Source organism: Delphinapterus leucas, chromosome 3 (genome assembly GCF_059928025.1).
Source record: "Delphinapterus leucas isolate spDelLeu-1000000601 "Yukka" chromosome 3, BTC_Dleu_Yukka2, whole genome shotgun sequence".
Lineage (NCBI taxonomy): Eukaryota > Metazoa > Chordata > Mammalia > Artiodactyla > Monodontidae > Delphinapterus > Delphinapterus leucas.
Genome location: NC_143131.1, coordinates 107063457 through 107324070, shown reverse-complemented (window position 1 = coordinate 107324070; position 260614 = coordinate 107063457). Strand labels below are relative to the sequence as shown.

Sequence of the window (260614 nt, the reverse complement as noted above, 5' to 3'; positions counted from 1 at the left end):
GAATGAAATTGTCTGAAGGTAGTTTTTCATGGGAAGGGGCAGGGGGGAGGGGGGCAAGAAAACAACAGCATACACTTTTGGACCTGCTATCCTTCTGAGTGACTCAGTACTGGGAGTCATGGAGATAAGCAAACTCTTGGTCTCAGCTAGAGAAAACGTCCCTTCTATTTTGACCAGCCCTCTACTAATCAGGTCACTGTATACTGTATTCACGTCTTCACAAAGACTTGCTTTCATTCTCATTGGAGGCTGATCTCTATTCAGGACCTTTGTTGTTGATGACCACCAAATAAAAGAAAGGGGATCTGATGTTAGCTGGGCCAGGATGGACAGAACTGTGAAGTGGAAGCTTCTTGGTCTCAAAATGGGGCACTCTCCTGGGCCAAGCATTTCCCCTTGCTTCTGCATCTCCTCATTTCTTCTAGTTTCAGATCTTTGAAAAATGTTAATCCTGCTCTGTTTGTTAGGTCGTGACCCATCTATATAATCTTGTTGAATTGAATCTGGGGGATTTAAATAACTGTTTTATATGGCATAAGCAGTATATTTGAATACGTTGGCCTCTTGGTGCAGGGAAAATTTTAACATGCAAGTTGCTACCTTTTTTGCGTATAGAATTTATCTGTCTTTAGAATTTTAGAGCTAACTGAGACATAACAGGTCATGCATTCTAGTCATCCCATTTTACAAATGAGGAAATGAAGATTCAGAGATAGCCATCAGCATGGTGACCAACAAACTGACCAACAACCTGGCTGCAGGTTTCCTGGATTACCTTGCTTTCAGTGCTAAAACTGGGAAAGTCCAAGTTGATCATCCAAACAACCAATCAACTAACTAAAAGTTTCATAGTAGTTACTGATACATTATCAACTAAAACCCATGCTTGCTGACTTCCAGCATAATGCAATAAAAGTATCTCCTCGTTCATGAACAACATATTAAGTTTCTACAGTGCTGTAATGATCATTTTGACCTTATGTTCTCGAACGTTTGCGGAAGTTTTCTCCCACTTCTGCTTTAGGCCATCTTATCCCTGAGAACGCAGCATTAGTACACAGATTTTAACCTAATTCAAATTTAATAAGGATAATGGGCTATTTCTGTCTTTACCAGATTGAGAAAAAAAAGCAATGAAGTGTATTGAGGATAGCCAAAGAAAGCATTTGTTTCGGAAATTCATTTAGGGCCAGAGTACAGGATCTAAAATATATGAAGCTTAGATAAAAGGCATAAGGCAATGGATAGGAGTTCTATATTAATAAAAATTGGGACAATTAACCCAAGCACTATTGGTAACAATTCTTCCACCTCAACTCCTTGTGGATGTAGCTATGCATAAAGCAGTGAAGTCAATTGATACATGTAGCTTTCAAACTGTCTCGCTAATTTATAGGTACGACTCCTGCAACTCTTTGTGGCTCCTTGTGATAAGGGTGAAATGCTTAAAAACCCATGCTGATAAAACATGCTGAACCTGTGTGAAGACAGACCTTCTTTTGTATCCACTTCTTAAATATTGGTGATCCATTGGATTCATCTTAATCACTATTTTCTTTTCATGCTACGTGCTATTGGGAGGCAAACTCATCCTCACCCATGACTTCAGTTACTATTTATAACAGGGTGAGTGAATGTACTGCATGCCTGCACGTATGCCATGTCACACATCGCTGACTTGTTCTTGTACTTATTACTGCTCAACGTTGACTTGGCCTCACAGTCTTCACAAACACATGTCTTCAATCTAACTATGGACTGATCAGATTTGGCACCAAATCTATTCTTGGATGCACAATTAATTAATCAGTCTTGGATCCAAATTAAACCCAAATTTATATATCAAAGCCAGACCTCCTCCAACCTGTATATCTGAAGGTCTGACAGCCCATCTCTACCTGAGTAACTTAAGAGTACTTCAATTTCAACATGTCCAAACATGAAGTACTCATTTTTACCCCAAAACCTGTTTCTTCTGTGTCTTCTTTGCACCGACCATTCATTTAGTACCAAAGCCTGTACTTTATTCACTCTTGAGTCATTCTTCACTGAAAGATAAGAAAAAGGTAAATATTTGGGGAGCATGCACTTACATCTTTACTCAAAAAAATTACCATTGAAAAAACTCTAAAAGAATTCTGAATATCACAGTGAATATGTATCTCTTAATAAAAGTGGAGAAAACAGTGTACTTAACAGTAAGAGAATATACATTCTTTTCAAGCTCCATGGAATACTTATAAAAATTGGCCATGTAGTAGTTGACACACAAACACATATACACAAATGCTCAATAAATTTCAAAATGGAGAATTTATTTCAGCCACATTTTTCTAACTTGAGTACATAATAAATTATCAACAAAAGACGAGCAAAAATAACCCATTCACTTGAAAATTGTTAAGCTTCTTTCTATAATAAAACCTGAATAAAGGGCTTACCCTGGTGGTGCAGTGGTTGAGAATCCGCCTGCCGATGCAGGGGACACGGGTTCGTGCCCTGGTCTGGGAAGATCGCACATGCCGCGGAGCGGCTGGGCCCGTGAGCCATGGCCGCTGAGCCTGCGCGTCCAGAGCCTGTGCTCCGCAAGGGGAGAGGCCACAACAGTGAGAGGCCCGCGTACCGCCAAAAAAAAAAAAAAAAAACCTGAGTAAAATCAAAAGAAAAAGCCAAAAGTATAAGCAAGTTAGAGCTGAATCACAAGGAGAAAATCACAAGGAGACAATCACAAGGAGAAAATGACCTATAGAATGTGGCCAAAGCAATATGCAGGAGAAAATTCAGATCCTTAAAAACACTTATAAGAGAATATTAAAATTGAAAAATGATCCAAACCTAGGATTCTAGGTTCAGAATGTTAATCTGATCCTGTTTCCTTACTGATAAACTCTTTGTCTCTGGGATGTGTTTTAGGATAGTTTCTTTAGTGTTTGGGTTCTGAAATTTCACCAGGGTGAGCCTAGTGTTTTGTTTTGTTTTAATTTGAAGTTTTGCATTTGAAGATCTGATAAGAACATTCTACTATTATTATCTATATTTAATGTCTACTAATTATATATATTATAATATCTACTAATATTATCTATTATTATTTCTTCCTCTTTTTCTTCTGCAATTTTGAATTCCTACTAAATGGGTAATTATTCTCTCAGATCTCTTCCTCATGTTCCTTATGTTTTCTCCCACGTTTTTCACCTCTTTCTTTATGCATTACATGGTAGGAGAATCACTTGTCTCCATCTTCCAGCTGATTATATGACTGTTTCGCTAGGTGCATTTTGCTATTTGGACCATCATATTTTGATCATATTTTTAACTTCTGAGATCTCCCTTGTTACTTTTTCACTGTAATCTATTCTTTTGTTTGAACACAATATCCCTTCCAACCAATTTGAGGAAATTAATTATGTTTATTTTACAGTTTTATTTAATTTCCTATGTTTATATTATTTTGTATTTTGTTTGCTGTGATTCCATCATTTCCCCAGAGGTTCATTCTTCTACTTGTTGAGTTTAGAACTTGTTATTATTATTTTTTTAAGTTGTATTTGACGTCTTTTCTCTAGTTTTCCTCAAACATTTAGACATTCTGATTGTTCCCAGCTGTAGATATGTGTCTTATCCTAAATGAAAATCACTGAAAAATCACAGTGTTCATAGAACACTGAAACAGGTTCTGATTACAGGAGCCCCGTTCCAGTAGCTTGTGTGGGGAGGTGGGGAAGTGTGTGTGGGACCAGAGCACCAGGAGTCCAGTCCCTCCAGCTGTCCATAGGACTGCTTCTCCAGCCTCAACCTTTCTGGAATTTCCTATGCCTCAAACCCCACTTTAGAGAGCCACATTGTGACTTGAATCTGCCGACCAATCAAGAGTCTGTAGCTGTAAGTAACCACTCCCTTCATGATGAGAGGGATGTGGGTGGATACTGATGTAAATGTTTTGTCATCCTTAATTAATCACCTCACCAACTGTCTTTGTCCTGCTCTTTCCCCTGGTTCCCACTGTTCCTGCTCGTTGGACTATTTTGGGGCACAGTTGGGAAAACACACTCTGTCTGACCTTCTATTTCTTCTGTATGAGATTGTGACTTTCTTAGTTCTTTCAGGTTTTAATTGGAATCTGGTCTGAACTGCTATATCTCCTCCAGAAATCCAGTTGGTGTATCTCTTTCAAATTTACTACTCTGCTAAGATTTATTTTTTAATATGTATATTAATGACTTTTCTGTCACTTTAATGGGATTTTTTTTTTTAGAGTAAATCTTGTGTGCAGTTAGCCAACTTGAACTGGAAGCCAACTTGTTGTTTAGGCCTTCTATATATAACCAGGACTTTTCCATTTTATTGTTCCCTCTATTGAAGAATTTAGAACAAATGCCTCAAGGCCAGGTCAGAAGTATTCTGTTATGCCCCAAAGACTCTGCCCTGCTCACGGTCAATTAGAATTCCTTGCTGAGACATATTTCAGATGTCGTCTTCCTCAGAGTGAGAATTTAAGACCACCTTTTCTCACCTTGCAGGGAATATAATCACAAAGGCTCAAACTTTGTACATGTGTCTCAAAATCTACTTCACATTTATCTCAGGAAGTTTCAAGAACTTTATACAGTAAGGACTCCTGGCTGTTTATCTTTTCACCCCGGAGTTTTCAAGGAGGTTATACAGATTAGGCCACTTTGAATTCAGTTATGTTTGTAGAACACTTTTAACTTTACCTAGCCTTTCATGTTGATATTTCATTTGAACCTCCTGACAAATTTTCTCAGTGGATATGTAGTATTACCCTCATTTACCACATGAGGAGGTGATTCAGACAGGAGCCCAGTCCTCAAACCCTGAAATTCCTTCTCTTGAGTACACCTCATGTGGATTTCTTTAATGACTGAGGTAAGATCAGTATCCTTAGACAAAACTGATTTTTAAGTCGAGGTATGTATCCTTGAGGCTAGACAGGAATTAAACTAGACTGTAGGGGTTGGACCCAATATTTACTAAGAAAAACGTGCCTGATTATGACAGATTAGGTTTTTATATTATTTTTAAAAGTCATAGAGCCAATTACTCCTTTAAAAATCTCCCCTGAGAAAAACAATTTCAAGTATAATTATGGAAACTACTGCTTTAAGTTGCTTGATCACCTGAATTAACTCCATATTTCTGCTCAGTTTCCCTTTATCGGCCGTATCAGTTATCTACTATTTTTTTTTTGCGGTACGCGGGCCTCTCACTGTTGTGGCCTCTCCCGTTGCGGAGCACAGGCTCCAGACGCGCAGGCTCAGCGGCCATGGCTTACGGGCCCAGCCGCTCCGCGGCATGTGGGATCTTCCCGGACCGGGGCACAAACCCGTGTCCCCTGCATCGGCAGGCGGACTCTCAACCACTGTGCCACCAGGGAAGCCCTACTATTGTTTTAAAAAGACCCTCCCCCCAAGCTCATTGACTTAAAACAACCACCATTTATTACTGTTCCCAAGTCTACCAGTCGGCTGGGTAGTTCTGCTGATCCGTCCAGGCTCAGCTGATCTCAGCTGGGCTCGGTCAAGTGTCTTTGTTCATCCTGAGTGTTGATTGGGAGCTGGCTACTCACATGTCTCGTGGTTGGCTGGCTGGCTGTTGGCTGGAGCAATGCCTTTCATCATCCAATAGGCGGACCCAGGCTTGTTTATGTGGTGGCATCAGAGTTCCAAGAAAGCAAGTGAAAGCTCACCAGGTCTCCTGAGCCCTATAATTAGAATTGGCATAATGTCACTTTGACTATACTTTGTTAGTCATAATAAGTCATAAAGAAAAATGAACCCTGGTACACTGTTGGTAGGAATGTAAATTGGTACAGCCACTATGGAAAACAGTTTGGAGTTTCCTCAAAAAACTAAAAATAGAACTACCTGGCAATTCCACTCCTGGATATACAACCAAAGAAAATATAAACAAGAATTCAAAAAGATACATGCACCCCAATGTTCACAGCAGCATTATTTACAATAGCCAAGATATAGAAGCAACCTAAGTGTTCATCAACAGATGAATGGATAAAGAAGATGTGGTACATATGTACAATGGAATACTACTCAGCCATAAAAAAGAATGAAATTTTGCCATTTGCAACAACATGGATAGACCTAGAGGGTCTTAATAAAATAAATCAGAGAAAGACAAATACTGTATGTTATTACTTATGCATGAAATCTAAAAAATAAAACATGGATAAATATAACAAAACTGAAACAGACTCATAGAAATAGAGAACAAACTAGTGGTTACCAGTGGGGAGGAGGGGGGAGGAGGGGGAAGATAGAGGTAGGGGATTAAGAGGTACAAACTATTATGTATAAAATACATAAACTACAAGGGTAGATTGTACCGCACAGGGGATATAGCCCATATTTTATAATAACTTTAAATGGAATATAATCTGTAAAAATTTTGAATCACTATATTGTACATCTGAAACTGATATTGTAAATCAACTATATAAAAAGATATTTATTTTAAAATAAATCATAAAGCCAATCCAGATACAAAAGGTATGGGGCTACAAAGTCACATTGGAAGGGCCATGGATACAGAGAGGAGAAAATTTGGCCTAATTTTTGCAAACAATTGACCACACGTGTTTGTACCCATGCCTCAGCTACTGTAACTGGTAGCTGCTACAGGCTTTCCTTTCTGGAGAACTGCCCTCAGCTAAAGGGGGCCTCCTTGTCCTATTGATTATGCCCTATCTTTCATGTGAGAGGAAAGGAGGTGCAGCCCACACCAAATTACTGATGAATGTGTAAATTCCAGACCAGCCTCCTTGCCTTGAAGGGCGACAACCCTGCTGTGTGGTTTAAGTTCCAGAGCCTCCCTGCAGTTCAACGCAAGCCTAGACTTTATCTGAGACCACATCCTTGCTCTGCTTTTTCTCCTCCCCTCTCTTACTTTCCTCACCACCTTTACAGGTTTTTCCTGAAGAGAACTTCCTCAATAATTCACAGGCATCCTTTTCCCTCCCTTAGGCCCTACATGTAGGAATCCCTACCAAGATGGATGTTTTATGGTGACATGATATTAAAAGACAGCAGACTCTTGTTATTAGTACATGTTTATAAACACAGTTTCATATTTTTAGCTTAGTTGCAGTCTCTGTGAAATTTCAAAATGCTATTTTATACTTTGGTAAAAATAACAATGGCTTATGTTTTCTGAGTGCTTACCATGTACTAAGCTCTGTGCTCAGTAACTTATGTGACTTATGTGATCTCATCTAATCCTCGCTATAACCATTTGAAATAGCTATTATTATTAAGTTTTTATACTTTTAGTGTTTTCTAACTCATTTCACATCTGGAATTCTGTTCTACTATTCTTTACTGTAGCAACAAAAGACGTCTGTATCTGCATAAAAATAGCCTTTGACACAAGGTATGAGGAAACACATGATGAGTGTCACAGACAAGGTAACTTGACCTTCCTTCAACCAGGAAAATGAGGCCTGTCTGGGTTCATCATTGAACAGTGTTGATAGGGAAACTTAATGGACATGGGAACATTCCTGTTCAAAACACGGAATCTTTTCAGTGAAGTCAGTTGGTCACCGTGAGCAATTTTGGTATTGGGTGTTGCAAAGTGTTTTGTTAAATAACACATCTGTGGGTCCAGACATGTCTGTCTTAGTTATTAAAAAGTTGTGTCCTCTCAGGTTTTCATTAAGGAATGTTAATTCATTCATACAACAAGCATTTATTAAGTTTTCATCACCACATGTAAGGTACTTCTCCCTCTCTCTCTCTCCATACATATATAGTAAGTATTGTGGACGTCATAGGAAGATGAGATATGAGTCAATAGCAACTGTTCAAGTCAGCGAATCCCTAATTTCAGCAGCTGCAGGAGGAAATAGGAAATCTTATAAAGGGAGGGTCAAGGAACAGGCTTCAATTCTTTGTTAGTTGCGTGGCAGTGCTTTGTCTTTTTCAGTCTAGGGGGAAATGGCCTCTGACTCCAAAGGAAAATCCAGAAAGGAAGACCAGATAAGACTGTTTGGCATGGTGGTAAGCCAGAAACCAAGGCTTGGAGAGGTAAAGAGAGCGATCCCCAAGGTTACACAGCTAGGAACTGGTGCAATCCAAATTTGAAGGTGAGTGTTGTGCTGCTTGCTGAACTAGCAGGAAATGAATGAGTGAGCAACATGGTGATGGGTAGAGGCTGCTCACTGGAGAGGAGTTCATGCAGTACAGATTTCTCCTACAGTAAAAGCAAGGAAAACTCCAACAAGTAGCATTCCATGAAGCTGCCATGATTCCACTCACCTGAGCTAAACCCCTGCAAATTTATTTTTAGGGATTTTAGCTGAATTTATAAAATTAAATACATATAAAATTAAATACATTTAAATTTATAAAATTAAATATAAAAATATATAAATTTTTAATTTATAAAATTAAATACATTTAGTGAGCCAGAAGCAGGACAGACATTTGAAGAAAAGGGGAACTTGAGAGACAGATGGAGTAATGAATGTGTTTTGAGTTTAGCCGGTTTGGGTTTGAAACCTCTGCTAAAACTGACCAGAAACTGCCAAGAGGCTTAAACTTGGGAGGTTTTATAAAAAAAGTTTCTCCAAAAAGTGAATAATTAAGACATAAATCTTTCCCTGAAAGAAAGGGAGCCCATTTTACCAGGAGATCGGGTCCCTTATTCTGTAAGAGACTGAAAGCTGCCAATGGGCACTCTTTGAATTCCCCTGGCTTGGGGGACGTTTATTGGCATTGAGCCCACAAGTGACCCACCTATTTGCATACCCCACAGGAAGGATCCACAGGAATAATTCAAGTTCCCCAAAACCATTTGTTTCATCTAGAGAAACAAAATCACCCCAGAGCTCCATGAATGCTCAGCCTCGTCTCAACTTTTAGTGGATTTTTTTTTGTTTTTAACATCTTTATTGGAGTATAATTGCTTTGCAACGGTGTGTTAGTTTCTGCTTTAAAACCGAGTGAATCAGCTATACATATACATATATCCCCACATCTCCTCCCTCTTGCCTCTCCCTCCCATCCTCCCTCTCCCACCCCTCTAGGTGGTCAGAGAGCACTGAGCTGATCTCCCTGTGCTATGTGGCTGCTTCCCACTAGCTATCTATTTTACATTTGGTAGTGTATATATGTCCATGCCACTCTCTCACTTCGTCCCAGCTTACCCTTCCCCCTCCCCGTGTCCTCAAGTCCATTCTCTACTTCTGCGTCTTTACTCCTGTCCTGCCCCTAGGTTCTTCAGAACCATTTTTTTTTTTTTTAGATTCCATATATATGTGTTAGCATGCAGTATTTGTTTTTCTCTTTCTGACTTACTTCATTCTGTATGACAGACTCTAGGTCTATCACCCTCACTACAAATAACTCAATTTTGGTTCTTTTAATGGCTGAGTAATATTCCATTGTATATATGTGCCACATCTTCTTTATCCATTCATCTGTCGATGGACACTTAGGTTGCTTCCATGTCCTGGCTATTGTAAATAATGCCGCAGTGAACATTGTGGTACATGACCCTTTTTGAATTATGGTTTTCTCAGTGTATATGCCCAGTAGTGGGATTGCTGGGTCGTATGGTAGTTCTGTTTTTAATTTTTTAAGGAATCTCCATAGTGATCTCCATAGTGGCTGTATCAATTTACATTCCCATCAACAGGGCAGAAGGATTCCCTTTATCCACACCCTCTCCAGCTTTTATTGTTTGTAGATTTTTTGATGATGGCCATTCTGACCGGTGTGAGATGATATCTCATTGCAGTTTTGATTTGCATTCCTCTAATGATTAGTGATGTTGAGCATTCATTCATGTGTTTGTTGGCAGTCTGTATATCTTCTTTGGAGAAATGTCTATTTAGGTCTTCTGCCCATTTTTGGACTGGTTTGTTTGTTTTATTGATATTGAGCTGCTTGTAAATTTTGGAGATTAATCCTTTGTCAGTTGCTTCATTTGCAAATATTTTCTCTCATTCTGAGGGTTGTCTTTTCGTCTTGTTTATGGTTTCCTTTGCTGTGCAAAAGCTTTGATGTTTCATTAGGTCCCATTTGTTTATTTTTGTTTTTATTTCCATTTCTCTAGGAGGTGGGTCAAAAAGGATCTTGCTGTGATTTATGTCATGGAGTGTTCTGCCTATGTTTTCCTCTAAGAGTTTTATAGTGTCTGGCCTTACATTTAGGTCTTTAATCCATTTTGAGTTTATGTTTGTGTATGGTGTTATGGAGTGTTCTAATTTCATTCTTTTACATGAGGCTGTCCAGTTTTCCCAACAACACTTACTGAAGAGGCTGTCTTTTCTCCATTGTATATTCTTGCCTCTTTATCAAAAATAAGGTGACCGTATGTGCATGGGCTTATCTCTGGGCTTTCTATCCTGTTCCATTGACCTATATTTATATTTTTGTGCCAGTACCATACTGTCTTGATTACTGTAGTTTTGTAGTATATTCTGAAGTCTGGGAGCCTGATTCCTCCAGCTCTGTTTTTCTTTCTCAAGATTGCATGGCTATTGGGTGTCTTTTGTGTTTCCATACAATTGTGAAATTTTTTGTTCTAGTTCTGTGAAAAATACCATTGGTAGTTTGATAGGGATTGCATTGAATCTGTAGATTGCTTTGGGTAGTACAGTCATTTTCACAGTGTTGGTTCTTGCAATCCAAGAACATGGTATATCTCTCCATCTGTTTGTATCATCTTTAATTTCTTTCACCAGTGTCTTACAATTTTGCATGCAGGTCTTTTGTCTCCTTAGGTAGGTTTATTCCTAGGTATTTTATTCCTTTTGTTGCGATCGTAAATGGGAGTGTTTCCTAAATTTCTCTTTCAGATTTTTCATCATTAGTGTATAGGAGTACAAGAGATTTCTGTGCATGAATTTTTTGTCCTGCTACTTTACCAAATTCATTGATTAGCTCCAGTAGTTTTCTGGTAGCATCTTTAGGATTCTCTATGTATAGTATCATGTCATCTGCAAACAATGACAGCTTTACTTCTTCTTTTCTGATTTGGATTCGTTTTATTTCTTTTTCTTCTCTGATTGCTGTGGCTAAAGCTTCCAAAACTTTGTTGCATTATAGTGGTGAGAGTGGGCAACCTTGTGTTGTTCCTGATCTTAGTGGACATGGTTTGAGTTCACCACTGAGAATGATGTTGGCTGTGGCTTTGTCATATATGACCTTTATTATGTTGAGGTAAGTTCCTTCTATGCCTACTTTCTGGAGGGTTTTTATCATAAATGGGTGTGGAATTTTGTCAAAAGCTTTTTCTGCTTCTATTAAGATGATCATAAGGTTTTTCTCTTTCAATTTGTTAATATGGTATATCACATTGATTGATTTTTGTATATCGAAGAATCCTTGCATTCCTGGGATAAACCCCACTTGATCATGGTGTATGATCCTTTTAATGTGCTTTTGGATTCTGTTTGCTAGTATTTAGTTGAGGATTTTTGCATCTATGTTCATCAGTGATATTGGCCTGTAGTTTTCTTTTTTTGTGACATCTTTGTCTGGTTTTGGTATCAGGGTGATGGTGGCCTTGTAGAATGAGTTTTGGAGTGTTCCTCCCTCTGCTATATTTTGGAAGACTTTGAGAAGGATAGGTGTTAGCTCTTCTCTAAATATTTGGTAGAATTTGCCTGTGAACCATCTGGTCCAGGGCTTTTGTCAGTTGGAAGATTTTCAATCACAGTCTCAATTTCAGTGCTTGTGATTGGTCTGTTTATATTTTCTATTTCTTCCTGGTTCAGTCTCGGAACATTGTGCTTCTCTAAGAATTTGTCCATTTCTTCCAGGTTTTTCTTTTTTTTGGCATATGGTTGCTTGTAGTAATCTCTCATGGTCTTTTGTATTTCTGCAGTGTCAGTTGTTACTTCTCCTTTTTCATTTCTAATTCTATTGATTTGAGTCTTCTCCCTTTTCATCTTGATGAGTCTTGCTAATAGTTTATCAATTTTTTTTTATCTTCTCAAAGAACCAGCTTTTAGTTTTATTGATCTTTGCTATTGCTTCCTTCATTTCTTTTTCATCTATTTCTCATCTGATCTTTGATTTCTTTCCTTCTGCTAACTTTGTGGTATTTTTTTCTTCTTTCTCTAATTGCTTTAGGTGTAAGGTTATGTTGTTAATTTGAGATGTTTCTTGTTTCTTAAGGTAGGAATGTATTGCTATAAACTTTCCTCTTACAACTGCTTTTGCTGCATCCCATAGGTTTTGGGCCATGGTGTTTTCATTGTCATTTGTTTCTAGGTATTTTTTGATTTCCTCTTTGATTTCTTCAGTGATCTCTTGGTTATTAAGTGGTGTATTATTTAGCCTCCATGTGTTTGTAGCTTTTAGATTTTATCCTGTAACTGATATGTAGTCTCATAGCGTTGTGGTCGGAAAAGATACTTGATATGATTTCAATTTTCTTAAATTTACCAAGGCTTGATTTGTGATCCAAGATATGATCTATCCTGGAGAGTGTTCCATGAGCACTCGAGAAGAAAGTGCATTCTGTTGTTTTTGGATGGAATGTCCTATAAATATCAATTAAGTCCATCTTGTTTAATGTATCATTTAAAGTTTGTGTTTTCTTATTTATTTTCGTTTTGGATGATCTGTCCATTGGTGAAAGTGGGGTGTTAAACTCCCCTGGTATGATCGTGTTACTGTCAATTTCCCCTTTTATGGCTGTCAGCATTTGCCTTATGTATTGAGGTGCTCCTGTGTTCGCTGCATAAATATTTACAATTGTCATACTTCCTCTTGGATTGATCCCTTGATCATTATGTAGTGTCCTTCTTTGTCTCTTGTAATAGTCTTTATTTTAAAGACTACTTTGTCTGATATGAGAATTGCTACTCCAGCTTTCTTGTGATTTCCATTTGCATAGAATATCTTTTTCCATCCCCTCACTTTCAGTCTGTATCATCTGAAGTGGGTCTCTTGTAGACAGTATGTAAACGGGTCTTGTTTTTGTATCCATTCAGCCAATCTGTGTCTTTTGGTTGGAGCATTTAATCCATTTACATTTAGGGTAATTATCAATATGTATGTTCCTATTACCATTTTCTTAATTGTTTTGGGTTTGTTATTGTAGGTCTTCTCCTTCTCTTGTGTTTCCTGCCTAAAGAAGTTCCTTTATCATTTGTTGTAAAGCTTGTTTGGTGGTGCTGAATTCTCTTAGCTTTTGCTTGTCTGTAAAGTTTTTAATTTCTCCATCGAATCTGAATGAGATCCTTGCTGGGTAGAGTAATCTTGGTTGTAGGTTTTTCCCTTTCATCACTTTAACTGTGTCCTGCCATTTTGCTTTGGCTTGCAGAGTTTCTGCTGAAAGATCAGCTGTTAACCTTATGGGGATTCCCTTGTAAGTTATTTGTTGCTTTTCCCTTGCTGCTTTTAATATTTTTTCTTTGTATTTAATTTTTGATAGTTTGATTAATATGTGTCTTGGCGTGTTTCTCCTTGGATTTATCGTGTATGGGACTCTCTTCACTTTCTGGACTTGATTGACTATTTCCTTTCCCATGTTAGGGAAGTTTTCAACTATAATGTCTTCAAATATTTTCTCAGTCCTTTTCTTTTTGTCTTCTTCCTGGAACCCCTGTAATTTGAATGTTGTTTCGTTTAATGTTGTCCCAGAGGTCTCTGAGACTGTCCTCAATTCTTTTATTCTTTTATCTTTATTCTGCTCTGCAGTAGTTATGTCCACTATTTTATCTTCCAGATCACTTATCCGTTCTTCTGCCTCAGTTATTCTGCTATTGATTCCTTCTAGAGAACTTTTGATTTCATTTATTGTGTTGTTCATCATTGTTTGTTTGCTCTTTAGTTCTTCTAGGTCCTTGTTAAACGTTTCTTGTATTTTCTCTATTCTTTTTCCAAGATTTTGATTCATCTTTACTATCATTACTCTGAATTCTTCTTCAGGGAGACTACCTTTTTCCTCTTCATTTGTTTGGTCTGGTGGGTTTTTACCTTGCTCCTTCATCTGATGTGTGTTTCTCTGTCTTCTCATTTTGCCTAACTTACTGTGTTTGGTGTCCCCTTTTCTCAGGCTGCAGGTTCGTAGTTCCTATCATTTTTGGTGTGTGCCCCCAGTGCCTAAGTTCGTTCAGTGGGTTGTGTAGGCTTCCTGGTGGAGGGGACTAATGTCTGTGTTCTGGTGGATGAGGCTGGATCTTGTCTTTCTGGTGGGCAGGTCTGCGTCAGATGGTGTGTTTTTGGATGTCTGTGACCTTATTATGATTTTAAGCAGCCTGTGTGCTAATGGGTGGGGTTGTGTTCCTGTCTTGCTAGTTGTTTGGCATAGGATGTCCAGGACTGTAGCTCGGTGGTCATTGAGTGGAGCTGGGTCTTGCCATTGAGATGGAAATCTCTGGGAGAGCTTTCGCCATTTTATATCATGTGAAGCTGAGAGGTCTCTGGTAGACCAGTATCCTGAATTTGGCTCTTCCACCTTAGAGGCATAGGCATGACAGCCGGTCAGAGCCCCAAGACCCTGTCAGCCACACAGCTCAGAACAAAAGCGAAAAGAAAGAAAGAAAGGAAGAACAAAAGAAAATAAAATAAAGTTATTAAATTTAAAAATAATTATTAAAAATAAAAAAATTTAAAAGTCATTAAAAAAAGAGAAAAAAAAGAGAGAAGAGCACAACCAAAGCAAAAAACAAATCCACCAATGATAACAAGTGCTAAAAACTATGCTAAAAAAAGAAAAAAATACAGACAGAACCCAGGACAAATGGCAAAAGCAAAGCTATACAGACAAAATCACACAAAGAAGCATTCACATACACACTCACAAAAAGAGAAATAGGAAAAAAATATATATATCATTGCTCCCAAAGTCCACCGCCTCAATTTTGGGATGATTCATTGTCTATTCAGGTATTCTGGAGATGCAGGGTACATCAAGTTGGTTGTGGAGATTTAATCCGCTGCTCCTGAGACTGCTGGGAGAGATTTACCTTTCTCATCTTTGTTCGCACAGCTCCTGGGGTTCAGCTTTGGATTTGACCCTGCCTTTGTGTGTAGGTCACCTGAGGGCGTCTGTTCTTCGCTCAGACAGGACGGGGTTAAAGGAGCAGCTGATTCGGGGGCTCTGGCTCATCCAGGCCCGGGGAAGGGAGGGGTACGGAATGCGAGGCAAGCCTGCCATGGCAGAGGCCGGCATGACGTTGCACCAGACTGAGGCGCACTATGCGTTCTCCCCGGGAAGTTGTCCATGGGTCACAGGACCCTGGCAGTCGCGGGCTGCACAGGCTCCTGGAAGGGCAAGTGTGGATAGTGACCTCTGCTTGCACCCAGGCTTCTTGGTGGCTGCAGCAGCAGCCTTAACATCTCCTGCCCCTCTGCTGTCCGTGCTGATAGCCGTGGCTCGTGCCCATCTCTGGAGGTCATTTAGGCAGTGCTCTGAATCCCCTTTCCTAGCGCACCCTGAAACAATGGTCTCTTGCCTCTTTGGCAGTTCCAGACTTTTTCCCCGACTCCCTCCCAGGTAACTGTGGCGCACTAGCCCCCCTTCAGGCTGTGTTCACGCAGCCAACCCCAGTCCTCTCCCTGGGATCTGACCTCCGAAGCCTAAGCCTCAGCTCTCAGTCCCCACCTGTCCCGGCGGGGGAGCAGACAAGCCTCTCGGGCTGGTGAGTGCCGGTCGGCACTGATCCTCTGTGCGGGAATCTCTCCGCTTTGCCCTCCGCACCCGTCGCTGTGCACTACTCCGCGGTGCCAAAGCTCCCCCCTCCGCCACCCGCAGTCTCCGCCCGCGAAGGGGCTTCCTAGTGTGTGGAAACCTTTCCTCCTTCACAGCTCCCTCCCACTGGTGCAGGTCCCATCCCTATTCTTTTGTCTCTGTTTATTCTTTTTTCTTTTGCCCTACCCAGGTACGTGAGGAGTTTCTTGCCTTTTGGGAGGTCTGAGGTCTTCTGCCAGCGTTCAGTAGGTGTTCTGTAGGAGTTGTTCCACATGTAGATGTATTTCTGTTGTATTTGTGGGGAGAAAGGTGATCACCACATCTTACTCTTCCACCATCTTGAAGGTCTCCTTTTAGTGGATTTTTATGTGTCTCTGTGTCTTGAAGACAAAGCCAACAACTGATTTTTCACATTGGCCCAAGGCGATCTTCCCTGCTCTAAGCAGGCAGCCAGGGAGTGCAGGTCACTTCTATCACCTAACATTAAAGAGAAAAGAAGTGAGAGCATAAGGCAGAAGGATTGGATGAGATCAAAAACTCGATAGGGGCCTGGCGAGCAATCCTTGGCAGGGGCCCCAGAGCAGCTTCAGGACACGGACAGAGCCCAGGAGGATCATTTCCTTCTTCAGGTTAAAAAAGAAAAGCCAGCTATCCTCTAAGAGGTGGTCTATTCATACTGTGCATCATTAGGTCATTTATTTGAAAATTGTAGGTAGTAATAAAAACAATAGTCATTTTCTTAACACCTAGATGAATGGGCTTCTCCCTGCATCACCCTCTGCACCCCTGGGTCATATTAATGTTAGCTTGTGTGTGGGTAGTTTTCCAGGAAGTTTCAGTCTTGGTGAAAGCTTGAACAACCCATAGCCTTTCTAAAATTTCTTATATGTTTCCCATCTACTTTTGTTCTCTTGGTCCATGCTTATCTTTAACGGAAAATAAAGGGTAATCACCATATAGGCCAGGAAGCAGCATTCTTCCCCATAACCATAATTATTCTGGAATTAGAAAAACCTTTCTGTCATAGAATCCAAAAGTGGCTTCGTGTTTTCCCTGCCCTTTAGAACTCAGCAGTTCTTCGCGTCAACGATACTGTGCAAGTTTCCAAAGCACTCCACGCCATCAGTCTAGCTGGCTTTCCTTGAGGAAGCTGATACATCTAGCCTTCTCTTTTCTTTCTGCCAGCCCAGGAAACCTTGGACTTGGGCAGGATTTGCCTACGATGTCCAGGTTTGTTACTATGAACCGTTTTCTGTTTAAAATTTTCTAGATGCTTATACAACATGTAATAAGACCATGGTTCTTTGAACTCTGAGCAGGTGTCTGATTTTATAGCTCAATATTTTAAGATAGAATTTGTTTTAATCTTCCAGTTAAACCTCTTTATGCAAACAGAGCTGCCAAGAGAACAAATGCAATTCACTTGCAAGTTTTTTGTCTAGTTAACAGTAAGTACACAAATCAGTTTCCTGTTCACACAAAGGATTTTCTTGTGTTTAAAATCTTTGACCAAGGGGCCGTTGGCTTGGGTATTTATAAGGAATTCACAGCGTTTATTATCTATAGTGCTCTGTGCACCAGGATGTGAAGAGACTTAGCAAGCAGCTGGTAAGTACCAAACAAGTATACTGCCAGCACAGAGCTTTTAAAAAGGACCTTTGTATTGTGCAGCAAGAAGACATCACAAGGGTCTGCGTGGAAACAGGGCTTCAGTGCAGTGAAAGGTATCAGGAAGTTGGAGGCAGCACAGAGGAAAGGAAAAGGGAAGCTTCATTGTCAAGATAAAATTAAGACAAGGGTTTGCAAAAGGTCCATTTCCTTCAGGTTTTCTGTTCAAGGTTTTCCTGAACTTTTCTTTTTTTTCTGTCATGTATTTCTTCCTTTTTCTTTAAGAAACATGAAAACATTCACATTAATAAGTATTTCCAAAGAGGCTCCTGAGTCTTAAGGTCATGGCAGGTTTGAATTATCTTTGGAAACAAATTGTCTGCAGTGTTCACAGCGGCAGCCCGGTAGCTGAGGCCCTGCATGCTGTGGGAGGGATGGTATGCTGGGAGCATTACTGATGTACCCTTTGCACAACACAGTGATACTTTACTGTAGTGATGTAACCCCTCACCCCAACGTATTTTTTGGGGGGGTGGACTCCCCAGTATATTAATTGATGTGCTTTGTCCTTTTTGTCAGGCTGTTTAAATCTCTTCTCTTCACTTGGTTACCCAAAGATTTTTCCCTTCAGCCCAAATAAGTTAGACATAAGTTGCACATTGCTTTAGGGAAGGGAAGACGTTATGAAACCTGAATAACAAAGGTGGCATATTCTTGGTTCTTAGGTTCAAAATCGCTGGTTTAGATAGAAGACAGAAAAATTTACAAGCATCCTTGAAGAACCAGTTTCTCTTGTGGTCAAGTCTGTGAGAATGTGGACATGAGGAAACCCCCTGTTAAGTGTGCAGTTTGGAAAATAGAAACGTACGACCAGGATTTGGACCATGGGTCAGCAATTCTAAGGGAAATGACCCCTCTCTCCCATGCCATTCTGATGTGGCAGGTGGCAGGTATTGATGAAATCTGGTGGCACAATGTACTTAGGGAGGAGGAGCCACAGACACTTTCTCAGTTTTATGCGCACTTGAACTTACGAGCAAAGGCATTTCAAAACTCTCCCAAGAGCAGGTCACTGATGTAAGCTGAGGAGAGCCACTGGGTAGGTCCTGTGGCAGGACTGAGGGGTTACATCACGACCAGGGGACTGAGGCCACATGTTAGCAGATGGACAACAGATGCTATGTGGGAGCCAGGTCAAGGTAGCAGCCCCTCCAAACACCATGGGAATAAGATAGGATGAGTCACACCTGGAGCAGGAAGCCAGCCTGGGCCTGACACATAAATAGACATCTACTGCCCGCTGCTGCAGGGGTGCCATCTGCTTACATCCTCTCAGAGCTTATTAGCATCAACCCCAGGATAAGGATAAAGAAGAAACAATCCTAAACAGACTGAGTTTTTTTTCCTATTAAATTTTTTATTCGAGATCATTATAGATTCACACGCTGTTGTAAGAAATAATACAGAGATTCTGTACATTCTTTACCCAATCTCCCCAATGGTGATGCCTTGCAAAATTGAAGTATAATATCACAACCAGGATATTGACATTGATTCAGTCAAGGTACAGAACATTTCCATCACCATAAGGATCTTCGTGTTGCCCTATTATAACCACATGCACTTTCCTCCCTGACCCTTAACATCTGGCAACCACTAATCTGTTCTCCATCTCTATAATTTTGCTGTTCTGAGAAAGTCTTTATTTCTCCTTTAATCTTTGAAGAATTATGTCACTGATATAAAATTCTAGGTTGATGGCTTTTTTCTTTCAACACTTTAAATATTTTTCTTTGTACTTGCATGGTTTCTGACAAGAAGTCCACTATAATTCTTATCCTTATTTCTTTATAGGTAAGGTGATTTTTCCCCTCTGGCTTTATTAAAGATTTTCTCTGTATCTGCTTTTTGAAGTTCAAATATGATATGCATAAGTGTGTGTGTTTTGCATTTAACCTGCTTGGTATATTCTGAGCTTCCTGGATCTGTGATTTGTTGTCTATCATTAACTTTGAAAGTTCTCAGTCATTATTACCTCAAATATTTCCAAATTGTTTAGCTATTCTTGTTCCTTTGCTTTTACATACAAATTTTAGAATAATCTTTTCTATATATACAAAAATATTTCTCAGATTTTATAGGAATTATGTTAAAACTTTATATTATTTTGTGGAGAGTTGATGTCTTTACTATGTTGAGTCTTCCAATCTGTGAACACAATATACCTCTCCGTTTATTTAGATCTTTGATTTCTTTTATTATCATTTTACAATATTCAGTATACAAGCCCTATACATGTTTTATTAGATTTACACTAGCATTTTTTTAATTAAAGAAATAAGGTGATTGTAAATGGTAATGCATATTTTATTGCAGTGTTTTAATTACATATTCATTGCTACTACATAGAAATACAATTAATTTTTGTATTTTAATCTTGTATCCTGAGACCTTGCTGAACTCACTTATTATTCCTATAAGTATTTTTCTAGATCCTTGGGATTTTCTACAAATTTGTAATTTGGGACAGTTTTATTTTTTCCTTTCCAATCTGTATGCCTTTTATTTCCTTTTCTTGCCTTATTGCGCTGGCTATGACTTCCAGCACCGTGCTGAGTAAGAGTGGTGAGACTGGACATCCCTGCTTTGTTCTCAATATTATGGGGAAAATATTCAGTCTTTTCTCATTAACTGTAATGTTACCTGTAAGTTTTTTGTAGGTGCTCTTCATCAAGACAATAAGTTCATGAGGGAATAAGTTGAACAAAATTTTCTCTATCACTATTTCTCTGAGAATTTTAAAATTATGAAAGGGTATTGAATTTTGTCAAATGCTTTTTGTATATCTGTTGATGTGTTATGTGATTTTTCTTCTTTAGCTTGTTAATATGGTAGATTACATTGATTTAGTTTTGAGTATTGCACTAGTCTTGTATCTCTGGAATAAACCTCTCTAGGTCATGATGTATAATTATTTCTCATTATTGCTGAATACTGTATTGCTAAAATCTTGTTAAAATTTTTTGAGTCTATATTTATGAGGGATATTGGTCTTATTTTTCTTTACCTGGTTTTGACATCAAGGTAATACTAACTTTATAAAATAAGTTGGAAAGTATTCTCGTGATAATTAATTTTGTGTGTCAACTTGGCTAGGCCATGGTACCCAGATGTTTGGTTAAACATTATTCTAGATATTTCTGTGAAAATATTTTTTAAATGAAATTGACATTTAAATCAGCTGACTTTGAAAGCAGATTACCCTCTATGGTATGGGTGGGTCCATCTAAGCAGTTGAAGACCTTAATAGAAAAAGACTGACTTCCCTTGAAGGAAGGGGAATTCTGTCAACACACTGCCTTTGAACTTAAACTACAACATTGATTCTTCTGTGGGTCTCCAGCCTACTGTGCAGAGTTTGGACTTACCAGTCCCTATACTCACATGTGCCAATTCCTTAAAATAAATCTCTCTCCCTTGCTTGCTCTCTCTGTCTCCATGAATGCATGCACACACACACACACACACATCTATCTATCTATCTATCTATACACACACACACACACACACACACACACACACACACTACTGGTTCTGTTTCTCTGGAGAACCCTGTCTAATACATTTCTCTTCTATATTCTGGAAGAGATTATGTAAAATTAGTATTAATACTTTTAAATATTTAGAATTCACTGGTAAAATTGTTGGGACTGGGGATTTATTTTTTATTTTAAAATTATTAATTCATTTTCCTTAATATTTGTAGCACTATTCAAATTACCTATTTTATATAGACTGAGTTGTAGTGGTCTGAGCTTTTTTAAGGAATTGGTTCATTTCTTCTAAATCGTCAAATTTCAGTGTGCAGATTCTCTTATTATACTTCCCAGGAACTGTTTTGTTCCTGATATAACATGCTGTGTCTCCTTTCTTTTTTCTTTGTCAGACTTGTGGAAGTTGTCAATTATATTGATCTATTCAAAAAACCATCTCTTTTATTGATTTTTTTTAGAATTTTTATTCTTCTCTTGTTAAATGGAGTGTTCTGTGAGTGTTGATTAGATACTGTTGGTTAATGGTGTTGTTGAGTTCTTCTATATCATTGCTGATTTTCCTTCTTGTTGTTCTATCAATTGTGGAGAGAGGGGTTTTAAACTATTTAACTACAGTTGTGAATTTGTCTGTTTCCCTTTCAGTTCTATCATGTTTTATTTCACATATTTTGCAGCTCTGTTGTATATGCCAATATATATAGCATTGCTATATCTTCTTGGTGGACTCTTTTATTACAATATAATGTCCCTCTCTATCTCTGGTAATTTTCCTTGCTCCGAAGTCTACTTTATCTGATATTAATATAGCCACTACTTCTTTCCTTTGAGCAGTGTTTGTATAATATATCTTTTTACATTTTTAAGTTTTCAACCTGCCTATATTATTATATTTGAAATGGTTTTCTCAGAGGCAGCATATAGTTCAGTCATTATTCTAAATCTGCTCTTCCATTTCCTGTGTTTTAATGGTATATTTATATCATTTATATTTATATGGAACTGTTACTATGTTAGGGTTTAACACTGCTATTTTATTTTTAAATTTTCTGTTTGTTTACTTATTTCTCTATTTTCTGTTTTTCTGCTTTCTTTTGGGTTATTTGGGCATTTTTAAAAAATCTATTTTGATTCATCTGTCTCTCTTTGTATAGCATTTTTAGTGGTTACTCTAGATATTACATTATATATACATTACTTATTAAAGTCTCTTATTGGCTATGGGAAAGAATTGCACATTTTCAAATGCATTTGAAATGATAGTTATCTCAATCATGTGTGTATTGCTTTCAAGGTGAAAGGTATGTCAGTGCCATTTCATTATCCAACTGACTATAATTCTGTAAAATTCTTTAAAAAAAATGTAACAGAATGAAGAGTCTCATAATGAGCTCTCAAACTGGGAGCAAAATTAAATTGTTTATTTTATAAAGCTGCCATAATATTCCCTTTGTTCCAACACTACTTAGATCATCAGGAAGAATTAGGAATCATCCATGAGCATCTAATATATATAAGACATGTGCTTTACCAAGTTACCTAACTTTAGGGCAAATTCTAATCAACTTCATTTTGGGGAAAATTCCACCAAACTCATCTTAAAACAAACCTTTTAGTATAACTAGTACTAGCTGGCAATAAACAAAACATTTAACTCTTTCATTTTCTTGATCTGGGAAAGTGATGAGCAGTTCAGATTGGAAGTTCCCTGTTCCGTGTTTAATGATTATAATTAATTGTACCTACAGTTAGGGGTGAGAACAGCAGATTGAGGTGCTGAGTCACCAGCAAGGTGGGATTTCCATAAGTTTCTTGGGGAGCAGAACCCAATGGAAGTTTGGCCCCAGCAAGAATTTTTGGGTGGAGGTGTGGAGTCTTTGTGATTTGCATTTTTAATGGAGACTTTAAACAGTAGGGCTCATGTGAATCTCAATCTGCAAACTCAAGTCTGCACAAATTCCTTTCTCTATTTTCTATAAATTATTTGAATAGTGACTCTGAGTCCCTATCCCACGAAGGAGGCAGGAAGTTTGACTCATTTGGAGTCTTCCCTTCCCCTGGCTTCATGCCAGGATTCTTGGCTCTGAGACACTTCTCTGTCATTTGCTGATGCTCAGTCCCCTGTCTTCCCAGTCAGCTTGGTCCCCTCAAGTCTGCTGCTTGTTCACATTGAAGACACACATGGGTATGAAACTCGTGGCAGGGCTTGAAATCCTGGTCCTCAGAATCCAACCTGCCTGGTGTTCCATGTGGCTGATCCCTTTGAGATCCTGCTGCATCCCTAAAGCAAGGGCAGGGAGAAGGGACAGGTTCTTGCTGCTGATGGGGCACACATGCCTCTCTTGATCTCCCTTCAGGGGTGGAGAGAATCCCTCCCTGTCTCCTCACACTCCCCTCAGAGACTCTTTCTCAACCCTTCTTTCTGCAATGGACTTAAGCTTTGGAAACAAAAGCATAGAAAGAAAGTCTCTCATGGTTACCTTCCCCGTGTGCTTTTATACAAAACTCTTGGGTTCTAGACAAGAGAGCAGAGAGCAAGCTACATTTTTAATGTGGGAATAGAATGAGATAAATACAGGGAGAAAAATGCGTTAATAATCTGAAAAAGCATTCTGTTACAGAGTAATAAAAGACATATGAGCTTATTTTTTAACCATAACCTGGTGAGATTTGGTGATCCCTGGGTAACATATTTTCCTTGTGATGCCAATTTGAGAATGAATCTGTGTAAACGTGTCTGTATCATAAGGAGTCAAACTGGAGTAAGAACATCACACTCAAGCCTAGTTCTGAAACTTACTAGCTGTATGACTTCAGGCAATTCATCTAATTTGCTCTAGACAAGGGGTCAGCAATTTTTTTCATGAAGGCCTAGATATTTCGGCTTGCTGGCTATAGGTCTCTGTTACAACTATTCAACCTTGCCACCATAGCAGGAAGACAGCCCAGAGACAATACCTACACAATGAGCATGGCTGTATTCGGATAAAACTTACCTTAATAGACAGTGAAATGTGAATTTCATATAATTTTTGTGTTATGAATATGATTTTTTTTGTTCAACCTTTTAAAAACGTAAAAACCACCCTAAGCTCACCAGCCACACAAAAACAGGTGGCAATCCTGATTTGGCCTGTAGCTGTAGTTTGCTGACCCCTGTTCTGGACTCTACAAGTCTAGCTCCAACGTTTGGAGCTCAGTTTTCCCATCTGTAAATAGGAAACACAGGGTTGTCAGTCAAGCAGAGGCATAATTTTTATTTATTTATTTTTGCAGTACGTGGGCCTCTCACTGTTGTGGCCTCTCCCCTTGCGGAGCACAGGCTCCGGACGCGCAGGCTCAGCGGCCATGGCTCATGGGCCCAGACGCTCCGCGGCATGTGGGATCTTCTCGGACCGGGGCATGAACCCGTGTCCCCTGCATCGGCAGGCGGACTCTCAACCGCTGTGCCACCAGGGAAGCCCCAGAGGCATAATTTTTAATTCTACTTTATAAATTTAAGGCATTACTACTAAATATGCTAAATGTGCTAAGGAGACCTAATGCCTAAGTTTTCATCTAAATAGGAGAAAAAAGTTAACTAGAAATAGAACAAACAATCTTTACAGATGTCCCTTAATTGTCTTTGCTTCTCCATCTGCATGAAATAGAACTGATGCCACTGGATGCAAAGGGGAGTTTTGTAGATGAAATAAGTAGAACGTCTGTGTGTTGGATTTCTTCCTTTAGAAAATACCAGTTCTGTTAGTCATCATTTACCTACTTACTTGAGCTTTGTGGTGTGGGTCAAATGACATTTTTCTGTCAGAATTCCCTTCTACACAGCACACACATTACAAAAGAAATAGAGAACAAATGTATGGATAGCAAGGGGGGAATAGGGGGGTGGGATGAATTGGGAGATTGGGGTTGACATATATACACTGCTATGTATAAGATAGATAACTAATGAGAACCTACTGCATAGCACAGGGAACTCTACTCAATGCTCTGTGGTGACCTAAATAGGAAGGAAATCCACAAAAGAGGGATATAGTATAATGTATAGCTGATTCAGTGCTGTACAGCAGAAACTAACACAGCATTGTAAAGCAACTATACTCCAAAAAAATTGATTAAAAAACCCCAGAGATTTAGAAACTGTCCTGAACTGATGAGGAAGCTGCAGTGGACTCTTGGTTACTTTCTTTAGGTCTTTGTGCTGCCTGTGTCATGCATACGGGAATATGCATTACCACTGAATGTAAAATGAAATAAAATAATCTATTTGAAAATGTTTTCATTAACAATTGAATGTAGGATGTAATGTACTCATTTTGTCTAAAATTTTTTATCGAAAAATTTCTTATGTTGAATATATATATATATATATATATATATATATATGACTGTAAATCAAAAACTCAAGACATTTAAATTTATGGTAACAACATACCAAACTGGACCTGGCGTACGCATTGTATTCCAGGCAGGGATTCCAAACCATTTATCTACAGGGCAAGGCAGTTAAGATAAATGTCTTAAGCAGCCTGGTATAAGACAATAGGAAATGGTGGGACCCAGGGCACACTGTAGAGTGTGGCCCCACTCTTCTTAAAAGCAATTACTTTAAAATAAAACACAATGAGCAAACCAAAGCCAAAACACAGTTTTGACCAAACCAATTAATATGATCAGTTGAATCTGGACAGCTTTTTGACTCCTCTTGTGGAATAAACTTGAGAAAGAAGGTACCCATGGAAAATTGTTTTTCCTTTAAATGGCAATGCGGGCTGACCTGAGAAAGATGTGTAGACAATGAATGTCTTTGTTATATAACTGCATAGGGGTGGTGAGTGTTGTGAAAGTTATACTGGCCTGGGGCCCGCGGGCCCTTGTTCTGGCATTTCCTAGTTATAAGCTTGGGATTAATTACCTAGCTAAAACCTATCTCATGAAAATTAAATAAAATAATCTATTTGAAAATGTTTAGATAACTATAAATTGCTATGTAAATATTAGTTATACTCCTATATACATAACTGTTGGCTAGCAAATGCAGGTCCCTAGCAAGATAATAGGGCATCCACTATAGCTGTTTACTGTTTCTTTCACTGTTACCATACCAACATCATTCAAATAGGAGCTACGCAATAAGGCACACCTTGGTTTCCCTGGTAGCACAGTGGCTGGGAATCTGCCTGCCAATGCAGGGGACGCGAGTTTGGGTCTTGGTCCGGGAGGATCCCACATGCCGCGGAGCAACTAAGCCTATGCGCCACAACTACTGAGCCTGCACTCTAGAGTCCATAAGCCACAACTACTGAGCCCGTGTGCCACAACTACTAAAGCTCGCACGCCTAGAGCCCATGCTCCGCAACAAGAGAAGCCAACGCCATGAGAAGCCTATGCACCGCAACGAAGAGTAGCCCCTGCTCGTCACAACCAGAGAAAGCCTGCACACAGCAACAAAGACTCAATGCAGCCAAAAATAAAATAAAATAAATTTATATTAAAAAATAAGGCACATCTTTTTAGTACAGAGTATCAGCTTTTTTCTTTTAACTAGAACTCACTGTTATTATTGTTTGGACCCCATATGACAAAGAGCTGGTGCTAGGCTAGCTCCTTCTCTCCCCTTCAGCTGTCATCTTTTGCCTGTGATGACATCATTCTTTGAAAAATGTGACATCAGACAATAAACTTTTGTTTAAGCTTATTTGTGACTTTTAAGAAAATGGATTCAAGAGTTATTAGACAATACATCATGTGAGTTTTTTCACCCAAGAACAAGAGATTGGGTATTATTGGATTTGAGCACTAAGGGTCATTGTTAAATAAAAAGCAAACTTAAACCTTTGGGTTGGAAATGGTCAGACAATTCATTAAATGTCCTGTTGCCACAGGTTCATGTTTTTGGGAATGTACTGAGTATCTAACTCAGATGCTCAATTGCTCTGGGAACCTGATAAGAACTGTTTTTAGTGGGTTTTTTTGTTTGTTTGTGTTACCGTAAAAGACCTAATTTCATTAGGTATGGGAAATCTCACGGCCAGCCCTATCTTTTGCTGTGAACTTTGTCCCAGTGTACTAGTACTTTATTTTAAAAAGGTTATTTCCTACTTGAACTAGCAAAAAATGTTCTCTGGTGTATGGGAAATCTTAACAAAAGATTTTGTTGTAATAGCAGGGGAGAAATTATAGTAATAATTTAGCCTTTAGAAATTACTTTTTTCTTTTTTTTGTCTAATTTTTTCAAATTATGAGAGTCGAATTTTTGAATCTCAAGCTGATTTTCCAAGTCCTTTAAATATGTTTCTTTTATTATGTCTTTTGGAATAGTTTTGTCTCTGCGGTCCCCATACTTGATAATTGCCAAATAAATATTATTTTGACTTAGGCTGGCAACGTTCATCAGCACTTCTCTATTTATTGCATTAAAGCAAATAAATACTTCAGTGTAATACTTCTTTACTTCAGTGTAACGTAGAAGCAAATGATTGGGTTTGGGGATAAGCAGAGAGTGTAAGAGATAACTAAAACTTGACTGAATTCATTCTTTCCCAGAAATGCATTTAGGCAAAAATATTATAGTTTCTTTGCTTTTGCTGAACTTCATTGAAACCTAAGGCACCTGCTTCACATTTCTGGGTCAGTTTCTCCAGTGACTTACTTTTCTGCTAGTCTTTAACAGGTCTATTACTATGATTTCAGCTTGTCATGCACATAATAATGAAATTAAATTGTTAAAAAATCCAACATTTATTTAAATTGATTAGCCATACCACACGTTCAACTTAACTTCCTCCCTGAGAAAAGTTAATGACTGGTGAAAAAGGAGAATTAAAACTCTGCATATATTTCTGTAAATGTTTTTAGACTATTAGAGAATGGCTTTTGTTACTTGTTAAATAGTTTAAATTTTTAATTTCCAATTATTTTGAACCAGGTATATTACCTGATGATTGCCTAAATTTTCTTTAAGAATAAGGGCATCAGCATGCTGTCTTGTGATATTTACAACAGATATTTTAAAGATCAGTAAACTGTTTCAGCAACCCAACTGGCTCTTAGAAAATGAGACTTTGGCTTTACAGTGTGGGCTATAATCTGATTTGTAGTTTGTCTGAACCAGGTATTTGGCACAATCTGAAGTTTACTACCCAGTTCTCTGGAGGAATGGCAGAAAATGGAAATGAAATTTGGGGGGTACACAATGGCATAAATGTTCAGCAGGGAATGTGAAATTTTGTACTTATAAATGTCTCAGAGGCCAGAGGCCAGTAACAACTCTTCTCACCTCCCACCTCCTCATAAAACCTGGATATCTAAAGAATTCTTCTTGCTTAGGTGTCAGCAACAGAGATTAGTCTGTTCACCTTTGGACCAAATCTCCTCCCCGATTCTGATTTGAGGATAACCTAGACCTGAGTCAAGATCAGTTTCTTGTAAAGATGGGTTTGCAGGGTAATATGGCTCTCGATGCTTTCTTCTTCAGTGGCTGGTCCTTAGATATGTAGAGGTGACAGGCTCTATTAATTATTAACAGTAGCTCCAGCTCTGTCTGTTATTTTATCTCCACTGTAAGGCTACTTTCATGCTGAGGGTTGGCCAAGGCATTAGCCAGGGGAAATTGATCTAGAAGTGAACACCCTCCTATTTGGGGTGTGATGAGGTTTTTTTTTTCCCCTCCCCCTCCCTGCTTTTCATCTTTCTCAGCCTCAGTATCCCATGGGATTAAGATAATCTTTGGTAAAATAAAGAAATGGAGACTTGATGATCAAAATAACGCAAGAAAATTGCAGGGAATAGTTTGTCTTGGAGATAGTCCACTCTTACCAAACTGAAGGATTTAAAGCTTTCTCACAGTAATGTGCAGTAAAAACATGGCAACTTTCATTCTTACCATGGTGTCAGATGCAATGGGCAGAACTTCAAGACTGGAACAGGGTACCCTCATCAGTACCAGAGAAACAGGAAAGACAAAGGGGATCATAAGGTTTGAAGAGGTGAGAAGGAGGGACCAGAGAGAAGGGATTTCTGAAGTGAGGGACTGATGTAGACTCCATGGAAAAGCTTCTTTTGGAACCATGGAAAAGTGCTTCAAGTCACTTTCTGGGGTAGGTGTGTATTCATGATCATAGAGTTGTAAGTTGGTTTCATTTCTGATAACGGACTGCACCTGTACATACTTGCAGACATTTCAGGTGAAATTCTGAGGTTATGTACAGATATGGGAAGATTCTAGCTTTATAGGAACATAGAACCTACTGGTAAAACCATGGTTTTATTTTGTAGTGAACCTCTAGAGTCAATATTGCAAAGCTATTATGAGTCCAAAACTCAATACTTCCTTAAAAAAAAAAAAAGTCAGGTTTAAAAACTTTGTTTTAAGGAGACTCTTTAACTGTGTCTGTGAATTCCTGAATGATAAAAGTTGTGATTTTCATGTTTTCTATGATATTGCTAACATCTACTATTGTGCCTGGTAGATAGAAGAGTTCTGATGAGCAGTTGTTGAACTGATTGAATTAAATCGAAAAGTAGCAATACAGTCAGACTCATGGGATAGCTATAGCTGTTTGCCTGAGTCCTGCAGTACAGAGAGAGTAAGAATTAAGCACCAAGGTCTTAAAGTTAGTACCTAGCTGGTCTTTTTGGATGAGAAATAGCTCATTTGAAGGGGATGAGTGGGAGAAGGATATGATATGAGGTCTTCTACTCCATTAATTACAGGGCAGCTTTCCTTTGCCCATCCTCTATTTTTCCTGATGTTATTTTGTGCCATCCACAGCTCCTCGGTACAATTGTAATGGTGTATTTTGCTTTGGTCTTAATGTTGCTCGTAAGGGAAAAATCAGTGTTATGTGTTTTCCCAAGGAGATGTTGTCCCAGGACACTTCTCCCAAAGGACTGCGGCTCTGATTCATCCATTCTTTATTTCTTTTGATTGGTTTGGTTTTACTTCATTTCTACCCTTGCTAAATGCTAATAAAATACATGCCATTGAGAAATATATTCTAGAGGATATGAAAAGACAGACCTCATGGCTATTTAATCTGTTGGCAATGATTCTGCTCTCAGTACCCCAACATTCCCCAGTTTGAAGCTCACCCTCCATGACTGCTTTCTGTTCACAGTTGAGCTGCATAATAAAATGGGATTCATGCCACCCTTCCCTTGCAGTGTGACAAACCTCTGGTAAGAGGATAATGCTAAGTTCTTTGACCATCTCTCTAGCTTTGTGTTTTTTCCTCTCCCTCTGTTATCAGGAATGTCTGAAAACAAAGTATTCTACAGCTGTGTGGATTATGTGACAAATGTCTAAAGGAGAAACATTCAGTGTTTGCGTCTGAGGACTTCCCTTTGTTTTGTTTCCTTCCGATATGAACCTTATAGAATAGGTCAAACCCATGAACTTGAACTTGAGTTTGCCAGTGAGTCTGCTTGGGCTCTGGACTTTACCTTGATGACACTTAATAAACTTTTATTGTTTTTTTTTTACTGAGAATCTTTGAATATCCTCGTCATAGACCACAGGAGTGATGCTATTATTAAAGAAAATTAAAGAAAATTGGCCTCTTGTAAACATTCTGGAGAGTCTTTGACCTCTGGGAAAGGATGGGCCTCCCGCTCGGCTTCCAGCTGCTGAATCTTCCTTTCCTTTTCTTCTAAAATTTCTTCCAGCTGAGTGATCTTCTCAGTCTGATGGGAAACCTGGGTCGACAACTCCACAATCAGGTTGATTTTTCGGTCACCTTCTTCCACAGGCAGGAGACCACCACAGCCCTCTTCCAGTGAGCTGTCTTCTAAAGCAAACAAAAAAAGGAAAATCTGAACAGTTTTAATTGGATTTCCCAGAACTCAAAGAAAGGGAAGATGAAAAAGTTTCATTTCTCACGTTCTTAAAAGAGAACACAGATGTTGCGTCATCTGGCCAGATATACTGAGAACGGAATCTGGACCAGTGTGGGGAAGGACTCTGGGTGCTCGTGAAAAGAAATCTTAGAAGCCTCTGGAGAGGGAGGAGAATCAGTCTTTGCCAACTCTTGTTTATACGCATTTAACTTTCAATTAACCATGGGAATGAGCTGTCCTTGAAAATCCAATCTACAAACAGTAGCCATCCCAGATTTCGTGTTATCTTTTCTTCATAATTCTTCACAAGAGCTACAATCAAGTAGAAATACACTTCAATGTGAATTTTAATTTGACTGGGAAAAAAAAAAGTTGCCATTGTCCCTTTTGGGAAAAGTGATAATGAGAAAAGACTAGTTTCTGAACCCAGGTCAGCTTTAGAGTTGGCAGGGGTGTAATTTGAGGTGATCAGGAAAACTCTGTAGCAGGGTATAGAGATTAATTTCTTTTAGGTCTGAATACTTTTCAGCATGTCAATAAAATCACAAATGCCTCCTGAATATAAAAACTTATCTTTATCAATTTCTATAAGGTAACCCCTCAGATAAGGATAAAGGTCTGAGTAAGGAAGGAGAGAGAGGCTGTGTCAAAGAGATAAAATATTAGTGACTGGAAGCAGGAAATCCTTGAAAACAAATATCACTAGATGGTCAAAAAAATTTAACTACTGAAAGGCAACCTCATTCTACTAGATTTTAGCAGTACCACCCTCCACATCACTCATCCTGAAATTTCTACCATTAAAATAATTTCTCTACGTTGTATAAAAGGCAGACTTCAGCTATAAAAAGTAAGGAACATCAAGGGCTTGGGTACCATGGTAGGATTAATTGAGCTAATAGCATATGAATGAACTTGACACATGGTGTCTACAGCTAATTGCTGTAATTGAAGGTCCAGCCTCTACTCAAACCGCAGTGAAAGCAAACCCACAGCTGCACCTGAAAGAAACATAACGTTAAGTCCAGGGTACAAAGAGCTGCTACTATTGTGTACCTATACACCTGTTAAAGCTGGGGCAGCTTTGTTGTGATAGCCCGTGCAGGCAGGGAATCACCCATTTCTCAGCAAATAAAACTAATTTGTGGCCATCATTTTCTCGAGAAGTCACGGGGTGAAAGCTTGAGCACTGCATTGCACACCGGACACAATGCTTTGGCTTCACAAATGTGATGAGAGGGGAGATCAGGCTGTTCTCTGCTTTTAGAAATTACTGTCAGCAATGTACTACGTTTCAAGAATCTATGGAGAAATCTTTGTTCTGAACATATGAGATTCTAATGATAATACATAAGGAGATGGTAGTTTGGGTATCTTTCTTAAAAAGCAATGAAAAAAATCTCAAATTGCAAAGAAGCATTTAATTTGTGCCCTCTTCAAGAGGCCTGTGCTTTCAAGCCCAGAATAGAGAGTCCATAGGATGGGGGGGGGGGGGCTTCCTCATTTGCTGATATGCTGGGCCTCACCTTTCCTTTTCTCTGACTACAGCTGTGCTGCCCAATACGGTAGCCACTCACAACATGCTGCCATTAACCAACTGAATGTGGCTGGTTTGAATTGAGATGTGCTGCAGGTATAAAATACACATTTGATTTGGAAGACAGTTTGAAAATAACGTGAAATATCTCATTAGGCTTAAAAATTGATTGTATTAAAATGATATATTTTAGATATACATTGCACTAAAATATATTTTTTAAATCAATTTTACTTGTTTGTTTTTACTTCTTAAAAATGTGGCTACTAGAAAATTTCAAGTATCATTTGTGGCTCTCATTATAGTTCTATTGGATAGTGCTGAGCTGGAGTTTCCTTTTGGATGAGCACTCTTTTTTTTTTTAACATCTTTATTGGAGTATAGTTGCTTTACAATGGTGTGTTAGTTTCTGCTGTATAACAAAGTGAATCAGCCATATGCATACATATATCCCCATATCTCCTCCCTCTTGCGTCTCCCTCCCACCCTCCCTATCCCACCCCTCTAGGTGGTCACAGAGCACGAAGCTGATCTCCCTGTGCTATGCAGCTGCTTCCCACTAGCTATCTGTTTTACATTTGGGAGTGTATATATGCCACTGTCTCACTTCGTCCCAGCTTACCCTTCCCCCTCCTTGTGTCCTCAAGTCCATTCTCTACGTCTGTGTCTTTATTCCTGTCCTGCCCCTAGGTTCATCAGAACAAATTTTTTTTTAGATTCCATATATATGTTTTAGCATACGGTATTTGTTTTTCTCTTTCTGACTTACTTCACTCTGTATGACAGTCTCTAGGTCCATCCACCTCACTACAAACAACTCAATTTCATTTCTTTTTATGGCTGAGTAATATTCCACTGTATATATGTGCCAGTCTTCTTTATCCATTCATCTATCGATGGACACTTAGGTTTGGATGAGCAGTCTTTGAAACAAAGGTGGATGTGTTCCCTGCCGATGGCTCTTGTTAACATGTACAGTTGTTATTTGGGAGGGAGGATTGCTGGTCCTCAACTATTAGCACAGAGATCATGTCTTCTGTTACTCTAGAAGGTAGAGGCATGGAAATCTGGGCTTGGGAGGATGGGTTCTTAGGGGTTGAAGTGAGTTTCAACAGGAGAGGAAAGAATAGAAGGGAAATGGCAGCAAGCAGCAGTGGGAAGATGTTAAGGAAAGGAATGGCAGGCAGGATGGCAGGCAGGATAGAGAGGGCTGGGCACCGTGAGGCTCAGGGACAAAGGGGGCATCAGAAGCATCTCTCCTTGTCTACGTCTGTCAGATTCTCCTTTCTCATTGACCTCTCCTTCAATATTTTCTTTCCCCAGTTTTCCCTCTCTTTTTAGGAGAAGTTATTTTCTACCAATTGCACAGGGAAGAAAGGAGTTTAGCATCATTCCCAAAGGCAAACTGGTCAAAAATATTTTTTTTATTTGTTTTTTAAAAAAATAACGCAATATAGGTAAGATACTTTTTTCACTGAATTCTAATGATAAAGGGGTAAAAATGCAGCAGGGTGGCCTTACATAGGCAATCACAGTCACCAGGTCTATACCCTCTGTCTCTGCCCTCTCGGAAGAGTGTAGTAGAGGGAGAAAGTAGAATGACAATGAGAGAAAGAGAGTCAGGGTATCTTGGTTAGCTCAGGCTACCACAACAAAATACTGTAGACTGGGTATCTTAAAGAACAGAAATTTATTGTCATAGATCTAGAGCTTGGAAGCCCTAGATCAGGGTGTCAGTGTGGTTGGGTTCTGGTGAGGACTCTCAGCCTGATTTGCAGACAGCTGCCTTCTTGCTGTGTCTGCACGTGGTAGAGAAAGAGATCACAGGTTCTTCTTATGAGGGCACTAACCTCATTCAGAGGGCCCTGCCCTCATGACCTCATCTAACCTAATTACCTCCCAAAGGCACCATCTCTAAATACTAGTACATTGGGGGGTTAGGGCTTCAACATATGGATTTTTGTGGGGGACACAATTCTGCCCATAGCACAGGGAGAAGATAATTGGAAAAAGTGTAGAGAAGAAACATGAGGCTGAAAAAAGGAGAGATGGCATGAGACCTTTAATTCTACTGTAATGTTTTCATGTATTACATGAAAATGCCGATAAGGAGACAAGCTAAAGAATGGGTGTGCCAAAAAGGAGATTTCTCATACAAGTATATTTTACCATTAAATGATCTCTTTACACATATAAGAAAAATATTTTTGTTCCGTTTCTAAACACGTATGAATAATTAAAGTGTTTTAAACTTTTCAATAAAGTGAGGGACTCCAGGATTCACATCCTATTTGTATTGGAAACAGCCCAAGGCCACTCCAGTAAGTTTTTCAGACTCTACCACTAAACTTCACATAATCTTGTCTGCACTGCTCTTCCCTACTCCAAACTCCCTCATCTGTAATAGGAAGGGATGTGTGTCCCTAAGGTCCTGACAGCTCTACATGCCCCCAGATCTCAAACACCTGTTGTCTTCCATGGCCTTTTGCTAGAAGCTCAGATAGTCTTGCCAAGGCCATGACTGCCTGAGATGTGGAGGATTCTGTCTGCTGACCAGATAATCTCAGGTTTAACCTTATACCCAGAGGCAGTAGGAGACCCAGAGACAAGAGAGAATCTTCTCTCTGTCAGACAGAGGGGACAAACCTGACTAGCGACAGTCAGGGTATGACGTCATCACAATTGCTACTATTGTAGAGGTTTTTACAAGCATACATTATTTTTCAGGATTTCCCCTCTTTCTGCCTTACAAAGGTGGGAAGCAGGAATGAGACTGCGGGTTTAGGGTCACGGCAAAGAGGAGGCAGGAGAAGGGGTGGTGATAATTGTGCAGGTTTAGAAAGAGGACAGACAATAGGAGCCTTCTTCCAGCTGGGCCAGGCTACGTTCAGGTTTCTAAGTCACCCTTGAAGGACAAAATGCCTTTGGCCATTTCCAGCTTCCCATTCTTTATACCCTCAAAACCTTCATGCTCTTAGCACAAGGTCACATGAGAGTCATGTCAAAAATGACTAAATTGACAACAGCAGAGGTAATTGTACTTTGAGAAGCTTAGGGACTTAGAGTTGGAATGTGCACTTTGGGGGTGCTCTGATCTCACCTGTACAGGAATTATTTCTGCAGCATCTCTAAATGATGATTTTCTAAGTGGCTTGCAGACATTGGTGTCCCTCAAGCTCTTCCTGGGTCGGCTGCCAATTGTAATCAAAGAATGAAATTTGCATTTTGCCACAAGTGCAGCTACCTTTTGTTATAGAGCTGTCTGACAGGCGGAAGGCTGTCATGGACAGACTGGAGGAGAGCAGGGTACAACTTACAGCTAATCAGAGGAAAGAGGTGTAGTGTGAAAAGTGGCCAACAAATGGCTGGAAAGCTTTTTAAAATTTTTATAAATATTTCTTTCTAAAAAGGGGTGTTCCCCTTTTGATCCCTTTACTGATATCACCACCCAAAAATGTTCATTGAACAGAGAAATGCTAAGAACCACTGATCGAGCATCTGATTCCAATAGCTCTAACAGTGGGAAACACACTTCTTCCCAGTTAGATCTCAAGCATCCTTCATGGTCATCTTTTTCATTCATTCATTCATTCATTCAATAATTAGTTCGGTAACTGGGACCCTGCACATAGAGAATAAATCAGATGCCTGCTGGTTCCAGTCACATTTCCACAGTTGGCTAAGAGAGGCAACACTGAGTTAGGCCCTAGAGGACACACAGGATTTAGCTTAAACAAGCACCTCCACTGGGTACTCACCTGTGGGCATTTACTTTTCTCTCTGCCTTTCAAGCTGACTGCTGAGGCTGCCAGGTATTTACTCAATAAGAAAGACTCCCACTGGTGAGGTGATTAAATACCTCGCTCCCCTCAGAGGCACCCAGGATTACTGTTTGGCCTAAAAGACTATGTCAGCTTCCTCCTCTGCTCAAATGCCCATCACTCTGACTCACCTTCATGCTGGTTTTGAAAGCTGTGTATATTTCACAGTAACCACGAGGGAGTACAATTTCATCTGTTGCCATACTTGGACTTGAAAATTGGCACATCCTTGTAAATATATCCCTCTCATTACTTGGATAAAATCCAAAATGACAAAAACCTTCCTAATTTTCTCTCCTTCTCTAGACTGTTGCAATGAACATTTGAGAATGGTAATTCTCTGCAATAAAACGATTCACTTATATTTTGCATTCTTGTAGCACAAGTGTTTTACCTCTTGAAAATCAGATTTGTCTTACATCCTGCAGACTTGTGTATCCTCCTCCATCAATGTTTTTATCTGAACACTTAGAATACATTTGAAGTTGGCAAATTTGTTGACTTGGGAAAAAACCAAGTAGCATTATAAGAACAGATTTACCTGGCAAATAAGTTTATTCAGTTAAAATAATTAAAAAACAGTCTGATATTTGCTAGGAAGTTTTGATATGTATCACAAAACTCCCCATATCATAATGATGACCTGTCTTATAACAGGATTGTGTTTTAGAGGAAAAATTTGAGGTGCAATTGTAGACTGGAGCAAATAGACATTTTCACCCAGCAACAGCCCAACAGTCCCATACCTAAGAGCTTAAAAATATCTGTCTGTTTTAATAAGTGCTTTGGAAGGACAACATACTTAGTTGAAACCTTGATGGAAAGGCTGTAGCCCTGATGACATGGGGAAGTGCTCCGGAGAGCAAAGGGATCAGAGAGCCTATAGAACACTTGATGAAAAAAAAAAACACTTAGGAAAAGCAAGGAGTGAGAGAGACTGTGTAGGAAGCACTTGTTGCTTCAAGCTCCTTGGCCTCAAGCAGGTGCTGTTCCTGCGCCAGTCCCCAGAGCCAGCATGTGGGGTCTGCTGATATGGATGCTTTGAGGACTTGTTTAGTGTTTGGGTACCAGGTAGAATGAAAAGCACTACTCACTAACCACTACTGTCACTCCTGTGCTGGCAGGATGCTCTCACCGTGAGACATGTGTGGGAGCCAAGCAGGCCGAGGGAACTGCAGATTCCCAGTCTCCTTCCTTTGTCACTCTGAAGCATAAACACACTGTGATATCCATGCTTAGCATTTATGGAGATGGTTAATGCTCTCTCACCCAGAACATGTAGTTGAAGTACTGCAATAGCTTCATATCTGGCCACACTGCTTCTGCTACTGCCCTTTCAGTCTGCCTTCAACTCTGCCCAGAGAGGTTCCATTAAAACATAGGTTGGGTATAAACACTCTCTTGTCCAAAATTCTTCAAAAGTTTTTCATTTCATGTAGGCTAAAAACCCAAGTGCTTACACCGACCCGTGTGATCTGGCCCCCCTGTGCCTCGCTGACACACCTGCTATGCACCCTCCTCCCCTCATTCACCCTGCTACATTCCCACCAACATCTTCGCTATTCCTACCAGACCCAGCATATTCCCACCCCAGGGGCTTTGCATTTGCTCTTTCCTCTGCCTGATAATTGTACCCCTGATCTACACATGGCCAATTCCCTCAATTCCTTCAGGTCTTTTCTCTCCAAAGTCACCTTCATATAATGAAGCCTTCCCTGGCCATCGTGTCTGAAATTTCAACCCAACCCCCATTGCTGAACACTTCAAATCCCTGTTCCCCACTTTGGTTTTACTGACAGGCTACATCTGACTACTCTATATTTTATTTTTATCTTGTCGCTAGTCTCTCTTCTCCACTAGAATAAAAGCTCGGTGAGGGCAGAGTAGCTTCACTACTGCATCTTCTTTTCCTAAAACAGCCTTGGCCCATAGTAGATACTCATTTGTTAAGTGAATAAATGAATGAAAGTTAAGTGCATAAATGATACAAAATCACCATGGCAATGATAGGTCCAGAGGTTTCAATTGGTATATCACTAGGCTGGTCCCTTGGTTTTTTCACCAGGCACATTTTTTCTTCAAACAAAATTTTTCACTACTGCAATTTTTAAAGAAAATAAGCTGTTATGATTGTACAACATTGCAATTAACTTTTCCGAGTTTAATTTTTTTTAATAGAAAAGTGGAAAAGTTAGAGTAGATCTCTTCCAGATCTATGGCTTAGATTCTATAAGCTATAAAAATGGTTTTCCGAGTTGTCCATTCATCTTTGCAGAATCTGGATTTGACCAGCACTGCAAGTGACATACTATTACAAAAAGAAACCTGGCAAGGCAAGATTATTTACAACTAGGGTCAAAAGAATATCCTGCAAGCGTGGCTTGAACATGACCCTTACCCTGAAAAAGCAAACAGGAAACAAATGGCCAAGGAAATTGGCATTCCAGAATTTAAAATTCAGATTTGGTTTAAAAACCACAGAGCAAGACAGAGACGATAGGGGTTCAGCTCCTCCTTAGGAGAAGACCAAATCCATGGACAGAACCAGCCTCAGCCTTATACTCAAGAATACTTACCAAAAGGAGCCACACGAGACCAGACATCCGTCCCAAGATCTCAATCAAACATTCTAGTTCAAGCCTTCAAGAGAAACCAATTCCTTGATACTGCAAACAGGAAAACACTAGCCAAACAGGCATTCCAGAATCGAGAATTCAAATGTGGTTTCAGGACCCAAGATCTCTGTACCCTGGGCAGAGCAGAAGTGAGACTGTGAATTCCTTGGTGGATGGCCCAAATGAGAGACCTGGTCTGACAGCTCTGCAGCACGAGATTGACCTATGCACTCTCCCAGGCAGATCTCATCATTTTCCTTCCTCCAGTCCTTTCAGCAGGAACCAACCATTTCTACCTTTCTCCCATCCCACGTATCCTCTGTCCCTTGTGTGATCCAAGGACAAAGTGTCATGATGCAGCCCATGCAGGCTGTGCAGGGAGGAGAGAACTCTCCTCTACTCTAACACTTGGGAATTATGTGCCAGTACTGCTGACTATAGGAGGAGACCCAGATACTCTGTATCCTTTCTGGCCCCAATACCAAGAAGAACGCCAGGATCACCAAGAACAGACTGACTACTGCAGTTGGAAGACTATTCTCAGCCTCAAGCTGAGCACAGAAAACAACCACCACAGGATCTGGGCCAGGTGGACACATCTTACTTTCTGCAGTGGTGGGATGAGTGCTGCCAGGCTCTGATTGCAGAGTGGGATCCTCAAAAATGGACCCACTGAGGCAGACTGGTGGCCACAGCACACAGAGTCATGCCCTCAGCCAACAGAACCAGCAATATATAGAAACCTCAAGAAGCCTTTAGGTCAACTCCTGCCATCCACAGATTGTCAGTAAAAGGTACAAACTTTTTTGAATCCTGATCCCCAGGAAGAGGACCCTCCAGGATTTTCAGGCTCTTCTGAACACTCTGCAAAGCTCACCAGGGCTTGGGCTTCAGAAGGAAGAAAATAGCATTCTGAACCTGATCCAGGCCTCCTTTTTTGATGCAGATCAAAGCAATTTAAAGAACAATGAATAAGGAAATCATCCTGTCAGGGGCAAAACTAAAGCAGGTGAAAGGAAAAACCACTTGGAAACCAACATGGAGGTTGATTTTCTTGTGGGCAGTGGTTATCTTCCGTACTCCACTAAGTGAAGGACTGTTTCCAAGTTCCACACTGCCTCTTGGAAGCACCATGGGCACTAGGTGGTGGACATGTCTGCTGAATTCTTGCAGAAAAAAAGTATTTTACTGACAAATATGACCTTCTTTCTGTAGTCACCACGTCCTCCACAGTCTGGAAAATCCACGAACTGTAACCTAACTCAGGCAAGAACAGATCTCTGAGGGACATATTAGAACTTCTTTCCCTCCTGGCATCATAAGAGGGCAAACTTGAAATTGGTTCACTGTGTAGAAAATGAAGGGATGCTGTACTTCCTGATGATGTGAGCTCATAAAAGTGAGATTTTCCCCAAAGCTCTGAGGGTTTAAATTGCGAACTAGATACTACCTCAGCATCGATCATTACGGGAATGATTAAATGGATTAGGACAAATGCATAATACTGAGTAACCTTCACTTGGAAGTGTATTTTTACTTTGACTATTTAAAACATACAAAAAATTACAAGGAAATTATAATAGCAATACCATATCATCACTGAACATAGTCTAATGATGCTAATATTTCCACATTTTTAGTTTTTTGTATATATTTGCATATATGTATATATATATATATGTCCATAAGATTTCTCCTCTTACTATAAATACATTATATATTAATCTAAAACCTGGGATAACCATTCTCATTCTTCTCCCTTTTGAAAAGGTAAATTCTGAAAACAGATTTTGGTATATGTGGGTTTACCTTGGCAATAAAAATGTCTTTAAAAAAAAAAAATGGTTTTCCAAGTTGGCACCTGGCAAGCCCTGTCAATATGGAGAATCCAGGGCCTCACTGCTGAAACTCTGCTCAGGTGAATCTAGGAGGATGTCTGGGAATCTATATTTTTATGAAGTTCCCTGGCTAATTCTGATGATCAGCTGGTTTTCGCACTTGAATTTCTGCTGACCTACAGTAGACGTAGCGAACAAAGCTTTTGGTGAAATCCTAAGAGGCAGGCCAGGAGTCCCCTAGGCAAGCCCCTTCTTGACAAGGCTGCTGTGCACACAGCTAGAGGAGAGACGTCACATCTGATGTGCTCTTTGTGTCGCTCCCTGTTTACCCGAAAGGGCTCTGCCTGCAAATGTAACTAGCTGACCCAATGCATCCGTGGTCCTCGCAGCCCTGTTCCTCCTCTAATTGTCTTAAATCTCATCTTGCCAGTTCTAACGTGGCTAAATTATCTCCAGAATACCCAGAGAAAATGGTGAGTGTCTGGGAGTTTTTGTTTTTGCTTCTGTTTCCCAGGGCATGGATGGATCCATTTCCTCAAAAGCTGATGTGGAGAGGAGTCTCTCTTTTCCTTCCCATGAGGAGTGAGTCAGGGGAAGGGAAGGGAAGGGAAGGGAGAGATCAAACGTTGGAGTGGAAGCATGGTGACCCCCAGCTTCCATAAGTGTTTAACAGCCATCATGGCCATATAGGGAGCAAGTGAATCCCCTCTGCAGATCTGAATCCAGGGTTTTCTTCTTGGAGCTTGCTGGAGTTGTGATATGTCCGAGAAAACTGATAAGAACATTGTCGCAGAAAGACGTGTGAATACCTTGGCACTAGCTTGGGAGGTGAGGGAGAGTATTTGTATGGGAAAGCAAGTGAGGATGTCTCAAAGATGGGGCCGCAAAATGAATATAGGCTGGGACAGGATGGAGGGGGGAATACCCAGTGGCCAGAAATTGCTGGGTGGGCAGAATGTAATGCTGTGTTCCACCTCCTACCTACACCAGTAGGGCAAAGGTTTTGCTAGGGCGAGGGTAGGACAGCATAAGTTAACTTACTCCATCACTCCCTTTCAGGGCATGGTTCCTTCCCACCCACTTCAGGGTCTCAGATCACAGCAGACTGTTCTACAGAGGGGTTCTTTGATAAGACACATGAGCATTGTCAGCATAACAGTGCACCTGAGTTATGCCAAGAGGAAATCAATCTAAGCAGAAGAAAGGTGTTTTGGAATCTCTCTCACCTCTTCCTATGAGCAGACCTGAAGTCCCCTCCCATAGGTCTGGCTCCTCAGAAGATAATAATGGATGAACACAATGACGGACAGCCTGGCCAGAGGCTGAAAGGTAAATATGACTCCTGGTAGGGAAACAGAAAATTCAAGGGAACGGGAGACCCAGGAGTTTGGGAGAAAGGAAGAAAAGGAAGAGACAATAGATGAAGGACAATTTCTATCCTTATCTGAAGTGGAATCCATATGGATTCTTCTGAAGTGAATCCATATGGACTGAAAGTCACTTGGAGGAATAAAATAAAGATGATTTGCATCATTTGAACCACGTGTTGCACTAGAGTGACCAGCAGTTAGACTTTCCTGCTTTTCTTCCTGGGTGCACCGGGGTTATATGAGCCTAAGTCCTTATCAAATGAGGAATACCAATTTACTTTGTTTGTGTTAATTTTCAAAAGATAATATAGTTTCTGGTGTTGTATGGCATTGAGAAATAAAATGATGCTGTAATAATAATAGTATTGGCAGGGTTATGTTTGCTAATGAAAACTAGCTGTGGAGAAAGATGGGCTAAAGGAGTCATTTTTGTTGACCAGGACTTTGCTTGTGTAAACTATGTAGGGGAACGGGGTTTGTGGAGAGGAGGCAGAAGTCATTTTAGTGTCACTGACTTGACACTGCCATTACATGTCTGTGACAACAGGACCCTTGGGTGCAGTCATTTTCCTATGCAAAATTTTGAGCGACTTGTACAGCTCTGCTTCACAGCACACAGCTCTCTTTCTTCCCTCTCACCTTGCCCCTCATTTTCTCCCTTTTGATTGATTAGCCCTGGGATGACTGTGATGGCACCATTGAATTTTTCCAGTCCCCTAGATACGGTGCTAGGTCTGGCCTCAGTACTTCTTGACTGGAGTTAAGGAATCTATGCATAAGGTGTAATAAATTGCAAAAAAAATACTACAGTGGCAAAGACTCTCTCCTTGACCCAACTTTAGTCAGGCTCCTCGGGGCCGTTTTCTTGACTAGACGTCATCCTTGAGCCTTGTCCTCAAGAGTCCAGTTGTAGCAAGCCTCCTGCTAAGTTACTTTAGCAAGAATCTCCCATCCTTGGCATCTGATCACCCTCAATTTCTGATCCAATTCCTTATCCTCCTCCACCCCAGGTGATATCTGGTGAGTAATGAGAAAAATCTATCCATTATCGGAGGCCCAGAAGCTGCTTAGCCAGGGGACTTGGATTTCAACTAAGGGAAACTCAGGGTTCCCAAATGGATAGAGGTCTGGATTCCAGGCCCTCCCGTATCCTATGGAATCTTATGCCATTGTTAGTCCCTCTTCCTTGTCAATGTTAACTTTTTACTGGCTCCAAGCGATTAGCATTTAAATGTAACTCAGTTGCTACCATCTTAGAAAGGAAATAATATCTTTTTACTACTTGAAGCCTCTTCAGCTGTTGCTCTACCACTGTATTACCCCCTTCACAGATACATCTCTTGGAAAGGTTGTCTACACTGTGACTCCCTTTCCGCATACCTGCCTCACGTTAACACATTAAAAGCACTCTAGCTTTTGCTTTTAATGACATTACTAAGCTAGGATTTGCTGAAGTTACTAATGTCACTGAATCCAGTGGACTTGCTTCAGTGTTCATCTTGAATGACCTCTGAGCACTTGCCACTGTTGACAGCCCCCCTTAAAGCACTCTTCACTTGACTTCTATAATATGATGCTCTGTTTTCCTCCAAACTTTCTGAATACTCCTTTGGTCTCATTTTGTGGACTTCTCCTCAGAGCAATTACTGCAGGAAGATCCTTACATTCCTGGTCTTAAACTTTCTTCTTTCTCTCTATAGATAATTTCATTTACTCCTGTGGCCATGGTTGTAATCTGTTTGTGTGAACGATGCCCAAATTTACAACGCTAGGTCACCCATGAGCTCTGGACCTTGGACTCCTCTCTTGAGATATCTCATAAACATCTCAGATAAAATATGTCCCCTGCTGAACTCAGTCTCTAACGTACAAAACTGATCTCCTTCCAGTATTTCCTAGCTGAGTAAAATGGCATCACCATGCATCTACTTGCTAAGGACAGAAACCTGAGAGTTACTTTAGATTCCTCCTTTACTCCCATCCTCTTCCATCCATCTTGTCACAAAGTCCTGTAGATTCAAACCTCTAAAGAATGCTTAACTCTGACTAATTGTCTCCATACCCATGAGGTCAGGCAAGACGCTCCTGCAATGTCTTTCACCTCTGTGGCCTTGTAATTCTTATTCAAAAATTAGTTTTTAAATCTCTGTGAGGTACTATTTTATCAAGGGCTTTTCCAAACTCCACTATTTGCCCCTCAGGTTTAGTCCTTTATGGCCAAAAGGAACTAACACGCTGCTGGGGACAGCTTATCAGGTGATACATATGGGCTTTAGAGTGGTACACCTGAGCACTTGGACATTTATTGCTGGAATCTACAGGGTCCAATTAAGAAGAGACCAAGTGAAAAGTGCGTTTTAGGGAACGAACCATAAAAGTGGTTTAAGTGCATGAGAGGCAATAGTAGAATTGAAATGGGTAAGAAAATATGAAAGGAGGGAGGCCCTTGTACACTTGAGAGGAATAACAGAAACAAATACTGCTTATCAGTCTTACCTCCTATACAAGTAATTGTACCTACCTTTATTTTTATTAACTTTTTCTTTCACTTTTATTTTGTGCAATTGGTGTTAGTTTAAATTTCACAGAAATTAGACAATAGTAAGTTATTAACAGTTAACGGTACCTGACTCAGGGATGGGTGGGGACCAGACGTGCCTCTGTTAAGTTAAACTGGCAGCATAAAAATGCCCTGTTCCTGAGGACAGCCTGTGGAGCATGATTCTTTCAATTCCTCCTCCCAGTGGAATGCCATTCCAATTTTATCAGCTTGATTTTATTTTTTTGAAATTTCAAGATGTAATTTCATCTTGAAATTACAAAAGATAATTCAAAAGCATTGGAGAAATTCCCCAAGAGGGAACTCAAACAAGCTGTTCTTTATTTAGGAAATCTTCTGATATTTCGTGCAAATTCATAGATGTTTTCTCATTAGTCACCTATGCTGTCATGTAAATTATATGCCTTGAGAACATGATCAAAGCTAATGGTAAAGGAGTTATTTTCAGGTTGGGCTTAAGTCCAAGGCACTTTAGAGAAGCACAAAAAATTGTCTAGGAGACTAGTGAAACACTTAGCAAAATGCTTCCATCCTGATACTAGGAAATTTTGTATATATTTTGGATGTATTGTACATAAACTTTGGAAAAATAATATTTATAATTTTTAGAGATGTCAAAGAACTTCCATAACTCTGATTTCACTTTTTTATTTTTTCCATAGCCCCTTCCTCCATACTTGTAAGAGAAGGAAAAGGGGCGGGGGGAAGGGAAGTGGGGAAAGAATGAACATTTATAGAGCACTTACTTTATGTCATTTTACTAAGCACTTGTTTAGCAATCATAACAAAGCAGAGTAAATCTTTATGTTTTGTTTCTGTTATTATGACTGATGCCACTAGAATCCTCATATAGGACCAGATCTGAAATATGCAGGCCACTTTTCAATTTCATCACTCCACTCCCCCTCTGCTGTCAGGTATTCATGTAAATCCATGCAAGCCTTGGCCCATTAGCATATCCTCCTGATCTGGGGTCACAACATATCCATAAGGGTCATTTTCTGAGCACTTCTCAATTGATTATGGAATATTCCTGGCTTTACAAGAATAAAATAACAAGCCAGGTGTCTCATTCTTTTTTGTTTTCATCTATTATTAATTCCTGATCAGAAAAATGCTAAGATAACAGGAATCCTAGGAATTGGCAGCAGGATTACCATTAAGACTTGTGGGCATTTGTTCTGGCCACTTTCCAAGAGGACCCTCCCAGTGTCTCTAAGGTTCTAACCACCTGGATAAACAAATGCTTAGTGACACGTTCGTTTTCAGCAGGCCAAGTTCTCATTTTGTCTCTGGTTTAAGATATAGAAATTATTTAAATTTAATCTGTATTATGTATTATTTGGTAACTTCTATTCTTTAAACCACTTAAAGTGAACCTTCAAATGAGAAAGTGTGCCTAAAATTGTAAAAGCTTCTGTTTTTCTAAAGACTCAGATTGGATTTAGTCAATCGCGTAAGGTGATTTTGACTTGAGATTAGCTTCAAAGAATCAATATCGTCTGTGAATATATCAGTCAGGGTGATTTCAGCTTGGAATAACAGGACATGTGACTCGCAGCAACTTAGACAATGGGGAGTTTATTATTGCAGTGAAGTCTGGGGAATTCCAAAGTTAGCTCATTCTGTGGCTCACAGAAGCCAGGTTGGCTTCTCCTAGATTCTCTTGTTTCTCCCTCCTATTTGCAAGGTAGCTGTTCTTTACAGGGCATTGTCTAAAAGTTGGAAGACAAAGGAAAGTCTTTTTAAGAGTTAGGAAGTCTTCCATGATGCCCACAGCAGATTTACCTTACATGTCTTTGTCTATGATCATATCACATTCCTAAAGCAGCCCTTGATGCAGAAATAGAATCCCCATTATTGGGGGTAGAATCCCCATTATTGGGGACTAATAAACCGTAACATTTTAGGGTGGGTGGGGAGGACCTTTGAAACACATTATCTACCTAATTACTAATAAAACTGGGATTCCATTAAGAAGGAAGAAGAATAGCGTTTTTGTTTTTGTTTTTTTGGTGTGTGTAGGTGACTAATAGTGTCTGCCATAGTGAATAAAATTGTTATACAAAATGCCAATAGTAATGTGGCATTCAGTACTATTTTTGTTGCAAAAAACCTGAAAGCCCAACTCTAACTGGCTTACGTAATAGACGGAATGTATTGAGATAGGACTAGTTTCAGGCAAGACTTAAACTAGTAGTCCCAGGAATGTAACTGGAGATCTTTTGGCCTCTCTGCTTTTTCTTTATAATGTCAGCTTCTTCCTAAGCCTGGTAGTATTCTGGTAGCCAGATGATTGCCACTGTCTTCCAGGGATAAACCTCCTTCTGTCTAATGTCAAAGAGAGCGTCTACCTGTATCAACACAGAAAAGTAGGAGGATTTTCTTTCCCATAAGCCTCAGCAAATATCCCTCACTGGCTCATATTTAATTACAAAAATCTCATCTCTGAACCAGTGGGTGGGCTATACAATTGACTTTTAAGCTTATAACATTGTAATGCATTTAAAGCAACACAATTTATGACAGTGATTTTCTGACAGAAGTGAAAGGAAGTGAGGCAGACCAGCAAATGAATGAATGAATAATGAAGAAATAAAGACCTTTCCCAATTATTATGAGTTTCATATTGCAGCTATTTCCCTAGCAAGAGTTCCAATAAATTAAATAATCATTGTCTGGAAGACAGCTTAAAATAAAGCAAATCATAAAAATCAGATTTATAGGAAACATCTAGTAATAGCCACACCGGTATTAAAATTCTAGCAGAATAAGAAACTGGTTGTTTTGGATGGAATTTATTGGTTTTGAAAAAGATGAAGAAGTCATGCATGGTGACATTTTGATATTGTGGAAATTGAGTTAATTATTTTTTGGCTAAAGAACTCATGCAGAATTAGTTTAGGTTCGCATTTGGCTTGGACAGAAATAGTCACAGAAGTAGAGAACAAACTTATGCTTACCAAGGTTGGGGGGGGGGAAGTGGGAGGAACTGGGAGACTGGGGTTGACATGTATACCCTACTATGTATAAACTAGAGAACTAATGAGAGCCTGCTGTACAGCACAGGGAACTCTACTCAGTGCTCTGTGGTGACCTAAATGGGAAGGCAATATAAAAAAGAGGGGATATGTGTATACGTATAACTGATTCACTTTGCTGTACAGCAGAAACTAACACGACATTGTAAAGCAACTGTACTCCAATAGTATAAATAAATAAACAAACAAGTAATAAATAAAAATACCCCTCCCCCCAAAAAACCCCATATTTGGCTTTGATATTTGTTTATCATTTGAAGAGACTTTTAAAATCTAAATAAATAAGAAGAAATCTTTGTAGTGGCATGTACTTTTTAGCACACAGTGATGTTTAATGCCAGGAATGTCAACATTTCTGAAATGTCTACATATATACATCACAGACCAGAAAAAATATATATTCGTACATTCTAAAATATACCCTTGGATAAATTAATAGTGTGTAAGAGCCAAAAAGTGAATTTTATGATTCAGCATGGAAAGAGAGGGCAGCTCCCAAAAGATGCACAGGGAGGGAGGGAGGGAGGGCTTAGGGCCTACACTACTTGGGTGGCCACTGCAATAATTTCCTAAAATCTTGGACAAATCAGCCTCTCTGTGTGTCAGCCTCTTCATTTATAAAACAAAAATGTCAGTCTATATAATCAATGAAAAACTTTCCTGACTCTAGGATTCTATGATTGTATTAGGGACTTTGGACTTCTGGGCATATATTCTAAACGATTTTGGGACTTAATGTGTTGTTAGTTTACAAGTTGGTGTTTAAGTTTCTTAAACCTGGTATAACAGCCCATTCTACATCTATATTCCTCGGTAGTGGGTACATGGTAAGTGTCAGATCTTGTTGCATGAAATTGGAGGCGACGATGGTGATTATGACTCAATCTTCTTTGGCAGATGAATGGTAGGAGTGAATGGCTTATTTAGTATCTCCCTCCTTAATTAGTAGCCCCCCAAACTACTTGTCAATCTTTTCTTATAGAAAAACAGCCAAAGGGTGAGCAGAAATAACTTGGGTAATACTTTTTTAGTTTTTTTCAGCTTCCCGGAGTTTATGAACCCTATTGATGATAAACCACAAAGTTACATATCTACATATGAATGAGTCTCCCATATGGGGGAAATAAGAAAGTTGCCAAGGAAGAATTTCAATTAAAATTGAAAAATAAGCTCTTAAAAATGATTCTGTGTTAATGGCTGGTTTAATAAATGTTTGTAAAGCCAATAGGACAGCTTAAATCTTCGAATTATCATCTCGCAGCAGGGATGGGATAGGAGTGCAGGTGTGTGTATCTCTGCATGTGTACGCATATGTCTGTGTGGTCCAAGAATATCTAGAGAAGAAGTAGATAATGTGAAACAGGAAGAAATAGGGTAAATGACTACTATTCAATGGGGAGTCCTTTGTCTGGACTTACCCCACCTGAAAGCTGCACTGTCTGTCAAGATAGCCCATCTGGCCCCTGCAGTACAGAATAGATAGAAGTACAGAGGGACAAAGGGAGAGAAGGAAGGAGAGAGGGAGATCTAGCACGGCACCATAGCAGAGGGAAAAGCTATAAGAATGAGCAGTTATGGGTAATTTTGCAGAGGATGCTTCGGAAAAAAGTGACTCTCTAAAGTCCCAGCACTGTCCTATACAGTAGCAGAGTAGAATCTGCTATAGAACCTCAATGAAATAAACTTTGTGCTTTGAGAGAGAACTTTGAACAACTGCAGATAGACAGACTGAGAATTCTCTGCGTGAGTACAGAAGCCCTGAAAAAAGTGATTCTACCATTTAAGTCTGAAGCTAGAACAGTGCAAGACACAGGAGAATCCTATGGAGCCATGGCAATGGTGCAAAATATGGCCAGGGTCAGGAAGGAATTGCTTTTTCATCCACAAATTCCTTAATGAATAGGATTGAAAATTAATAGGAGAAACTGAACAGTTTGCTCAAGGTAAATTTAGAAAACTATAAGCTATATAGTATAGCTTATAGGATGGTTTTTGGCACTCCCAATCCTTTCATCTTTACAAAGTTCTGAGTCAAGGAACTCTTCAGATGTTGTCAGAGACAGGCATGGAAACCAGGTGGAAACACCTGACTGTAGCAATCCAGTATTTGGAGTGGTGAAACTGGATAGGCAGCACCATTTCCCAAGTGCTGCTTGTGTGAGACCTGATGCTATCTGGATGTGTCACACATTCCATGTGCATATGTACACTGTAAATACATATACGTATCAGCCTGGCCAGGAGTCAGTGGAGCCCAGCTAAAATAATATCTACATTCGACCAAATGCAAAGTGGTTTACCTCCCATCCATTAATGCTATACTTTTATATAAAAACCAATCAACATAAAGTTTTGATCACAGTAAAAATTCTGATGAATTAACATCAATGAAGAGAAAAATGTAAGTAAATGGAATAACACAAGTTGTCATTTTTGAGTGGGAGTCATTTGGTTTGGGGGGGTTTGGAGATTTGAACTCATTGATTCATCTAACAAAGTGCCTATTATACACAAACCTCTAAGATAGGCCTTAGGGATAAAACAGTGACGAGAAATCAGCCTCTACCATCAAGGAAAAATGTAAATGCTCAATTCCTCTTCCATTACTCACAGTAAACTTGTTTGTGTCAGTAATCTGTTAATTGACTCACTTTCAAGATAAAGAATTACAAATGCCCTAATACTTTGACAGGGCGAGAGAGAGTCATGGACATATACACACTAACAAACATAGTAAGGTAGATAGCTAGGGGGAAGCAGCCGCAAGGCACAGGGATATTAGCTCGGTGCTTTGTGACAGCCTGGAGGGGTGGGATAGGGAGAGTGGGAGGGAGGGAGACGCAAGAGGGAAGACATATGGGAACATATGTATATGTATAACTGATTCACTTTGTTATAAAGCAGAAACTGACACACCATTGTAAAGCAATTATACCCCAATAAAGATGTTTTAAAAAAAAAAAAATTTCAGGATGAAAGCAAGCATCTTGAGAAACATTATAGTAACTTTAAATGTAAAATACACCCCTTAGTGTCCTACAAGTGAGAGGAATGTGAATAGAATGATATATAAGAGCTGTCTTCTTTGTGTAGAATATAAAACTGTAGTATAAATATTCAGAGAAGGGAGCAATCTGTGTTCGAATTAGGGCCCCTCTGATCATTTGCTCTGTGTGCTGTGCAGGGTTACTTAAACTTTCTGTGCTTCAGTTTCTTCATTTGTAACTAGGCCTCTCAGTACATCAACACAGTATCTCATAGAATTATAAGAGACTTATGTGGGTTAATTCATGTTGAAATCTTAGAATAATGCCTGGCACATGTGCAAGAAATGTTAACTATCATTATTAATGTCTACCTACTGTTTCTAATCACATTCCCCAAATCAAAGTTCACCATCTTCCTGTAAATCACTTGATGTTTCTATTTAGCAGAATGGTCAAGTAGAAGTTTTCATTTGTAGAGTTTCACAATCCCATAGCTCTATTTCCAAAATCCTAAAAGCTCTGGAAAATGAAAGTTTTTCCTAGCTCACCTGGTGGCAAAATCTCATCTGACCTGATCTGAATTCACCTGGCATCAAAATCTGATGTGAACTGATAGGAAGCTATTTATAGTATTTATACATCCCATTCAGTGTAACTATTAATATATTTGAGTATGAATATTATCCCCACACCTGTTGGAATTACCTTTCACATTTGAAAAATTCTGCATTCTGAAACATATTTGGCCCCCAAGTTTCAGATAAGAAATTATAGAGCTGTACTAGTGAGGGCAGAGAGGGTAGAAGAAATTTCCATCTCTGGCTCTTTAAGGCAAGATTTATTAAGTGAGGATGTGAGTTTCTCCAATTATAAACATCTTGGACCAATCAGCTCTCCAGATCTGAAAAAATGTGAAACTCGTTTCCTCCATGATATTCATTATCACCAGATCAATCTTCCCTCCTACTTATTATATCTGCTATAATTTCCAAGGAGCAGTTATTTTGGTTTGGGAACATTTATCAAGATACGTAATTCTATCCCTCCTCCAATTATTTTAATTTCTTACCCCTCTTTCCCATTCTCTATCCACATTCATACATATGCACCATCAGATAGAGGTCAAAACAAACTCAAATTTTTGGGTGTGGGCATATGTCCCCTCAGCCCCTTTCCTGGTTGCCTTTTCCATTTTCCTCCACCTGGGATTAAGTCAAGCAGTCATGAAGGATGTGTCTTGCCAAGCCTCTTAACTCCATTTTGCCCTCCAGCACATGTACTATTATGAGTGAGCCACTGGTTGGAAGAACTGTCTAGTCTTTAGGCAATTTTGTCTGGTTTTGTCCCAGAAAGTTGAGAGTAGATCCCAATCTAAAAGGCCTATCCTTGTTAACAGCTCTTAAGATCTCCAGAGTTGTCCAGGAGAAAATTCTTCTAAGGCTCCTTCCTCTCTTTCTCCAGGGAGTCTGAAGTCATGTGTTTTAAAATTCTCCAAAATAGACTTAATCTCCACATCAGATTTAACCACAATAACTACAGCTGGGTTTAAAAATCTGCCCCCCCCCCTCACATTACTAAGAGAAAGCAGCAGTCTAGCTAGAAGTGAACCTGAAAATCTCTTTTCCAGTGCACTCACGATGTTTTCTTTCCCTTTTGTGGTCAAGGAGGCCTCAAGATGTAGAACTACTTCGTTACTAAGGAGGCCAACAGTAAAGAGGCAAATGCAGGTTTATAACAGATATTAATCCAAACAAGTGGGACATTCATGCCCCAATGAGGCAGAGACCCAATTTTGAAGGAAATATGGTAAAGAGGCATCTGCATTTGAATTCTCCCTGGGCCATTTACTCATTGTGTGTCCTACTTTAACTTCTTTGGGCTTCATCTTCTTGATCAGTAGCATAGGCACCATAATATCTGCTTTTGCAGAACTACCCCAGGTCACAGAAGAAAATTATTGAATGGGATTCAAGTTTATATCTGTTTGACTCTAAAAACACTGATCTTGTCCTTGCATCATGCGGTCCTTAGAAAGTTCATGTGTAAAACAGAACACTCCCTCTGCTGCTAAACAACCATGGCTAGCTGTCAATACAGCGTGAGAGAGCGTTTGGACTGTTTAACTTTTGATGATGGAACCTGGTATTGATCAGGGCTACAAGCAGAGCCTAGTGTTAAATCAGTGTTAAATCTAAAAGACTACCTTGACCTAAGTAACAGGGTGTCAACACATGGGGCAATCTGCAGCTGGCTGTGGTTCTTCTGTGGTAGAAGGTAAACCTGGTTACAGGGTAGCACATAGCAAACCTTAGGAAGTCCCACTGAAAGCATCTGGAGCTCATTGAGAGCTGAACAGAAGAGGAAAAACTATAGCAGAAATTTCAGTTGCTTACAAAAATCTAAACAGAGAGTGGAGAGTCCCTCCTCCGGAGCAATCCTGGGTGTCTCAGATATGATGGCTCCAAGGAATACTTCCTTATCACCAAAAGGAATCCATTTAAGACAAGAGACTGACTGCCCGCATCCCTTTCAAGAAGATTTTCATTACCTAGGAGCTAGTTTTCTCCCCTGGTTTCTGTAAAGGCAGAAGCCCTTGGCTTCCTGGGATACTTAAGTTTCAAAAGCCCTTTGGTATAACCTTTAACCACCACACTTAAAAAGTTAACAACAGGGTCCTACTGTACAGCACAGGGAACTATATTCAATATCCTGTGATAAACCATAATGGAGAAGAATTTTAAGGAGAATGTATATATCTGTATAACTGAATCACTTTGCTATACAGCAGAAATTAACACAACATTGTAAATCAACTATACTTCAATTAAGAAAAAGAAAACAGTAAAATATCACCTCTCTTTTTCCTAAACCCAGGAACGTGTTCACACTGGAGATAAGAGGAAAACAGCTTTATAAGCCATTGTTGTATGCTGTTAATGAGGGTGCGCAATTTATGCTTTACAAGGGGGCTCCTGGAAGAACAGCCTGAAGACACCGTCTCAGGTCAGTGACATTTCCTGCTGGATATTGTTTGCTGACAAAAACTTTTTTTTGGTGAGAGGTTGAGGTGGTGGGTGTGTAACTAAGTGGGTATAGGTCTTAAACTAATGGGTGAAGGGCTTGAAATAAGGTAAAAATAGGGAACTGTGGTATTCATTCCCTCCCTCTTTCTCAGTTTTACTGTATGTTGTCACATCCCTTCTGTGGACCGTGAAGAAGAAAATGCTCCCTCTATATCTCTATTTCTATCAATAAATACATATAAATTATGGAGCACACCAACTGACGGTGCCGAGAGGAATACATTATGTTCTGTTTTAGTTCCCCGTGATCAAGTTATTGGAGAGGGTATAGTTTTAGGGTCCATTTCGACTATAAGTAAGCGGTAACACGTCCAGAATCACGAGGACCTCCCAAATTTATACGGTAGCAGCAGGTTTTCGACAGCCATCAACGCACTGTGGATTACTGTTGGTATTTGCCCGTCTAAATCTCTGACCCCTCTTCTGGCCTGTGAACTCCTTGGGGACTGAGACAGGGTGTCACCTGGTTTCTGATCTCCAGGGTTTGCACCATTACGTGGCCCACAGTGGTGCTCCACAATGTTGGGACTCTTAGCAGTGCTGTCGGTCTCAGGGTATGCCTTGTGAAATTTAAGAAAGTGATCTCTGCTCTTGGATCTGATGATTGGACTGACTGTGGAGGGACATTGTTGGGAGCTATTTTGTGTTCTTAGTGGATGATGCGCCATATACAGCTTAAAGGTCACGTTTTACATAAAAATAAATATTCCAGTTGACTAATATAAGTCACTGAGAGCAAGTTTGTTTGTGTCTAATAAAATTACATAATGCAGGAAGCTACAGGAAACTCACATTCTGCCTGTCTCCATTTTCCAGCTAAATTAGACTCCGAGAAAAGAAATAGGCTTCTCTCTCACAGCCTGCCACTTTTAAACAACCTCAAAGGTCTATTCCCTGTGGGTCAAACTTTGGCAGAATACTGCTATTAGCCTGTGCATGGGGTCATGTGAAATACTGTGATCTGGACAGTCAGTGGTCCACCGTTTACTATTGGATACCACCTTTCTTATGACTCCTGCATGGGAAAAGAAACCCCCAGGTTTAATGCAAATGGGAAAACAATGGGAATGGTTGGAGGTCCTGCATACAACTATTTAAACGGCATATTTATTCAGTTCTGAACAATGACTAGCACAACCCTGGGGGTTTATTATTGTCTGGATTTCCCTATCACACACCCAACCATTCAGAAGCACAGCTGGAAGTTTCCTTTTATATTACCTTATTCTACATTGATCACTCTCTAATAAAGATGGATACACTAACCATCAAACCTGAGAAGTGTAGAGCATTGGTTTCATTTGAACATGAGTCCTTTGTGATTATTTAGGAAGCCTGTATAATGCCACCCATTCTTGCCTGTTGAACTTTTGCATTTTCTATTTAGTGAGCATGCCAAGGGTTTCTGGGGATCCACTACACAGTGACCCAGTTTAAAGGCAGTTAGAGGATTTTGTAATACATCACCTGGAAAGTCATAAAGGCACATATCATTTTGCAGATGTACAAACAAGACAGGAAGGGTCTATCTAGCCCGTAACCTCAGGCAGAAGATGCAGATCTGAGATCACTTTGAAGCTTTGGAGACTCAGGAAGATCAACTTTTCTTTGTAACACATTCTGATTATTTTCATCTTCTTATAGGCACTCCCTCTGGTCTAAGTTTTACATGTCTTTTTCACGCAGGCGCTTGACTTGGCAGACACAGGGGAAATGAGGAAACTGTGCCAAATTAAAATGAACACATTTTGAAAATACTGCAATTGGATCCTAATATTGATGCTTTTTCATAGGAGAGGCAATAAAAAACATCTTAGAGCTGAATTGCGATTCTGGTCTTCTCTGAGAAGTAAAGAAGTATATATAAACCATTCTATCAGGTTTTGAACTTTTCTATTTCTCTATCTTGACCAGAAAACTTTAAAAATTAAAGATGTCATTTACCAGTTCAGTAAATTTCAGTGCATCACTGTCTTAGGTACTTTACAACTAAAACTTAAAACAAAAACCTTCTCTTTATTAGAAAGAGACCAGGTGTCAGAAAATACGAGTGCTGTTTCTAGTTCTTTCATTAACTAGCCAGCAACAATGGACAAATTGTTTAACGTTACAGTTTTATAGCTGTTGAGATTGGGACCATCATATACTAAGGGCACAAAAGACTGCAAATTAGATAGCAAATTTAAAAGTTGCAAATGTTAAAAATAGAAAAAAATGTTTCCTAAATGCAATCCATTTCAAAGAACATATTTATCCAAATCTAGTGTGGCATACCTCAAAATTTAACTGACTTCTTCTTTTTATTGGTCTCCTTTTTTCTCTTGGTAGCAGGGGGGAAAGGTGAACTTGAACTTGCCCACATAGGGTGACTACACCCTTGCAGTTTAAAACAGTAACTTCTCAATCCCAACCGGATTTAGGTTAGTCAGCTCTGGGGTCTTTTCACCCACCTTCTCCTATAATTTTCCATGATAAGTTCATTAAGAAGTTCATACACCATACTGCTAGGGTTTGGCAGAAAGATGCCTGGTACTTGTGTGGTCCCCTGTGGTCAGTACTGTCCCAAGGTTTGCCTGTGTTCTTTGCTGATTGGTGTCTGTTGAGCTCTGGCTGTTTTCACCTGCTTTTTAGATGTTGCTCTGGAACTGCTCACGGAAGGCCCTGGTTTCTGACATAGCCCATCTTCTCTAGGTTTTCATGCCATCTCCTTGTCCCAACCCTAGACCTCTTCAGGTCTCAGCTTTTGCCCCTACCCTCTACCCTAGGACACACACTGACTTGCATATCTCCTTGATGGTGTGTATGTGTGACACCTGGGAACCAGAAATGCTCCTACTTCTGGCCAGCCAGCATGGGCTATTTCGAAGGGCAAACTCCTCAGGCTCTATGTGGTAAAGTGGTGAATTAGCCCACAATTTAACTGGGTGTTTATACCACTGCCCATTGCTTCCTCCCAGAGGTTTGACCTTGTCTCTGTCTTGACAGACCTTTTCTCTCTTTTTCTTCTTTGTCTCCTCCTCCCAGCAATATTAAGGAATTAGGTTTTGTTTTTGTTTTGCATCAAATTGCATGATCTCCCTTCCTTCTCTATAACGCAATCTAGGGCCACTTCTCCAAGGTTGGGTTTTTGATATATACTATAGGTTGAATAATAATAAATTTCCACTTTTGTAGGTAAAAAATGGTTAAATATTAGAAATTTCATGTGATTCAACCTATAAAAAATATGATTTTGAGAGTCTGAAAAAATTATTATTCTTCCTTATCAAAGCCTGATTTTCAGAACTATTATCTCCCTATAGAACTTAGAAATCTCAGTTTGAATGCCAAAGTTAAACAATTATTCTTTGTACTATATAATTGCTACTGTGCCCTACCCTGAGGAGTAACCCTCAGTCTCAAAGCCTATACTTAATGGCAAAAGGAAATTCAAGGGAGAAATAAAAATAAAACTAAATTGCTGAGATTAGAAATTATATCAGAGGGTGTTTCAAAACATTATTTTTCTACCACTACAAAAATTCAGATCAGAAACTGATGTGATAGTTCTAAGTTTTCACTGAGAAAGTGATATGATAGCACTAATGCACCTATATTTTATCAGGAAGAAATGATGCTGAAATTTATTTCTGAGCTAATTTAGTTGAAGTTTGTATTGTGTTTTGGGAAAGTGAAAGATGAGACAAGAATGACTGGTAATGTAGTTTTAAGAATAATATTCCATTATACTTCTGTAAATATTAAGATTAAGAAAACTTTTCATTATAAACTTTATTTCATTTAGTTCATGGTAAAAATATCTCAAGTTTTTAATGGAGAAACTGGTTTGGCCCAAGTTAGAGCGCTGTTAAGTTACATGACCAGGGGAAATGACTAGGTTTAGACTAGTCATTTAGACTAGTCATGTAACTTAACAGTTACATGACTGTTAGTATGTTTTGAGTATTTCCCTCCTCAAAATAATCATCCATCCTGGGAAAGAACCATAAAGTCATGTGTCCCAGAGCTGAATAAGCTGTGAGATATGGACAGTCAGCATGTGTATAAGATGACGCATCCTGTGGTGTGACTCTTCTAAAGGAGAGCAAACTTATGGCATTAAACCACTCTGAGTTGTGATTCTCTTCTGAGAAAGCGCCAACCTGGAGTAGACAATAATCTGCACTCCTTCACAACTATACTTCCTATTTATTACAACCCGATTACCCTGTCTGCAGAGTTTTACACCGTTCCTATTGTGTCTAGAAAGGCAGGATGCTGAGGGTTACTGAATCAAATATCAGGCTTGTCACTTTATATTAATTCAACTGATTATGAAAGGGCTAAGAATTCTTAAAAATTTTCTTGGTTGTGCCATTTAGAGAAGTGTCACCACCATACCAAAGATTCTTGGTGATTTCATTTTTCATGTTGTGTCTACTAGTTTCAGCTGCTGGCGGTATACTTAATGGAACTTAAAACCTCTTGAAATAAAACTGAGGTAAAATTTTTAATTACTTGAAATAGCTGATTAAGATAAAGTCAGTTTAAGGTAGAAAAGTGAAATAGTTGTCAGACTTTAACATCTATCTGTATCAGTCACTTAAGAAAGTAAATAGTTAAAAGGTTTTGTCATATACCTAAAAATACTGTGATACACTGAATTATAATGGCTAAAAAATTATAATATGCAAAATTTTTTTTCAATGTAAATTTCTTGGGATAAATTAATAATCTAAATCTGAGGTCTCAAGTTAGGTAAAATACTTCAATTTGTTCTAAAGGAGAAAATTTGAAAAAAATTTGCCCTTAAATGAATTATTTTTATTTATTTTTTTGTGTTGCTTTAAAAGGATTAAAATGACTGCAAACTTGTGGGCTAGTTGGACTTTGTTCTTGGTATGATTCCTCTCGTAAGTCGTAGTTCAGACATTTCCAAATTCAAAAGGGATGGCACATTAAAATAAAAAGGCAGTGGTAGGCTTCTCAGTAGTAAAACGATGTGATTTTTTCCAAAACTACTACATCCCTTAGGATGGCTATTATGAAATCAAAGAAGAAACACCCCTAAAATCTGAGAAACTATTACACCAAATGTTGGCAAGGGTATGGAGGGAGAAATTGGAACCTTTGCACATTGCCTAGTGAGAATGGAAGATGGTGCAGTTTCTGTGCAAAACACTATGGCAATTCCTCAAAAAGTGAAACATTAAATTACCAAATAGCCCAAATGAGGAAACAACCCTAATGTCTATGGACAGATGAATGGCTAAACAAAATGTGGTGTATACATACAATGGAATATTACTCAGTTGTAAAAAGGAAGGAAATTGATAACATGCTGTGATATGGATGAATCTTGAAGATACAGTATTATGCTTAGTGAAATAAGCCAGGCACAAAAGAACAAATATTGTGTGATTGCATTGTAGGAGGTACATAAATTAGTCAAATTTGTAGAGACAGAAAATAGAATAGTTGTTACTGAGGGCTAGGGGAGAGGAGTTATTGTTTAGTGGGTACAGAGTTTCAGTTTGGGATGAGGGGAAAGTTCTGGAGAGAGACAGTGGTGATGATGGTTGTATAACAATGTCAAAGTATGTAATGCCACCAAACTGTACCTATGAAAATGGTTAAAATGGTGAATTTTGTGTTTTGTATATTTTACCACAATAAATAGATGGTATTTTTGATCATGTAAATCTAGCTCACCCCTAGCAAAATAGCTGCCTTCTACCTACACTTATATTTGCTCTCACATATTATCTCTCTCCCATTGGCTAGTGAAATAAATTATTTAATTTTTGTGGTCCTCAGTTTTCTCTTCCATCAAATGGAGAAGAGAAATTGAGCAATCTGTAGCTCTACTCGAGCTGTTATTATCACCTTGGATGATTAGATGGAAAATATTAAGTCATTACTCTATTTAAAATAGACCATGCTTTTGGTTTACTTTTTTGCATTCCAATTCTCTAAGGAAAGCTTTACAGACTGTGAGTTTACTTATCCTTGTCTCTTGTACCTTTTGATGGCCATAAGAAGACTGTTTTACTAAGGTTCATTCATATCTTGGCAAATGTCTTAAATGTAAAATATTGATAGAAAAGTACAATTTTCATCATAGAACTACATTTCTATCATATAAGCTTGACATGAAAGCATAATATCTGCATTATCATTACCTGTTCATGGCAGAAAACTGAAAAATTATTTATTAATAAAATGCAAAACTTGTTTTTATTTTCTAAATTAAAATTCATCATTGTATGATATAAACAGCAGAAATGAAAGGAATAGTCATTTATATAATATTGAATCTTTCCTCAAGTGCTATAAATTACATATCTCTCAATTGCAGGTACAGGGAAATTGAGGCATAGAAGATATAATTTAATAGGTTAATAAGAGAGGGTTAGAAAGTAGTTTCTTTGTTAAACTTGATAGCTTGGATTCTTTGCCTCTTGGGATAGTCTTATTCTAAGCAAGTGCACTAGTCAGGATAGACTTTGTTAGGCTACAGAAACAACTAAACCTGGAAATTTCAGTAGTCTAAAACATAAAAATTTATCTTTCACTCATACAAAATCTGTTGTTAAGTCCAGTGGTTCTGCAGGCAGCTCCTCCCCAGCGGAGTCTCAGGGATCCAGGATGTTTGCGTCTTGTGACACCACCATCGCAGCGCGAGCCTTGCAGTTCTCCCAGGCAGAGAACGAAAGAGCTGGGGGGAAGGTGTGCAGGGGCATTTTGTTGTATCTGTCTGGGACTTTATATATGTTACTTAAGCTCATAATCCATTGACAAGAGAAAGTGATATTGACCCTACCTAACTGCACAGAGGCCAGGAGTGATACATCTGTATTCAGGGAGCATTCAATGTCTCTGCCAAAATGAGGTTCTTTGGTCTGAGCTGTTCCAAATGGTCTGGACTGATCATGTCCTGAGAATTGAGACCACACGATGTAAGATAGGGCCAAAATAGCTGCTACATCAGTTTTCTATTGCTGCTCTAATGAGTTACCACAAATGCAGCTTAAACAACATGCATTTACTCTCTTACAATTCTGTAGGTCAGAAGTCCACCATAAATCTCACCAGGCGAAAATCAAGATGATGGCAGGGCTACATTCCTTCTGGATGCTTTAGATCCATTTCTTGCCTTTTCCATTTTCCACAGTCTGCCCACATTCCTTGGCTCCTGGTTTCCTTCCTCTGTCTCTACCTTCAAAGCAATAATGTTGCATTTCTCCCTTCACTCATGATCACAGCTTCTGACCACAGCCAGGCAAGGTTCTCCACTTTTAAGGACCCCTGCGATCACATTAGGTCCACTTGGATAATCCGGGATGCTCTCCCCATCTCGGGGTCCTTAACATTAAATTCATCTGCAAAGTCTCTTTTTCTACGTAAGGTAACATATTCACAGGTTCCAGGGTTTAGGATGAGGGCATTTAGGTGGGGGTCATTATTCTACCTATCATAGCTACTGTTTATCATGATGAAATTCATTCATGTACATTTGATATTAATAACTAGCTGTCTCCTTAGAACAAAACAGGTTTCTTTTTTGTTGGCATTGTTTATTTATGCTTTTTGCTCCTTTTTTTGTGAGGGTTCTGCTACTCTATTTCTTAATTGAAATATAGTTGATGTACAATATTGTGTTAGTTTCAGATGTACTATGTAGTGATTTGACACTTGCATGTATTATGAAATGATCTCCAGGATAAGTCTAGTAACTATGTGTCCCTATACAAAGTTATTACAATATTATTGACCATATTCCTATGCTGTATATTATATCCTCATACAAAACAGTTTTCAGTAGAAGTTTCTATTTCTTTGGATTTTATTTCTTTTAAAAACTATTGGTTTATAATTTGGTCACATAAGACCAAATTTGAGATCAAGTTTTTAGCATTTCTGTTTGTAGCGGACAGCTATTTTTTTGTCTCTTTCTGTCAGGTAGTCCTATTCTTAGCAATACTATTCCAATTTGGTCTGGGTAATCTCCCGGTTTTGCTCTCAGGCTATATGACTTGGGTGCAGCTGACCTTACTCAAGGCTCTACTGGTGCCTGTATAAACCAAGCATGCCCATCCACAACTTGACATCACCCAATCACAATGATTCATTCAAAAAATTCCAAGACAGTGAACTGCAGAGCTTAGGTGAGATTGCTCTAAGAGTTCTTATCCCACTGGGGTTGCAAAGAGTGTACAGTGTAAGTGTGGAACCGCTGGTGTCCTTCTCAATCTAGCAAGGGAAAGAACGTGCCTAAGAATGAACTCACTGTGGAGGAAAGCAGGGCTGGAAGACAAGAGACAGTCCTGGCTCCCACTGACATTATTCAAGCATCTAGAACTAGTCATGCCTCAGATGTTTAGTACAGAAGCCTACACATCCTCTTTTTTGTTTAAGCAAGTTTAATTTGTGTTCCTGACATTTGCAATCACATAAGTCTCGACTGATAGGGGCGATAAAGTTAAATAGTGGTAATAAGTTCACATGCTCTAGAACAACCTCAGGTAAGTAAGATTTTTGACCCACACACTGAAATCAGTCACTGAAGCACTAGGCTACTTCATTGGCTTGACCTGCCCAGAATAACTGGTGTTATCATTTATAAAAATACCACTGCTGATTGCCCCGTAGATTATTCCCTCTGTGATGCCACATAAACTCAGAGAATTGTCTATAGCTATGGCAGGCAGCAATCTGTGCAGGGTATTGAATGCTCTGCTGAAGACCAATCCAACAATGGACATATCACTTGACTTTCACTGCCAAGTATGATATATGTTTCATGAATGCATACAGATAGGAGGTATGTGAAAACTGGGGGTGATGATGTAGTAAGGAACATTTGTGAAAGTTAATTGAAGAGCATTTAATAAACTGTTTGAATGAGGACAGGAAGTTTTTTTTAACAAGCATGCTGTGACTGTCAGGACCGAGATCCAAGAATGGAAAAAACTGTTCTATAGCTTCTGCTGTTATGTTCTCTTTAGATTATTTAGTTATTATTGTTAAAGATTGTTATATTCTTCAACAATTATTCTCTTATATATACAATTTATTCATCATTTTGGGATCCCCTAGTAATAAAATTTGAAAGATCTTATTAAAATAGCAGAGCACAAAATATAATATTTTGATCATAAAAATATGTATGTGTATAAATATATTTATGTAGAAAGAGAGCTGATATGAAAAAACATTTTGTTGGGGCAATAGGATGGTTAATTTTTCACCTTGCTTAAAATTTTAGCTATTATTAATAAAATATTTGTTAGGTACTATATTTTTGGTAGAAATAACCAGCTATGTGTAAGAATGTTTGTCAATCTATGATCTGATTATGTGGATGTATTTCATTGTGGGTCATTGACTTAAAGTAGACTATTGTTAATTTTCAAGCATTTTTCCCCTGACTTCTGTTTCCCAAGGGTCAGAATTAACAGTCTTGGGAAACTGTCCTAGTTTCGCCTCTTAAATTCCCTGATGACTTCTAGCAGCCTCAGAAGAGGTGACATAAAGATATATTGTATTGATTCCTTTGTTCAGCCATCAAACAAGGACAGAGCTTTGGGAATCAGTTCTTGGACTGCTTGCTGACAGCTCTTTGGTGCACTTAGAGAGACAGGCCATAAGCTTCCCCCAAGTTCCGAGAGACTGAAAGTAGCCACCTGCCATATTAGAGTTGCTGCATTTCTAACTTGAAGTTTTTTCTGAACTGAAGACAATTAAGCAGAAGAGTTTTCCAGAATCATTTGTTAGCAAGTCTAATTTTTCAGAGGCTGCTGGTCCTCCCTCATCACAAAACCCAGAAGGCTCTCAATCAGGGGTTGAAAATACAAGTTCCTACATGGGCCAGTCAGGTAAATGTGAGTGAGTGAAGGGGGCTAGCAAGGATTGTAGTGAACTCTGGCACTCAATCCCCGTGGAAAGGAGGTGGCCACACAGCTGGAGCCATTTCTCACTGTGCATGAAACCAGCCCTGTGCACAAAAAAACCAAAAATCTGAAAATTGCTTGGAAGCTTGTTAAACCTGTGAGTTCCGGGACCACCCCAGATATCCCAATTCATCTGATCTGGGGTAGGCTCAGGATTCTGAATTTGTGTCTCTCATCCAAAGTAATTTTGATACAGAAGATCCCAGCATCATTCTTTAAAAAAACACTCTTAAAAGATAGTGAATGAATGATCAGACTGAACTTTTCAGGCTTTAACTGGTAGCTGGTGAAAGGGATCAGAAAATGTCACCCCAAAATATGGTGCTTTGGCTTATTGATTATTTTGAGCTGAAGGGAACTGAGAAACAGATGCAGGAAGGGCTCTCTACCCTTCCCCTTTCTGCCTAAAAGCAAAAAGCATAAATTTCCCATGAGAAAGGTGCCCTCCCTGTACCATTCTTATCACTGGAGACAGGGAGTTGATGCTGAGATGAATCTGTACCAACAAACCTTACTAAATGACCCTTATCTTCCATTAATTTCCCCCATATATTTACCTTCCAACAATTTATCAACTCTAAAAAGCCCAACCCCTTTGTTCAAATGGTATATAAGCTCTCAGGCCTAGCCAGTTCTTTGAGGTTTTCACCTCTTTCCTGTAAATCTCCTGTGTCATGTAAAAATATTAACATCAAATACATGTGTATGCTTTTTTTTCCTGTTAATTTGTCCTTTGAAGGTTTAATTTGCAGGCTCTAGGAGCTGAACATAAGAGTATAGAGCAAAAGCTTTTGCTTCCCTATACTAGTATTCACCTATCTGAGGAGTAAATTATCTGCCAGCTTCCTGACCACCTTATCTAAACCATTTAAGACCATTATCTATATGTGGCGCAACACTGAGGCTCCAAATCCCTGGGCAAGATGTGTGTGAAGACAGAGGTCGGGGAAAACGGAAGGTTTTTTGCTTTTGCTGGACTAAGGCTAGGGATGGTGCCTGGTTAATGCTGCTTACTTGAGACTTTGGCCTTAGAGCAGGAATGTGCTCCAAGGACCTTTATAAAAAGAATACCTTGAGGGAATTTCACAGATTTTATCCTGCCCACCCTGCTACTCTTATTTGTACCTCATTTCACTTGACATGTTTTCATGTTGAGAAAACAAGGATACTCATGTCTCCTTTGACTCTCTGTTGTTGACCAACTGGTCCTGAATGTAGACTACTTAGTCGGTTTGACGAAGCTTATATAAATATGATAATAAGGAAATGATAAAAATTAGAGCAAAATCAAGGGCCAAAATAGGAAGGAAGCACATGATCTGGGCTATGGTAGGTAGGTCAGTAAGGGACTAAGTTAAAATAGGATTGGGATGTTGCAATAGCTGCAGGGTGGTGGGGTTTGAGGTGAACCAGTAGCAATGCGTGGAATGGGGACAGATAAAGGAAAAGAAGGCCTGACTGATTTAAAGCATAGAGGAAGATTCTTGGAGGTAATGTTCATCCCCTAAGCTTTCTCTGCAGCAGAAAAACAACCTTCTTCTCTTCTCTCAGTCCTTCAGTAATTATTTAACTATTTTTGGTTTAATTTTAATTGTGTTTGCTTTTTATATCGAAATAATAACTCTTCAATTTTCTTTATTAATTTTCAGGCTATTTATATTTGTTCACTTTTCTAATCAGTCAAATTCATAGGGAATATCATTTACGAGATGCCCATTACCTCACATACATATTTTTGTCATTAGCAAAAATCCTTACTAATCAGTAGTAAAAATACAAATGGGAGATAGTCTTGATAATAACCTCCTAAGCATTCCTTCTTTGGCCTAGGTTTATCCAAAATAACTGCAGAACACTGATGACTATTCATGCCATCATGATTTTTGGACTGACTGATTTTTGCCGTGTGAAACAGAATTCTTTTTCATGTCATTACCTAGCAATATTATGATTTAACAAAACAGTTTAATTTCTTGAGGAATATTTCAATGAAATAACATGGAATGAGTTTCTTTTTTTTTTTGGCAGTATGCAGGCCTCTCACTGTTGTGGCCTCTTCCGTAGCGGAGCACAGGCTCCGGACGTGCAGGCTCAGCGGCCATGGCTCACGGGCCCAGCCACTCTGTGGCATGTGGGATCTTCCCGGACCGGGGCACGAGCCGTGTCCCCTGCATCGGCAGGCGGACTCTCAACCACTGCGCCACCAGGGAAGCCCATGGAATGAGTTTCTTTACCTAAGCTTCATGGAAGAAAGGAACACAGTTTTTTTTGTTTACTGCAAGTAGATGCTCAATTTTATTGTGGGGAATACAACTGATTATAATTTAAGCCATGTCTCATTGTTTAGACTATTTTACATTTCTGCTTAAAAAATAATTTCTAAATACTTAAACTTTTTAAAAACCAAATTGTGTTTTCTCTGGGGAAAACAAGATTTATTCTGAAGCCAGAATTTAAAGTCTTTTTCCTCAAATCAGTCCTTTTCCAGAAGAGACTATTATTTAGTAAGACTTGAGCTACAAAGTAATATCAACTTTATATAGCACTGCTTTAATTAAAAAATGATCTTAAAGAAAACCTAATTGAATATAAGAGTTTGGGCTGCCCCTCTTACTTGTTAGTTAATCCTGAAGGAAGCCAGGCAATTCTGTCCATGAGGTCATGGCTCAGGAACCTTGTCAATTTATCTGAGTCATAGGTGCATTTGTGAGAATGTTTTATAATATTTAATGTGGTTTTTTTCTTTTGTTTTCCTGAGTCCAAAAATCCTTTGATCTAGTCTACTGTAAGCATTTGTCTGACTCAGAAGAAACTGGAATTTGTTACAAAAAATTCACAACAGGCTATAATCAGTGTTTGACCTTCAAAATTGGGTCATGCAAGCAAGCCACTTGTGGCTGACAGCATTTTCCCGAGATGGCCACAGCAATATGTCCTGTCCCACATGCTCTCTGAAATGTGAACCGGCCACACCCCTTCAAGAGGTGGAATCGAATTCCTCTCTCCTTGAATCTGAACTGGCCTCAGTGACTCTTACAACTAATAGAATACACACAATTCCGTTGTGCTTATACATCTGAGTTTAGGATGTCGCATTTCTAAAAGAGACACCTTCAAGAAAAAGAAGGAAAGGAGCACTCATGATGCAGGAGTTTTCAGATGATTTTTTTCAACAAAATCTTACAGCACTATTCCAGTTTTACAGCAACGAAGAAACCAAGGCACAGCCGGATATTAGATTAGCAGAGCTGGGGGATTTGGATCCCTGTTCTTCTGTTTCTCTGCACTCTCCACTCTTTCTCCTGAGACCTAGATATTCAAGGCAAATGTTAAAATGTCTCTGACAAATAATGGATATACCTGCATGTTATACTAAACATCTGTGGATGCAGGATGCTTTTTGGACCTGCTGGGGGGGTTTTCGCTGGCGATCCGAAGCCATTACTTAAATGTCAGTGGAAACATGAACTTGAGGGTAACCATCAAGGAGATCTGCCATCCCACACGGAGTTCAGAGCCCCTGCCCCTTTTATGCCGTTCTATGGGACATCCATACATCCAGGGTGTTTGTGTAAATATTCACAGATAAACATGCAGGTTGTTTTGAGAATTTTCTATATTTAAAAAGATACTACAAATAGGGAGTCTGGCCCTGCAAGATCAAGATCAGGCCTGAGTCTTTAACCTGAGTTCCTGCAAGCTCACAAATGAGCAGAGAGCAGATGCCCTGCTGGGTGATCGGGTTTGAAGGGACAGCAGTTTAAGGCTCCTTTTTCTCATTGATCCTTTTTCTCATTCTGTGTGAGCGTGTGTGTGTGTGAGCGTGCATGTGTGTTTTGTGTGAACAACTTTTACGTTTATGTCTGCCAGCTGAGAGGCTGTGTTTATGTCCTTTAAGTTCAGGAACAGGCCCTCGTCTTGTTGACACTGCAGCTTTATGACTAAGCCAGCATCCCTGTCATCCCAGAAACTCTCTCCGAACATTTCCTCTCCTGCAAACATGTGTGTTCTGACGGGACCCGGTCAGCAGCCTCAGCGCAGGGCCTGGTTTTCTGCTCCTGAAGGTGCCTTAACCTTTCCACCACTCTCTTTGCACACCTTCCTCCCCTCAGGCAAAGGTCTGTTTAGAGTGGTTCTCTCTTCACCTATGTATTAAACATTTCTTCTGTTTTATTGGAAAGAAGTCCCTCTATGTCCCCAAAATGCAGAACAGAGAAATAAAGACATAATTCCTAACTTTTACTCTGGAGCTTAGAATTATCAGCATTCTATAACTTAGGGAAGCAAATTTCAAAACATATCTGTGACTCACTCCTCATTCATAAACTTTGTATTTTCTTCCTAAAAAGCTAGTTGACTCTAAGGAAACTACTCTCTTTTATCACTGCCCTGGAATCCAGAGCAGGCACCACAAAGAAAGCAAAACTGAGGCCAGGGACCCCTGCTCACAGTGCCAATCTCTCCTCATTAGATGTGACCCATGTGCCCTAGAGCCACAGGATTATTAGAAAACCATAATTCTGTCCTAAGTACTGAACTGCTACAGATTTACCCTGGAACCATTTCAGTCAGAGTGAACTCCATCTTTCTACCTTCCCTCCCTGACCCTGTCAGCAGGATGGAGAGTGCTGTGCGGAGTTGGGAATAGGCTCCCCTAGAAGACCGGTCCTTCCGTATCCTGGGTATTTCATAGGGTCAAACAAGCTTCTTGCTTGCTGGGCTGTGTTCAAGCCCATCTCCCGTCTCTCTATCCTACTTGCCCCTTGTTCCTCTACCGCCTCATTCCTGCAAAACAGGCTACTTATTGCTGCCTAAAGTAGGGCATGATTTCAGGGTTTTTTTTTCCCCTTAAATTACTGCATGTATAAACAAACTATTACATAGGGAACTCGGAATCAAGTAACTTAAGTCAGCTCTCCTCTACTAACTGATACTTGGACCATATTAGGAACTCTTTCAGGCCATTAAAATATTCTCTAACATGTTTTTAAGCTATCCAGTTCCGAAATTCCTGTGTTAATGATAAAGTTGGAAGTTAACTCTTGTAACTTATTACTGTTATACTACCCAGTACGTTAAGCTTCTCCTTTGATATCAGGGAGGGTATTTTTTTATTTTATTTTATTTTATTGGAGCATAGTTGATTTACAATGTTGTGTTAGTTTCAGGTGTACAGCAAAGTGACTCAGTTATACATATACAGATATTCATTGTTTTTTAGATTCTTTTCTCATATAGGTTATCACAGAATATTGAGTAGAGTTCCCTATGCTATATGGTAGGTAGGTCCTTGTTGGTTATCTATCTTCTGTATAGTAGTGTGTGTATGTTCATCCCAAGCTCCTGATTTATCCCTCCTCCCACGTTTCCCCTTTGGTAACCATAAATTTGTTTTCAAAGTCTGTGAGTCTGTTTCCCTTTTGTGAATAGGGAGGGTCTTAATTACTAGATAGAATCCTATCAGTTAATTACTTCTGCAGCACATTAACTTGTGCTCTATTGAAATAAAATTTACTTTTGAAGTAAAATACATTAAATATTTTCACATTCTCAAATGATGTTTTAAAAAAGTACTTTCATAAAGTAGAACACCGATTCTAAGGTAAAATTTTGAAAGGTAAAAAGGGAATGAGAAAATTCTCCAAAGGCTAAGTCCTAGGAGAAAAACTGAAAAAAGAAAACACTATATATGCCTTTATTCTAAAACTGTATTATTCTATATATACGGAAGTTTTGTTTCCATAGATAATATTAAAAATCCTCAAGACCTTACCTCTTGCTATAAGAGTGGCCTAATGATATATGCCTGCTTTTACATCAAGAATTACTCTATTGTAAGCACTCATAACCTGAGAGCCTTAACTTTCACATTCAGAACTATTCTACTGGGAATTCAGCTCAATGCTTTGATGAAGTTTTTCTTCTTCCTCTTCTTTATCTTCTGTAATGTGGTGTTATTTCTGCAGTTTCCATATGGATTGATTGTGGACAGACATATTCCTTTTCTGCAATCTCTTCCCTCTAAGAAATGAATTTTTCGTTTGTGTTTTGTTTTTTTACTTTTTTTGGACTTAATGTTGAATTTTTCTCTTTAAAATTTGTTTAAATAAGGTAAGCTTAAATGGCTTCTGATATAGTATAGCACATGAGATCCAGTTCAATTAGGTGGAAACAAATAATGGTCATATGTGAGGGAGCTACTGTGTAAAAGTGTGTGTTTGATTATATTAAACATCTGCCTAAAAGGTGTAGAAGATAAAGTATAAAACCTTGAAAGCACACAAGTTTTAGGGAAGAAACACAAAAGAAGTTGACCTGAAGTTTCAAACTAAAGTTATAAAATCTTCTGGTAGACTTTGTTCGTAAAGGAAAGCTTTTTTCAATTTGAATTGAATCTTTTTTTTTCAATTCAGAGAAACCATTCTTTGGAAAGAGGAGCAGTAGAGTGGGTAGGCGATATTGTATATGAGTAACCTAGTCGCTGTGGTAAAAGCATTCAGAGTGAGCAATTACATTTAGGTAGTTACATTTGGAGCCTTCATACTGCACCAGTCATGATGTCTCTTTGTTTTTGTATTTTCCCCCATAAACCACAAAGCAGAGAGCATAGAAAAAGAACGAAAAGAATCAGGGACCACAGGAAACTTCTGTTCTGTGAATAAAGGGGGACAGAATACCATGTTTAAGATCAGAACAGAGGAAGTGAAAGTCTAATGAGTAAATGTAATAAATCACTTGTGATATCATCAGAAATGCAAATTCCTGCATCTCAACACAGACATACTAAATCAGAATGTCTTTAGAAAGGGCCTAGGAATTTAAATTCCACTAATTCTCCAGGTGACTTTTTAGTATATTAACATTTGAAATCCAAATAAAGCCAATTTAGAGATTTTTATTTAAAAAAAAATCATACAGAGCCAATTGCCTGACAATAATTAGGCCTTATTCTAAGAATACATTTGTAACCTAATATCAAGCTAAGTAGCCACTGATAATCAGTAATATTTTGTCTGAGGTGGCACAGCTTTTTACCTAAATGTTTCCTTTCTTATAAATCTTGCTCTAGATTATATTTTTGTGTTTATTCATCTTTTAAGAAGTAGTTAACAAACTAATACTCATTAAAGACTTCTCAAATGGGAGAGCCGTAGTTGACTGGGACATCTGGGTTCCGGAGCTAGCTTCAGTCTTTTGATCTCTCTGGGCTTTGGTTTTTCTCTTCTGTCAAATATCGTTTAGACTAAATCAGGAGCTGTGAAGTTAAGGACCATGGGTAGAGTTGGCCTGGCTAACCTATTGGGAGAGACGGGAGATGGGGCTACTGGAAAGGGGGCTGGCACTGTTCAGCTCTAACCAAAAGTTGCCAGGAAAGAATTCAGACTCAGGATTCCCTGAGTGTCCAACTTTTCAAGAGAAGCTGGAAATCCTGCTTGTAATAGGAAATCTGATTGTTAAATGGTTGCAGCTAATGCAAAATATCTAACATATAGCACGGGCCAATACTTTAAAGAACAATTAAAACACTTTGGTTGGCTAGATTTAGCCTGTAGGCTAATTTGTGGCCTTGTTAAGATCCTTTCTAGTTCCCAAATCCTGTATATCCTCTACGTTTCACAGCTCTCCAGTTCTATATTGCCATATTGTTAACTCTAGGCACCTGGAGACAACATAAGTAGTAACTAAGAGAAACTAGTTACAGGATATTTCCTTATAGACTTAATTCTGCTTCAGTGTAGGACATTCATATTAGTTTCAAAGGGACAATACGAGGAAGATATATAGCAGAGCAGACGCCTGGTTGTAGAAACTTAAATTGTCCATCCTCATTTAACATGTCATGGCTGATGACTGTGTCCATATAAGTGAGTTAAGATTAGACAGGACTAAAGGATCTGAGCAATCAGATTGCCTGTAGTTTTTAAGTCTGTCCTGTAAGCTGTAGGGCCTATGTTTCCATGTCATGTACATATACAGTAAAGATAGCTAATTAGGACAAATAAATGTTTCTGCTGTCTCACTCTTTTACAAATCATAAAGCCTTTAGGAATCTTTCTTTACCTCTCTGTATAATTCATTCGATCTTTGAAGGTTTGGATTTTTTCCAACTTAAATGTTAGATAAATCTAATGCAATTTTGTTGAATTAAAAAAAATAGACCATTAAATCAAAACTACAATGAGGTATCACCTTATACTGGTCAGAATGGCCATCATGAAAAAGTCTACAAATAATAAATGCTGGAGAGGGTGTGGAGAAAAGGGAAGCCTCCTACATTGTTGGTGGGAATGTAAACTGGTGCAGCCACTATGGAGAACAGTATGGAGATTCCTTAAAAAAATAAAAATAAAGTTACCATGTGATCCTGAAATCTCACTCCTGAGCATATAACTGGAAAAGATGAAAACTCTAGTTCAAAAAGATATATTCACCCCAATGTTCACAGCAGCACTATTCACAGTAGCCAAGACAGGGAAGCAACCTAAGTGCACATTATCATATGAGTATATAAAGAAGATGCGGTATATATATATACAATGGAATATAACTTAGCCATAAAAAAAGAAATAATGCCATTTGCAGCTACATGGACGACCTAGATATTATCACACTAAGTGAAGTAAGTCAGGCAAAGAAAGACAAATATCATGTGATATCACTTATATGTGGAAACTAAAAACACAATACAAATCAACTTACTTACAAAACAGAAACAGACTCACAGACATAGAAAACAAACTTATGATTACCAAAGGGAAAAGAGAAGGGGGAGGGATAAATTAGGAGTATGGAATTAACAGATGCATACCACAATATATAAAATAGATAAACAACAAGGCTTTACTCTATAGCACAGGGAACTATATTCAATATCTTGTAGGGTCTGAAGCTGTACACCTGACACTAACACAATATTGTAAATGAACTATAGTTAAATTTTAAAAGATAGACCATTGTATAATTGCCAAAACCTACTTTCGCATACATACCTGCAACATTGACACCCCATTCTCACACATATTTAAGTATAAAAGCTTAAGTTCAGAAAGATTCCTTCAGTTGTATTTAGAGGTGTTATCCCAAAGTTATTAGATTTCTACCCCTTGTGTTGAACTATCCTTTGCTATATTGAAGTCCTGGAAAATTTTAGAAGTTCCATTCAGCATTTTATACAGTACTGACGGACTCACTTGATATTTCCAGATTACTAAAGGCCTGAGTATTTATAGAAGGGTTACCACCCTCTCTGTTCACTCTGTTTTTGAGAAGAGATTTACTGACTGGGGAATCTCTAAAGGTATATTGAAGACACACTTGGATTGAGATGGGCATCCTTGTTCTGCCATGAACCCAGGATTTTGGGTAATAAGACCTGGCATTTGTTGATTCTCTCTGTGCCAGATACTTTATGTACATTATTCATAATCTTACAACCACCCTGCAAAGTAGCTATTCCCATATTACAGCTGAGGAAATTGAGGCTCAGAGATAGTAAGGGACTTGTCTGAATAACCAAACTGGGATCCGAACCTAATTCTGCATGGTTCCAAGGTCCATATTTTGTCCATTACTTCCTGGTGCCTCTCAGTATTGCAGAGTGGAGAGAGGGTTTTCTGGGCCCCAGTTTTCTCATCTGTAAAACATGGGAGTTGGACGGTATGATCACTGAAGTCTGTTTTACTTTTAACATCCTATACTGATATTTTGGGGCTTTCTGTTACAGAGACTATGACTCATTCCTAGGCAAAACCCACTTTGAATGTTTTCAGATACCTCAGATCCTCGCTGAGATTTTCAAACAGGATGTTGACAGATATACTTAATATTAATCTTGTCTCTTGTGGTATTGGGATTCCTGCCAATTCTTTGTCGCTCAAAACAATGGAGAGCATTATTTTCCGTTCTATTTTCACATAAACCTACTCTAGACTCTTTCTCTTCCTTACCCTGAGCTATGGGCTTATATTTAACCAGACTCTTGACTTTTTAAATCTTTATTTTCACATTTGTACAACTATAATAAAGATTTCTAAGTCTTTTTTAAAAATCCACAGTAATCTAGGTTCTCTTTAGAACATCATGTAAAACAATACCACGTAAAACTGGACAATAATAATAAGATGATGTCAGAGGATCACGTTGCTAGTTGCCAAGTGAACTATTACAGTTAGTGAAGATAAAATTTCAATTCTCTCCATATTACCTATGTATTTGAAATCTATATACACACTTGCAAGTACTTCTGTTTATTAAGGAAGTACATTTTAAATTCACGTAGATTAAGGTATTTGGAAATCTAAGCTGCACCTCAACTAATGTCAGCATCTTAGATACTAAACCAATTTTTATACAAGTTGGAAATGACTACATCTGTACCTTTCTCTACTGCTAGTTCTACCCAGGAATTAATCTTTCTAACGAGTAGATTTGCATAGTAACAAAACAGAACAATGACAACAACAAAAAACAGCCCCTTAATTATCTCAGGATTGTCTAGCTTTTCTTTTTCTCTCTTTATTTATTTATTTGCGGTACGTGGGCCTCTCACTGTTTTGGCCTCTCTCGTTGCGGAGCACAGGCTCCGGACGCGCAGGCTCTGTGGCCATGGCTCACGGGCCTAGCCGCTCCGTGACATGTGGGATCTTCCCGGACCGGGGCACGAACCCGTGTCCCCTGCATTGGCAGGCGGACTCTCAACCACTGCGCCACCAGGGAAGCCCTAGCTTTTCTTTTGAGATAGTGAGGTTCTATGATATTTATTCTTTAACTTAGGGGTTTCCTCCATTGCTCCAAAAATGTAATGGCATCAGATAATTGTACAACTTAATTCTGAAAAAAAGAATGCAAATTAAAAATCTTCAGATAATAACTATTGTAACCAACATTCTTTATAGCCTCTTGGCTATAAATCATCATCATTCCTGATGATGATTCTCTGCTGAAAACCAACATTTATTGACAGTTTTCTTTATGCAAGGCAACAATACTGGATATTGTTGGAAGACACAAATATGCTAAAGATGTAATGCATGCCCTTAAAGAGCTTATGGTATAATAGGGAAGAGATGGACAAAAATTGTTAGATAAGCTAAAAGCTGATAAACACCATTAAAAGAGCACAGATAAGTGCTTAAGGGGTTCTGAAGAGCTGGGCATTTCACCTTGGACTTGAAGATCAGGAAACATTTAGGGGAGGATGTTCCAGAAACAGAAACAAAACAAAGATCTTCATGACTTTTATCATTTGGAACATTGTTTTTGAATTTTGTTTTGCGGCCACCCCGTCTCATGCATATCTCTCGACATGGTTAACACTCGTACTTATCATTTAAGACCCAATGGGGGTCTCATCCGTCAAGAATCCTCTTCCATCCAGGAGGTTATGAATTCTAATTCAGTTTGATTGGGATAAATGAATATCCTTCTCAAGTTTTCTCCATTTTATTAAATTAATCTCCTGCCACTTCTTTTCACGAATCCCAGGACTCATCTTTGTTACCTTCATCTCCTTCCTTCACCCCCACATCCAGTTTATCACCATGTCTCACTAATTCTTTTTCCAAAATAAAGATTAAATCTATTTTAGATTAAGAAAAGGCATATGCATATACATATGGCATACAATACAATGGAATAGTGTTCAGCTATTACAAGAAATGAAATTTTAATATATGCTGCAGCATGGGTGGACTTTCAAAACATTGTGTTTAGTGAAATAAGCCAGAAACAGAGGGATAAATATGATTCCACTTATATGAAGTACATATAATGGACAAATTCATAAAGACAGAAAGTAGAATAGAGATTACCAGGGGCTGGAAGGAAGGGGAGTTATTGTTCAATGGGTACAGAATTTTTGTTGGAGATGAAAAAATTTTGGTTATCAATAGTGGTGATGGTTATACAACATTGTGAATATGTTAAATACCACTGAACTGTATACCTACAAATGGTTAAAATGATAAATATTCTGTTATGTGTATTATACTACAGTAACACTTTTAAATTAAATCCATTTTCTCCAATTCTACTTCTGTGGTCCATACCACCACTTCCTCTCACCTGGACTATTGAAATACTACATTTGATCTAGTCCCTGCCCCTCTTTACACACTCATCCCCTGCACTTTCTCCTTCATTTACTTACTCCACTTCAGCGATATTAGATTTGTTACTATTGTGAACATACATGAAACAGTTTCCCTGAAATAGCTTTATACTTGCTCTTTCCTCTTGGAGTGTGCTTGTCCTCTTCCTCTCTATATGCTTGACTACTACTCATAATTCATGTTTCAGTTGAAATGTCATCTCCTTCTTTTATTTTTTTTGCGGTACACGGACCTCTCACCGCTGTGGCCTCTCCCGTTGCGGAGCACAGGCTCCGGAAGTGCAGGCTCAGCGGCCATGGCTCACGGGCCCAGCCGCTCCGCGGCATGTGGGATCTTCCCAGAGCGGGGCACGAACCCGTGTCCCCTGCATCAGCAGGCGGACTCTCAACCACTGTGCCACCAGGGAAGCCCTGTCGTCTCCTTCTTAAAGAGGCTTTTGCTGATCTACCTCATCAAAGTGTTCTCTACCCTACTCCAACTTCTATTTTATATCATAAAATTCCGTGTAGTTTCTTCACTGCACTTATCCCAATTTGTAACTTTTCTTTTTACCAATTTATTTATCTTGAGTAACGGGGTAAATGGTGGTGCCACAGCCTAAGACGGGAGAAGATAGTGTAAGACCATCTTTGAAGCATGGTTAGGTTGGAAGAGAAAATGTAAAGTTGACCTGCAAACAGATGAATCTGGAGTTAAAGGGAGAGAGTTGGACTGGAGATACAAATTTAGGAATTATTAGACGATAGGTGATATTTAAGGCCATGAGAATGAATGAGACAATCCAGGGAAAAACTGAAAATTGAGAGAAAGAGGGGACTCTGGACTAGGTCTAGAAAATCTTCAGAGGTTCTATAAAGTAGAATTCAACACATTAGAGAAGTAACCAATAAGGAAGAAGAAAAACTAGGACTCTGTGGTTTGACATAGCCAAGAGTGGAAATGTGTCAGGAACAAAGCAGTGATCACCTGTGTGGTGTGATGCTATGAATTGAAGTAAGATGAACACAGGAAAGTTTACATTGGGTCTGACATCATGAAGATAGTTGGGGACCTTGGTTAGAGTACTTTCAGTGGAATACCATCATCTAAATGGGGTGGGAAAAACAAGATTGAGGTGGATTAGACAGCAAATGGGAGGGAGGTGAGGAAGTCAAGACAGTCTGGAGCTGTTTACTTTAGAATAAGAGTGGGAAAATGGTACTGAGTGATGAGGAATCAAAGAAGTTTTTGCAGGGATGTGAGATACCAGCATGTTCCCATGCAGATAGGAATGAGCTAGGAAAGAGTATATGATGCAAGTGTAAGGTCGGATAAATAAGTGACGTACCTAAGAAGGTGAGAACCGCGGGGTCTGGAGCACTAGTAGGAGGATAGAACCTTGAATGAGAGGAGGGACACTTTCTCCACTGGTAACAGAAGGCAATCAGAAGAACACAGGTGACCACATGAAGCAAGAATTAAATTCCATCAGTAGTGGAAAGGTGAGAGTCGCCATTTGATGACCCGCGTATTCTCAGTGAGTTACAGGTGAGGTCATCAGCTGGGTGTAAGTGTGGAGGAGGAGAGGGAAATTTGAGAAGAGACAGGAGGGTACAGGATAGTTGTCTAGGAGAGGGAGAAAGCAACTTACTGGAAAAAAAATCACAGCTGTTCTGCTGGGAAAAGTTTCATGCTCATCTGAGGTCTGTAGTCATACAAACCAATCAGGCAGGTTTTGTTATTTTGTCAGCAGATATGAAGAACAGAGATAGAGGGTTTCTATCAGATATTTTGTCAGGCAAGTGATGGAGAGAGGGAATATGAGTAGGTAAAAGGAGGTTTTAAGAAATAAATCTACAAAGATATGTTGAGTCCAGTTCATGGAGAACTCTGAATGTCAGGCTAAAATATATGACCTTTATTTCACAGACAATGAGAAGCCATTAAAGTATTTCTCACTGTGAAAGTGACATTACCAAAACTATATTCTTGCATAATTAACCTGCCTTTAATGTAAGGCACTGAGATGGTTACAGAATAAAACCAACAAGAATATTTGTGAAGGACCAGGGGTTAGATAATCAAGACCTAAATGAAAGTAAGCAACAGTTGACTTGAACCAGACCACTGAAGGTTGAATTCTTAAGAGATCTTGGTATCTTTTGGAACTAAACCAACTTGATGGGATTATCAGGTTACAGGGGAGAGAATCCTACAAACTGGACAGGGATTAGGCAGGATATTACTTAAAGCAGCTGGCAACAGCTATACATCAAGAGACATACTGATTAATCACAGAATGAATGAGAACTTAAGAGTCACCTTGAGTACTGGAACCAAATAAATAATCATTAAACTGTTGGTCATTGATAGGGCCAGTGGAGGTCAGGAAGAGTTCAGGAAGTGGTATGCATGATGCGTGGAGTCAGAAGGCATAGACTACAGCCAACACAAGGATGCCGGGTGCTGGCCCAAAGTGCTAAGTAGGGCAGGGAGGCCAGCCAGTTTAGAGAGTAGAATAGAAAGGACTTTGGATCTAATGTTCAGTTTAGGTTTTCAGGATTGGCCAGTTTAATGATAATGCTTGGACCCGAACCCTGAGTCCTAGATTTTATGCCATCTAAATGTATGTATTTATCATAGTATGAGTTGAAATGGTGAAGTGAAAAGTCATAAAATAATATAGTTGGAGATAAATCAGTATCAGCTTGTTACAATACAGTGTAGAAGAATCAGTAATGCTTTAAGTCAATCCTAGGATTTGATAATCTCCTTCTACCAGGGAGCCAGCATCTGTGCTAGTGGTCCTACAGATATTACTGGCAATCTGTTCCCTGGTAAATCTGCCACTCAGGTTGGCTTTAAATTTTCAATTTTATAAGCAAACTTTCTCCAATGCGTAGGAGTTCATAACCATATTAGGCAACAGAACACTAGGACAGAATTCCATTAAATTTTATTTACTGTCCATCCGTCCAACATTTCATGACCATTAAGTATCAGGCACTGTGCTAGGCTGTGGATACAAAGAAAAAGTAAGATGCCATCTCTGTTTCTCTTCAAGGAAACTCTAGGTCCGTTAGTAAAGAAAGATAAAGAGATATTTATATAATAGATGTTATGACTGTGGTATGCACAAGATTCATGGAAAGGCTAGTGAGTGGGTGGGGAGATGGTAGTGGTCATGGAAGTGGTTGCAAAAGACTTTCTGAAGAAGGATCAGAAGACATGAAGGGGACAGGGTTGGCAGAGAGGTAAAGGGTTAAAGCATCTTACAAAGAGGAAATAGCTGGTGCAAAGCCTTCACGAACCAAGCAGAGTGGCACTTTGGGGGAAATTTCTAGTAGTTGCACATGGCTGTAACATTTCAATTATCCCTGAGTGGATGGTGGAGGCCAGAGTCGGACCCCCAGCCCCACTGCCCAGCTAAGCCAAGAGTTTCATGGAAGCAGCATTGAAAATCTAATTTAAAAGGGCCATGGCGAGAAGAAGTTGCTGCTGCAGGTGGCCTGGCTTTAGGAAGAACAGTTCTGGAGGCTGGGGAGTCCAAGATGAAAAGTGCCAGCTAATTCAGTTCCTGTATAAACTCCATGAAGCCAGACATTTTGGACTGCTTTTTACTACTGAAATCCACAGATCTAGATTAGTTCCTGGTTCATAATTTTCAGAAGGACTGGAGAAGAGCAGAGATGAGAATGACTTTCAGAATTACAACAGCTTGGAAATCTTGAACAGAAGCCAGTCTGACAGGTAGAAAGTTTTGCTTTTACCATTTGGTTTAGGATTCTATCTGTTTGCTTTTTATATTTCCTTTTTTTTCTTCCTTTTCTTCTGAGCCATGTGACTGACAGGGTCTTGGTGCTCAGGCCGGGTGTCAGGCCTGAGCCTCCGAGGTGGGAGAGCTGAGTTCAGGACACTGGACCGCCAGAGACCTACCAGCTCCATGTAATATCAACCGGCAAGAGCTCTCCCAGAGATCACCGTGTCAACACTAAGAGCCAGCTCCACCCAAAGGCAAGCAAGCTCCAGTGCTGGACGCCCCATGCCAAACAACTAGCAAGACAGGAACACAACCCCACCCATTAGCAGAGAGGCTGCCTAAAGTTATACTAATTTCACAGACACCAAAAACACACCACCATACGTGGCCCTGCCCACCAGAAGGATAAGATCCAGGCCCACCCACCAGAACACAGGCACTAGTCCCCTCCACCAGGAAGCCTACACAAGCCACTGAACCAACCTCACCCACTAGGGGCAGGCACCAAAAACAATGGGAACTACGAACCTGCAGCCTGTGAGAAGGAGACCCCAAACACAGTAAGTTAAGCAAAATGAGAAGACAGGGAAATGCGCAGCAGATGAAGGAGCAAGGTAAAAACCCACCAGACCAAACAAATGAAGAGGAAATAGGCAGTCTACCTGAAAAAGAATTCAGAGTAATGATAGTAAAGATGAATCAAAATCTTGGAAATAGAATGTAGAAAATACAAGAAATGTTTAACAAGGACCTAGAAGAACTAAAGAGCAAACAAACAATGATGAACAACACAATAAATGAAATTAAAAATTCTCTAGAAGGAATCAATAGCAGAATAACTGAGGCAGAAGAGCAGATAAGGGACCTGGAAGATAAAATAGTGGAAATAACTACCTCAGAGAAGAATAAAGAAAAAAGAATGAAAAGAATTGAGGTAGGTGGTGGCAGCAGCTGGAGCAGGTCGGTGTTCACGGCCAGGCCCTTGAAGCTGGTGTGGTCTTCCTTTCAGCGTCAAAGGTTCCACACTGGTGGGAGTTGCTTCAAGGGCTGGACTGGCGCTGAGCACCTGTGGCTGATGCAGCATTTGAGGGACCCGTTTGTGAAGGCTGTGAAGGTGGACAGTTACAGGTGTCGAAGTGCCTTCAAGCTCCTGGAGGTTAACGAGAGGCGCTGGATTCTGCGGCCTGGCCTCCGGGTGTTAGACTGTGGTGCCGCTCCTGGCGCGTGGAGCCAGGTGGCTGTGCACAGTGTCAACGCTGCAGGCACAGATCCCAGTGCTCCTGTTGGCTTTGTGCTTGGGGTAGATCTCCTTCACATATTCCCCCTGGAAGGAGCAACTTTTCTGTGCCCTGCTGATGTGACTGACCCAAGAACCTTCCAGAGGATCTGAGAAGTGCTTCCTGCTGGGAGAGCAGATGTGATTCTGAGTGACATGGCACCCAACGCCACAGGGATCTGGGGCCTCGACCATGACAGGCTCATCAGCTTGTGCTTGTCCGTTCTGGACATGGCTCCAGAAGTCCTGCACCCTGGGGGAACATTCCTGTGTAAAACCTGGGCTGGAAGTCAAAGCCATCGGTTACAGAAGAGACTGACAGAGGAATTCCAGAAAACAAGGACTGTAAAACCTGAAGCCAGCAGGAAAGAATCATCAGAGGTGTACCTGTTGGCCACACAGTACCGAAGAGGGAAGGGGGAAGGTCTGTGAAGGAATGAGAGTTTCTTCTGCTGTTTCTGGTTCTTTTTCACGCAAATGTAGCTTGAGCCCTTTCCTGAAGTGTGGCTGGGGAAATCCGAGCTTGATCTGGGATGCAGCAGGCAGGACAAATGGGGGACCTTTTTTTAAAGCCCAAAAGATATGACAAAACAATATTCAGTGCCCAAGATATATGATAAAAAAGTCTCTATACCATGATTTGTGAGGGGGAAGAGATAGGCAAAGATTAAAGGATGAAAAGGCAGACTGAGGGAAGGATAAAAACACTGGGAGTCAGGCTTCCCTGGTGGCGCAGTTGTTGAGAGTCTGCCTGCCGATGCAGGGGACACGGGTTCGCGCCCCGGTCCAGGAAGATCCCACATGCCGCGGAGCGGCTAGGCCCGTGAGCCATGGCCGCTGAGCCTGTGTGTCCGGAGCCTGTGCTCCACAACGGGACAGGCCACAACAGTGAGAGGCCCGCGTACTGCAAAAGAAACAAAACAAACAAACAAACAAACAAACAAAATACTGGGAGGCAGAGAAACATACACACGGACACCTTTATGTAACTTTCTCTTCATACCCACATTAGTATGTTACAGAGAAACAGGCTTCCACCCTTGCTCTGAAACAACCCACAGGTTTCCAGGTGTTATTTTGGGTTTACCGTGTAATGTAGAAAAAATCTGAAGTTTCAGTCTGGGGATTTGTGTCCATCTCTCTGGCAAATGATCTGGAAATACATCCATTCTACAAGCAGTGAGAGTTCTCAGAACAATTAGGGAAGACATTTGGTATGAATTATGCATGGGGTGGGTGCTTTGTTTTTTCAATGGAATTGTTGCTGTAATACTCCAGCCTCCAAAGACTTAAAGGTAAGTGCCAAAGCAAGCAGAGAAGTGGTGTGTTCGTTTATTTCCTTTTACTCGTACAGGAACTCGATGCAACTTTACAAAACAATATAGGCCATTATTATTTTATGGAATTTCCATGTTTTTAAGTTCATCTTTTGAAAAATTAATTTCTTGAAAACCATTTCCTGGAGGTGTGCTCATCTCTTAAGAAGAGTTTATCGATTGTAATGATGATTAAATGTGTAGACTGAAAAAAAACGCAAAAAAAAAAAAAAGAATTGAGGCAGTCTCAGAGACCTCTGGGACAACATTAAATGCACCAACATTTGAATTATAGGGTCCCAGAAGAAGAGAAAAAGAAACAGTCTGAGAAAATATTTGAAGAGATTATAGTTGAAAATTTCCCTAACATGGGAAAGGAAACAGTCAATCAAGTCCAGGAAATGCAGAGAGTCCCATGCAGGATAAATCCAAGGAAAAACAGACCAAGACATATATTAATCAAACTATCAAAAATTAAATACAAAAAAAATATATTAAAAGCAGCAAGGGAAAAGCAACAAATAACAAACAAGGGAATCCCCATAAGGTTAACAGCTGATCTTTGAGCAGAAACTCTGCAAGCCAGAAGGGAGTGGCATAACATATTTAAAGAGATGAAAGGGAAAAAATGACAACCAAGATTACTCTACCCAACAAGGATCTCATTCAGATGCAATGGAGAAATTAAAACCTTTCCAGAGAAGCAAAAGTTAAAGAATTCAACACCACCAAACCATTTTTACAACAAATGTTAAAGGAAGTTCTCTAGGCAGGAGACACAAGAAGGAAAAGACCTACAAAAACAAACACAAAACAATTAAGAAAATGGTAATAGGAACATACATATCGATAATTACGTTAAATGTAAATGTATTAAATACTCTAACCAAAAGACACAGACTGGCTGAATGAGTACAAAAACAAGACCCATATATATGCTGCCTACAAGAGACCCACTTCACACCTAGGGAGAGATATAGACTGAAAGTGAAGGGATGGAAAAAGATATTCCATGCAAATGGAAATCAAAAGAAAGCTGGAGTAGCAATTCTCATATCAGACAAAATAGACTTTAAAATAAAAATTATTATGAGAGACAAAGAAGGACACTATATAACGATCAAGGGATCAATCCAAGAAGAAGATGTAACAATTGTAAATATTTGTGCACCCAACATAGGAGCACCTCACTACATAATGCAAATGTTAACAGCCATAAAAGGGGAAATCGACAGTAGTACAATAATAGTAGGAGACTTTAAAACCCCACTTTCACCAATGGACAGATCATCTGCAATGAAAATAAATAGGGGAACACAAACTTTAAATGACACATTAAAAAAGATGACTTAATTGATATTTATAGGACATTCCATAAAAAACAACAGAATACACTTTCTTCTCAAGTGATCATGGAACATTCTCCAGGATAGATCATATCTTGGGTTACAAATCAAGCCTTGGTAAATTTAAGAAAATTGAAAACGTATCAAGTATCTTTTCCAACCACAATGATATGAGACTAGATATCAATTACAGGAAAAAAAACTGTAAAAAATACAAACACATGGAGGCTAAACAATATGCTACTAAGTAACCAAGAGATCACTGAAGAAATCAAAGAGGAAATCAAAAAATACCTAGAAACAAATGACAATGAAAACGCGATGACCCAAAACCTATGGAGGCAGCAAAACATCTCTAAGAGGGAAGTTTATAATAATATGTAATAAGATCCTCAGGATTTTAGAAACCGCAAGAAACAAGAAAAATCTCAAATAAACAACCTAACCTTACACCTAAAGCAATTAGAGAAAGAAGAATCACCAAAAAAAAAAAAAAAAAGTTAACAGAAGGAAAGAAATCATAAAGACCAGATCAGAAATAAATGAAAAAGAAATTAAGGAAACAATAGCAAAGATCAATAAAATTAAAAGCTGGTTCTTTGAGAAGATAAGTGAAATCATAAATCATTAGCCAGACTCATCAAAAAAAAAAAGGAGAAGACTCAGATCAGCAGACTTAGAAATGAAAAAGGAGAAGTAACAACTGAAACTGCAGAAATACAAATGATCATGAGAGATTACTACAAGCAACTATATGCCAATAAAATGGACAACCTGGAAGAAATGGAAGAATTCTTAGAAAAGTTCCAAGACTGAAGCAGGAAGAAATAGAAACTATGAACAGACCAATCACAAGCACTGAAATTGAAACTGTGATTAAAAATCTTCCAACAAACAAAAGCCCAGGGCCAGATGGCTTCATAGGTGAATTCTATCAAACATTTAAGGAAGAGCTAACACCTATCCTTCTCAAACTCTTCCAAAATATAGCAGAGGGAGGAACACTCCCAAACTCATTCTACGAGGCCACCATCACCCCGATACCAAAACCAGATGAAGATGTCACAAAAAGAGAAAACTACAGGCCAGTGTCAATGATGAACATAGATGAGAAAATCCTCAACAAAATACTAGCAAACAGAATCCAACAGCACATTAAAAGGATCATACACCATGATCAAGTGGGGTTTATCCCAGGAATGCAAGGATTCTTCAATATACGCAAATCAATCAATTTAATAAACCATATTAACAAACTGAAGGAGAAAAACCATATGATCATTTCAATTGAAGCAGAAAAAGCTTTCGACAAAATTCAACACCGATTTATGATAAAAACCCTCCAGAAAGTAGGCATACAGGGAATTTACCTCAACATAATAAAGGCCATATATGTCAGACCCACAGCCAACATCATTCTCAGTGGTGAAAAACTGAAACCATTTCCACTAAGATCAGGAACAACACAGGGTTGCCCACTCTCACCACTATTATTCACCATAGCTTTGGAAGTTTTAGGCATGGCAGTCAGAGAAGAAAAAGAAATAAAAGGAGTCCAAATCGGAAAAGAAGATGTAAAACTTTCACCATCTGCAGATGACATAATACTATACATTGAGAATCCTAAAGGTGCCACCAGAAAATTAATAAAGCTAATCAATGAATTTGGTAAAGTAGCAGGATACAAAATTAATGCACAGAAATCTCTTGCATTCCTATATACTAATGATGAAAAATCTGAAAGAGAAATTAAGGAAACTCTCCCATTTACCATTGCAACAAAAAGAATAAAATACCTAGGAATAAACCTACCTAAGGAGAAAAAAGAAAACTATAAGACACTGATGAAAGAAATTAAAGACAAGACAAACAGATGGAGAGATATACCATGTTCTTGGATTGGAAGAATCAACATTGTGAAAATAACTATACTATCCAAAGCAGTCTACAGATTCAGTGCAATCCCTATCAAACTACCAATGGCATTCTTCACAGAACTAAAACAAAAAATTTCACAATTTGTATGGAAATACAAAAGACCCTGAATAACCAAAGCAATCTTGAGAAAGAAAAACTGAGCTGGAGGAATCGGGATCCCTGACTTCAGACTATACTACAAAACTACAGTAATCAAGACAGTATGGTACTGGCACAAAAACAGAAAGATAGATCAATGGAACAGGATAGAAAGCCCAGAGATAAACCCATGCACATATGGTCACCTTAGCTTTGATAAAGGAAGTAAAAATATACAATGGAGAGAAGACAGCCTCTTCATTAAGTGGTGCTGGGAAAACTGGACAGTTACATGTAAAAAAATGAAATTAGAACACTCCATAGCACCATACACAAAAATAAGTTCAAAATGGATTAAAGCCCTAAATGTTAGGCTGGATATTATAAAACTCTTAGAGGAAACCATAGGCAGAACACTCTTTGACATAAATCACAGCAAGATCCTTTTTGACCCAACTCCTAGAGAAATGGAAATTAAAAAACAATTAACAAATGGGACCTAATGAAACTTAAAAGCTTTTGCACAGCAAAGGAAACAATAAATAAGACGAAAAGGCACCCCTCAGAATGGGAGAAAATATTTGCAAATGAAGCAACTGACAAAGGATTAATCTCCAAAATTTACAAGCAGCTCATGCAGCTCAGTATCAAAAAAAGAAACAACCCAGTCCAAAAACGGGCAGAAGACCTAAATAGACATTTCTCAAAGAAGATACACAGATTGCCAGCAAACACATGAAAGGATGCTCAACATCACTAATCATTAGAGAAATTCAAATCAAAACTACAATGAGGTATTACCTCATACTGGTCAGAATGACCATCATCAAAAAATCTACAAACAATAATTGCTGCAGAAGTTGTGGAGAAAAGGGAACCCTCTTGCACTGTTGGTAGGAATATAAATTGTTACAGCCACTATGCAGAACAGTATGGAGGTTCCTTAAAAAACTAAAATTAGAACTACCATATGACCCAGCAATCCCACTACTGTGCATATGTCCTGAGAAAACTATAATTCAAAGAGAGACATGTATCACAGTGTTCACTGCAGCACTATTTACAATAACCTGGACATGGAAGCAACCTAAATGTCCATCAACGGATGAATGTGTAAAGCAGATGTTACACATATGTACAATGGAATATTACTCAGCCATAAAAAGAAACAAAATTGACTTATTTGTAGTGAGGTAGATGGACCTAGAGTCTGTCATCGAGTGGAATAAGTCAGAAAGAGAAAAACAAATACCGTATGCTAACACATATATATGGAATCTAAAAAAAGAAAATAGTTCTGATGAACCTAGGGGCAGGAGAGGAGTAAAGACACAGATGTAGAGAATGGCCTTGAGGAGACGGGGAGGGGGAGGGGGAAGGGTAACCTGGGACGAAGTGAGAGAGTGGCATGGACTTATATACACTACCAAATGTAAAATAGATTGTGGGAAGCAGCTGCATAGCACAGGGAGATCAGCTTGGTGCTTTGTGACCACCTAGAGGGGTGGGATAGGGAGGGTGGGAGGGAGATGCAAGAGAGAGGGGATATGGGGATATATGTATGCCTATAGCTGATTCACTTTGTTATACAGCAGAAACTAACAAAATTGTAAAGCAATTATACTCCAATAAAGATGCTAAAATAAATTTTCAGTTAGGTTTGGACTTCATCTGTTTCATGTGGATTTTATTTCTCTAGTGTAATCTTCATGTATTATGTTTTTTACCCTCCCTTGATTTGAAATTCAATCGATTTTTATTCTTGCTTAACTTTCATAAGCAACGTGTTTAACAGTAGATGCATGTAATAAATCAAGGAATAATATACATAAACTTTCACTAATGTAGAAAGACGTGTGAAATCAGTCATTTAAAAAGGATAAGAATATTAATTTATTGCCTTAAATTAAGCAAAAGGAAATGATGTAATTGAGGCAATAAAAGACTAGTTAGTCTTTTATTTTTCTTTGGGAATGTTTTTCAAGAAGGACCAAAGCCTTTTTATATAATATAAATTAGAGTGTTCATTAGCATGTGCTGATGGGGAAGGAAAAAAGAAAACCTTCAACCAGTTTCTGTTTTCTTAAGAATTTATTCTGAAGTGAATTTTTAGCATCTTGATACTGCTTTATTGGCAAAGAAATTAAGGTACTTTATTTTGTTTGCCAGTATTCCCACATATACATCTTTGTTTAGAACCCACAGTTTCTGCTAAATAAATTAATTCCCTTTGGCTTTAGATCAAAGCAACCTCAAAAGGACATCTTTTCTCAAATTCAATTACTGACTCTTGGGACTTACATGGAAAAGTTATGGTTATAAAAAAGGAAAGATCAGCCACTTGCATCTGAAGATGTTTATAGCATTAAGATAGATGGATTATACAAGGTCTGCTTCTAATATTTTCTCTTCTGATGATACAATTTAAAAAGATAAGCACTGATTCTTACTTTCAGAGTAGTCAGCTCTGTATTTTCCTCATTGTCCCCCGACGTCCTCTTGGATTTGGGGTGTTAATTATATTCCACTAACCTTCACTTCTAAGATCCCAAGGCTCTTATCTGCTCAGATCCACAAATAACATCAATTAGGTAAATGTGGCATTTCCACTCTCTCATGCAATCCTGTTTAACTATCAGTATCATGATAATACATCTAGGATTCTGTAGCATGGTCCTGGTTTCAAATATTTTTGAGTATGGATGTAAATTTATATGTTAGAACTCAGGCAGCGTTTTGATTTTTAGTTCTAATAATATAATCACTATAAATATATGAGACATTAAAACTTTGAAATGAAAAGTGCACTTTAAAAGAGTTCTCGGGCTTCCCTGGTGGCGCAGTGGTTGAGGGTCCGCCTGCGGATGCAGGGGACACGGGTTCATGCCCCGGTCCGGGAGGATCACACGTGCCGCGGAGCGGCTGGGCCCGTGAGCCATGGCCGCTGGGCCTGCGCGTCTGGAGCCTGTGCTCTGCAACGGGAGAGGCCACAACAGTGAGAGGCCCGCGTACCGCAAAAAAAAAAAAAAGAAAAAAAGAGTTCTCATTTTAAAACTGCAGGTAATCTTTTAAAAACAGTTATATATGAATTAATTAACATTATATATTACTATAAATGAAAGTGAATAGTGTCTGGTGGTGGCATACATTACAAAAAGTAAAAGCATATTGAAACTACCTTTTGTCAGAAATTTACTTAGCAACATGGCATAAGATGAGAGCTCTTGGCACTCATCTTGAATTAGAAAAACCTATTCACCCTAAAGAGCTATCAAAATTGTTACTCTGGCCAACTGGGATAAGGGCCTGGAAGGGATGATTTGTTAAACAGTTGAGGTCAGAATCCTGTCATAGACAGTTCAGTGTGCTAAAAATTTTGCCTTTCAATTATTTTTTAAATTTAGGAGCTTTTAAGATTTAAGGTAATATTATGATTCTATAGAACTAAGTAAGTTTTATCCTACTGACCTGAGTCTTTTAATGCTTGTTCTGCCTTTGAGGACTCATAAGAATTCTTGTTTTCATCTATGCATGAAGCATATGGGTATCTCTCCACCATCTCTTTTGCATCCTTTTATTTCCTTGACCTCAGAGATTCACCTTTTGGAGTTATAAATGATCACTTTATGAGAATACAATTTCTGTTTGTGGCCAAGGGCTCCTCTCTTCTTTGTTTGACAAGTTCTATACAAAATTCCCTGGAATAGGAGCAGGGTTCCTTCTTTATTCACTAGAAATGACCCAGGACAAAAGGGGCCTTTGGACAATGTCTAGACTGTCTATCTTTGCAGAACAGATGTTCTAACAGTGTGCCCAGGTTGAAATGACAGCTTGTCATGGCAGGACTTCAGGTCTTACTGGAAAATCACAGCAACATTCTCAATGATAATTTCTGGGATGAAGGAAAGCATCTGCAGAAGAGCAATAATGTTTTCAGATCTTGCAGGCACTGATTATTATGCCAGCATGATTAACACACCTCCTGGATCCAATGCATATTAAGCAAATCAGGAATAATGCTGTGCCTCTTACATTAGCTCTTTATTTCTTCTTAGTTCTATGTTCTTTGTCCAGTATTAAATTGTGGCTTTATTTAATTGAAAAAAATTAAAGGCATAGTAGGGTAATCTAGTCCAAGGCAGTATATCTTTAAAAACAAATATTCTTCCAGACTGCTACACTGCACATATGTATCTAATATATACATAAGAGTATAAATTGAACCCAATCCCACTGGCCAGAAAGAAATCCTGTGTCTTCAAAGAGAAGTTTTCCACTCTCCAGGACAATCTGGTCCTAGGCATCCTTTCTAAATTTGATTTGATGAGCTCAAGCCCCCCACAAGTATCCACTCATTCCTCCAAATTTATGCATATGACCAGTGTATCTAGCCTCTAACTTCAACCTCCTATCAGGAAACACTGAGTCATTAAATAAAATAACATTGTGGTTTCTGGGGAATACAGGAGAGAACATCGTTCCCTTTTTGTACTTTGGCACCAAGAGGTTGGTATCAGGAATGGCTGCACCAGTATCTACAGCTGACTGACAGTTGTTTGCAACCTCAAACTCTCCAGTTTATCTTCTGTTGACAAATCTCCATCTGCTGTGTGTGACAAAGGAATGCTATTTCTTTACACATTTCTTAGAAGGAAACATCTTCCTTCTCGCCTCTGGTCTGGGTTTTTTTAGCAGTATTTCCAAATAGCACATGCTCTTCTGGTGATCATAGCACTTGCCACGGTTAAGTAAGAAACCTTTGAAATTGATCAAGCTCCAATTCCCATGTGCCTTGTCTGACATTTAGCTGGTGCTTGCCCTTTCATCCAAACTCTCTGGATACAGAAGCCAGGAGACTTTAAAAAAATAAAAAATAAAAAATAAAAAAAACTATTCCTAAGGGATGGACAGAAGGAAGGGAGCACCATTTCCTGATAACAGTATAATTCCAAAATTAGTCTTACAAACAAAGGAGGGAGGGGACCCTGACATCATTGAATTCCCACAGCTGATATAGCTAGCAAATACTGGACCTCAACCAAAAATTTCAGAATGGATCTTCTTACCCTTTGCTAATTATAAAATAAATAGATTTCCAGACTTTTTGCAAAGAAAGGGCTTAAATATGCACTTTGAAAATGATAGGGAGAGAAAGAAGAGAAATTTTTTACTTTCCTCACAAGATAAAACTGATCTTCATCGCATGGCCGTATTCTCCAAGTCTATGAGCTTTAACTAAAATAGATTAAAGGGGACAGTGAAAAGTATTTGGGGTTTTTTTTGGCTTCTGTCCAGAAAATTCTCCCATCCTCTTTTATCTGATAGTGTCCCCTAGCCCTTGACCTCTGGCACATGACCCAGGTGTGATAAAATCCCATTGCCCTGGCCATAGCAGTTGATCCAAGGGTGATGCAAGTAGAGTCAGTCAAACGGCTTCCTTGAGATTTCTGTATAGATTCTGTGAGAAAGAAGTGCTGTTCCCTTTAGTTGGGTACAAATTAAGCTTCTTTGGTTGCAAGTATTATAAGCCAATGCAGACTACTTTAAGCAAAAAGAGAGTTTATTGTAAGGTTATGAGAAAGCTCTCAGTGATGAAGGAAAGCTTAATAGCCTGACCTCGTGGAGTCAGCCTCTAGAATATGGGTATCAAAATAGACAATTTCTTCAGGCGGCAGGGCCCAACCTTCGGAATGAATTAGCTCTAGCTTTTTTCTACCCTCCCTCATTCAACTCAGCTCAAGATTCAAGTTCCAGAAAAAAAGCAAGTGTGATTGGCTCAGCTAGTCACAAGCCTTTTCCTAGGTTAAGTAGGAAAGGGATGCTGATTGACAGTCCCCCTGGACTGCAGAGAGCAGGAGAGGCATAGTTCCCCAAAGGAAAGCCATGTTTCTCTTACTAAAAGAAAGGGGAAGTAGTTCTGAGCAGGCAGAAACTGATGTTCACCAAAGATTGATAAGCCAGGGCAGCCAGGGGACCTTTCCTGATCTGTGCCTGCAATAGCTCAAATGGGGCCAATAGGCAAAGAAGAGCCAAATGAACCGTCCAGAAACCCTGCTCGGCCTCACTGCCGGCCTTAGCAGCTCATACATTTCTGTTTAAACCAGTTGCATTTTGGTTTCTGTCACTTGCAACCAACAAAGTCCTGAGTGATGACTAGTTTTTATGTGAGTTATTTTTAGGCCTAGAGGCCTCTGGAATGTCCTTTTGAAATTAAGAACCACCCTCAATTTGTACATATTGAATAAGTAACATTTCTTGGGATCTCCTTGCAATAAGTCCCTAAGTTTTTCAGGGACTCCTGGAGGAGTTGTTTATCCTTGAGGGAACTTCTGAAATCAGTGAGAAGACTTTGCCTTTGGGGTTCTATTCCAGGAAACAGCTCTATTTCAGGAAGACTTCAGTGGACAAAGGAAGAGGCAACCTGACGGGTAATCTCTGAATAAGACTAGGGATTATAAAGATAAATATAAACTATTTCTATGAGGTAAATACTAAAACTCCTTAGGAACTTGTTATACTTAAAAAGCACACCTTGAAGTTATTATTCCTACATTCTCTCATTTTTCCTAATTTTAATTTCTGGTGTTTATTGGCCTAAATATAAAATATCCCACCGTGGAACAGTTTCTGTATCTAAGGATTCAGTAGGAGTGCCTAAAAGAAAGCTCTTTTCTGCAAACGTAAGGATAATTATGTGGGTGGGAAAATCTCCACCTTTTGTTTCCCTGAGTTCTTGTCACTTTCCATCAAGGCAGTAACACAGTTGGCAGCAATAGGAAAGTGCAGGCTGCCTGTTTGTGCTTTGATCAAATGTCACACTGAGCTTCACGCAATCTGATGCCATGGGTGGTGAGCAGTGCTTTTGACAAAGTCCCAGCAGTTGAAACAGTGAGATCCCAGGGCCCTCCTTGTTACTTTCTTAGAAAACTCTAGGTAGACAGGTAAAAAAAAAAATCTGTGTTCAATGGCAAAAGAAGGTTGTACGCAGAACTATTGGTCAAGAAATTGGTTCCTACTTTGAGGAATAGCAGCCTTTCCAAGAGCTGTGCTGAGTGACAGTAGGAGAGGATGGCATTGTTTAAAAGACTAGACACACATGGACAACTATTCAAGACTAGCCTTACTCCAATAAATATTAACATGACCGCTCTCTAAAAGCTTGGAATTCTACCAAGGCAAGATTTTATTTAGGCCCAAAGCATTCTCATTAAAATACACTTGACAGGGTGTTACATCTTTGTGAGGATTATTTTAATCACTGTTTTTTTTTTCTAACTGAGATAAAATTCACATAACATAAAATTCACCATGTTAACCATTTTAAAGTGTGCAATTCAGTGGTCTTACTGTATTGACAATGTCTGTGCAAGTGTTGCTACTATCTTATTCCAGAACATTTTTATCCCCCTCAAATCCCTGTTTTCTTAACATCTAGTTGCAGTAGGAGTTTTGATCCCAAGGAGGTTTGCAGGAGGAGAATAAAAAGAGGGAGAGAAGGTTTGGGCTGAGTGCCTGGGGATGGACATCATGATAAAAAGATACTCTTTAGAATGCTAGTTAGAGTTGGCTCTGGGGTTTTGGCAAAGAGATATATCTCCTGACTTTCATAATTGTATAGGACAGCAAGTATGATTCTTAAAATTAATGGGATAGTGTTTAAAAATAATTTTGTGTCACGAAAAGTCAATCCTATTACAAGCCTCCCTCGAAAGTGTGTTTGGCTCTATTCAGACCATGAGCCCTGGGTAATGCCCAGGGATGTACCTGTACTACCTGGGAGAGTCTTCTTAATAAGAGTAAAACCAAGAGATGACTTAAAGTTGATACGGCTTTCAGTGGGACAATGGGAACTTGCCTGTGGGAATTAGATATATGTTATTTGATATACCAGCTGTGCATATTAAGAGAAAAGAACTAAAAGGAAAATAAAATCCAGAAGAGTGCATTCCCTTTAGTATGCTAGCTTGAAGTCTATAAACCAGGTCCCGGACGTTCTGGTCAAAGATACAAGCTTTCATCTTAGCAGGTGACTTGATGCTTATGTGCCAACAACAGGACTTAGTCACCAAGGTCCTTTACAAAGTAACTTTGTGCTCCAAAACCAAAGGGAGCAGAGATGGTTTTGAAATCTAACCTTAGGTGTCTGCCTACTAATGTTTACCAAAAGGTGGACTCAAGCTTTGAACGGGTATAATAGGCGTTTCACTGAATTCTGTGAGTGAATTAAACTGTGAGCACTTCAGATGCAGGTTGTGGAGATGAGGCAAGGAATCTGCCCTGGGCTGTGATTATCTGTACAAAGTAAAATCAACAAACAAGGATAGGCTGTAAGTAAGTTTCCTGCAGTGCCAGTTTTATAATAAAGGTGTTTTGCTTTTTGGTTGAACTTGCCATTGACTAAAATCATTTATTTCCTTGGAGGTAATTTAAGTACATAGCCAACGAAATAGTTTTTCTGTGTTTACGTGTTAAAAAAAATTTGGTAGCTCACTGTTTCATCAATTTGAACATGCTTAAAAGTATTCCTAGTATTCCAGGACATTCCTCTGATCAGAGGTTGAATGGCAACCTTATAAATAGTCTTACTTAGAAAATGAACCAAACAGGGAAAAATTGTGCACATTTGCATAAAAAGAAATTCTAATTTATTTGCATCCATCTCTTTAATCTGCTTGTTATAACTATAGGCACTGGTTTGTAACTATAGCAGAGAAGTAGCTTCATGTTAATCCAGATAGCATGTCAATTAGAATCAACACTTTTTCCCCTCTTGCATTTTCAATTGTTACAATAAGATCGGCTTTCAGAGTAGACAACCACGATGTCCCTTGATGGAGGCTGGAAGGGGTCTCCTTTCCCAAAGTGGTTCACTCTCCATCTACTGTGGGGTCAGAAGTTATATTGCTGGACATTTATTTCTTGGATCATGAAGGTCTTTTGTTCATCAAGAAGAATCTACTTTAAAAGTGCAAATACACATGGATGGGTGACTCATTAAGCATTTTATTATATTTTAACTTGATTGCCAGCTGAAAGTGGATCAGACATATGGATTTTGTGCCTCACTCTTTCTTTCCTGCAATGGGCTAGCCCTTCCTCTGAGGAAGTATTCTTCTCCCAGTCCAGCTCTGTGCTTCTGGAAGCGGCTAGTCACAGCATCCTCCTTTCGCCCTGTTATTTCCCTGTGCCCCTCCGCCCGGCGGCTGGTGCATGACCAGGCTTGTCCAACCATACTTCCCCACCCCTGGCTACAAAGATTGATTCATGGCCCTGGATGAGTACCCAACCCAAACCAGGACAGTGTATTTTCTTGTACTTTTTCTAACTGGAGCTGGTGGAAAAATGCTTTTTTTTCCCTCTCTGGAGGAGAGAGAAGGAGGGCAGCCCTTAATTAATTGTGGCCATGTGTCCAGACTCTCCTGACATCCCACTTGAGGGAATGAAAGTCTCAATGCAGAGAGAAGCAGAGTGGAGAGACACAGGTGCCCTGATGGGATCTGAGACCCTGAATCTATGGGACTCTAAGGCTGATGGCATGCACTTTGTTAGTTTGTTTACAGTTGTGCCAATAAAGCACCCTTTCTCCTTAAGCTATTATAACTGGGGGCATCTGCCATTTACAAACAGATGTCTAAAAACCAAAAACAAGCATTTTATAAAAGGACACAGGACTAACTAGGGAAGGAGTGGTGTTCTGGTCAAGGACTATGTGTGGGAGCTGGGTCAACCCTAATTGTCCAGCTGTTAAATGGGATTCATTGTGTGTTAAAGTTACCTACATCTTTTCAGACTTTACTTTCAAATCAATTGAGAGGTAGGGCAAGGTGACCAACGTGTCTGAGAATGAGAGCTCATATTACTCTGGGGCCACAACGGCCTTGACAATCTCCTGGGTTACTGAATGCAGGGTGAGGCTGCATGAGACCCATGGGAGAGTAAGATTGTGCAAATATTTGGTTTAAGACCTTCCTGCTGTATGTCAGTCCACTGACTCAGGTTCTCCACCAAATAAAAGAAGCAACACATGGGTTGAAAAGGGAGTCCCTGCTTTCATCCATAATTGACCTTGGAGTACTTGACTTTAAATTTATATCTGTTCATAATACATTAGGGTTTTTGTTTTGTTTTGTTTTTTCCTGTACAGGTAGGTAGTTTTTTTCCCTTTTAAACAGAAATATAGAGAAAAAAATGGACAAAGAAGCAAAGGTGGGATTTAATGTTTTCTAACCTCTCTCCACAACCATTAGAGTCCTCGTGCCTCAGTACTATTTTAATTTTGACCCATCAAACTCTCAAAGGGACAAAATCATCATTAGATAGCAAATGATATTATTTTTGTCAAAAATGAGAGTAATGAGGGCTTCCCTGGTGGTGCAGTGGTTGAGAGTCCGCCTGCCAATGCAGGGGACTCGAGTTCGTGCCCCGGTCCGGGAAGATCCCACATGCCGCAGAGCGGCTGGGCCCGTGAGCCATGGCCGCTGAGCCTGAGTGTCCGGAGCCTGTGCGTTGTGGAGAGGCCACAACAGTGAGAGGCCCACGTACCGCAAAAAAAAAAAAAAAAAAAAGAGAGAGTAATGAGAAGTAGATACCTTGCAATAAAATCTTTTTTTCCACTAGATTCAAAATACAGTTGAGAAGTTGAAAGCTTCTCTCAGGTGAGCTGGAGAACTTTCTCCAATGTGCTGTACAATCATCGTCAGCTTCTTCTTATGCAACCAATTTGAAATATGGCCATGATGCCTTAGAATAAAGACCTTTAAATGCGTAATATTCTCTACTGGATTTTATTCTTTTAGATTTCAAGGTGGTGAAAGCAAATTAAACTGTCTTTATGTTGTTCTGTGGGAAGAGAAAAGGCTGCGTTTCAAAGTGATGGTGTTACATGCCATTTCAATCTCGGGGAAGTGCTATTCAAAATTGAAAATTAAAACCAAACTCATATTAAACAGTTTCCCATGTGGTCAGGATGCTGGGAGTGTCTCACTTTCTGCAGCCACCATGTCACCTACTTTCTCCTCCTCCACTCTTTCCACATTCCTCCTCTTTTTTCATAATTACTTATGAGTAATAAAGGAAGCAGGAGTAAGAACAATTGCATGTTCCTGGCTTTACAAGAGTGCTGCACATCAAAGGAAGACATTCGTCCCAAGGAATCATAGTTTTGCAAGAGATCCACCCGGCAGAATGAGGTTTGCTATCGCTGCCGCAGAGCAGAGAAATAGCCTCACTGCACCAGAGCTGCGCAGGCGCCCTGGGGTGATTGCCCAGGTTGCCACACACGTCTGTCCTGGGGCAAGGTAATAATCCACATCTCTAAGCCTGTGCTTATTCTTGTGGAATCCGTAAACGTACTTGCTTCAGAGGTTATTCTGAGAATTAAACGCACATGAAATACTGAGCAAGATGCCTGCCACGTAGTATTAAATGTGAACTCACATTATTGCTAATGATGGCAGTCCGAGGGGCTTTCTCCCCCAGGTTTGTAATCATCTCTGAGAGAAAACTTTTTTAAAAATCCAAACCAGAGTGGCTATTCAATTTTTCTGAACCACCCAGATTTCATTCCCAACCAGGCTTCCCTGTTTGTTTCTAGCTCGTTAGCCTATTGTTAAAACACAAATTGCTTTCCTTCCCCGTGCCCGTCTCAGTCAGTCTATCGGCCCGTCTACACTTTTAGACAAGCCCCTCTCCTTGCCCCACTTCAGAGCCCCATCCCTTGGGGCCTGAGGTCTCCTCCTTGGGCACTGCTCTTCCCTCACGGCCACCCAGCAAGACACTTATCAGATCTGTTTCAGTCCCCTCTTCAGTCTCAGAGACTCTTCTTTAAGGAACCGCTTATTCATCCCCTGCCTCTCACACTGTGAAATCACACCCAGCCTGGAGTTAGGAGTTTGCGTGCTGTCTCTAATCATGCAGAATGGAGGTCGGGCCACACCAGCACACTGCCTGGCACTGTGGCCTTGCTTTCTGCTTTGTTGCCAGAAAAGCTATATGCATCACCTAGGACCAAGGGCCAGTGTGTGACTGTCACATGGTAATACTGACCTCTAGGGGCTGGCTTTCCTTCACATAGAGTCTTTATCTTCTCATTGAGTTCCAGGACTGTGATGGCAGCCTCTTGCTTAGCTGTTGCCAAATCAGTTTGTAGCTTTTCCAGTTTCCTTTTGTGCTTTAGTTTCTTAAAAAAATAAGAGTTTCCGTCACTAGAGACACATGCATCAAAGGAATAAAAAGAACTAATGATGTCTGAACAAACAGGGCCTTTGAAAGCCGGCTTAGATGAAATGCTCCCTGTTCATCTAGACTGAGTCCTGTCTGAGGTACATGTGCTCCTGTCAGAGACCTGGAATCACCAACAGTAAAAGCCTACTCTCTGCATCATAGTATCGTTCACCCTATTGAATGGTTTTTATCTGGATCTGAGCCTTGTGTTTTGACTGCTTATATATAGAGGCAATTAGAAAAGAACTCTAGTTGGCAGTCTGCATTTTACCATTGAAGTGCCAAAACCTGAAACCATCTGATTTTTTTTCCAGTCTGTACGTAGACTCACATGAAATAATCACCGCCTTGATCCTGTCACGTTTGCCCTAACAGCATAATGGTTTGCATTCAAATAAACTCTAAAACATGTGATGCTACCACGAAATGCTGATGTTTATAAATATTTACTATGGTATCTATTTAGAGAAAGTGGTCAGCGGTAAGAGGGTTTTCAAGCAATTGAGATAGCAAGGACAGGAATTCCTTGCTATAAAATAATCTGATTTATGACATCGAGACCTTTGAAGGAACTACATTAAGAAGTTGTTACATAACCAAAGGATTCCCATTGAAACTATATGACTAGAAAGCTCCATTTATGGTTCTCACGATGGATTTGATTTATCAAACTTGGATTTCTCTGCAACTACAGAGAAGCTGTCTGTTGTGAAAAGGGCTGCGTTTGCATTTTTGTGTTGCTGCCTTTCCACTGAAGAGCTCACCTTGCCAAGTCTTTGTGGGCTGGTAATTAGGAAGCCCAGAAAATAAACGACTAACATTTCTTATCAGACATAAATCTTGAGATAAGGAATAGTTTTTGCTCACCAGGGAAGATGGTGTTCCCCGATCTTTAAAAACAGTAGACTCAGGTAGCAGGGAATCACTCCCTGTTTTGAGAGTAAAGTCAATAAAATCAGTTTATCAAAGATGGGATTAGATAGTCACAGACCTCTCATTTTAAAGACAGCAAGACAGGACTTCATGAAAGCTTAATTAATGGCATATGCCCGGATAAAAGAAAATGCATTATTCAAAGGAGAATGGTGGTCATGGAACTTCATTAAAGAGCGTCAGAGGGGTGGAAATGGGCAGAATTTACTCAGCCCATCCAGGTGAGAGGCGCCCTGAGCCACAGACGTTCCGCTAGAGGGGCAGTTATCATTCATGTGCTCATTTTATCATTGTACTAATTATGAAGCACCCCTTTGGTGTTAGACACCGTGCTGGCCAGCTGTTAAAACAGTGCTGATAAGATCTCTGCTCCATGTCACTAAGACCTTCTTACTCACTGTCTTTCTCTGTGTCTCTGGTCACCTAAACCCTTCACAATTTGGCCTGTCATGCAGCTTAGTTCAGGGAGAGACTGAGCTGATGAAGAGGTGCAGGTGCCTAAGTATTTGGTAGCTGTGTTTCTCACAGTAAATTAAATTGTCTTGCTAATCTGTACTTCTCTGTCTTGTAAATTGGTTTGCATTAGCTTGTTCATGCACACCTCATCTATCCCAGGTCTATGGCGATCACACCTGTGAGGGGCCTTTCCTGATGCTGCTTCAAGACGGCTCCATGCTCAGATTTTTCACTTTGCTTTTACCACTTAGGACATTGGGGATGGAAAGTGGGAGGAAGGATGTAGAAACGAAAATTGAGAAAGTGGAGGGAACGAGGGAAAGGATGGCAAGAGGGATTCAGAACAGAGTGCTAATGAAAAGTCTCAAAAAAGAACTGATAATGATACACAGGCTGAAGTGTCAGGCATCTGGTGTACTGAGGAGCACGATTTACCCTGAAACGAGTAGGAAGGTAAGACGGGTTGATGGATGGATAGAGAAACTCGTAGATACGTGATAAAGTGAAGATAGCAAAGTGTCAGTTGTAGTGTCTAGCTATGAGGGATATAGGCGTTTACTATAAAATTATGTCAACTTTTCTATATGTGGAAATTTTACATGATAAAATTTTGGGAGGAGAAAGAACTAAGGATTTAGTTTCCTTACATTGCCCCTCCCTTAATTCTTAATAGGTGGTATTCAAATTCTGAAAACGTGTCACATCTATTCGTATGCAGGTAAATATTCTTCCAGAAACTTTTCTCAGAGTAGACATTGATACTAAATAAAGCAAAAATAAATGCAAGTTGGTGAGAATTGCTGGCTGATCCCTAGGAGCTGGCATGGTGTCATTAAGTAAAACTCTTAACGAGCTATATTTCCATCCTGACGGGATGACTTAAGGGATAGCACACAGGAACTCAGTGGAAATATATAGCGCTCCTTGGTACCACTTAAAATTTTCAGCTTTTCAGTTAAAAAGACAACTCTTTTTTATTTTTTACATCTTTATTGGAGTATAGTTGCTTTACAATGGTGTGTTAGTTTCTGCTTTATAACAAAGTGAATCAGTTATACATATACATATGTTCCCATATCTCTTCCCTCTTACGAAAAAGACAACTCTTTTAGAAAATTCCTGTTTCCAGACCACCTTTTTGTCTTTCTCTTATTGTTTTATGTCTCTTATTATTGTTATAATATTTGTCTATTTGCCTTATGATCTGAGAAAGAAGCTGAGGATATTTAGTTTGGAGAAGACAGTATATAGAGGAGTTATGACAGTTGACTTCAGTTATCTAAGGGGTACTCAAGAGGAGAGGAAGTTGAGTCAAACAGTATTGTTCCAGAGATAGCATAAGAAACAATGTGGAGGAAACACAAGGAGGCAGATTGTGGCACAGCATGAGAAAGCACCCTCCAGCAGTTAGAGCTTGAATCCATAACAAGATAGGATGAGGCAAAGACCTCCTGCTCTGGGCAGACTCGGGCACAGCCTGCCTGGGTGGACATCTTCAGGCAGGCCCAGAGTAACCTCTGGGACCTGGGTCAAGAAGTAACTGGAGGTCTGGCTTACCCCCAATTCCTTCCACCCCTAGCCCTCCAGGGACACAGCACTTGCATGAATGGACACCTCAACCCTCATAGTCTCTAACGTGGATACAGCTGTCAGAGATACTTTAGAGATAATTCTGGTATTTGTGAGATGTTGGGCAAGAAGGCCTGTGGGTCCCTCAGAATTCAAGAATAATGTGACTCAAAATGTATAAACTTTCTTATTCAGCTGTAAGAAAGGGGAGGGGAAATTTAAATTTAAAGTTGAATAAAGGACCTAGATTGGTTGCTTAAGATTTCTGTTTGGACTTTTTGGTTATTCAGATAAAGTTTAAAACAGTTTAACAGCATTGTCTTTTTTTCTTTTTAAAATTTTCTCCAGACAGAACTACTGTATGCTATTAATTCATAGCTTTAACCAAGTCCTTTGGGCATTTCTAAAAATTCCGTTTGCCAACATGTGTTTTATTAGTCATAGACATCAAATGATTTCAGTAATAATAATATTTTCCTTTGCTTTTTTGGCATTCTCTAGCCAGGCAACCCAAGTGTTGTACTTGAATCTAATGGAGTCTGTTATGGTCTCCCTAGTAAGCAGGAGCTCCCCTCAGTGATTACTGAAAGGATAGGAAGGCTTTATAGCTTAGAGGTAAATTCCTATTACCTTGCTCTTTTCCTACTTCTCCTACAGGGTGGACAGAGGGAGGAAATCATGTATTTGTGCAGTGTTTGGAAAAGGAAATATTTATCCGTATCACTTTGCTGAATAGCTTGCATTGTACCAAGTCAGTGGGAATTAGGGATAATCAGGCAACTATTTATAGAAGAGTTCAACACAGAGTTGCCAGCACTGTTTAAAATTTCTTGGTCTTTCTACACACTTTGAATCATGGCCTCGGATTCTAAAGCTGGGCTTTGTCAAATATTGGCCGTGAGAAATTAGGCCAGACGCATGACATCTTCAGGCTCTAGATCCCATTTCAAAGAGTTGGTGGGGATTAAATGACATAACACATAAATGACAGTACCCAATGCTATGTTTGCAATGTAGTGGGTATGTCTTTCTGGTTTTTGTCATTATTCCTTGAAACACGTAAGGGAAACTCTAAACTGGCCACTAAAACACTAAAGTATCTTCTCTACAGATGACTCTGTCACACTTTACAAAAAATAAAATTTATACTTCATTGAAAGCAAAATTTTGTCTTTTCTTTCTTCTTTTCCTCCTCCTTTTTCTTCTTCTAAATTACGTTTTCTGCCTGATTGCATTGATCTCCTCCTTACTTTGTATGGGTAGACAAAACTTAATGTCCTGAAGCAGACATGCAAATAGCCTTGATCCAATCTCCTGCCAGAGCTGGCCCGACGCCTAGGCAAAGTAGGTGGCTGCCTTCCTGGAACGATATGAGGAGTGCTCTAAGGCCCTGCCTCTTGCTTCCTGTGGAATCTCTGTCTTGGGCCTGCCAGAGCACAGCTTCTTCCCATTTTGTCTGAAATCTACCCCATCCAGCCCACCGTCATTCACTTAGAGAGCATACATAACAGGTAGGTTTTGTCTCCAGAGGACTGCTGATAAAATGCTCACTACCAAGGACATATAAGAGAATGGTTTGAATACAGAAGGTATAGCTAGTTTTCTCCTTTCACTTCTCTTCTAACAACCCATCATTAATAATGAAACTATTAAAAGTGAGAGCAGCATTTGGATAAAACTTGGCTTAAACAATCAGTTTCACGTCTGTTGTTTTGTTTTATGTTTATACTGCCTCAGGTGAATATTTTAAAAGCCCAGGGATGATGAATATGTTCCATGGATGTTCCTTAGTGCTCTATGGCAAGCCTTTGATGTGGGGATCCCTTCACACCAGGTTGCACCTGTGGCTTCGTCATCCTTAACCTGCAGTCCCAATAGCGGCTGCTCATTGATGAAACCTAATTGTCATCTACGTTGGCGTCTCTATTTTGCAGAGGAGAGAGCTGAGGTCCCAGAGAGCTTGAGTAGATCTTATCATGGCGTCTAGTAAGGAAGTAGCTAAATTGACTTGAATCAAGGTCTTTCGATTCCAGATGCTGATTTTTATTTTCAATGGTAACATGAGGCTTCATTAATCAATAGCACCATTACTTTGTTAGGTTCGTAAAGGTAACCTTGGATAGTTACAGAGTGAGTACAAGTAGAAAGTCAATATAACAGAGTTGGTGATAAAAGAGTAGTATTGAAGTGTGATGGCAAGGCCTTTATAGCATGGGTGGTTGTGATGGGCAGGCAGCCTTCCCTTAAAGCCCTCTTTTAACAGGAATTACTGGACTCAGGTCATTCTATATGATACATATGAGGGTTCCACTTGATAGAAAGAATAATTTTTAGGTAATTGAGATCCTGCTAACTTCAAAAAAATAAGCTGCACCAATATCTACCGGCCAACTTGCTTTCATATAGCATCAGAATATCTGTACTCAAGACAAATCCATTTCTGAGATTAACGGGTACTGCTTGTACGTTCTTTCTTTATGTGAGTGTAACCCTGCCTCAACATTCTTACCCAGTAAACATTAATCAGGCTGACAACCGAGATTTTTTTTTTAACTTCTTTATTGGAGTATAATTGCTTTACAATGGTTGCAGCCGAGATTTTTGAGAAAGAACGTACAGTGCAATAAATTGGTTTTTATATTATTAGCTGAGCACAGCACAGAACAAAATAGAGTGTTCGATAGGTCTTGTGAAAAGAAAACGCAGCCAGTGTTTGCTAAAGCCAAATCTACTTTTTGGGCTTACCATCTCAAATCACACCCTGAGAATGGCGGGAGAAGTGTACCTAAGTCACACACCAAACAGAGCCTGCTAGGAAGCCTGTTTTTCAGTCCAACCCTCTCTGGCGACAGAGAAAGCCCAAAGGGCCAAAGATGTATGTGAAGAAATTTCAGCTTCTCAGCCCCACCTCTACAGGTGTTGGTAACATAGGCAAACATCCATAATGGAAGAGCACAGAAATCAGAGGACAGAATATACAGGTGGTGAAAAAGAATTCCTATATCTGCCTTATGACAGCGCTACCCATCTCCTCCAACATGATTATTAAAATAATGAAGAGCTTTTTCTCTGCAATGACTTTATTACTGGGCAGATATTTGTCTTGTTTTTCTGTGCTCAGCATTCCTTTGGAACTTGACTAAGGCTGCCTTCTGGGAAAAAATTTGTAGCTATTGGCCATCTGTGGCTTATCTTGAATCATAAAGCACAAGCATGTGTTCGAGGACTGAAAAATTAAGATCCTGAAGCACCAAGTTGCTTAACTCACCTTGAAGGGTTTTTCTGTGTGATAAAGAACCTAATTAAGTTAACCTTCCCAGGAAATATCCCTCTCCTTCAGAAACACCACTCTTCCCTAAGAGCAGTGAAATTATAGGGGATATAGGCTTAGTGAGGACAGGAGCTGGTCTCAAAACAGCTTAACAAATCATAAGGAAACCTAAGTAGAAGAGATGAAAATTATCATAGGAGAAATGATTCTCATATAGCATGAAATAGCTTTGTACAGTGTTTAAGAGAAACTAGAGAAAGCAGCAAAGTAGGAAGTTCTCTGTGATGTGTATTACTTTCCCATGAAATACAATGTTTTTTAAAAACTGCTGTTTTCTTAATGCAAAATTGAAACAATTTTAGAGCAGAAATTTTTAAGTTTAAGGTGAAATGGATCTGATCTCATATAAAAATGTTTACGACGTTAAAAGTAAGAGACTGAGTGTATGGGTGAATGTTTTGTAAATTGCTTAGTGGCACTGTATTAGTTAATATTGATAGCGATATTATTATTTTAGGATATTTATTCTTTATAAGTAGAACTTCTGAGATGTTGGTTCTTGCAATGAATTATTGAGCAAAGGGCTTTACAGTGATATCTATTAGTCAAATATTCTCTAGGTGCAATTAAATGAGCAGTTTGTCCATTCTTTAATTTTTCAATTCCTTTAATCTGGTCTATGTCTGGAAATGAAAATAATTTCATAAGAGGCAAGAATCTCAAGTTTCTCCCTAAAAAAATTTAAAGTTTCCAGTCAGGTTCATTGCAAGCCATGTTTGACAGTTAATTTGACTAAAGACATTTAAATGCATATGGAGAAATCACCAGGAACTAAAGCATCCAGCTTGACTCCTAGCTCAAGATGTGATTTGTCTTTTTAACTCTTTTACTTGAAAGGGAGGATTCACTTGAATATTAAACTAATCTGACAATACAAATTCAAGTGAGGAGAATAAATTGCTGAAGCAGATGTTGGGAAGTGACAACAGAATCAACGATACATAGTTCACATACGCTGAGACCAACTACTTTTATCTAAAACCTCAGACAGTGTTTAACAGTTCAGTTATTATTGCTTCCTAAACATTCTCTTTTCTTGATTTTCCTCCTCTCAGTTTCTTCTCAGCTATCCACTGTAATAAATAGGAAGTCATATTGTAAAAAAAGACTCAGAGGGGATATCAAGTGCCACTAAAACTGTGTCCTGGCCTTCAGTTAGAAAAATCGAATTCTTCAAAGATGCTACAGGAACAAAGCAAACAGTTGATATTCAAATAAGTTACAAATATACAGTCTTGATGACTGTAGATATAACCCAATGATCAAAACTGAACTGCTTTAGGGTTCATTTGTCCAAGTGCTGCAAGGCAAGGTCACTTTGGGGGTCTCACTGCAAAGACATTTTGTAGTGCCCTCCTCAATTCTGTTCACATTCCTGATACCTTATGAATGTGTACTGATGATGCATGTGTGACAGATGACATTTTATCTAGTATTGGTGACACTGTTGTCTGTGTCCATTTGATGACAAGAAAACCATGTTTCCAATACTGCAACAAAATTTGTCTTTGTTTTTCGAAAACCTTTCCATCTGGTGATCATTCGCTTAGTCTCTCCCATAGGGCTTTCTTGCAGTTTCTGTTCTTGACCACTGGGGCAACCTGTACCATAAATCTTTAAAGATGACCCAAGAAATAGCAGTGGTTTGCCACACCTGAAAACTTCCATACTAAAAGGTGTCAGTCCTGCTCTGTGAAGGTGGCTGAACATTGGGGGAAACATTAAGCAACATTTACAACCTAAATTCAGTTTCACTCCTCATAATCCAGCTATGATTTTAGTTGAAATTTTTGGGTCTTTTGTGTGTGTGTGTGTGTGTGTGTGTGTGTGTGTGTCTGTGTGTGTGTGTGTGTGTGTGTGTGATTTAACCCAGAAGGCTTTTTTTTTTTTAACATCTTTATTGGAGTATAATTGCTTTACAATGGTGTGTTAGTTTCTGCTGTAAAACAAAGTGAATCAGCTATACTTATACATATATCCCCATAGCTCCTCCCTCTTGTGTCTCCCTTCCACCCTCCTTATCCCAGGAGGGATAGTTGGCCACAAAGCACTGAGCTGATCTCCCTGTGCTATGCAGCTGATTCCCACTAGCTATCTATTTTACATTTGGTAGTGTATATATGTCCATGCCACTCTCTCACTCCATCCCAGCTTACATTTTCCCCTCCCTGTGTCCTCAAGTCCATTCTCTACGTCTGCGTCTTTATTCCTGTCCTGCCCCTAGGTTCCTCAGAACGATTTTTTTCTTCTTTTTTAGATTCCATATATATGTGTTAGCATACGGTATTTGTTTTTCTCTTTCTGACTTACTTCACTCTGTAAGACAGTCTCTAGGTCCATCCACCTCACTACAAATAACTCAATTTTGTTTCTTCTTATGGTTGAGCAATATTCCATTGTATATATGTACCACATCTTCTTTATCCATTCATCTGTCGATGGACACTTAGGTTGCTGCCATGTCCTAGCTATTGTAAATAGAGCTGCAGTGAACATTGTGGTACATGACTCTTTTTGAATTATGGTATCTCAGGGTATATGCCCAGTAGTGGGATCACAGGGTCGTATGGTAGTTCTATTTCTAGTTTTTTCAGGAACATCCATACTGTTCTCCATAGTGGCTGTATCAACTTACATACCCACCAGCAGTGCAAGAGGGTTCCGTTTTCTCCACACCCTCTCCAGCATTTACTGTTTGTAGATTTTTTGATGATGGCCATTCTGACTGGTGTGAGGTGAAACCTCACTGCAGTTTTGATTTGTATTTCTCTACTGATTGGTGATGTTGAGCATCCTTTCATGTGTTTGTTGGCAATCAGTATATCTTCTTTGGAGAAATGTCTATTTAGGTCTTATGCCCATTTTTGGATTGGGTTTTTTTTTTAAATATTGAACTGCATGAGCTGCTTGTATATTTTGGAGATTAATCCTTGGTCAGTTGCTTCATTTGGAAATATTTTCTCCCATTCTGAGGGTTGTCTTTTGGTCTTGTTTATGGTTTCCTTCGCTGTGCAAAAGCTTTTAAGTTTCATTAGGTGACATTTGTTAATATTTGTTTTTATTTCCATTTCTCTAGGAGGTGGATCAAAAAGGATCTTGCTGTGATTTATGTCAAAGAGTGTTCTGCCTGTTTTCCTCTAAGAGTTTGATAGTGTCTGGCCTTACATTTAGGTCTTTAATCCATTTTGAGTTTATTTTTGTGTATGGTGTTAGGGAGTGTTCTAATTTCATTCTTTTACATGTAGCTGTCCAGTTTTCCCAGCACCACTTATTGAAGAAGCTGTCTTTTCTCCATTGAATATTCTTGCCTCCTTTTTCAAAGCTAAGGTGACCATAGTTACATGGGTTTATCTCTGGGCTTTCTATCCTGTTCCATTGATCTATCTTTCTGTTTTTGTGCCAGTACCATACTGTCTTGATTAGTGTAACTTTGTAGTATAGTCTAAAGTCAGGGAGCCTGAATCCACCAGCTCCGTTTTTCTTTCTCAAGACTGCATGGCTATACGGGGTCTTTGTGTTTCCACACAAATTCTGAAATTTTTTGTTTTAGTTCTGTGAAGAATGCCATTGGTAGTTTGATAGGGATTGCATTGAATCTGTAGATTGCTTTGGTACTCTAGTCATTTTCACAATGTTGATTCTTCCAATCCAAGAACATGGTATATCTCTCCATCTGTTTGTCTTGTCTTTAATTTCTTTCATCAGTGTTTTATAGTTTTCTGCATACAGGTCTTCTGTCTCCTTAGGTAGGTTTATTCCTAGATATTTTATTCTTTTTGTTGCAAGGGTAAATGGAAGTGTTTCCTTAATTTCTCTTTCAGATTTTTCATCATTAGTGTATAGGAATGCAAGAGATTTCTGTGCATTAATTTTGTATCCTGCTACTTTACCAAATGCATTGATTAGCTCTAGTAGTTTTCTGGTGGCATCTTTAGGATTCTGTATGTATAGTATCATGTCATCTGTGAGCAGTCACACTTTTCCTTCTTTTCTGATTTGGATACTTTTATTCCTTTTTCTTCTCTGATTGCTGTGGCTAAAACTTCCAAAACTATGTTAAATAATAGTGGTGACAGTGAGCAACCTTGTCCTGTTCCTCATCTTAGTGGAAGTGGTTTCAGTTTTTCACCATTGAGACCTATGATGGATGTGGGTTTGTCATGTATGGCCTTTATTATGTTGAGGTAAGTTCCCTCTATGCCCACTTTCTGGAGGGTTTTTATCATAAATGGGTGTTGAATGTTGTCAAAAGCTTTTTCTGCATCTATTGAGATGATCATATGGTTTTTTTCCTTCAGTTTGTTAATATGGTTTATCACATTGATTGATTTGTGTACATGGAAGAATCCTTGTGTTCCTGGGATAAACCCCACTTGATCATGGTGTATGATCCTTTTAATGTGCTGTTGGATTCTGTTTGCTAGTATTTTGTTGAGGATTTTTGCATCTATGTTCATCAGTGCTAATGGCCTGTAGTTTTCTTTCTTTGTGACATCTTTTTCTGTTTTTGGTATCAGGGTGATGGTGGCCTCATAGAATGAGTTTTGGAGTGTTCCTCCTCCTCTATATTTTGGAAGAGTTTGAGAAGGATAGGTGTTAGCTCTTCTCTAAATGTTTGATAGAATTCACCTGTGAAGGCATCTGGTCCTGGCTTTTGTTTGTTGGAAGATTTTTTTTTTTTTTAATTGTGGTACGTGGGCCTCTCACTGCTGTGGCCTCTCCCGTTGCGGAGCACAGGCTCCAGACGTGCAGGCTCAGCGGCCATGGGTCATGGGCCCAGCCACTCCGTGGCATGTGCAACCTTCCCAGACCGGGGCACGAACTCGTGTCCCCTGCATCGGCAGGCGGACTCTCAACCACTGTGCCACCAAGGAAGCCCTTGTTGGAAGATTTTTAATCACAGTTTCAATTTCAGTGTTTGTGATTGGTCTGTTTATATTTTCTGTTTCTTCCTAGTTCAGTCTCGGAAGGTTGTGCTTTTCTAAGGATTTGTCCGTTTCTTCCAGGTTGTTCATTTTATTGGCATTTAGTTGCTTGTAGTAATCTCTCATGATCCTTTGTATTTTTGCAGTGTCAGTTGTTACTTTCCTTTTTCATTTCTAAATCTATTGATTTGAGTCTTCTCCCTTTTTTTCTTGATCAGTCTGGCTAATGGTTTAACAATTTTGTTTATCTTCTCAAAGAACCAGCTTGTAGTTTTATCGATCTTTGCTATTGTTTCCTTCCTTTCTTTTTCATTTATTTCTGATCTGATCTTTATGATTTCTTTCCTTCTGCTGTCTTTGGGTTTTATTAGTTCTTTTTTCTCTAATTGCTTTAGGTGTAAATTTAGGTTATTTATTTGAGATGTTTCTTGTTTCTCGGGGTAGGGTTGTATTGCTATAAACTTCCCTCTTAGAGCTTCTTTTGTTGCATCCCATAGGTTTTGGGTCATCATGTTTTCATTGTCATTTATTTCTAGGTATTTTTTGACTTCCTCTTTGATTTCTTCAGTGATCGCTTGGTTATTTAGTAGTGTATTGTTTAGCCTCCATGTATTTGTATTTTTTTACAGGTTTTTTCCTGTAATTACTTGATACGATTTCAATTTTCTTAAATTTACCAAGGCTTGATTTGTGAACCAAGATAGGATCTATCCTGGAGACTGTTCCATGAGCACTTGCGAAGAAAGTGTATTCTGTTGTTTTTGGATGGAATATCCTATAAACATCAATTAAATCCATCTTGTTTAATGTGTCATTAAAAGCTTGCGTTTCCTTATTTTCATGTTGGATGATCTGTCCATTGGTGAAAGCGGGGTGTTAAAGTCCCCTATTATGATTGTGTTACTGTTGATTCCCCCTTTTATGGCTGTTAGCATTTGCCTAATGTAGTGAGGTGCTTCTATGTTGGGCGCATAAATATTTAAAATTGTTATATCTTCTTCTTGGAGTGATCCCTTGATCATTATGCAGTGTCTTTCTTTGTCACTTATAATAGTCTTTATTTTAAAGTCTATTTTGTCTGATATGAGAATTGATACTCCCATTTTCTTTTTATTTCCTTTTGCAGGGAATAGCTTTTTCCATCCCAGCAGCCTGTATGTGTCCCTAGGTCTGAAGTGGGTCTCTTGTATACAGCATATATACAGTCTTATTTTTGTATCCATTCAGCCAGTCTGTGTCTTTTGGTTGGAGCATTTAATCCACTTACGTTTTAGGTAATTATTGATATGTATGTTCCTATTACCATTTTCTTAATTGTTTTGGGTTTGTTTTTGTATATCTTTTCCTTCTCTTGTGTTTCCTGGCTAGAGAATTTCCTTTAGCATTTGCTATAAAGCTGGTTTGGTGGTGCTGACTTTTCTTAGCTTTTGCTTGTCTGTAAAGGTTTCAGTTTCTCCATTGCATCTGAATGAGATCCTTGCTGGGTAGAGTAATCTTGGTTGTAGGCTTTTCCTTTTCATCACTTTAAATAGTCCTGCCAGTCCCTTCTGACTTGCAGAGTTTCTGCTTTGAAATCAGCTGTTAACCTTATGGGGATTCCCTTGTTTGTTATTTGTTGCTTTTCCCTTGCTGCTTTTAATATTTTTTCTTTGTATTTAATTTTTGATAGTTTGATTAATGTGTGTCTTGGCGTGTTTCTCCTTGGATTTATCCTGTATGGGACTCTCTTCACTTTCTGGACTTGATTGACTATTTCCTTTCCCATATTATGGAAGTTTTCAACTATAACCTCTTCATATATTTTCTCAGTCCCTTTCTTTTTCTCTTCTTCTTCTGGGACCCCTATAATTTGAGTGTTGGTGCATTTAATGTTGTCCCAGAAATCTCTGAGACGGTCCTCAATTCTTTTCATTCTCTTTTCTTTATTCTGCTCTGTGGTAGTTGTTTCCACTATTTTATCTTCCAGATCACTTATCCATTCTTCTGCCTCAGTTTTTCTGCTATTGATTCCTTCTAGAGAATTTTAAGTTTCATTTATGTGCTGTTCGTCATTGTTTGTTTGCTCTTTAGTTCTCTAGGTCCTTGTTAAATGTTTCTTGTAATTTCTCCATTCTATTTCCAAGATTTTGGGTCATCTTTACTGTCATTACTCTGAATTCTTTTTCAGGTAGACTGCCTATTTCCTCTTCACTTGTTTGGTCTGTTGGGTTTTTACCTTGCTCCTTCATCTGCTAAATATTTCTCTGTCTTCTCATTTTGCTTAACTTACTGTGTTTGGGGTCTCCTTTTCACAGGCTGCAGGTTCATAGTTCCCGTTGTTTTTGGTGTCTGCCCCCAGTGGCTAAGGTTTGTTCAGTGGGTTGTGTAGGCTTCTTGGTGCGGGGGACTTGTGCCTATGTTTTGGTGGATGAGGCTGGATCTTGTCTTTCTGGTGGGCAGGACCTTGTCCAGTGGTGTGTTTTGGGGTGTCTGTGAACTTATGATTTTAGCTTCTCTGCTAATGGGTGGGGCTGTGTTCCTGTCTTGCTAGTTGTTTGGCTTAGGGTGTCCAGCAGTGGGGCTTGCTGGTCATTGAGTTGAGCTGCGTCTTAGCATTGAGATGGAGATCTCTGGGAGAGCTTTCGTTGTTTGATATTACGTGGGGTTGGGAGGTCTCTGGTGGACAAATCCTGAACTCAGCTCTACCAACTAAGAGGCTCCAGCCGGAGCCTGGCCAGAGCACTAAGACCCTGTCAGCCACATGGCTCAGAAGAAAAGGGAGAACAAAAAAGAAAGAAGGTAAAGAATAAAATAAAATAAAGTTATTAAAATTAAAAAATATATTATTAAAACTAAAAAAGTAATTGAAAGAAAGAAAGAAGAGTGCAACCAAACCAATAAACAAATCCACCCATGATAACAAGTGCTAAAAATTATGAAAAACAAAAACAAAACCCCACAGACAGAACCCTAGGACAAATGGTAAAAGCACAGCTATACAGACAAAAACACACAAAGAAGCATACACATACACACTCACAAAAAGAGAAAAAGGGAAAAAAATATATATATAAAACAAAGGAAGATAGTAACCAAATCACTAATCAAATCTACCAATGATAATAACCTCTAAATACTAAACTACGGTAAACATAAAACCAGAAAGAAATTAGATGCAGAAAGCAAACCCCAATACAGTTGCTCCCAAAGTCCAACACCTCAATTTTGGGATGATTCGTTGTCTATTCCGGTATTCCACAGATGCAGGGTACATCAAGTTGATTGTGGAGATTTAATCCACAGCTCCTAAGGCTGCTGGGAGAGATTTTGCTTTCTCCTCTTTGTTTGCACAGCTCCTGGGGTCCAGCTTTGGATTTGGCCCCGCCTCTGCATGTAGGTCGCCTGAGGGCATCTGTTCCTGCCTGGACAGGATGGGGTTAAAGTAGCAGCTGATTTGGGGGCTCTGGCTCACTCAGGCCGGGGGTCGGGGCGGGGGAGGGTGGGGTATGGAATGCGAGGTGAGCCTGAGGCAGCAGAGGCCAGTGTGACGTTGCAGCAGCCTGAGGCATGCTGTGTGTTCTTCCGGGGAAGTTGTCCCTGGATCACGGGACCCTGGCAGTCATGGGCTGCACAGGCTCCTGGGAGGAGAGGTGTGGATAGTGACCTGTGCTTGCACACAGGCTTCTTGGTGGCTGCAGCAGCAGCCTTAGCATTTCATGCCTGTCTCTTGTGTCTGCGCTAATAGCCACAGCTCGCGACCGTCTCTGGAGCTCATTTAGGCGATGCTCTGAATCCCCTCTCCTCGCGCACCCCAAAACAATGGTCTCTTGCCTCTTAGGCAGTTCCAGGTTTTTCCCGGACCCCCTCCCAGCTAGCTGTGGCGCACTAGCCCCCTTCAGGCAGTGTTCACGCCGCCAACCCCACTCCTCTCCCTGGGATCCAACCTCCGATGCCCAAGTCTCAGCTCCCACCCACCACCCGCCCCGGCGGGTGAGCAGGCAAGCCTCTCAGGCTGGTGAGTGCTGGTCAGCACCGATCCTCTGTGCGGGAATCTCTCCGCTTTGCCCTCCGCACCCCTGTTGCTGTGCTCTCCTCCATGGCTCCAAAGCTTCCCTGTCCCACCCAGCCCCCATGTGTGCCAGTGAAGGGGCTTCCTAGTGTGTGGAAACTTTTCCTCCTTCACAGCTCACTCCCAGAGGTGCAGGTCCCGTCCGTACTCTTTTGTCTCTGCTTTTTCTTTTTTCTTTTGCCCTACCCAGGAATGTGGGGAGTTTCTTGCCTTTTGGGAAGTCTGAGGTCTTCTGCCAGCGTTCAGTAGGTGTTCTGTAGGAGTTGTTCCACATGTAGATGTGTTTTTGATGTATTTGTGGGGAGGAAGGTGATCTCCATGTCTTACGCCACCACCATCTTGAAGGTACCCGCCCAGTTTATTTGGTCTTGTCCTCCACTATTTAGAGAAGCTGTCTTGTTTATGTCATGAAGCCACATTTCACAGGTGGTGAGATAAGGATATTTGGATTATGTGTAGTTACTTTCAATAGTCCTTAGAACAGAAGTTTAATTTCGGAATCTGATGCTGTATATGAATTGACTTTTGTGCATTCAAGATGATGTTGCAAAGGCATAACCCCACTGAAAGAGGCATTGTGAATAGTATGCAAAGAGTCAAGGGTTGTGGGGGAGGGAAGGTGTGACAGTCATTGGAACTTTTGCTATGTAGATATTTGCAAGTTTCAGAGTGCATATTCCAACAAGTCTAGACAAATGTCTTTGTTTTAAGACAAGTCACCAGATATGGATTGTTCCTTGGTTTTTTGGACTCAAGAGTCTGTCTCTCTTATTTCCGTCTCTTGCAAGGTGTTTTCTCTAATTCCGTTAAGAAAGCTAGCAGTGAAAAGATAGCATATGAATCTAAACTTCCAAACAGGAGTCTTTAAGTAGATCTCAAAGTCCTATCTGGTAGACCTCTAAGCCTGTTCCCATCAACACACCTTTGTTTCTGAGATGGGTGAGGATAATGCATAGGGAGGGGAACGTGTGTACTGGGCTTAAAGCTACTTGCCTCATCTCTCCCTATTGACTTCTGGTGTCACACTCTCCAGAGTCTGAGACTGATTGTAAGATTTAGGGATAATCAGATGTGTTGTTCATCAGGAACAAGTTGAAGATTTCTCAAGTTAGACAAATGGTGAGTTTTCTGTTCTGGTCCTGACCCAGAAAACCCACAGGAGAAATATTTGATCAATGCTTCTTTAGATTTGAACTTCCAGGTCATCCTTAATAATAGGGGGAACAACACTGACTTGACAGGAGACCACCCAGATCTGGAAATGTCATCTCCCCAGAAATACATCCTTGGGACACCCTGGACTGAATCTAATCCCCTCTAGATAAGAATGAGGCTGACTCAGTGCCAGCCAAGCCTTTATGAAACTAAAGTTTAGGAGATGCACAACAAGTAAATACTTTTTAACTATCTAAAAGAATGGATAGATGAATAACATGCTCCCTAATTTTGCTCAGATATCATGTGTTGAAGTTAAAGCTGACAGCTACTTTCTCTAATTTCAATTCTATAGTGCCTTATCTAAACTGACAATATCAGTTACTGAGTCACAAATGCACTTGGCTTTTCAACTGAAGACAATTTTTTCCCTTTTTAATTGTCATAAAAAGCACGTGGCATAAAATTTATTATCACAACCACTTCTAAGCATACAGTTCAGTAGTGCTAAATCTATGCACATTGTTGTGCAACTAATCTCCAGAACTGTTTTATTTTGCAGAACTGAGACTCTTATACCCATTATATAACAACTCACCATTTCCCCCTCCTACTTTCTGTTTCTGTGAATTTGCCTACTCTCATACCTCACATAAGTGGAATTATACAGTATTTGTCTTTTTCTTATTGGCTTGTTTCACTTAGCATAGTGTCCTCAAGTTTCATCCATGTTGTAGCATGTGGCAGAATTTCCTTCCTGTTAAAGGCTGAATAATATTCCATTGAATGTATGTATCAGATTTTGTTTGTCCATTCAACCACTGAAGGACACATGTTGCTTGTACCTCTTGTCTTTGTGTTGAAGACATTTCTTGCAGTAGCGATCATAGTAGTACGGTATAATCACTTGTCTTTCCTAGACGAGCTGAAACTTTTAATTACAAATTGCATTTTCATTTACTAAAAATGTTTACTTTTTGTTTTTGTTGTCAACCAGGAACATTGGTCCCAAATTGGGAAGTCATTTAGAAGCCATCTCAGATATTATTAAATGATTTTGGTAAGATTTCTATCAAAGATTTCTAAATCAGGCATTTATTTTATGTCTGACATAGGGCCTTCCTCCTTTTTAATAAAGGAAAGTCCAATGATACTGTCAATATGACTTACAACTCTTTTGTTAGGAAGTGTAAAATCCCACTGACAAACAGGCCTGGGACCATCAGGCAGCTATAACTCAAGAATACAGTAGCCTAAGAAATAGGTAAATTTTGATAGCTATTTAGTGGTTGTCAGAAAAGCAGCACAGAGGGGCAGATGACTATCAGACAAGCTAACTCAAAACTTTCAGAAAGGGGCTGTGAAGGCTTCCCCTTCTGCTCTATACGTCGACATCTGCGTATCAGAGCCATCTGAGGAATTTTGAAAAGAAATACATCGGCTCAAGCTTCTCTCTACTTCTACTCAATCAGAATTGGAAAGAGTTTGGGTATGGGGTTGATAATCTGGTTTTTAAGCTTTCTGGTTGGTTCTGACATGCATATCTGTATAGGTTGACTGAAGGAGTACCTATAGACAAGAGCCAAGTGCTGGCCACAAAGGCAGTATGAGTTTCCTGTGGACATTTGTGTGCTCATATATCCGAGGGCAGGCAGGAATGTGAGTTTGGGAATTGGGAGAGCAGCAATCACAGTAAGCTGCAGATGGGGAGGTTTCCATGGGGGCTTGGTCCACAAAACGTCTATTTTTTCTTTAGTTTACCAGTTTCAGCTGTAGAAAGAAAGGGACTAGTTGGAGCAGAAGAATCTCTGGTTCTGGAAATCACACTATCCTATGGCAGTGCACTTAAGGAATTTGTGAAGTACATCAGCTTCCGTTCTTAGGGTAAATATGAAGAGATAGTAATCAAAGTACCAAAGGGCACCGAGCCATTCAGAGCTCCAGCACTCCCTCCCTCCCAGACTTGGTGCAAAACACCTCAGTCCCTCTGATTTCTGAACTCCCTTGAAACTCTTTGCAGGTCATAGCAGCTGAGGAAAATTCCCACACCTGCTTTCACACTCATTGCATTGTTCAAAGTTATTTCATCAACTTTCATAAGCTTCAAAGAAATCTAGCAGGAAAATTTTAAGTTCTGTTCCCGAGCCTGTCAACAACACAGAAATCTGAGGCGAGTGCCTTGATATTCACTCTCTAATGACAAATGGAATTTTTTAAACCACCTCAGGGTTTACATATGGATGAATTAACTCATTCTGTTTAAATGATTTGAGCCTCGAATATTCAGGGTGAGGTGGGGAACAGACACAATGAAAAGGACACTTCAGGAAAATCTCCATTTTTTTAGCTTTAAAATTATATCTTCTTTTTCTTTTTTAAAAGTAATTCAAGATTTTTTAAAAAAGGAACCTGTGCTTCTTAAATGTTCTAAATCCCTTGATAATCCCTGTGTGCACTTAACACACACACACACACACACACTAGAGAAGAAAAAGAAATGTCATTTTTGTGGCACAAAACACCTCAAAGATCTTTGCTGGCTAGCTTAATTTTGGTGCATTATAGGGGGAAAAATACTTTATGGGACCTCAAAGTACTCCAAAGTAATGCCAAGCTATTCCAATACATGAAAAGGGGGAATCTTAAGTTGACTGAGAAGCTTAATGTGGAGTATAGTTCCTAGACAGTCTTTGATCATTTATTTCTGTTTATTTTTTTTTCTATCTGAAACTGGAGTCACACTGTGCATAATTTTAAAGAGAGAAAAGATGGTATCTAATTACTTCTCTCTTATTTTCCAATGGGATTGTTATTACTATCTTCTATGATAGAGTAAATTAGGGAAAATCTGTAAATTAGATAAGAAATTATACTAGAGGTGACATTTCTATCAACCTGCGGAGCCAAGTGAGCATATCATCAAGGGTTGAATGTTTCTACTGGACTAGTCCCAATTTTCCAAGTGCATAAACTACTAGAAAACTTTTTAGTCTATGACTTTTGAGGATATGTTTTTCTGACCAGGTTAAAATTTTCCGAAGTAGATAAAATTTTAAGAAAGAATCAAGCTTATTAGAAAGAGCTGGCTTTGTGAGATCCTCAATAATAATTTAGTTCAACAAACATATCTACTATGTGCCAGCCTCTAAACTAGATGCTAGAAATACAAAGCTGAAGCATAATCCCTTCTCTTTGGAAGCTGTTGTCTTGTGAAATAAACAAATATATAACAAAGTTTCAAAATAATGTTTTATGGCAGAGTATGTATAGGGTCCTTTGGGAGCACAGAGGAGGGACACCTAACCCTGCCTGGAGGGTCAGATAAGGTTCCCTAGAGGAGATACTGCCTTAGCTGAACCTTGAAACATAAATAGGAGTGAGATAAGTGAAGAAAGAGGTATGTAGACAAAGTCATTCGAGTATGCTCAAGACTGAGATTCATAAACATTGTCTATGTAGGAATCCTCATGAGGTCAAGCTCACGATATCAAGATAAAAAGCAAGAGTAATAAAGGCTAGATTATGCATGATCTGTTATACAGTTCTGGGAAGTTTGGGCTTTATTTTCCAGAGAATGGAAGTATTTTAGACTTGGGCAAATGCATGCTATAGATAGATCACCCTCATGGCCTGAGGTGAGTAGAATTTTAAGGGAGAAAGTCTAGATATAGGGATTTCAGTTATAAAAGCATTTCAATGGTCCAAATGAACTGAGGAGTAATAGGAAGACAAAAATATTTAGGAAGTAATATTTGATTGAGTGATTGGCTCTGTGTTTGTGGGTGGTTTGGGGAGGGGGTAGTGGTGAAAGAGAAAGTATTGAATTCCGTCATGCAGTGACTTCCAAACTTGATGTATGATTTCCAAACCTTAGTGTCTATAAGAAGTGCCTAGTGAGTTTGTTAAAATGGCAATCCAGACTGTGGATCAATATGACAGATAGGATTGATTTGGGGACTCATCCTTTCCACTCAAGTCATATGGTAACACAGAAAAATACATTACAGGTCTAAAAACATATGTATATATATGGCTCCAAATCTGGAAAGTAAAATATCTGGGTCTTAAAAGTGCAAAGGAAACTCAAAGCAAGTAATCGTGAACAGGAGTGGAAATGAAGCAGCCTGCAGGGATATTGTGAGCAGACATAAACCTTTAGGGGTGGGAGTTGTCATGGTCAGTTAGGAATGGGAGGCAAGCTTTGTAGGCCTTGTGTACACAGTTAGGAACTGGAACAGGGCTGTCCTTCCCCTGCATATTCCCTTGAGCTAGGAAGAGGCTTTTCAGTTGGGAAAAATGGCTACAAAGATACCACCTACCAATTCAGGGACAATGCAAGAATGGAGGAAATGTGTGGCAAAGAATCATCCTGGAGAAATATGAATCTCAAATCCATGTCATGTATGGTGTGTGATTCTGATTCATACTTGTCATACAGAAACTGTTAGCCAAAAATACTTTTTAAAACGGTTCAGAAATAATGAAACATGAAGGGTTCTAAGAGAGGCCAGCTTGGAACTGAATGTTTGGAGCTCCCATGGAAGCTATTCCCACTGAAGATAAGCTCACAGACCAAAATCACAAGGCACAAAAGTTGACTTACTGCAATGAGTGAGAGGATGTCAGTATACACAACGAATAGAAGAACTCACACCCAGGAACTATTGACAATAGAGGAAGTAAAGGGGTTTTAATGTTCAAAAATAATTTTGAGGCTCTTATGACAAAAATAAGGGATTATAGAGAAAAAGAAAAAGTATGCAAAAGAACCAAGCAAAAATTTGAAAATAAAAACTATGATCATTGAAAAATGTATGTGTTAAAAGACAAGAGAATTAGGACATTGGTAGACAATCTGGGGATTCATGAGAACCTACAGAAATGAAGAGATGGGAAATATGGAAGAGCGTTTAAGAAACATAGGGTAGGGAGGAGAATCTCCAAGGTAAGTCTAACACGTTTTCCAGAAAGAAAGAAGAGAGAATGAAGGAGAGGCAGTATCTGAGGTAAAAATGGTGGAAAATTTTTCTAGAAATTAAGATATAATTCCTTAGGCTTCAAAATTACATTGAGTTCTAGCAGGAAAAGTTTAAAATAGGCATCATGGGTCCTACTTCTAGAGATCCTAATTCACCAAATACTTATTACTGTAAATATTTACAACCTTTAGAATCTCATGGCAGACCTAGAATCTGTTATTGTTACACAGAGTTCTCTGGCACCCCTGTTGGTAAATAAATTGTGTGAGATACACCAATAGCTAGACAGGCATGTGGGCTCAGGGCAAATCATTTTACATAACTGGGAGCTATGTGGTCATATCCAAATGTTAACAGGAAGGATCTAGTGAGAGGGTGAGTTTAAATATACAAGAAAGAAGTGAATAGTTGATATTCTAAGATTCCTGAGATGGTGCGAGAATGGGATCTAAAACCAGATGGGTGTTAACCCAGAAGAAGTAGGTATACCTATATGTGTGGTGGTAGGAAGGAGAAGAGTCCTGTCTGATAACCTTTCTAGGATAACTTTTAGCTCTAAAAGATAGAGAGGTACGAGAACCAAAGCAGTCTGTGCCGATCCCTGCTGCATATGGTTCTTATTTGTAAACCACTGAGACCAATTTAAATACAAAACAAATTTACTGCCGAGAAACTTGGAGAATCAAACTGGGAAGCATATTGGTCACAAGGGAGACTTTGCAGCAGCCGGAACAGCAAACACTCGACAGAACTAGTTTAGAGTTGCAGGCAGCGCAGCCTGCAGGTCCTTCATTACGGCCCTGAATGAGGGATGCTCGCTGCAGCTCCTGCTACCCCTGCCTCTGCTGCTTTGGAAACTGAAATTTGCTCCTGCCCCTGACTTTTTCTGTGCATCTTCAACTCCCAATTCACAGGGCAGGGAATGTGCATCTGGTTGCTCGTATTCCTTCACTCTGTCTGCAAGGGAACCTGGAAGGTAATCTGGCCTGCTTGGCCCGGTGGCTCTCCTTTTTTTGAAGACCTACATAATGGAGAATTCCCCCTCTTAGGTAAGGGGATTAGAATTCTAGGCAGCTCAAAATGTCCTCTGAGATTGCTGCTGCATCCCATGGAGCACCTTTGTGGGAATTACTAAAAGGTGCCCCATGGAGATAGGTGCATCTTTGTGTTAGCCATGAGAGTATCTTTTGAGAGAATTTTTAAAGTACCCGTTCCTCTAGGGGATCTTTTACCGAGTCAAGGTGCTCAGCTAGGCGAGCAGGATGTAGCTGGATACTAGTCCACACTTGCCAGTCAGCTGGGTGGCCTTGTTCACAGAATAGCCTACCCAGCTATACTCAATGTTCCTGATGGCTCTACACCTGCCAAAGGTAAGGGGATTAAACGTGATCATGAAACCACATCACAGAATTGGCAGACTTAGGCGGCAACACTGATCCCACACTGTATAATCCTTAAAGCCATAAACTATTGCTTCACAGTCAATCGGCAAATGTTATCAGAAAAGGCAGATAAATTCCCTTTTTTACTCTTGTTGCTATTTTCTGAGTGCAGATGTGTGGCCAAGTATGATAAATTCAAGTGACCTTATTGCGACTCAAGATCCGAAGGGTCTTACTTGGCTTTTCTGAGTCCTGTCTTGAGAGATTCTTCTTCACAAGAAATTTTTCTTAGCTTAGAACATCCTGAGCTGTCGGTCTTGATTCAGGCTAGGAAGCAGGACTGGCTTTAGGAAAATGTATCACTGAGAAGTTGAAGATTTGTTTCCTCTCCCTGCACCTTGTATCTCTCCCACCTGTCATGGGTCTTGTGTGTCTCTAACCCAAGTCAGGTATAAATTAATCATTTGGTGACATTTTGATTTTTACAAGCTGAAGAAACTTAAGGCCAAGAGAATGAATCTCTAATGATGGAAATTAGGTATACGAGGCAGTAGAGAAATGTTCTCTTAGGGGTACTGAAATCACCACAACATCCCAGGAAAACCAGCTCTTTCTGTATTCTTGTATTCATGAGGCTGACTATCTTCCAGAAATTCTCCAAAACAGAGGTGAGCCAGGGCTATGACTGCCCTAGATCAGAGTGGGCCCCTAGCAATAAGCCAGATGCAGCCAGCGTCCAGCCCCTGTGGCTGTGCGGTGGGCTGTGGCTGGGCTGGGAGTGCCATGAAGGTGAAATAGTAGGTAGAAATTCCAGCTCAAGTATTAAGGCACAATAAGGCAATCTGTACTTACTAATTTCAAATAAATTCGAGGTAGGAAATAAGTATTTCTAATGTTTACACAGAAGGCTTTATCTCAGGGTAGGTGGTGAATTGCTCTATTGTATGTTCTAGCTTCCATGTGAAGTTTACATAACTAAAGTTTTTCCAGTTTCTACAATGGACACCACCTTTCTTCCCAAAATGAACTAAGTGTCTCTGCAGTAATAATGAGAGTTGACACTTATTCAGTGTTTTCTCTATGTCAGGCACTATTGTAAGCACTTTACTTATATTAACTCATGAGAATCTCATAAGAATTCTACATGGTAGAGACTCTTATTAGCATCCTTATTTTGCAGTTGAGGAAACTGAGGCAGAGAAGATTGGCCAAGGCGAGTGGCAGAGCTTAGGTAAGAGGATATAGCTACTAAGTGGCAGAGGTGGATTTTGAACCCCAAAAGTTGGCTCCAGGTCTGGGTTCTTATGCCACAATGACTCTGGAAAGGAAAGCAACCCAGGCTTTCCAGGAAGAAAGGATGAACGCTAGAGGAAGTAGGCTCAGGTATGAATAGCCAAAGGATGGGAGGAAAATGTGGATTGAGAAAGGGAAAGTACGGATATGGAAACAGGCTCAGGGGACTAGGGAATTCAGATTTCACTCTCAAGTTGGACAAATTCTGACCTCCTCTGTAGTCCATCTGTTGTGAAGTTGTTTCATGCCCTCAGAATAAAAGAACTTGGGAGTCTATGACTATGTTGAGGGTTTACTACAGGACAGTTCAAGGAGGATGCAGAAATGCTTCCTAGACTGCAACCATGAGAAAGAACCAGGCCCATGCTTAGGAGTAGCAAAGACAAGAAAACAGCTGTCACTCAACAGTTTGGCCATCTAATATATAGAAAAGGAAAATCAACTTAAGATGAAAAAGAATGAAAGAAATTTGTTATTTAGTGGGGTTATTAAAGGAAGACCAATTACAGGTATACGTTGTCCTCCTGAGTGAAAATACCTTTGTCCTTTTCAAGTCAGGTTAAAAATAAAACACAACCAAAAAGGCCAGACCTCCCTCCCTCACTTCTTATTACTTCCTATGGCTTGATCCTCCCACGATGTTGGTAGGGATGTAAAACTCAGGTCTTAATGAGCCTCAGTAGTGGCTCCAGAATTTCTAGACAAGAGGCTTTGGGGCCAATCCAGATGGCTGGGTGTGACCAGGGCACCGGTCTAGGCCTGTGCTTTCATAGAAAGTACAGCGTTAAGTTAGCTCATGGTTTTATCCGGGGTGGCTTGGGGAATGAGGGCACTTTGCTCTCCAAGCTACCCTGTGCTGCTGTCACTGATAGGCATACTGCAGCAGAAATGTCTCTAGCCTTACAGCCACTTCCTTCAAATATTCTCCGATAAGGTCAGCCCACATGTACGAATGCATGTTGCCTGAAGACAAATACTGCTTCACATTTCCTAACCAGACATTCCAAATCCTCTGGCTGTAGACAGCTTGTTCACTTGAACCCTTCATAGGTTTTTCTTTTCCAGAAAAACAAGCTACATTGTCCAGAAGAAACAAATTCATGGCATACAACCAAAGGGAACAAGATTTATTTACTAAAAAATCTACCCATTCCTGTTAGGATCCCACTCCTGTTTGAATCTGAATTTCTAATGAGAAAATGAAAATGGGGGCAACTGAGGAGTTAGAAACAAACAGGCCCACAAAAGAAACAATCTTATCAATGCCAATTGATACCTGCATTTACAAATTTGAAAGATGTTATCACAAAAGGGTGCTTTGTGCCCGCCTGGAGGGGTGGGATAGGGAGGGTGGGAGGGAGGGAGACGCAAGAGGGAAGAGATATGGGAACATATGTATAACTGATTCACTTTGTTATAAAGCAGAAACTAACACACCATTGTAAAGCAATTATACTCCAATAAAGATGTAAGAAAAAAAAAAAAAGGCATACCAACTCACATTCTTACAAGGTGTTTAAGAGTGCATATCTCCTAGCGTATCCTGTTTTTTAAATCAAACTTTTATATTTTGCCAACCAGAAAGGTGTAAAATGACATCTTACAGTTTTTTATAGTTATTTTGACTTAATCTAATTACAAGGGAAATAAAAGGTTTTATCTGCTTACATTTTATGTCCATTATTATATAATGTTTAAATATTAATTTAATTTTGCTATTTTCTATTAAACTCCTACACTAATATTGTTCCATATCTTTTTAAAATTGGAGGTTTTTTTTGAGAAATACTATTAGTAGCAAAGGTGTAACTAAGAAGTCACCATTTTAACTTCAAGTGAAGAAGCTTATTGGAAGATGAATTAATAATAGAGGAAAAGTGTGAAGGATAATTATAATTTTATGAGATGGGCTAGGAGGCAGGAGTTTCTAAGCAGAGGAAGCCTGAGAAAAGGCATAAAATTAGAAAGTATGGGTTGGAGAGTTGAGCCCAAGCTTTAGTCTAAGGAGAGGCAATAGGGTCTGCTCTAGCTGAGTTTGAAAGGGGAAAGTTAGTGCAGCCCATATGCTCTGTGGTAGCGGAATTTTTGGACATCTGTATGAGGAAAGAATATGTTAAAAAAAAAAAAAGTATGGGTCCATCCTGAATGGCAAATGTGCAAAGTGGAAAGAGACAAAACCCCAAGCATAGCAAGGGTTTAGACTGTGAAACTCTTAAAGGCCATGCTAAGGAAATTTATTCTGAAGAAAATAATGGGTCATATTTTTAGCCAGTGGATGGGCATTTAGAAATAACACTGGACCAATGGGAGAAAAATTTGGGTCAGCGAACCTAAATAGAGAACCAACACAATAATCTAGTTGAGAAATGACAAAGACCTGCACAGAGCAGGACTGCGGGAATGCTGAGAGGGGAAAGTATTGATCAAACTTTTGCAAGACAAAATTGACAGGATATGGGAACCAACTAGTCCTAGAAATGGGAATGAGGGAGGAATCATGGATGGTTCCCTGTTTTTTCATTTTATTGACTACGTGGATGGAAACGCCTTTAACTGAATTAGGTAATACAAAGAAAGATCAGATTCTTTCGTGGGGGTGGGAGTGTGTGGGGTGAGAATGGGCACGAAATGAATCCAGTTTTGACTTTAAGGTGCTGTTAAGAGGTCAAGGGGAAGAGTCAGCCCTGTTTCATGTATTTATTTCTTCAACAAATGTTATTGAATACCTACTCATCCAGGTCCTATTCTAGGTTCTGGGGATACCATTGTAGGAAAGACAAAGTCCTGGCTTCTACAGAGGTTATATTCTAGGGAAAGTAACTAGAACATTAATTTCAGGACAAGTTTATGATGCATAAGAATTAAATTTTATTCCCTGGGTACATTGAGCTATATGGAAGCCTTTCGTACATATGTTAATATGCATAACGCATATATGTTCTTGTTGAGTCAGCATAATTTTTGTATATTAAAATATTACCAAGATTTATAGTTTTATTTTCTTTTATTACATATTGTTGTTTCTGTTTATCCATTTGAAGTCAAGGTTTGGCCCCACAATGAAATCCTCATTTATTACAAAATTCATATGGGAAACTGGAAAATACATTATAATGATTTGTTTGATGACATTAGTCTTCAGAAAAATCAGTGATTAAGCATAACCTCCCTGAGCCTCAGTTTCCTTATTTGTTCACTAAGGGGGCTTGTAGAAATGATCTCAGTTACGACCTCCCTGAGATCAGTCAAGTCTAACCACTGTGACTTTTTTGTCCTGTCACTTCATCTCTCTTCTCAGTATCTGGCACAATTTTCCTCTATCATCCTTCTGTTGCCACCTTCCTCACAGGCTGCCCTTGATTCTTATCCCTCTGGAACCAACATTGGTGCTGCTGCGTTCCATGGGAGGAAATCTTCACAATCTTGCTTTTAATGACACTTTATCATCTTGGTTTCTAGTCTCACCTGAGTTCTCAAAAGGGCCCAGCTATTCTGAGTCTCTCTTGCAGCTTCCTCTCATTCCCAACAGTGGCCTGGTCAGGCCTTCATTCATGCTGACAAATCTCCTAAACTACTTAACCTCCTCTCACTCTCAACAGTTGACCTTGCTCACCTACTGCACAGGGAAAAATAACGAAACTCACTCAGGTAAACAACTGAGACAGGAGCTCTTCAAATTCAGGCCCCGAAGGCCATAGAGTTATTGCTTTGGACTCCATCCTGTCCTCCTTCCCTCGCAGTCGCAGTGAAAGAGGTGCCCTCCTTCTGCATGTGGCTCATTCCTCCCCCTTTGCCCATATGTGATCTGGCTTTCTTTGCCTCTTACTTTCTCAGGGACTTTTCTCTCTGATCATATCATCCCTTCTCCCACATCTTCATACTGCCCCCCTCAGGCTTATTCTTAACAGCTATAAATATGCATAAGACTTTCTTCAAAACAAATTGACAAATCAACCACCTTATTCATCTCACATCCCCCTCCAGCTATCACCCTCTCTTTACTTTCACAATCAGACCTTTCTTTTTCTTTAATTGAAGTGTAGTTGATCCACAATGTTGTGCCAGTTCCAGGTGTGCAGCAAAGTGACTCAGATTAGATACATAGATAGATAGGCTCTTTTTCAGATTCTTTTCCATTATAGGTTATTACAAGACACTGAATACAGTTCCCTGTGCTATACACTATACAGCAGGTCCCTATTGTCCATCCATTTTATATACAGTAGTGTGTATCGGTCAATCCCAAGCTCCCAATCTATCCCTTCCCGGCTTCCCTATCCCCTGGCAACTGCAAGTCTGCTCTCCATGTCTGAGTCTATCTCTGTTTTGTAAATAAGTTCATTTGTGTCATTTTTTTAGATTGCGCATATAAGTGATATCATGTGATATTTGTCTTTCTCTTTCTCACTTACTTCACTTGGTATGGTAATCTCTAGGTTCATCCATGTTGCTGCAAATGGCATTATTTCATCCTTTTTTATGGCTGAGTAATATTCCATTGTATATATGTACCACATCTTCTTTATCCATTCATGTATCGCCAAGCATTTAGGTTGCTTCTATGTCTTGCCTATTGTAAATAGTGCCACTCCAAACATTGCGGTGCCTGTATCTTTTTGAATTAGAGTTTTGGGCTTTTCTGGATATATGCCCAGGAGTGGGATCACTGGATGATATGGTGGTTCTATTTTTAGCTTTTTTAAGGAACCTCCAGACTGTTCTCCATAGTGGCTGCACCTATTTACATTCCCACCAACAGTGCAGGAGGGTTCCTTTTTCTCCACACCCTCTCCAGCATTTATTGTTGGTAGACTTTTTTTTTTTTTTTTGCGGTATGCGGGCCTCTCACTGTTGTGGCCTCTCCCATTGCAGAGCGCAGACTCCGGACGCACAGGCTCAGCAGCCATGGCTCACGGGCCCAGCCGCTCCGCGGCATGTGGGATCCTCCCGGACCGGGGCACGAGCCCGTGTCCCCTGCATCGGCAGGCGGACTCTCAACCACTGCGCCACCAGGGAAGTCCTGTTTGTAGACTTCTTGGTGATGGCCATTCTGACCAGTGTGAGGTGGTACCTCACTGCCGTTTTGACTTGCATTTCTCTAATAATTAGTGATGCTAAGCATCTTTTCATGTGCCTGTTAGCCATCTGTATGTCTTCCTTGGAGAAGTGTCTATTTAGGACTTCTGCCTATTTTTTGATTGGGTTATTAATTTTTTTTGGTATTGAGCTGTCTGAGCTCTTTGTATCACAACCAGACTTCTTGCAAGAGTTGCCCACCCTCTCACTATTTTCCACTGTCACCTCCACTCACTCCTCAGCTCTCTCCAGAATGGCCCGTCTCCACGTCTGATCCAAAGGTGTGGAGTAAATGAAAATATGTTAGACTGATTGAATGAAATTAAATATCCCAGACCACTTTCAGATTTTAAATAATTTATGAGAATGTACATTAAGAAGGTTTTCTATGTGAAGTGTATAACAACATCACTCTTTCTTGGGGATAGTTTACATTGGGTAAGTCATTCTAAATACTTGATTATATTCTTTTGATCTAAAGCATTTCCTCTCTCAGAACTGATCATTTTCCTGAAATCTAGAGGCAAAAATACTCTCCTTTGATAGACCAGGTTTTGACTGAAAAATGACTCTGTTCCATAGATCCAATATTTTGAAGTAAATATGGAGATGGAGTTGAACTGTGGGTGATTGAAACTGCTCTCAACCTCAAGCTATTACCTCCCCAGAAGAAGTCAATGCCTGTCACAGATGTGCCTGCAGGGTACTCTTATTTTGGGCTATAGTGTTTTTCACTAATAGAACAAGGCTGAAACGTGCAGATAAATAGGAAGAGTTTGCTGGTCATGTATACAATGACTTAAGTCTGCTTATGGGGGCCAGAACCCAAAGGCAGTCAGTCTATCTCACATTCTGCCTGTGAACATCATGCATCCTTGAGGAACACCACACTGTATACACCGAGACATCCTATACCCGTCACATAGTGTTTTGGATGATAGCAGCTATTTCTTAAAATGAAAACTCCGCCTTTTCCTGCTTTGCTTGGATGGTGGTATTCACGTGTTTTATTACAAGTGTGTCTGTTTCAAGTCAATCCAGCTCCCTCTTATTATGTTGGGGTTATTTATCTTTCACACATGACCCTTCTTAAGAACAGAGAAAAGCAAAGGAATCTTGCTGTCTTCAACGTACCACAGAGAGAAGGGTGGCGCCCTTTGGTTTAAAAATAATAAACAAGTAACAAAAGCCAGATGCCCTGTGAAATGGTGGCACGAGGCCCTATGTGACCACAAACATTATTTCCTCCTGTCTTCCCAGGGCTACTGGGTATCTTAGGGGCACCTGCTGACGGTATCAGCTGCCAGAGCACTGCTGGCACCACATGGTACAAAACAACAAAGGAGCAAACACAGGGCAGTGTTGGCCCGGTGGCCCAGCTGGTTGCCACCATGAATCCACAAAGAGCAGCCACGCCATCCACATCCTGCTGCGTCCCCAAAGCATCACACTTGTCTGCCACAGATCTTTCCAATCCAGCCTTTGTCTCTGCAAGAGGGAAATCCAGTCCAGTCTAGCACTGGGCGTAAAAGCTCAGCTAACCACTTGGAGTGACCTGGGGCAGAACAGACACCCTCACAGGGCAGGGTGAGCATTCCAAAGAAAACCTGCTTCAATTAAATCAAACCCTTAATCTGGCTGGGACTAGGGCTCCATTATATCCAAGACACAGGTTGTCTGTTTAGCTTTGACATTTCCCTTTATAGTCTGTCAAATCCACTCCTGTTAACACCTGTCTTATCCAACACAGTATTTTTCAATTAAGTTGTGTCTAAATCCTACTACTCCATTAGAAAGTTTAATCGACTTTGAAAATGAAACTTTGAGGCACACAGGAATGAAATGATTACAGTAGCAGCCTCAGGTATAAAATTTCACTATTAGAAATGTAATCATTGCCTGCTCCAGGATCTGTCAAAGCGCATATTCAATTGCTAATAGCCTACCAGAGTTCTCTGAGGCCACAGGATGCCAAAGAACAGGGCAGAGAGAAAGACACAGAAATGGGGCCAGAAAAAAAAAGACATTTAAACTGGGGGACTCTTGAAGAGAGATTGTGGTTTTTATTTTACATTCTTAAAAAATAGGGCTGGGTTCAACACAAAATTAAAATTCATAAAAATAGCCAGTCCTTACAATGTCCAGTAACCCAAGAATGCATACCTTTCTAATGTACTAATGATTAAGGAGATTAAAACACTCATACTAGAATATGATTATACATTTGTACATGCTATTTTTCCCCCCTCTTACATCCCATAACGTGTTACCACAGGTGGTGGCTTGAAAAAAGGAGAAAAGAAAGAAATTGTCCACGTAAAAGACTGCAGCCCTTCGGGCTTCCCTGGTGGCGCAGTGGTTGAGAGTCCGCCTGCTGGTGCAGGGGACACGGGTTCTTGCCTCAGTCCGGGAGGATCCTTCATGCCGCGGAGCGGCTGGGCCCGTGAGCCATGGCCGTGGAGCCTGCGCGTCCGGAGCCTATGCTGCACAACGGGAGAGGCCACGGCAGTGAGAGGCCCGCGTACCGCCAAAAAAAAAAAAAAAAAAAAGACTGCAGCCCTTGGATGTGATCTGATAGTATAGTTCCTGCAGCTGACTAGGCCCTAGAAATGTATAGACCCCTGCCTAGGTCAAGAGATGGTACTTGGGTAATCACTGGGTAAATCATAATAAAATCAACAGTGGCTCCCAGTCACTGGAGAAAATACATAAAGTTGAAAGAAACTTTCTTAGCAGATCACCATCCACAAAATTAAAATGTTGAAGCAGAAAGCACACACTGTCACAGATGCCATAAAACTCAGATGCCTTGTGCTTGGGAAGCATGTCCAGGAACAGCTGCTCCTACAGGCCCAGGATAGCGGGTGTTATATACGACAGCCAGTGGTGCTGTTTTTATTTCTTGTGACTCTTGCCTCATCCAGAGGATAAGGGGGTTGGCCAGGTTGCATCAAAAAGCTCACAGCTCCAAGTTCTAAGATTCCAGGATAATCACTGAGACGATCCACAGGGTTAAAATCTGTTGCCTGCTGCTAGACAAGTTAGCTTGCAAATGTGTACCATTCACTACCTTTTAAAATTTGGATTAATTGACAATATTTAAAAATTGGAATATACCACAGAAAAGTATGGATGCACAGTTTCTTTTGAAAACAGGACTGACCACATCATTTGGGGAGTCTAGGACAAAATGAAAATGCATTCACCCTTGTTCAAAAATAACTAAGAATTTTATGACAGTGACAGCAGAGCATGAGAGCAAGCGTGGGCCCGTCTAAGTGCCGGGCTGGCGTGCCTCCACAGGTAGCATGCCCAAGAAGCCAGCATCACGTGAAAATTCAGAGGCGCTGGCACTCAGGCCCATATTCCTCAGACAGCAATCAGTGGGAGCCGAATGGCAGCTGCCCCTTTAAAGTGGAGCCTGCCTGCCTACAGTCATCACAGCCTCCTTCACTCCCTTTATCTGCTACATTAAGGCCAAGTGTCAGTCAACATTCATCATTGCACTTGCTCAATTGATTTTTTTCACCGTGACTTCACTGCGCCATTTATACAACCTGCCTGGCCCCTGCAGAAATACAAGTTTGTGTCCTCTGGTCCCAAGGTTATAACTGCCCATACAAAGACATGCTTACTGTTCCCCATTGGGGGCAGTGACCCACTATGAGGCTTTTATTGCTAATTGAAAGTAGGAGTCACCCACACACGGGTTGGACAACACTTTTTGTTCTAAGACAGAGCAGTTAAGGGAGAACGGTGAACATATGTCAAGAGGTAGCTTGGCATGACCTCAACGTGCCTCTCTTCCTCCAGAAGGATTACATGGACCAATGCAAGACTGGAAGATACATGAAACCCCTTCTACTCTAGGTTTCAGGAAAGTCTTTCATTTTATGAAAACCGAAAAGATTTTGTTCTAAAAACTAAACAAAAAAAAAATGGCAAGCACAAATGCTTCTTTAAAAAATCACCCTTTTAAAGTTAACACCCATATAGACTATCGGTCATTCCCTTCGACCCCACCTGATGTACTTCGATGAATCTCTCTTTTGAAAAGAATAGATCATGCTCTTTGGGAACTTGGAGGATAAATCCAAAGGACTTAGCTCTTCCTAAATGATAATATGTCCCATAATGATGGGCTTTGTTCTCTTGAGCTTCAAAATTCATAAGCTTGAAGTCTATTACAGACCTCACAGCACCACTGTTCTGTACTCTAAAACAGATTTGCCTGCTAAGGACACATAAAAACTAAAGGAAAAATCTTTCTGTCAACAGTTCCTTTTTCCCTTTGGCCTCCCTGCGATTCCTGGCATCATAGAGTATTTCAATTTTCTGGGCCCTTTCCAGGCCAATTCTGTTTCTATACGAGATTTGTTCTATACCAAACCTGAAAAGGTTCATTGGTCAGGGTTCTGGTTGACTCATTCCACAAGATTTCCCCCACTTGGTCAACGTTCTTTACCTCATTTCCTAGCTGTAGCTTTTGCCAGCACTTTTGCATTCATCTAACTTAAGCACCGACGTAAGTAAATATTTGGTGAGTACTTTATATATGAATAAATAAAGACATAATAGATTTATTCTTTAAGTGACCAATATAAAACATATTGCTTTTTAATGCTTTTAATAACTCTCATTATTGCTGCTCTTAAGCAAAGATAAGTATGCATACTTTATGCTCAGTCACAATAGGTCTTTTTAAAAAAAAAAAACACTTGAAGAAAAGCATTAATTTCCTCGAGGCTTGTTGCAGTTCAGGAAATGTGAAATAATTTAATAAAATTTTGTTTTAGCATGTCCCATTTTTGCATTCATCTTTATTCAGTTCTACTATAATGTATACTGTTATAGGCATGTGAATTGCAAATAATGCTGCATGTATGTCTTTCTTTTGTTCACTTGTTTAGAAAGTCCTTACGAAAAGAGATTGCAAATGTGGTTTTTCCTTGTGGTTCCACCTCCACTACGCCCATGTAACCGTAGGACTCTTTGTGTCCTGTGGTTACTCAAGAGACAGAGATAAATGAGATAGTTTGATGACTGTAATACTTAAGCCACTCAACCTCAAACTTTCTTCCTCTTCCTCTTTTTCTCTCCTCAACCCTCAACATTTAACTTCTTACCCAGTTATTTGAGAATTTCAAGTTTTAAGACCCTAATGTAATATTGCTTTCTAAAACAATGGCTCCGTTTTCTTATTTATTGATTCATTTATTTTTTGAAGTATAGTTGCTTTATAATATTGTGTTAGTTTATGTGTATAGCACAGTGATTCAGTATTTTTTCAGATTCTACTCCATTATAGGTTATTACAAGATAAAGGGTATAATTCCCTGTGCTATTTCAGTATATATCCTTGTTGCTTGTCTATTTTATATGTAGTAGTTTGACTGTTAATTCCATACCCCTTATTTGTCCCCACCTTCCTTCCATCTTTCCTTTGGTAACTACAAGTTTGTTTTCTATATCTGTGAGTCTGTTTTGCATATACATTAATTTGTATTATTTTTTAGATTCCACACATAAGTGATATCATATAGTATTTGTCTTTGTCTGACTTATTTCATTAAACATAATATTATCTAGGTCCATCCACATTGCTGCAAATGGCAGTATTTCATTCTTTTGTATGGCTGAGTAATATTCCATATTGTATGTTTTTGTGTGTGTGTGTGTGTATCTCACGTTTCCTTAATCCAATTGTCTATTGATAGAAATAGTGCTACTATGAACATTAGAGTGCATATATCTTTCCAAATTAGTGTTTTCATTTTTTCTGGATTTTTTCCCCAGGAGTGATATTGCTGGATCACATGGTAATTCTATTTTTAATTTTTTAAGGAAACTCCATACCCTTTGTCATAGCGGCTGCACCAATTTATAACCTACCAACAGTGTATGAGGGTTCCTTTGCTATACATCCTCACTAACGTGTTTTTTGTAGGCCTTTTCTACCTGTGGCTCTCAAACTTAGTTGAGCAAGGGCAAGATGCTCTGGCCTCAGGTCTCCATGACGAGAGCCACTCTTCCTTACTGCTCAGCCACATTTGCTCTTGTTTTAAATGTCCATCTACATGCCCTTCTCAGGCCTCTCAAGCTGAGATCTCTACCTTCACCCTCAGGGTTTGTCTTAGTCACCTCAAGTGAGTCTGCCATATACCTCACATTTGTTAAGCATTTATTAAGTGTAATGGACTTTCCCAAGAACTTTACATGGATTATATTATTCAGTCCTCACAAAAGCTTATGAAAGTAGGTACAATTATTACTATAATTCATCAGTTCTCTGACATGTTTATCTCACATTCCAAAATAAGAATGTGTCTTAAAATGGAGTATTGGTAGCATTTGAAGAATCTTACTGGCACATAAAATGCTGGTGTATGTATTTTACAATCCATGGAATCTTCGATTTGAAGAAATATAGTATCCCCATCCAACTGACAAGGAACACAAGCTCAGAGAAGTTAATTTAAGGCCATGAGGCCATACAATCTTATTCCAAAGCCCAATCTCTTAACCACTACTCTGCAACTCGGGGCAGTGATCCTTGATACTTTTCTTTTCTCCATAATTTCCTTTACATAATCAGATTTAAGTGTATCATTTTAAAAACCAATGATTATTTTCCTTTTGTGACTTAAAAGTTAACACATATTAATTGTAAAATTTAAAGAGCAAAAAATTTGATGAAATAGAAATCATTTTGAATACTATAAGATAGTAATATTGTCCAAATGTTGGTATATTTCTTCCTGGCTTTTTTTCCCCTTATGCACATTCACATACAGTTGACCTTTGAACAATCCAGGGGTTAGTGGTGCTGACCCTCTATGCAGTCAAAAATCTGCATAAGGGCTTCCCTGGTGGCGCAGTGGTTGAGAGTCCGCCTGCCGATGCAGGGGACACGGGTTCGTGCCCCGGTCCGGGAGGATCCCACATGCCGCGGAGCGGCTAGGCCCGTGAGCCATGGCCGCTGAGCCTGCGCGTCCGGAGCCTGTGCTCTGCAACGGGAGAGGCCACAACAGTGAGAGGCCCGCGTACCACACACACACACACACACACACACACACACAAAATCTGCATAAAACTTATAGTTGGCCCTCCGTATCCACAGTTCTCTGTATCTGCAGTTCCTCATCTGGGTTCAACCAACCATGGATCATGTAGCACTGTAGTATTCACTGTTGAAAAATATCTGTGTAGAAGTGGTCTGGCACAGTTCAAACCCATGTTTTTCAAGTGTCTGTGTATGTATAGCATTGGTAACATATCAGTGATGCAGTTTTGTATCGCTCTGTTCTAACACTGTATGGCGAGCATTTCCCCATGTTTTTACATGTTGTATAAATGCAACACTTTGAATAGCCTTCTAACTTACCATTGTAGGGTTGTACTATAATTGAACACTTAGGTTTTTGCCAGGTGTTCACTGTAAGTACATGTGATGGGCAGCCTTATTACTGTCTTAGGATTCCAAGAACTGTTTATACTTCTTTTTAAGTTATCACGGTCTCCTCAGCTTAACAGAATTAAAAGAGTATGTGCCTCCCACACAGAAGAAGACCTGTGAGCATGAAGTATCTGAAAAATCCAGAGCTCAGGTGGGAAACATTTCCCAAAGAGCACACCAGTGGCTTCCTGTGGAGCTGCTACTTGGCATTATTCAGACTCTCTGGGAGAGGATTTTATCCTCACTAGAAAAGGCCCAGGCGTCAGTGTGTTTGAGGTTAAGTTACCATAGCAATAGGACCTTTGTGCCATACAAGTTCTGGTGACGACATTGTGGTGGAGGCTACAAAGTGAACACTGCTTTCACAATGTTGGGTTCTAGATTTTGGGGCACGAAGGAACAGTGGATACAGGAATTGGAAACTAGGAAATTTGATCTAAGCACTTCTAGGGCTCATTTTCTTAGTCTCATTTTCTTTTTACCTCTTCTCACTACTGACAAGAGAGAGGGAAAATCAGCAAGTAATCATTATAGCAGAGCTTAGCCTTAAAAAAGTCACATATAAAGGGAGTTTTAAGAGAGCCCTTGGGAAGACTTCACACTCCTGACAGCTCATCCATTAATCCCCAGAAAGAAATTTTGTACATATTCCCACCTTCAGAAAATAACTACTGTCAACTCTGGATTTTATTTCCTGGGTACATTCATGTTTACTATGGTGATTAGAATGTGTCTTGAAAATTAATGTCTTTTGATGGCTGAGGGATACTTTCTCAGTATCCCCAATTGAAAGTCTTCAGTAACATCTTTTAATTTTCAGTTAAGCAACCTAGAACTCTCTAAGTAATCATAACTTTTCCTAAGTGAAACTAAAGCCCCCTACGATCTGTAACTGTCCTGCGCTCATCAGTGTCTGCTACCTGTCACCTATATGTGTGACCCTGCGCGAGGTGCTCTAGGGGCAACCAAGTGCAAATACTGTTTTCCCTGCGGCTCTCAGCTGCGGCAAAGTTTGAAAGTCTATTGGGTATCAGGGAAATGAAACAGAAGGGTGAATGGGGTTTCTTACCTACATGGGGGTGAGTCAGGTAGATAAAATATATGTGTATAACTAATGCTTCTAGAATTCACATTTCAGAAATTCAGTATGGATTCTGGCCTCATTCTTATTATTCAGTATTAAACAATGAGTATTTGTTTTGATAGTAATGGTGCCATTTTTCAGGGTGGCTCTTAAAACATAGCTAAATCATAATCCCAGTGCACAAAGCATTTACCTTCTAAGAAGGGGAGAGAGATTTCTCTAGAATCACTATAACTCAGGGCATTATCTGAGGAGGGTCATAAGAGAGAACCATCATTCAAAGGAAAGGAAAACTGCTTGGTGAAGGGCTCGTCGGGGACTTAGGAATTTAGCCATAGACATTGGGCAAAAGGAACTTTATGAGAAGAGATTCCAAAGGGGAAAATATTAGCGCGAATTTGGGAAAATTTGCAGATTCTAGGTTGACCGCTGAAAAATATGAAATATTTCCTGGTATGTGAGACCAATTTTCTCTTTACTATTTCAGTTTAAGCAAATGTACCACCTAGTTGAGAATCCCTCTGAATTTCTTATTAAATGAGATGGGATGTATGCATACCTAATACATACCATAGGACCAAGTAGAAAGAACTAAACATATTTTTAGAAGCATGCCTGTTAGAATGATCATTATTTTTATCTCTCCTGTCAAGTTGCATATGCTTTTGAGGCAGTTGGCAGACTTTGGCTGACAAGATAGAAAAAATGTTGGAAGTATGTCGTTTTTAAATTTTATATCAAGTTTTCCAATAATTTACACTCTGCTTTTCTCTACTTTGTGAAAGAAAAATACACAGTGGCCCCTGTAGGCTACTGGAGCACTGAACAACACATTTACCCGCATTTCATGATGGTGCTGTCATATTTTCTTCACTCATTAAATGATAATGTTTTTATCGGTTCAAGACACTCACAGCTGCATTACCTTAACTGGAGGCTTAAGCCATTAGCAGGCAATCCCTCAGAGAAGGGATTGCTTGACTCTACTCAGGAGAGCTAGTTGTTTGCACAAAACAGTTGCTCCCTTTAAAACATTCTCCTCGTGATGATTTTGGATTGTTTTTCAATTTGAAATCTTTGCCTGCAAAGACGCTATGATTACAACATGTTATAGTATAAAACAAAATTGTATGATTTATAAAGTTCATTTAAGCACTATAATAAAGTGATATTAAAGTTTCACTTTTTGGTATTGTGATTTTCATTTTCTTCACTCGATCTCAAATTACTTCCTTTGGATGGACGGTAAAATATGTGTAAGTTTTTTGGTGTGTGATCAAAGAGAAAGTTTCAAAGTCTCTGTCTTGGTTGGAAATGGAGAACGTTCCTGAGAGACAAAGAATTCAACTTAACTGTTTTTACACAGTTCATTCTAACACTATTCTGCTCAAAGGCAGTGATTTGATCTTACATAGCTCGAAAATTAGCTTTTTTATTAATAGGTTTATTCCAGGAGCACAAATAATAAGTCATCTGCAAAAAAGTACTAGTTTCAAGCATTGGAAGTCTCTGGAGGTCCATAAATAGAGAGTTTTGCTTTGGTAAGGAAAAATAAATTTAAAGTATTCTTCTACCTAAACAATCATTCAAGCAATATGAACCAATTGCTATGGGTATATAAATAAGGAATAGTAAAACGTATAAGCAGAGTACACAGAAGATAATGCTCCTGCTCTCAAGAAGTTTATTATTTTGTCTTTATAATGTAGTATAAACAGAGACCAGAAGAAACAAATCAAAGTTCAAATCATTATGTATTTATTGAGCACTGAGTGTGCCCAAAACTGGATACTAGGACAGTGAATTAGAAGCTTAAATAATTTTGAAAGAGATGACCGCTTAAAATAATTTTAACAAAATACAATTTTGGTATAATAATTCAAATAATTAAACTACTAGAATAGAGGTATAAATTGTGTGTTATGAGAGAAGTAATTAGCTGATTATCTGCTATCAACCATCAGTGAAAGTGAACAAGGTGGGACTGTGAAATGAGAGAGAAAGAAGGGGCATATGAGGATGTTAACACTTGAATTTTACTCCAAGCTGTATTTTGAGTGAGAACTACATGGGGGCAGCCAAAGAATAAGATTATCTCTTAAAAATAGGGCCAACCCTTTTGAATGTGGCCATAATTAAATTTTTCCTTCAATTGCTATCAGCCTGAAGAATCATCCCTTTCTTTGGCTAAGTTGGGAATAATTGCTTTAAAAGATGGGCTATTTTGGCTACCATTTCAACTATCAGGAGGCTCAAGCCTCTCGAGAGCCCACAGTAGCTTGGGGCTTGGACAGGAGCTGCTAGCACAACTAAGATGACACATGTTCTCCCTAAGATAATTCGAGGATTCCCAGGTTCTGAGGTACTCTCGTTTTGTCTGGTTGGTTTTATCTAGAAAAGAACAGAACATAAATATGTACTTTGGTTTTTGGTGATTTAGTTCAGAGGCAGTATGAGTTACCATCTTGTTGAATGCATCATTTATATACATTACTAGTATATTTGAAATCCACTTTGTTCCAATCTCCAGTTCTATTTCCCAAATTTCTTTTCCCCCTACAAGCAGCTACTACTTTTCTTTGGTGATTCTTTCAGATTAAATTTTTTTATTATTCTACTTTGTTCCATTGATTCTCTTAAAAGTATTTTTACTATAGACATGTTTTTATGCCTTTATTGTTTCATATTTTTTTTAAAATTTCACATTAATGCTATTCTACTATCTATCATAGCATATCTATGTCTATATCTATAATAGTTTTCAGTGATTATCCTGGTGCCATAATTTCTTCAGGGAATATACCCAGAAGTGGAATTATAGGGATACAGGACATGTGCATTTTCAGCTATATTAGGTATCGCCTGATGGCTCCAGAGTGAATGCACTACTGAAAACTCCTGCCAGCATTCTGTGAGACTTTCTATTTCGCACGTCCTCTCCAATATTGGATACTTCTTTGATTTTATCCAATCAGATGAGTGTGAAATTGTATCCTTGTATTAATTTCTCTTTTCCTGATTACTAGTGAGATTAAAGATATTTTCACATATTTATTGGCCGTTCAGCTTCACTTGTAAGTTCTACGTTTCCATAGTTTTGTTTTTCATACCTTGCTGATTTGGTCTTTTTCGTTTTTAAAAAATGACACGTAGGAGTTCATATTTTTTTCTATTTATTTCACTCCTTCCATTTATTTGTATTTACTCTTTTATTCTTTATTCAGCATTTTAAAATTAACAGTTAAATAAACTTATTTTGAGAAATAAATACAGTAAGATTATGATTTTCCTTCTAAGTATCACTCTTTTATTCACAAGATTTTTAAAAGTATTGATAACATTCTCATTGTAATATTTTTCTAAGTATTTCATGATGTCTGCTGTGATTTTTCTAAACTCATAGGTTAATCAGGAGTGAGTGAGTGTGTGTGTGCATGTCTGTGTTTGTATGTTCAGTTTCAAATGCATTTTTAAGTATCTCTTTATTAATAAATTCAAATTTAATTCTGTTTCAATAAGAGATCATGGTCTATGTGATAACTGAATCTTTTGAGGAATAACTAGTTTTGGAAAATGTTTTATGTATCCCTGAAAATAATGTATTTTTGCTAATTAATGGATGCAGGATTCTACATGTTAGAAAAAATGTGTCAGTTGCATTTTTTAAAAAATGTTCTATACTCTTTCTTCTAATTTTTCTGATTTATCCATTGTTGCTGAAAGAAGTGTATTGAAATATCCAGCTGTAATAGTGCATTTCTCTCTTTCTTCTTGTAATTCTGTCAGCACACACAAATACTTCTTGATCACATTGAAAGAGTATTCATGTTCACTGAGTGTTAATGTCTTCTTGGTAGAAATTTTTTATCATTATGCAGAGTCTCTTTATATCACTATTAAAACTCTTGCCTTTAGTTCTATTTTGTTTCATATTATTATTATTATGCTAGTTGTGGTTTTATCTTTGTTTAGCATAAATAAGTAAATAAATAAATAAATCTTTATTTTATTTCATTCCATGCTATTTTGCTTTAAGTGTACATCAGGTGAATTCCACAGAGCTGGATTTTTATATTTTTAATCCAGTCTGTTCATCTCTGATTTTTAGTGCCAAAGTTAATATGTATACCTTTATTGTCATTCATATTTGGACTTATTTCTGTCACCTTATTTTACATTTTTTAATACTTTGTTTATTTTCTCTTTTTTCCTTTTCCCTTTCAGGTCTTATGCTGGATTGATCAAGCTTATTTATTCCTTTTTTCTTTCTCATTTTTGTCTCTCAGAATTCTCTCATTTATTCTCATTAGTAGTTTGGCAGTTATATACTCTATTTCCTACATTTTCATGTTAACCCTTATTATTTTTTAAAACACATTTACCTGAACTAACAAAGTCTAAAATTAATCGGTACCTTTACATCCTATTCCAAATGTTATAAGAACATTAAAAGTTTCTTTTATCAATTTTTTAATTGAAGAATAGTTGATTTACAATGTTGTGTTAATTTCTGCTGCACAGCAAAGTGACTCAGTGATACACATACATATTCTTTTTTAAAATATTCTTTTCTATTATGGTTTATCATAGGATTTTTTTTATCATCTTTATTGGAGTAAAATTGCTTTACAATGGTGTGTTAGTTTCTGCTTTATAACAAAGTGAATCAGCTATACATATACATGTATCCCCATATCTCTTCCCTCTTGTGTCTCCCTCCCTCCCACCCTTCCTATCCCACCCTTCTAGGTGGTCACAAAGCACCGAGCTGATTTCCCTGTGCTATGTGGCTGCTTCCCACTAGCTATCTGTTTTACATTTGGTAGTGTATGTATGTCCATGCCACTGTCTCACTTCTTCCCAGCTTATGGATATTGAATATAGTTCTCTGTGTTAAGCAGTAGGACCTTGTTGTTTATCCATTCTATATATAAAAACTTACATCTGCTAATCCCAACCTCCAACTCCATCCCTCCCCCCAACCTCCTCCCTCTTGGCAACCACCACTTTGTTCTCTATGTCTGTGAATCTGTTTCTGTTTCATAGATAGGTTCATTTGTGTCATATTTTAGATTCCATTTATAAGTGATATCATATGATGTTTGTCTTTCTCCTTCTGACTTACTTCACTTAGTATGATCATCTCTAGTTGCATCCGTGTTGCTGCAAATGGCATTATTTTGTTCATTTTTATGACTGAGTAGTATTCCACAGTATATAGGTAACACATCTTTATCCACTCATCTATTGATGGACGTTTAGGTTATTTCCATGTCTTGGCTGTTGTGAATAGTGCTGCTATGAGCATAGGGGTGCATGTATCTTTTTGAATTATAGTTTTATCTGGATATATGCCCAGGAGTGGGATTGCTAGACCGTATGGTAATTCTATTTTTAGTTTTCTGAGGAAGCTCCATACTGTTTTCCATAGTGGCTGCACCAATTTACATTCCCACCAGCAGTGTAGGAGGGTTCCCTTTTCTCCACACCATCTGCAGCATTTGTTATTTGTAGACTTTTTAATGATGGCCATTCTAAATGGTGTGAGGTGATACCTCATTGTAGTTTTGATTTGCATTTCTCTAATCATTAGTGATGTTGAGCATCTTTTCATGTGCCTATTGGCCATCTGTATTTCTTCTTTGGAGGAATGTCTATTTAGGTCTTCTGTCCATTTTTCGATTGGGTTGTTTGTTTTTTTATTGTTGAGTTGTATGAGCTGTTTGTATATTTTGGAGATTAAGCCCTTGTTCGTCGCATCATTTGCAAATATTTTCTCCCATTCTGTAGGTTGTCTTTTCATTTTGTTTGTGGTTTCCTTTGCAAAAAACTTGTAAGTTTGATTATGTCCCATTTGTTTATTTTTCTTTTTGTTTCTATTGCCTTGGGAGACTGACCTAAGAAAACATTGGTATGATTTATGTCAGTGAATGTTTTGCCTATGATCTCTTCTAGGAGTTTTATGGTGTCATGTCTTATGTTTAAGCCTTTAAGCCATTTTGAGTTTATTTTTGTGTATGGTGAGTGGGTGTGTTCTAACTTCGTTGATTTACATGAGGCTGTCCAACTTTCCCACCACCACTTGCTGAAGAGACTGTCTTTTTCCTATTGTATATTCTTGCCATCTCTGTCAAAGATTGGACATTAAAATGTTTAAACTCAGATCTCCTTCCAATGCCTACAACATTTCATGTTCAAGTTGTGTAAAATGGTAATTGCATCTAAGTTTACTCCATCACCAACTTTTTATTTTGACAAATGTCAAACCTACAGAAAAGTTGAAAGACCAACACAATACAATAAGCACCATGTACCCTTCACTTAGATTCAGAAATTGTTAACATTTTGCAACTTTTGCTTTATCTCTCTCTCTCTCCCTCACGTATGTTGCCGACATCATGGCATATTACTCCTACATACAGGCCTCGTTTTATTGTGCTTTGCTTTACTGCACTTCACAGATACTGCATTTTTTATAAAATGAAGGATTTTGGCAACCCTGTGTCAAGCAAGTCTATTGGTGCCATTTTTCCAACAGCATTTGCTTGTTTAGTATCTCTGTGTCACATTTTGATAATTCTCACAGTATCTCAAACTCTTTCATTATTATTATATTTGCTATGGTGATCTATGATCAGTGATCTTTGACGTTATCCTTATAATTGTTTTGGGGTGCCACTAACTGTGCCCACATAAGACAGCAAACTTGATAAATGTTGTATGTGTTCTGACTGCTCCATTTACTGGCCATTCCCCCATCTCTCTCCCTGTCCTTGGGCGTCCCTATTCCATGAGACACAACAATATTGAAATTAGGCCAGTGAATAACTCTACAACGGCCTCTAAGTGCTCAAGTGAAAGTAAGAGTCACATATCTCTCACTTTAAATCAAAAGCTAGAAATGATTAAGCTTAGTAAGGAAGCCACGTGGAAAGCTAATGTAAGCAGAAAGGTAGGGCTCTTGTGCCAAATAATAGCCAAGTTGTGAATGCAAAGGAAAAGTTCTTGATGGAAATTAAAAGTGTGACTCCAGTGAACACACTAATGATAAGAAAGTGAAACAGCTTTGTTACTGATAGGGTGAAACTTTTAGCGATCTGCATAGAAGATCAAACCAGCCGTAACATTCCTTTAAGCTAAAGCCTAATCCAGAGCAAGACCCTGACTCTCTTCAATTCTATAAAGGCTCAGAGAGGTGAGGAAGATGCAGAAGAAAACTTTGAGGCTAGCAGAGTTTGGTTCATGAGGTTTAAGGAAAAGGAAAGAAGCTGTCTCCATAACATCAGAATGCATGGTGAAGCAGCAAGTGCCGATGTAGAAGCTGCAGCAAGTTATCCAGAAGATCTAGCTAACATAATGAATGAAGGTGGTTACATTACACAACAGATTTTCAGTGTAAACAAAACAGCTTTCTATTGGAAGTAGATGTCATCTAGGACTTTCACAGCTAGAGAGGAGAAGTTAATTCCTGACTTCACAGCTTCAAAGGACAGGCTGACACTCTTGTTAGAGGCTAATGCAGCTGGTGACTTGAAATTGAAGCCAGTGCTCATTTACCATTCTGAAAATCTTAGACCCTTAAGAATTATGCTAAATCTATGCTACCTGTACTCTAGAAATGGAACCACAAAGCCTGGATGACTGCACATCTGTTTACATCATTGTTTACTGAATATTTTAAGCCCACTGTTGAGACCTACTGCTCAGGAAAAAAGATTTCTTTCAAAATATTACTGCTCCTTGACCATGTATCTGGTCACCTAAGAGCTCTGATGGAGATGAACATGAGATTCATGTTGTTTTCATGCCTGGTAACACAACATCCATTCTGCAGCCCATGGATCAAGGAGTCATTTTGACTTTCAAGTCTTATTATTTAAGAAATAGATTTCATAAATCTGTAGGTGCCATATATAGCAATTCCTCTGATGGATCTGAGCAAAGTCAATTGAAAACCTTCTGGAAAGGATCCACCACTCTAGATGCCATTAAGAACATTCATGATGCATGGAAAGAGGCACAAGTATCAACATTAACAGGAGTTTGGAAGAAGTTAATTCCAACCCTCATCAATAACTTTGAGGGGTTCAAGACTTCAGTGGAGGAAGTAACTGCAGATGTAGTGAAAATAGCAAGAGAACTAGCATTAGAAGTAGAGCCTGAAGATGTGACTGAATTGCTGCAATCTCAAGATAAAATTTTAACAGATGAGGAGTTGCTTCTTATGGATGAGCAAAGAAAGTGGTTTCTTGAGATGGAAACTACTGCTGGTGAAGATGCCGTGAACACTGTTGAAATGACAACAAAGGATTTAGAATATTACCTAAACTTAGTTGATAAAGCAGCAGCAAGTTTTGAGAAGATTGACTCCAATTTTGAGAGAAGTTCTACAGTGGGTAAAATGCTACCAAACAGCACTGGATACTATGGAGAAATCGTTTGTAAAAAGAGGAGTCACTTGATGTGGCAAGCTTCACTGTTGTCTTACTTTAAGAAATTGTCACATCCATCCCAACCTTCAACAGCAACCACCCTGATCAGGCAGCAGCCATCGACATGGAGGCAAGACCCTCTACCAGTAAAAAGATTATGACTCACTGATTATGTTCAGTTGATGGTTAGCATTTTTAGCACTAAAGTACTTTTAAATTAAGGTATATACATTTTTTTGGGGGGGGGCACTGTGCCACGCGACCTGTGGGGTCTTAGTTCCCGACCAGAGATCGAACCGGCACCACCTGCATTGGAAGCATGGAGTCGTAACCCCTCAACCACCAGGGAAGTCCCTATACATTGTTTTTTAATAGACTACAGTATATAACTTTTGTCTGCACTGAGAAATGAAAAAATACATGTGACTTGCTTTATTTTGATATTTGCTTTATTGCTGTGGTCTGGAACCAAACCCACAATATTTCTGAGGTATGCCTGTATTTCAGCAAGCACCTCCTAAGAAAACAACATTCTTCTATATGACCACAATGCCATCATTACACCACCAAAATTCATATTGATACAATATCCAGTCCACTTTCCAATTTCTCCAATGGCTCTGAAAAATAGCCCTTGTACATTTTTCTTTTTAAATTCAACATCATTCCAAGGATCATATGCTCAATGCCTTTTGTTGTCATGTTTCTTTAGTTTACTTTAATCTGGAGCATTCCCTGCCTTTTATTTTCTTTCATAATCTTCACGTTTTTGAAGAGTTCAGCATAGTTGTCTTGTAGAATGTCTGACAGTCTGGATTCACTTGACTATTTTTTTCTTATGATTAGGTTAAAGTTTTGGACCAGAAGACTATATAGATTATGTTTTATAGCTCTTATCAGGAGGTACATAATAACATGTTGTCATATTACTCACGATGCTAGGCTGGATCACTTGGCCAGGGTGGTGTTTTCCAGATAGCACCATTGTAAATGTCACTTTTCCCCATTTCTCATTAATAAGTAATCTGTAGCGGTGCCTGTCCTTTAGTTTTTTTGTTTGTTTTAATTTTTTGTTTTTTTGCAGCATACTACGTGCAGAAAAGTATACATATCATTAGTGTGTTGCTCAATGAAGTTTCACAAATTGAATGCATCCATGTAACTAATCAGCCTCCAGCCTGAGATACAGAATATCACCAGCACTCTAGAAACTCCCCTCATACCCTTTTTCAGGCACTTCCTAGGTAACTACTATTTGAACTTCTAACATCATGATTGATTTTGTCTGATTTTATACTGTGACTAAACATAATCACACAGGATATACCTTATTACCTTATTGTGCCTGGCTTATTTCACTCAGGATTATTTTTGTGAGGCTCATGTGTATTGTTGTATGGTGGCTTAATTTTGTTCATTCTTCTTGCTGTTTAATATTCTACTGTGTGAACATATAAATGATTTATCCATTCTCGTATTATGGGTTTTGGGTAGTTTATAGTGGAGATATTATAAATAGAGATTTTTGTGAACATTCTAGTACATTTCTTCTGGTTAAATTTTCATTTATGTTGGGAATGTTCTAACAGAACAGAGTAGCTGGGTCACAAAGTATGCCCAAATTCAGTTTTCAGAGTCATTGTGTTCATTTACCTGCCCACATAAGTGTTTACGTGTTCCAGTTGCTCCTTATTCTTGCCAACACTTAATATTATTAATTTCTTCCATTTTAGGCATCTGGGGAGTCTACAGTGGGTCCTACCTCACTTTTTAGGCTCTCTAAATTAATCTATTCAAAAACATTTTAAAGTGGTCAACAGTAAATTATATTTGCCAAAATCTGTTACCTACTTTTTTGTTCACCATTTATTTTTGCATCCAGCTACTGTGCTTCTTGGTTCAATTTCCTGCTTGATGAAGAATATTAGAAGTTCTTTCCATGGGAAAATAGTATAATCTTTTGACTCCGTTTATCTAATTATTTTAGTTCACTTTTATTTGAGTGATAATTTAGTTGTGTATGGAATTTGGGGGTAAATATTATTTTCTCTCAGCTCTATAAAGATATTTTTTTCCATTGTTTTCTGCCAGTCATCATTGTTGATGAGAAGTCTGCTATCAGTTTTTTTCTTTACAGGCATATATCTTTTCTCTCTGGTGGCTTTTAAGATTTTCTCTTTTTTGACATTGATTTGTCAAAAGGTCACATTATTACTTTTTGACATTTTACTACAATGTATCTATATGTGAACTTACTTTCATTTTTCTACTGGAAACTTTAAATTCTTCAACTTGGAGATGTGTATGTTTCTTATATGGTAAATATTCATATTCATTATTACTTTGAATATTTCTTCTCTACTCTCTCTAGGAATTCTTAGCTTTTTTCATTCTTTTTTCCATATGTCTTAAATTCTCTTTCATGTTTTTTATTTATTTGTCCTTCTGTGCAGGATTCTGTGTGATCCAAGAGAATCTTCTCTCTTCTAATTCATTTAGTCTCTCTATGTTAGTTTAATGTTAAATTTGTTCTTTTGAGCTTTTAAAACTTATAATTACTACATTTTTCATTTCTAGAATTTCTGTTAGGTAATTTTTCTAATCTTCCTGTTCTTTTTCATACCACCTCACCTTTGTTTTATGGTTTTCTTCCTTTCTATTTTGAACATTGTAAATGATTTGAAATCCTTTTAAAATTGCTTCATTATCCCCATTCCCAGTGTGCTACACAAATCCTCTGTTTGTTTGCCAACTCACTCTTATGGTGGTTACTTTATTCAGAGAGGTCATCATTTTTTTTTATTATAATATCTTCTTTCTTGGGGTTCATCTCTGTGGCAGTCATATTTGCCCTAGTCTTTGGTAGATTTTTAATGTTAATTTCTCAGCTTGGGGACATAGGGCCTTGTGTATCACATGAAGTCAGACCTCTATTCTTCAACAGAGCAGGCTTAGGTTTTCAGTTTCTTGTGGTTGATTATATTTCAACATACAACTGTAAGTAGATAACAAACTTCCTCCTAGTTATTCCAGAAATTTCTTGTTTCCATTTCATTTGTGGAATAGTTTTTCCTAGCCCCTAGCTTTATGCATGAAGGTCAGTTCCAGCTCTCTGCTCCCAGGGTCCCGTGGTCTAGTTTCCCTTCTGACAGTAATCCAAGTCCCCAGCCATTAATCAATAACTTGTTCCTAATTTCTGTTGAGCCTCTTGACATCAGCTTCAACTCAGCATTTTCACTTTGAGTTACACTGGATGTCTGGTATCTGAGAATTTCCTCTTTTTTTTTTTCTTTTTTAGTTTCAATCTGGACTATGTATTCAAGGTTTTTTTTAATGGGGTGGGTGGATTGTTATAACCCAACATTTCAACATCTTCACAGCAGCTTGGGAGATTTCCTGCATCTGATATGTCTTTTTTAAAGGCTCAAAGTCCTGGGTCATTGTCATTGGCAGGTTACTTCTTTGCCCAAAAGTCTGCTAAGGGAGTTAATTCTAATATGGGAGGAGTAAGTTTCTAGTTATTTGGTAATGCCTATTTTTACTAATTCAATATCCTTTTTTAATGAAGATAAATCTTCAGAAATATTTAAAAAAAACTTGAAGTTTGACAGTGTCACTGACTAAGGAAGAATATCAAGGATATATTTTTCACCACTGTGTCATAATATTTGAAATTCTACCATTAGGAATCACTTTTATGTGGTTATTATTTTATTTCCAAGACTCTTAAAAATCAATATGTTATATTCAGTGATTAATACCTCAAAAAATCATTTCCTTTTTGGCATTATCTGATTTCTAATAACAACTATCTAAAAAAACCCATGCACACAATATGCATGTTGATTTTGATGGGAATAAAGTTATGTGAGAAAGTTCAGACTACAAAACTATCTCACATGAAAGGTTGTTTGCTAATTCTATAATTGGAGATGTATATGTATACATATACATATATGTGTGAATATATACACACACAGCATTTTAAATATTCTACAGCATAATTTATTTTTATATAACTACATATTTGATTTTAAATTCATTTCTTTTTTTTTTTTTTACTATAGTTAGTGCTAAATGCTTATGAACTTTAAAAAATATAGTATTTCTTAATTCTTGACAGCATGAGTAATTCAAAAACGTTGAGACAGAAGAAATAATTGAAATTTTAGGGGAGAAAATTTATTTTGCTCTTCAGATTTATCTTCCAAACTGTCAATTATATTTAGAAAGACGCTAGCCCTTAAAAACAAACAACAAAAATACCATGAGCTATAGCTTGTACAGATTTAGAAGTGACATCCCTCAGAATTAACTGTAAACAACTCACCAGGCCTCAGTTTTTGCCTCTGTGCCAAGCTTGCTAGGTGAGTTTACTGAAGACAGTGGACTAACAGATACTCAGTTATGATTTCCACGGGTTGCCAAACTATGTCCTTAAACTATCATTTAACATTCTGTATTTAGATAACTTTAAATTTTTACTTTTCCATAAAGAAGAATTTTTTTAGTTCATTTGTGGATTACAAAGTCATAGGAGTAGGAGGAAACAGTGCCCATTTCCTTTTGCCTCCCAAGCCCTCTGACTGTGAATTTGAGGCAAGCATGGTGTTATGGGCTGAACTGTGTCCCCCGCCCTTCCCCCCCCCAGAAGATCATATGTTGAAGGCTTAACCCTCAGTATGTAACTGTGTTACATTTGGAGGTGAGGTCTTTAAAGAAGTGCTTAAGCTAAAATGAGACCTTCAGAGTGGCCCCTAACCCACTCTGAGTGGTGTCCTTAGAAGAAGAACAGGCACCCATAACAAAGAAGGGTCATGTGAGGACACAGCAAGAAGGTAGCTGTCTTCAAGTCAGGAAGAAAGATTTCAGGAGAGACCAACCCTGACAACACCTTGATCTTGGACTTTTAGCCTCCAGAACTATGAGAAAATACATTTCTGTGTTCTAAATCACCCAATCAGTAGTATTTTGTTATGGCAGCCTTAGCAAAGTAATATATAATCACTCCTTTTTTTCAGTCTTCCACAGTAATTAATGGAAATCCCTGCCAGAGATCACTTTCTTTACTAGTCTTAGAGGCCTGGTAAGGACAAGAACGTATCCATTGACAAAAAATTAACAGGACAAAACACATAAGCACACTAGAGGAAATCTCTGTTTTCTAGAGACTGCAAAGGCAGCTGTATAACTCGTGCATGTGAGCACTTGGCTATTTTTGTTTCTTTGCTATACAGAATGTATCATGATCTAACCATGTATATTGCTTTAAAAACTGACTTTGAGAGATGAACTTGGAATGACTAAAAGGTAAGTAAGAAATAGGTGTTCACATTTTATTTTTCATTCCGCTTCAATTTTTTCCAGGAAAATGGATAATTTGTTGCAAAAAAAGTACATTTTTTTCTTCATGACTCTGGTTAAACCACCACTATGTTATTCTCACTTGTCACTGATCCTTGTCTGTGTCTATATTGCCATCAGTATACAGTTATGGGGGTTACAGTTGGGAAAACGATACTGCAACTACATTTCAGTGTATTTAATGCCTCTATAGAAATCAACAAAGACATGAAGCCCTGATTCTGGAAATTATTTATCTGAGAAGTAAAGTAACCTTTTAAAAAAAAAAAGATAAAAACCCAGTAAAATATTCTATTTCTTCATGAATCTAATTTTTATTGCAAATATTTTATGAAATCGGAAAATTTTCACTGTGGGGATTTTAAAAATACATTTCATGGTGTTAGCTGTCCTTTGCCCAGCTCCTCCTATACCAATTTCTTTTGTTCCTTGCTATCTTTTCTCTTTGGTTACCAGCAATGATGTTAAAAATAAATTCATTAGAAATTATAGTGCTGTCCCAGATATTTGAAGGACAAAGATGGGAGGTAGTTTGTGTTTTCTTCTTTGCAGATTCCAGAAAATGTTTATAAAGTTAATTACCATAAGACAATTCTGAGAAAATCATGTCAAGGAGGATCTAAATTGCCCATTTTGTTTACTTGTACTTGAAACTGTTTCCAACCCTGCTCTCACTTTTCACTTCAGATCCGCAGTTTCAACTTACTTCTCACCACGTGTACTTTTCATGTCCCATAGGCAAATCAAAGGCGGTGTGTTCAAGACCAAATTAATTCTCTTTCCCCCGCCTGCTCTTCAACAGCTTTCCCCCTTCGTGAGCGGCACCACCTCCCACTCCCTCCCCAAGCTTTTGCATCTGACAGCGTTCTCCCCTGTTCCCTCTGCACATCTCCAGTTCTCACTGTCTACTTTCCTTTTTCCTTCCCTGTTGTCTCTGTCCATGGGAGGTACCTCCCACCCAGGTTCCTGCAGTAGGTCTCCTGGGCTTATCCTCTCCACTTCACTTTCCACATTGCCCTCAGTTTGATATTTCTAAAATACCAATCTGATTATATCTACAACTGTTCAGTGGCTACCATCTGCTCTTAGCAATACCTACCTCTTTAAACTTATTTCTGGACACCTTTCTGTTCCAAAATATGCCCATGCTCATTTTTTAAAATTTATTTATTCATTTACTTATTTTTGGTTGCGTTGGGTCTTCGTTGCTGCGCGCAGGCTTTCTCTAGTTGCGGCGAGCGGGGGCTACTCTCCGTTGCGGTGCGCGGGCTTCTCATTGTGGTGGCTTGTCTTGTTGCGGAGCACGGGCTCTAGGCGCACAGGCTTCAGTAGCTGCGGCACATGGGCTCAGTAGTTGTGGCTCCCGGGCTCTAGAGCGCAGGCTCAGTAGTTGTGGCACAGGGACTTACGTGCTCCACGGCATGTGGGATCTTCCTGGACCAGGGCTTGAACCCCAGTCCCCTGCATTGGCAGGCGGACCCTTAACCACTGCGCCACAAGGGAAGTCCCCTGCCCATGCTCATTTTTGAAGAAATGAACATTATACTCCTTTGCTTGATAGTCTCTCTCACCTGTACTCTTATGCACACTTTGTGTCTCAATTTATATGTCATTTCTTCTGGGAAACCCCCTCACCTGCTCTCAACCTCAGTTAAGGACCCTTCTCAGGTGTTGTCACAAAGATGTGTATTTACCCTGTCTTAGCATTTTTCATACTGCATTGCAAGTGCCTTTGAACTTGATTATGTCATCCATCAGCCTGAAAGTGCCAGAAGGCAGAGGCAATCTTTATGTTGTTCACTGTTCTGGGTGCACAGAGCCTGGCACATAATAGATGATGAATAAGTATTTATTAAATGAACAGATAAAAAGTAATTAGAAAACAAAAATCACACTATTTCTGATGGACCCCTTGCTCTGTCTTTTTGTTTGAATATTTTAGAAGTGTAACAGTTTACTCAAATGTGCTTGAAAAATCCAGAGGTTACCTTAAGTGAACCTTTATCTTATTCCTCATACAACTCTCAAGGACAGTGTGATGACAGGGAAGGAAAGTTAGATGGTTCTGATTCCAAATGGATCAAAACATCGACTCTTTAGTCCATTCCTGTTACTTAATAATAGAGCCAATAAATAAGTGCCATGACTCACTGCTCTTCTCAAGTGTAATGTATTCTTCCCAATGGTTCCTAATTATTCAAGAGAAGTCTAGCCTTTTTTCCAGAGTACGTGCATAGAAAGTGAAGGATAAATTTCTTTAAAAGATTGGATGGAGATTTTACAAATGAATTGATGAATCAGAGCTGCAAATTGTTAGTAAATAAATGTGTGGGAACTTTCTGACCTTGATCAAAGATTTTACACAGGGAGAGTCCAGGTATATGTATGCCTCTTATTTTTCTGTCTGGGAACTGTTAGGACTGCTCCAAACGAGTAGGAAGTTACTATCTGACAGAAAGATCAAGTTGGAGGCAAGAGTTCCTTTATTGTTTTGACGTTTATATGTTGGTCTAGTGTTTCAATACAGTCCTTGTACATTGCACAGCTGTGTCTGGTGCAGGGGAGACTTGCCAGCATTAATGACAGTCAATAGCACAAAGAGTTCTTCTGCTGACCATGCCTAGTGCTTTTACACTGATTAAATATTTAAGAACAGAAAGGTTCCTTATTTAAAGACAATAAAACATGCCAGTCTAAATCAAAAAGTTTTAAAATGTCAGACATCTCTAAGACTTTGGGCTAATCATTCACCATTCGAATGATAAAAATAAACTAATTTTCTAAACTGAAACTGAGTTTTTTCTGTGCTGCTATCAAGAATATCTGAAGTGGGAAAGACTCCAGGGCAACAGTCTCTTCTTTCAGGCTTTGTTCCCAAAGGACACAGTGAATGTTATATGGGGCCCCCAAAAAGCAGATGCTAGAATAAAGCATTAGAAACTGCCTTTGAAGTTTACTACCAAGATCCAAGGTCTTGACAAACCAAATGTGTATTTGGTGCCTGCAAAAAAACCTGTATTCCTTTTACTCTTCCTAGAAGAAATGAAGGCACAACTCAACTCTTCTGAAAAAGGCTCTGCACTTTGGGAATTTTCATGGCTGACTTTGTGAAGCCTGCCCAGTCCTCCACATATCTTGCTTCTTCCACTGCCAACATCTTGGACCACAGGCCTTGGAGGGAACATAAGTGGCTTATTTCCTCCACTTCACTAATGTTTTATTCAGCATTCTGTTTCATCTTGATTGATCATATTTTAAAAACAAGTATAAATGTTTTAATAGTTGATTTCAAATTATTCATAGAAAGGTATACTGATCAAAACATGGTTCTTTTAAAAAATTACTTTATTAAAATTATCACCATGTCATCAGGACATTGGAGGTTGAACTTGAGATGTGGTTTTTATTCTTGTTCTCTAGTAAAAGGGACTTATTTCTAAGTTCATTACAGAATTCAGTTCAAGATCACTATGGGTCAAAACTCAGCAAGAAGAAGAATGACCAGGTTGAAACCACAGAGGAATTGGAGACAGTTGTTTCTCGAAGACATAAATTCCAGATTGTCTTGAAGCCAAATTTTCACTAAAGTCTTGAAGTACTCTTAAAAGATAAATGGACAGCCCATTTTATCTGTGGTTCAGAAAACACACAGACTGGGCATAGGACAGCCAAAAGGAGATAAGAATTTTGTCACTTGTTTATTTTCATCTATGCTAAAATGGTTTCTTTGGCAATCCAACTGTGTCCCCAGTAAAAAATAAAAGGCTTATGTTTGTACCTCTCTGACTTTAATACTTTTCAGAATATATTGTGATTTAAAGCAGTGGTTCTTTCACTTAAAAAAAAAAAATCAGGGCCTGCTTCAGTGAAGGGGGATGGAGGGAAGCCAAAAGTTCTAGTCCATCTACTTGGTTCATTCCTCCTTTTCAATTGATAAGAACTCAGTGATGACGATAGAAGAAAAAAGTAAACAATTTGTAGTTTGAGCTTATACACATGTGCTATAAAACAGTGCCCTCTACACCAAAAAATGATACATTTATTTTATCACACTTACCTTGATAGTGTGTTGCAACTCACTTAATCTGCACAAATTCAATTAGTACACCTACCAACAAGGTGCATGTACTTAGCCATTTGATGGAGGTGGGCTGAGGTGGTGGTATGTGGGTTGTACACATCTTCTCTAGCATTAGCGACGTAGATGATTCCTATTTAAACCTCAATATGCACATACTCTAATATGTGAAAGATATAAGCTAATATGCACATATTCTAATATGTGAAAGATATAAGCTAATATGTGAAAGATATAAGCTAAAAACATCACATATTCTAATATGTGAAAGATATAAGCTAAAAACATCATTAATGCAAATATTCATTAACAGATCATAACCAAAGAAGCTTTAACCAAAAAATCCTCAGTAAATTAAATTGAAAATTATAAAGCAAAATTGACATTAATTTATAATTACAAAGCAAAAATCAACCACAAGGTTGATGAAGTCCTGAGAACAAAGCATACTAGTTGTTTACATGTATACCAGTAGCTTTCCAGTATTGCAAGAGTTGCCTCAGACTGACTACTTATAAAATACCTTCTTCCTGAAATTCTAACAATGTGCTAAGTTTAGTTTATGAACATCAAATATTAGTAATGCATACTAACTCATCTTCTATTTAACTAGTAAAAAAAAATCTTTAATTCTTTATTAAGTGAATGTGTATGGAATTGTACATCTTTGGCAAAAAATGGAAGAAAGGATTCGTAGTTTTGGATTAGTTGAAGGCCCTGCCAAAAGAACCTGAGGCTGTGGGCCATTCTGTCAGAAACCTAGGTGTAACAAACTGAGGACAGCTGTAGCCTCCTGGGCTGTGAGTTGAAGGGCTGGTGAACTTCTGGGAGACAGAAGCATGCCTAATGGGGCATATCTGGTCATCCCTCAAGCACTGCGCTGCTGCTGAGACATTTCAGCTGCTTATGGGCTTTCAACCAGATGGCCTCCAAGGCTCCTGCTGTCCCTAGGAGTCACCATTTATGACTGACGAGGAGATGACTGCACATGTTTCTGCTCAGAGTTTTATAAGCTATACAGTTTATTTCCAACTGTTTTGGAGACGGATACCACAAATATGACCTGCTGGCTTCTGGGCTGTGTCTCTGAACTGTTACTCTGATGCCAGTGTGGGTAACTTGTTTTTATATTCATTGTAAATTGGGAATGAGTTTTAATAGATAAAACAGAAGTAGTTCTATTAGCAATCCCTTTCCAAGTGACTATCCATTCTTAGTCCTTCACATGGCTCTTCAGACCAATACTTAATGAAGATGCTTTAATTTTTAGTTTTATAAGAGTACCAAAAACTGGTCAAAGAGCTGGACAGTTCTATCATGGTATTCCTGTCAAAATATCCATATTATCTTAAAGGTCAGCTCATGTGCTTGAAAACTATCAAATTTGTCCTCTCCCATATTAAAGCCATTTAATAAAAACTTTCATTGTTTCTCTTGGAACAAATATGTTTGAATTCAAAGATATGACACCAATACAACCTCGTTTATTTTAATGTAGGTGGTGAAAAAATAAGCTACTTTGTAAGGAGCTGTGTGACTTCCTGAACATTTTCTTTTCCAAGAGGGAGTGACGCTGACTGGAGGACAGCATCTCCCATGGGGCAGGATGAGAGAAGGTGGGTGAGTTACGCGGTGACCCCGCATTCTATAGAACACACAAGGCTCCCATCTCCATGAATCACAACTGGTTTTTTAACACAGACTCTGATTTCATCTTGTTCTGTCTAAGACAATGTTGAAATTAATGCTCTCTAAAATCTGGGCAACTGTATCTTTGTCCTTAGGTCTGTGAAATTCCATGAGAAAAGTGCTCAGAAAGAACTTCATTCAGTGAAAGATTTGGGGAGTTTTGGAAATGCTCAAACAAAACCTGTTTAATTTATATGATCCCCCAATGAGGAAAACGTTAAGAACAGGAGTTTTGAAAGAAAATTTTTCCACATTATTTCACAGGTCCTGCTTCCTTTTTGAATATTGCTTGTTTGCTTTTATAAATAATATTTTCCCCAGCTGGCACATTTAAACAGGATCCATTCAAATAAATTTCATGGGACATTGAGCAATTCCAGTCCCTTTCTCAGTCAAAACTGAAGGTTATGTTATTTGCTCTATCCCTCCCTTTGAGTGGCTAGGAAAGAACTTGTTGATATTATTGTTAATGTTTCAAAGAAAACTACAGCTGCTAAGTGTTTTCTTAAGTGAAGCCCAGCTTTCAGCCTTGGTCGTGTCCCTGAAGATAGGCTCTTTTAGGTGTTACTACCATTTCTCAAAGAGCGAGGGGTGGTAATAGAAGTCTTAAGGCTTCCATTTATTGGCTCTCATTTCCTTCCTGTGTATGTTCATGGTTAGGAATCCTGCTGTTGGGTTGGAGGTACATGCTGATACGAAAACCTCACTGGCCTGGTACGCTGGGTGGCATGAGGACTGAGCATTTTGGAAATGCCCATGATTTCCATCAGCAAAGAAAAAATTGGCTAGCTGGCAATTAAATGTCAAACCAATAATGATTCTTTTGTGTGGGCACGGTTGGAACAGAAAGCCTTTCACCAATTTTAATAAAAACTCTGAAACGTGATTGTAAAGGAGCATTGGGGAAAATCCTGTGATCTCCTTGGAACATATAAGAAGGACGCTCAGGGTGACCCTAGAGGTCAGAGGCGAATGGAGATTTGGGGATGGCTCCTTCCAAAGACAGCATCATGTTCTTACTGGCTGTTTTAGAAGTAAGGCAGAGACCTTAACAAGGCTTGAGAATAGAAGTTATTGATTAACATGGGGGAAAGTTGGCTCAGTACAGCTTTGTAGACTTTAACCCATACGTGGAGAGAGGCCAGTTCACTAGTAAAATAATCTTCAGTGTGGGGAATTGAACTGAGAAAATAAGTAGAGAGAGGAGCAGAATATATTTAACATTTAAGGACATATTAAAATGTGAATTCTAACAAGGTGGCATATGGAGACTTCTGGACTATACCAAGGGCGTACGGGTCAACCACGCACTCAGTAATAAAAAGCAGAGGCCCCACTTTTAGGATATTGTGATTTTTACTTATATAAGAAACAACCATTCAAGCAGAGGCTTATAGTCAGAGATTTCTTTTTAACATCTTTATTGGAGTATACTTGATTTACAATGGTGTGTTAATTTCTACTTTATAACAAAGTAAATCAGCTATACATATATTCCCATATCTTCTCCCTCTTACGTCTCCCTCCCACCCTCCCTATCCCACCCCTCTAGGCGGTCAAAAAGCACTGAGCTGATCTCCCTGTGCTATGCAGCTGCTTCCCACTGGCTATCTATTTTACATTTGGTAGTGTATATATGTCCATGCCACTCTCTCACTTCGTCCCAGCTTATCCTTCCCCCTCCCTGTGTCCTCAAGCCCATTCTCTACGTCTGTGTCTTAATTCCTGTCTTGCCCTTAGGTTCTTCAGAATCATTTTTTTTTTTTTTAAGATTCCATATATATGTGTTAGCATACGGTATTTGTTTTTCTCTTTCTGACTTACTTCACTCTGTATGACGGACTCTAGGTCCATCCACCTCACTACAAATAACTTGATTTCATTTCTTTTAATGGCTGAGTAATATCCCATTGTATATATGTGCCACATCTTCTTTATCTGTTCATCTGTCGATGGATACTTAGGTTGCTTCCATGTCCTGGCTACTGTAAATAGTGCTGCAGTGAACATTGTGGTACATGACTCTTTCTGAAGTATGGTTTTCTCGGGGTATATGCCTAGTAGAGGGATTGCTGGGTCGTATGGTAGTTCTATTTTTAGTTTTTAAAAGAACTTCCATACTGTTCTCCATAGTGGCTGTATCAATTTATATTCCCACCAACAGTGCAAGAAGGTTCCCTTTTCTCCACGCCCTCTCCAGCATTTATTGTTTGTAGATTTTTTGATGATGGCCATTCTGACTGGTGTGAGGTGATGCCTCATTGTAGTTTTGATTTTCATTTCTCTACTAATTAGTGATGTTGAGCATCCTTTCATGTGTTTGTTGGCAATCTGTATATCTTCTTTGGAGACATGTCTATTTAAGTCTTCTGCCCATTTTTGGATTGGGTTGTTTGTTTTTTTGATATTGAGCTGCATGAGCTGCTTGTAAATTTTGGAGATTAATCCTTTGTCAGTTGCTTCATTTGCAAATATTTTCTCCCATCTGAGCGTTGTTTTATCGTCTTGTTTATGGTTTCCTTTGCTGTGCAAAAGCTTTTAAGTTTCATAAGGTCCCATTTGTTTATTTTTGGTTTTATTTCCATTTCTCTAGGAGGTGGGTCAAAAAGGATCTTGCTGTGATTTATGTCATAGAGTGTTCTGCCTATGTTTTCCTCTAAGAGTTTGATAGTGGCTGGCCTTACATTTAGGTCTTTAATCCATTTTGAGTTTATTTTTGTGTATGGTGTGAAGGAGTGTTCTAATTTCATTCTTTTACATGTAGCTGTCCAGTTTTCCCAGCACCACTTATTGAAGAGGCTGTCTTTTCTCCATTGTATATTCTTGCCTCCTTTATCAAAACTAAGGTGACCATATGTGCATGGGTTTACCTCTGGGATTTCTATCCTGTTCCATTGATCTATATTTCTGGTTTTGTGCCAGTACCATACTGTCTTGTTTACTGTAGCTTTGTAGTATAGTCTGAAGTCAGGGAGCCTGATTCCTCCAGCTCCGTTTTTTGTTCTCAAGAGTGCATGGCTATTCGGGGTCTTTTGTGTTTCCATATGAATTGTGAAAATTTTAATTTTAGTTCTGTGAAAAATGCCATTGGTAGTTTGATAGGGACTGAATTGAATCTGTAGATTGCTTTGGGTAGTATAGTCATTTTCACAATGTTGATTCTTCCAATCCGAGAACATGGTATATCTCTCCATCTGTTTGTATCATCTTTAATTACTTTCATCAGTGTCTTATAGTTTTCTGCATACAGGTCTTTTGTCTCCTTAGGTAGGTTTATTCCTAGGTATTTTTTTCTCTTTATTGCAGTGGTAAATGGGAGTGTTTCCTTAATTTCTCTTTCAGGTTTTTCATCATTAGTATATAGGAATGCAAGAGATTTCTGTGCATCAATTTTGTATCCTACTACTTTACCAAGTTCATTGATTAGCTCTAGTAGTTTTCTGGTAGCATCTTTAGGATTCTGTATGTATAGTATCATGTCATCTGCAAACAGTGACAGCTTTACTTCTTTTCTGAGACTCAAATCAATAGAATTAGAAATGAAAAAGGAGAAGTAACAACTGAAATACAAAGGATCATGAGAGAATACTACAAGCAACTATATGCCAATAAAATGGACAACCTGGAAAAAATGGGCAAATTATTAGAAAAGCACAACCTTCCAAGACTGAACCAGGAAGAAATAGAAAATATAAACAGACCAATCACAAGCACTGAAATTGAAACTGTGATCAAAAATCTTCCAACAGACAAAAGCCCAGGACCAGATGGCTTCACAGGTGAATTCTATCAAATATTTAGATAAGAGCTAACATCTATCCTCCTTAAACTCTTCCAAAATATAGCAGAGGGAGGAACACTCCCCAACTCATTCTATGAGGCCACCATCACCCTGATACCAAAGCCAGACAAAGATGTCACAAAGAAAGAAAATACAGGCCAGTATCACTGATGAACATAGATGCAAAAATCCTCAACAAAATACTAGCAAACAGAATCCAGCAGCACATTAAAAGGATCATACACCATGACAAAGTGGGGTTTATCCCAGGAATGCAAGTATTCTTCAATATGCGCAAATCAAGCAATTTGATAAACCGTATTAACAAATTGAAGGGGAAAAACCGTATGATCATCTCAACAGACGCAGAAAAACTTTCGACAAAATTCAACACCCATTTATGATAAAAACCCTCCCGAAAGCAGGCATAAAGGGAACTTACCTCAACATAATAAAGGCCATATATGACAAACCCACAGCCAGCATCATTCTCAATGGTGAAAAACTGAAACCATTTCCTCTAAGATCAGGAACAAGACAAGATTGTCCACTCTCGCCACTATTGAATATAGTTTTGGAAGTTTTAGCCTCAGCAATCACAGAAGAAAAAGGAATAAAAGAGATATCTTTTAATTTCTTAATTCCTTGCTGTAAATGTGTACTTGCCTTTATTTAATAAAAGTTCTATTTCCAAAAAAAGAAAAGCAAAAATGCAGAGGGCCTTTTTGTCACCGAAGACCTGGGCAGATGGTAGAGGAAAGAGGTGTGGTTGCAAATAGCCCCAGGCTTTGTCAATATCAACTGTACCCACAGATGTGAAAAGACGGACTTTCCCCCTACAAACTGTGGGAGAAACACCTGTATGGTCAGATGACCAAGTGCACCAGCGCTTTCAGTAACTACTCAGAGAACAAGCACAAAACAACCAAATGCCTTTGTAGACACTATTAGGGGAAGGGCAGGTTTGCCTGCATTTCTCTCTGGCAATGCAGAGCCTATAGGCAAGGTATTTCATTGGGTTGGGGCACTTCTTGAGAAGCATTAAGGGATACTGTTTCCTTTTCTCCCTGGAAATCTTGCCTTGAGGCCTGACTCTGAGGATGGTATCCAGCCTGCAACACAGACATAGACTAACCCTGAAGCTAGATATCACTCACTGTGCCTCAGGGGCCTGAGGACGTGTCATAATGTCTGGCCCTGCAGTAGCAGCACCTCTGCTTGAGGGCCATCTTATCTGTCATGCTTCAGAACTCTTCATCTGCAGAGATCTGTGCTCTAAAACCAAGCATGTGGGCTTTGCTTTTTCTGGAGCCTCTGGTGTAATGTCCTTCCCCAGACGTTCCCAGAGCTCCCTCCCTCCCTTTTCTGCTTTGGTATTATCTTACCAGTGAGACCTTTCCCTGTCGCTCTATATAAAATAACCCCCCTCTCCTAGAATCTACCCAATTCCCATACTGTATTTTCCTGTTAAGCCTTTTTGTACCATCTGACATTTTATACATTTACTGGTTTGTTTGCTTATTACCTTTCTTACCCCACTAGAATATAAGTTCCATGAAGGCAGGGATTTAGCCTATTTTGTTTACTGCTATTTCCTAGCATAGGCATCCTTTAAATATTTGGGAAATAAATGAGTGAGGTCTTAAGCAAAACTTTTAACTCTGATCTCTCTCAGTTTCCTCAGACTATTAGGCAGTTTGGGCATCAAGGGAATGACAGATGGAAAGGGCTTTTTTTTTTTTTTGCAAAGGATGTAATCTGAATGGGGCCAGGGTCCCAAGGTTAAACAATGTACCCACGGGACAAAGTGAAAACCTCTTCATTTTGAGAAGGGCAAGCAGTTTTCAGTGTTTCTTGATTAGGTGATAAGGCAGGGTCCTACCAAGTTAAGAATATTGTCCTTGGTGGAGTGGCAATGGTAAGTTTCTTGTCCTTAGGGGAAAAGAATCAGGATAGTTGATTCAAATGTGGGCTTAGAAAATGCCAGAGTCCAATAGTTATTGACTTGTCTCTAGATTTTAATTTATTTAAATCTTCCCTTTACTGTCCCTTGATTTACATTTTGGAAACCAAGGTAGCCGCTAGAGCTTGGGAAATATGTATAGTTATATCAAAATTAAGTTTTATAGTATGATTCATAATTGACTGGATTTTTTGTTAGCCCATCTGTTCCCTGGTTTCTGGATACTGTCTTTTATGTGAAGTCTCTCATGGCAGTTACAATCATGCTGCCATGGAGGAAGTAGTCAGCCATTAGGAAAGGTTCTTTAAACATCAGAGGGCTTAAGGACCACCAAGGAGGTACCTGATCTTCCAAGTTTTCTTCTTCTCTGTCACTCTAAATTCCACATGCCAGGGACAGTAGTTCTGAGGTGGACTTTATGACTTCCTGCAGGATAAACTTATAGCTTCGATGTTGGTAAAATGGAGATAAACCCATAAAGTCCAGGAAAATCCCACATTAAAGATGCCTAGGGAGTTTAGAAGAGGTTCACGGGATCCTTAGAAAGATCAGTTCTCTAACCTCCTGTAGAACTGGATCAAGAAAAGGGGCTGAGAAGATTTTTGGATTTCTTAAAAATGAGGCTGGTCCTTAGATGACTCCTCTAGCCTCAGGATGCCCTACACAAGTCACAGCACCTTCTACTGTTAGCACTATGGCCTCAGTCAGTGGCATCCTGGAGCCAGCTCGTACAGGCTCACGAGAGCAAGTTGTTAACTTTCAGGAAAGTTAGGAGCTGGATGATCTAACATTGGTATCTTAAAAAGGGCCAGAGTGGGTGGGAGTATGAATGTAAACCACTGAAATAGGCAAACACTATAAATTGGGGCTCCTCCCCCTCTCCCAAGAGCTGGTAGTTAAACATTCACCAGCACAGCACTAGCCCTTAGTCATCGCTTAACATTACTGTGACAGTTTGCCTCCTTGGACTTGGTGTGTGTGTATGTGTGTGGAGACACATGTAATATGCGTATACTATGGGGATAGGAGGATAAAAGGATGTTTGAAAAAATATTAGCCGTATGGTGAACAGGGGGCCTGGGAAGTATGATCTAAAAGCTAATGAGACATTTTTATGTTAGAATATATTTAGACTAATTCTTGTTATAAATTTCACTAGTTTAAGAGTAGGTCATTAAAAAGAATTATTATAAAGATGCCTATGACTTATTGATAAGGAGCCAAGGCGGTACATATGGTTAGAAACTGATACATGTGGAAGGTCATATTTTTATAAAAACAAACAAAATCATACCAACTTTAAAAAATTTACATGTGCATATGTGTTTTTCTATGTTACGGAGTATAGAAATTACATGCTATTGACGTAAGTAGTGAGAAGGTAGGAAGAAAAAGAAGGAAATTTTAAAATTCATATACCTTTATCTTATTGACCTTTTAGCCAGGTATTCATTGGTTACATTTTGGAGTTGCAGAGCAAGGGCCTAGCAAAATGACTTTTAAAGAGTGACTTACTTAGAAATGTCAATAATATGAATGAAATGTCATAAATGTAGATGAAAATTTTTGAGAGAAATAATCTTCATTCAGTTTTACATACAACATTCGCAGCATTAGCTACTCAAAATAGGAAAAATTTAAAATAATACAAATCAGTAAGTGTATGAAGATGATTGTACATGAAATGCTAAGGTTAAATGAAAAATATTAGAGGGTGTGTGTATGTTTGTAAGTGCTTTAAAATCCTTTGTGAAAACAAAAAAGGATAAAGCTATCCCGGAAAATGGAGACCAAGGCTGCTTAAACACATACAGGCACCATGTAGACAATGGACAATTAATTTGTGCTGAGGAACTGGAGCCTTAATGTCTTTCTGCCTGTCCCAAGTAAGACACAATGACTCTCTAACCTTGGACCAGCTCTTGAATCTCCCTGTAAATTGTGGGGATCCAAGGAGAGAGTAAGCTTCTTTATGAAAGGATCTCAGAAGCCATGATGCAGTACATACAATTTAGCAGTAGAGATATGTAAACAAACAAACAAAAACCATCAGGAGGCCTGTCTCCTATGCTCATATTCACTGTGGTGTTAAATGTTTGCTGAGATGTGAGCTTTCATTTCAGATCTTTAAAGCATATTATAGAAGTGACCACACAGACTCTATAAAAGAGAACATATATAATTGTATCACTGACTCCACCACATCAGATAAAGGCAATCTCCCTACAATCTCAACTATTCCTCTGGAAATAACATAGACTGTTTACTCTACCAGAGAGCCACCTGTATTTGTCTGTCTATCAGACTTTAAAGATAATGAGAGTACAGGGCCAGGAGCCTAAAGCTGGGTCTGTTGACATAATTAGGTGGTAACTCTCCAACTCCCAAAGTTCGTTTAGGGATAAGAGAGAAACAGGCACCTCTTACTCTATAAGGACATTTCTTTTTAGTTTGATTCCTAGTAATATTTGCCTAATTTGTGTCCTCTCTGCTGTTCAGTGGTTAGTTAATTTAGGGATGACAGAGGATCTTTACCTGGGACATGGGCTTAAGCACTTCTGAAAAAGTGGCTCTGCAACTGATATGAGTAGACCTGTAATAAACACTTTACAAAACACATAATTCCAGGATTCACTTCAACAGCTAATAACTTCACCAGGAAAGCCCAGCACTACTAAATTCTTTACAAAATTATGACATGTCTGTTGGCCTTTTACTTCAGTCTTCTCCTCAAGATAACAATTAGGCTTTCACCTCTTCTTGCCTCTGCACAGTCTGCTTCCTTGGCCTGGATCTCTTTCATGCTCACCCCCATTTTCACTTGGCCAATTCCTCCTCATAATTTAATACCCAGCTCAGGCATCAACCCCATACACGAAGGCTTTACTGAGCAACCCCATCTCTAGCCTGGGTTAGGGATGCTTCCTCCGAGCTCCCCCATCGTAATTTTTGATTACTGTGATAACGTGCGATATGACCCGTGTTTGGTCAATCTCTTTCTTATAGCAGTGGTCCTTTTTAAAAAATTTTTTATTGGATTGTAGTTGATTTACAATGTATTAGTTTCGGGTGTACAGCAAAGTGAATCAGTTATACATATACATATATTAACTCTTTTTTAGATTCTTTTCCCATATAGGTCATTACAGAGTATTGAGTAGAGTTCCCTGTGCCATACAGTAGGTCCTTATTAGTTATCTACTTTATATATAGTAGTGTGTATATGTCAACCCCCATCTCCCAACTTATCCCTCCCCTCCTTACCCCCTGGTAACCATAAGTTTGTTTTCTACATCTGTAACTCTATTTCCATTTTGTAGATAAGTTCATTTGAATGCCTTTTTTAGATTCCACATGTAAGCAATATCATATTTGTCCTTCTCTGCCTTATAGCAGTGGTTCTAAATTTTGGTTGCACATTACAATGATCCAAGGAGATTTGTAAAGTCTTAATGCCCTGTCTGCACTCCAGACCAACGAAATCAGGGTCTCTGGGGATGGAACCCAAGATTCAGAGTTTTTTAAAGCTCTCAAGTCGATTTCAATGTGTAGCCAAGGTTGAGAACCACTGCATTAGATGGCAAAGTCCTAGAGGGTGGGCTGGCTCTTTTGTGCATCAACCCAGCTCACAAGCCTATATGATGACAAAATTTTGTTAAATTAATACAAGTGAGAATATTTTAGACTTTTACCAAGTGATATTAAGAGGTATCAGATTATTTTTTCTGGAATACAAGTGGGTTAAAAGTAAAAAATACAAATATCATATTTACTAAAAATCATTAAGTCCATTGGCTTTACATTATTATTTAGGAGAAAGCTATTGTGTTTTTTTCGTATATTATATTCTGAAGACTCTTCTGATAGTATTCTATACTATTTTTATGTACATTTTCTAAGGTAAAATAATGAATTTGAAGAATTGCGCATTTGTATTAGTACTTCTACAGTGTTATAGTTTAGATTATATGTGTAAGGCCCAGGTTCACTGTTTCTCAGTGTTCTTCATAGGGCCAGCTGCATCCACATTAAAATATGATTCCAGACTCCATACCAGACCTGGATTTAGATTCTTTGGCAAAAAATGAGAAATCTACTTGCACCTTTTCTCTTTTTTATTGAAATATAATTCATGTACTATAATATTAATGCTTCTAAAGTGTACAATTCAGTGGTTTTTATATACTCACAAAGTTGTGCAACTCTCGCTGCTATCTAATTACAGAAACTTTTAATCAACACAAAAAGAAACTTCTTCCCATTAGCACCCATTCCCCATCTGCCACCTACCACTCCCTCAGGCCAATAGCAACTAGTAATCTATTTGCCATCTCGATGGATTTGCCTACTCTGTACATTTCATATCAGTGGAATCATACAATATGTGGATTTTTGTTTCTGGTTTCTTTCACTTAGCATTGTATTTTCAGGATTCATTCATCTTGTAGCATGAATCAGTACTTCATTCCTTTTTATGGCTGAATAAAATTTCATTGTTTAGTCATTTTTTTATGGGATAGTCATCAGTTGATGGATATTGGAACTGTTTCACTTCTGTGTATTGTCAATGATGCTGCTATGAATATTTATTTACAAGTTTTTGTGTGAACAAGTTTTCAATTCTCTCAGACATATACCTAGGAGTAGAATTGCTGGGTCATATGGTAACTCTTCTACCTGTATTTTAAACAACCTTTTCAGGTGATCCTAAGACTCACTGAGATTGAGAACTGCTTTCCTAGTGTCTCTATTTCCTCCAAGGCACTGCACCTGCAATCTTAACAACTGCTAGCCGGTGTGAGATTGTATCTGCTAACAGGTAGAAAAGAAGGGCTATCATAGCATCCAATAAATGATGATTCATAAATAAAAAGACAACTGCTAAGCTAGTATAAATAGCTAATAGTATCACACTGCTGTCTTTGTTTGACAAATTTAAATCCTGATGTAACAGACAAGATTTAAAGAAACAAATAACTAGTAGTAAGTCAATCATTAAGAACTCTAGTATCCTCCTAGGCTACAGCTAAATTTGCCTTGATTTATTTTTGTCTGAGAACCAAGAGCTTACCTGGTCAGGCACCCCAGGAACCAGATTCTGGGTTTGGTAGGTATGGTGGAAATATGACGGGTTTTTTTGCCTTCCAAACATTTTGAGCATTTTTCCTAAACTTGGAGGTTTCCCTACCTATGAGTCCTCACCTTCTCAAGGTAGAAGCCTAAAATTCACTTGCCACCTCCCTTGCATCCTCAGTGCATGCTTGAGCCCTGCTCTCCACCAGTCAAAAGCATCCATGCCAGAATTCAGATCAGAACACTTTTTGGTGCACTCCACTCACAGCAGAAACACCCTGTACACAAGCAGAGGTTCTAGAGGAAGCTTCCAGGGCTGGCATCAGAGGTACTATTTGGGGCAACATGGTGGTGGATGGTTCCACCAGGGCAGTTCTTTGTAATTTAAGTATCATTCCCAGCTTCAGTTTCCAAGTCTGGCCCTCTGGCCCTCCTAGAGAGTTTGGAAGTCACTCATGATCTTCATTTAGTTCCTATTCTGTTTAAATTGGTTGGAATGTATTTCTGTTAAACAAGAATACAATTGGTATCACAGGACTCTACCTTAGAGGCCCCACTGATGCTGAACTGTCTAGAAGCTTGCCCCAAATACACTGGTTAGCTTTAGGGCCCTGGCGAATCTCTTTGACAGAAAAGCCCTCCTTTTTGGGTTCAGTTTGACAAATTCTCTCTACCACTCAGAGTATAAGAAGTTTCACTGATGCAATCTGAACACTTTGTGATATTTGACACTAATTATAAAATATTTGCCTACACAACAGTATGCTGATTTCTAAGGTACTCTCTGCAAAACACTAATTCTGAATCATGATCTCTTTGCCAAGTCCATCAGTCTAATAAGTTTAGGTGGTCTTATTTCTTAATCAACCTCCCTGTCCCACTACCTTTCTTTAACACATATGTATGTACAACAACAGCTTTAAAATACAATGTCTGATAGCTTTATCTAAGCATCAAGGATAAATGGAAAGTTTTAAGGAAAAATATGAATCTGTGATTTTTGAACTTTGTATATACATGTTGTATACTTAACAACACCTAATCAAGAATATATCCAGCCATTGCTTTTGACAAATTCCTTCCTATACTTTCTGATATAAAGAAACTCCTTAGACTCTAGTGAGCAATCTGAAACACCCATAAGAAGATGGTTTCTGTGATGTCAAAGAAAATCCCATGCAAGAACCTGTGAATGTACTGAAATGTACTGTTTATGTCAAACCTGATTCTTTCCCCAACACCCTCCATCCTCAAACAGACTACTGCCCATAACAAAGAGACCAGGTTTTGAGTTTCTTAAATCACTCCGAAATGAAATCCAGAAGAGAAGTAGTACTTCGGCTGATGTTTTGACATTTCATCTTTACCTACTTTGGGTTTGGTTTGCTCTGGCATGTGGGAGTCCACAGGAAATGTCACAAATATCAATTGTTACTTTCTAAAATATATTGAAGCTGATGTCTGTAATAACTCCCAAGGCACACAGTATATGTACACACCATATAGACCTAAGAATACATCTGCGAGCCTACAGTTTCAGACTGAGAAACACCAGCCTGGAGCCTTGCTACTGTGCATTTTTAAGGCAACACATAGTCATTGCAAAAAAAGAGAGACCCTGCTGTCATAATGTTTGTTCATGAGGGCTGTAGAGAATTATATTTTTAGGCTAGAAAATTTTCCCAGAACATACGCTCTTGAAAATAAAAATGAAACAAATAAAAATTCATCCATGAAGACTAATCACAATTAAAGTATCCTAAGAAAACAAATTTGGCATACTTATTTTGAATACAATTGTTTATCCTCAACAATGCAGATACATAAGACCTGAATGGGGGAGCAGTGGGGTCCAAGTGGCATATAATTTTACTGGTGTGAATGCCCAAAGGGTCACACTTGAAACTGACCAGCAAAAGATCCATTTGCTAGGAAGTCATTCTGAAGTCTAAAGTCTTATCTTGAGATCCACAGCGAAAGGCAAAGTAAACACCCCAGGCAACATACTTTTGGGGAAGTTATGGAACTATCTTCAAAATGTTACTGAGTCTCTCCAACTAAACTTTGAACTATTCCAATATGCTAAAAAAAACCTACACATTTATGAGCATTTAACATGCTAGTTTTTCAGGCTGAAATCCACCTCAGTCCTAGGTTTCCATCCAGTGTAACTTTTGTCTACAGCAATGACTAGCTAAGGGTTTTAAGGGTTACTGTGATAAAGCTCTTTAATTACTTTTCTATCTCCAGGGATGGGTATGTTTCAGGTGTGGAAGAGTGTTCAGGAGGAAACATTCCCGTGAGCTCAAACTGGCCATAACTTGTTCTTAATGCTTAATGGCAACATCTGGCAGTATTCTCATTAGCAATTCCACAAAGCAGAATAATGCCTCTTATTCTCATTTCTGCCCAGTCCCTCTTCTGAGCTTCCAGTCTGACTGTTTGCATTGTTCCCACTCCCACCCACAGCCTGGTGCGCCCTGCTTTCTCCCCTTCCCGGACAGCAGCCTCCCTGTTTGATCTCCAGGGTTCTTCCTCCTCCTAACACTTCCTCTTAACTGGTTCTTCCGTAAAGACAGACAATAACAATTCAATCAAGAAAGACAATTCATTAGCAGTAACAATCAAGTCTCCCTGCACCCAATAAGCCTGAAGGATGAGAGACTGGCTTGTTAGGATCAGCACAAATAGTTGAAGAATGAACAATTAATAACGATATATTTTGGTTTTGCTTTCCTTAGCCTCTTCCTGGAATCTTGTGACTGACTTCTTTCTGTGAGAAGCTCAAGTTCTCCTTAGTTCCTGCCACACAATTGCCATAAATTTTTCATGAAACAAAGTTCAAAAGGTGTAGAGCTATTATTTTAGGTTTTCTTCATTTTTAAGATGACTCATACCTAAACCATTTGTCAACTCTCTGACTGGTTATCCTCCTTTGAGAAACCACACCCGTCTAAACAAGCCTGTCCAAATCATTTACGTTATATGGTTGCTGCTTATTGCTACAGGTTCCAAGGCTATGACAATACCTTTTCACTTATAGAGGCTCAAGAGAACTCTCCTGAGCCCTTCTCTCTCCCGGCAGTCTCCCAGTGGGGTTTATGTCAGTTCTCTTTAAATAAAGGGACTTAAAACAAGAGAAAGAGATTGGGCAAAAGAGCAGGATTATTTATATTTCAAACACTACAAGTGATAAACATCTGCACATAAGCAGTTATTAACATTTAAAATGAGAAACAATTTCCCTTTTCCATTTTGCAAAAGAGGAGACTGACATCTCCAATGATTTCTAGGAAATGATATTAAAATGTACTTGCTTAAAAAATAAATTCTTGACCATTCTGAGGTCCCTTATTCAATTCAATTGAGGGTGCTTCTATTCTAGAGGAATTCCTGACGGTATTTGAGAATGCGAAGGCTAAAGCAGGAAAAGGACAGAAGAACAAATTAGGGACGTGGAAAAGTGTGTGCCAGCTGACCCTCCTCTGCCCTCCGCTGGCTCCCCTACCACAAGCACACTGATGTTTTCAGAGACGTGCATCCAAAAACGAATGGCAAAAAAACTTTGGCTAAGTCAGCTGCATTTCATTTAGTACTACACATGGGGAATATGCGTCATCAAAACTCCCAGGTGGGATGTTTGTTTATGGGGTCAAGCAAGAATCGGATAGAATCAGGTGAGATGACATTCTCCAGGGGGCCGAGTAAGTAAAGGTTAGGAAGGCGAACTTAGAGGGACGGGAGTGTGGTCAGAATTGCCTCTTAGCATCAAAGATGATCTTTTCCAGTTGCAGCTCCTCAGCAGTAGTTTTCCATTCCGCATGGCACTGACAGCTGCCTAATGCAATCACTGTGTTTTTACTCAGGTGACAGGGAGCAAAAATGCCCATGTTCCTCTGCGCCTCCTCTGGCAGGTGCAGACAGTGTCCTTCAGTTCTCCCAGTGTGCAAAAGGAATATGTACTTTTCCAGGTTCAACAGGGACATGTATTTATTGTGAAGACAGTGAAGTGCTTATGAGTCAAACTCAATAAAAGGGAATCTGGTGCTGAAAAATATATGCTTTCACACTGTTAGAAAAATGTCAAAACACTTATTGCAAATGATGATCAGGATAAAGTAGCAGCAGTAAAATTAATATCAAGGGACTTCCCTGGTGGCACAGTGGTTAAGAATCTGCCTGCCAATGCAGGAGACATGGGTTCAAGCCCTGGTCCGGGAAGATCCCACATGCCGCGGAGCAACTAAGCCCGTGCGCTGCAACTACTGAGCCTGCACTCTAGAGCCCGCGAGCCACAACTGCTGAGCCTGTGTGCCACACCTACTGAAGCCCGGGCTCCTAGAGCCCATGCTCCGCAACAAAGAGAAGCCACCGCAATGAGAAGCCTGCGCACCTCAAGGAAGAGTAGCTCCCGCTCACTGTAGCTAGAGACAGCCTGTGCGCAGCAAGGAAGACCCAACGCAGCCAAAAAATAAATAAATAAGTTAAAAAAAATTAATGTCAAGATTAATGAGGGTTGGCTGTGTTCCAGGCACTGTATCCTTTACCTGTATCATCTCATCTGGTCCTCACGATAACCCTACTGAGGCAGGTTCTATGATTATCCCGTTTCACAGATAATCATGATGCAGAATTCTCAGAGTGTTCTTTCACCACTGATGCTGTTAAGGTCAGCAATGAACAAAGCCATAGGGATGTTTGCTGGGTTTTGTTGTTATTGATTTTGTTTTGTTGCATTAGTTAGCCAACACTTAAACAAGATTTACTGTGTGGCAGGTACTGTGCTAAGAACTTGGTAAGTGTTAACTCATTTAATCTTCACAACAACCCTGTGAGCTAGATACACGTATTACCATCAATTTGAAGTTGTGGAACTTGAGCCTCAGGAATCAAGCAACCTACTCAAGGTCACCCAGCTCGTGAGCCAGGGAAACAGGGCTCTCACCCCACAGTCTGTCTGGAATGTTCAGAGGGAAAAATGTCTTATACAAGCAGTTGATGCTCAAGCGTTTCTTAAATATTTAACCAATTTTCTGAATTTGCTGGGGCAGGGATGGGTGTGGGGGGTGTATGGGTATTGTGAAGGAGAGGTTGAGGAGGGGAGGTACAGGCCTTTTTCCCATCTCTTTTCTTCTTTTCAGACCTTGACAGTGACTCTTATACCTCATGATGATTGGTGTGAGAGCTCACATTTCCTCTTATGAATGTTACTGCCTAGTAAACCTAGTAGTGATGATAGACCAATCATTGGGGATTAGAAGTTCTCTAACATGTGACTGGTCAAAATCCGTTTCAATGCTAACAGCTAAAGTTAACAGCTCAGAGTTTATTTTACTTAATAATTTCAGTACTTCACAGTTAACAACAAAATAAACTACAAAATAGGCTATATTTTCCCTCAACTATCAAAGCATACATTTATACCCAACTCTTTAGACAATCCGTTAAATTTCAAATAAATCCAAACTGGGGACTTCACCATCCTGAAGGGGAGTTGCCCCTGCTCCAAGACTGACACCACCCACCTAGCACTGTCCTGCAAGGAGAGGAAATTAACACTCGCTGATGGAGGGTTGAGCATCTGGAAAGCTTGTGGTTGAGAGGCCTGACCTCATTAATATAAGAACCTACAAATATCTCAAGTAGTGGGGGCTGGAGTTCATTGCTTTGAGAAGGAAATGAAAATAAACCAACTCAAGGGGAGGAAGTTGGTTCATTCAAAATAGAAAGGATGAGGTACTGGGGGTGCTTCAGCTGGCAGGGACCATACTCCACTTCTACCCAAGTCCTTTGGTTAATATGACCTCAAATAGGCAGGAATGTTAAGGAAGGATGAATCCTGACTGCTGTACATAGACCAGAAGCTCCCACAAATCTTCTGGTAAGGCTTAGCACTGAACAAAAAGGCCACTGGTCTTTGAAGGGCCAATAGGCAGAGGGAACGGCAGCCATACTTCACTAGAAAATAGTGCCCCCCAACTTTGGGATAGTAAAATCCCTGGGAATCCTAGGCAGATCCCAAGAAGGAGGGAAGACCACTCTACCTACCAAATGCCTGAAACCAAATTTCTTGCTAACAATGACAAAAGGGGGCCTTGTCAGATTTGTATTTTTTTTAAGAGCAATTTGATATTTTTGTCCTTTGAATATCATGCAGCAAGATGTGGAGGGATATTGTACATTCTCTTTCATCCCTTTTCATTCTCTGGAATTTATTGCATAACTTTTAATCTCAAGTTTTACCTGGTTTAATAATAATAATAATTCTTAAAATAAAACTATTTCTAACGTTGCTCACTCTGAGGTCATGTTGTGGATACCTATAGATCCAAGATAAGATGAATGACTTAAACACTGGTGTAGCAGAATCTGACATCCACTCATCAAAATCCATGCTTCCCTCTTCCTCCTGGGTGCATGGCTAAACTGCCTTTTCCAGCCTTCCTTGTAATTAATGTGGCCTCATGACTGAGTTCTAGCCAATGGAACATGAGCAGAGGCGAGGCGCTCCACTTCTAGATACAGCCCATTATAAACCTCCCAAGTGAATACCTCCGTGATCTCTTCTCCTCTGGCCAATGGGAATAGAGAGGATCCCAAAGTAACCTGGGAATCTGCACATCAAAGATGGCAAAGGGTCCTTCAGTCTTGAATGACACTGAGTTATGATGAATGAGAAAACCTGCCCACCAACAAGAACATTCACAATAGACTCTTACTGGAATGAGCAGGAAATAAACTTCTGTTGTGTTGTCACTGAAATTCTAGAGTCCCTTTGTTACAACAGCAAGCTGTATCCTAACTAAAAAAGTCAACAACTATAAAAACAAACTCCCCTCATGTGTAATCACACACTCATGTCCTTTGTAATGAACATCTTTAAAATTATAGAATAGATGTAACAAAACAGCCGTCTAAATTAAAATCCAGTATTAAGTCCATATTTAGGCCACCTATAAATGTGTTTGTTTGCCACACAGAGCCCTCTACTTTGTTTGAATTAATTGCCAACATTTATAAATGAGGAAATTTCACAAAAAACTTGGACTTTCATCTGAAAAACTGGATAATTTGGTCAACTGGGGCTTCATTTTCCCTTTTGTGTAAGTCATGCACTCTCTAGATTAACACAACTTGTTCTGGCCATCCCCCCTTCCCTGCATTAATTACTTGGCCTTTGAATGCAGTAGAATTTGCCTGCTGGATTATTATAAATAGTTGGGGATTAAAAAAATATGCAGTCCAATCAGACTACAATTGCAATGAGTAAAGATTACTTTATCTGCATGTTATGCCCGGGGCTTCTTTTGATGGAAATTACACAAGCAGCTATATAAACCTCATTACTAAAGATCTATTATAAAAAAAAAAAGACAAGACAAAAAACAACAACAACAACAGAAAAACAAACCCATTACTGCATTTGCAGATCTGATATTTTTGATGGGTTTTTCCCCTTCACTATATATTTCAATATTCCCTATATAAAATCCAATATAAACTCTCATTTCAGAGTTAACTCATTAGAAAATAAGTAGTAATATCTCCTACCCCTAATAAGATAAGAACTATTTATCTGATTATTTTCCTTGCTTTACTTTTGGCTTTTAGGAAGATCAAAGCTATATTTCTGTTTCAACTATACCGTATGGAAATTTATGACTTAAACATGAATATTCTATTTTTTTCTCCTTTTATTGCTATTTTATTTCAATATATATGTTTGTAATTATGTTTACTTATATGCTTTTAAAAATTCAGCTATTTTATACTTGTATTTCTTATGGGCAACCTCAAACTCTTTGTGAAGTTAGAATATAAATAAATATGGTTAAATTAAATATTATATTTAATGTTTAATGACAGAGTAAAATTATATCAAGGGAACAGATAAAGTTTAATATTCATAAAATGCCAGGCTATGTTCATTTAAGATATACATTTTTTAAAATTTTGTTTCTTCCCTTTTGAAAATAGTATAAAGTTATAAATAAATAATTTCTTGGTATTTCTGGATGATTTGCTGTAAACTAGAGGGACATTCTTGTTTGTTGTTGTTTTATTTTTAAAAATTAACATTAAAAAGCAGCCAGCATATACAGATAGATATGTTCTCTCAGTTGCTTGTCCATTCACTCCACAGGTAAACCTATTTGTGTCAAGAACTATGTATATTGCAGTTCTATTTACAATAGCCAGGACATGGAAGCAACCTAAGTGTCCATTGACAGATGAATGGATAAAGAAGATGTGGCACATATATACAATGAAATATTACTCAGCCATAAAAAGAAACAAAATTGACTTATTTGTAGTGAGGTGGATGGACCTAGAGTCTGTCATACAGAGTGAAGTAAGTCAGAAAGAGAAAAACAAATACCATATGCTAACACATATATATGGAATCTAAAAAAGAAAAAAAAATTGGTTATGAAGAACCTAGGGGCAGGACAGGAATAATGACAGAGATGTAGAGAATGGATTTGAGGATATGGGGAGGGAGAAGTGTAAGCTGGGACGAAGTAAGAGAGTGGCATGGACATATATACACTACCAAATGTAAAACAGATAGCTAGTAGGAAGCAGCTGCATCACACAGGGAGGTCAGCTCGGTGCTTTGTGACCACCTAGAGGGGTGGGATAGGGAGGGTGGGAGGGAGACGCAAGAGGGGGAAGATATGGGGGTATATGTATATGTATAGCTGATTCACTTTGCCTCTGAGGTGGGAGAGCCGAGTTCAGGGCATTGGACCACCAGAGACCTCCCAGCCCCATGTAATATCAATTGGCGAGAGCTCTCCCAGAGATCTCGGTCTCAACACTAAGACCCAGCTCCACCCAACAGCGAGCAAGCTCCAGTGCTGGACGCCCCATGCCGAACAACTAGCAACACAGGAACACAACCCCACCCGTTAGAACAGAGTCTGCCTAAAGTCATACTAAGTTCAAAGACACCCCACAAAACACCACCGGATGCAGCCCTGCCCAACAGAAATACAATATCTATACCCCCCACCAGAACACAGGCAACGGTCCTCTCCACCAGGAAGCCTATACAAGTTACTGAATCAAACTTACCCACTGGGGGCAGACACCAAAAACAATGGGAACTATGAACATGCAGCCTGCAAAAGGGAGACCCCAAACACAGTAAGTTAAGCAAAATGAGAAGACAGAGAAACACACAGCAGATGAAGGAGCAAGGTAAAAACCCACCAGACCGAACAAATGAAGAGGAAATAGGCAGTCTACCTAAAAAAGAATGCAGAGTAATGATAGTAAAGATGATCCAAAATTTGGGAACTAGAATGGAGAAAATACAAGAAACGTTTAACAAGGACCTAGAAGACCTAAAGAGCAAACAAACAATGATGAACAACACAATAAATGAAATTAAAAATTCTCTAGAAGGAATCAATAGCAGAATAACTGAGGCAGAAGAACGGATAAGTGACCTGGAAGATAAAATAGTGGAAATAACTACCGCAGACCAGAATAAAGAAAAAAAGAATGAAAAGAATTGAGGACAGTCTCAGAGACAACATTAAATGCACCAACATTCAAATTATAGGGGTCCCAGAAGAAGACAAAAAGAAAGGGTCTGAGAAAATATTTGAAGAAATTATACTTGAAAACTTCCCTAATATGGGAAAGGAGATAGTCAATCAAGTCCAGGAAGAGCAGAGAGTCCCATACAGGATAAATCCAAGGAGAACACGCCAAGACACATATTAATCAAACTATCAAAAATTAAATACAAAAAAATATATATTAAAAGCAGCAAGGGAAAAGCAACAAATAACATACAAGGGAAACCCCATAAGGTTAACAGCTGATCTTTCAGCAGAAACTCTGCAAGCCAGAAGGGAGTGACAGGACATATTTAAAGAGATGAAAGGGAAAAACTACAACCAAGATTACTCTACCCAGCAAGGATCTCATTCAGATTCGACATAGAAATTAAAACCTTTACAGACAAGCAAAAGCTAAGAGAATTCAGCACCACCAAACAAGCTTTACAACAAATGCTAAAGGAACTTCTCTAGGCAGGAAACACAAGAGAAGGAAAAGACCTACAATAACAAACCCAAAACAATTAAGAAAATGGTAATAGGAACATACATATTGATAATTACCTAAAATATAAATGGATTAAATGCTCCAACCAAAAGACATAGACTGGCTGCATGGATGCAAAAACAAGACCCATATATATGCTGTCTACAAGAGACCCACTTCAGACCTAGGAACACATACAGACTGAAAGTGAGGAAAACGAAAAAGCTATTCCATGCAAAAGGAAATCAAAAGAAAGCTGGAGTAGCAATTCTCATATCAGACAAAATAGACTTTAAAATAAAGACTGTTACAAGAGACAAAGAAAGACACTACATAATGATCAAGGGATCAGTCCAAGGAGATATAACAATTGTAAATGTTTATGCACCCGACATGAGAGCACCTCACTACATTAGGCAAATGCTAACAGCCATAAAAGTGGAAATCGACAGTAACACAATCATAGTAGAGGACTTTAACACCCAACTTTCACCAATGGACAGATCATCCAAAATGAAAATAAATAAGGAAACACAAGCTTTAAATGACACATTAAACAAGATGGACTTAATTGATATTTATAGGGCATTCCATCCAAAAACAACAGAATACACTTTCTTCTCAAGTGCTCATGGAACATTCTCCAGGATAGATCATATCGTGCGTCACAAATCAAGCCTTTGTAAATTTAAGAAAATTGAAATCGTATCAAGTATCTTTTCCGACCACAACGCTATGAGACTAGATATCAATTACAGGAAAAAAAACTGTAAAAAAAGTACAAACACATGGAGGCTAAACAATACGCTACTAAATAACCAAGAGATCACTGAAGAAATCAAAGAGGAAATCAAAAAATACCTGGAAACACATGACAATGAAAACACAATGACACAAAACCTATGGGATGCAACAAAAGCAGCTCTAAGATGGAAGTTTATGGCAATACAATCCTACCTCAAGAAACAAGAAAAATCTCAGATAAACAACTTAACCTTACACCCTAAGCAATTAAAGAAGAAGAAAAATACCCCAAAGTTAGCAGAAGGAAAGAAATCATAAAGATTAGATGAAAAAGAAATGAAAAAGAAATGAAGTAAATGATAGCAAAGATCAATAAAACTAAAAGTTGATTCTTTGAGAAGATGAACAAAATTAATAAACCACTAGCCAGACTCATCAAGAAAATAAGGGAGAAGAGTCAAATCAACAGATTTAGAAATGCAAAAGGAGAAGTAACAACTGACCCTGCAGAAATACAAAGAATCATGAGGGGTTACTACAAACAACTATATGCCAATAAAATGGACAACCTGGAAGAAATGGACAAATTCTTAGAAAAGCACAATGTTCTGAGACTGAACCAGGAAGAAATACAAAATATAAACAGACCAATCACAAGCACTGAAATTGAAACTGTCATTACCAATCTTCCAACAAACAAAAGCCCAGGACCAGATGGCTCCACAGGGGAATTCTTTTTTTTTTTTTTTTAAACATCTTTATTGGAGTATAACTGCTTTACAATGGTGTGTTAGTTTCTGCTTTATAACAAAGTGAATCTGCTCTACATATTCATATATCCCCATAGCCTCTCCCTCTTACATCTCCCTCCCACTCTCCCTATCCCACACCATGATTTTATCCAGATTAGCTCATTGCAAATCCCAAATGGATGGTGACCAGAATTTATTATTTTGCAGTCTTTTCTGTTGGACTTTGGGGCTGCAGCCTCTCAGGTCTCAGATGGGTCTGAGTTTGTTGTTGTTCAGATTGGCCATTGAACATGACTGGCCAGTGTTCTTAATCAAGAAGTCATCCCATAACACCCAGGATATGGATGGAGGAGATAACTAAAAAGATGGCGATCAACTCTTTGAGGAAACACTTAAGGCATCAGGGTTGTTCAGATCCCTGGGAAGGGACAGTGGCAGGGTGATGACCACTGGTTTATGCACGTGGATACACAAGGCTATCGTGACAGGAGATGCTCATTTGTTGTTCTCTGAGTGAAGACAGGCTAAAGTAAAAATGAAACTTTTCCTGGAACTTCAGAGGGTCTCTCTCTCAGGGGAGGACTTGTAGCACAAAATGAACAGTTACATATCTGATTTGTTTATATGAGCACTTGCCTAAAAATCACAAGACTGGGGCAAAATAAATATATATAAAACAATGCTTCTCAAAATATGGGCAACAGTGCAGCATCTGAATCTAGCATCCCCTAGAAGTACATATTCTCAGGTCCTATCCTAGGCATATAGAAAACTCCAAGCAATTTGTTCTTAAAAGTTTTCCAGATACTTCTTGATATACTAAAGCTTAAGAAGCACTTCCCTAGGCCTATATGTGAGGTATCTATAATTTCCACTTCCGTTCACTCACTAAACTAGCCTGACTTGCTTGTCTTTCTACCCTTAGTTTCCAGTTCTCTTATCCTGATAGTACCTGATTAGACCATCTGATTATATAGAAGAATTCAGTTTTGTAATTTTTATGATCAACACAAACCAGAATTGGATGTATAGAAAGCAACTTTGTAGAGGTAATAAAAATACTGATTCTTAGCTTTGTGATTTGGTTTGCAGTGGAGAAACCATAGTTATAACTTCTGAAAAGTTTGTGTTCATTTCCAGAATAACAATGATATAAATTAAGGGATAAATAAAGGAGAAAAACACTTACATAGGCTACAAGTTGCTCCTGGGAAGCTTTCACTTCAGCTTGTAATTTTTCAATACACTGAAAAGGAGCAAAGTTTAGAAACAAAGTACATAACTCTTCCTTTTACACATTCAAAGTGTTCCAGATATAAACATGTACCAGTTCTCATATCTTATGAATGGCAGCATTATCTCAGCTAGATGTTTTGAAAATTATCATTAAAGAAATCATCGTTCCCCCGCCCCTCAATAAAAACGAAAGAAAGAAATCATCACTCCCATCCCTCTCTCTCTTCCACTCTATGGAAGAATCCAACAACAGAGTACATGAATTATTAATAATTAGCAGATGACTGGGAAAAAGAATGTTTGCTTGATGTACTGTAGGTAATGTTAACCTACCTTTTATCCTATATACATATATGTGGGAGCCAATGGATTTGTATCTGCCTTTGGAATATATGGATATATTTTGTGTGAATATACATATTTACATATAGATACAGATTATCTATCTATCCCAAAGGCAGATACAAACCAATATGATAAACAAACAAGAGATAAATTTATGTAATGACATACATAAATATCTAGAAATTCAGAGATTGATAATTTCTTATAAAGTGATTTATTAAAAGTCAATGAAAAATTTTCTGATCCACTTCTTTCACTACAGAGAAAGAAGCTATTCCTTGATTAAGTTCAACCTTGAAAACCAAAAAACGTTTATGTAGTCAATATCATGTACAAAATAAATAGAATATTCAGCTAATATGGTTCAAAAGAATACATGTCAAGCAAACTTTAAAAATATCACCAAGAAAGTTAATTTTTTATGTGAATATTCATCAGGGAATACAGTTACATTGAGCAAATACAAATACTGTTATTTACCATCTTGAACTTAAATATGGACTTCCAACCCAGCCAGAAATAACTATAGAATTGTCAGTTCATATAAGTTTAGGTAATCTTTAGAAATAAAGATTATTTCTCTTCTACAACATACCTGGTCTTTTGCAAGGACCATTTTTTCATATGGTTCCCCACTGTCTTCCTTTCGGCCCAGAGCCTCTAGTTTTTTCTCCAGCCAGGAAACTTGTTCAAGCAGCTTTGATTTTGTTCCTTCAGAGGCTGAAAGCTAAAGACATTTGCTTGTAAGTGTATGGAAGTACAATGATTTTTTTTAAAGCTCCTTTTAAAAGTCCGACTTATAAATGAATTGCCTTCCACCAATATCTATTAAATATGAAAATGGCTTTTGAAACATTCCTCATAGATGACAAATGACTAGTATAGAGAGTTAAGGAAATAATGTTGGTTTTATTTATTTTTAATAATAAAGATCTTTCTGAGCAAGAGATGAGACCACATAGTTCAGCAGGCAGAGAGATTTGTGGTGCAACAGTCTCAACAGTCATCTTTATTATGTTTAAACATTGCACTTTACTTGTACAGCTGAACCTGAAATCTGTATTGTGGTTTACATAGGGTTCTTGAAACTTAACTCTTGGGGGACTACAGCTGTCTAGAAAGAGCAGGAGTTCTGACTCCCTTGGGTCTTTACCATTAAGCAGTGAGGTAGAAGGAGCTGAAGGGAAATGCAGGAATTTCTAGTTGAAGTCTGATCAATGGCAGATCTATGCTAAACCATAACCAAAAAAATGTCTAGAAGTGACTGTTTTACTGTTTCCTCTTGAGGAGAGTGGTAGTTTGATAGTCCCTATTCCCTTAACTCCCTTGGAGAGCCCCTGGACTAGCTTCTTCTTTCATTCAGGAAGCCTATTGTGCTTTTTCTCTATAGCTCAGCAACAATTCTGAAAGAGTTCCTGGAAAGGGACACACAACCTTGTATTCATTCCAACTCTCATGCTCTTAGGCGCGGCTTATCTCTAAGTATGTCTTTCATATTACTCCAAGTATTATTGCAAAGCATACTGTCTCATCTTGAAAAGGGCAACAAATATTTAAAGACAGTTTACCAGATGGAGAAGCATTATGAGATTGGTCTGCCATGGAAATAAGTTGGGCACATCATATATACTGGTATCCATCCATCCATCCATCCACCCATCCATCCATCCACCCATCCATCCACCCACCCACACCATCAGTCACTCAACAAATATTTGTCTAGTTGGCTCTCTATGCAACCATTGTGTTATGTGCAAGCGATTATGAAAGTGCAGCAGGAGGGTCAGAGGGAACACATATGCTGTGAACTGTTGGCTTTGCTTTTCAGCTCTCAGTGACCTGGGAGGCCTGCAGTGCTCCACATGGGCACTAACACATCTAACTCTCAGGTACATGATGCTTTGGAAATGTAGTCTGGTTTCTCTGAGCACCCTTCCATTTTATCACACAGTTTAGTGTAATGGCTAAAGACACAGACTGTGGAGTCAGAGCCTTTGGGTAAAAGTCCCAGTTTTCTATTTGCTATCTCTGTGATTTGGACAAGTTGCTCAGACTCTCTGAGTTTGATTTTCCTATCTGTAGATGGGAATGGGGATAAAAAGAATAGTACTTACCTCATGCATTTGTTTTGAGGTTTATATGAGTTTATACAAGAGAAACACTTAGAACAATGCCTGGAATAAATCAAATACTTAGTAGCTATTATTATCGTTTCTTCCACCTCCTCTAGACTTCTGTAAGTGTTCATATGGGTTCTACCCCAATATTTATTATTTATCGAATTGTAAAATAAAGTATCTGAAGACATCACAGCCTCTGTGAGCTGGTTACCCTCATAGCAGCATTATTCTTAATAGCTAAAATGTGGAAACCAAATGTCCATTAACAGAAGAACAGATAAACAAATTGTGTTGTATACATGCAATGAAATTTTATTCAGCCATAAAAAGGAATGAAGTACTGATACTTGCTATAACTTGAATGAACATTGAAGACATCGTGCTAAGTGAAAGAAGCCAGACACAAAAGGTCACATATTGTATGATTCCTTTTGTATGAAATATCCAGAATAGGTAAACCCATAGAGACAGAAAGCAGATTAATGGTTGTCAGGGGATGGGTGGTAGGGATTATGGGGAATCATTACTTAATGGGTACAAAGTATTCTTCTGGGATGAAGAAAAAACGTTGAAACTCGAGAGAGGTGGCGGTTACACAACATTGTGAACACATTAAATGCCACCGAATTGCATCCATTAAAATGGGTAATTGTATTTATGTGAATTTCACCTCCTTTAAAATAAAATGACTTTCTAGTTAGCTCTCAGTGGGTAAGAAAATTGTCATCATTACATCCATTCACTGAATGTTATTTGAAAAAAATAACAAAATTGGACTGGTTTAATTTTAAATTAATGAACTCAAATCTCAGACAGGTACTCTACATTCCCCTGACATCAAAATACCATATTTTACTACTAGTAAATTGGCTTTCCTCTTCTCTGAGATAACTATTTATTACTCTCTACTCTTGCCTCAAGTATCATTTCATGCTTTCTTTCCCTTCAAAATTCCACCCTCAACCCTCTCTCCCCAAATGATCACCTCATCAATAATTCACTGAAAAATTAGGTGCCAGATGGCTACTCCCTCACTTTCTCATCAGCCAATATTTAAACCTTACTGCAGCAGGCCCTGCTCATCTGTTTCCCATTGGTTGTTTCCCCATTTATCCCTTACTACCAGACACCCAATTTGGATTAGCCAGCAGCCATGTGTTTAGGGAAACCTGGTCTTGTCCAGCTCCAGGGAATGAATCACAATTGCTCAGCCAGCCTTGTTGGTCTCATGCCCATGCATAAAAAATGATTTTAGGCATGAGCCTGCAATCCAGTAGCGGCCCTTGGAGCCTGAGGAGAAGGAATTTACCAGATTTTTTAAAAAGACATACATGAGGAAGAACAACTCTTTTTCACAGGATGTTCTGACTGCATGTAATGCTTGGAATTGTTGCAGACATTGTGGTAAGACACAGTCAACACTGAGGATGGTAGAGCAAAGGATGGATAACACCTGTGTTCTTGCTGACATTCTTGAGCTGTAGAATTAACCAGCCCTGGAACTGCTCCATCTCTGGGCTTAATCTTATGTGCGATGATAGCGGGCCTTAACATGTTACTTTAATTGGGTTTCTGGTAGTTGAAGGAAAAAGCATTCTTACTGAACAAATGGAGAAGATATTCCTCTATCAAAAGCCAAACCTTTCGCTTGGCTTTGAATCTTATCTCCTCTGTCTGTCAAAAGCCTTTGCTCCTGTAATTTCTACAGCCCACGCCCCCCATCCATTTCTTCATTCTCACCCTTTCTGGATGATTCTGCTCAGCATATAAACATGTTATAGTAATTCCCATAAACAAAAGCTGTCTATTGAGCACTCCCCCACTTCCTCCTCCAGTCATCATCTCATTTCTATGCTTCTTTTCCCACTCACACTTCTTAAAATGATCGCCTACCCACACTGTTGTCACTTTCTTACAATCTTCTCACTCTTTCTTTTTTTAAGAAAAAAATTATTGGCTTATATAAGTGGGGAGTCAGAAGTAGATTTTTGTTTCACTCACAACTAGATTCCACAGACTCCAAAGAAATCATAGTATTCTGTCTCTTTTTAACCTCTATATCTTGGTCCTATGTGTTGGCTTCATGATTTCCCAGTGCAGACAAGATTTCTTCACACATTGGGGAAGATGTTACCTATTGCCTTCCAGGTTCAGGTCCTCAATAGTAAGACAATTTGTCCTCCAGTAACAAGTTGAAAAAGGACTTATTTTTGGCCCCATCTATGTTTGTATGGCCACTCCTGGATTGTTCTTTATTGTCAGGAAAATGGGATATCATAATTGACTGGACCTCAGTCATATGCTTAAAGACCATTCCCTCTAGTCAGGAGTACTGTGGTTGACAGCCCCAGGATTATTAAAAGATTGGAGCCTAAAGGAGCTATTCTCCAGAAAAGGTAAACATGAAAATAGAGGCCAATTAAAATTCACCCTCTGGGTGTTCAGCACAGTTACATCCTCATGCTCGTGAGGATGTGCTTTTCCTCAAATGCTCCTGCATAATATGATGCATCTATTCTACATTAATCCAAAAATGCACTTCCCCTCTCTAAAGGAGAGAACCCAAAGTCATCTCGAGTTCCTACATCTGGCTTCACATTTTGTGTGTATCTCTCTAAATCAAATCCAGATGAGACTCATCATGATAGGCACCTAAAGACAAAATTTAAATGTCCCCCACCCCACATATGTCTAAAATACAGGGAAAACAGGACAATCACAGTGTTATTACCTTTTTAAAAAAAGGAAAAAGGGAAACAACTCACAGTTGTCATAGGCCATTGCCAATGTCACATTCTATCAATATTAGTCAGCAATGTTAAGGCCTGTCCTGGTTTTTGATCTGATTGATTCTGTTTCTGACCTCTGGGAGCCTTCTTTGTCCTTTTCTTCCATGGTCACAATCAAGAAAAAGGCCAGAGGGTATTCCTTTGGTAGGGGTTGTACTAAGTTTTAGTTTTGGGTATGTCACTTATTTCTCTATTTATCAAGACGATATCAGTTGTGTTATAGAAAGCTAACGCCAATTGCTTTAGATTAAAAAAGATAATTAATTGGTTCATTTAACTGAGAAGTAGAGGCACCCCTAAATTCTGAGTCTTAAATTAGATTCTCAGAATTCTCTCTCTCCCTCTCTCCTAACCTAACTCCTTTTTATGCTACAGAAAAAAAAAGAAAAATTTCCCAGTGGCTGTGATGAGGGCTACTCTGGATTATTTTCCTCTCTTAATCTGTCTTCAATTGCCTTCTGCCCCCCACTACTCCCCTGAAACTGATCTTCCCTAGGTTGCCTATGATTCTCATTTTTCCAAATGCAGTGGACACATTTCTGGTCATATTATTCAATCTCCTGGTAAAATATTACACATTTGAGCATGCCATGCCTTGTGAAACACTCTTTTTACTGCTTAGAGGACACGAGTCTCTGGATTTCTTCCTGATTCTTTGTTTCCTTGGCTAGATTTTCCTCCTCTTCCACTCCTCTAAATATCAAAATCTGAAAGTCCTAGCTGATCTCATTAGGTGCCATGGTTGAAACACTAGTTATACACATGTTTATGATTCCCAGTTTTTTTACATACAACCACTTGGTTTGTTGGATACATATATCCAACAACCTACTTAATATTGTCACTTGCATATTTACTAGGCAACTAAGAATTAATATATTCATAAAAAAAGAATGAACAATGCCATTTGCAGCAACATGGATGGACCTAGAGATTATCATACTAAGTGAATAAGTCAGAAAGAGAAAGACAAATACCATATGATATCACTTATATGTGGAATCTAAAATATGACACAAGTGAACTTATCTACAAGGCAGAAACAGACTCACAGATATAGAGAACAGACTTGTGGTTGCCGACGGGGAGAGGGAGGGAGGGAGGGATGGATTGGGAGTTTGGGATTAGCAGATGCAAACTATCATATATAGAATGGATAAACAACAGGGTCCTACTGTATAGCACAGGGAACTATATTCAATGTCCTGGGATAAGCCATAACAGAAAAGAATATGGAAAAGACTGTATATATATGTATAACTGAATCATTGTGCTGTACAGCAGAAATTAACACAACATTGTAAATCAACTATATTTCAATAAAGTAAATTTTAAAAAAGAATTAATGTATTCAGAATGAACTCCTTATATTCTATACCTTCCCCAGACTTCCCTCTCTTATGGAACCACCCGTCCATATGTTTAAGCCACAAGTGTATTTAAATCTCCTCTTTCTCTCACAGTCCACCTAATCCATCACAGAGGACAATTATTAAAACCACCCCATTAAGTAATGTGAATTGTTATGTTTATCTCCTCTTATTGATGGTTCTCTTAGATCATCTCCCCCACAACCCATGCCCGCAAACACAGCAATTAATATTGTAGACGAGGTTTCCAATGTCTCTCAAAAACCACTCAAAAACAAATTGAGCCTCGGCAGCCCTGGTAGAGCTCACGCTACAGAGAGTAGTGACTTTGTTGAAAAACAAAGGCTTCCTTTGGGCTCAGAGTTTTGCAAGCTATGTTGGACTACAAGCTATGAAATTCCTTGGCAATAAATAACTGAGGCAAGCACTGGAAAAATTACCTATCCTACCTGTGGAATGGGCAGGAACCCCTATGTCTGAAGATACTTTTAGATCACAGAACTGGTTCGGTCTCATTTCAATTTTACAGCTAAAAACAAACAACAGATCCCTCATGCTACCCCCATTCCTCATGCTACCCCCATCCTAGACAAAACAGACTTTTACATTTACTAATATTTCTACTTTAACAAGTTATTTCCAGCCGTTCCTAGGTTTATGCACATCCTAAAATAGACTCCCAAAGGCCTATAATTTAGAAGCATGGTTACCCCCTGTTTTAGTTTGCTAGGGCTGCTCTTAAAGAGTACCACAAACTGAGTGGCTTAAAAATAAATTTATTGTCTCACTGTTCTGGAGGTTAGAAGTTCAAGATCGAGTGTCGGTAGGGTTGGTTCCTTCTGAGGACTGTGATGAGGAATCTGTTCTATGCCTCTTCTCTGGCTTTGGGCAATTTGCTGGCAATCTTTGGCATTCCTTGGCTTCTAGAAGCATGGCCTTTGTCTCTGACTTCATCCTCACATGATTTTCTCCCTGTATGTCTGTGTCCAAATTTCCACTTTTATATGGATGCAGCCATATTGGATTAGGAGCCCATCTTATTCCAACGTGTCCTCATTTTAACTAATTACATCTGCAAAAAATAAAGTCATGTTCTGAGGTCCTAGGAGTTAGAACTTGAACATTTGAATTTGGAAGGGACCAAATTTAACCATAACACCCCCAAATTGGAGTGGGAGGAAGCAGGGAACTCTGAGTAATGAAGAAGCATTTAAGCTCTGACTGAAAATAGAAATATTCACCAAAAAGTCAATCGATAGTTGAAATATAAAGTTAGGGATCCAGACATAGAGATTTCTAAGATGCCTTTAATCTTCAGATAAGTCCTCTGGGCCATATGAATAGATAAATATACCAGAGAGAAGTGGGACACGGGAAAAGGTGAGGCAATTAATCACTGACTTGCATGTAAAGATAAAGTGTTTGGTTATAAAAGTCAAAAAGCAATAGTATCAGGTTCTAAGAAATTAAAGTCAACAACTGAAGAGGCCTAGGACCCATTCCTCAGGTACAGCTAGTCCCTTTAAGTTCTGGTCCATTCTTGCTACCGAATCCAAGCTCGCTCTGCTCACCGCACGACAGGCCAGTAAATCAGAGACGAGGTGTTGAGGCAAGGAATACGACTTTATTCGGAAAGCTGGCAGACCGAGAAGACAGCAGACTAAAGCCTCAGAACAACCATCTTATCAGAGTTTGGATGCCAGTTTCTTTTATAGCACAGAGAGGGGGAAGAGATGAGGAAGTAAAGTTAAAAGGCCATGAGTTTTGCAAATATCCCCTGGAATGGCCAGCCTCCGGGAGGGGATGTGTTGTTTTCTTGCATCCATCTACAGGTGGACAGGGTCCGGAAGTTTCCCTGAACAAAGACACTTTGGTTTAACATTCAGGCAGAGGAGCAGTGTTCCCTGAGGCAGGCCATTATGTAGAGACAGTATCCATTTAGTGAACAAGAGCAACGGTAAGTAAAGGTTAAAGTAAAATAAACATATCCAACATGTAGTCAGATTTGGCTCTTCCCTGTTACATTCTCAGAGCACTTTTGTGGAACAGGGCAAAGGCTTTCCCTGCTGGTAGGACTCACAGAACTGACTCTTCACTCTCTGGCTTGTGTTATATGCATTCTGCTATCCTTGAGTTTCTTTCATGGGTCTTTCTTTCTCCTCAAATCTCCTTAGTGTCCCACTTAATAGAGGACAGCTGGATTCTCATACCTGATCTGTGTTGTCTTTCATGTAACATCTAGAAAACTTCTCTGTCTACATGTGAAAGAATGATAGTAGAAAAGTTCAATAAACTATTAGTATTATTACATAAATAGTTTTGACTTGGATATCCCCTAAAGGGTATCAGGGACAGCCTGTCACTATACATCCATTCAGTAACTGCAAGAGACTCATATTTATACAACTGTAGATTTAAGCACTAAACTGTTCCTGAAGCTAATAAATGAGATCTTCATACAAAACACATGGCCATCTAAAATTTTCTTCTTGAAGCCCCAGGCCCTGAAAAACAGGAAAAATAAAAACTATTTCTAAGAAATATGTTAAGGGTCTGATGTATCAAAGGACTGAAATATTCAGAAGACTTAAATGAAGAAATCCAAATTACAAAGCGTCGAGAAGAGTCCAGGGCATACATGGGGTACATTGAGCCTACATGGAGCCTTCCATAGGAAATGTCACCTTTAACATCTAATGATTCAAACATAAGATAACTGGGGTGACCACAGATCATCCGGTCACCTGAAACTTGGGATCAGTCTTTTTTTTTAAATTGAAGTATATATATATATATATTTATCCCTTCCTCCCCTTTCCCCTTTGTTAACCATAAGTTTGTTTGCAATGTCTCTGAGTCTATTTCTGTTTCGTAAATAAGTTAATTTGTATCATTTTTTAAGATTCCACGTATAAGTGATATCATATGATATTTGTCTTTCTCTATCTGACTTACTTCACTTAGTTTGATAATGTCTAGGTGCATCTGTGTTGCTGCAAATGGCATTATTTCATTCAATTTTATGGCTGAGTAATATTCATATATATATATATATCACATCTTATATATCGTATGTATCATATATGTGTGTGTATATGTATATCACATCTTCTTTGTTTCTTATTCATCTGTTGATGGACATTTAAGTTGCTTCCATGTCTTGGCTATTGGAAGTAATGCTGCTATGGACATGGGGGTGCATGTATCTTTTTGAACTATAGTTTTCATCTTTTCTGGATATATGCCCTGGAGTGAAATTGCTGGATCATATGGCAACTCTATTTTTAGTTTTTTAAGGAACCTCCATTCTTTTCTCCATAATGGTTGCACCGATTTACATTCCCACCAACAGTGTAGGAGGGTTCCCTTTTCTCCACGCTCTCTCCAGCATTTATTATTTGTAGACTTTCTGATGATGGCTGTTCTGATCAGTGTGAGATCAGAATTTGCATTTCTCTAATAATTAGCAGTGTTGAGCATCTCTTAATGTGACTGTTGTCCATATGTATGTCTTCTTTGGAGGAATGTCAATTTAGGTCTTCTGTTCATGTTTTGATTGGGTTGGGTTATTTTGATATTGAACTGTATGAGCTGTTTGTATATTTTGGAAATTAATCTGGTCTTACATTTAGGTCTTTAATCCACTTTGTGTTTAATTTTGTATATGGTTTTAGAGAATGTTTTAATTTTGTTCTTTTACACATGAGCTGTCCAGTTCTCCCAGCAACACTAATTGAAGAGACTGTCTTTTCCCTGTTGTATATTCTTGCCTCCTTTGTCATAGGTTAACTGACCATAAGTGCATGGGTTTATTTCTGGGCTTTCAAACCATACTGTTTTGATTGCTGTAGCTTTCTAGTACAGTCTGAAGTGAGGGAGCATGATTCCTCCAGCTCTCTTCTTCTTTCTCAAGATTGTTTTGCCTATTTGGGACTTTATTTGTTTCCATACAAATGTAAAATTTTTCGTCCTAGTTCTGTGAAAAATGCCATTGGTAATTTGATAGGGATTGCATTGAATCTGTAGATCGCCTTGGATAGTATGGTCATTTTAACAATATTGATTCTTCTAATCCATGAGCACAGCATATATTTCCATCTGTTTTTGTTGTCTTGATTTTCTTCATTATAGTTTTCAGAGTACAGGTGTTTTGCCTCCTTTGGTAGGTTTATTCCTAGATATTTTATTCTTTTTGATGCGATGGTTGGGATCAGTCTTGAATACTACTTTTCCATTTAATTAATTACCAAAGCATCTTGTAAATATTTCTTGTCTCTTTCTTCTCTTCACTACTAATAGGCACTTATCATTTCTAAACTTGATTTTGCAAGCCCTGACACATGATATGCCTGACTCTGGTCTCCTAATAAATCTGTTCTCAGTAGACACAGAGTTTTCTGTCTGAGGGCAAATCTGAATACACTTCAAACCCTTTAATGGCTCCCCATTGCCTATAGGATCAACTCCAGTTGTTATGATGGAAAGAGCATAGCTTTGACATCAGAGAGATGACTGGCTGAATCCTAAGTTGATCTGAGACCTCAGGGAAATCACTGTCTGTACTTCTATTCCATGGAACATATGGTGTAATGGGAGATATAGACCATTCCAGTTACTGGGGGTGGGGTGGGGAAGGTGGTAAAATGGGAGAAGGATTATGAGAGCACCTAGTAAGGACATCTAACTCAAACTTCAAAGAGGAAGAAAAGCATTTTGGAGTAAGTGCATCTAATTGAAGACCTGAAGGGAGAAGTTTGTTGGGTTTTGTTGGTTAATGGAAAAGGGGATGAGAGGAGGTGGTAGAAACAGAGCAGAGCAATTCTCTGCAGAAGTAGAGGGAAAGGGATGCATTAATTAAAACTTGACTGTGAGGAACAAGGCCTTTTGGTTTTTTTATAGATGAGAAAGTAAGAGAGAATACATTCCTTTCAAGAAATTGAAAGTGGTGTCAAAGTAATATGCTGGGCGTGGTATAAGATAAAGCTGGAGAAATAAGTAGGGGATTAGACCACAGAGGATTATAAAATCTGTTAAGAAGTATATATTTGATCCTGACAGGGGGCTAATTTAGGGGGCTAATTTAGGATTTAAGCGAGGAGAAATAGGAGGTCTGCGTTGTAGAATCTTCACTCTGGCTATAGTGCTGAGGAGTCATCAAACATGGACCATAATGAAAGTAAAGTAGGGAGAAGTTTCTGCAGTTGGTGGCCTGGACAAGGGTAATGGTGGTAGAGATAGAGAAAAGAAGATGGACTGAAGAACCGTTTGAGAGAAATTATTCATAGTACTTAGCAATTGGATGTGTGGGGTGAGGAAGAAGAAAGAATCAAAGCAGCACAGATTTCTCATATAAGCCACAGGGGGTGCAGGTGGCACCTCTCCCTGGCCTAGGGGATTTGAGAGCAGGAACAGATTTGGGGCAGGAAGCTAATGGACAGGTAGAGTTTGAGTTGCCTCTGAGAACCTTGGTGGGCCTATTCAGTAGGCAGTTGGATATCCAGGTCAGGGGTCGGGAGGAAGATCAGGACTAATGATGAAAACTTGGTTCTTCTCGGTGGATTGTGCTCTAAAGGCAAGTCACTAAGGGAGAATGTATAGAAAGAGCAGACAAGCAGGCTGCAATCCCACAAAAGAGCTTTCATCATTTGCAAAATGGGAATGCAAATTTCCAGGACCAGTGGGAAAAATACACAAGCTAACATACGTAGGAGTACCTTGCAGAACACTTGGCTCACAGTAAGGGCTCAATAAATATTCTATTGAATGAATAAATGAATAATTCAACAAAAGCGTACACCTAATTTACTAATTTCCTTGTAGAGGTTAAGCAAAGTGAAAGTTAGTTGGCCATCTCTGAGAAAATTTTGTGAAGAAAATGTAGGTTATGCCCATGCAAAAAGATACTTGCTCTTATCACCAGAGCCAAGACTTATAAGGGGCAAGGCATTTGCTTTTTCTTAGACAAGAAAGTCACATTTATTAGCACTGGGTCAGCTATTTAAAACTGACCTCTGTTTGATCTTGACATTTACAAGCAAAAGGAAGTCTTTAGTTATGTAACAGGCCAGAAGTCCACGCATCCCTGACAACAGAAGCCCATTTGTCATTGTGCTCAACTCTACTCAAAACAACACATCTCTTCACCAGCTTGTATTCTTTCCTTACATTCTCTGAGGTTCCCAATTGGTGTGCAACAATCCAGTAAGAGGGTTAAAATTGACAACTGCTTAGATAGGAGAGTGTGTGTGTGTGTGTGTGTGTGTGTGTGTGTGTTAAGAGGGAACTCTTCTGCAATAAAATAAACTAGAACCAAATTGTTTAACAAAATTCTCAATTGCTTGGTTTCATGGTGATTAGGAAACGCATTCCAAGTCAAACAAGCTGCTTGTGATTTTGTGGCATTAAAGTAGACTTCCAAACGGATTGGAAAACAAAAACTCATTCACAGAAACTCATGATTTCAGATTGGCATATCAAGCATAACTTCTGAGCGTTTGCAGAAATGAATACTCCTACCAAGGGCACATTACTTATTTCAAATAAACTTGACATCAAGGGATCCACTGTTGCATTTAAACAATGGAAAAAGAACCAGAACATTTTTGGTGGCAATCTCAATATGTATCAAATCACTTTTACCTACTTACACACATATTCAGCAACTAAAAATTTGCTGGAGATCTATATTCTTTCTATTCCTAAACTTAAAGAAAACGTAGATTGAACACTAAGACGCAAATAATGGGAGTTTATTTTAGAGCCTTAGTTACAAAATGATGAATAAATGTTGGTTATTAGAGTCAAACATACTAGTCTTTTGTCTTTCTGGTTTTCTGCTTACTTTTCTCAGTCTTAAAGTTAAAAGATCAGTTAGAAGCTTCGTTCAATCGCCAGAAACTATTGCATATGTCAGAGGGGGTCGTGATAGTTCTCACACTGAGAGAAAGTATTGGTAGAGGACCCAGAAGACTGACTCTAAATTCCAGCTCAAAAATTCACCTGAGATTTACAACCAGAAATAACTGCTGAAAGTCATTCCATTATAGAGCATTGGAATTGAATTGAGAGTCCATAGAGTCATGCATCTATGAGTAATTGATTTTTGACAAGGATTTCAAGACCATTCAAAGGGGAAAAATCGTCTCTTCAACAAATGGTGCTAGGAAAACTGGATATTTACATGCAAAAGAACCTTGACGAGACAAAGCACTACATGCAACAGTATGGTGAAGGGGCTGGATGAGCAAAGCAGGTATTTGCTAACCTAATATCCATTCTCCCCTTCTTAGTAAAAAGAAAAAAAAAAACCCTTATACTCTTGGGGTGACAATGTGCCCAGTTAAAAATCCATATTTCCTAGCCCCCATGATACTAACCATGGTCAGGCATATGTAAGAATTCATTAGGTGAGTTTTGGAGAAAAGCTCTTCAAAGAGGCTGCTCAGCTGGCAGTTGTCCATCCCTATTTTACACTTGCCTTTTTCATCTTCATGCTACTTGACTTCATGAATGGTTGCAGCTGCAGGTACCTCTTGGACCCTGAGGATGGGAGCTATGTTTGTGAATGCACGGAGACCAAGCCCAGGCCTCTGAGAGCTGCAGAGCTCCTGAGCCTATTCTGGGCTCCCTGTGTCCAGACTTACTCGATTACTTGTTTAGGCCACTCTTATTTGGGTTGTTGTTTTATGTACCCAAGATTAATCCTCACTGATTCACTTAGTTACGGTGGAGTTGGGGGCACAAAGCAAGAGTGATGGTTCCTCTTCACCATTTGGTTTGGGTTAGGGCTGGAAATTCACTTCAGTGTAGAGTGGGAACTTGTTAGAAATGCACATTCTTGACCTCCACCCCAGATGGACTGAATCATAAACTCTGGGGGTGGGACCTAGCAATCTGTCTAACAAGCCTCTAGGTTCCAGTTTGGGAACCAGGGTGAGTTCTTTTTGTTCAGTGCTGCTTGAGTAGGAAACTTCTTTAAATGGCTTTGACCTATGACCACACGTTCTTAAGAACAGGGTCTTTGAATTTTAAAAATACTTATGTTCGAATATCAGCCTCACTGTTTATTAACTGTATGACCTTGGGAAAATGGCTTAACATTTTTGAGTCTCATTTTCCTCATGGAGATTATAATAATAGTGCCCCTAATAAGGTTCTTGTGTGGATCAGATGAAGTGTCTGTCAATCGAAGTACAGTACCTGGAACACTATAGATGCTTAATGAATGTCAGTTTCTCTACTCTGCCTGCCATTGGCAATACACTGCAGGGGTCTGGTACCAGGCCTGAATCCCTGTAGGATGTGAACTTAGCCACCACCCCACTACACCCCCTTTCATGCTTTGTCTCCATTATTGCTTCTGCTATTCTTTAAGATGGAAGAGAACCTTAGGGAGATCCCAGGGGAAAAAAGAAAGGGAAAGGAATCGTCTTGGAATATAACGTAATTGATCCAGTTCAGTAAAGAGTGAGGATACAGGAAGCTGCTGTTACTAGTTTTATTTGGGGCTTTCGGAAATGTCTCTCTCATCAGGTGAGGGGGAAACTATGCCTAACTGGCATATGAGCTATGACTAAGAAGTAAGAAAAAGACTCCCATGTGCTTTTTTCAAAAGTTGAGAAATAAAACTAGCATGTTCTTCTCCATTGAAATTTCTCTGCACTTTGAGTGTCACCAATAAATCTCTCTTTATGAAAACAAAAAGGGCACAATTATTTTTATGCTCCAAAGACCATCAGGGGCCCCTTGCTGTGTCTTGTCTATGTCTTATTCCTACCTGGGAAACACAGTTGGTAGAAAAAAAGATCAAGTTCCCCACCGAGCTTCCCACCTCCTAGCTCCTGCTTCAAATAATGACATCTCTTTCGCAGCTAGCGTATATGCCACACTTAACATATAACTAATGTTTTGCTAGGTATGGTATCCGAAAGACTCCTGAAGCTAATTCTGACTACGTAATTGTTACTGGATTCACCTCCTTGGTGAGAAAATGACCACAGATTCCCCTCACTCCCCAGTTTCCGCCCGCCCCCCTCCAAACTCTGAAAAGACCAGACACCGGAGCTGAATGGGCAATTCAGCTCCCAATCTTGGCAAAATCAGAGAATGGGCAGAAACAGATAGAAGACTTAAGAGATGAAGCAGAAAGAAGGTTAAAGTACTAAAGTCCCTTTACCAAATGAGGAGCTGAGGGAGAAGATAAGAGAAAGCTGGGTGGTAAAAAAAGCCGGCTAGGGCAAAGGAGCTGGGGTGGGAAGGGGACCTTTCCTGGTTGAAAGACTCTGAGATTGTGAGCACTGGAGAAGAACCACTGTGTTGCGATCTGGGTGTCTTTCAAACACTTTGAGAGACATCAGTAGAAAAGGAAACTTACACACACACACACACACACACACACACACACACACACACACACACACACACACACACACACACACAAGCCCATGACATATGACTCAGAAAATACAGTTCTGTTATGACCACTAGCAGCGGTAGAGATAAATTAACATTAATCAAGAACCTACTAAGAACCAGGTTACACTCATCTCGTTCAATCCTCACTACAGCCCTATGAAACCAATGTGTTCACCCTCTTCTGCATAAGACCACCGTGACTCAGAGAGACTAAGTGAACTGCCCAAGGTCATAAAGCTAGCAAGTCCTGGAGCAGAAACAAAGCCGGAGCTCTCCTGGGTCTGCTGCTGGGAGCCGGGAACCAGAGGCTAGTGATGACTGAGACACACTGGGCCGACGATGCTCCCAGAGGAAATGTCTCAGGAACTGGCCTCCCTCGTCCCTCTGCGCTGGTGGCTCTCTGGATCTGTGCTCCACTGTGACACTGTGGCTTCTCCTGACACTCTCTTAGCACAAAAGCTGTGCAGTCTCTTAGCTTGCGTACGGTCATCAACTGCAACTCCCGGAGCCCCTTTCTTTGTCCCTCCCATGTGCACTGGTGATAGAAGCCAGCACACAGGCAAAAACTGCCTTTTTTTGAGTTTCCCCTGAAACATTTCCATGCTTCTTTTTTCTCCTATTGACTCTTTTCCTCCTTTCCTGTGCCTCCTTCTAGTCCTTTCTCTACTACCTAATTTCCAGGCATTTCCCCCCATGGGTCTTAACCTGCAGGAAATATAATCAAGTATTTTCTTTAGCAAAACTTGGCAATGTTTTGAATTATCTACAGTTATTACCCAGGAAAAGAGATGGATTCTATGTCCCTTTCTCACTCTGGCCAGCTGACTTGCTGCAAACTTACTTCTTAGAGCTGTGAACAGCCCAGATTAAAAGTATTAATTGCAAGTTATCCTGATGTCATATTTCTTTTATTTTGACACTAGTGGCATGACTGCAGAGAAATAAAGAATAATTGTTAGCTAAGGGAATCCAACAAAGAAGTATGTGACCTCACAGAGGAAGCGCCACACTCTCCTTATTTCCTCACTAAGTTCCTTCTTTTGCATAGTGAGTCAACAGAGACCTTGCTGGAAGGGACCCTAGAAAGGTTCAATTTAAGTAACCTGAGGCCCAGGACCAACAGGCGTTTAGTGTAGATGAACCCCGAGGCATCTATCTGGGTTAGTTCTATGTGCATCACTAAGAGGCAGAGCCAGGAGGTAAGAATTCAGCTAATGTCAAAATTTAGCCTTTTCGCAAAGGCAGGACCCACTGGTTGACAATACCATGAGCTTCCACTCCTAGTTCCAGCACAAATCTTTGTCCTCGACATTTCCTCTCCTCTTCCCACTTGTTTCTAGCCCACCAGGCCAGCCCATCTGACAAAATGATTTGGATTACCAGTGAAAGCCAGCTAGCATTCCCACTGTCTTTGTGACAAATCCTAAATTAATGGTATTTAAAAGAAACCTTAACTCAGCCATAAAAAGAAACGAAATTAAGTTATTTGTAGTGAGGTGGATGGACTTGAGTCTGTCATACAGAGTGAAGCAAGTCAGAAAGAGAAAAACAAATACCGTATGCTAACACATATATATGGAATCTAAAAATATATATATATATATGGTCGTGAAGAACCTAGGGGCAGGAGGGGAATAAGGACGCAGACCTACTGGAGAATGGACTTGAGGACACAGGGTGGGGGAAGGGTAAGCTGTGACAAAGTGAGAGAGTGGCATGGACATATATACACTGCCAAATGTAAAATAGATAGCTAGTGGGAAGCAGCTGCATAGCACAGGGAGATCAGCTCGGTGCTTTGTGACCACCTAGAGGGGTGGGATAGGGATGGTGGGAGGGAGGGAGACGCAAGAGGGAAGAGATATGGGGATATGTGTATATGTATAGCTGATTCACTTTGTTATAAAGCAGAAATTAACACACCATTGTAAAGCAATTATACTCCAATAAAGATGTTAAAAAAAAAAAAGCCTTAACATGTATACACATAAACAGAAAAAAAATACTCCTTCACACACACACACACACACACACACACACACACACACACACACACACACACACCATTGTCTGGACCACTAAAGACAGTTTCTCTTTTTGCAACCACAAAGTGGCCTAGCCTGGTAAGGAAGACAGTGGCACCCAGTGGACAAATGTTTGATTGTTTGAGACAGGTGTCCCATTCAGAAATATTCTCCTTTCTTAGCTTTAAAAAAGGCTATTTGCTCCCCTTACCTTTCCCTATCCTTCTGCCATCACATTTTAAAAACATCTACTGAATTTAAAAATAGGGGGGAGGGGAGTGTCATTACAGTTTTTATCTCTTCAAGAATAAGACTAAACTGAAACACTGGAGAAAGCAAAAATTTCAGGATTAAATCCTCTGAGAACAGTGTCTATATTTGATTAACCTATTTCAACAGTAACAGTGGAGACAGCCAAATCTAATAAAATATTCAGCTTAATTAAAAATGTAACGTTGAAAATGCCTGTAATGTGCTTTTCTTCGCACATAATATTCTCCTTTTCCTCACACCATTGCCAACTTCCAATTAAATTGCCTTGGTTATATGCAAATTTGGCAACTCCAGGGGCAATACTTCAGGAAAATAACATACACGGATCCTGCAACTTGATACTATGCTGCAGTCTATCTGGGAACCATACAAATGCCTACTATTTTCACTCTCCAGCCCCTACAGTGATTCTTTTGGTTGTGAGCTACTTGGGTAGAAAAGCTCTGCTTATCTATCTTTCTTCCCTCAAACTGCTAACTAACATCTTACTCACGGTAGTTACAAAGAAGTTGAGTGAAATCCAGTTTCCATTTTATGTAATTAATCTGCTAAACACTGAAAAGAAGTATCTAATTGTTTGATGTTACATAAAGGGATCATCCAGTTAAGAATCTTAAATATTAGGGGCTATTTGCACTGGAGAAAAACATTTTATAAAGAACAAAAGGGATGAGGACTTCTTTGGGTGAACTGAATTTTACTGATTTAAATTATTAAAAGACGTTCAATTACAAAATAAGCATACATCTTCTTAGTGTAACCTAATACCAGCAAGGGTGCCCTCTTTTAGTTAGCCATTCAAAATTTCTTCCAAGTTTGCGTGCTCTGAAATCCTTAGTTTTTATGCTTTGAAATGGTACCTCATGTTTATCATTATATTCTTTGTAATTCAAATTTTGCCACAGTTTGAAGCTTGCTTTTTCTGTTGTTTTAAAGAAAAGATGAGTTGGCAAGCCAGCGTTATGGCACATGGGTGAGATGGAATCTTTCCCCAGTGGGTCTGGGCCTAGGGCACCACGCTTTTGTTAATTGACAGAAGGCCCCTGTGACCCCTTGCGTCTATCACATTTAGGTAGCCAGCAATAAACACATCCCAAAGTAAGAGATGTACTTTTTTGGTAAGCTGAAAAAAAAAATGGAGGCCATTTGTACATGTATCCCTACAATACATGTTAAATGTTCTTCTTTTTGTCATAACACAAGCACACTTTCCCCCTCGTCTCTGCAAAAATTCTCATAAAATTCTGATGCACTTAACTTTTGCCATACAGACCTTTCTTATTAAAAACTCAAAATTGTTTTTCAAAAGTTTCTAAAAATTTATTTGCAAAATGTCTCAATCCATGACAAATCAATCAATGTTTATAAAATCTCAGGGTCTGTGTCCTTTTCCTCCACTGACTGCCACCAACAGTGAGCACTGATGCCCTGTGCTGTGGGAGGACCCACACTCCTGGCAGTTTTGCCCTCTGCCAAGCCCCCATGCCCAGGGGCAAGGGCAACGGTAACAGCAGGATTTGTACCACGTACACTATACTGTTTGCAAAGTGTAATCGTGTTGGGAAATGGTCTGAGCTTTACTGAGAGCCATACTCCGTGTCTCTGCAATCGGAGACCTGGTGTGTAGGCAGATGACATATAAGGCAACCTGACGGCCGGTAGAGGCTACACTCCACCTATGACTTGCTTTGCTTCTGTGAGTGTCACAGCCCAAGAGGGATGCCAGGATTTGAAAAACTCTCTTTCTTCACATAATTGGAGAAAGTTGCTCCTGTGTAGTTCCTATAGGTTTTATCTTACTTTGGGGCTTATCTGTTTATAATGCAAATATGGTTCACTTATTCAGAAATCTACTTGCTTAAAGATGGCTTTCCTAACTCATGGGCTGTGGCGAATGAGAATCAAAATATAAATCTAAGAGGAGTTTTAAAGGCTGAAAAGCTCCATACAGATTAAAGTAATTATTGTTATAACTAAAATGAATGAAATGGGGTGTGTGTGTGTGTGTGTGTGTGTCATTAAGTACGGAGGTTAAAACACGTATTTAGATTTTCCTTGCTCTACTGCACACTGAGGAACATATATTTCCAATCCCAGTGACAGGTATTACCTGTTCAGATAAGACTTTAGCTTTTTCTTCTGCTTCCGTCAGGCAAATCTCCAAGGCCTCGAGCCGTGCCAAAGTAAACGCCATCTGTCTGGTTTCCAGGGACTCTTTCTTTAAAACAATAATCAAGTATTACTTTTTGACATGGGTAGTTTCCTGAGTGCATTTCAAACAACTCTGGGGACTAAGGACAGTCTTAATAAACTCACACAAATCATCTCCTTTTCTTCTTCAACATAGCAATAAAACAATGAAATGTTACAAAAACAATAGTGTTATTTAACAGTTTAGAGTCTAAAGGCAGAGTAAAAAAATGCATATTAATGAGCAATGAACAGCTTTAGAAAGGTAGAATAAAATATCCATGTTGAAATTTGGTTAGTCTGCAACTTTTATTCCTGATACAGAGCTTTTCTTCAAGACGTTAGAACCAAAATTTCACATTCCCAATAAGAGATGTCATCTAGAATGCCTACATTTTTAACATTCACCTAGCTTGGGGGTCATAGTCATTTGAATTCAGAGAAGCTCTTGGTTCCTTTGATTGTCACCTTCTTATCACAAGTTTAATTAAAGCAAAGATACTACATGGTTCAGAATCAGATCATTCTTCCCCAGAACGTGGCTAATATGACTCAAATCAGCAGATGTGTAGACTTTCCCTCTCAAAATTAAGTTGCTCTTTCTCACGTACAAGCAGAAAAATGTGCAAAGTTGGTATGAGAATATCAGTTACCAGCACTACTGAGACTAGAGCACTTCCTGACTACTCTTTGGCCATTGAGACAATTAATTAATAAAGACACAGCAATATGAAAACTTCAAAGGAAAACCTCATATGTGCTAGGATTATGAGGTTCCTATAGCTTCCTGGGATGTGTCCTGTCTTCTTGTGAAAGTTCAGGCTGCTGCAGCTGCTTCCAATTAACCCCACAGGAAAAAAAGAACTGTGTTCCTACATATTAAAAAAAAAAGAACAAAAAAAAAAAACCCCTGCTGCTTTATTTCCCCTTTGGTTTAGGAGCCCACCAATTTTATACATATGTGCATTTCCTGACGATACAATAGAGCCATCTGGTGGTAAATGAACCAGCCATAAAAACAAAGCATTTATTCAGTTCCTATAATTGTTCATGCCATCCTTTGAACCTTAGGACCCTGGCAAGGACCCCTGATATAAATAAATGTTGCTCTGTTCAAAAACAGCATGGCTCCTAAATCATACATGGCTGCATAATCTCCCCGAGGTCAGCCTTTGGGGGGTGAACATCTTGGGTTAGAACAGTGATATTTGGGATGAACAAATGACCCTCAGCCTCCCATATATGATTCCAATAATTTCAACAGTCAGTCCAAAATATCTCAAAACAAAAGCTTCAAAACAAGATTCTTGTGTATTTATACTTAGAGGTAGTTTATGCTACAAAACATTTTATGCATAAAGGAGAAATTGTCAAAAGTCCAAACTTTTCCAAAAAGGTTAAGGATCCCTGACCTAGATTGCTATTTCTAGGGGGAATCTTCTTGTCCAGTGTGTGACCTCGAGGAAGTTTTTAAAAGTAGACCCAACAAGATCATCTAATCTATTTCTCTAGGTCTTTTTCTCCAAACATCCCTAATTTTCCCTGACAAGAAGGACAACCATTTCCAGTAAGACAAAAGCATTGCAAGTCAAAGCCAAATGAAACAGGCTTGACTGGAGACTGTTATTAAATAACATAGGACTTTTTGTACAGGTAGATTTAAGAAATCATCATGTGTTACAGAACAAGGAGGGTCCTGAGAAAACTGTGAGGAATGCAAAGCCTGTCTCCACCTTTACCCCAGCTGTCACTCTCCACTCCCTGGCTTGCCTTTCTGTCCCCCTCTCCTTTAAGGGGAAGAGCCATGAATGTATCTACACTGGAGTAAAAATGGCCTAAACAAAGTCAAGCACTTTTTAATAGGAGACAACCTCCATTAACCAAAGGACTACAGATTAAATCAAGAATAATCTCGCAAATAAGTAAATACCTGGCGTTGGAAGTTTTGGAGGTAGGTGTGTGTTTTCAGGGACTCTAAACGGTTAGGTGTAGTCAGTCCTTGCCCCAGTTTTGCAGGATGCAGTGGTACGAGAGCAGAAAGTTAGGATTTATACCCTGAAGTTCATTTTCCCTCAGGCACATGTGGACACACAGTACATAAAGTGATTTATGTTTCTTATGAACATGAAACTGTCTTGGTGGTTAAAGTAATGGAAGAGTGAATTATATTAATCAAAACTGAAAACATATGATATATATAGGTGTTTGGGGATTGAACCTGTGTCTGTGGATTTCCAAATGGTAAATTCCAGCACTTCAAGTGGGTATTCCAGTTTTTAACTTCTACCCTTTGTCCTAAAATTTTCTACCTAAATATCCATCAGTAATCTAAGTGCATGTATCTAAGATAACCAAGATGATCAAAGTAAAAGAATATTACAAAATAATTCTATAAACTTTTTGGTTACAGTAAAGACACTAGATTACTATGCATGTGTGTTAAAGTTGACAGTCTACTAATTGACAAACCTTATGGAAAATTGTAAGAGTAGATTTTCTTTTACCTGCAATGTTTCCTCATTTGAGAATCTGGAGGAAAATCTACTCTGTTCTAAGTTAATTTTTCTTATTTCTCTAACCCATCTCAGTACCTTTTCATTGTCCCCTTCCTTACTTTTAAGTCATTATTTCTTTGTCTTACAATGACCTTGCTCTTTCTCAGCCAAACAAATCCCTTCCGCCCTTCAGGACTGGTTCAAGGTCTCTGATTCATCCAGATCATCCACATCCCTCTGAATCCACGTGCGGCACTTAGAAAGGCGCCTGAATGCAGAGGCTAGACTGGGCACTGCGCTGAGCATTTAGTAGGAGCTCAATAAAGAGTTGTTGATTGATTGAAGGCTCAGCAGTCAGAGAAGGGGACTGCACCAGATGGAGCGGTCCTTCACACTGAGAGGCTGTAACAGTGACTCCTTTGAGCAATACTTCCCCTGCATCCGGCTTAGAACAGTGACAAGGATCAGAGCCCCAGAGAAAGTCCACTTGCCAAGGCCAGGGGCCAGACAGCGTAGCAGAGGGCAAGGAGATGGCCGTGGCATTGGGTGATGACGGCAGGGCTGATGTGAGGATTAAATGACGTAAATCAGGTAAATGCTTGGACAGATGAAGTGCTCAATTAATATTATTCTGAATAATTCTATTCTCCTAATTCTTTTAAGGAGAATCATTTGATATTAAAACTTTCTAACTTGTTTTTAAACCCTAGTAAAAGAAAGTTCCCATAGAGGCCCTTTTGTAACAGCAAACGATCAAACCACAGCAGTGAGAAATTCAGTCAAGTATGCAATTAGAACAAAGTTAATATGTTAAATATGTGGGTGCATTTCTTTAAAAGCAAGATTGCTAAACAATGATGTGGTTATGGCAAATTCCACCTTTACACAAGAGCAATTTGACGTGAGTCAGTTGAAGACAATTAAATGTTTCTAGCAATCTGGAGCATCTATCGTGCAGGGTTCCAGCAGCAGCCCCTGCCCCGTAGTGCGGTAACTTCCCGCCAGGTAAAACACGCTTTCAACACATTTTGCAACAAACTTCCTGCTTGATGTCTCCCCTATTTATTACCGTGGTCCATTCCTCTTTCCCAGTTCTTGACAAGCACCGAAGCCCCTAAACTTCCCTACCCCTCTACGACCTGCTCATATTGCCCACGCTAGCCCCTTACCTCCGGGCAGAATTTTCCCATTCCTCCCTCAGTCTCTGGTGATCAGAATTCATTTTACAGTGGAAAGTTCGTCACTCTCATGTCCTTCTGTGCTTAGCATTTGCAATAGTTTCTTAGGTTAAATTGCCAATTTCTATTTAGGCAACAATTTAACAACTCAGTTCTCTTGATTCCAGTCCATTCAAGTGAAAACAGTATTCCTCTGTGTTTGGGGTTGTGTCATTAATCACTAAATAAGATATTTAAATTCAAAACTTGAACAAACTACAACTATTGTCAAAGCCCAGTGGAAAGGGTTTCTAAGTAGAAAGTGCCCATCAATATGACCCCGAAAGGGATGGTCATGGGAGAATGACAGATGAGCACTGACTAAGGGGAACTCTGCTTGGATTCTGGAAGGACACGTTCCTTACCTGACCTGAGTCTCACTGACTGTGTGTCTTGGGCTATGTGACTTTGGGGCTTCACTTCTCGGGGCCTCAGTTTTTTCATCTTTAAATGAAGAATACACTGGTCAGGTTGCAGAAGAAAACAGATGGTCATTCCAAAGGAGTGACTGAGGGCAGTTTGATGACGGGAAGAGCTTAACGGGTACGGTTATGGAAGTCAACAAAGGATGGTGAGACACACCCTGCATGCAAAGATACTTTTTGCCTTACCTTGACCTGAAGAGGTAGGGGGAGAGGTAATAGGAGAGCATTATCACAGGGTCTAGAAAGAGAGCTTGGGAGAGGGCCATGCTATAAACCGAGACCTTGGGCAGAGAAATACAGCCACTGCCAACCTGTGCCCAGGCAGTAGTGGTTGATGGACCAGTGGAATAAAAAGCCTGACCCTCCTCTCCTTTCACCCGCTGTACTTCTGTCTCTATCTTCCTTGGGCTGAACCCAATGAGAAATCAGAGGGCAAGAGAGCTTCAACAAGAAGTGCAGAGAGACCAGCTCCCTGGAAAAGAGCAGAGTGGGGGAAGGGTGGAGGGTGGATAATGGAGGGGGCAACAAAGATATCTCAGGCCAAAGGGGTTTAATGCTACTAGTGGTTCCCAAATGCCAGCCCATAGATCAGTGTTGGTTTGTGATAACATTCTCACCAGTCAGCAGGAAAATGATAAATGCTAACTTTTGAAAAGGACGGACATTGTGAATTTTTCATGAAGCCAAATTTATTCCATTTAGATGACTGTCCTTTATTCTGAGCTTATGATCATTCTATATATTTTGGTGTTAAGAGGATGTGTATTTAACAAATGATGGTGATAGTACATGGGAATTTTTGTGTTTTACTGTTTTTTCTTGAAAAAAATTGAAAAATTGGCAGTCTTACAAAAACTAACCCTAATTATTTTTTGATGGAAATTTTTACTAGTTTATGAAATCTAAAAGTGTAGAGACCCTCTATCTAAGTGATCTCTGTTAAATTATACATTAACTGTTTTGTCAGGTGGCTATTCCAGAGCTACATTCCCTGAATTCCATTGGACTAAGTCCAAGATGGACCTGAATTCAGTATCAAGTTGTTTTAGCACAGCTCCAAGATAGTTATTCTAGGAAAAAACCCACAATTGTAAAGGTCAACCTTTTACCCTGTGAAAGATTTAACTCCTTTTCCATTTCTATAGCATCACCAATAGAACAAACGAAAAAGGTATTTGAAAGGAATTGTTAACTCAGATTTTAATTTATAAAAAGGTTGTTGGTGTGGAAGTTAATGAAAGAGAAATGGCCCTGTGACATATGATAGCTTCATAAATAACTTTAAATAATGGCTTACCTGAAACTCTTAACAGGCCAAGTCATTTTAGTTCAATTCAAAGCAATTCAGTTCATTTAAGTTCAAAAAATATTAAGGGCTCACTATTTGCCAGGTACTGTGCTAAGCAATGGAGAAATAAATAGTAACCAGACATACAGGATTAATACCCTCACCAGATTCTCGGTTTAGAATTTCTCTCCAATACAAAAATCCTAGGATTTAGTTTTATGTAAAAATCAAAAGAATGTCAAGAGTTTGGTGATTAATTTAATATTTTTATTTTTATTCTCACTCATAAAATATTGCTCTGTGCTTTGGGGCCTTGTTCTTTTCTCTTTGATGAGGATTCTGGTAGATGTTAGAAAGAGGTAAGAGGCAGTCCTAACCTGTTTTCAAATATTCCAGATCTATCTCAAACAATATTGATTTATAACTCCTTACAGACTGTGAACCAACAGTATAAGAGGAGAAAAGGACCTAGTAAATAGTTCGTATCTTCCATCATTTCAGTTAAAGTTAACAGTAAAACAAGGACTGGGTTACAGGACACCTGAATTTGGGATCATGTTATATTACAGAATTTGTTCTGTGACTTAAAATAGCCCTCCAGCGTTTTGATTTTATGGGTGGATTTCTTAAAACTTTGGGCATCACAGATCGCTTGGACTACCTGATGATATATGTCAATTCTCTTACTAGGAAAAAAAATGCCAATGTATATGCTTGTGTACACACACACACACACAATAAGCACACATGCACACTATTTTGCCTATACTTTCAAGGTGCTTAAGTGTTTTTCTCAGTGCTATTCATGTAGCCCAAATTATGACTTCCTTATTTAGAGGGAATAGTGTATTCCAGCACCTTTAGTTTTTATTCTAAAATAAAAGACCAAATATTAATGAATGTGAGTATTAATATGTTCTTGGTACCTCTACTGTAAATCATGCAGGTGAACAAACGAATAATCTTCTCTTCCTAGAGACATGCTCCAAACTCAAAAGAAACAAAATGGCTCTTCCTTCTGGAGAGTGGAGCAAGTAGCATACCTTCCCAGGGAAGCCTGGTTCTTGTAACTGAACTACACAGCAACTAGTGCTAACCCATCCTGCTGACGGTGAAGTAAAGATTTTAATAATGAGAATATATTTCTTTCATAATAAAAAAAGAGAAAGGACATAGCAAGGTAATTTGCTATTAAAAAATAATTTTTATTTTTTATGTATAAATCATGATTTACTTCTTGTACCTGAGTTCATTATAAACATCCAAATAAAGATTTTATTAGCAAGGAAGAGATGACAAGAGAGGTTGGGTAGGCAGCTAACAGGGTCTGCCACAAACAGCATAAATAACTGATAACCTTTTTCAATTTATTTGCAATTGATGTGAAGCTCTTTACACCGGGGGTAAGTAAGCTTTTCACAGAGCTTTCACGTGATTTATCCTGTACTTAAAATGTTTTTCTTTCCTGTTTTTTATTGTCAGAGGAAAAAAGCATTTTTTTGACATCAGAGTTGACACTAGCAATTAAGCATTAGTAACGACTTCATTTCTTCAGATGATCTCTTTGAAACTCTAGGGCTAAAGTCAGCAGCTTTGTGTACATTGTCTTGTCATTTTTTTCTGTACCGGCAGTACGGGCCCATGAATATTGTGTTTTCTGCTTGCTGAATATCTGCGGATTGATCTTCCCCAGTAAATCAGTTTAGACTGGGTTTGTTCTAAAATCACTGGGAGCAGGGAGAGTAACTTTGAATTAGACAGTGTTGGATGTTTCTAAAACAAAAACAAATAGCACTTGGTACTTCCTGTGGTTCTTGGTTAATCATCAAGTTGTATGCCAAATATCTTGAGAGCTGTGACTGGCCTTAGATTATTCCTCATTGATTAGCACTTACGTTAGAATTATTGAATGTATTTCAGACGTTTGCAGGTATTAAAATGTTATATATTATGTGATTTTATGAACAATTTGTCTTATGTTTTATCCGTGCTATAGGCATCTATCAAAACATTGGTAGTATGTTTCTAGAGACGTTAAAACAGAATTTTCCCCTCTGTGAATACCCTGACCCATTGTTCTAATTGCTTCAATGTTTGTAACATTTGCTGCTTTCTTTTTTTTATTATTAATTAATTAAATTTTTTTAAATTGGAGTATAGTTGATTTACAATGTTGTGTTAGTTTCAGGTATACAGAAAAGTGAATCAGTTATACATATACATATATCCACTCTTTTTTAGGTTCTTTTCCCATATAGGTCATACAGAGTATTGAGAGAAGAGTTCCCTGTGCTATACAGGAGGGTCTTTATTAGTTATATATTCTATATACAGTACTATGTATATGTCAATCCCAGTCTCCCAATTTATCCCTCCTCTCCTCCTTCCCCCCAACACCAGTAACCATAAGTTTGTTTTCTACATCTTTGCCTCTATTTCTGTTTTGTAAGTAAGTTCATTTGTACCATTTTTAGATTCCACATACAAGCGATATCATATGATATTTGTCTTTCTCTGTCTGATTTACTTCACTCAATATGACAATCTCTAGGTCCATCCATGCTGCTGCAAATGACATTATTTTGTTCTTTTTTATGGCTGAATAATATTCCATTGTATATATGTACCACATCTTCTTTATCCATTCCTCTGCCAGTGGACATTTAGGTTGCTTCCATGTCCTGGCTATTGTAAATAGTGCTACAATGAATATTTACGTGCATGTATCTTTTCGAATTATGGCTTTCTGTGGATATGTGCCCAGGAGTGGGATTGCAGGATCATATAGTAGTTCTACTTTTCATTTTTTAAGGAAGCTCCATACAGTTCTCCATAATGGTTGTACCAATTTACATTCCCACCAATGGTGTAGGAGGGTTCCCTTTTCTCCACACCCTCTCCAACATTTATTGTTTGTAGGTTTTTTGATAATGGCCATTCTGACTAGTGTGAGGTTATACTTCATTATAGTTTTGATTTGAATTTCTCTAATAATTAATGATATTGAGCATCTTTTCATGTGCTTTTTGGCCATCTGTATGTATTCTTTGGAGAGATGTCTATTTAGATCTTCTGCCCGTTTTTTGATTGGGTTGTTTGTTTCTTTGATATTGAGCTGTATGAGCTCTTTGTGTATTTTGGAGATTAATCCCTTGTCAGTCGCTTCTTTTGTAAATGTTTTCTCCCATTCTGTGGGTTGTCTTTTCATTTTGTTTATGGTTTCCTTTGCTGTGCAGAAGCTTTCAAGTTTAATTAGGTCCCAGAAAAATGATTTTTATTTTTTACAAAAATAAAGGAGAAGATGAAATGGGGACTTATTATTTAATAGATAGGTGTTGAGTTTCAGCTTTGCAAAATGAAAACCTTCTGGAGATTAGTTGCACAAAAATGTGAACATGCCTTACACTACTGAACTACAAATTAAAAATGGTTAAAATGGTCAATTTTATGTGACACATATTTTACCACAATTAAGAATTTTTAAATAACTTATAAAACAAATGTATAGAGCAGATAAATTATGGAGTGAAGGAATTAGTCAATACTAAAATTAATTCAACTACTCTACCTATGCGTCACAGGACTGCTGTGAGAAAGAATTAAAAGAAAAAAAGATCGCACATAATAAAAACTATGAAATTTAAGAAAAGGAAAAAACATAGTAAGGCAGTCTTACTGAAGGGAAAGATTTTGATTCCTTTAATTTAAAAAAAATTCAAAAAATACTAGTTGTTTTAAATTAAGTTTTGATTTAGTGGGACATGTAATAATGCAAAGACTTTCCCTGTTTATAAAGTTAATGCTTTGTATAACTGAGTTTTTTGTGACAGGATTACTTATTTTCTCCACATCATTTATAAGTTTAGATTTTGAATACTTTGGCATGTTGACCAACGATGTTTTCATTCTCCCATTGTATCCCAGTATTTTAGTTAATGCACATGCCTGTAGGAAGAAGGATTTTCAGGTCAGCTTATGAGTAAGGTGATGGAATTTTATTGCCCAAACTGAAGTTTTTCAAACTTAGTTTTGTGAATAAATTTTTGCTATTCTGTGTGTAATAAAGAACAAATGATTTATGACTGACATTATTCAAAGTGAAAGTAATGTTTTGTCTGCCAGTGAATTTTAGGCTCCAAATAAGTAAACTTCTAAAAAAAGTCCAAAAATTTAACTGTAATGATAAAAACTTAAAGACTCTAATGATGCTGTTCCCAAAACCTAGCAGGGAAGTCCTTAGTTGAACTTGATGTTCCATGAGAAACATTTTCCATGATCAATCTCCCCTTCCCCCAACCCAGCCTGACGTTTGCTCAGACTGCCCTCTTTACCAAGATCTGAAAGAGAAATGTGTTATGCATCTTTCTGGATCAGATAAAAGTTCAGCCACAATTTCCATAGTACATTCCAATGTGATAAGGTAAGCGCAGGACAGATGAGAGAGCTCTTTTTTGCTGTAAATTTCCACTTCTTTTAAGGTCTCCCAGTCAAAATATTACTAAGAGGCATGGCCAAAGTATCAGAGAAGATGGCAGAGCTTACTCAGTGGGACTCAGTTTTCTCGCCTGTGAAATGAGAAGATCATTACTTCTAATTCATCTTGCACTCTGCAGTGGCCATTTGTCATGCTATGTCTTTCCCTGTTTGCAGTATTTCCCATCTCATGAATCCCATCTCTCTGAAGTATAAACCAGGAACTCCTTTTCCAGCCTCCTTTGCACCACATCGTAGGCATGTGACTTAGCCTCTCCCAATCAGACACACCAGCCTAAGAATTCAGTATAAATTAGAGTGATATGAAAAAGGTGCCAAATAGAATGGAATCTGGCCAGGTCGACAGGATCATTCTGTTTTCAGAGGATGCAGTGACAGAAGACTTAGAAGTAACCTCTCATACTCAGGGGTAGTAGTAGGGCTGTGATGCCTTTGCCCTGTGGTGGCAGTAATAGGTCCTCCACTAGGGAAGGGAAGCTGAGTATAGTCTCCAAGACTGATGCTCTGACTCTCCTAGGGATCCTCTGAAATCCATTTTCTCCTTAATACTAACTGGAATGGGTTCTTTTGGTTTCAAATGCAAATCTGACTGATTATTACTTGTTGTTCACGTGACTTTAAGCAAGTAGTTTAATTATCCTGAGCCTCCACTTCCTCCCCTCTACAAATGGAAGAAATGCTAACTCATTGAGGGCTGCTGTGGTGATTAAATGTGGTCATGCAGAAAAATACTGAGCATAATGCCTGACCCACAGAAGAAAGTTTGTTTGTTTGTTTTTAATTTTCTTTTTAAGCTCTAGATTTTATGTGTCTGTGGTGTAGCTTCTGGGAGCTCACAGCTTTGGAAAGAGCCTGAGCTCTTGATCATAAGGAACAAAAACTCTTAGAATCTCTGGTGGCCTTGGCATCATGCAGCCACACCTAGCCTGGTTACTCCTTGTTGGAAAAGTAAATCATTAAGTATAAGAGCAAAAATTCAAAAATGTAGTAGGAGAGGGCACAGCCTGTACCCTCTTCTGCCTGCTGAATAGGGTTTATACTTGGTCTGCTCCATTTCTTTTTCTTGACTTTCTTGGTAGATGTGGTTTTGGGGGCTTCTGAGATGAAAGGGGGGAGATTAAAGAAGAGCAAGAGGGGTGTGGACTAGGGCTAAAGGAAAAAGTTTTCCAAAGAACTTTTGAGGAGAAAAGTTCAGAAAAGCTGTCATGTGAAATAGATGCTTATGGAAAGGGAAAGAAGGACTTTTAAAAAATGGACCTCTGAAATTTTTCCTCACATACTGTTTAATTAGTGAAATTTAACCCTCAGCATACCATCAGAGTTTATCGGACCCAAATTAGTTTTGAGTTTCTATTTTTGAGCCATTCTCTTCATAAAAATCTATATTTCATGTCTTTTATTCTTTCTTAGAGGTCTTACAAACTATGTATGTATATATATATATATATACACACACATATATACATACACATATTTTTTTCTTTTATATAGAATAAAACTCATTCTATCTTATAATTATCATACAGATCCATTGGAGACTTTTATATAATCCAAGATATATTCTGGGATCTCAGTGATCTTGTTTTCCCTATATTTGAAATATATTGCTACTTAATCATCCTAGGAATTATTTTTTATCATTATTCATTGAGTATTTCTAACTATGACTTAGTAAAATTAATAATCATCCTTCAATTTCTTATTGTGTTGTCAAAAGCATGACGTCACCTTTCAAGGTACAAAAGGGGAGACACCATTTTTAAAATTTGCTTTATTTTAATTTTTTAAATTTTGAAACAAATAACACACTTAGAGAGCAGTTGGAATACAGAGAACTTTTTCTTTTTCCATGTGAGTTATGTTGTGCCCTTATGCCCCATCACCCTGAACCTCTCAGTGTCTGTTTCCTACACAGAGGGACTCTTTGCTACACCATCACAGCATGGCCTTCAGTCAGAAAATTCACCCGGTTGTCACCCCACCCCATCTCCTTCCCTTCCCCCTCACAACACGGGCTCCACTAGAGAAACATCATTTTTTTTTTTTTGGTGAAACATCATTTTTATAGCACATTTTTTCTTTCATTAATGTAGTTGAGGATGCTGAATTTTTCTTTTTTCATCCATAATGCCCAAAGACAAGAAAATTGGCAGAGACATACATTTCACAATTCTTACACAAATCAGAAGGTGAATGTGGACAGTAGCATTCTTGACCAGCATGGTCCAATGCAGTAGCCACCAGCCACATGTGGCCTTGAGTATTTGAAAAGTGGTTGGTTTGAATTGAGATGTGTTGTAAGTATAAAATAGATATGAGATTTTGAAGGCTTAGTATAACAATATATGAGAATATGAGAGATCTCAATATATTTTTGTACTGATTACATATTAGTGACAGTATTTTGAATATATTAGGATAGATAAGATATATTATTACAATTTACTTTTATCTGTTTATTTAAATTTTTAATGTGGCTACTAGATAATTTTAAATTATATATACGGCTTTTAAGCTACATATTTCTATTCAACAGTGCAGCTCTAAGTGGTGGAATTAATCATGTAAGTGAAATAGACTATGCATCTTCAGGTCATGACTACCGAGAGACTTAGATGAATGTCCTCAAAGTCATGAATCAGTAAGTGAAAAACATACCTTTAAGGACAAAAAAGGAAATAAGGTATTCTCATACAAGACAGGCCATATCACACAGAATTTTGTGACAAGAACTTGGACTTTCCTCTTTTGTTAAGGGGATGTGTGACAACATTCTGCCATATTTTATAACATTTATGTGCCAAAAGTTTTACTTGGTAACAAATAGATTTGCTGTGTTTAAATTCTGATCAAAATTTCTAACGAGGTTCTTTTTTTAAACGTACGTCTTTATTCTTCTGTAAATTGTTTGAAAATGATTTTAAAAATAAAAAATTTAGGTGGGTTTATTTAATTCAGGTAGTCAATGATGATGACTATTTTCCTAGTATACTAAGGGTAATTAGTAATTAGTAACTCAAGAGTAATGAGTAATTTGAAAGTTACCTTATGGGTACTAGACTGCTTGTTTGTGTTTGTTTTTACCACAAAGCAGTTCTGAGATTAGACCATTTAGCTCTCAGCATTACATGTTTAGCAGTCACAAAGAAAGGTATTATGGGAGACTTTTTGTATATTTTCAGTAATGTGATTATCAGAAAAGAATGTATGAACACATTTGAAGGCCAAATGCTGCTTTATTCAAAAGGAGAAAAATTAATAGGATTCAGAATATAGTCACCACCATGGACACAGATATTTCTTTTTTAAGAAAGATTCCAAGTAGAAATAGTCCCTAGGGAAAGCAGACTATTCTAGAATTTATAGCATTTTTCTTAGGCATTTGAGGCAGGCAAAACAGGGCTTACTCCTTGCCAAAGAATGTTTCTGAGCTACATTTAATTTTAAAATATTTTACAATTTAATCTTCGTTTGTACTAAATGTATGATTCAAGAGCATTTTCTTCCCTAACTGACAAATGTGTCCAGCTCTTCAATAACAAACACATGAGAATCTCTCACATATTGACTGAGTGCCTTTCATATGTAAGGTCCAGAGCTAAATCCTGGAGATAAAGGTGAATTCATCAAATTCCCAACCCTCCAGGAACTCATAATGTGAAAAAGGTTGAGAAAGGGAGGAGAGATGTTCAGATAAGTGGACTTCAATATTATAAGGATGAGAGAGGAGAAGGGGAAAAAAGACATGTATTGAGCACCATCACTGGGCCGTGACTTTTCAATATATTATGTCCCTCAAATTCAGACAATATAAAAGGTATAAAAATGGAAGCGAAAATCATCCAGAATCCTACCACCCAGAGATCGCCACACGTTACTGTGGACTGAATGTGTGTGTTCCAGGTGCCCTCAAATTCATACGTTGAAGATCTAACTCCCAATGTGATAGTATTAGGAGATGGAGCCTCTGGGAGGTCATTAGGTTTAGATGAAGTCAGCAGGGTGGTGTCCTTATGATGAGATTAATGGCCTTATAAGAAGAAACCAGAGAGCTCTCTCCTTGTGTCACCTTCTCTCCCTCCCCCTCCCTTCCTCCCTCCCTTCCTTCCTTCACCCTTTCACCCATGTGAGGATATAGCAGCAAGGCAACCATCTGCAAGCCAGGACCCAGTCATGCTAGCACCTGATCTCTGACTTTCCCATCTCCAGAGCTGTGAGAAAACAATGTCTGTTTTTTAAGCCACCCAGTCTGTGGTATTTTGTTATGGCAGACTGAACAGACTAGGACACCATATTTGGTGTATAATCTTCTAGACTTGTGTGTGTGTACCTGAAGATGCATAACATATAAAACATTGATTCATACTATACATGGTTATATATGGTTAAATTACAATCATTTTCAGTTAACAGTATATCATAGGTAACTATATTTGAATAATAATGAATGTCATTTTCCACAAATTGTAATTTAAAAAATTACCATAACTTTCAATGGTCACAATAAATTTTACTATGTGTATATGCAATTTTCCATACTATTGGACAACCCTGTAATAAGCATATTTATGCATCTTTGTGAACTTGTTTTTTATTAATATAAATGGAAAAAGTGGTTACTGGATTTTAAAGAATATATACTTGATACATATTTAAGATTACGTCCCCCAAATTCATCCTCCCACCACAGTACATGAGAATCAGACTTTTCTTACACCCTTGCCAATAATGATATTTTCAATACTTTTTGTAGCTGTCAAAATTACAGGTAAACATGATATCTAAGTTTTAAAATTTTTATTTCTTTGCTTTCTATTTGGACATCTTATTGGATACTTGCAAGCTTGGACATCTTATTGGATATTTGCATGTCTTCTTATAAATTGTAATTTGTGTCCTTTGTCCATTTTCGATTTAAGGGCTAATCTTTTCCTCATCGATTTATATGAGACCTTAATATATGAAGGACATTATGTTGTAATAGATGCTATAAATATGTTCTAATACTTACTTTGAATATTTATAAATTCTTCCTATATGGGCTGGAATAGTGGTACGTATTATTATGAGATATAGAATTTCCAGAGACTCAATTATCTTTTCATCTTTGTGCATTAATGCATAACTTTGTTCAAGAAGAGAGTGAAATTTTTGAAGAAGTAAACTCTAATCAAAACTTGGAGAAAGCTCCATTTCTCTGAACCTCATTAAGTACAGATAACACATCACACATTGATTCAAATTGTTAGACATACTTTGAAACAACTGATTCACTCTGTTACCTAACCTAACATAAACAGTTCAGCTATTGACATGAGGACTTGGGGCTATTATTCCCAGCAGCAAATTTCAGTTTAACAAATCTATCTAAACAAATTAAGCTGATGTTATCCAATCTGCCTGATGAGGCTGAGGGAAGCCAGAAGCCACGCTTTATGCCTGAGAGCCCGCATCCTTGTGCTTCTCACTCCCAAGTCACCCCACTCTCTTCCAATTTCTCTCCAAGCATCCAAAGGGAGCCTCCCAGAGGTAGACTTACTCCTTTGGGAAAGGCTAGATTGAATAACTGTCCTAGCCGCTTGGGAGGATATCGTCTCTCAAGGAAATGTGGAAGTTAGGGGAAATATTTTTCTTCAGACCACAGCAATTGAAGTTTGCTCTCATACTCAGACTGATTGACTACATGGTCCCCAAAACACATTTCTCCATTGCCCTGTCTTCCTCTGATCTAAACATTCAGGTTTCAGAAAATGAGCAAATTATACATGAAATTTGAGTTTATCCACAATATTAATTCAGAGTAACCCTTGCATTCGACTAATATAATATATTTAACTTTTATATAGTTATATATGCATTTAAATTCTGTCTCCGTTTTACATTTCAAAACTTCCTTCCTTTTGTGTATACACACAAACTTCTCAATGTTTCCAACCTCACAGAAAAAAAGTGTCAGCACTACACAGAACAAATTACCATGCTTTCCCCAAATAATGCCTATTGTTTGGAAATTTTTGCCATTTGAAGAAGCCAAATAGAGAAAAAACATAATGGGCATCTGACAAAACAAATTTGCAGACACTCAAATGCTTCAGTTTATAGAGGTCCTTTAAACCACTGATGCCTCTTGGGGAAATTCTGAAAAACAACCTATCTGTAAACAATCTGATTCGGCGCCACATGTTTTCTAAATTCCTTTGCCTGTTGACATTTAAAAAAAAAAATAAAGAGATACATTTGCATGTGAAAACAGGACCTTTTGTTTCTTACACATTTACTCTATCAGAAGAATTGAAAACAAAATGGGTCATCTTGTCTAATTGCTTATGAAGGATCATCTTCTAAAAGACACTTTCTAGTTCTTTGGCCAATCTTATTTTAAACAGCTAAGATCTTTTTTATGGCCTCTGTTCTCAAGTTAAATAGAACTTATTATTAAAATGAGAAATTCTGGAGGTAATCTTTTTATTTTGTATCTATCTATACCTTTTGCTTTCTTTGGTTTAATTATTTTCTTTTTTTATACCTAATTTTATATTGCTGTAACCTTTGTCCATGAATACATTTCTGAAAATTCTCCTAGGTACATGGTACGATTTCACTTGCCCAGTCCTTTGAAGTTCTTTTTGGCCACGCAACTTCTTTAACCAATGAAAAAGAAGGAAAAGTGGTGCGTGTAACTTCTGGGCTGAGCACTCGCTGTGCAGTTGGCCCCTCCTCTCATTGCTGCCTGCCCGGATTGCAGAAGTGCACTCCCAGGTGAAGCTTCCATCCAGAATAACTCATTGGTAACTATTTACCATAGTAAATAGTTTATTAGTAACTATGACTAAGTAACTGATTACTAACATCGTTAGTAACTATGATGAATAGAGTCCCTCTGCCTCCCATCTTGGATGGGTATTGTGAAGAAGAAATAAATTACTCAGAAAAATAAAATATTAAGATAAGCCATTAGCCAATTACAATGGATAACCTTCCAAAATGTTAATGAAGTTTTGATCTTTCTTGATAGTAGCCAAAGGAAAAAATATATTTCTCACCAATGATTCCATTGCTACTACCTTTCTATGTACAGCTTGACCTGAACTCTCTGTTGAAGTTGTTGCTTATAGAATTTACACTATTAAACTAGGTGAACTTTGAGATGATTGTATAGGGACAGCAGTGGGATGGGAGCAGGAAAGCATTATGTTGGATCAGCCCCTCATTTATGGCAAGATCTCAATATGAAAGTAGTTATATGAGAGGTTGAACAGTGTGTAGAAACTCCAGCTAACATCTCAAGTCCTAACATCTGGGGAGATAACATTACCTGCCCAGATACAGTAATGTTTGTAATGTTAGATATTATCTAGATAACTAGCAGATATCTCTAGAAGTAAAGTTTCAATTTCTATACTATTCATGTTCTTTTGTGGAAAAAAATTTTAGATGAAATGAACATTACAACTTTTCTTTTTTTGGTTGCATTGGTCCTTGTTGCTACTCATGGGCCCCCCTCCAGCTGCGGCAAGCGGGGGCCACTCTTCACCACGGTGTGCGGGCCACTCACTGCAGTGTCTTCTCTTGTTGCAGAGCACGGGCCCTAGGCGCACGGGCTTCAGTAGTTGTGGCACGCGGGCCCAGCAGCTGCGGCTCACGGGCTCCAGAGCGCAGTCTCAGTAGCTGTGGCACACGGGCCTAGCTGCTCCGCGGCATGTGGGATCCTCCCGGACCACGGCTGGAACCGATGTTCCCTGCATTGGCAGGTGGACTCCTAACCACTCCGCCACCAGGGGAGTCTTTTGTCTTGCCCTCAGTGCCAGCACAATGGCTGCTTTGCATTTCCTATGAATTTCCATTCCCAAAACCTCATTCATTCAGTTAGACCTATTCTGATTTTGTTATTCTATGGGGTTAGAGTCCCTGGGACACAGACTGAGAGATCTGGCTACAGAGGGCTTACTGGGAATGGTTCTTGGGAGCAACACCTATAAAGGAAGGAAAGAAGCAGGAATGCAACAGCAGCCTCAGCCGATTCCATAGGGGAGTCCTGGAGCTGGGCTGGCTCTTCAGAATTGTCCTCAAAGGAAGGGGGTCAGGTTTTGCAGCCCTGCATCAACCAGTTATTGGATGCAGGTTGATCCCATGGAGGGGGATGACTTTGGGGCAATGGAGTGCCTTCATCGGAGGGAAATGTCTGGTGATAGACTCAGCTGTTAGTCATCATCAAGCAAAATTACTGAAAGTAAATCATAGATCTAAATGTAAAACCTAAAGCTATAAAACTTCTGGAGGGAAAAAGAAAATATTTGTGATCTTGGGCAAAGATTTCTTAGATCATATAGCAAAAGCATGATCCATGACAGTACAAATTGATAAATTAGACTTCATCAGAATTAATAATTTTTGCTCTTCTAAAGACACTATTGAGCAAATGAAAAGACTAACCATAGACTGGAGAAAATACCTGCAAAACACACATGAACTCTCAAAACCCAATGATAAGAAACAAACAGTACAACTTAACAATGGACAAAACCTTTCAATAGATACTTCTCCAAATGAGATATAAGGATGGCAAATAAACAGATGAAAAGGTGCTCAAACACCATTAATTATTAAGAAAATGCAAATTGAAACCACCATGAGATACCACCACACCTATTAGAATGGCTAAATTTAAAAGGCTGACCTTGGAGAGAATGTGGATGAACTAAAACTTTCATACACTGCTGGTGGGAATGTAAAATGATACTATGACTTCGGAAAATAGTTTGACAGTTTTTAAGAAAGTTAAAAATACACCTACCATGTGATTCAGCCATTTCATTCTTAGGTATTTACCCAAGAGAAAAGAAAGCATATGTCCATACAAAGATTTGTACATGAATATTTATAGCAACTTTATTTGTAAAGAGTCAAAAACTGGAAATAACCTAAATGTCAGTCAGCGTGTGGAGGCATAAACAAACTGGTACATTCAGTTCAGCAGGATACTGTTTAGCAATAAAAATGAATTATTTATACACACTAAAACATGGCTGAATGTCAAGATAATTTTACTGAGTGACAGACGTCAGTAAAAGGGGTACATACTGTATGACTTTGTTTATATGAAGCTCAAGGAAATGCAAAATAATATATATAATGACGTGAAACAGATTGTGCTTCCTTGGAAATGAGGTGGGAAGAAGTGGGTGAGAGGGATTACAAAGGAGCGTGAGAGATTTCTGGGAGTGATGGAAAGTTTCATTATCTTGACTGTGATGTCAGTTTCACGTGTGTACAAATATGTCAAAACCCATCAAGTTGTACACCTTAAATGTGTCACGTTTGCTTAAGGAAAGGAGAGGAGAGGAGAGGAGAGTGAAAAAGGAAGGATGGAAGGGAGGGAGAGAGGGAGAGAGGGAGGAAAGAAGAAAGGAAAAGAAAGAAAAGAAACAAAATCCAAAACAAAAAGTTCTGAGATATTTCTTACCTATTAGAGTGGCAAAATAAATAACCTATTTCTTTCAATGGCAACAAATCTTTATATTTAAATATACACAGAAATGTAATTCTATATTGATCTCATTTTAAGATAAATAGGAACGTCTCCTTTAAATCATTTAAAATGTTCATTTAAAGCACAAGTGATATATTAACAACTGTAATTCACTAATGATTTGAAAGTTTGCTCATCAAAGGGAAGAATCTTTTGAAAGCCATTTCAGAATGCTAAAGTTTAGAAGTATCAGAAATGTGACCAAATATACACTTCCTGAAAAAATAATGCTATATTATACCAAGTACTAGAAGAACATAAGTTATATAATTTGACACAATTTAAGGCATTGTTTGCCTTTCCCAGTTTATCAAATGTATATTTTTTAGCTAATTTAAGGTTGTTTTATAAAGCTGACTTCCTATATAGTGTGCTATGAGTTTGACCTTACAAATTAAAATTTTAAAGTGCTTTAATATTTTTGGCACTTAAAATAATAATTCTTTAATGAAGCCGTCACTGAATTACAACTTGAACACTAAATGGCTTATAAGGTTTTATAACAAGCCTAGTTTTTGCACAATGAGTGAAATACTTCATACATATTCTAGCATTAATGAATTCATACCCACACTCTCATTTTTGGATGTGCCACTCCACATAACCAAAGATCATCTGGTGTTTTTACATCATTCATTTCTATTTGTCACAGTTCTCAGGAATAGTTCAAGGGGAGGAAACCCTGAGCCAGGTATCCAGTTCAGGTCATGCCTCCTTGCGATAGAACTTTTATTTCCTAAACAGTTTCAAATGAGAGGATTTATAAGCACTAGCTGTTCACTGTCTGAGGATGTTAAAATGGAGCAAAGGCAACGGTTCAAATAATATTCTAATCCTCCAAAGGTATAAGGTCCAGATAAACAGGGACAACCTGGCACCTGAAAAGTGGATCTAAGTAAATTCTCACTGGATTATATCTCTTAAGGTTCTTACTCTGTAGTCAGCACATGACTCATTCATCACTCAACAGCTGGACTCTCCCTCAATCTCCCTGACTCTAAATTTCTTAATTTCTAAAGTAGCAATAATAATATTTATGGAGGAGGAAGCAGAAGAGAGGGAAGGAGGGAGAGGAGGAGAAAAAAGTATCCACACAACGGTGATGATTCTTAGAAACCACCGCCGTCGGCTGCTGTAAGGATTCAGAGGGACAGCATCTCTCAGTCACCTAGTCCATTTGTTCTATTTCAAATGCCGTTTTGATATCAGGGACTTTGTCTCAGGGACATAGAGATGAATAAAGCCTCGAAGAATGCACAGTTTACTGGGAGAGTCGAAACGTTAAGTTATTATTCAGAGACTGGATGCCACAAAGATGGAGCGTATTTCATTCTGCTTGGGTGGTCGATATCCTCACAGAATTGAAGAGATTTTTATCCTTCATCCCAATCTTCTCTGCCAGAACTCACCACAGCTATTTAAAAGAGGCATCTGAGATCCACCGGCAATTGGGTTCCTCAGGGTACGGAGCAGAATCTGTTCTGCTGAGTGACCAGTCTTTCAGTTCCAAGACTTAAAAGGGGTCGTGGGGTGAGGAGGCAGCACTAATCATGACTATCCTATGGCCTTCAGGGCCCTAATCCTAACCTCTACCTCGAGCTAAATGCATTCTTTTAGAAATGTAAGAATTCAGTAACTAGAGCAGAACAAGTTACTTCAAGCCCCAGGGCTCCCACCTATGTGAAATGTAAATTGAAAGGAGATAGATTCTGGACCCCAGGAAGCTAACTGGGAGCCCTAGGCAGAAATCCTAAATGTAGTAATCGGCACCTTGTCCTTTTCAGTGTCTTAGGCAGCCAGGGAGAGGGTTACCTCTAGGGCACTAATTGATTAGCATTGTTAGAGGAAAGGCAGTAAGCCGAGATCGGTGAGCTGAAGTCTCCCTTTTCCAAAACTCCAATTTAACTACTAGCTCAAGGGTTCCAACTAACCAGAGAAAACATGATTTCATATAGTGCCAGTGAGGGACACTCTTTCTTTGGCCAACAGAATTGTAAGTAGATCCACTATATAAAACAGAAGCTCACTGAAAAAAAAGTAATATAATATTAAACTATCACTAGAGCTAGAACACAAAATTTTAATTAAAATTATGCTCTACTAATCTAAGTTGGTTTCCCTTTGATTTATACTTCTTCACCAAAAACCCTCTTCCTGAAAATTATTGTTGGTTTGAGATATATGTCCAGTCTGTCTGGGGCCAGATTAAATGAACTCTTAGAAAAGAGATGTTAACCTTGAACAAAAATAATTGTGTGGAAGTGAGATTCTGAATATGCACCTCACTAGATCAAATGTTCTTAGCTGGTGATGCGGGGGTGGGATGAGAGTAGAAAAGCAGAATGCTGAATCTAGAAAGAAGTAGAGAAATCAAAAGGCGAGGTCCCATGGTCCACAGGGGAGCCTGGTTGAATTGAATCGATTCTGAGTAGCTATATACCTATACACTTGTAGATATGTTCACAACCACTTTCACATCCCAAACATCTTATTTGAAGTAGACTATTAAAGTCTCATCCTCACTCCATGAATGAGAAGCAAGGCTCAGAGAGTTTAAATGACTTGGGTATGATCACACAGCTTGCAGGTGGCAAAGGTGGCAAACTTGGGCCTAACTCCTAGTCCTACAGTCTTTCTTCTATACCACACTGCCTCTGCATTAAAGCTGAAAAAGTTATTCCAGAAATTTCTGTGGGTGGAGACTAGGGGATACTTACTAAAACTGAATCGAGGGCATGTAGAGAGCTTACTTTTTTCTTTTTAAAGGGAAATTCTCAAACTTACATAAAAGTAGAGAACTAGTATAATGAGCCTCCATGAACCTATCAGCCAGCTTCAACACTTCTCACCAACCTACCCTGTTGTCACTTGAGGCCTCGAGAGGGACTAGAGGCTTTTGTAGAAAGGACCCAGCTGTCCCAGGATGACTTGAAAGAGAATGAGCTGAGAATATCGGGAATAGACTGTGATTTAAACCCAAGCCTAAACAAACCAAATAAGATGAGTCACCCAATCTATATCATGTCTGATTCCAGAATTTCCTCACATACAGGCAAATACTTTGACGTAACCCAGGATGTCTGCGATAGTGTAGGGCCACAGAGAGCAGTGTGGGATCACAAGTACAAATGGGGACAGGCACCCCACACCAACTTCCCTCCTGCCCAGCAGCATCCCTTCGTTGGCACTCTGGCCACTTTACCTCCTTCTACTTGAAAGAGAACATTCTATGTTTTATTTTTCAAATGTTTACTAGTAAAATGTGAAAGTGAAACTATATTAGGAAAATATCAACATTAATTAAAGAAGTTACAGTTTCACTAACTAATGCTTTTTTAAAAAAAGGAATTCATGCAAACTTTGTTTCTTACCGATATTTTGTTCCTTTGTTGTGTATTTGACTCTGAACTTCCAGATGTGGTGCTGAAATAAAGTAAGGGTTCAGAATTCCAAAATTTTATTTCAGACATGCACACACTCATACACACACATACACACCCCACATCAAATAGATCTTTATGCTGTAACATTGAAGATATATTTTCTAAAGCGTTTCCTCCCAATGTCATTTTCTAAACATTTCCAAAGGAAATCAAAACTAGGGAATGTAAACTTTACTTGAAGAAGATAAAATAGCCTTTAAAGGTCCTCTTGAGAGTAAGCAGTCCAAACAGTACAGTCTGTTCTGAAAACCTGCAAAATATCTTATTTCAACTAAAAAAAAAAAAAGAAGAGAGAGGAAAGAATATCCTATGAAACAGCAGACTTAGGGAATTCTTTATCTTCTACACTTTTTCTCAGTCAATTTCTCTTTCTCTCTCTCCTGCATCATTTCCAATGGTTTACAAACATGCTGTTATTTATTGCATCTTGAGCCCTCTTAACCCTTTAGTTTCTGCTTGATTACTCTGACCCCCATTAAAGCAAAACTATATTCTCACTGTCTCTAATTCTTCTTCCTATTTTTTGTTAAAGCCACTCCATTCAGACTCTCACAAGTACCATTCCACAGAAACTGCACTTATTGAATTCACTAGTGAGCTCCACATTACTGTATCCAGTGGTCATGTATCACAACTCATCTTAAAACTTTTGACATGGTTCAACAGCCCCTACTTGAAATGCTTTCTTCACTTGGCTCCCAGGACATCCTAAGGTCCCAGGCTTCCTTCCCATCCCACTTGCTGCTCGTTCTCAGTTTCCTTTGATGGTTCTTTCTCCTCTTCCTGAGCCCTCAACATTGGCATGCTCCAGGGCTTCCTCTCTTCTCTACTCACATTCACTCCCTTGGTGAACTCCTCCAACTTCAGGGATTTAAATAGTATCAATATGCTGATCACTCCCCAATACATATTTCCAGGGCAGACTTCTGCCTTGAATTCCAGATGCATTCTTTCAGTTGTCTTCCTGACATCTCCACCAGGATGTCTAATGGACATCTCACTTTCAACATTTCTAAAACCTAACTTCTGATTCCTACTCCAAATCTGCTCTACTTGCAGTCTTCCCCATCTCGGTTGATGATGACATCATCCTTCCTGTTGCTTAGGCTAAAACCTTGACATTCTGCTTTGTCTCAGAACCCAAATCCAATCCAACAGGGAACTCTGGGCTCTGCCATCATAATATATCCAGTACCCAGCCGATTTTCACCACCTTCATTGTTAACGAAATGGTTCAAGCCTCAAGCTACCTACCATCCAGCTCTTACCTGGACTGTTGCATTAACCTCCTAAATGGCTCTCTCTGGTTGCGTCTTTGCCCCTTACCTTCTATTTTCAATATACATCATCCATAAGAAAAATGATGGGACTTCCCTGGTGGCGCAGTGGTTAAGAATCCTCCTGCCAATGCAGGGGACACAGGTTCAGGCCCTGGTCCAGTAAGATTCCCACATGCCGCGGAGCAACTAAGCCCATGCGCCACAGCTACTGAGCCTGCGATCTAGAGCCTGCAAGTCACAACTACTGAAGCCCGTGTGCCTAGAGCCCATGCCCCACAATAAGAGAAGCCACCGCAATGAGAAGCCCGTGCGCAGCAATGAAGAGTAGCCCCCACTCGCTGCAACTAGAGAAAGCCCGCGTGCAGCAACAAGGACCCAACACAGCCAAAAATTAATTAATTAATTAATATAAATAAATAGAAAAATTATTTCACTCCTCTGCTAAAAAATCCAATAAAGGATCCCATTTCACTCAGAATAAAGGCCAAAGCCCATGTAAGGACCTACAAGGTCCTACAGATTTCTCTGCCATTCAGCCTTCCCACCAACCGTAGGACTCCATTCCATACCCTTCTTCCCTTCCCAAACACTGGAGTCACACTGGCGTCCTCACTGTGCTTCCATCACCTCTGCCTGGAACACTTCATCCACACTTGTCCACCTGGCTCTTTCCCACTTCCTTCTTTTCTTTGCTCAAATATCCCTTTCTCAAGCATGCCCACCACATGCGCTTCATTTAAAATTGAACTCCTCACTCCTATATACTTTCAAATCACCTTGCTTGATTTTTCTCTGCAGTACTTACCGCCTTCTAACATATTATATAATTTGCTTGTTTATTATATTTATTGTGTGGCCTCCCAACAGAAAATATAAATTCCTTGAAGATAGGGAATTTTTTTTCTGCTGTTTTTTTGTTACCCTATCCTTAGCATCTTGAAGAGGGCTAGAATGCTCAATAAATAATTGTTGAATGAATAAACCTCCAATCTTAGTAAGTCTCATTCTGCTGTTACCAACCAATAAGTCTCACTTTACAACACTGGGGTACTTTTATTATTTTCTATCCTACTCTCTCCCTGAGGAGTGTATTATTTTATTCTCATTTCTGTACATGTCTCTTACTTTAAAAAAATTGAAACCATTTAAAATGTTCACAAAGTAATCAGTGGCTCTTGAACAAAATTAATTAAATTCCCACTTAGTGGAAGGACACACTGGGGTTTTGAGAGATGTAATTGCTTTTCTTGCATCATACCTAGATCAGCAAAACCTGGTACTTTGGTGCTTTCTACTTGACCGTACCTCTTTATCATGAAATGGAAAACACACTTTTGGTCATTACAGTTGCTGGGCAAAACAACAAATGCTTTGAACAAGATAACAACCTTAATAAGTGGGCCCTTTTACCTTCTAACTGATTTTGTCTTCTATCAATGTAACTCACAAAACTGGTATTTTCACTAAATGCACTACCCCTAGTTCCAGGGAATGTGTTTATCCTTTTCTTAGGTGTTTCCTCTGACCAGAATGTTCATGCTGTCATCTCTGTTTGTTAAAATCTTACCTATTCTTCACACCAGGACTCAAAGGCTGCCTCCCCTGAAGCCTCTTTGGTCCTATTAGTCAGAACTATTTCTTGCCTCTGTGTGCACAAGCAGTTTTTGGATATCTGTCTTTTATAGTTCTTATTATATTTCATGATGTGTACAATTATTTGTCTACCTATGTTTTTGCATTTCTCAGTGACACCTCCCAGAAAACAAGGACTATACCTCGTCAAGAAATTAATATTTGGTCACTGAATGAAGGCAAGCCAAAAAAAATTGAGTGCAATACATGTGCATATTCAGATGTGCCACAAATAGACAAGAAAAAAGTACTGCTTGTAGCTACCTTCTTTTAATAATACCTGAAACAAAACTACTGGTTTAAAAGTGAAGGAGCTTTGGCTGCCTGACAGTAATATTTAATGGTCATAAGTCATGGCCTCAGAGTAACCATAGTAACTCAGCATACACAGTATAAGTCATGTTGTACCATAATTAAGGGAACAAAAGCTTTAGAAAGCCTATTAGCCTTGAGAAAACAAATTAGAATTAACAAATGTGTTTATGAAACGTTTTTATTGCAGTGTTTTCTTCAGGGTTCATAGAAAAGCTGAAATAAATCTTTACATTTTTTTTGGCAGAGGGTAATAATATGACATATAAGCCTTATAGTTGCTTTTTTTTTTCAGTATTCAACGAGAACATAAATATTTCCTTCCTTTAAGTGAAATATCTTTATATCTGTTCTCCCAACTTTTTACCCTGTTTTTTATGATGGAGTAGTGATCAGTCATCAGTCCATGTTAATAAATATTTTAATAAAATTGGTTTGGTTCTATTGAGAATCCAGTTTTTCTAGGAGAGGATTTCCTGGGAAAGTGCTTTGTTTTGTTCCCTAGGTTGACTGCATCCAAGGTCTAACCCTCCCTGGCTTAGACAACATAGGCTCAAGTTCCCATCTGGTTTATACAAACTATGGAGAAGGTCTGTCTCAAGGTCATGAGAAGAGGAGTGGGGAGAGAAAGTAGGGTAGGCAAACAGACACTTGGGACCAGTTTGTTGCTGCTTAGAACTGAAGGAGCTGAATCGAACCTTCCTAAAGGTGAACCAAGGTATCATGGTCCTCCACTGTCTCCTTCATCAAAGCCCTGCTCTGTGCTTGCACAGAGCACTCAGCTCCATATGCCAGGAGAACAGAAACACCAATGATAATTTGCAGTGAGAGCAAAGTCATGCTTTCCACTTGGCTTCCCTGCTGGCGGTACACTATGCTATTCATTTCAAAGTTGTTAATCACAGGCCATTTTTCCTCTATTTGGTAACATTATGTTCACCAAAAACTTCCTCCTTCGGAAAGATTGTTACTCTTTTGAGGGTCACAGGCTTCTTTGCACATAGAAACACTTCTCATAAAATTTGGAGGAATTTGTGAATTTCCCACATCATCTATGGACCATAGACACAAGGTTAAAAATAAATAAAAACAAGGCCCACACATTTCATGTAATGAAATTACATTTTAGATCTTAACAAAGCAGAACTACGGTTACATGTGTACATATCACAAGGACAGCTTTTTCTAGGATACAGCTCTTTCTATAGAAAAGGCAAGGCCATCTCTCATTCAAGGCTTAAAAGAAAATTCTAAATGGAAGGTATTTCCACATTTTAAGCGTAAAGGAATATTTTGTCAACATGCAAATTTCCTAGTGATTAACTATAGATTGATTATAAAGGTGAACTGTACTTCCATATTTGTGGCCAGAGTTGGTTTGGGTTTTTGTTTGGGGATGGTTGGAATGACCTAGTTTCTTCTTGACATTTCATTCCAGTGGTTCTGAAAAAGGGCTGGCTCAGCTCCCCCTTTCCACACCAGTATAATGGTTGGGGTGAGTATGTGATTTTGAGACGAGCAAGTGAGGGATATTTTATTCATTCAACAAATATTTATTGAACACCTACTGCATGTCAGACCCTGCCCTATGATCTGGGAAGACATCAGTGTTCAAAGAAAGGGATCATTCTCCAGGAAAGGAGAAAAAGTCTGTCTGATGTTTTCCTCAGACATGAAGGAAAGGTTTTCTTTGAAGCACAGAGTGAAGGCTACTTTATCTATAAATTCCCATGAATTCTTTTGGAACAGGAGGAGCTAGGAACTCACCTGCTTCTCTTTGGGGTTTCATACCCTGGGGCCACAGATGTCCTGCTATAACATTCTCCCATCTCAAATCAGGCCCACTGAGGAACCCTGTCCATGGGACAGACATTGACTATCCCCATTCCTTAGAGGTTTAGAATCCCTGTTACTGCTCTGCTGTCCCCTGTTGCTAGGCAACCACAATGACTGTGGAAAGGACAGTTAACTTCCCAGAGAAAAAAATTTCAATTACAAAGCCACAGTAACCTCTAAAAACATCTCACAAATCAGATCCAGGCAGGAGTATAGATAAAAATTCACTACATATTCATCATTTCTGGAAAATGCTTTCAAAGTGGGCCAGAAGCAGTGGTTTTGTGCTCAAACCATGACATGTTTACATACAGAGCCAGTGCTAAGGAAACAATCACACTGTCTGAGAGGGGTGCATTCACAGAAATGGATTGGTTTACAGGCTAGCAGTGGTTTTCGCAGCAGACCACCTCTCCTTGTGATAATCTTCCTTTTCTGGGACCCACAGACCCCAGACAGAAGATCTCACCTGGCCACATCCTAATGAAGGCTTCCTTCTTGAGCCAAGATTGCAGAAGTGATAAATTGTGCTGATTAGCTGGCGATCTGCTCACTGTCACAACTCATCTGCAGCCACTGCTCCTTCTTCTTTATTGTTTGTTCGAAAGACCCCAGCCACTTTCTCCCAGACAGTTGCTACATCTCTCCCTGGAAGCATTTGTAGACCCAGGTCAGCTTGTGTTCATGCCACTTCCTGCTCTGGCAGGAAGTACATATAGGACCTTTGCAGTCTACAGATCAGAATCACTCCTGGGTTTTGATCTCTTATGTCCTGGGCTTACCCAAGCCTAATCACACAGCCCATCGCAAAACAAATTAGGTTGGTTGGACAGAAATTTTTCTAATCACAGAGTTTGTTTCTAGGGATGGAGCGTATAGACCAAATAGCAGTAATAAGAGTGGGAATAGTTGAAACTTATCATTTAAAGAGTGTAATTAGCATTTACTTCTTCAGTAGAACTTTAAGTCACCCAGATCCTTGGTAAAACAACCCTATGAGTAAAGTTATGAACTACTGAGCAGCTGGTGTTCTGGGTGGAAAAATCAGCACTAACTAGGTAGGTGTGGAAAGATAAAGATTGGGGTATTAGCCTTGCATCTAGGTGGCAGCCTGTATGGAATTCAGAAAATCGTCTTACCTCTCTATGACTTCATTTTTCTTTTAATTTATAAAAGACTCACTTGAGTTGTTTCTGTCAGCCCTTCCAGCTTTAATATTCTGTTCCATTTCCTTAGCCCATCTTATAAAATAACCCACACTGTGGATTATACTTTAGTGCATTTTAGAAGAATGTGCAGATGTTCACTATGCAGTTGGTTCATAACAATTTATGGAAGGAAGGTCATCTCAGTAATGGCTGGTGAAAGGCCGTGTAAGCACTAATTATTTATAATGCTTATTAATCTTATCTTACATCTCACTGATCAAAAAGAGGTGGGGAGATATGGCTGGTACAAAAACAGGCTTTCAAAAAGTCCTTGAAAACAAAGTGACTTTTCCACTATTACTCCTCCTTAAATGAACACTATAGGGAAGGATTTCAGAAGAAGATGGTGAAGAAATTAGCAGATTTATTTTTAGACATATTGGTCTATAGAATTTTTGACTGAACAGGCTAAGTAATGAAATAAATGATACTATCCTTGTGTGATTAAGTTAAAGGAAAGTGCTTACTAATGAAAGTCGTTGAAATGATCTTATTTTTAAAAGTTGGTTGTTCCTATAAAAGATTTTCATCTTCAAGGAATTCATGGAAAAGACTCTGACGAGTACAGGTTTCTGGTAACTGACTATACTGCTGAACTGAATGAATAAGCATTTTCAGAACTCTTAATGGAAAACTGATGAATTCATAAAAGTGCTAACAAAAGACCAAGATGAAAAAAAAATTAATTACATGGGACTGAGTGAACTGATGAGGGTGATTATAATTTTTGTGACTTTCTGTTTGAATAAAAAAAAAAAAAACCCACAAGGACTCAGAGGCCAAAAATATACAAATCAATTTTCACTGCAAAGTAGAGGCGCTGTTATAGTGGAGGATTCCTGGACTGAATGTCACTATTATGACATAGTATGAGTGTGTTCCGTGTTTGGTAATTGCGATCATTGTTGCTTTCATTGTGGTCATCCATTTACAATGCTTGGTGTCAGTCTATTTATCTCTTGTAAAAATAAAATACAGTGTGTGTGTGAAAAAAAAAGAAAAAATTGATAGGTGATAAACATTTCTGAGTCTAAATGTAATTTAATGTTAGTGGGTCAGTCCACAGTGGAAAGTAAATATAGGACGTGGGTAATACTGGTGAGAATACAAATAGAATTTTTCTTTAAAAATGGATGAATCAGGGCTTCCCTGGTGGCGCAGTGGTTGAGAGTCCGCCTGCCGATGCAGGGGACGCGGGTTCGTGCCCCGGTCCGGGAGGATCCCGCATGCCGCGGAACGGCTGGGCCCGTGAGCCATGGCCGCTGAGCCTGCGCGTCCGGAGCCTGTGCTCCGCAACGGGAGAGGCCACGACAGTGAGAGGCCCGCGTACCGCAAAAAGAAAAAAAGGATGAATCAGATAGTTAACTACAATTAATATTAGGTTAGAGTAGACATATTCTGGATTTTCTGCATAGTAGCCATTCTTATTCTAATTACTGGCTTATTTTATGTCTAATCATTAAGTTCATTTTGGAGTTGTATTGTTTTATGTCTCTCAACTCCCATGACCACACTTGATTGGAAGAGGGATGTTAGCAGTTATACTACGGATTAGTGAGTTTTTGTCTAAGGTTTTAGATATTGGGTCTAAAGAAACCTGCAGTTAATCTCATTTATATGGTTAATAAAGTTTTTTTAAAAGTTGAAAAAAAATTAAAAAATAAAAAGAATATTTAACTCTAATTTCCATTTTTTTCCCTGAAATATTTAATGCAAACTAATACTATGTGAGTTGTCTGTTAGGGAAGAAATTAAATAAAAGTCCTGACTTTCACTAAGGTATAAGCAGGACAACACAAGTGAAATACAATATGATTCCTAAATTTAATTAATTTAGCAAAGCAGGAGCTCAGAGCCAGCAGAAACCATGAAAATGCTAGAGTCAGGGAATGTGAAGCACAGTCTTTGAGAGGACGTTGTTCTGTAGGGATGCAAAAAGACATCTTAAATATTAAGGGACAAAGAGACCGTAGCTGGCATCTGGTTATAAGTGCAAGACTTCTGTTTTAAAAGCATTTTCCAAGGTGTTTTATGGAACTGAGAATCCTGAGATAAAGTTAAATATTGGACATTAGTTCGACTGTCGTTTTGCTTCCAAAGGGATGCTAAAATTTAGTTATTTTTTGGTGAAAGTATTCATCTTTTTTTAATCCAAAATACTTTTATTTGTTCAGAATCAGATGTACTTTTAGAAATAGTGGGAAAAAGAGTGATGCTGAATATTTTAGAAAAATGTGAGTCATTGACTAAAAGTGAAAAGATATTAAAAATTTATTTCAGTGGTAAGATTGTAATCTTATTGGAGGAGAATGGTAAGATTGCAGTTAATGCTGGGAATGAGGCTCATAAGTCCAAGCCATCGAGTTTGGAAATACCATCCCGGGACGGTGCAGTCTTGGAATATTTGAAAGTCAATTGTTCCAAACATTCAAATATTTGAAAGTCATCATGAATTTTAGTGATCTGTTCTTCCTGAAAGGAAAAATCCTACTATTGGTAGAATAAAGAAACCAGTTGAAGAATAGCCCATTGCTTAGTTATACAAGTATTATCAGTTTGTTGACTATATTTCTTAAATCTGAACTTGTTTTGCATTTAATAATTATGGTCGATATAATATTAAATGTTCTCTCAGCTAAAAAAAAAAAAAAGTTGGGCTGAATTTTTAGAAAAACTACCAATTCCCCTAGTCTGGAGGAAAAGAGGGGGTGTTAAAGCAAAACTTCTAGAAATATATATAAATCATTGGCATTTCCACCATTAAAAGTATTTTAAACTCAAAAAAACAAAAAATACTGTGAGCTCATCAGCTCATCAGGGCTCTTAAAGACTACTATGCACAATTTGAAAACTTACCTGTGGTCTGTCAGAAGTGCATCTTTTCTTAGAATCAGAAATCATATATATGCATATAAGGAGGACTCAAGGATTATACATACTTTATGTGCTCTCATCCTAATACTTATCAGGTTGCCTTATCAAACTTAGGTCAGAGCTGACATGAGATAAGACCAGAAAGGAAGGTAGAGAAAGAAACATATAATGAGGAGAGAGCAAGACAGAACGGATAGTAGATTTACAATGAAGTGGAATGGCTGAGGAGAGAAGACAAAGCTGCAGTGGAGGTTTTTAGAGTTTGTGCTTGGGAAATAGACCTTTGGCTTTTATCCGTCCACTCACTTTCAATTGTACATTCACTTCTTCAATAAATATTGAAGACCCATTGTGTACCAAGCATGGTGCTAAGCATAAATAAAATTGATACGGTCCCTGTTCTCAGTATCAATTCAGCTGATCTGTTCATCATTCCATCAAGGTTGTCATTCTAGTAGCCATGAATGTTCTATTGCAAAAAGAGCAAATGGAGAAAGTCTTGGATTTCCCAAAGGGTATTCTAACTTAACAGATCCCTAGCACCAAAAAGAATAAATTAATGAAAGCAAACAGAAGTACCTCATAGGTATTCCTCCTGTGGAGGTACCGTCCTGTGGAGACAAATGACCACGTTTCACAGAGTTGACCTAGGGAAGTTGGCTATGTTTTCATTGTAATGGACACAAGGTGACAGTGCCTGTGGCTGGGAGTCAGGGTGTGTCTGAGCTATATGGGAGGACAAGAGGAGGTCATGAAGGTGAGAAAAAAACCACAATAACATCTTACAAACAAGTACATGAATTGCTCATTCCATGAACCTTAACAACCCAAACATTTTTCAACTGATTGCAACGATTTTCCTTCTGTTTCTCTCAAGAATTAGCCAGCTTTCTTGTCATTTTTGTGACCTCTTCCCTGTGTTGCTGATTGCTTGGCACAGTGGGTCTCATTATCTCCAGGCTTCCAGCCTGTTTTAATGGAGAGGGATGTTTATCTGTGTGAGCAGAGACTTGCTTACCCCTTGGTCCTAAAGTCTTTTGTCAGGAAACAGGAATAAATTGAAAGCAATTAGCTGATGAGCAGGAATGTAAACTTTTCATTTATGGCTTTTTTATGGCAGGAAGTTAATATTCCTTTTCCCTCCTTACAATTCTGTATTACATGAGCATTTGTCATTTGGAGATCCCAAATAGCCCTAATGTCTCTGTGGGAATTGTCTCTGTCCCCTTATACTTGGTTTTAGAGGGACAGTAAATTCATGTACTCAGCACCCACCATATAACCCAAGGAGGGACAAACCCTGTCCAGACAAAGGACTGCATAGCACCTGAACTTGGCTATTCACCAACTGGATCCTGGGACTTTGAATCTCAAACAAGTGATATAAGAATAAAAGAAACAGTTGAAGTTCTAGTTATCCACTTGCTCATTAATTTTTCCACAAATATTTATTGAGGTTCTGCTACATGACAGGTATTTTTCTAGGTGCTGGTGATATAGTGGTAATAAAAGAAAGACAAAGTTGCTGCCCTTAGCAACTTCATACTTGAGTTGGTGGAGGCAATAAAAAAATTCAGAAGGTAATTTCAGATAGAAACGAGTGCTGTAAAGAGAATAAAACAAAGATGTACAACTAGGAGCAGGTGATAGCATAGAACTGAAACATGAAGGATGGGAAGAAACCAGTCTAGGGACCCTTGCAGGGAAGAGGGCTCTAGCCAGTGGTTCAGTCCCATTGTCATAGAAACATTCTGAGTAGCAGCATGAGAACCTCTCTGACCTCATGTCTTTGTGTGCTCCCCTTCACAGAAAAATGCATCCAAAAACTTGCTTATTTTTCCACCTCTCTTCAGTCTTCTCCAGCCATTCATAGTATCCTCTGGAATGGCTTTCATTCAGGCCACCACCAACTTCCACCTTGTCACCTCCCTTCAGTAGCTGCATCCTGACCTGAATTTTCCCTATTATGAGTCCTGCTTCTTAGTCTCTGGAATGGCCTTGGTTTCTGCCCATTCCTAACCAACCCTAACTGCAACCTCTGCTGATTTCATGAGCCCTAATATACTGCCAATTAATTCCATTTTTCTTTTCTTTGCCAGCATTGGTTTCTGTTGCTTTGAACCAAAGTCTAATTCATGCACTTATATTTTTCATATTACTGTTGATTTTTATCCAGGAAACCCAACTGTTCAACCCACAGCACAGTCCTCATTCATTCTTTTGCTTACATTCCGTGCTCTTGTTGAGGACATACTCGTGTTCCTTCTATGATTGACCCACTGTTCATTTATAGTTATTCACTTCTTGAGAGTAAATCATTCATTCATTTAAAAACATTTATTATTATGTATGTTCCTATCACAGTGTAAGATATTGGAGATAGACATAGTTAAAAACAGTAATGGTTCCAAGACATATTTGTTAGATTGGTACACTCACCAAAAAATTTCTCTTTTAGTTTATTTTTAAATATTCTTCATGTTTCTCCTAATGCTTTGCTACACTAGGCTCTGTAGACTCTATGTCCTTTATAACTCTAATTGTGTCTCTGTTAAAATTTCTTATAGATTGGTTAGCTGTAAAATTAAATATAATTTATTTAAATATTGTATTTTTAGCTCTTTAGTGATTTTTTATACTTCCAATAAAGAATCTAGACTCAAACAAGTAAAACCAAACAAGGTGACAGTAGAGAATCCTAAGAAGCCATTTCTCAGAAAAATCATCTTCCCCACTAGGATTTTTTTCATGGCTCACAGCCAAATGAATGAACATGTTCTGATGAACATTTAATTGTGAAGGACACTTTCAGTTACAAGTGATAGGAAAGGCAATGCACAGTAGTTAACTCATAAGGGAATTTGCTGGCTCATGTGAGTAGGAGGTCCAGAGATTAAAGGTTCTTCAAGGTTAACCAGTGATGGTATCAGCACATAGTATCTTTCTATCTCACCATTCTTCTATCAACAGTGTTGGCTTCTTCTGAAGGTTTGCTTTCCTCGTGGGCAAAGAATGGCTGCCAGTAGTAAATGTGACTACAGGTGATTTTGTTCATGGCTAGAGATAGAGAAAGAGAGTTGCCTTCCAAAACTTTAAAACAAAAGTCATAAGTTTTGTTTTAATTGGTTGATCCTAAATAATTGAATCACTTTGGCTGGGGAAATGTTGATTGACTCAAATCTTAAATATATACCCACCCTCAAACCAACTACTATGGCAACAGAAAAGGATCCATGAGAACCCACCCTTAGGACTGGGGATGGGATCGATGCCATTCAAATCACATGGCCACTACATAGTGAGGAAGGATGAAATATATTTGGGAGGCTTTAACACTAGCCAATGCAGGCATATGTTTGCACATAATTTGTATATAATTCGCATATGCATTTCTTATTTGATTATTTTATTAGAAATAAGAATGATTATATCTTACAAATACAGGATGCTGCCATATAAGTGCTTTACATATTTTTTCATGTTATCTAGACTAGAAAAATATTCAGTAAGATGAATTTACTATTACAATCCTTAAGGTCATTATATCTCTATTTTTGTGTTTTTATTCTTTCTCATTGAGGTATATACCAGCAGGAGAAACAAAAAGTTAAAGGGTAAGAACACTAAATATTTTTATCTGAAATATAATCTGAGAAGCACTATTTTAGATAATACTATGTAGTAAATAAACAGTAACCATGTAGTAGTTTATATATCATTAATTTTCAGAATATAATATTTCTACTTAAAATACATTGTACTCACTAACCCTATTACATTCGTGAAATTACCAATCATCTTGTAGCTATAGATTAGAAATTATTTTAAAATTTTTATGTCTAATGATGTGTTTATTTACTTTGGAAAAGACATCCATTTTAATCTCTCTATCCTGAGAATGATGAAACTTTATCTTTACTGTCATAGAACCAGCAACAAAACAAAACATCTTGATCAGCTCAAAAATTCACTGAAATCTTCCTTCAGTGTAGTTCATTATTATTTTAATGTAGTTCATTATTATTCCTTTATTTAATGTAGTTCATTATTATTCCTTTAATGCAGTTCATTATTATTTAATGTAGTTCATTATTATTCCTTTATTTAATGTAGTTCATTATTATTCCTTTATTCTTTCTACCATTTATTGGCTGCATTCGATTGATTGAACACTTACTCTGTGCCAGGCACTACTGAGCACTGAAAGTGTGTGTGTGTGTGTGTGTGTTACTTGTACAATGGACAAGGATTTTGAGAGGTTTCTATACCCTTCCCAAAGTACATAGAACACTGAAAGAGAGGTCAGAAGATTCAGAATTGGGATAAGGACAGGAGAGAATGGAGATATGAGAAAAGTACATGCATTTTCCTTACAAAAGAGCTTATATCAGGCCACTGAGTAGCAGGAAAGAGTTCTCAACTCCAATTACAAGAGTCTAAATATGACTGTAAGTCACATCTTCATTATCCTTCACCAAGAAAACAACACTTTGGAACTTGACATGAATGTGAGTTGAAAGTAAATGACAAGTAGGAAAGACAGTCAGCACCACCTGTACTTATTCAATGCAGGGAACGTTTCACCATTCTAGAAGTATTCGTCATCATGAAGTATCAGCACAGTGGAGAAACGATTCCTCTTAGAATCTGCCCATTTCAGCGCAGGACAGTATTTGTGTGTTTCCTAGACAACAGAAGAAAATTATTCAAAAATCAGTTAAGCTTAAACAACTAAAAAGTATTGAGAATGTTTTATTTATTATTTTAATTTTAAGGAATAAATTTGACCTTGGTCAGGTTAATGTATGGCCGGTAAAAAATAAGGGAAAAAGTTTAAATAGAGCAGCTCAAAAAGGCAAGCAATTTTGTCAGTGTTCTTAGTGTTAATTAGGAACACCCAGCCTATACCACACAGGGAGAAAAATGCTCACAATCTACCAGACACACCTCAACAAGTGAATTATTGCTTGTCCTTGTAAGACTTTGATTATTATTTTATTATTCTATGAGAAAGTTTGTGAGATTCTTGCTGAATCTAAAAGCAATTCAGCAAGAGTGTGAAGTCCCAGAAACTGGTAAGATGGAGCTACCTTACCACTTTCAATATATCACACTTGTTACTCACCATTTGCAAAGGATTATTTTGGCCATTCTGATTTGCATTAGCGAAAGAAGTTACATGAACTGTAAATCCCAAAATTGGGTAGAAATTATAAGTAAAGGAAAGAAAATAATTCAAGAGAATAAAAAACATAACAAAGTGCCTTAATAATTGTCATTCTTAATTTTAACTCCAATTAATATACAATTATTTGCTTTCATCTAAAGGCTCTTGTAAAAACACAATAGCTTCTAAATTGGTTTCTAAATTTTAGTTACTAAATGAATTTTGGTGAACTATACTGCAAGTCTAAAACTTAAAAATAAAAAAGGTAAAGAAATAGCAGTTACATTCCCATGTCTGCTTCTTCAGCAGTATATTGTTTATAAGATTAAATTGCCCTATGCATTATTATAAGGATTTACTAGTGGTAATTTATGAGATGACTGTGCCGAGCCTTCCAGGAGCCATCTTTCAATCTGTGCTGCTGAAAACAGACAAAAAACAAATATTTAACAATGAAATATTTATTGACAATAAGACCAATTTGTCAAGAGAAAACCATTCTCTATGTAGTAGACATCAGCTGTCCTTTTAATCAAGACACAGTCTGATAAAAGGGAGGCGTTCTGAGGCTGCTCCGAGAACAAATGTATCCTCATGATAGAATGGTTCCCAAAATAAGCTGACATATTTGGCTTCTTCTTGTGGGTATATTGAATTTCCTGAATGATCTTCCGTTCATTTCACACATGGCAGATGCAACAGATCAGCAACCAAACAAAACTCCTGCCAGTGGAGGTGGTTGCTCGGTTATCACTATGGGAACTACTTTCATTTGTCTATTAATTTACCTAATGACAATTTTTTAAAAACCCGTAAATCTCACACTGAGGTTTCATGAATTTGCTTATGAAGAAAAAAATGAAGCAAACCATCAGCCTCCCTTAGTTGAAGCTGGAAATATAAAGGAGATCAAAACCACAAATGAGATGATACTGTAGCTTATCCTAGGTTGAAAACCTCTCCTTAAAGTAAAATATTTCCGTGGTTAATTTACAACTTCAGAAATGAGAATGTAAAAGTTAGCTAGTAGCTAAACTCTATTTCCTCAAGATTTTTTGTATCTTTCAAAACTTACCTTTAAACGTATATTCAGAAGTTGTTGTGATTTGTTTTTATTAGCAGAAATGACAGATTTTGCTGGCAAGGAAGTCTTTAAAGTCTGTTGATGTTTGTTATTTTCAAACACTGAAACACTGCATTATTACATTAACTTTAATGTAGTATTGGCTATAGGAGCAAAGTCAAGTTATTTAGTGGAAAACTTATCACCTTACTGATTGATTTTAAGATTCAAATGTTCTACTACTCCCATTAGATATGTTTTTAATATTTATTAGATAAGATATACTAGAAAAATAAGTACTTTACAGAAATTTCTAAGAGAGACTTATCGAAAATATAAAGTTTAAAAAAACTGTTCTGGAAAAAAAAAAGACCATTGTGTTTGCTGCTGGCTCTTTGGTACAGAAAAAGCATAAAAGAAAAGTATTAATCAGATTGTATAATTTAGTATTACCCCCAACACTAATATTAATGGTGCACCAGTGACTGTTCACTGGATACAAAACTGCTAGGTACAACATAGTTAATAAGCCTGGGATAAAAATGGTTTTTTTTTGGCAAACGTTATGGCACATGACTATGTTTCAGACCACATTAAACATCAATAGTCTACGTGAGGTACTTCATTAAATGTCTCTATGTGAAAATTTGAATTTCTACAACAGATAGATTAAGGATTGGTTTATTTGAAATATTAATTATTTATTCACCTCATTAAAAACCTCAGTTTTTTTTAGAGGAGGTCCTTGTGCCCCCTTAACTGTACACAAAGTTTTATGTATGTAAGGATTTGTGCGTTTGGCCAAAAAAAAGGACACAGAGCTGTCCTCAGATTTCTGAAAGACTATATGTTTCAACAAAGTTTAAAAATTATGTTTCTTTAGTGTAATGCCCATCCCTCATTATCAAATGTAATTTGATTTACAAAATATTGATTTAGTTTGTTTTGCCAAAGAAAGTATACCCACATAAGAGAAAAATGCTGCTATAAAATGACAAATTTATATGTGTATTGATTATGAGGATGAATGGACTCAGAACCTTAGGAATATCATTAAAATATATCACAACATCTTCATTTTTATACATAACTTAAGAATGCATAAATGATAACAATATAAACATAGCTATCATTTATTGAGATCTTAGACTGTGCCAGACTTAGTTCTATTTATATTATTTCATTTTAATAGTGTGGTGACAGCCATTATGATTATTGCTGTTTCCCATATGAAGAAACCAAGACTTGGAGAAGTTAAATAATTTACCCAAGATCTCACAGCTAGTAACTAGAGGGCCTGAAATTCAAATATATGTCTTTTTGTTACTAAAATCTATTCTCTTCGCCACTGTGCTATAATACATTTCCTATAGCCCACCACCACTCAAAATGTTATCATGGATATTTTTAGGTTGTGAAGTAGAGTACTCTAATTCACCCACTGAATATTTAGAGTACTGGCAATCACATTTACTTCTGGAAACTGGAGAAGTAGGTACGATTCCCCTTCCCTACATATCAGTGCCTCACATCTTTTCAAGAACAAATACTAGCTAGTATAACCTCAAGCTTCACTTTTTTTTTTTTTTTGCATTCACTTTCTTTTTTTTTTTTTAACATCTTTATTGGAGTATAATTGCTTTACAGTGGTGTGCTAGTTTCTGCTTTATAACAAAGTGAATCAGCTATACATATACATATGTTCCCATATCTCTTCCCTCTTACGTCTCCCTCCCACCCTCCTCTAGGTGGTCACAAAGCACCGAGCTGATCTCCCTGTGCTATGAAGCTGCTTCCCACTAGCTATCTATTTTACATTTGGTAGTGTATATAAGTCCATGCCACTCTCTAACTTCGTCCCAGCTTACCCTTCCCCCTCCCCGTGTCCTCAAGTCCATTCTCTACATCTGCATCTTTATTCCTGTCCTGCCCCTAGGTTCTTCATGACCTTTTTTTTTTTTAGATTCCATATATATGTGCTAGCATATGGTATATTTTTTCCTCTTTCTGACTTACTTCACTCTGTATGACAGATTCTATGTCCATCCACCTCACTACAAATAACTCAATTTCGTTTCTTTTTGTGACAGAGTAATATTCCATTGTATATATGTGCCACATCTTCTTTATCCATTCATCTGTCAGTGGACACCTAGCTTGCTTCCTTGTCCTGGCTATTGTAAATAGAGCTGCAATGAACATTGTGATACATGACTCTTTTTGAATTATGGTTTTCTCAGGGTATATGCCCAGTAGTGGGATTGCTGGGTCGTATGGTAGTTCTATTTTTAGTTTTTTTAGGAACCTCCATACTGTTCTCCATAGTGGCTGTATCAATTTACATTCCCACCAACAGTGCAAGAGGGTTCCCTTTTCTCCACACCCTCTCCAGCATTTATTGTTTCTAGATTTTTTGATGATGGCCATTCTGACCAGTGTGAGATGATATCTCATTGTAGTTTTGATTTGAATTTCTCTAATGATTAATGATGTTGAGCATTCTTTCATGTGTTTGTTGACAATGTGTGTATCTTCTTTGGAGAAATGTCTATTTAGGTCTTCTGCCCGTTTTTGGATTGGGTTGTTTGTTTTTTTGATACTGAGCTGCTTGTATATTTTAGAGATTAATCCTTTGTCAGTTGCTTCATTTGCAAACATTTTCTCCCATTCTGAGGGTTGTCTTTTTGTCTTATTTATGGTTTCCTTTGCTGTGCAAAAGCTTTTAAGTTTCATAAGGTCGCATTTGTTTATTTTTGGTTTTATTTCCATTTCCTAGGAGGTGGGTAAAAAAGGATCTTGCTGTGATTTATGTCATAGAGTGTTCTGCCTATGTTTTCCTCTAAGAGTTTGATAGTGTCTGGCCTTACATTTAGGTCTTTAATCCATTTTGAGTTTATTTTTGTGTATGGTGTTAGGGAATGTTCTAATTTCATTCTTTTACATGTAGCTGTCCAGTTTTCTCAGCACCACTTATTGAAGAGGCTGTCTTTTCTCCATAATATATTCTTGCCTCCATTATCAAAAATAAGATGACCATACATGCGTGGGTTTATCTCTGGGCTTTCTATCCTGTTCCATTGATCTATATTTCTGTTTTTGTGCCAGTACCATACTGTCTTGATTACTGTAGTTTTGTAGTATAATCTGAAGTCAAGGAGCCTGATTCCTCCAGCTCCGTTTTTCTTTCTCAAGATTCCTTTGGCTATTTGGGGTCTTTTGTATTTCCATACAAATTTTGAAATTTTTTGTTCTAGTTCTGTGAAATATGCCATTGGTAGTTTGATAGGGATTACATTGAATCTGTAGATTGCTTTGGGTAGTATAGTCATTTTCACAATATTGATTCTTCCAATCCAAGAACATGGTATATCTCTCCATCTGTTGGTATCATCTTTAATTTCTTTCATCAATGTCTTTTAGTTTTCTGCATACGGATCTTTTGTCTCCTTAGGTAGGTTTATTCCTAGGTATTTTATTCTTTTTGTTGCAGTGGTGAATGGGAGTGTTTCCTTAATTTCTCTTTCAGATTTTTCATCATTAGTGTATAGGAATGCAAGAGATTTCTGTGCATTAATTTTGTACCCTGCTACTTTACCCAATTCATTGATTAGCTCTAGTAGATTTCTGGTAGCATCTTTAGGATTCTCTATGTATAGTATCATGTCATCTGCAAACAGTGACAGCTTTACTTCTTTTCTGATTTGGATTCCTTTTATTTCTTTTTCTTCTCTGATTGCTGTGGCTAAAACTTCCAAAACTATGTTGCATAATAGTGGTGAATGTGGACAACCTTGTCTTGTTCCTGATCTTAGTGGAAATGGTTTTGGTTTTTCACCATTGAGGACGATGTTGGCTGTGGGTTTGTCATATATGGCCTTTATTATGTTGAGGTAAATTCCCTCTATGTCTACTTTCTAGAAGGCTTTTATCATAAATCGGTGTTCAATTTTGTTGAAAGCTTTTTCTGCATCTATTGGGATGATCATATGGTTTTTCTCCTTCAGTTTGTTAATATGGTTTATCACATTGATTGATTTGTGTATATGGAAGAATCCTTGCATTCCTGGGATAAACCCTACTTGATCATGGTGTATGATCCTTTTAATGTGCTGTTGGATTCTGTTTGCTAGTATTTTGTTGAGGATTTTTTCATCTATGTTCATCAGTGATATTGGCCTGTAGTTTTCTTTCTTTGTGACATCTTTTTCTGGTTTTGGTATCAGGGTGATGGTGGCCTCATAACATGAGTTTGGGAGTGTTCCTCCCTCCAGCACTGTAGATTTTGGTTAGTCAAATAAGGAAATAAATCTTTGGTTGCCATAGCTAATTCTTCACTCATAGTTTATTCTTCATACCCTCAACATTTTTGATCATCTACTATGTGCCAGTCCTTAAGCTAAGTGCTGGGAACGCAGCAGTAAATCAGAAACATACCGCACCTGCTCTTACAGCCTAATAAAGACAAATCAAAGAATTTCACTGCTGAAGATGTCTCAAAGGTCATAGTCCAGAATTTCCCAATGCCCATTTCATGAATCTGAGAAGCAGATTTTCACCTTCCCTTCTTTACATATATTGTTTGATAGAAGACTTGAATACATTTCTCTCTTCCATCTTGTGATGGGCAAAATTCTAAAACGACCCCCACAATCTTTGCCCCCTGTTGTTACTCCTATGATTGTGTTGTTTTACAACAAAAGGGATTTTGCAGATATAGTTAAGGTTACTAATCAATTGACCTTAAGGTAGAGAAATTATCTGAATGGCTTAACCTAATCACATGAACTCTTTCAGAAGAGAGAATTCACCTGCATACTTATTACACAACCATCAAAATCTTCATATCACATTCATCTCTTGCATCCCATTCAGTTTTTACAAAGTATCCAAATAATATCCTTTAGAGTCAGAGATCCAATTTGGAGTTAAATATTGTTTAGCTGTCACCTCTCTTTAGACTCATTCAACTTGGGACATTTTCTCATGCTTTCCTTGGCTTTTATCATCTTGAAACTTGAAGATCACAGGCCAGCTATGTCGGAGAATGTCCCTTCGTTTGCACTGGTCCAGTTTTTCTTCATGACGGTTGTGCATATTGGAGAGATGAAACTGTTTTCTTCTCACTGATTACTTTAAAATAGCAGACAATTTCTACTTTTATGATTACTAGTGTTGTTAATTTTGATAACAAGGTGGTGTCTGCCAAGATCCTCCATCGTAAAGTATTCTTCTTCCCTTTGTAATTAAGAAATATTTTGTAGGAAGGTAATTTGAGACTATTGTAAATATCTCATTCATTACCAAACTTTAAATTTATTTGTGTATAATAATTGTATCAGTATGGACTCATGATTTTCTATTTTATTCATTGTTTTATAATATGCTACGATTATTACTTATTTTAATACTCAAATTGCCAGAAATTTGTCAAATGGAACTTCTTTTTTTAATTTTAATTTTTTATACAGCATGTTCTTATTAGTTATCTGTTTTATACATATTAGTGTATATATGTCAATCCCAGTCTCTCAATTCATCCCACCACCATGCACCCCCACCCCAGCTTTCCTCCCTTGGTGTCCATATATTTGTTCTCTACATCTGTGTCTCTATTTCTGCCTTGCAAACTAGTTCATGTATACCATTTTTCTAGATTCCACATATATGCATTAATATAGGATATTTGTTTTCTTTTTCTGACTTACTTCACTCTGTATGACAGTCTCTAGGTCTGCCCATGTCTCTACAAATGACCAAATTTCATGCCTTTTTATGGCTGAGTAATATTCCGTTGTATATATGTACTGCATCTTCTTTATCCATTCATCTGTTGGTGGGCATTTAGGTTGCTTCATGACCTGGCTTCTTTTTTTTTTTTTAACATCTTTATTGGAGTATAATTTCTTTACAATGGTGTGTTAGTTTTTGCTTTATAACAAAGTGAATCAGCTATACATATATCCCCATATCTCCTCCCTCTTGCATTCTGGCTTCTTAAAGCTGGCTTTGCTGCAGTGTTATTTTGACAAGACCCCCTCTGTACTCTGAGCACTTCCTTACTTTCTGACAGCAAGATTTCTTTGCCTCATCTTGTACTTTCCCATCCCTAGCCCTGGAATTGGCCATTTTTCCAGAGAGTCCTGGATACATGATATTTAGAAACCAAGAATCAAACTCTGAGGGTTGTTGCTCCTTCCAATCACATTAGGCTTTCTTTACCTTTTCCAAAACATCATGCTCTCTCCTGCCTAAGGCTTTTGTATATGTTATTCCCTCTACCTGGAATGCTCTTCTCTCCTCTTCACATAGTGAACTCTTCTTACTTATCCTTCAGATCTCAACTTAAACCTTGCTTCCTCAAGGAGACTTTCCATTGGTGCCCAGACTAGTTGAGGTGTCCTGTCATAGCATCATGTCCCTTTAAAGAACTTTAGAGTATAGTCATCATTTTGTGTCATGTTTCCTCCTTGCTCTGAAGGACAAAGGCTGGTTTTGATCAATATGGTATCACTAGTGCCTAGTACATAGTAATTCCCAACGAGTATTTGTAGAAAGAATGAGTAATGTGAGTGAGTAAATGAATGAATGAATAAAGAAATTAATGAATGAAGCTAGAACTAGACCCCAGTGCTTTCCCAGTTAGTCCACAGTGGACACTTAAAATTTTTAAAGGTAAAGAACTCACTGAAATAGTACTCCCTAGATTCTCAGACATAAAAGCACAATTTGATTCTTTCTAACAAAACCCTGAATTTTTCACACTGGATCAAATGATTTTCCACATTATTGCTGAAGTTAGTTCTTCTTGGAATGGATTCAGACAAAAATGGACAACAAAGTACCCTCTGAAAAGGTCATAGAGTTTGCCACTACTGATTAATCACTTGGTTTCATTCTCCATTGGATTTATTATATTCCAAGTAACTTTGCTAAGCTGTTAAGAAAACAAAAAGCTTCAGAAGAATATTTAATTTGATTGCATAATGCTAAATCTTTGCCACCTCCTGGCTCCCTAATTAAGTCTTGTTTTTATACAGCACCTTGTTCTTGAATGTGGGCTGCTCTATGAGTCTCAGGAAGGGAATTTATGGTAGATAAAATCCAGAAACTTTCTTTGAGACATTGTGGAAGTCTAATAGACCTACAGTTGTCTCTACAGGAAGGGAAAACATACAATTGTCTTCTTGGCCTGATGCATTTATGGCTTTCCTCTGGTCTTGAATCAGACTTAGACTCAACAAAGATGCACCTATAGTTTCTGCCTTTCCCCAGCAGTAAATCCAATAACTGTCCCTGTGAATTATGTCAGACCCTTTGGCATCCTTCGGAGAATTTGATTATTGAATTCTGTTGACTGGCTAGAAGGAAAGTGGGATCAGAAGTGCAGACCTAAAATACTTATAGTTCTTTCAATCCTGAGAGATACATTAGGAGAGTTTTCAAGGGTTTTTTTCTCATTTTACATTTTCTGAGGTGGGCTTCTGAGACCCTTGGCAATTTCTCTTCTATTCACTTTATGTTATGTGGTGTCTATTATAAAAACAGAGAATCTCATAACAACTTACACAATGGAAAATGATTATTCAAATATTTTTCCTTTTCCCTGACTTACAGTGTGCTTTTCTTCCAATCTAAGATTTTTGGCAAAAGTGAAGACCTGGGTGAAAAAAAACTACCTGTATTTCCATTCAAATCAGATGAGAAATGCAGAATACCCCCCACCCCATGTGAATTAGGAATTTCTCCTTTGTTTTTCTGGGGCTGCAGTGAAGGAAATATTCTTGGCCATGTTGAGGCCCCTGTAACTTGATATTTTAATACTTCCCACCAAAGAACCTAACCAGCATTTATAAATTCAAGAAAAATCCCTCTACTTTTTAGTCCCCTTCCAGTGGTAAATTTTCCTCACTCAGTCATGTTTCAAGTGGTTTAGCCTTCACTCATGACCCATTTAATTTAGTTTTTAAAAGGAACAGTTATTAGTATATCACGTCTCAGAAGTAATTGAGATGGATGCAATTGATTGATGTGATTTAATTAATAGAAGTTTTTGCCTACACTGAGAAAATCATAATGTGAGCTTTACTAAACAAACTAAAATAACCTGAGCAGGAACCAACTGAGTATTCAAAGAATCAAAGGCAAAGAATCAAAGCAAGCTTACAAAAATCTCCTCTAATGAGAATGCTGTTTGAAAATACATCAGCTTTGAAGTAGAAAAAAAGCTGAGCAACTGGGCTCTAATATTTTCTAAACAGAGATACATTTTAATTGTTGGATTACTTTTGTGTTTTAGAAGGGTGATTGGCAATTTATGTGCCATTTCTAGCAAAGGAAAAAAGAGAGGTAATGGGATTCTGTTCACCATGCCTTCAGTAGTGGCCTGGAAGATGGAACTGCAAAGGCCCATTTTTCCCTCCAGGACTGTATTTCATTTGTCAAAATGAATATGGGGTATCGATGCATTCCTAATATTTACTAATATTCTCCCAGGCCAACAAAGCACCACAGACATTAGCAGAGTACAGCATACCAACAAAAGCAGAGATGCTGGTAATATTCTAGCCTTGTCAAATGACAGTCTCTGGCCATGAAGAATGTTGGGTAGGGCTCTGTTAAATTATCCAAAAAGTTATTAGATATCTGGTTTATTTGTCTGTATAGAGACTTTCTTTCACATCCTACTGAAAAGTATTTAAAGTAAAATAATATCCTACAAATGCCATATTCCTGGGAGGACTCTAGAATGTCTATTTATCTACCAAGGCAGTTGAGTAGGAGTGATGTTATGATGGTAAATGTGTACATTTCTGGCATAAATGTTTACTTGCCTCTGCTTCTCAACAGTTGAGTAGTTTCTCTGTCCTCCCACTTGAAGTCATATGATATCCAGTGAACATCACCTCTTTGGAGGCTGCTAGTGTTTATCTTCTAAGTGCTAATATTAAAACAAAGCTCTTGATTCAGGCAACTGTGAGCCTGAATTTCTGAGCATCATGTCTTCTCTTCTAGAGTCTTCCATAGGGGCAATTATCTTTGAAAAGTATAAGTCACTGTGCTGCCTCTTTCAACACAAATCACAAGTGTCTGCTTGGCCAGAAGTTAAAAAGCAAATACATATTTTAAGCCAAAATTTAAAATAGTCATATATTTAGGAAATTGTATTGCTCTTTTAACTTTTAAGCATATTCATGAAATATTTTTAAAGTTTCTAAAAATGTTTACAAATATAGAGCTATTTAGGGAGTTTACAAGATACCTGAAAAAATTCTTATTTTGATTAGAGTCCTTTCTTTTTTTTGTTGTTTTCTCAAAGTTTTTTAGAGTCTTATTGCCATTTCTTTTAACAGATAACATCTGGGGGAAAAAAGAACAAAAGTAGTAGTCAAAGTTTACAACACTTGCTTGAGCTAAAAAGGACAAACAATAATTTGGAAGAGTCCTATCAGTGCCCTACAATATTGTTTATTAAAATTAACCAAGATATAAACACATCTACATACAATATTGATATGTCAAGCACCAAGAGAAAAAGGAGCAAAGCATGAAAAAACGTATTTTCTTTTGTTTGTTTGTTTTTTTATACTGCAGATTCTTATTAGTCATCAATTTTATACACATCAGTGTATACATGTCAATCCCAATCGCCCAATTCATCACACCACCATCCCCACCCCACTGCGGTTTTCCCCCCTTGGTGTCCATACGTTTGTTCTCTACATCTGTGTCTCAACTTCTGCCCTGCAAACCAGTTCATCTGTACCATTTTTCTAGGTTCCACATACATGTGTTAATATACAATATTTGTTTTTCTCTTTCTGACTTACTTCACTCTGTATAACAGTCTCTGAATCCATCCAATTATAGTCCTTTCTGACATAGAAAATTGGTCAACAGAATTAGAAACTACAGTTTTTAAGTTCTGTGATGGCAGAGATCATTGTAACCTCAATACCTAGCAAGTAGTATTTAATAATCATTTGTTGCATGAATGAATGAATGAATAGACGGATGTAATACCAACAAAATCACATCTTATTAGTAAGACAAAAATAATAGAATAATAATACAATTATATAGTTCTTTTTATAATTGAACATAATTTTCATCTATTCATTGGAATGTTTAGTTATTTTTATCTACAAGAAAGACATTCTGAGAAATTATTATTATGGTTGGTATTAATAACATATCTAATTGTTCCTCCAATCTCTATACTCATGCTATACTGGCCTTTCTTTGCTTTATTAAACATATTTTTGTACCCATGCCCTGTAAAGAGAACTTTAAAATGGCAAGGATAACTGACTCAGAAAACAGCATAACATGATGAAAAACGGTAATGGCAAATACACAGAAGCAGACTAGACTGTTTCCTTGGAAATTTTAAATGCTTGTCATATCTATGATCATTATTTCATTGTAAATCATTAGGTAAAAATTTAGGAAATTGGCTTCATTCAGTTTTGGTTTTTCAGAAGCCTTTTATGTCTCCAGGAAACAGAAATCAAACTGTTATTGAAACTTAGAAAACAATTGACAACACTGCTTAGACTTCCATATTTCTTTTTAAACCAGTGTAGAACGATGAATCAGTGTTTAGCATCTACTATGTACCAGCACCATAATAAACAATTCACAGCATATAAATAGAGTATGTGGCATGATCACTACATTCAAGTGACATATTCTTGTAGGCGAAAATATGGAACAATCATGAAACAAATCCTAAACAACTGAAAACAGAAGGAATTAAGTTTTAGCTAGTTAAAGAAGAGGGATGCTTAGGAAAGATGTCATGAGACAACTGAAATTGACCTTATGTCTTGTGGATAAGAACCAGGAAAATGAAGGGAAGATTGGACGTCTCCAGTCTGTGAAACAACAGGAACTGGATGATGGAGAGGGGAATGCACGTGGAATGAATGAAATCAGAATACTCCTCCAAGGAGAGCTGGTGGTACTCTATCAGAGGAGTGTATGAGATGCTAGAATGCTTTTCAGGGTGCCCTGCAAGCTATTGTTAAAGGAGCTATGAATGGAAGGAATTCTATTAGAAGCCGCATTAGACCTGAACAATATTCACTTGTCAGGGGAATCATTTGATACCAATTCATCTTTTCCTCCTGTGCCCATTCCATGATGGGTCTTGAGATATAGGGCTGTCATTCACCTAGGATCTATTCTCTGATAGGGCCGGAGAGCAAAGACTCCAAATTCTTGGCTCCTAGGTTCAAAAGCATTGATACAGGTGTAATGTATGACCAAAAAGTCTTGAAAGGAAAAGCAATCTGGTAAAGCTCATGCATGCTTCTACCCTTGCCCTCAGAGCAGAAAACCATCTGAGCTATGCAGGAAAAGAGAGAAAATCTGGAAGAGAAGCAAGAACCTACAGACTTTTGTCTGTTTCTGTGCCCTGCCCCTCCCCTTCCCCATCTCTCACCCCACACTGAAGATGGAGAAAAATACAGTGAAATTGTCATTTAAATTTTGATTTCTGATAACAAAAGGGACACATCTCTTGCATCCTGGTTGAGGCTTACTGCATAGAGAAGTTCCTGACACCATCATGATAGAAGTGAATACCTCACAGGTCCAGTCTGAACTCTAGGAGTAGCCACCAAGCCAGTGTCCTTAATGAGAGTAGAGTTTGTAGATAATAGAGCAGAGATGGGTCAGAGGCAGTGTTAGGGATGCAGTGAGAGACTCTGAGTATCCCTGAACCCTGAATCTCAAGATGGGGGGAGAAAAACTAGGACATGGAAAGGAAGACCAAAAGAAGCCTAGAGGTTGGGCTAAGGAAAATGTAGTGTGACAACTAGAGACCATGGCAACGCCACAAACTTCTAAATAAATAAACCCTGGGCAGAGTCTAATGATTGTAAAATCTGACTGTAAAACTGTGCATTTTGGCAGGTGGTAAAACATGAGATATGCCTGAAAATCGAAGCAGATTTGTAACAGCTCAAAGGACATCTGCATAGGATCAAAACACATCAGAACTAAGAAGCAAATGGCTTCCTTCCCAACAATATACTGCATGGCTTTGGAGCAAATTTCTTTATTAACCCACCCCAGTCCTCCAACTTAGGCTCAAATCCAGGGAGAAGAGAAGGGAGAAAAGCCAAAGAGGAAGTTCTATCCAGAGTGTGCCTGCATTATAAACTAGGATTGTCAGAAATGACCATATTTTCACTGAGTTTACCTAAAATAAATTATGATTCTGTTTGTGTGCATGAAGACTCAAAGTCAGAAGATATATTTTAATTGTAGAAAATAGTATTATATTTTTGAACTTCATTCCATGCCTTTGAAACACAAGCCTAATAAATTCATATTCGGGGTCCCTTAGTTGCCAGTTACTTCATTCTTCCCACCTACTCATTCTTCAGGGAACCAGGGTTCAGAATTCTCTGACCCAAAATAACTGTAGTGCTGCTGTTGAGAAAGACAGTTGTAGCTGAATTATCTTCATTTACTGAGCAATAAAATGAACATATTAGTTCCACTTCTACCTATGGGTGGAGAGACCAGAAATAGTCTTTCTGGATTCAGCCACGGATCTGTAGTGTCTGAGTGGAACCCTGAAACTTCCAAGGCTTATTTAGCTATAGCTTTTGCCCTTACTCATGGGGACACCTCTGCACAGAGCACCAGTCTGCTTAGATGTGGCTTAACATCATCACCATCATCATTATCATGGCATAAATAAAGGCTGCCATGTATCAAATGCTGTCTCTGTGCCCTGTTCTTGACATACACATTTCCTCATTTAATGTGCATAGTAACTCTGTGAGGTAGGGTGTACTATGCTGAAACCAAGGATCAGAATAATTATCATTCCAAACCTCACATCACCGGGCAGCACCGAAACTATATGATGATAAAAACTGCGCTAATGACTATTCTATACTCCACTATCCCTGTAGACCCTTTCTTTTTATTGACTATTATTCTCTGGGAGTTAACATATTCATATACCATGCTTTCCCACTTGGCTAAACTGGATAGTCTGTATTGCTCTAACCCATATGACATGGCTTCAATTTTGAATCAGGACTGTCTAGAGATGCCTTTGGTTTTGCAGACTCACCAGACTGGAGACAAATGTCAGCACAAATTTAAGCTATGCCTCAGTGTACACATTCCTTTGACAATTTAATTTGGAGAGCTCCATTTTCTTCCTCTGTCTCCACCCACATGCTACACAAGTTTCCATCTTCAGTGCCCCTGGAATAACCAGTCCTAAGGCTAGATTTGTGGCCCTGGTTCCAGATATGGAGATTCTTGGTTTCACTTCGTCTCATTTCGTATAAGACTGTCATATTAACATTCCACTAACATAACAGCATTCCAGCATTCAAACCTACAGAGATAAGACATTTTTCTGCTATGCCATCACTGCTTATTTGGATATGTAATATTATATATTTATTGGCTTGTTATTTAATAGCTATGAAGATAAATGGTCTACAAATGAGTAATCTGTCCCAAATTTTATACATATTGAATTGACATCTAAATGATGGGATGGGAGATTTCTATCTTTGTATCTTTACATTTCTATCTATAAAACATAAATAAAATGAACAAAATCAACAGAGATATTCAATGCTCAACATAGACCAAATTTTCGTGACCACAATTAGTTCAATTTGGAGGCCTCAAAATTTGGAATAGTTGGGAATGGCTAAGTAATATGTTTTACCTGTTAGCTTGTTCTTCTGACAGTTCCTCTACTACTAACTACTTCCTAGTCTACACTCTTAAAATTTACATCTTCTCTGTATAACTACTCCTTGGTAAATTATTTATAGTTTTTTTTTAAAAAAACCTGTTATCTTGAATATCACACTTATAAAAAAGTTTCTAAAATAGTATTGTACTATGCCTGTATAACTTTCATCCAGCTTCCTTAAATGACTATACTATTAAGTAATCTACATATTTTGTTCAGATTTTGCCAGGTTTCCCCTAATGTCCATTTTTTGGAGTAGAATCCAGTAAAGGACCCCATGCTGTATTTAGTTGTCACATCATTTTTGTCTCCTTTAATCTGGGATGACTCCTCAGGCTCTCTTCATCTTTCATTACCTTGACTCTTTTGAAGAATATCAGGTGGTTATTGTGTAGAATGTCCCTCAGTTTGGGTTTGCCTAATGTTTCCTCACGATTAAATTCAGTTGTGCATTTTTGACAAAAATACCAAAGACATAATATTATGCCCTTGGTCTAGAGATGAAGCTGAGGATATGACAGCAAAATCTTTTATTAGGACCTTAGTAAGATGAAAGGTAGGGCCTCAGAGAATTATTCAGTCACACAAAAGTCCCTTTGAGATTAAAGATGTACCGTGCCTCCTTGGGTTGAAAAGGACACAGACAATCTAAAAGTACAAAGAGGCAAACAGGTCCCCCAAGATATCAGAAAGTAGGCTGGGAAAACCACTCATCAGCAAATGTGACATCTTTCATGAAAAAGGAAGGGTGACTCAGCAGGCTGAACTGAGAGCCCTGTTCTGAACTGAATTATATCTCCCAAAATCCATATGTTGAAGCCATAACCCTCAGTATGACTATATTTGGATATATGGCCTTTAAGGAGGCCATGAGGGTTAAATGAGGTCATGAAAGTAGAGTCCTAGTTGGGCAGGAACAGCATCTTTCTGAGAAGAAGAGACCCCAGATCTCTCTCTCACTGCATATGCAGAGAGGAAAGACCATGTGAGGACATGGCAAGAAGGTAGCTGTCTGCAGACCAGGAAGAGAGGCCTCACCAGACATCAACACTGCTGGCCCCTTGATGTTGGACTTCTGGACTCCAGAATTGTGAGAAAATAAATTTCTGTTGTTTAAGCAGCCAAGCCTGTGGTATTGTTATGGTAGACCAAGCCAGCCAATACAAGTCCAGAGGGCATCGTCAAAAGCCACAGAGAATGATTGCTGGGCCTAATCAAGGAATTTCCAACATTTTCCCAGTTAGATTTCAGAATTACACTGCATCAAATTCTCCTTTGTGGCCTCCCATTTTTCACTTTTTCTGACTAGGAATGTTTATAATGGTTATCCTATAGGTCTGTTTCACCATTATATGTTGAGTGTGTGAGGAGCAGGTAACCTAGATCTTTAGTTTCCCAGGTCCGTATGTTGAGAAAAATTTCACACAAAAAACTATATTTAAGAAACTACACCTGAGGGCTTCCCTGGTGGCGTAGTGGTTGAGAGTCTGCCTGCCGATGCAGGGGACACGGGTTCGTGCCCCTGTCCGGGAAGATCCCACATGCCGCGGAGCGGCTGGGCCCGTGAGCCATGGCCGCTGAGCCTGCGCGTCCGGAGCCTGTGCTCCGCAACGGGAGAGGCCACAACAGTGAGAGGCCCGCGTACTGCAAAAAAAAAAAAAAGAAAAAAAAAAACAGAAACTACACCTGAGAAGCCTCATCCATACCTGGACCTGATTTAGATGATGAGATTCTGGACTTTGAGCTGATGATGTTAAGGAATGGGACTCTGGGGACCTTGGAGGGGGTGTATGCATGTTGAATGTGAGAAGAATGTGAATTATTGGGGCCTAAAGTGCAGAATGTAGTAGACAGCCTCCTTTACGGCCCGCAATGATCTCCACCTCCTGGTATTCTAACTTTATGTAATCCTCTCCCTTCTGGGCTGGATTATTGACATGCTTCTAACAAACAGAATATAACAGAAGCAATGGCATGTCATCTGAAATTACGTGACAAAAAGACTGTGGCTTCTACCTTAACTTTGCTCTCTTAATCACTCTCTAAAGAAAGCCACTGCCATGTTGTGGAGCTACCCAGTGGAGAGACACACGTGGGCAGGGAACTGATGTCTCTGGCCAACAATCAGTCAGGATCTGAGACCTGCCAAGAGCTACATAAATGAGTTTGGAAGCACATACTTACCTAGTCAAACCTTGAAATGACTTAAGTGCTAATCAACAACTTGTTTGCAGCCCTGTGAGAGACCGTGATCCATCCATGGTCAGATTCCTGACCCACAGGACTTTGGGATAATAAGTATTTGTTGTTTTTAGCCACTAAATTTTGTTATAATTTCTTGTGCACTGGAAGATAATACATTTGTTATCACTGCATCTCTTCTTAAAATATTTCTAGTGTGCCTTTTCCAAAATTTTTTTTTTATATTGGAGTACAGTTGATTTACAAGGTTGTGTTAGTTTCAGGTGTACAGCAAAGTGTTTCAGTCATACATATACATATATCTATTCTTTTTCAGATTCTTTTCCCATATAGGTTATTACAGAGTATTGAGTAGAGTTCCCTGTGCTATACAGTAAGTCCTTGTTGATTTTCTATTTTATATATAGAAGTGTGTGTATGTTAATCCCAAACTCCTAATTTATCCCTCCCCCCACCTTTCCCTTAGGTAACCATACATTTGTTTTCTACGTCTGTGTGTCTTTTTCTGCTTTGTAAATAATTTCACTTGTATCATTTTTTCAGATTAAACATATAAGTGTTATCATATGATATTTGTCTTTCTCTGTCTGACTTACTTCACTTAATATGATAATCTCTAGGTCCATCCATGTTGCTGCAAATAGCATTATTTCATCTTTATGGCTTAGTAATATTTTATAGTACATATGTATCACATCTTCTGTATCCAGTCCTCTGTCGATGGACATTTATGTTGATTCCATGTCTTGGCTATTGTAAATAATGCTGCTATGAACATTGGGGTGCATGTATCTTTTCAAGTTATGGCTTTCTCCAGGTATATGCCCAGGAGTGGGATTGCTGGATCATATGGTAGTTCCATTTTTCATTTTATAAGAAACCTCCATACTGTTCTCCATAGTGGTGTACCAATTTACATTCCCACCAACAGTGTAGGAGGGTTCTCTTTTCTCCACACCTTCTCCAGCATTTATTGTTTGTAGACTTTTTGATGATGGTCATTCTGACCAGTGTGAGGCAATGCCTCATTGTAGTTTTGATTTGCATTTCTCTAATAATTAGCAACGTTGAGCATCTTTTCATTTGCTTTTTGCCCATCTGTATGTCTTCCTTGGAGAAATGTCTATTTAGATCTTCTGCCCATTTTCTGATTGGGTTTATGGGTTTTTTGTTTTTTTGGTATTCAACAGTGTGAGGTGCTTGTATATTTTGGAGATTAATCCCTTGTAGGTCACATCATTTGCAAATATTTTCTCCCATTCTGTGGCTTGTCTTTTCATTTTGCTTCTGATTTCCTTTGCTGTGCAAAAGCTTCTAAGTTTAATTAGGTCCCATTTCTTTGTTTTTATTTTCCTTACTCTAGGAGGTAGAGGCAGAAAGATATGCTGCGCTATATGTCAAAGAGTGTTCTGCCTATGTTTTCATAGTATCTGGTCTTACATTTAGGTCTTTAATCCATTCTGAGTTTATTTTTGTGTATGGTGTTAGAGAATGTTCTACTTTCATTCTTTTACATGTAACTGTCCAATTTTCCCAGCACCACTTATTGAAGAGACTGTCTCTTCTCCATTGTATATTCTTGCCTCCTTTGTCATAGATTAATTGACCATAGGTGTGTGGGTTTATTTCTGGGCTTTCTATCCTGTTCCATTGATCAATATTTCTGTTTTTGTGCCAGTGCCATACAGTTTTGATTACTGTAGCTTTATAGTATATTCTGAAGTCAGGGAGCCTGATTATTCCAGCTCTGTTGTTCTTTCTCAAGGTTGCTTTGGCTATTCCAGGTCTTTTGTGTTTCCATATAAATTTTAAGGTTTTTTTTTGTCCTCGTTCTGTGAAACATGCCATTGGTAATTTGATAAGGACTGCATTGAATCTGTAGATTGCCTTGGGTAGTATAGTCATTTTGACAATATTTACTCTTCCAATCCAAGAATATGGTATATCTCTCCATCTGTTTGTGTCATCTTTGATTTCTTTCATCAGTATCTTATAGTTTTTTGAGTACAGGTCTTTTGCCTCCTTAGGAATGTTTATTCCTACGTATTTGACTCTTTTTGATATGATGGTAAATGGGATTGTTTCCTTAATTTCTCTTTCTGATCTTTTGTTGTTAGTGTGCAGAAATACAACAGATTTCTATGTATTAATTTTATATCCTGCAACTTTACTGAATTCATTGACGAGCTCTAGTAGTTTTCTGGTAGCACCTTTACAATTTTCTTTGTGTAATATCATGTCATCTGCAAACAGTGACAATTTTACTTCTTCTTTTCCAATTTGAATTCCTTTTATTTCTTTTTCTTCTGATTGCTGTCACTAAGACTTCCAAAGCTATATTGAATAAAAGTGGCAAGAGTGAACATCCTTGTCTCATTCCTGATCTTAGAGGAAATACTTTCAGCTTTTCACCGTTGAGAACGATGTTAGCTGTGGGTTTGCCATATATGGCCTTTATTATGTTGAGGTATTTTTCTCTCTATGCCCACTTTCTGGAGAGTTTTTATCATAAATTGGTGTTGAACTGTGTTGAAAGCTTTTCCTGCATCTATTGAGATGATCATTTGGTTTTTATTCTTTAATTTGTTAATGTGGTGTATCACCCTGATTAATTTGTGAATATTAAAGAATCCTTGCATCCCTGGGATAAATCCCACTTGATCATGGTGTATGATCCTTTTAATGTGTTGTTGGATTCTGTTTGCTAGTATTTTGTTGAGGATTTTTACATCTATGTTCATCAGTGATATTGGCCTATAATTTTCTTTTTTGTGGTATCTTTGTCTGATTTTGGTATCAGAGTGATGGTGCCCTCATAGAATGAATTTGGGAATGTTCCTTCCTCTGTAATTTTTTGAAATAGTTTCAGAATGATAGGTGTTAGCTCTTCTCTAAATGTTTAATAGAATTTTCCTGGGAAGCCATCTAGTCCTGGCCTTTTGTTCACTGGAAGTTTCAATTTCAGTCCTTGTGATTGGTCTGTTCATATTTTCTATTTCTTCCTGGTTCAGTCTCAGGAGATTGTACCTTTCTAAGAATTTGTCCATTTCTTCCAGGTTTTCCATTTTATTGGCATAGAGTTGCTTGTAGTAGTCTCTATGATCCTTTGTATTTCTGTGGTGTCAGTTGTAATGTCTTTTTCATTTCTAATTTTATTGATTTGAGCCCTCTCCCTTTTTTCTTGATGAGTCTGGCTAAAGGTTTATCAATTTTCTTCATCTTTTCAAGAGCCAGCTCTTAGTTTCATTGATCTTTTCTATTGTTTTCTTCATCTCTATTTCATTTATTTCTGTTCTGATCTTTATGATTTCTTTCCTTCTACTAACTTTGGGTTTTGTTTGTTCTTCTTTCTCTAGTTGCTTTAGGTGTAAGGTTAGGTTGTTTATTTGAGATTTTTCTTGTTCCCTAAGGTAAGGTTGTATTGCTATAAACTTCCCTATTAGAACTGCTTTTGCTGTCTCCCATAGATTTTGGATCATCGTGTTTTCATTTTCGTTTGTCTCTAAGTATGTTTTGATTTCCTCTTTGATTTCTTCAGTGATCCATTGGTTGTTTAGTAGCACAAACTAATATGTTTGTTATCATTGCAACTCTTCTTAAAACATTTGTAGTGTGCCTTTAAGTTTGTCTTTCATCCAGTATTTGCTTTCATCCTCCAATTTTTGTCTATTAATCTCTTAGACTGGTTTATACTAATTATACGTATTATAATTATATATAGTAGAATTATTAATTATATAGTATATATTATAGTATATCTTAACTGATGATATATAAATTATATATTATATATATTTATATATATCAGGTAGAAAAAATTTAGCTTGTTATTATAGAGTATTTTAAACATATACCAAAGTAGAGTGAAAAATATAATGGACCCCTTGTATCCATCACCCAACTTCAACAGTCATGATCAATATTGACACAACACAACAATACTGACACAATAACCTATAGTCACTGTTGTTTCATGTCTACCTCTACCTACTTCTCTCTCTCAGATTATTTTGAAACAAGCTCCAGACATATCATTTCTTCTGCAATATTTTCAGCATATATTACTCTTTAGAAAAACATTTTAAATGTATGAGTTAACCACATAAATAGTATCAAGGAGTGTTTTGATGATGAAGATTAGGTCTTCAGAGCAGAGCCTAGTGTAACCATTCTTGGTAATATTCTTCTACTTGAAGATACACATAAACTATTCTAGAGAAGAAGTGAACAAGAATTTGGGTGTTAAGGATTAGCAAGATGAAGAGAGACAAAGAGTTGAATGAAGAGAGGGGAACCCAGCAACATGACAGTAGACTGCAGACAAAGTCAAGTATTTAACCAGTAAAAATTAACTCAGTAGGAATGATCAAGTTTAAGAACAAACCTGTCTAACATTGAAGGTTAAAGTTGGTCAAATATGCTGCATATTTTATATAACTCTCCTTTAACACCTGAAGTCCTTCCAGAAAATCTGCTAGGCACATAGCCTAGACTCAAAGGTATTTTGCTAGTAGAGAGATTCAGACGGTGTAAAGCAGAGTGAAATAGTGAAGAAAGGGGCCCGACAGCAAGTGAAAGGCTGAGAAGAGATTTCACATATTGTTCACATTTGCAGCAATATGTGAAAAGAGGAGTCAATGAATTTTTTACTTAAACATTAAAGGAAAGGTGACTCGAATTCTAGAATATGTGTACCTACTCCAAGAAGCTACTGTCTTGGTTACACACCTGGACATGAAGTCTCACCTACAGATAGACTTCCTATGGATGGAACCAGAAATAATGCTACTGCTGATGCCTTTTATCACATCTATAAATTCATGATGGGTTTTGTAAAAGAAAGGAGGAGAGAATCAATTTTGTCCCCTGGTTATACCATGTCAGTGAACTCACAGATTTCATTGGCCCAGTTGAGTACATCTGCAGAATACAGCTATGGCTACTTGTCCACAAACTGCTTATGGAGGTTGTTAAAGATACAATAAAACAACAAGAATATCGTACTCAACTGATGTTGGAAAAGATAGTTTTTAAGTCCAAATCTGTGAACTACAGCAGTTTTGAGGTAAAGATGAAGTAATATATTTTTACCAGTTGTAAAAATCCTGTGGCAAATCCAATCCAATTTACTATGTCTCAAAATTAAAAACAAACAAAACAGAAACGTTGGTCCCTTTGTTTTACACAATCAAGGTAGCAGAAGACATTGTGAATTTTATATAAGAATTCCTTACCCTGGTCTTAGAAACCTAGCTTTTTGGTAATAGCACCCATGATTCACAACTTTACTTCAACCTATAAAACTGAATTTTCATCTCAGTCACCTAACTCATTGTACTGGAGGAATATTTTATTTTTCTTAGATTCTATTGTCAAACACAGAGAGATAATATTACAGAACAATTTTCTCTCTATTGCCCATAGCAATGATAAACCAAAAATGTGTATAAGTAAGACTAAAGTATGGTGTCAATCAAAAAACAATCAATTTTGCCATATAAAGAGTCCTTTTTTAATATAAACATCTTCCTGTTGTAGGTGTTGACCTGTCCCTGATTTCTGAAAGGAGGATGGTTTTGTTGGATTTAGTCAGTGGCAGCCAATACCTCATTTCTTCCTCATGCCCTCTCATTTTATGGGTTAGCCATAAAATGCAGATTTAAAAATTATAGATTGTCATCATCCAGCAGCATATCACGTTTCTGAGTTTATCAGAAACATTTTAATACTGGTGGGAGACAAGTATTATTTGGAAGTAAACCTATGTATATTTACCTACATACACACTCATAGAGCCATAAGTATGTATCTATGTATGAATGTGTGTGTGTACAGAGAGAGGGAGATAGAGGGAGAAGATGAAGAAGATGAGAGAGGAATGAAGAATAAAAACTGTCACACCATGCTCATTCCCCTCCCTGAGCTCCCATTTATCTTTTTTTGTTTTTTGGTATGTTTCATAGATTTTATTTTTTAGAGCTGTTTTAGGTACGCAGAAAAGCTGAGCAGATGTCAAAACTTGGAAACAACTAAGATGTCCTTCGGTTGGTAAACAGATAAATAAACTGTGGTACATCCCGACAATGGAATATTATTCAGTGCTAAAGAGCTTCCATTTATCTTCATCTTGATCTTCTTGACAGGTATATCCTTCTATCCTGTCTCCTCATCCAGCTTCTCCCTATCATTTAAAATCCTTTGAGAGTCTTTCCCAGCCCACTGGCCCTCTGCCTTCTCTCTCTTCTTGCCTGTCTAGTGTACGATTTTACGCACCACTTGACTTAGCATTTAACTACATGCTTTTATTGCTCTCTGAATGATCTGTGCATCAGTTTTGTCTTCACAACTAGATTATAGATAACTCAAGGGCAAGAACTCTGTGTTATCATTATGCATGACCACGTCTTCCATTGCTATGCTGTATCATGGATGCTAAGTGAATGAGCATTGATATAATGAAAGGACAGAATTTCCAATTAGCTTGTGATTTTGATTAAGAAATTAAAACTGGTTCTTAAATTGCAGCCTAAACTTTTTAGAATGTTTCTGTGCATTTCAGACATCCATTTCCTCTATTTGAAATGTAATATAACTTATGGGTTAAAGCCACACTGTTTTTGAATCCCACTCTCCAATTTACTTATTGTGTGATTTTGAGCAGATAGCATATATGTCCTCTGCCTAGACTTACTATATAAAATAGGGATAATAATAGCATCTAATTCACAGAATCTTGGGATAATTACACTAATTAATTCACGATCATCTTATAGAATACCTGGTACATAGTACACATGCTGACTACTTTGCTATGGTTGAATGAAAATCATAGCTCATATTTCCAAATTGGCAACTTGCACAAAAAGTTGGCTATTATTGGTTTGAAAAAACCAATGTTATTTTAGGCTCAGTTTTTTGAAGATCAATAATCTATTTAAGAAGATATGGGGAGGCGGGATCTTGAGTTAGATCACAGGAGGTTTATGCCAAACACAAGGTAAGAATGATCAAGTTTAACGGAGTTTAACTAAAGTCTAAAATGTAATGTCTTTCCCCTGTCTTGGACATTTTTTAGATCTCTGACCAAAGAGAGTTTAGACCAAATTAGTACAGCAAAGTTGTTTTCAGAATCAACCCTCATATAATAACTTGGTGTTTTGGCATCAGTGTGCCCAGTATCCTAAGAAAGTATGCTGTTAAGCTGATATAAGCAGTGTTTTTGGGGGGGGATAAAAAAATACATGTAAGTACATGAAATAAATTTATCAATCTGCTATTTTCCATGCCCCATACACATCTGTCTACCTCTTGAGAGCTTCATTAAGAAGAAAGATGTCTAGAATAATTTGTAAATGGATCCCTTGGCCATATCATCGTCTAACAATACTCTATCACAGCATAATCCCTAAAATTTATTTCAAATGGCTTTTGTGAAAACTAAATAAGATAATGTTTGTAAAGCTTTTAGCACAGTATTTGGTGCAGGAGAGGAAGCAAGTAATATGTCTTACCTTCTCTTATTTTATTATTACAATT

The 260614-nt window shown here is 38.5% G+C and overlaps 1 protein-coding gene and 2 pseudogenes across 1 annotated transcript; 2 read left to right on the top strand and 1 right to left on the bottom strand.

The window, feature by feature from the left end:
- Positions 1-29261: 29261 nt before the first annotated feature.
- CCDC192 (coiled-coil domain containing 192) lies at positions 29262-227457 on the bottom strand. Its single transcript, XM_022588705.3, is given in 8 exon segments — positions 29262-30402; positions 30405-30634; positions 97316-97448; positions 178304-178360; positions 179291-179422; positions 198796-198903; positions 221695-221746; positions 226758-227457. Coding segments are annotated over 8 exon segments (921 nt in total). The 5' UTR covers positions 226877-227457; the 3' UTR covers positions 29262-30312.
- Positions 38587-39474, top strand: LOC149749636 (double homeobox protein B-like; annotated as a pseudogene).
- LOC149749635 (rRNA methyltransferase 2, mitochondrial pseudogene) lies at positions 78698-84441 on the top strand (annotated as a pseudogene).
- Positions 227458-260614: the final 33157 nt, after the last annotated feature.